At 38.8% G+C, this 220,009-nt stretch overlaps 15 protein-coding genes, 1 long non-coding RNA gene and 2 pseudogenes across 25 annotated transcripts; 11 read left to right on the top strand and 7 right to left on the bottom strand.

Moving 5' to 3' along the window:
* Positions 1-4,731: 4,731 nt before the first annotated feature.
* On the top strand, positions 4,732-6,885 carry LOC143847520 (uncharacterized). The gene has a single exon (XM_077356389.1). It carries the CDS (start codon positions 5,021-5,023, stop codon positions 6,491-6,493), a length of 1,473 nt encoding a protein of 490 aa, XP_077212504.1. The 5' UTR covers positions 4,732-5,020; the 3' UTR covers positions 6,494-6,885.
* A 4,062-nt stretch (positions 6,886-10,947) lies between these two features.
* LOC143847513 (large ribosomal subunit protein eL22y-like) lies at positions 10,948-13,132 on the bottom strand. Its single transcript, XM_077356378.1, has 2 exons — positions 12,820-13,132; positions 10,948-11,231 (listed from the first exon to the last, which is right to left on the bottom strand). The coding sequence occupies exons 1-2, from the start codon at positions 13,044-13,046 to the stop codon at positions 11,087-11,089; spliced, it is 372 nt and encodes a 123-aa protein (XP_077212493.1). The 5' UTR covers positions 13,047-13,132; the 3' UTR covers positions 10,948-11,086.
* A 3,191-nt stretch (positions 13,133-16,323) lies between these two features.
* On the top strand, positions 16,324-31,843 carry LOC143847499 (putative serine/threonine-protein kinase SIS8). Its single transcript, XM_077356352.1, has 13 exons — positions 16,324-16,971; positions 19,958-20,398; positions 21,185-21,288; positions 24,178-25,208; positions 25,614-25,654; positions 26,231-26,299; positions 26,424-26,524; positions 28,138-28,216; positions 28,296-28,394; positions 30,102-30,170; positions 30,495-30,544; positions 30,644-30,820; positions 31,227-31,843. Exons 1-13 carry the CDS (start codon positions 16,498-16,500, stop codon positions 31,306-31,308), a joined length of 2,817 nt encoding a protein of 938 aa, XP_077212467.1. The 5' UTR covers positions 16,324-16,497; the 3' UTR covers positions 31,309-31,843.
* LOC143847504 (signal recognition particle subunit SRP54 2) lies at positions 16,583-121,389 on the top strand. Its single transcript, XM_077356365.1, has 10 exons — positions 16,583-16,603; positions 111,827-112,135; positions 114,386-114,485; positions 114,718-114,871; positions 115,642-115,792; positions 115,889-116,037; positions 117,666-117,766; positions 117,905-118,062; positions 119,992-120,106; positions 120,833-121,389. The coding sequence occupies exons 2-10, from the start codon at positions 111,905-111,907 to the stop codon at positions 121,153-121,155; spliced, it is 1,482 nt and encodes a 493-aa protein (XP_077212480.1). The 5' UTR covers positions 16,583-16,603; positions 111,827-111,904; the 3' UTR covers positions 121,156-121,389.
* LOC143859925 (uncharacterized) lies at positions 32,988-36,794 on the bottom strand. The gene is made up of 3 exons (XM_077370407.1): positions 36,652-36,794; positions 36,386-36,518; positions 32,988-33,564 (listed from the first exon to the last, which is right to left on the bottom strand). Exons 2-3 carry the CDS (start codon positions 36,498-36,500, stop codon positions 33,251-33,253), a joined length of 429 nt encoding a protein of 142 aa, XP_077226522.1. The 5' UTR covers positions 36,501-36,518; positions 36,652-36,794; the 3' UTR covers positions 32,988-33,250.
* On the top strand, positions 61,236-62,021 carry LOC143859127 (proteasome assembly chaperone). Its single transcript, XM_077369811.1, is given in 6 exon segments — positions 61,236-61,353; positions 61,431-61,484; positions 61,487-61,503; positions 61,603-61,678; positions 61,755-61,817; positions 61,906-62,021. Coding segments are annotated over 6 exon segments (444 nt in total).
* On the top strand, positions 68,588-70,513 carry LOC143859909 (putative GATA transcription factor 22). Its single transcript, XM_077370406.1, has 3 exons — positions 68,588-68,876; positions 68,987-69,352; positions 69,919-70,513. The coding sequence occupies exons 1-3, from the start codon at positions 68,685-68,687 to the stop codon at positions 70,231-70,233; spliced, it is 873 nt and encodes a 290-aa protein (XP_077226521.1). The 5' UTR covers positions 68,588-68,684; the 3' UTR covers positions 70,234-70,513.
* LOC143859117 (uncharacterized) lies at positions 71,524-73,651 on the top strand. Its single transcript, XM_077369801.1, has 5 exons — positions 71,524-71,798; positions 71,991-72,254; positions 72,435-72,684; positions 73,024-73,373; positions 73,474-73,651. The coding sequence occupies exons 1-5, from the start codon at positions 71,524-71,526 to the stop codon at positions 73,649-73,651; spliced, it is 1,317 nt and encodes a 438-aa protein (XP_077225916.1).
* On the top strand, positions 78,596-79,327 carry LOC143859108 (uncharacterized). The gene has a single exon (XM_077369789.1). It carries the CDS (start codon positions 78,596-78,598, stop codon positions 79,325-79,327), a length of 732 nt encoding a protein of 243 aa, XP_077225904.1.
* Positions 87,779-93,452, bottom strand: LOC143847467 (cytochrome P450 90D2-like). 7 transcript variants are annotated; one of them, XM_077356290.1, is made up of 10 exons: positions 93,313-93,452; positions 92,865-93,118; positions 92,032-92,356; positions 91,273-91,422; positions 90,938-91,183; positions 90,243-90,332; positions 89,976-90,164; positions 89,725-89,846; positions 88,872-89,087; positions 87,779-88,100 (listed from the first exon to the last, which is right to left on the bottom strand). In XM_077356290.1, exons 2-9 carry the CDS (start codon positions 93,065-93,067, stop codon positions 88,934-88,936), a joined length of 1,479 nt encoding a protein of 492 aa, XP_077212405.1. In that variant the 5' UTR covers positions 93,068-93,118; positions 93,313-93,452; the 3' UTR covers positions 87,779-88,100; positions 88,872-88,933. The 7 variants fall into 7 exon arrangements, with proteins under 7 accessions (XP_077212405.1, XP_077212412.1, XP_077212422.1 ...); XM_077356297.1 differs by having other exon boundaries at positions 93,293-93,411; XM_077356307.1 differs by lacking the exon at positions 93,313-93,452 and having other exon boundaries at positions 87,779-88,112; positions 92,865-93,269.
* On the bottom strand, positions 98,773-102,673 carry LOC143859097 (uncharacterized). Its single transcript, XM_077369779.1, has 3 exons — positions 102,356-102,673; positions 99,459-99,802; positions 98,773-99,372 (listed from the first exon to the last, which is right to left on the bottom strand). Exons 1-3 carry the CDS (start codon positions 102,558-102,560, stop codon positions 98,773-98,775), a joined length of 1,149 nt encoding a protein of 382 aa, XP_077225894.1. The 5' UTR covers positions 102,561-102,673.
* LOC143859087 (uncharacterized) lies at positions 103,897-107,797 on the bottom strand. Its single transcript, XM_077369772.1, has 3 exons — positions 107,480-107,797; positions 104,583-104,926; positions 103,897-104,496 (listed from the first exon to the last, which is right to left on the bottom strand). Exons 1-3 carry the CDS (start codon positions 107,682-107,684, stop codon positions 103,897-103,899), a joined length of 1,149 nt encoding a protein of 382 aa, XP_077225887.1. The 5' UTR covers positions 107,685-107,797.
* Positions 121,390-123,529: 2,140 nt separating the features above from the next.
* LOC143859892 (thioredoxin-like 2, chloroplastic) lies at positions 123,530-128,448 on the top strand. The gene is made up of 4 exons (XM_077370405.1): positions 123,530-123,799; positions 125,690-125,875; positions 126,590-126,754; positions 128,051-128,448. Exons 1-4 carry the CDS (start codon positions 123,629-123,631, stop codon positions 128,189-128,191), a joined length of 663 nt encoding a protein of 220 aa, XP_077226520.1. The 5' UTR covers positions 123,530-123,628; the 3' UTR covers positions 128,192-128,448.
* A 1,450-nt stretch (positions 128,449-129,898) lies between these two features.
* LOC143847441 (DENN domain and WD repeat-containing protein SCD1-like) lies at positions 129,899-170,917 on the bottom strand. Of its 2 annotated transcripts, none has more exons than XM_077356260.1 (31): positions 170,471-170,917; positions 169,857-169,950; positions 166,813-167,014; positions 164,855-164,996; positions 164,557-164,657; positions 162,832-162,895; positions 162,478-162,591; positions 160,986-161,206; positions 159,153-159,207; positions 158,986-159,066; positions 158,518-158,713; positions 158,131-158,260; positions 157,693-157,753; positions 157,552-157,596; positions 153,971-154,046; positions 153,762-153,835; positions 153,624-153,674; positions 150,638-150,795; positions 147,132-147,179; positions 145,344-145,401; positions 145,151-145,234; positions 144,068-144,329; positions 143,762-143,970; positions 141,536-141,600; positions 136,433-136,556; positions 133,399-133,580; positions 133,206-133,277; positions 132,426-132,586; positions 132,216-132,257; positions 131,545-131,753; positions 129,899-130,220 (listed from the first exon to the last, which is right to left on the bottom strand). In XM_077356260.1, the coding sequence occupies exons 1-31, from the start codon at positions 170,642-170,644 to the stop codon at positions 130,125-130,127; spliced, it is 3,651 nt and encodes a 1,216-aa protein (XP_077212375.1). In that variant the 5' UTR covers positions 170,645-170,917; the 3' UTR covers positions 129,899-130,124. The 2 variants fall into 2 exon arrangements, with proteins under 2 accessions (XP_077212375.1, XP_077212384.1); XM_077356269.1 differs by having other exon boundaries at positions 144,098-144,329; positions 170,471-170,916.
* LOC143855702 (multiprotein-bridging factor 1b pseudogene) lies at positions 148,406-148,818 on the bottom strand (annotated as a pseudogene).
* Positions 170,918-174,674: 3,757 nt separating the features above from the next.
* LOC143847455 (CRM-domain containing factor CFM3, chloroplastic/mitochondrial-like) lies at positions 174,675-185,344 on the top strand. Of its 2 annotated transcripts, XR_013235052.1 has the most exons (10): positions 174,675-175,801; positions 176,442-176,889; positions 176,995-177,125; positions 182,646-182,996; positions 183,474-183,630; positions 183,731-184,023; positions 184,110-184,169; positions 184,313-184,399; positions 184,735-185,116; positions 185,214-185,344. XR_013235052.1 is itself a non-coding variant. In XM_077356278.1 (9 exons), the coding sequence occupies exons 1-9, from the start codon at positions 174,692-174,694 to the stop codon at positions 184,825-184,827; spliced, it is 2,730 nt and encodes a 909-aa protein (XP_077212393.1). In that variant the 5' UTR covers positions 174,675-174,691; the 3' UTR covers positions 184,828-185,344. The 2 variants fall into 2 exon arrangements, 1 of the variants encoding a protein (XP_077212393.1); XM_077356278.1 differs by having other exon boundaries at positions 184,735-185,344.
* Positions 185,345-187,967: 2,623 nt separating this feature from the next.
* Positions 187,968-201,707, top strand: LOC143859881 (uncharacterized). The gene is made up of 2 exons (XR_013239471.1): positions 187,968-188,159; positions 201,326-201,707. It is a non-coding gene; the product is annotated as an uncharacterized LOC143859881 (long non-coding RNA).
* Positions 201,708-204,658: 2,951 nt separating this feature from the next.
* LOC143847431 (ent-kaurene oxidase-like) lies at positions 204,659-214,302 on the top strand (annotated as a pseudogene). Its single transcript, XR_013235046.1, has 8 exons — positions 204,659-204,820; positions 210,351-210,510; positions 212,319-212,480; positions 212,651-212,791; positions 212,881-213,135; positions 213,246-213,407; positions 213,490-213,684; positions 213,775-214,302. The product of XR_013235046.1 is annotated as an ent-kaurene oxidase-like (transcript).
* Positions 214,303-220,009: the final 5,707 nt, after the last annotated feature.

Genomic DNA, 220,009 nt, shown 5'->3' with positions numbered 1-220,009 from the left:
TACTCACCTTGTGAAGCATGTCTTTTGAGTCCATAATAATTCCCACTTCTTCGGTTGTTTTGGCAACAGGTTTCTTTATTGTAGATTCTCTTCACAGAACGTGACACCATAATACAATTGCAAGTCGAGAGGCATCTATGATTATCAGAGTCTCGAACGTTTTGCTGAAAATATCAATTAGGCCATGTTTGGCAACTTAGAAAAATTGTGGAGCTAGTTGTGAAAGATTTGCAGGGGAGGGACACACATCGTTTGGATGTACTTAATACAGAAGTAAGAGGAAAGGAAAGTAGATTCTTATTTAGTTTTTCTTTTTTTTACTCTTGATTGATTTTAGAGAAAAGTCAAAACAGTTAAACAGGATTGCATTTGAAAATTTTAATGCAAATGACTGTCATTTGTGAATAGTAAATGGCAACCAAACGGTACTAGGAAAAGGAAAATGTGTACTTTGCTTGGGTTGGAAATGTGGAAAATGAGCACCAGAAGATCCGAGAGAGAGAGAGAGAGAGAGAGAGAGAGAGAGAGAGTAGGATGGAGCGACACTTTCGTATCTAAAGTGTTTATTCCACTCCTCTAAAGCTAACTCCACGTTTGGATACCCACAAGATTTAGATTTAGATTTCTCACATTTACAGTTGAGATTTGGAGCTAGATCAAATCCTTAAATTTCCAAATCAGCTACAACAGTGAAAAAAAAATCTAAGTTTCAAATCTATTATGCAAGACATTATTTGGAAATCAATATATGTGGCAATTACCTTCACCCTCGCTCCTCCTCAACCCTGCTGCAGCAGCAAGACGTCTCTCTCTCTCTCTCTCTCTCTCTCTCTCTCTCTCTCTCTCTCTCTCTCTCTCTCTCTCTCTCTCTCTCTCGTACAACATGAGCATTGGAAATCTGATGTATTTTGTATCCAAAACTCAAACCCAAATCCAAATACAAAAGAATGAGGTATCCAAACGTGGGCTTTAATGGGTATTGGTTTTTTTTTTTTTTGATGAGTAAGCCGGGGTTAGGCAAGACCCCGACCAGATATCATTAAGAATAATGAAAATGTACAGAGATTAAGGGGGCTCGATAGCCAGCAAAAGGGGAATAGGCTCCCACATACATAAGAGAAAATAAAACAATAACCCAAGGACCCTCTTTCGCCAGAAGGAAGCACACTTATATACGAGCATATTTAACTTCATTTCGGTCCTCTTCGATGAGATGGAGGAGCTGGGGAGTGGAGAGCACTACCTTAATATCAGGTCCCTTTAAGGGAAAATTTACCTTGGAGAGCATATCAACAGGTCTATTTCCTTCCCTCCAGGAATGCGATAGTCTCCAAGCCTCGCAATGTTGAAGAGATTTGAAGATAGCAGAGACTAGATTCAAGCATTTCCATGGAGTGTTTGTTTTCATGGAGATGATGTCAACTACGAAAAGGGAATCAGACTCAATCCCAATCCTAGGGATACCTCTATATTTTGCCATGTTGATGCCATGAAGAATCGCTCGGAGCTCCAAAACATAGATGTCATCCATATCAGTTTCTACCGAGAACATGGCCAAGATCATTCCTTTATCATCTCTGAGAAGGCCCCCAATACCAGCACAATCAGCTTCAAGTGAAGCATCAGAATTGATTTTGACCAACAATATTTGACAGGCTCGGCCCAATCTGCTATCTTATACCCGAAGTTAGTGGCAGCTTAATGGCTCTGGCGTGTGGAACGTCCCTGCACATTGAGAGCTGGTTCATCTTGAAGCAAATATCACTTTGAATCTTCTTCAGAACCTGAGTTTTATGGGTTAATTTGTTTTCAAAAATTCTTTGGTTTTTCTCGTTCCAAATCTGATAGATAGCAACTTGGAACCCCATTTTGATAACAGTAGAGAGCTGGCCATTTCCTTTGAATTTGTCTCTAATCCAATTCTCCTCATCAGCAAGAGTTCTTAGGGGTCTTCTTCTCCATCCCACTCTCCAGAAAATGGACCTCCATATCCAGGCAGAGTACCCACAAGAAAAGAAAAGATGGTCCAAGGATTCATAGTGTCTTGAGCACAGGGAGCAGCTTCTGTCCTGCACAACGAATGGGAGTCTGTCTCTAGTGGGTAGCCTGTTTTGGAGGGCTTTCCACACAACTATGGCTTCCCTCGGAGTGATGCCATTAAACCACACCATAGAACACCAGGGGGGCTTTGGATTCTTAAGTCTGATAGATTCCCAAGCACTTTTGAGGGAGAAAGTTCTGTTCGCAACAAGCTTCCAAATTGGAAAGTTTACATGAGAGTCATTGTAAATACCTTTATCAAGGAACTTCTTCAGAGAGACCAGTGAGGAATTGGTGCCGTGCCGAGAAAAAACAGAGGAGATAATACCGCCGGGGTGCCAGGGGGAATTCCACAAATCAATCTTACCCTCATCTCCAACCGAGTAGCAGATGTGAGGCAAAACAGAGCCTCTAGGTCTCAGGAGGCTTCTGGCTCCCCAAGATGGCTTCGCCGGCATTGCCATGGTCCAAAAATCCTTATTTCTAACATACTTATCCCTAAACCAGGAAGTCCACAGAGAATCTTTAGAAATTACATTCCAAAGGTTTTTCATCTGGAGAGCCTTATTCACATCTCTCAGCCTTCTCAAACCAAACCCACCCTATGCTCTTGGAGTGCAAATAGTGTCCCATGATATAGTATGAAGCTTCTTCTTCAACTCAGAACCTCCCCACAAGAAGTCTCTGAGAATTCTGTCAATAGAATCAAGCACACCTGCCGGCAGATCAAAAGCAGAGGACCAAAAAATTTGAAAAGAGCACAAAGTGGCCTTTATGAGCTCCAACCTGCCCCCCTTGGATAAAGACTTTGAGGCCCAGCCTTGGACTTTCATTATGATCTTAGCAATGAGGGGCTGGGCAGTCCCTTGAGGAAAGCCTAGACGAGAATAGGGGAAGCCCCAAGTATCTTACAGGCAACTCACTTTCTTTAATACCGGTTGCTCGCAAAATTGCCTCAATTTCCCTCCTTGAGGTACCTGAGAAGAAACCTTCACATTTTTCCATGTTAGCATCCAAACCAGTAGTGTCCCTGAATTTTTTCAGACAATTCATCAAACCTTTAGCAGAATCATGGTCAGCCTTTGCAAATAACATGAGATCATCAACGAAAAGAAGGTGTGAGATTGAAGTCGTACCCTTGGAAAAAGGGGTATATATATGACCTTTCTGAAGGGCTTCTTCGAGGTAAACTGAAAGGATTTCCATAACAATACAAAATAGCAGGGGGGACAAAGGGTCACCTTGCCTGATGCCATTAGAGGAAGAGAATCTACCACAGGGAGTACCATTGATAATGATAGAGAACATGGGATTAGAGATGCAGGAAGTAATCCAATTCAACCAAGTTTGGTTAAAACCTTGCTTGGCCATGAAACCAATAAGAGTGGAGCGATTTATATTGTCAAAAGCCTTGGCACATGGAAGGAACATATTGATTTGAATGGAAATTATGTAAGAGATCATGAGAGAGCAGGATGTTTTCAAAAATCTGTCTCCCTTTTATGAAGGCTGATTGGGCAGGGTGGATGAGAGATCCAATAACTGATTTAAGTCTCAGGGCAAGAATTTTGGTAATTGTTTTATAAATGAAGTTACAAAGGGAAATGAGTCTGAATTTAGAAGGGGTGGATGCGTCCGGACCTTTTGGGACCAAGGTGATGAAGGTTGAGTTTACTTCCTTGAGGAGCTTCCCATTGATGAAAAAGTTTTTTTATAGCTTTAGAGAAATCAAGACCAACTAGATACCAAAATTTTTGGAAAAACAGAGCATTAAACCCATCAGGCCCCGGGGCTTTTTCGCCATCAGCTTTCATAACCGCATCTTTGATCTCATCATCCGTGACATCTCTGGTGAGGCAAGAAGCATCTTCCTCAGAAAGAGTGCGAATAGGACTCGGAGGCTCAAGAGAAGCAGACCGATCATTGTTCAAAAGAGCTTTGAAATGGTTTACAAACAACTCTGCAACCTCCACTGGATTTTCCACAAGGCTACCATCTGAATCTTTAGAAGCAATAATTTGGTTTGAATTCACTCTAAATTTCATTGCCGTATAGGAAAAACTTGGTATTCGAATCACCTAGCTTGAGCCAAGATTGCCTTGATTTTTGCCTTACCAGATTTTCCTCTAAGCTCGAGATTTTGATGAATTCCCTTTTGAGATCTTCTTTTTTCATCCGTGCAACATTTCTAGGATCAGCCGCAAGATTAAATTGGATTTTGTCCGGGTTGCTTTTGATGATGGAGGCATTGATATCAATTCTGCCGAATATGTTGCGGTTCCACTCAATAATATACCTTTTGACTTCCATGAGTTTCTGAACCAACCTGAACATCAGGTAACTTCAAGACTCCAAACTTCAATACCTTTTAATGGGCATTGTTGCGAAGTTGTTAAGTGTTATTTTGTCAAATAGATAAATATTCATTCATCGGATGGCCAAGAAAGTCTGAGTACTTGATGGCATATTCATTCATCGGATGGCCAAGAAAGTCTGTGTACTTGATGGCTTAGATTCAGTATCGAGTCTAGTTGGACAGTTTATATTGACTTATCGCAGTAGTATTTTATTATCGATACCATCTGTACATCCATCACCATGTGAATGGTAGAGATTGGGTGATTCAATCCTTTCCTCGGAACTTATAATGCTCCATAGTATATAGTCTCTAAATAAGCAAATAAGCAATGAAGCTCTGAATCTTCCAAAGTACAAAATGACAAATAAACCCGGCCTGAAAGTCCTTTTAAAAATCTAAAATTTTCTCAACCTAATTTCTCATTCGCCGAACAGCAATTTACCAACAACCACCAAGAGCAAATCTAACTTGAGTTTTACTCCTACAAAACTCCTTCAATCCTCTTTCCCCAGGTCCTCCATCCAAAGGAAAGAAACCCTAATCACAGCTCTGTGAAATCTTCTTATCTGCTCAGAGAGAGAGAGAGAGAGAGAGAGAGAGAGAGAGAGCAAAAATCTCTTGATGGGTTCTTCTTCTCTCTCAATCTTAGGTCCATCAAAACCCACCCCAAGCCCAGAAGAAGACCCACCAAACCCATCTACAGCTCTTCTCTCCAACACCTCAAATCCCTCCTCTTTCTCTGAAACTCCTCAAAAACCCAAAACCCTAATTTTCATATCCCTTCTCCTCATAACCTCCATCTCCCTCGCCTCCGCCACCGCCTTCGCTTTCCTCTTCTTCTCCTCTTCCCACTCCCCAAAACCCTCTTTTTCTGAAAAAACTTCACAAACAACCGCTCGTCCCCTTATCAAACTCCAAAAACCCATAGTTCTCCTAATTTCCTCAGATGGGTTTCGATTTGGTTACCAATTCAAAACCCAAACACCCAACATTGATCGCCTTATCGCCAATGGAACCGAAGCAGAGACGGGTCTAATCCCTGTTTTCCCAACCCTAACTTTCCCCAACCATTACTCCATAGTCACTGGTCTCTACCCTGCTTATCATGGCATAATCAACAATCACTTCATTGATCCGAACTCCGGCGAGGTTTTTACGATGAGTAGCCACGAACCCAGATGGTGGTTAGGCGAGCCGCTCTGGGAAACTGTTGTCAATCATGATCTCAAAGCTGCTACCTATTTCTGGCCTGGTTCTGAGGTAATCAAAGGTAATTGGAATTGCCCTGTTAATTTCTGTAGGAATTATAATGGGTCTGTTCCTTTTGAAGAACGGGTTGATACGATTTTGCGGTATTTTGATCTACCTAGTAATGAAATTCCTGTTTTTATGACTCTTTATTTTGAGGATCCGGATCATCAGGGTCACCAGGTTGGGCCTGATGATCCGGAGATCACTGAGGCAGTTGCGAGGATTGATAGGATGATTGGGAAATTGATTCAAGGACTGGAAAGTAGAGGAGTTTTTGAGGATGTTACGATAATTCTAGTGGGTGATCATGGTATGGTTGGTACGTGCGATAAAAAGCTAATTTTTCTTAATGATTTGGCCCCATGGATCGAAATTCCGAATACTTGGGTCCAATCTTATAGTCCACTGCTTTCGATTCGTCCTCCCCCTGGCTTCACTCCTTCTGATGTTGTAGCGAAAATAAATGAAGGTTTGAGTTCTGGGAAGGTTGAGAATGGGATGAAATTGAGAGTATTTCTTAAGGAGGATTTGCCCAAACGGCTTCATTACTACCAAAGCTATAGGATTCCGCCAATAATAGGGTTGGTTGAAGAAGGGTATAAAGTGGAACAGAAGCAATCGAAGCATAAAGAATGTGGAGGAGCACACGGTTATGACAATGCATTCTTTTCCATGAGAACAATCTTTGTTGGCCATGGGCCTCAGTTTGCAAGGGGTCGGAAAGTTCCATCTTTCGAGAATGTTGAGATATACAATTTGGTTACTTCCATTCTTAACATAAAGGGAGCTCCCACTAATGGGACATCATTGTTTCCTAATTCCATTCTCCTGCCTAGCAAGTGAGATCAGCTAGAGCAGCACTGGTTTGGCTGTAACAGGGACATCATAGATGGAAGGGTTGGATTTGTAGTGACGGGTATTATTTGTTTCTAATGTTCTGCCGATGCGTGTTCATGGAATAAATGGCATGGGCAGTTCTTGATTTCATTTGCTACTGGAGAGGGAACACGGGGTTTACTTATAGCGTTCGAGCATTGTGATCTTATATGAATTTTTGTTGAAGATTATGTAGCTTATGGATGGTTTTCTCTTTCCATTTTGAATATCGTTACGTTGAATTGCACAATTTTGCCATTCCATTGGCGTAACGAATTAAACACTTTAAGTAGTATGGGGGTTCTGCAAGATATCTTGTTAATAGTTAATAATATTTCTTATTTGTGTTGTGGAGGTCATGGTTGAATCCATTGTTGTCTGTCTTAACAGGTTGCTGAATTCTACTTTGTGTTTTATCATAGCTGGACATGTTAAAATTTGAAATGGAATATCAATAGTTGTAAATACTAAGTCTGCTCAGAGTACTGCAGCTTGAAGGCCCCTTCAGATATTTCTTGAATTTACCACATGTCGCTGCTGTATACTGTCTTTTGGTCAACAACTTCAAAATTGAAATATCTTATTTGCAATGAATACAGATTTTTCATCCAATTTTATCTTTGCTATCAAATACATAGTCATTCAAGCATTCCTCAGACTAGTGGGACTTGCAGCTTGTTCATGCCATTCAACAAACAGCGTAGGATTCTTATGAGAGAGCTGTACAGTGTGATTTACTGAATCTATATAGGGGCATAGTTATGCAATGAAGCACTAAAAATAACTTTGCAGCAGAAGCTGAGTAAACTTGTGTACATCTCTTTCCCTTTTGTGTGTTTTTCAGCAGGTATATGACCAGATGAACGACATTCTGAATTGTTTTGTTGGTGGTTTATTTTTATGCACCTCACATACTCATTGGTTTATTTTATTTTATTTTCGAATCGTTTTTTGGCTAAGACATCTTCTATATGCTGTTTTACTTGGCATACCGTCATGGAGTGAGGATCACCCCCTTCTTATCTCCGTAAGAAGGCTCGAATTTTGTTTGAGCATGGAGGGTTGAGGCATTAGGATTTTTACCAAGAGAGTTGAAGAAGAAGGGGAAAGGGGGTCGATGTTAGATGATGGAGGGTTGAGGCGCTAGGGTTTTTATCAAGAGAGGATGGACCTTTTTATTAAAACAAAAGTTCAAAAGAAAATGCGTTTAAAGGGAAAATATAGAAGATTCAAATTTTTAAAAAGACAACAATGTGTTGGATTCACCCGAAAAGATAGAATTCATACGAGACACGACTACGACAAGAATCCGGCCATGTCCTATGTGAATCCATGTCCGATTTGCGTGTCGAAACGTGGTGACACAAATTCGGCGTAGGGGGTAAAGAATTCGTGCAACACAAAATAAAAAAAAGCCTAGATGAGTGGAAGACATTGATGGAGTCTAGAATTGTGTAGCTGAGTCTTGAGAGTTCTAGAAGTGTGTACATACTTGTAGAGATCTGTTGGGGGTTTATAGAGTAACCAAGATAAGCATTTGTGCAGAGAAGCATAAAGTGTTAGCAGTTTCTATGGTGGTGTGGATCGCTGGATGATTGCCATGTGATGTGATCGGGGTGAGCTCCTCATTTGCAGGTCACCTTTGAATATTGTAGCTTCATGTAAGAGTTAATTGAGCAATACAAGGCATTCTTTCCATTCACTTGAAGGCTTCCTTGGGAGAGCTTCTAAGTTCTCTTCCCGTAGTTTGCACTAGGCTAGGCCACTTGGATTGGGCTGGCTCGGGATAATGTTGTATTATGGGTGCCACTGCCACACGGGTGTAAAGCAAAGAATCAGTAGGCCCTTCACAAGAATGTATTGGAAATGTATCGATATTGAAGAGAAGACCTAAAACTAGACTCATCGGTACTTTCTCCAGCCTACAGTGAGGTCTGATTCACTTTCCAGGCATAGATTCTCTGATTTTAGTTCTATTTCTTCAATGACATTGATGCTTTTGCTGTCGTCTGAGAACATTAAGTCATTTTCTCAGTGTATTCCCTATGGAGCCTTGCTGATCAGTCATAAGTAGGGATGTTTTGAAGCATAGTTGCAATAACTGGTCATCCATTCTTTTCCAAAAAAAATTCTTTTGGTGTTTTGCTGTTGGATTATCGGATTCAAACCCAACAACGGATGAAACTGAATGAAACTGTCTCTTTTCCTGCTATGGATTTCATTAAAGTTTCCATTGCTCTTTTGCTTTTCTTTTGTTTACAAACATGAAGATGTCTCTGTTGGATTGATATTGCAAATCAAATTTCTCGAGAATCACATGGACCAGAGATAAAATTACAGATTAAACATGTATAGAGAGAAAACCAGAATTCTGTAAGCTTATGGGTGTGTACTAACTAGTCACTTGTGTTTAGTGTTCTCTTAAATCTTAATCCCGTCCATTTAATAGGAAACACCCATATCTGATATCTTGGCCTGTTGGCCCCAACAAATGACCCCCAATGCTTCATGGACCTTAGTCTAGGTGACAGATGTCTTTAATTGATATACGGATTTTCTTTTTTCTTTTTTCTTTTTTTTGTGTGGTTAAACTAATGAAAGGAATCTGACAGAGACACCCCACTTATTTTGGTAATCATAGATACCTCTTGACTTACAATTGTGTTATGGTGTCACATTCTGTGAGCCTGTGAAGAGAATTTACAATAAAGAAACCCTGTTGCTTCACAAGGTGAGTAGGACATTGTTATTAGGGCTGTTAATGGATCAAAATCCGGATCGGATTCCACTTGTATCTGAGTCACGATTCTTTTGGATCCTAATAGTGGAATTCTACAGTTCTTGGGTCATCTGACAACTAGCAACGGAGCTTACAAAAACCATGAAGAATATCCATTATATAACATATACAAAAACACTCATATTTCAGTGAGCCTAGTGAATGGTCAAATTGTCCCTCTTACGTTACTCTTGCATTTGTATTACAGAAATACCCAATCTACAATAGAACAAGATCCATTTTCCTACATAATGGATTCCTTGGCTCGGCATGACTCCTTCAGGCATTGTTCAGTTGAAGTTGATTTCCTTTAGGCATTGCTAAGCTGATTCCCAATACAGCGAAAGGAAAGGAAACCACCTCGTATTTTCTGTGTGAAACGGGTTTTTTCGTCGAGGTCGGCTGGCCGCCCGAATATCACTCCAAAACCTACAGAGATGATTACAGTTTCATATTTGTTTCGCTTTGCTATAACTATCTATTATCATGCCACCAATCAGACCAGAGGATAGGGGAATCATGGAGCCATCCATTTTGAAGCCATGGAATGGAGGGTCGAGAACATTGAACTCTGACTTAAGTGAACAATAGAGACTGGGTGCTGCATTTTTTTCTAGTTTTACTGTTGGATGAAGTGTTGTTTTCTGTAGAAAACAGGCCTCCAAGTTTTCAATCTTATTTGGTTCTGCAAATACCCATTTGGATGTATCCAACCTGAGTCAGCCCCATCATAGGAACAAAATAAAGGGAAAATTACAGTGACACTCCCTCAACTTTATGACACATTCAAGGATAACCTTATACTTTCAAACTCATCAACTACACCCAGTGACCTTTCAACGTGTATAAGGTAGACTCCCTCTATTGAAACTGTATAAGGTAGACTCCCTCTATTGAAACACTATCAGTGCTGCTTAAGATCTCTGGTTCATCCCAGCTGCATATGAATCGGATGAGGTCTACCTTGTACTGAGTCGTTCCGTCAGTTTAAAGTGACGGACTGGACCGTCAACGGAGGGGGTCTCCCTTATACACATTGAAAAGTCAAGGGGTGTTGATGAATTTGAAATGATAGGGTTATCGTTGAATGTGTCATAAAGTTGACTAGGTGTGACTGTATTTTTCCCCAAAATAAAATTATAAGCAATGATAGATACAAGGGAGCCCTTGCATAAAGAGCCGCAAAAGGGCCCTTCATTGGATCCACATCATTTTCAATTACATTTTAAAATCTATTGAAAATGTAAAATCAGTTACATTTTATGACGTGGATCCAATCAAGGGCCCTTATGTGGCTCTTTATGCAAGGGCTCCCTTGTATCTAAAAGTATAGCCCGATGTCTAAATTTTGTTAGTTTTACTGTCTTGGGTACACAACGATGATCTCAACCAAATAAGAGTCGCTAGTAACCAAATCAAATCATAGCCAAGCTTTTGTTCCATGTTTTTTTAGTATCTTGAGCACACTGCAATGATCTGAACCATCCATACCGCGGGCTTTTACCATGTATGGTATAAAAAAATATCACAACCAACCCACAATCCTTACTAGGTCACCAAGAAGGTATATAAAATAACACAAGCATCAAACAATCCTCACTAGGTCACCAAGAAATTCATATAACAGATATGGAGAAGCAAATAACAAACACAAAGTAAATTGATTCATTTAAGAGCATCACAGGGCAATGATAGCATAATTTGTTCCAAGGCAAAACTGGTAATATGGTCTCTGAAAAGGATAACTAAACATTGCAAAGACGGAAAAAACAAAGAAAGGATCAATCTTCTTCTTCGGCTTCATTTTCAGCAATATTGAAATATCGCAGCTCATACATGTTGCGGTCCTTATTGGAAGCAATGACGCGCAGCCAATCCCTCACATTATGCTTCTTCAGGTACTTCTTCGTTAGGTACTTCAAGTACCTGGACCAACATCCCACAAAAAAATGATAAGAAATGTTGCACACCGTTGCAAATTGCATGGAAATGGACAACGATCAATTGTCGACCACCAATCAACCAGAAGCATAGTATGGATGTGGTTACATCAAACTGACAATGCAGTGGACACTGAAAAACTGAAAATAGCAAAGCAGAACCATCTTGCATTGTTTCATCCTATGTTACCAAAATGTATAACAGCAATAAAAAGGCAAGCCACATTACAATGTGTTTGGCTCGAAGAAACAAGAATAAAGTACTAGATTAATATGCTCCTGGGTAGAAATATGTTGTAAAATTTGCATTATTTTAGTTTTTGGTTTTCAATCTGTGTTGTTTATATAGACAGTCATTGTTAACAATTTGTAACCATCACATTTAGGAACAATTTGAACAGACTAAGGGAAGTTTGACTCGACATAAAAGTAAACCCATTAGCCTAAAGCTATAGAATTTTTTTTCCAATTATGACGAAAATTTATCATAAACAGGGAAAAACAAAGCCAATATCGAGATGGTCAGAAGAAATAAAAAAGAAACAAAACTAAAACACATCAGGATCAAACAGCTTCATCCAAAGGGAGGAAATCATGAACGGACGATGCTCATCTAGAACACTGCTGGAACCAAAGAATCCTCATCCAAAGAATCCTCATCAGAATTTACCAACTTGCAGCTAAGGAGCTGCAATGATATTCATAGGTAGAACATTAAGATTTAAGATTACTTATAAATTTAGGAAGTTTCACTCCAGAAAGGAACTGCAACAATAAACGCTGAATTCACCTGACTAATTCCGGGACGTAACCAGCATTTGGAAGAATAAACAGATAAAGAGAACAACAGGTAAGGCTTGAATTCGAATGATTTCAGTGTTGTACCCAGACATTCTTTATTTTAAAAAACAATAAAAATTAATGATTCACCACGTGAAATAACCCCTTCGGACAAGATAAACTCCGATAATATGCTTCGAGCAATGGAAACCTCGGCGTTGTAGAAACTTGCATCATTGGCTAAGTTAGAATATTTTCTTTCTCCATCTACAAATAGATTATTCTCTGAGATATACCCTATATAGCGGGTTGTAATGTGCCAGCAATCAAATATATGATATGTGCATAGACATGGCTTGGGTGGGAGTTTTAGAGGAAGTTCCATTTGGTATAAATAATATGTAAACAGCCGTTTTTCATAGGAATGAAGAAAATTATCCTGGAAATCATGTCTTTGCACACAAAGGAGGACTAACCCATCCCTTGAAGTGGGTCAAGAGGCTGATCTTCCCTCTAAGAAAATCAATTACATTGCAAACTGATTTGGGTTGGTAATAATACATCATTTAGCCCAGTTTTTTTAAAAAAACTAATATGGTCATTGGATTGTTCAAATTTCCAACAATTGTTCCTAACTCGATAAATCTGAAACCAGACACAACCCTGTCTATTGACTCTTGTTCCATTAAATCTATGCAAACAGTCCAACAATAACAGATACCCTAAAAACCCAAGAAAGTAAAAAAATGCATGAAACAAAATGAGATCTGGGTCTGATCTTATTTATGATATACCTCTTGGAGATTGGGTTTTCAGAAGTTACAGAGATCTTGTCCTTGGTGCGAGAGATGGTGATGGAATCTCCAAGGGCTCCCGCCTTTCCTCCAACTTTGATCCTCTCTTGCAAAAACTTCTCCAAAGAGGCGATGTCCATGATCTTGTCCTCCACAGGCTTCGCACAGTCGATCGTGAAGCTCGATCCCTTCTTCTTACCACCCTTCGGAGCACTTCCTCGACTCATCTTCTCTCTAGCAACAAAACCCTAACCCTAACCCTAACCCTAATTTCTCCAATTCGACTTCACAAGAGTGGGAGAGTATTTATATGTCGTTTGTGTTTGGTTGGAGAGTATATGTGAGGAACATCGAGGACTTGGGTTCGAAACTCTCCGTGTGTTTTGTTTTAGTTAATACAAAGAGTCTTGGGCCCACCTATGGTTGATCCAAACCGTCAATTTTATAAGCCATATGTTCGATGCCAATGCCAATTTTATAACCCTAACATTGTCTTGATGGACCAAACCGTATGTTGGATCGAAACCATTTGTTGATGGACCTAAACCATATGTTGGAGGCCTTATGTTGATGGGCCTAAACGATATGTTGATCGAACCTAGTTACATTTGGCATGATGGGTCAAGGGTCTATGATCATCCAAATGTAATCTCAACGCCATTTGACAAGAATTATGGCATTTTAATCAAACAAACAATTTCTGGTAAAAAATGAAGCAGACATGAGGCCTCATTAATGCGATGTTTGGCAGTTAGGAATTTTTTTTTCATGATAAATCAGTGTCTGGGAGTGGTGAGAGGGGTAGGGGATGGGAGTAGGACAGACTTGAGAGGGCACGAATGAGTTGAGAGTGTGAAGTTGCTAAAATATCAAGAAAAAGTTTATCATATTTTAAGCCCACTCAACATTGTGTAAGCTAATATTGTAGGAAAAAAAAATCATGATAGCCAAACACGAGCATCTTTTAGAAAGAAAATGTAAAAGGGACTTTCTTAGTATGAATTTTATTTTCTTATTAGCAAGTGAAGCCCAGTATTTTTCGTAACGTACGGTGGACCCACTTTTTCGGATGATCCAAACCACAACATATTTACCCTGTGAATCATCTCCGTGGGATGATTCGAATCGGAGGGCTAGGATCATCCCATGGAGATGATTTGTGGCGTAAGATCTATTTATATTGTGGCCCATCAAATGAAGTGTTTGGGTCATCCTAAGAAGTGGGTCCCACTGTGTTTTCTGAAAAACACTGGACTTCAAGCGCACACAAGGAGATGATTTACATTTCCAATCACAAGATATTTACGTTGACTAATCCATGATTTGAGTTCTTAACAGAATCGTTTATTCACTTTCCCTTTTTAGTCCTCTATGGTAGACATTACTTAACTGTGTGGAGAGAGAGAGAGAGAGAGAGGTTTATTGTGGGAGACTAATATCTGCACGACCGTATTTTAATAATGGGACGAATTTCCTTGTTTGGCAGTTCTCTAATTGGCTGCCGAGAGCTTTTGGGAGTCTTAGTAGCTTTTAACATCCGGTTAAAAAAGTGTAAAAGAAGGAGATTAGTTCCATAATAAATAAAAAAATGGTCCACCAGATAACCCCTTAAAATTTCTTCTCTAGGGTTCGCCCTTTATTTTTACTTGGGACAGCCTCCTCTAGTGTATTTATGAGCATTCTTTTACACCACAAATGGCTGTCCCAACTCCTTAGGAAAAAAAAGGGGCCAATATATCATTCCCTAAAAAAGCCTAGAATAAAGAGAAGGGTATCATCCATTTATGGTCAATGCTGAAGGAAAGTTACTTTTACGCTCTTTCCTAAAAGACATTTACTGGGCGTCGCTTCTCTTCTGCCTTTTTTTATATGATCGGGTCCGTTGATCCGAACCACGACCGTAGATCGGGCCAAATGCCATTGAAAACACCTTGATCTAGTGATCGTAGGTCGTCGATCTACCAAGAAAAGCTAAACCATTGATTTTTGGGATGTCTGTATGAGATGAGACCAGGTGGGTCGTCTACATTCCCCCATATGTCTCCTAGAGGACCCAAGAAATTGCCTTTTTACAATTGTATGTAAAGTAGACTTTCTGCCCCCTTCTCTCTTACAATTTATAAGATAATGAGATCGATACAGAGAAAACAGTTGGATTATTAGTCACATATTATACTAATATGCTTATAAGTTATAATAATACACCACTTCCTATTAGAGTACAAGTTTACACCTCTAATTCTCTCATATCTATCAAATCAAGGGGGGTGTAAACATCAATTTCTGAAAGGTAAACCAATATAATCAACCCATATAGTCTTTCCCATCTATTATAAGATAACAAGATGAAGAATGTGATTGCCTCTTTGATAATGGCTAATCATATGTTGTACTTAAAAAAAATACAACTGCTTCGTATTAGATTACAACTCTAATTCTATCTCATACCTATCAAATCAAAGGGGTGTAAATATCACTTTCGGAAAGGAAAACCTATGTCATCCATTGTAAGATAATGAGATGACGATTGAGATAATCCCTTTGATAAAGGTTAATCACATGTTGTACTTATAATAATACACTGCTTCCGTATTGGATTACAACTCTAATACTCTCCCAATGGGCCCAACCATACATGTGGTACATGTGATCACAAGTAAAAAGAAAAAGTAATGTCATTCCATTTTGACCAAAGACCCACCCTCCAAAGTTGGAATTCCCATCATGATTTTCCATGGTGAGGAGGGATTTGAAGTTTTGTCCAAAATCTCCAGTGTAAGAAATTTTCAGCATTTTACCCTTATCAGAATACTCCACTAATCTACTTAACTTCATTTTGAAATTAAATAAACATCCACACTCGCATGTTCTAGTAATGACGTTCCAATTTTCAATATAAGAGGAACGTTGATGGCAATGACTCAATGTGGCTAGGGGTGAGCATTATTTGGTTATAACCGAATAACCCAACCGAACTGAACTGATTTGGTCGGTTAGGTTTTTTTCCATTTCGGTTCGGTTTCGGTTAGTTTTTTTTGGAAATTCGGTTTTCTAGAAAAATAAATCGGTTAATCGAAATAACAGAAATTATGATAAAAAGTGCTATATGTGCACTCCGTAGAATCATCAAAACCATCCATTTGATTGATCACACCTTAATTAGGTTGTGCTCAAAAAATCATTTCAATATCCTAGCCCTCCGATCCAAACTAGGATTTTGCTTTTTTCCCTTTTTTTCTCCCACAATTCGGTTATAACCAAATAATCGAATTTTTTTTCGATTCGGTTTGTAAAAATTTCGGTTCGGTTTCGGTTGCCGAAATTATTTCGGTTACCAAATTTCGGTTATAACCGAATAACCTGGCATACTAGACTTACTAGCATTCTTCTACGGAAAATGATGAGTGGCATTATCAAAACAGACACTTACTGATTTGGTTCGTATTTCATTAATAAATTAAACAAGTAGGATTAAGTTAATCCGCTCGAGGGATAGCTTAACGACGAAGACGTGGGAAGAATAATGGAATCTACTTTCAGTTAAGACCCAAAAAAAAGCAGAAGAAGAAGAAAAAAAACACCGACAGGAGGAAAAAGAGAGAGAGAGAGAGAGAGAAGGAGAGAGAGAGAGAGCAAGGCGACGGACTATCTACCGTTCGATGCACAAGAGACCGATCCATGTCGAGGATGAAACATCTCCTTCGGAAACTCCATATCGGATCCAGCGTTAACGCTCACCACAGATTGGGATCAGAAAACCCTTACCCTAACCCTAACCCTAACCATAATCAAGTTTCAGAAAACCCTAATCAAGTTTCTTCTTCTTCTTCTTCTTCTTCTCCTTCACCTTCTACCACTACTTCTTCTACTTCTACTTCTTCTACTTCTTCGGGTTCTTCTACAAATAGAAATAGGGTTACGGACGGTGGATCCGAATTGCGGCCCGCTGGATCCGATGATGCTGTGGATTTTAATTTCTTAGAAGAGGAGTTTCAGGTTCAGCTTGCTCTTGCAATTAGCGCGTCGGATCCGGATACACGGGAGGATCCGGAATCCGTACAGATCAAAGCGGCTAAGCAGATCAGCCTCGGTTGTTCTTCGTCTGCGCCGGATGAATCGTTGGCTGTTGATTATCTCTCTCTTCGGTATTGGGTATGTTGCATCTCATATTCTTCCAATTTTAGGTTTTGTTTTTTGGGAATTAGGGCTCAGTCTATGATTTTTTATTTCCATTTTTTTATTATTGAATAATTAGGGCTCAAACTCTGCATGATGTTTTTGTTTGGGGAATTATTAGGTTTAGTATGATGTTTTGATTGTGGTTAACTCACTGTGATTCAGTTTTATTGGATGCAATGTGGATGGATTTTACTGGTTGTTTTATCATGAAATTACAGATTAGGATTGCAATGATCTTTGTTTGTTTCCACAATGGATAATTGTCCTGGTTGAGAAGTAATTTATGGGATTGAATGCATTGTAGAGTAGAACTCAGTGAGAAATTTGTTGGCACATAATACTGACTACAAATAAATTAGTGGGTGTTGGGTTATAGGCAGGACTTAGCTTCTTTAAAGATTCTTTCAGTTATTGTTCTGTCGTAGCTTTGTACTGCATTAGCATAGCATGGATTATATATAATAAGAATAATAAGAACAACAATCTGGTATTTACATTCAGCAGTTACCCATTGACCACAAAATAATTACACTGAATGTTGAATTGACCTTACAGTCTTTGAAATCAATTAGCTGTTATTCAGTATCTTTGCAATGTCCATACTTTATTTTTGGAGCAACAACTTGTCATGCCCCCGAAAAGAATTTTCCAACTGCCCATTTCTTCTATCATGCTATCATGCCGATCTGTTGTTGTTGACACAAATTAAAATGTCTCACATCCATAGTTACTTTTGGTGCATAAAACTATATTTAAAGACTTGGTCTCAGGTGCCAATTCTTTTTAGCAAACACTGCCTGATGAGGAATTTATTGGCACAGAATAATGACTACAAATTCTTATAGTGGGTGTTAGCTTCTTTAAAGATTCTTTTAGTTATTGTTCTGTCTTACTTTGTACTGCATTAGCATATCACGGATATTAGATATAATAATCTGATATTTACATTCAACAGTTACACATTGACCACAAAATCCCTACACTGAATGCTGACTTGACCTTACAGCATTTGGAATCATTTTCTGTTTGTCAGTATCTTTGCGTTGTCCTTACTTTATTTATAGACTTGTTGTGCCCCTCAAAGAATTATCCAAGTGTCTCTCTCTTCTGTCTTGCTACTGTGCCTGGTCTGTTGTTGTTGACACAAATTAAATGTATTCTCATCCATAATTTCTTTTGGAGTAATGGTGTTTTGCCCAAGGTTTTAAATTTTGATTTTGGTTCCAGTTTCGGTCGCCACGGGAACGGAAACGTTTCGGTTTCGGTTGCAATTGGAAATTTTGGCGGAATTCCTGTAAAATCATGAAAATATATGGAAATGTATGTATATGATAGGATTTTATGATGACACTTCAGAAAATGCCAGAATAAGCACAAATGCATAGAAACCATCACACAAGCAAGACACTCAACCATAATGATTTAACAACATCAAACACCTAGTGACATGCGTTGTTGTGCCTATCTGATAATACTATACATACCTCATTTCACATGTGATTCATATAAATATTTTTACTTAATGACTATACCATATTTCACATGCAATTCATATAAATATAACTATGTAACACATATTGATATACCATATCACTAATACACTTATGATTTTGGTTTCGATATGCATTTCGGTTTCGGTATGCGTTTCAGTGGCGGTGGAAATGGTAACATTTCGGCCATTTCGTGTTGGTTTCAGTGGACATTTATAACCATAGTTTCGCCCCGGCCCCCAGAGGTAGGACGTTGTGGTACCTTTTCCTAGTTGCCACTATGTGACTCATGTGCAAGGAGTGCAAAGTATTCAAAGACAATTCTTCTCAGTAGTAGTTCAGTGGGCTTGACCCTCCGTATATTTAGTAGAATCTTGGTGATATCCTTCCATAGCTTGGGAGGTGATTAGGATGGGCAACAATCCAGACGGACTTCTCCACCTCATGGGAGGTTGAAGCTGAACTTTGATGGTTCGAGTTTGGGTAATCTATTATTCTTGGTCTGACGTGTTGGAGGCCTGTTTAGAAATGCTAACAGTGAGGTGTTGTTGAAGGATGCGATTGAGGTAGATGCTCGGGTGCTTCTAATTGGTATGCAAGTTGCTACGAGGGACTAGACCCATTCGTTCCACCAAAACAGAGGGACCAGATCCATCACATGATCATTGAGGGATGTTTCCTTAATGTCTTAATGTGGGTGAGAGATAGGACACGCTTCCCGTGGTGGTGTGCAAATGCCATAGGGGAGATCATGGACTCATTGGAGGGTCTCAATACAGAGATTGTCATGTGTGGCGCCTGGCGAACTCGGATGTTGATTCATTAGTGCGGGTGGGAGTGGGTAGAGAGGAGCTCTGGCTATTTGTTTACTTTCTACCTTGAGAGTGCTTAATGGGGGGATCAATTGTTGGCGGTTTCTTTGATTCTTTGTATCTCCACTTTTCTTTCTTTGTTCATTTATCTTATGTACTTGCCTTTTGGCCATCTCGGTCATTGGGCTTTTCTCATTTCTTCATTAATATATGTGCCATTCAAAAAAAAAAAAAACTGCACATTCATTAGACAATACCTGCCGCTAACACTGACTTATACTTTGTCCTTACTGAGTCCAAGTTGAGTTTTGGTTTTCCAAACCTTGTTCTAACCATTTTACTCCTTTTCTATGCAGATATGCTAATGAACACTTTTGCATATAAAAGGAGTAAAATATTTAGAACAAGGTATGAACAATGTTATGGAAAATTGTAACTTCTCAAACAAAAATGTTACGGTAATGAAGATTAGTTTAGTAAATGTAGCTTAAATTCATAGATATTTCTGAAGCAATGTTTTCCTGCCGGTTGCAGTTCAATTATTTGGTTATAAATTCTGTTATTTGATATTGTGTTAATTGATTTTGAAATTATACAAAGGCTGTTTTGCAATTTTGATCTTAATATCTAAATTGGTTTCATGATGTTTCTTTACAGAACTATAATTTTGTCAATTATGATGAAAAAGTGATGGATGGATTTTATGATGTCTATGGCATTATGTCAAATCCAAGCTTGCAAGGGAAAATGCCTTTGCTGGTGGATCTTCAAGCAACATCTATTTCGGACAGTGTTGACTATGAAGTGGTTTTGGTAAACCGAACCATTGATTCTGCACTTCAACAGATTGAGAGGAGAGCAGTGTCTGTCGCTATGGAATGCCAAGTGGCTGAGCTTGGCCCAGTTATGAGTGGTTTGGTTCAGAAAATTGCTGATCTTGTTGTTGAAAGCATGGGTGGTCCAGTTGGTGATGCTGATGATATGTTAAGGAAATGGACCCTTAGGAGTTACGAATTGCGGACCTCTCTAAACACCATCATTCTTCCTCTTGGTTGCCTTGAAATTGGATTGTCACGCCACCGAGCCTTGCTTTTTAAGGTTGCAACTGTTGCTGTTTTCGTTTAACATTATATATTGCATATACTTTGTGCTTAATGTTTGCATCCTTCATCATTTGATATTCAACCGTCACTATTGTTTGTGCTTCTACACTCTAGGCATATTATTTGTATTCATCTATTACTTTGGTCTCAGTATTTACATTGCATGGTTAAGAAATAATTTTAATCTGTGACACGGGAACAATATGTAAATAGCTGCATTCCTAGATTTAGATTGCAATATGCCATTCTGTATTTCATTTCAATAAAAATAAAATAAAATAATAATGCCATTCTGTGTTGGTTGCTAATTGCTACCTAATTAGATTCAAATTGGCTGCTATTCAAATGCAGAATTTTGCATGTCTCGAAATTGAGTTGGTCATCTATGAGAGCTGGATCGGAGCTGCTCTCCATTAATTAACAAAATTACCCATATATGCACCTGTAACACATGACACACACATTACTGCTGCAAATCTACCCCTACAACCTTTAGTTGTTAGAATTATGCACTATGAACATTGCATGCATTTGCTAATAAGTATTCCTAGTTCACACTAGGAATATGACGCTGATTGCCTGAGATTTTTGTATGAACGAACAAAATATGACGCTGATAGCCTTATAGTAATTAAAATGCTAATTCGCCATTGCCTGCTCTAACAAAAACCATCATTGACTGAAATGTGGACACTCCTTTTTAGTGTATATCCTAGCAGATCTTTACAGATGCTTATGATACTATGAGGCATATGCATTGAAGTGTTGAAACTGTTGCCAGGTACTAGCTGATCGGATCAATCTACCGTGTAGGCTGGTCAAAGGGAGCTACTACACTGGTACAGATGAAGGAGCTGTGAACTTAATTAAAGTTGATCACGAAAGGTGATTATTCATTTCATCTTCTCTGTTTCTAATTCTACTTGTGAAAGAAACTTGTGAGCCTTTTTATTTTGAGCAATAAAGGAGAAATAAATTAATAGGCAAAAACATACCCAGTACAAAGAAGGGTGTGCATGGTTTGCTTGGTTGGGCTGTTTGGCTTTGCATTTGTATTTCCCTTTTATCTTATTAATAAAATTTTACTTCCAAAAGCAAATAAGGGGATGTGATCGAATGGACCCAAAGAAGAATACAAAAAACACTACCAAAAGCAGTGTTCTAAAAGGCGGCCTGGGCGGCCGCCTAGGCGCTGGGCGTGGAAAAAACGCACCGCCCAGGCCCTAGGCGTTTAAAAAAGCGGCCTCACCACCTGGGCGTTATTAGGCGGCCGCCCAGGCGATGAGGCGGCCGCCCAGGCGATGTGCGTGGGCCTGGGCGGGGCGGGTTTGGGCGGTGTGATAAAAGAGGGGGTGTTTGAAGTAATAAAAGGGGTGCCTTTTTAGTTATTTTAATTTTTAAAGAGGGGTGCCTAAAGAAATAAAAGGGGTGCCTTTTTTAGTGTATTTTTTAGTTTTTATAACCTAAAACCTAAAACGTAAAACCCTCACCCTCTTCTCAAACCTCAACATCGACTAAAACTAAAAGTCTAAAACAGTAAAACCCAAAAACTTCAAAACCCTAAAGCTTTAAACCCTAAAGCTGTAAAATACTAAACCCTAAAGCTATAACCAGTAACGAAGAAGAAGAAGATGAAGTCTACCCCGGTTCGGGACTTACTTGGAGAGTGGTTGGAGAGGCAGCAGGAGCAGATGATGCTTTAGAACCTCGGAGGAGTAGAAGAGTTGGTGGTAGTTCTTCTTCTTCCTCTCGTACCATTCCCAGGAATGTAAGAGAACTTGATGAAGATAATTTTCAATTGGATGATGAGACAGAGGATGAGGGGGTGGATGAGGAGATTGTGTTTGAAGAATCAGATGAAGATAGAGTCTTGGTCTTGGAGGAAGAGGACAATGATTTATGAAAACTGAAGAAGTGCTTGGATCTTAATCTTTTTTTGGTTATGGATTTGTGTTGTATTGTTAAATACTTAAATTTTTTTAAGTATTTTAAGCTTAATTTCTTATTAAGTTTTTGACTTTTTGTTATTATTTAATGTTTAGTGCTTATGCATAAAATGGTTTGGATTGTTATGTATTCAAGTAGTTATATTTTATATAAAAAAATGCAAGAAATTATGAAAATATATTAATATCTAAAAAAAAAATGAAAAACGGCTAGAAACGCCTGGGCGCCGCCTAGGCGCCGCCTGGGCGGCCTGGGCGCTGGGAGGTCAGTCAGCCGCCCAGCTCCGCCCAGCGCTTTTTAGAACACTGACCAAAAGGGAAAAGGCGAAAGGCTTACCCAATCTGAGGATCATCTTGGTTGACTCCTCTAGTAAGCTTGTGCAACATCCCTGGTACTCCTGGGAATGTGCCTCTCTATGAAGGGGTTAGTTCCCTACCAAGATCAGGGTGTTCTCAATAAAATCAGCTAATCTCCACATTCTAGGCCTCGATCTCTTAAGACACACGATCATGCTAGCCGTATCTCCCACCACCTGTTCCAGTCAACTTCTCCCTGAAAATTAAGGCCTGAAGAAGAGCCCTCATTTCTACTTAGTTTGTCTGTAATCCCAGTATGTCTAGATTGTGCTTTAACTACCCCCACCAACCGTTCCTAAAACCTCCCCAAACGATTTTTAGGCACCACCTCTCAATGTACAGCACGAATGTAGGACAAGTATCATGAGACTCCTCACAAAGAGCGTAGTTTTCCATGGGGAGCATTTTGATCCTGCTAGAATTTCTGTTTCATCTAAAAGGTGATTTTTTATAAAAAAAAATCTTTCCACACATAAAGATTTTGTTGCTTTTTTTATAATGGTGGAAATTTCATTAAAGAAAAGGAGAAGACCGAGATGGTCGAAATTCCAAATAAGGTGATCCGCCACATCGTTTGCCGATCTCCTGATATGCTTGAAAGTGATAGAAGAGTCGCCAATTTTGTCTTGGATCTCATAAAAAAGGTGAGCAAAGCGCCAAGGAGGAACAATATCGCCTTTCAACCACCGAATGACGTTCAACGAGTCACCTTCCACAATCGTCTTGTCCAAGAGATCTCTACTTTAGCTTTTGAAACCCTAATGAGCAGCCCTAGCTTCTGCTTTTTAAACCCTGTTGCTAAACAGTGGTTCTGTTGTTGGCATCAATGTCTTGGTACTCCCACATATAGTTAGGCTGAGTGTAGTTAAGCATGACCAGATTTTATAAAGGGTTGGCTTCAAATGGATTTTTTAGAACCTAATATTTATCTACTTGTCAAAGTTAACCCTTTTATTCATAGTAAAAGAAAACTCTGCCCTATTTTATTCTTTTGGATTTGGGAACTTACAGGCTCTGGTTCATCTGCATTCCTTGCCTACAATTTTATTTTTTCACGAGAGACATGGAAAGAACGTTGTTATTTCACTATCAACTTCCTTACTTCCTTTGTTTTTGTCCTTCCAGAAAATAGTGTTCCATTCATGGTTGTTATCAGCTTTCTTTATCAAGTTTTAAACAAAAATCCTGTATGCATACAATGTGTAACTTAACATTGTAATGAACTGCGATTTACTTCTGAAATATAGCCAATTTTCATAGCCAAAGGGGACTATTTATTTTTCTGCACATTGTTTCCACTGAAGGTTCATATTCCTAAATGTTCTTTTATACCTGATATTCGAACTAATTGCACATTGCTACTTTGATTCTTTCTAAATCATGTGGTTCCTTGTCACATTTATATAATATAATGGCATAACTGTTCCGATGACAATGAATGAGATGCTAATTCATTGTGTATTGCTTACAGTGAATACATTATTGATCTAATGGGGGCTCCGGGCACATTAATTCCTGCAGAACCCAGTAGTCTTCTTCAAGATTCTGGACTTCATATATTAAGTTCCGATACCATTGCAAAGACTGTCAAGGATTTGTGTTTGGCACTTGATGAGAAGGTCAATTGCCAATTTGAGAATAATGGTGCAAGACTGGAAGGAAATTCACATGATCCCCCTTTTAATCCAAGAATTGTCAGTTCAGAGTCAGCTGAAACATCGGGAGTAAGCACTCAATCAGGAGGGAATGATGTGCATCTTTCCGAAAAATATCAAACTGCGAGATTTGAACATGAATTTGGGAAGCTTCTTCCTTCATTGGGTAGACTGCGTGGAGGCTCATCGGGAGTAGAAGAAACAAATTCACCTGCCCAACAAATGAAAGTTAAAGATGTTTCCAAATATGTGATCAGTGCTGCACAAAACCCAGACTTCGCACAGAAACTGCACGCTGTTCTCTTAGAGAGTGGTGCATCACCTCCTCCAGATTTGTTTTCTGATATAAACCCTCCACGGGATATTGTTGAACAAAAAATGCTAGGTCAAATCTGCTTTATGGAAAGGACAAAAGTGATTGAGGAACCTCAGCCAGGTGGTGATAATTTGTTGTTTCCCATTGGGCTTTCTCCGGTACCTTTTGTCGGAGTAAAATCCTTTGCCCATTTTGATTGCGAAAACAAACAAAACCTATCTGCAGAGGAGATGGCTTCAATTGCATGTGCAGCTGAGCCATGCCAAAAGCAACTTGCAAGTGATTTAACTGGGGGTGGTGCTCAATGCTTTCAAGAAAATGCAGGAAGGAATACAAAACTAAGTTTTTCTTCACAGCAGTGTCAAGAGAGCGTGGGTGAATCTATGGCAAAACAAAGAGAAACAGCCAATAATGACCCACCTATTGCAAGCAGTGTTAACAATGAAAGGATTAATAACCCTATGCTGGATGATGTCGCAGAGTGGGAGATTCCATGGGAAGATCTTCAGATTGGTGAACGAATTGGTCTCGGTAAGCATCATGTTAAACTTATTTTCTTAATAACTTAATGAAGCGTGAAGTTGATAGTTTGCCCCAGTGGTGATGACCTCAAACATGTAGTGTTGAGGTCAACACTTGAAACTCATTCTTATATATAAACATACATATACACACACACACGCGCGCGCACGCAGATATATATATATATATATATATATATATATATATATTTATTTATTTATTTATACACATATATACATTTAGATAAAGAACTTATGGAAGCATGAAGTTGTATGCATCCTCTTTTCTCGACTACTTGTATGTATTGGCAAATAGACTGAAGAAGTGGACCCTTATTGCTTAGATGGGATTTGATTATATCGTGAGATTGTATGGCTATTTACTGACATCTATTTGCAATCTCTTATATTGCAGGTTCATATGGGGAAGTTTACAGTGCAGATTTGAATGGCACTGTAAGTTGTACTCACTGTATAAAGACTTCACATCCTCATTTCAATGTTTCATTTCTTTTTTCCCCTAGAATGCTCTATATTGTTTGAATTTCATTTACAACTGGCAAAAACTGCTAATTCATTTGAAAATTGCAGGGTTGGGGTGTGTATGGACTATGGAGTGGTGAAACTTGTGATTGTAATGAATTGAGTTTTATCCCCAGTATAAACATAAATAGAAGATAATCATACATATATGGGGATCATCTTCATCCATTGTTGTGTGGTTAAAGCAAAAATGACCAACAAGGAGACACCAATCCTAATAATTGCACACAACTTAAAAATCTTCTATACAAAAAACTATACAAAACATGCCTATGGTATATGCTGATCTGACAAATCATCTTGATTGCAGATCAAGCCAAAAATAAAATAAAATAAAAAGTGAGCAGAAAAGGTTTGAAGTGGTGACCAACAAGGAGACACCAATCCTAATAATTGCACACAACTTAAAAAGCTGGTATACGAAAATTATACGAAACCTTAGGATGCTTGTGGTTGTACTGAAATTGTGGAATTGGCACTGTGTGACAGGAAGTTGCTGTGAAGAAGTTCTTGGACCAAGATTTCTCAGGCGATGCACTGGAGCAATTTAGATGCGAAGTAAGAATCTCAGACATTATATTTTTATTCATAAGTTGTTAGACTATAATGAAACAAATTCCTGATTTCGTGAATTTTCTTTTGAAAATGTTCCAATTTGATGTCTGCCACTGGGATTGTGCAGATTAAAATCATGCTAAGGCTGCGACATCCAAATGTTGTTCTTTTCATGGGAGCTGTTACTCGTCCTCCAAATCTCTCAATATTGACGGAGCTTCTCCCAAGGTTCGTCATGTATACTAATCTTGTTACTTTTGGTATATCTAGAGGAACAATAAATGGGATTCGTTTGCCTCAAAACATTCCACTCATCTAATGTGTCTCTTGAGTCCTGACCATAGTTTTAAAACTCTCCCGTGTCATCGTGGACTCCCTCGAGTCGACTCCCTTTTACGTTGGCCGTGTTCCGCTTTTTTGCCATACAAAGTCAATATAACTCTCCCAAATTATGACCGCGTCAACTGAGTACTCAGCCGTGTCAACCGAGTCGATTAAGATTTTCTTCAGCCGCGTCTTGACTTTAATCTTGGATGCAATATAACGATTATTGAGACATGTTCATACTTTTATATGTGATGCTCTTAGCCATTCTTTATCTGCTTACAATACTAATTTATTCCTTGCAAGATTTAGCCGACACTTTGAATTTCTTGCTGACACACTTGTTGTGCCGTGTCTGACACGACACTCGTGTTCACCTGTGTCGACACTCTGTTGGACACTTTTAAATGTATTGCTAGGAGTGTTAGAGTTAATGTGAGTACACATTTGTCTAATAATCATTATAAGACGGTTGTGAGGCCAGCCATGCTGTACGGCTCAGAATGTTGGGCTACCAAGAACCAGCATGTGCATAAGATGAGTATAGCGGAGTTGCGAATGCTTAGATGGATGTGCGGCCACACAAGATTAGATCGAATTAAAAATGAAGACATTCATAAAAAGGCGGGGGTGGCACCAATTGAGGAAAAGATGAGAGAGCCCTGCTTAAGATGGTGTGGGCATATCGAACGTAGGCCTTTGGATGCTCTAGTGAGAAGAAGTTACTCGTGCCTAGTTGATGGAGTAAAAAGAGGTAGGGGCAGATCGAAAACAACTTGGGTAGGAACAATGAGAAAAGACTTGAGGGCTAGGAATATAATAGAGAACATGACCTTGGATAGGATAGAATGGAAGAAATTGATCCATGTAGACGGAATCCAACTGGTGTCAGGATTAGACTTAGTCAATTTGAGCCGGGTAGATCCTTTCACCTTCTTCATGAAAATTTTCTAAAGGATTCATTAGCTGACCCCAACTAGTTTGGGACAAAGGCTGAGTTGAGTTGAGTTGAGTATGTACGTGTCATCATTTCAAGATTTTTAGATGTTGACATGTCAGACAACTCATATCCGTGTAGAAACTCGACACACGTATCCATATCGACAAATTATAATTATATATACTTCTATTTTAGCCGTGTCCCCGTTTCTAAATTTCGGGGGTTTGCCATGTCCGACACTCCGTGTTAGTGTCGACGCTCGACACTCGTGTCTGTGTCCACAAATCATAGCTTCAAACCATCACTTTGTACATGTAGATGGCAAGACTTTCATTATGATTGTAGCACGCATTCTCGTTATTTATTTCATAGAGAAGAAGCAAAATGAGAGTTCTTTGATATCTATCCTATAGCAATACATCTTGATTCTTGAATTTCTCTCAAGGGAATTTCATATAGGTTACAGCTAAATATCACTCGTTCACAAGCTGCACTTTGTCATCTTGTAGAGGAACAGAAGGCTCCCTTGATATTGATAACTGTGGTAACCTGTCTTGCTCCTTTCATTTGTCTGCAGGGGGAGTTTGTTCAGGTTATTGCACCGTCCCAACATTCAACTTGAAGAAAAACGGCGGTTGAAAATGGCATTAGATGTGGTATAAATTGATAATTTACCAAACTTCAGTGACTAGTTACATATTGCCTTATACCTAAAGTTGGGTTTATTGCTTGTAGGCCAAAGGGATGAACTACTTGCATACAAGCCATCCCACTATTGTGCATCGGGATCTGAAGTCTCCAAATCTTCTCGTTGATAAAAATTGGGTAGTTAAGGTATGATTATTCCCAATTATCTAATCTGAGTTCCTTTCATTATATTTTATATGAATGGTAAATTTTGGTCGCATGGTTCTTTTCAATTGAAATCCCTATGATAATGGAGACAATAAAATTGAGAGAAAATGGAAGAACCAAAATAAAATACAGAAAGCACAATGAACTCTTACTCTCCTATCGTTATCACCTCCTCCTTAGTTCTTCAAACCAAGCCACCTTGTTTGCCAAGTTGACATTCTATATTTTCTTCTTGACCTTAATATAGTGTGTTTGGATGCCCTTATTAACGTAAGAAGAAATATAGAAAGTACGTGGAGGAGGCCAATCAAGTCGTGAATAGAGTAGAAAAGGAAAGATGGAGAAGGGAGTTCATAGGGTTTTGAAGCATTTGCCACACTCCAATAATCTTCTCTGCATATATGAAAAAATCCAATATTACAAATGGGAAATGTTATCAGCACAACCATGTTTTGATATTTGCACAAACACATCTTCCATTATTTAAAGAGCGGTCAAAGCCTCAAACGCCATTACTGTTCCCAAAAAAGCTCTGACAAGCCAATTAAAAAAAGAAAAGATATGCTGCATTTGTGCAATTATAAAAACATGGTTGTGCTGATAACATTTCTCATTACAAATATGCCACTATCTCTAATGTATGATGGGGCCCATCCTAAATACATGAATAACACAATATAAACTATCGATGGGGCCCATCCTAAATACATGAATAACACAATATAAACTATCGATGGGGCCCACCTTAAATACATGAATAACACAATATAAACTATCCTATCTCTTAACCGCCCCAATTTTTTATAGTATCACCATTGGCCTCCAAATATTCCACATTGGCATTTAATGTGTATATTACCATTCAAAAAAAAAAAAAAAAAAAAAAAATGTGTATATTGATTTTTAGCACAGACACATACCTCCTAATGCTTTAGCGTCTCTTCAGCATGCACGTTGATCAACACAGTATTTGTTCTTTTAAAGCAGCCATCATGAATGTTGCTTGACATGTTACCATGAAGGAGCCTTACTACCGCATTTCTTGATCTAGTTTTTTTTTGTTTGAAAGATTATAGTATGAAACAAAAGGAAATCTGTCTGGGCATCTGAATGCAAAAGCCGCATGGAAATATATACCACAACAAATGCCAGAATTTCAACCCACTATTGGCAATGTACAGCATTAAAAACGCTATCAGGAAAGCGCATTAGAGACTCTAGTTTTGATACTCCATGGATTGCCTTTTCCTTTCCCATGATTGATTTATGCCTCAGAGAGGCCAACGATATTGATCATTCGCTAGCCAAGAGGGTGTTAGCCGAGGGACAACCTCTGCACTCTTGGAATTGTAGTCATTTTCTAGATTTTCTATTACCTTAGTAAATATGCTATCTTCCTCAAAAAAAACAAATGCTAATGGTATGCCTGCCTTCCATTGCCTCATTATAGATTGGAATGAAAGGGGAAGGGGGAAGGCATGCGACATTTATAATATCATTAACTCTGTGGAACATTCTATATTTCATTGCAATTGAAGGTTATTATCATCAGAAAGTTGAGAATACATGAGCATTCATAAAGTCTTCAACCGTTTAAATGATAACAAGACGGTAAAATGGAAAATGATGCTTCGATTTCTCCACAGATGTGATATTCTGATTATCTGCCATCACATATTTCTGCAGGTTTGCGACTTTGGTTTGTCACGTTTGAAGCACCACACTTTTCTGTCTTCAAAGTCTACTGCAGGAACGGTAATCTTTCATACCATTTCGTGCATTTAGGGTTATCATTTTATCCATGAGGCACACATTTTACATATTTGGTTTGGTTTGGTTTGATTATTGTCACTTATATGCAACTGTTAATCTTCTATAGGCTATTCATTTTACATATTTGGGTTCAAAGTTAGGATTTCACTGTTTGGTAGTAATATTATGCATTCATTCAAGATGTCAATTTCTTATCTTGCTTTAAAATTAGTTTAATACATCTGCATTTTGCTTAAATGAAGTTATCTTCTTTTGTTCTTTTTTCCATTGTAATGTCAAAATTAAGCATTTTCCATTTAATTGCAGCCAGAATGGATGGCACCAGAAGTTTTGAGAAATGAACCATCCAATGAGAAGTAAGTGCATTCTCTGTGTTTCTTTCGGGAACCATTTATAAGGTGCTCCCTTTCATTCCATTATGTTTGAGTATTCAAGAGGATGTTGCTTTCTTGCAGATGTGATGTCTACAGCTTTGGCGTGATACTATGGGAGCTGGCTACCTTGCGTATGCCATGGAGTGGGATGAACCCAATGCAGGTAGTTGGAGCTGTTGGGTTCCAAAATAGGCGCCTTGATATACCAACAGAGGTTGATCCCATGGCTGCACAGATCATATGTGATTGCTGGCAGAGGTAGGCTTGCACTCCTTAGAAATTTTGACATGCCACAACAAGCTCTGGTGGATTGCTAACTCTTATTACCATTTAACCATTAATAAATTATAGCATTCTTTTGGCTATTGTTTTAAATTTCGGCCGAAATCTGTAATTTCTGATTTCGATTGGGTCCGAAATCTGAAAATTTTGGATTTCGGCCGAAATTTGGCCATTTTGACCGAAACTGTAAAAAAATTCAGCCGAAGTGACCGAAATTTGAAGACCAAAATTTCGTTTGCAGTAGGGACTGAAACCGAAACTGAAATTTAAATCCATCCTTTTTGCTAAAGCTGATCTTTTATTTGCTATTTTAATGGATTAAACCTCGAAAGATCAAAGTGATTTCCATTCATTCTGACAAACTTTTGGGTTGCATGTGCAGTGACCCAAATCTGCGCCCATCTTTTGCGCAGCTCATGGCTCCTCTGAAGCATCTGAAGCACTTGGTTGTCGAGGTCGCCTAGGGTCGCAGACTCCTCTGATGGAAGAGGAAATAATGGTGGCTAGCCCCTATTATTGGTGCCTCAGTGGCATGACATTTGTTTAAGAATCATTCGACGTAACCTTTCAGAAAAAAAAAAAAAAATCATTTGACGTAAGTCAAGAATTGCTATCTTGAAAAAAAAAAAAACAGATAGAATTCAGAACTTGTGGCCTGCTCAAAGTGGAAGACCACATGAGCCAGGCCAAAATGGACATGCTCTGTTAGACTACGGCTGTGCGAAGTGCAGTGGGAGACAAACAGTGAAGTGGAATTTAAGTAGCAAAAATTTAGGCAATGATGCTAAAAGAATCCAGTATAATAATCTTATCACTGTTGCTTTTTTTGGGGTGTGTAATTCATTGAAGCTTTGGAGCTTCAGCAATGTATACATTTTATTTGTACTGATAGCTGTTGTGAAGAAAAGGAAATGAAAAAAGAAAAAGAAAAAAGAAAAAAAAGAAAGAAAGTCTAGATGGGAATGCACAAAGGTGCATTCCTTTATTATTTACGGATAAGATCAGATCTCAAAATGCATTTGTTTCTTGCTTCCTAATCGCCCCATATTTTTGTACTTACAGTTTGCAGCAGTTCATTTTGTTTGATTATTAATGGCCCTTATACAGTGCCTATTCCGGAAGAGGTGGAAAACTAACCCCATAGTATACGTTAGATTTTAGATCCATTCTCTGCAAGGAAAACGCACCCCAAAGAGACCCTGGTCGGTACTGGTTGCTTCCCCCTGAACATATAACTGCCTAATATTTGCAAAGGGGAATGATATCTCCCCCCCTTCCCTCTCTTCTAACGTTATTCGTTAAGTTTTAAAGGCAAAGAAAAACATTAAAACGGGGTGAATTTATCCTCATGCAGTGAACCATTCTCTCGAAACTGTTAAAAGGGAGGGGGTGAAGGATTTTATCTGTTTTAGGGGGGGAGAAATATCATTTCCCTTTGCAAATTTGTTTCCTTAAGGCCAAAATCAGCCCTGATGAACCTAGGCGTCTTTTTGTCTTCCTAGATATGTGTCCTAATCACCAATTGCCATTATTCTAATGCACTTTTTGGTTGCATAAACTCTCGGCATCCATTGGAATTTTGATAGAAAAATAAAATTTGATAGAAAAGTAAAAGTCGATTCCTCGTTTGGCTGTTAATATTGCAATGAACTTCCACGAGACTCACTAACATGTTTCTAACATAATTATTGCTTATCTATGGCATTCATCTCCCCTTGTCACTTTCCAATCAAATTCTACCCAAAAGGGAGAATTTTGGTTGAAAAATCTTAAACTGCCCTCTCTATCTCTCTCGTGGTAAGGTACGATGCCCCCCTACTTATTCCCCTCTCCGGTCTATGCTGGGCAGCCAAACGCTACTTAATGAAAGCAGGTCCCACCTTCCTAGCAGCTCTCAATTTGGTAATGCTAATTTAACATTTGAGAAATTAGGAATTTAGGATACGAGTTCAGAATTTAAGAACTTTGTACGGTTCAAATTCTTGGAATATGACAGCAGCAATAGAAAACAATAAGACATTTGGTTATCATATAATGCCACTATTTTAAAATGAAGGGTCATGACTCCTGAGTATCACTTCCATGCCATCCTGCATTCCCTCAAGCTGTGTAGACTAGTTTGGACAGCCAGGGATTTCCAAAGAAAAGAAACTGAAAAAGTCATACTCTTTCCCTTATCAATTCAAGAGGCCAAATCCTCCTTTACTGCAGTAAAAACAAAAGCATTCTGCACATTCAATCTAAAAACTAGTGACCTTCTCTAAGGCAAACAAGAAGATAAAATTTGCAACAGATGGTGCTACTGATATACCAAGAAAATGAAGCCCGCGAGTGTGAGAAAGCAAACACCAATCAAAACCCAAGTAACAATCTCCAAACTCTCAAACTGGAACAGCAGTTTCTTACTTAGATGCTTTGGATGGATTTTGCCCGAATAAACTGTTTTAGGATGGCCTTCTCTTCATCAATTCGCTTCTTCTCTAAAGCATTTTCTGGCTTGGTCTTCCTCTTCTCTTCCAACATCCACTTGAAAAGCTGCCGCTGCTCATTCTCCGGGATGGGTTTGTGTGCCTTTACGGGCTCTACGACAATTGGAGTGGTCAATGTTTTCTCTGGAACTAGTACAGCTGTACTTGCAACAGGAGCGGATGGAACCTCCTTTGCAACTTCTTCGGCTTCTGCACCTGTATCTTTGTTTCTTGTCGCCACATATAGTAAAGCTGAAATACCACATCACCATCATTAAATAACGAAATTACATAACCTGTATTAAGATCATGAGCAGTTACTCAATGCTATGCAATCAACAAATGCTTCTGGACTTTATGATTTTGTGTAGCACCACGTTGGGTAAGCATTTATTATATATAATTTCTTTCTGTTGAATACAAATGGTGAAGATTAAGACATACTAGAATATTAAAACATTAAGTAACTGAGGTTCTTGATCTTGAGCAACTTGCAAAGGTATAAATGCCCAAGATGTTGAATCCGATAACATAGCTAGTCTCACAATACAATGTGGAAGGAAAGAACAGTAAATTGTGGTAGACAGGGGAAGTCAAACTGCTTTTCATACAAGTCCATGAATGGCAATCAATAAGAAATTTAGCGGCTCAAGGAGAAGGAATGGGATCAGATATAGGAGGGAAGCTGGGGTATTACTATTTAGTAGAGGAAATCCCTGGATGGTTAAAATCTCAAATTAACACATCTTTATAGCCATGCTGAGAAATATAGGCATCTTCGAGCTTAAAAGCTAAATCCAGAAACTCATTGGAGACCACGCAAGGATAGGCCCTCTCTACAGATAGGACTGATAATTGTCTTCATGGTATCAGCACCCTGCATGTGGCGATTAGATATGCAGACGTCAAAGGCCAGTTGGTGATGCCCTTGTCTCATCAATGATAGAATCAAAGTCACCCAATGATGTAGCCCATAGTTTAAACAAATTAGACCACAAGTCAGCATCGAAGGGAGGCTTTTAAGTTTTAACAAGAGCAAAATCTTGTGGTGGAATGGTGGAACAGATGTTGGTCCATGCCCAAACTTCTAATGTTGTATGCCATCTTGTTGGTGGGTTTCGCACATAATGCTTCTAGCTGTGAGGATTGTCCTCAGATATTAATTACTGATACATACAAACAGGAAGAATACAACATAAAGTCTTACTCATGTTATTGTATGTCGTCGAGGACCATAGTTTGAGGTGGAGTATCTTAACAAGATAAAAAGAAGGATGCATTTGCTGTAGACATACTCAACTTAGATGATGAGTGGTTTTCAGAGAAAAAAATCCAGTCGTTCCAATTGGTAGCTACAGAGTGCAGGTCTTCTGTCTGTTCTGTATGGCTTTAACATGTTGGATTCAGTGACTGTGGAGCATATTCTGATTTATCGTAGCTGGAAAATTCAACTTTAGAACTATTTCTTTGGTCTATTCCTGCTCCTCATTCAATTAACATTTCTGGGGTTTTGGAGATGGTGGGTATGCTTAGAGGGTGACAAACATGTAAAATGCTTATGGAACTTCTTTTCCCCTTTGCGATATGGCTCATTTGGAAGTATACGAATGCTAGGGTATTTTCTAGAAAAGCTCAAAATCTAGGTGATATAATTAAGCAAATTAAAGATGCCTGTTTTTTTAAACATTTTGCTTTTAATATGTTAGTCTCTGACTGGGTTGGTGATCACGAGGATTATGTACCAATCAGCAGATACCCACACGTTAAGTCTCCTCCTATGATCGGATGGTTCAAGCTCAATTTTGACAGAAGTAGCAAAATGGCTTGTAATGTCTCCGGTCCTCCTCAATGAGTAAGTTTTCGTGGGACCAGATCTGATTCTAGTACTGTATGCACTTGTTGAACCGCCAAAATTTGCTACTGTGGAGTACACGCTTGGGTCCCAAGCTACAAGCACAACCAGCTCGCAAAAGGGGTCAATAAAGATGCCGGCAGTAGCATGTACATGAATCTTCCAGTTTGCACCTTGCAACTCCCACATACACAATAATTCAGAATCATAATAACCTGAGGTTGGATTTGACTTCCCAAATAATTGCTGAGCTTAAAATGCCTCAACAGACATTAGCCATCCTGGCCCGAATAGAAACATGACTAATATCCTGTGTCTAAAGGCAAGATATCTCTAGCATGACACAATTATCCATATGTATCCCCTCATCGCATTATGATTATCCACAAATGGGAGAAATGACAGAATGGTTGCTCATTTATGCCCCATTTGGCTGAGTGCTAACATGAATGAGGATCTCATCTAAAACAAACAATCAACTTGTGTCAAGGCTCTCTACATTCATGAGCTCACGGCGACCAGAATCTCATCAAGGATAAATGCAATAGGGATGCTACAATGTGGAACTTAGCTCTTTATATCAAAAGGGCAACAATAAGGGTGTTAATTCCTCACAAATTTCATGTGATTCATCATGTGGTCCATGTCTTTAGAAGGAAGATTAACTTTTCAACAATTACTATTAAAAAAAAAAAAAAAATCAACAACGAAAGAAACAACTGCAGAAGCTAACCATGCATCTCATGGGACTCAAATCTGCAAGTCTTGAATCAGTCTCGCAGTGCAATATCTTCCACTAATTCATTCTTCAATTCCTATGAATTCTTGCATTGACCAACATTTCTTCATTCAGAATCAACAGAAGAGGAAACCAATACTAAAATTACAGAGTTAGAATGACGACAAGTCCCATTTCAAAAACACTCACAAAATAATACTAGCACATATAATTCACTGTAAAAATAAAATAAAAAATACTAGCACATATGATCTACTCTCCAAGACCCAACTAGACCAAAGAGCAAAAAACCACAGTCTAACTCAACAATTATCCAGCAAAATTTCATAATTTCATTTGAGTACAATATTTCAATCAAGGGTTTCCACTTTCCACAACACTGAAAGTGATAATAGGGAAAAAACTCAAAACCCATCTTCAATTAAAGCTCAGTTATGGATTCTGTAGCATAAAAGACAGAGAGAGAAACGAAAAGAACAGACCTCCTACAGCGAGATTCACAGTAAGAAGAAGCGGCCAAAAGAACTTATGACGACGAGCAAATGACTCCTTTGGAGGAGGAGGAGGAGGAGGAGGAGGTGATGGAGAGGACTCCATTTAGACACTTCAATTGTCCTGCAATAAAACAAAGAGCCCATCATCGATCTTTCTTTCTATTATTCTCTGGATTTTCTTTTGTGGGCTTTGGGGGAGTGGAAACAATCAAAGAAACCATGAATCAGAGGAGGCTCTTTTTCTACCATCATACCTTTCTTGGGTTTATTGGTGTATAGCTTTGGACCATTGCTCATTGTTCTTCAGCTTCGTTTCTACTTCTTATTGGATACGGTTTCTGTGGATATTTTCTTCATTTTTGTCTCTTTTGGATTGCTTATAATGGGACGAACTCACTTTGTTTTACATCTTTTAACCAGCTGTCAAAAGGGCTATTACAATTCTCAAGAAGCTCACAGCAGACTTTAGCAGACTTTGGCAGCTGGTTAAAACTTGGGATGCTAACTTGGGTCGGACTCAACCTCAACCTGAAGGGTTCAACCCGATTTTGGCTTGGATTGGGTTGGCATTTCCTCGTGTTGGGTTGGGTATGTTGAAACGGTTGGTATTCTTGATGCTTGAAGCATTACGCATATAGCATCAAAGTGGAATGCTAAGACACGTTGCCTCCGGCCCCTATTTATACTTGGTATAAATATGAAAGGATAAGACAAAACAGAGGTTATGGGCTTCAGCCCATATGGGCCCATACACCTAAACCATTATCTATGGGCTTATATGAGAACATATCCAACAATCTCCTCCTTATGTTCTACGTATAGCACGATCCATAGATAAATAGTGTGATGTTCAAACAAAATATTGAACTATCCACATCACATTATCATAAAAAATATGTAATCAAACTGAAAACACGAATACTTTTATGAACAAGAGTTTTTTTATATACAATAAACTCAACCAAAAGGTAGTTTCATATATACATGAACCACACTGATCTCAGAAGAATTCATTCATGGAGTATGATTCTCAACAAGATCCAAAAAAATTCACATATAAGTGAACTCTATACACATACTGAATAAAGACTCACAGTCTTTACAACTTTAGAAGATTTACTCATTAAGTAAGTCATCTTCATCAAAGTCAAAATCAAGATGCACTCCTCCTTTTTCGCCAATCCCTGTGAATTACCACAATATGAATTTCATGAGAATGAATCCAATCATGTAAAACATAAATAACACATATGAAAGTATCTAGTTCTTCTACCTTAAGAAGAACTTAGTACAATCTCATAAATGACTGAAAAAGTATCAATATCACTCTCACCATAAACATCATTGTTAAGTTTTAATAAAGAACAAGACCAAAATAGCTTGTTTTGCAAAGAACCATTCAACATAATTGTCAAGTTTCAATAAAGAACAAGACCACACAATTAGTTTCTTTTGCAAACAATCATTTCATGTTTCATAAAATATTAAGTCATCTTATCTATATTTGAGTCAAGTTGAAACATCAATTGTGGAATTTTCAACCCTTCCCAAACAGGATAACCAAGTTTGAGTTAAGTTGTATCATCAAATGTGGAATGTACAACCTATCTCAAAAGAGGGTATATCATCAAGTGTGGAATGATATACAACAACTTTAACCATTTAAAGAAAACATATCAAGTGCTTATCTTGGGCCATAAGGAAGATTCGAAAAATTCAAATAAACATGGATAATGTAGATTAGTGTCCATAACATGGATAATGTAAGTAAAGTCTTTTCTATAAAGACTTTAACTTAAGTTCCTTCTGTCTTTACAGACTTAAATCCCATTTCCTTTACAATTTTGAATGTTCGATCTTTATTCAATCCTTTTGTGAGAGCATCGGCTATATTATCCTTCGATCTCACATCAATCAAAGTGATAATCCCGTGTTCAATGAGATAATTCAGCATGGCATGTTTGAGCCTAAGATGTCTCCTCTTACCATTAAAGAGTGAGTTTTTCACAATCGTAATTGTAGCTTGATTATCACAGAACACACATAAGGAATTAATCCTTAACCGAGTTAGTGGAAGGTCCATAATCAGATTCTTTATCCACTCTGCTTCATCTGCAGCTGAAGCAAGAGCATAAAGTTCCGATACCATAGATGACAGTGCAATGCAAGTCTGTCTCTTCGACTTCCACGCAACAGCAGCTCCACACAGGGTAAACACATAACTACTGGTAGACTTACTGTTTCTTAATTCTGAGCCCCATGATGCATCAGAATAACCTTCCAGGACAGGAGGATGGCCACCATAACAAAGAGCATAATCTTGAGTACCCTTAAGGTATCTCATCAGCCTCATAAGAGCATTCCAATGCTTATGGCCAGGATTACTAGTAAAACGACTCAGCATGCCAACTGTAAAGGCTATGTCTGTTTTAATGCAACTCATAGCATACATGAGACTACCAATCAGTCTAGAATAATCTAACTGATTCACACTGTCTCCTTCATTAGAGATCAGCTTCTTGGTATAATCAAATGGTGTCTCAATCGGTTTGCACTCACTACATTTCCAATTAGAAAGTAGTTTTTCAATATAATGGGCTTGGCTAAGGGTGATCCCGTGCCTTTCAAAACATACTTTCATACCAAGAATGGTATCAACAACACCCAGGTCTTTCATGTTGAATTCTTTACTCTAGGTTAGTTTCACATCACTCACTACAGAGAGATCGGAACCAAGAATCAACATGTCATTCACATACAAGCAAATAATTGCGACCTTATTCGACACAGAACAATAATAAAGACATTTATTGGAGTAACTTATTAGAAACCCAAGGCTCTTTACTACTTTGTCAAATTTCTAATACCACAATTTAGGTGCTTGTTTAAGACCATATAAAGATTTGTTTAATTTATAAACCTTGTCCTCAAAACCTTTCATGACAAACCCTTCAGGTTGATTCATGTAGATTTTCTCTGACAGTTCTCAATGGAGAAAAGCTGTCTTTACATCCATTTGATGCATAACAAAATGCTCAATAGATGCCAAAGCAAGAAGAATTCTTATCGTAGCCAAATGTGGACCCCGATCCTGAGGACGATGCCGAGGGACGCGAGATCCCACCCGCAATCCTCTAAGATCTCCACAACGTGAAGGAGAGCTCTACCAAGGAACTCTCGAAACGGATGCCACCCTCACAGCATAGCATGAGTGGCGATATAAAAAGAAAGAGATGCATCCTGATCCGGAGCCAGGGCTCGAAACCGAGATATATCTGAAAATAACTCAGAGTCGCCATCCATGGACATGCCATGGAACCAAAACAAATGCTCTGTTTGCAATGGATAACCAGAGATACAAAAGGTCCGTGCCTGATGACGAATGGGGAAGGGGTTAGGCGCCCCCAATTCGCCCAAGTGCAAGCACCTGGTCTCTTATGCCATTTATTATTAACTCCAAAGAAGTTTGGGTAAAAAATCATGTGAAATGGGAACAATCCTCAGGATTCGTCTACCTAAGCATGCATTTCCTGAGGATAAAATAATAAGCACACATAAAATAAAATGAAAGATGTGGCACCTAAGCATAGCTAGGTTATGAGTGACATGCCTAATGGGTGTCTAAGTTCTGATGTGCAATCACATGCAAGCTATAGCTAAAAGGTATAGGATCAGTACTAGAAAATAAGAAAAACACATCAAAACACACAATAACAATACAACAAATCCTAAGACTCTAAATTATTAGCCCGAGTCCTCGGATGGTCTGGTATTCATCCAAAGAAGCCTACGTATCCCCGCCTCCACGAGAATCAAGGCAACGTAGTTCTTCGCGCCTATTCTAAGCTAGGATGCCTAAGACACCTAGACCTCTATCCTAGACTCGATCTAAAAGACCGGACTAGTTATTAAAGTTTATTGTACGATTATTTAAATTCCAGTGAATTGTGAATTTTAGGACACCCTATATGCCCTAACTAAATGCAGATTAGCCCTAGGCTAATGCAGGTGGTTCCTACAACCTACGTGTAACTAGGCTGTGTGTCCTAAGGAAAACAATGGGATCACTAACGCATCCTAGACCTAGTCATCAGTCGGCGATGTGAATCGCCAACTGACCGGACGGAGGCGCTCCTAGCTAGGACAAACTCCTAACTCTAACACAAACACACAACAAAAGACAAACTCCTAACTCTAAAACAACATAAACAAGCACACAACAAATAAAAGACAAACTCCTAACTCTAACACTCTCTATCTAGGACAAATTCCTAACTCTAGAGGAAGATCTTGTTGAAAACAAGGTTTTGAAGAAAAAGGGTTAAAACATTTATTTACAAAGTTTGGCTGGACTTGAGATAAGAATCTCAAGCTGCACTACGTACCTCGTGGAAGAGGATCAAGCCAACGTAGTTCGAAACGAACTCTCAAACTACGCTTCTAAAAGAAACACTCAACACTTTAGATTTTTTTTAAGGTTTTTTATATTTTCAAATGTTTTTTTTGATATTTTTAAAGTTTTCAAATGTTTTTTTGGATTTTAAAGCTTTTCCAATGCTCAGAATCTTTAAATGTTTTCAATCTTAAAGGGAACACGCAAGAACAACCATAAACTAGGGCAAAGCCCTAAATCCAAAAGGGGAAACCCCGAATAAGCAACTAACGCCTCAAAGAGACGAACCACAACAAGAAAGATAGTGTCCCAAAAAGAGAGAAAACGATCCAAGATCCCAAGCAAGCAAAGCTCTAATAAGACTGAGTTAGTCTCCAATAAGAGCGAAGTAATCAACAACTCTAAAGGAGAAACTCCGAACTAACAACACTAAAGGGGGGGAACAAATGAGTCAGAGACTCTCTAATAACACTACCGAGTTAAAGACTCAACTCTAAAAGGAGAGGCCACTCTAACATGAGGCTAGGTAAGCCTCCTAAAGGGGAAACTCTCTATATGAGACGAGGCTTGTCTCCGAGACACAAATGACGTAAAAAGGAATAAGAGACCCTGTGCATATTTGGCAAAGGTAAAACACCCAGCCGGGCCGGACAGCTACCTAGCCCTAGGGTGCAACAAATGTGCAACCCAATACCCATAAGGGTAGGGGTATGAAGCCAAGCCGAGTAGGATGTTCTCCCAAAACCAAACGGCGCACAAAGAGGAGGTTTAACAAGAGAATGAGACCGGGCGGGTCTAAAAGGAATAAGAGACCTTGTGCATATTTAGCAAAGGTGAAACACCCAGCCGGGCCGGACAGCTACCTAGCCGTAGGGTGCAACAAATGTGCAACCCAATACCCATAAGGGTAGGGGTATGAAGCCAAGCCGAGTAGGGTGTTCCCCAAAACCAAACGGCACACAAAGAGGACTAACGAGAGAATGAGACCGGGCGGGTCTCCCAAACACACACAAAAATGGGCTCCAAGTAACCTTATCATTGCCTTTTTTTTTTTATAAGGGGAATGATAAATTTGACCCCCCACTGTTTCATGGACAGCCCCTATCGCGATGAAGCACTCCCCTTATACATTCGAACCATGCCTCTTTCCTGGCTCGCCCTATCTGCCATTTCTCGGCAGATTTCGCCGAAACTTTACGGGGACCTCGGTGGGACCCCAAGCTGCCTCACGGTTTAATTTATGATCTCAACTCACTGATTTGACGAGGTTAAGCACAAAACATGGAGGTGCAGGGCACGGTCAAAATGGGGTGTCTACAGATGCCCCTCTTTGGCAGAGTGTGCTTGTCACACGATTGGCAAAGCTGACAAGACAACACATTTTGGCCGACCCGATTGTCAAAACAAAATAATTTTTTTGGGTTTTGATTCTAAAATGGTATTCACAAAGGTAAAATATCAAAGTAACACTATGAAACTCAAAGACTAAAAGCAAAGGGGAGATAACTTCTCACTGACTCTTAACTCGGTGCTTGCATTGAAGAATGAAGATTTTGATTGACAATTTAAACCAAGAATCACTTGGCTAATTATCGGGTGCTAAAACGGGTAAAAAATATTTGAGAAGACTCAAATTATCAATACCGGAATACAAGACGGGTAGAGAATGTTTGAGAAGACTCAAACTTTCAATACCGGATTACAAGACGGGTAGAGAATATTTGAGAAGACTCACATTTTCAATACCGGATACATCGAGTTTTTATCCTGGAATCGAGAGCCAGATCATTCAAAACGGGTAAAGAAATATTTGAGAAGATTCAAACTTTCGATACCGGAATACAAAACGGGTAGAGAACGTTTGAGAAGACTCAAACTTTCAATACCGGAAGGATGATGATATATCGAGTTTTTATCCTGGAATCGAGAGCCAGATCATTCAAAACGGGTAAAGAATGTTTGAGAAGACTCAAACTTTCAATACCGGATTACAAGACGGGTAGAGAATATTTGAGAAGACTCACATTTTCAATACCGGATACATCGAGTTTTTATCCTGGAATCGAGAGCCAGATCATTCAAAAACGGGTAAAGAAATATTTGAGAAGATTCAAACTTTCGATACCGGAATACAAAACGGGTAGAGAACGTTTGAGAAGACTCAAACTTTCAATACCGGAATACAAGACGGGTAAAGAATATTTGAGAAGACTCAAATTTTCAATACCGGATTTCAAAACGGGTAAAAAATGTTTGAGAAGACTCAAACTTTCAATACCGGAATACAAGACGGGTAGAGAATATTTGAGAAGACCCAAATTTTCAATACCGGATTTCAAAACGGGTAACGAATGTTTGAGAAGACTCAAACTTTCAATACCGGAATACAAGACGGGTAGAGAATATTTGAGAAGACCCAAATTTTCAATACCGGATTTCAAAACGGGTAAAGAATGTTTGAGAAGACTCAAACCTTCAATACCGAAATACAAGACGGGTAGAGAATATTTGAGAAGACTCAAATTTTCAATACCGGATTTCAAAACGGGTAAAGAATGTTTGAGAAGACTCAAACCTTCAATACCGAAATACAAGACGGGTAGAGAATATTTGAGAAGACTCAAATTTTCAATACCGGATTTCAAAACGGGTAAAGAATGTTTGAGAAGACTCAAACTTTCAATACCGGAATACAAGACGGGTAGAGAATATTTGAGAAGACCCAAATTTTCAATACCGGATTTCAAAACGGGTAACGAATGTTTGAGAAGACTCAAACTTTCAATACCGGAATACAAGACGGGTAGAGAATATTTGAGAAGACCCAAATTTTCAATACCGGATTTCAAAACGGGTAACGAATGTTTGAGAAGACTCAAACTTTCAATACCGGAATACAAGACGGGTAGAGAATATTTGAGAAGACTCAAATTTTCAATACCGGATTTCAAAACGGGTAAAGAATGTTTGAGAAGACTCAAACCTTCAATACCGAAATACAAGACGGGTAGAGAATATTTGAGAAGACCCAAATTTTCAATACCGGATTTCAAAACGGGTAACGAATGTTTGAGGAGACTCAAACTTTCAATACCGGAATACAAGACGGGTAGAGAATATTTGAGAAGACCCAAATTTTCAATACCGGATTTCAAAACGGGTAACGAATGTTTGAGGAGACTCAAACTTTCAATACCGGAATACAAGACGGGTAGAGAATATTTGAGAAGACCCAAATTTTCAATACCGGATTTCAAAACGGGTAAAGAATGTTTGAGGAGACTCAAACTTTCAATACCGGAATACAAGACGGGTAGAGAATATTTGAGAAGACCCAAATTTTCAATACCGGATTTCAAAACGGGTAAAGAATGTTTGAGAAGACTCAAACCTTCAATACCGAAATACAAGACGGGTAGAGAATATTTGAGAAGACTCAAATTTTCAATACCGGATTTCAAAACGGGTAAAGAATGTTTGAGAAGACTCAAACCTTCAATACCGAAATACAAGACGGGTAGAGAATATTTGAGAAGACCCAAATTTTCAATACCGGATTTCAAAACGGGTAACGAATGTTTGAGGAGACTCAAACTTTCAATACCGGAATACAAGACGGGTAGAGAATATTTGAGAAGACCCAAATTTTCAATACCGGATTTCAAAACGGGTAACGAATGTTTGAGAAGACTCAAACTTTCAATACCGGAATACAAGACGGGTAGAGAATATTTGAGAAGACCCAAATTTTCAATACCGGATTTCAAAACGGGTAACGAATGTTTGAGAAGACTCAAACTTTCAATACCGGAATACAAGACGGGTAGAGAATATTTGAGAAGACTCAAATTTTCAATACCGGATTTCAAAACGGGTAAAGAATGTTTGAGAAGACTCAAACCTTCAATACCGAAATACAAGACGGGTAGAGAATATTTGAGAAGACCCAAATTTTCAATACCGGATTTCAAAACGGGTAACGAATGTTTGAGGAGACTCAAACTTTCAATGCCGGAATACAAGACGGGTAGAGAATATTTGAGAAGACCCAAATTTTCAATACCGGATTTCAAAACGGGTAACGAATGTTTGAGGAGACTCAAACTTTCAATACCGGAATACAAGACGGGTAGAGAATATTTGAGAAGACCCAAATTTTCAATACCGGATTTCAAAACGGGTAAAGAATGTTTGAGGAGACTCAAACTTTCAATACCGGAATACAAGACGGGTAGAGAATATTTGAGAAGACCCAAATTTTCAATACCGGATTTCAAAACGGGTAAAGAATGTTTGAGAAGACTCAAACCTTCAATACCGAAATACAAGACGGGTAGAGAATATTTGAGAAGACTCAAATTTTCAATACCGGATTTCAAAACGGGTAAAGAATGTTTGAGAAGACTCAAACCTTCAATACCGAAATACAAGACGGGTAGAGAATATTTGAGAAGACCCAAATTTTCAATACCGGATTTCAAAACGGGTAACGAATGTTTGAGGAGACTCAAACTTTCAATACCGGAATACAAGACGGGTAGAGAATATTTGAGAAGACCCAAATTTTCAATACCGGATTTCAAAACGGGTAAAGAATGTTTGAGAAGACTCAAACCTTCAATACCGAAATACAAGACGGGTAGAGAATATTTGAGAAGACTCAAATTTTCAATACCGGATTTCAAAACGGGTAAAGAATGTTTGAGAAGACTCAAACCTTCAATACCGAAATACAAGACGGGTAGAGAATATTTGAGAAGACTCAAATTTTCAATACCGGATTTCAAAACGGGTGAAGAATGTTTGAGAAGACTCAAACTTTCAATACCGGAATACAAGACGGGTAGAGAATATTTGAGAAGACCCAAATTTTCAATACCGGATTTCAAAACGGGTAAAGAATGTTTGAGAAGACTCAAACTTTCTTTACCGGATTACAAAACGGGTAAAGAATGTTTGAGGAGACTCAAACTTTCGATACCGGATGGGGTGATGATATCTCGAATTTTTTTATTCTGAAAATGACGGTCAGATCACTCCTAACATAACCTCCTAGAGGTCAGAGAGGATGAAAAATAGTTAAAACATAGCATAGCTAGAAGCGATTAGGAAAACATGACTTTTACCCAAAGTACAACTCAAAGAAATTTGATGAAATCTTGCGGGCACTGGCCCCTTTAAACAAGTAAACCAAAAACTCTGCCTATATTTTGAAAATTGCAAATCTGAATTCCAAATTCCAATGAGGATTTTATATTTTTTTTATTTTTTTATAATTGAAAAGAAACTGGAAATCGAGGGCCCAGAGTAATAACCATGAAAAGCCGCACAGGGAATATCAAAAGTCCGTGGCATTATGCCACGAAGAGCCAAGATGACAAAAATCGAGGGTCCACGGTAATAAACCATGAAGAGCCTAGCAATAAATCTGAGGTCCATGGTAATCAACCACAAAGAGCCCAGCTGGAAAGGAATCGGGGGTTCCCAACAATAAACCGTGGAGAGCCAAGCATTAAACCCGGGGTCCGCAGCGATGAGCGACAAAGAGCCCAATAGGAACAAAGATAAGCAATGGGAATGAATGGAATGATCATGGATAGTGGGTCCATGATATACCTTAAAGGATATATAACAAAGAGCCACTCATAGAGCAAGGGTCCATGGTGTACCTGACCGGTAGACCATGAAGAGCCAAGAATGAACAAGGATAATGACAAGCACTGGAGATGGATAGAATGAGTATGGATAGTGGGTCCATGATACAACTTGAAGGGCAGATCACGAAGAGCCACTCGGGAAGCAAGGGTCCATGGTATACTTGAATGGTAGACCACGAAGAGCCAAGAATGCATAAGACCTACACAGAAGACTTACTGATTGGAGAATTGATTTTTCTGGGATTAAACGTCTCTTGCTAAGAAAAATGGGAGTACGAGTTCCTTGCTGAGGATCGGACTTAAGTACTTGACGGGGCTTTCAGGTGTTTACCCTTCTTTAACAAGTGAAAAGCATTCTGCTAAGGTTTGACGATTGTGGGAGCAAATTCTAGATTCCGCTGGGGAAATTGATTTTCTTTAGAACTTGACTCTTTTAAGAAAGAGGGCTCATCTGAAGAGTTCAAAGATTTGGCTCAAGACGTGCTCGCATCTCTCTTACTTCAACTTGTTGTAAACACTGGCACTGATTGCCTTTGTATGCTTGATATCTTTTATGACGCAAGTCATAAAAGATGCCCCTAGTGTATTGTACTTCCATGACAAGAGTCTCAAGGAAAGTAGAACAAGGATAGATAAAGAAATTTTGGATTTGCATGGGTTCTTTCTTTGGAATAAAGATGGGATAATGGCTAAGCTCAAAGACTTCTCCTCTCATTGACCACTATGTGAGGTTCGCTCTTTCCCCTACCAACTGCATGAAACTTGACATATTCAGTCTGTCAGAGTAGGATACCTAAACCAGGATCTTTCATTTTGGAAGGTATACACCCCTTCCTTCCAGTGCCATACAACTTTTTAACCTTGAAAGAAAACAAATATGAATGAGGAATAGACTCCCAAGGACTCTATCAAAGAAGGTATAGATTATTCAAGGGACTCGACTACATTTTGATTCACTTTTAGATAAAATATGTTATTTTTTTATGGTAAGGCTAGCCACTCCTACAGTAATCTCGAAAACTATGTCAAGAGGCACTTCCTTCCGTCATCGGGATTTTCGTCATGGTTATTAACCCCTTCGGATTGCTCAGTCTTAATGCCCCTAGTTTAGAAAAGTATCAAAGCAAGTCTTGCCGACACTACTCGGATTCTGGGATCCTGCCTTGTTTGAGAATGCTTCTCCGTCTCCTTGATTTCTCTCTTCAAAAGAAGTCACTACTCAAACTTTGAAAATTCTGCACAACTGAAGAACTCCTTCGGTATCTCATCAATTTTCTCTTCATGGGAATTCTTCGCCTCTGACTAGATTGCCTCTTCAAAATTTCAATCCAGCAGACCGCTACCCTTACTTTGCATAAGCCAATCCCTTTGGTTAATGACTTAGCAAGCACATGATTTCATTTAGGCCGCCCTTTCGGGTTTTCAACCTAGTGGGTCTTCAGACTCTCGTTCTTTTTTCTGTTTTTGCTTTCATTTGCCTTGAACCTTTGCTTGTTTCACCAGAAGGACTTTCTAGGTGGGCTTGGGTTCAAAAGGGATGGGATATTTAAAGTTCAAACGATTTGGACCGAATCTGGTCTTGCCAGACTACCTACGTACCCCAAAAATGGAGGATCAGATCCGCGTAGTTCGCTGTGGGATTTTTCAAAGAATGGTTTAGCATTTAGCTTCAAAATTTTGAAAGGGATTTTATCCCAAGGTTTGACCGAACCTGAATTAATCAAGTTGCCTACGTACCCCTGAAGAGATGGGGATCAGGTCCGACGTAGTTCGGGCGCATAAATGCCCCGGGTTTATAATGTGTTTGAAAAGAAGTATTGGCTTTAAATTGTTGGCCCAAAGGGTTCTCAAAAGGCTTTTAAAACGTTAGGATTTTGGCTATTAAGGCTCAAACGTCCAATGATGGCCTCCTGATATATTTGATGTACAAGCTCTTTTGCTTAAGGTTCAAAGACTTTGATTTTTTTTTATTTTTTTTATTTTTTTCGAGGAGTCTGGCGGTTTTCTGGCAAAACTTCAACCACTGTGCTCCACTCCCTCTGAAAATCTTCTCTCAATATTTCATCAGCTCCACAGGATGTCTGACGCTTCACTTTCTAAAATTTTCACTTTCAACTTGATGTCTAAAGATGGTGGAGCCCTGTCTTGGATCACACCAGAGCATTCACCTGGTTTATCCTTGTAGGATCAAACAAGACTTCCTTGAACCCCTCTAAATAGGTTTATCAATTCCTCACGCTCCTCGGGAGATAACGTTTTGCCAATCCATCTTTCCCGAGTTTCGGATTTCGATACCACTATCGATAACTTCGATTTCTTCTTCAAGTGGCTATGCTAGACGCTCTTCCTCTCGTTTGACCTTTTCAGATCTCGAGGGGAATTTCGTCTGCAATCTCATCCAAGAGGGCGTCTTTAGTTGTTTAAACATTAGATCTAAAGAGTGAATCACAGAACATCGAAGACTTGAAACCAAACCAAAAACTTTATTGAATCGAAGACTCTTAAGTACATCAGTAACTCTCCTTTTTTTTTTCGACGCGCCTCAATGGGCTCTACATTGAACTCGACAAAGGATGAAAACAACAGACTATGAATGAACACGACTGACAAACATGACACACTTTTTTTTTTTTTTTTTTTTTTTGACATTAACATAGTAAGACTTACCAACTTTGAGAGAAGAAAGTTGGTACAAACTTAATGAAAGACAAACCTTAACAACACAGGACATTTTTTTTTTTTTTTTTTTTTTTTTTTTTTTCGATAATGACGAACTGGAACTGAAAGTATATGAGTAGTACACCTTCTTCCATGATGTCAATGACTTGGGGTTCAACTCTGATATAAGTCCTGTTGACTTGATTAGGTGAAATGAAAGGAAACTGGTTTAACCAATGGGTGAGATCAATTAGGTCAGACTCCTGTCATAGAATTGACAAAAACTGATTTTAGTATGAGGCAATCTCATGAAAATGATATACACAAGTTGAAACAAGAGATAATACAAACACATCTCTCCCTTGAATAAAACTAACAGCAGAACTGTAAGAAGGATCATGGTAGGGTAAGCACATGACTTATCAATAATCCTAAAGGATAGCGATCATACTGAAAATGAGTTGAGTAAAATCCGGCAGCATGACGGCCCTAAAAGGATCGTGGTAGAGTAAACTCACGGCTTATCGATAACTCTGAAAAGATAGCGATCACGCTCAAGGTGTTTATACAAAATTCGGCAGCATGACGGCTATATAGGGTGATTCCCACAACTCAACATAAGGGTAAATGAATAGAAACTCAGTAATGTAGGACTCTCAGCAAGGATACTTGCACTCAAATAATGATGACAAGATAAGCACACAATCAACAAGCAGAATATGGTCACCACGGAGATATAATCACATGAAGGATTGACAATGAATGACGACGCTTGGTCATGGGTTGGATTTGCGACCAAAGATATATCATGGCTATAGAGACATCGGACAAGCCATCGACCAGATCTAAGACACAACAAAGAATGGATATACAATCAAAATGGCAGCAAGTAGACTGTGGCCATGATAGTGACAAGTACGGGCCACCCGTCAGGTGAATCCGAAAGAATGCACATATAATTGATTAAACCAGGAATCCCCACTAGAAATGGGTCCTAATCTAATCAACCGACATAATCGTATACACACAAGAGATATGTACAATCTGAGGACGAAATGACAGATTATGCTTTCAACAATGGCAAGGGAAATGACACCAACCAAATCAAGAGAATATAGATATGATGAATTAGACCAGGAATACCCACCGAAAATGAGTCCTAATCTAGACAATCAACTCAACAAATGGTGTAGGTACAAGAAGGTAACTAGAAATCGACTCAGCAAATAAGTTATGTACAAAGGAACGACACAACTAAACACTTGAGAGACAAAAGGCAGACCATAGTCAGAATAATGATAGAGGAAAATTACTGACCAGGTCCGAAGGCTGGGGAATGAAACAATGTGGCTAATGGATAAACCAGAAAACTTCATTAATAGACAGGCCCTGGTCTAACAGCTAGCAAGAAGAATGGATAACAAAGAATCAAGAAATGAACACAGGCTATAAAAGGTGGTGAACAAGAATCATCAGCCTGATCCAAGAAAGAAATAGTGAACAAACTCTAATCGGGGATAATAGACCAGAAAACCTCAGTGGAAAGTAGGCCCTGATCAGACAGCTGACAAAACAGATATAAATCCAAGATACAGGAATAATCATATGATAAAGATGACAGGGTAGACCGCGATCTGGATGATGACCAAGCAAGAGCAAGAATCATCGACCGAGTCTGAAAGGATGGTATGACTGAAATAGATAAGGAAACCTTATTCGAAAGGATAAGCCATAATCTAAGAATAATACACTATACACACATATATGTACACACATATATATATATATATATACACACCCTAACCAGGGGCACCAGCCCTAATCTAATCTAACGGAGTCGAGAAAATCTCGACTTGCGACAGACTAGTGAGTGTACCAGGACCGCGCTGTAGCCATGTAAAATGAGCTACCCTAGTCTACAAATGGGACAAGGCTCCTAACTCTAAGCTTCACATGTGTGAGCAACACATGTTCAACCCCATATGAATGCAATATACTTATATAAACACGGGTACCTCCTAGTTGGGTTTCACTAAGTCAGTACGTATATACATAATATATAAAACAAAATAGGGCTCCGGACTCAATCTAATGGGTACTATGCGTATGAAACATACTTAATATGTATAACAAAAGTACGCCCAATGTTATACATAGTATGCTTCATTGCTCATCGGCTGCTGTAAACACAAGTACGCCCAGTGTTTACGGCTGCAGCACCGGCGCATAGCTTGGAAATAGATTCAACAGTACCATCAGGGTGTAATAACATCCCAGTCGGGCACGCATTAAATCTATCCCGTGGAGCCAATAATGAAAAACAATAAAAAACAATGAAAGAAATAAAAAATATGATAATGCATGATGTGTAGTGTGTGAATCCCTTGTTTTAATTACGCACCTGTCTGGTGCCCCTGAATTCTAAGCGATAGAGTTCCCATTTAAAATAATTTTAGCTCAAATTTCTCCAAAGTTAGTAAAAATGGCATTTTATAGAGTTAGGCAATGTTCCAAGAAGTCCCCAGCAGAGTCGCCAGCCTGTGGACCCCGATCCTGAGGACGATGCCGAGGGACGCGAGATCCCACCCGCAATCCTCTAAGATCTCCACAACGTGAAGGAGAGCTCTACCAAGGAACTCTCGAAACGGATGCCACCCTCACAGCATAGCATGAGTGGCGATATAAAAAGAAAGAGATGCATCCTGATCCGGAGCCAGGGCTCGAAACCGAGATATATCTGAAAATAACTCAGAGTCGCCATCCATGGACATGCCATGGAACCAAAACAAATGCTCTGTTTGCAATGGATAACCAGAGATACAAAAGGTCCGTGCCTGATGACGAATGGGGAAGGGGTTAGGCGCCCCCAATTCGCCCAAGTGCAAGCACCTGGTCTCTTATGCCATTTATTATTAACTCCAAAGAAGTTTGGGTAAAAAATCATGTGAAATGGGAACAATCCTCAGGATTCGTCTACCTAAGCATGCATTTCCTGAGGATAAAATAATAAGCACACATAAAATAAAATGAAAGATGTGGCACCTAAGCATAGCTAGGTTATGAGTGACATGCCTAATGGGTGTCTAAGTTCTGATGTGCAATCACATGCAAGCTATAGCTAAAAGGTATAGGATCAGTACTAGAAAATAAGAAAAACACATCAAAACACACAATAACAATACAACAAATCCTAAGACTCTAAATTATTAGCCCGAGTCCTCGGATGGTCTGGTATTCATCCAAAGAAGCCTACGTATCCCCGCCTCCACGAGAATCAAGGCAACGTAGTTCTTCGCGCCTATTCTAAGCTAGGATGCCTAAGACACCTAGACCTCTATCCTAGACTCGATCTAAAAGACCGGACTAGTTATTAAAGTTTATTGTACGATTATTTAAATTCCAGTGAATTGTGAATTTTAGGACACCCTATATGCCCTAACTAAATGCAGATTAGCCCTAGGCTAATGCAGGTGGTTCCTACAACCTACGTGTAACTAGGCTGTGTGTCCTAAGGAAAACAATGGGATCACTAACGCATCCTAGACCTAGTCATCAGTCGGCGATGTGAATCGCCAACTGACCGGACGGAGGCGCTCCTAGCTAGGACAAACTCCTAACTCTAACACAAACACACAACAAAAGACAAACTCCTAACTCTAAAACAACATAAACAAGCACACAACAAATAAAAGACAAACTCCTAACTCTAACACTCTCTATCTAGGACAAATTCCTAACTCTAGAGGAAGATCTTGTTGAAAACAAGGTTTTGAAGAAAAAGGGTTAAAACATTTATTTACAAAGTTTGGCTGGACTTGAGATAAGAATCTCAAGCTGCACTACGTACCTCGTGGAAGAGGATCAAGCCAACGTAGTTCGAAACGAACTCTCAAACTACGCTTCTAAAAGAAACACTCAACACTTTAGATTTTTTTTAAGGTTTTTTATATTTTCAAATGTTTTTTTGATATTTTTAAAGTTTTCAAATGTTTTTTTGGATTTTAAAGCTTTTCCAATGCTCAGAATCTTTAAATGTTTTCAATCTTAAAGGGAACACGCAAGAACAACCATAAACTAGGGCAAAGCCCTAAATCCAAAAGGGGAAACCCCGAATAAGCAACTAACGCCTCAAAGAGACGAACCACAACAAGAAAGATAGTGTCCCAAAAAGAGAGAAAACGATCCAAGATCCCAAGCAAGCAAAGCTCTAATAAGACTGAGTTAGTCTCCAATAAGAGCGAAGTAATCAACAACTCTAAAGGAGAAACTCCGAACTAACAACACTAAAGGGGGGGAACAAATGAGTCAGAGACTCTCTAATAACACTACCGAGTTAAAGACTCAACTCTAAAAGGAGAGGCCACTCTAACATGAGGCTAGGTAAGCCTCCTAAAGGGGAAACTCTCTATATGAGACGAGGCTTGTCTCCGAGACACAAATGACGTAAAAAGGAATAAGAGACCCTGTGCATATTTGGCAAAGGTAAAACACCCAGCCGGGCCGGACAGCTACCTAGCCCTAGGGTGCAACAAATGTGCAACCCAATACCCATAAGGGTAGGGGTATGAAGCCAAGCCGAGTAGGATGTTCTCCCAAAACCAAACGGCGCACAAAGAGGAGGTTTAACAAGAGAATGAGACCGGGCGGGTCTAAAAGGAATAAGAGACCTTGTGCATATTTAGCAAAGGTGAAACACCCAGCCGGGCCGGACAGCTACCTAGCCGTAGGGTGCAACAAATGTGCAACCCAATACCCATAAGGGTAGGGGTATGAAGCCAAGCCGAGTAGGGTGTTCCCCAAAACCAAACGGCACACAAAGAGGACTAACGAGAGAATGAGACCGGGCGGGTCTCCCAAACACACACAAAAATGGGCTCCAAGTAACCTTATCATTGCCTTTTTTTTTTTATAAGGGGAATGATAAATTTGACCCCCCACTGTTTCATGGACAGCCCCTATCGCGATGAAGCACTCCCCTTATACATTCGAACCATGCCTCTTTCCTGGCTCGCCCTATCTGCCATTTCTCGGCAGATTTCGCCGAAACTTTACGGGGACCTCGGTGGGACCCCAAGCTGCCTCACGGTTTAATTTATGATCTCAACTCACTGATTTGACGAGGTTAAGCACAAAACATGGAGGTGCAGGGCACGGTCAAAATGGGGTGTCTACACCAAATGACAGACTGGTGAGTAGACATCAAAATAGTCTATCCCACTCATTTGAGTATAGCCCTCAGCTACTAAACGTGCTTTATACCAAGCTATTGATCCATCAGGATTAAGTTTCTTCTTCAAAATCTACTTACAGCCCACAGTCTTAGCACCTATTGGCAAATCGACTAGCTGCCAAGTTAGATTTTGCAATAGAGAGCTCATTTCATCATTAATGGCTTCTGCCCACAACAAAGAGTCCCTAGATCTCATCGCTTCCTTATAGGATGATGGATCATTCTCTAAATGATAGGTCACAAAGTCCTTTCTAAAATTTTTGGGTACTCTATCTCTTGTAGAACCTCTTACACGATCTGATTTAGAAATCAAATTGGGATTAATGTCAGAAGAAACTGGTTCAAACTCAACCGGCAATTCTTAAATCATTTCTGTATCTCCTGGTAGGGCCAAACCCTGGTCTCTGAGAAATTTGTTCTCAAAGAATACTGCATCATGAGATTCTATAACAGTATTGGTTGATAGATCCAAGAATCGATCAGCAGCACTATCTTCTGCACCTCCTAGATAAACACAAGTGTTTGTTTTAGGTCTCCTGGGATATGGTATCCTTACATAAGCAATACAGCTCCAAGTCTTAAGAGTATCATATCTACAAGGATTTTCATGCCATAACTCATAAGGAGTGGAGGAGCATTTGAGTGTGGCAATCTATTCCGGATGTGATTAGCAGTCAAAGAGCTGTAGTTTCAAGTATTATGCCCTGAGAGGCACAGAACTCCTTGAACTCTGTCGAAGTGTATTCTCCTCCTTTATCACTCCTAAATCTCTTAATTTTCAGGTTCAGTTGCAATTCAACTCGATTCTTAAAAACTTGAAACTTAGCAAAAGCTTCATCTTTTGATTTTAATAAATAAATATGACAATATCTTGACATATCGTCTATAAATGTGATCAAATACTTCCGACCACCTCTGGTAGTGAAATTTCTAAAATCACATATGTCAGAATGTATTAGCTCAAGCAGTTGTGTGGTCCTAGAAACCTGTCGAAAAGGTTTTCTAGTGATCTTAGTTTGAGCACAAACCTCACACTTGTCAAAATCATTTGACATATCTAGAGGTATATCATAAGTTTTGGCAAGTTGAACCATTTTCTTATAGTTCACATGTCACAGTCTGTTATGTAACAACTTAGGATCAATCAAAGGTGAACTAACCTGACTAACAGTCTCATTTGCTAAACTCAATCTATACATCCCATTGATTAAGAAGGCACAACCAAAATAGTATGAGTTAACAGTTAAAGTTACTATACCACTAAAAAATGAAGTGCACATACCAGCATTATCAAGCAAACTAATAGAAATCAAATTCTTTTGAACAGTAGGAACTACTTTAACAGCTTTTAAAGTTAGTATTTTACCTGAAGAAAAGGCCAAGTTCGCAATACCAGTGTGAGTGACCGCTACATCTGCTCCACTAGCCACTGTAACAGTCTCCTTTACTTTGGTAACATCAGTGAGAAGTTTATTTGAATTGCAAACATGACAAGTGACACTTGTATCTAACCACCATTCAAACGAAGTACTGGCCTTCCCATTGTGCAACATGGCAACAAAACTTTTAGGCTCAGCCTTATCTACCATCATAGTAGTTTCCTTCTGTGGTGTGTCAGATTTAACTTTCTTAGGTAGCCTGCAATCTGCTGCAAAGTGACCCGATCTCCCACAGTTGTAGCACTTGCCCTTTTTTTTTTAAAGACAGTCTTTTTGGCTTCCAACTTGGGGATATCACTCTTAGGTGACTTGGATTTCTTAGGAAATTTCTTGGGATTTATCACAGTGTTAGCAGCTGACTGTTGCTGTCTAACCATCTCCAAGTTATTCCTAGCTTTATTCTCATCTTCGATTCGAATGAATCGTTTGAGATCATCCAGTCCCACTTGCACTTTCTTTCTATACATTTCTATTTTGAAAGAGTGCCACGCAGATGATAACTTATATATGATTGCACCTACAAGAAACGGATCACACACTACTATTTTCTCATTGGTTAATCTAGATCTCAAATTCTCTAAGTCAGATACTTGAGGAGTGATTTCCATGTCCTCCTGGAACTTGAAATCCATGAATTTGTCCACAAGGTGAGTCTTGGACAATTCCTCCTCTCTTGAATTGAGTGTCTAAATTGTCCCAAATTTCTTTAGCAGTGTCAAATTTGCTGTAGGTTTCTACAAGACGATCTGATAAACAATTTAATAGAAAGTCTTTACAGAAATCCTCATCCTTCTTCCATTGAGATTCATCAACATCTTCTTCCGTATCAGCAAAGGTACTCAGAATAGTATAAAACGCATTCACATATTTCAAACCGAACTGAGTCTTTCGCTTCCAGGAACTGAACTCAGATCCTCCAAACGATTGAAGTTTGACCATTTCAAAGGGAATTGCAATATTTTCCATTTTAATATTTACGAAAATAAATTGGAAAAGTGCACCTGATTGGCGAATCACAAGAACCGAGAGTTGAAGCCGAGAATCGAATCGAACCGCAACGAACGATGGCGAAACAATTCCCAAAAAATAATCAGCCCCAAAAGAATTCGGCTCCAAATGACTTGATGTCAGCACCCAAGAACCGAATTCAAGAGAATTTCGGGACTACCTACTACCCAAGAGGGTTTCAACAAGAATTTCGAGCCAAAGCCACGGATGAAATGTTACGAACCCCAACCAAAGTGCCAAAGAGAGTTTCGGCCAAACAAGGAGAGCCCAAAATTTCAGCCGAGAGAACTAAAGTTCTATGCGCCAAAAATCAAGGCACTAGCCTCAACCGGATAATAATCCGCGCCAAAACACACAAACTGTGGGAGGGAAGAAAAAACCCACGGCCAAGGTTGGAAGAGAGAAATCCAATTTCACCGACCAAGAGAGAGGGAATTACACCCTACTAGTGTGTATATTCTTCTCTTCTTGATTCCAACTGTGGAATTTACCCACGCCCAAGCGATTCAAGAACTCAGGGAGAAATCCACTTCAATCACGGATTCTGTGGGTGAAGAACCATGTTAGATCCTTCACAAAGAGAAAAGCAAAGCAAAAAATCTGAGTATATGCTTCAAGAATGTTGAAACAGTTGGTATTCTTGATGCTTGAAGCATTACGCATATAGCATCAAAGTGGAATGCTAAGACACGTTGCCTCCAACCCCTATTTATACTTGGTATAAATATGAAAGGATAGGACAAAAGAGAGGTTATGGGCTTCAGCCCATATGGGCCCATACACCAAAACCATTATCTATGGGCTTATATGAGATCATATCCAACAGGGTAATGGTTGGAAAAAGCCGGGTTGGGTTTGAGTTGAGGCCTTAGGCAACCTGACCCCACTTGAACCTAACCTTTCCATAAATTTTATTCTGATCTTCAAAATCTAATGGGTTATGTTTTTCTTTTTTCTTTTCTTTTTCTGTTTTTGCCTTAGGCTAACCTAAACCCAACCAAACCCGATTTGAAGGAAAGAAACGAGCCACATGCTGGGTTAGGGTTGTGAGATTTAGACGTGGGTCGGGTTAGGGTTGACCATCCTCTACGGGAGGCTTGAGTTGGGTCGGGTTAGGGTTGAGACTGCCACCTCGAGTTGAGGCTAGTTGGCCTCAACCCGATCCAACCCAACCGAAGTTGCACCCTTAGTTAAAACATATAAAACAGGGTGAGTTCGTATCATTATCAAAACATGGTCGTGCTAATATCTGGCCTGGAAGTAAGGGGGAATAGAGTGGTTTACAGAGTACCAAATTAAACTCTATTCATCCCTGTCATTTTTCCTTCTAAAATTGCAGTTTTGGAGTCTCTGTCTCTTCTCGACGATGTCATATTATTTCTTTACTCAAGTTTGAATATCGTGAATCTTTGGAATGTTTATGACTTTATGATAGAACATCAGGTAAGAGAATGAGTTAATTTGAGGAAACTCAGGCCTCCAATGAGTTAATTCGAGGAAACTCGACCTCCACTATGCAAACTGCACTAAATTTGATTATTCCTTGCACCTGATATAAGATAGCAATAACATAAATAAATAAAGCATCTAAATAAGAAAATTTATTTCTTACATTCCCCCGCCCTTGATTTCAACCTTGTCCCCAAGGTTGGAGATTGATCTTGTGCAAGACTTTCCAAATTTCTTCTCTGTTCTCCGTTTCTTTTTTCTTGCTCCCTCCTTTTTGTCTTTTCTTTGTCTTGTAATTAGTCATCATCATCAAGGGTTGAGGCCATTCCAATTGCAAACTGATCCCATCATGTCTTTCTTCAAAGTTTCTTTGATGTATTTTTTAAAATTTGATTCATGGATGGTTTTTGGTGAGGATCTTCTCTATAATGTTGGAAAGGTTGAGAGGCATGACAATTTTTTGGAGAAAACTTCGCTCCAGCCTGGTCTGGAGGAACTTTCCTCCAAACCCTTGCTAATAGTTAGGGCTGCAACTCGGGTCAGGTCGGGTCAGGTTTTTTCCCGGAAAACCCACGATTCCCAAACCCGGCCCTACCCATGATAAATCACGGGTCGGGTCGGGTCGGGTCGGGTTTTTAAGGAAAACTCTTGTTTGGCAAGGCAACTCAACTCATAGAAGTAGAAAAACTCAATCATGGCAAACTCTTTAGTGCATTAACTAATAACTAGTCAAAAGAGAGTAAATTGATGCATTACCAAATGAAAATGATTATACTCATATGAGATAAACAACAAACTATTTAGTGCATTAATTATTTAGTTGAAACTTGAAACCCTAGAGCTAAAGGGGGGAAACGAATAGAAGATTGAAAGTCCCTGTGATTGTGTGCGTGCGTGAGTTTTACTTGTAAGTTTTCACTTTTAAAGTAACAAAGTTTTGAAAAAAATAAATACATACTATAACTTAAGAAAGTCAGGTCGGGCCCCTTCAAACCCGGGTCAAGCCGGATTTGAAGGGGCCTGACCCGAGATTGATGCGGGCTTTTGGATCGTAGACCCGGCTCAACCCGAAACCCGAGAAACATGAACCCAACCCAACCTATTTTCGGGTCGGGTAAAACCCGACCCAAGTTGCAGCCCTACTAATAGTGCAATAGCAAGGGGTGTGGAGATATCAATTCCTTCTAAAAATAAAATGTAAGCATCAGATTGATATCTGCACACCCTCTGCTATTTGATGGGATGGAGAAACTTCCTCCAGACCGGGCTGGAGCCAAGTTTTGTTCCAATTTTTTTAGGGTATGTTGTTGGACTCGAGAGCACTGATATTCATTAACCCCTTTCTTTTGTGGCTTTTTTGCTTTTTCTTCTATATGATTTCTTTATCTCTTTTTTCTGTTTCGTCTTTTCTTTTTTGTTATGTAAGCCTTCTCGGCGGTGCTCTAGAGGCTCTCCTAACTTCACGCCAGGTGACAGTGCCATCACCTGAGGAGGATTGGGATTTTAAGAAAGAATTTCTCTAAACATTTTCATTATATTCTCTTCGAGGGATTGAATTCTTGATTAGATCTTTGCCTCAAAGGCTTGGATTCGTACTTCGATCGTCACATCCCTCGCATCAAACTTCGCTTCCAAGGCTTGCTCTTCTGGGGACAACCCATTATTGTTTCCCGTAGTCATGGAATAAGCCTTCAAATCCTTGATACCAATCTCGTTCTTTTGAAGGCGAATACGAGGCATCTACCAGTACACCGCTCTGAAACCAACTTAATAGAACACCGTTCTATCAGAAAAGAAAGTAGGGAAGAGAATGAGTTAATTCAAGGAAACTCGACCTCCAATATGCAAACTGCACTAAATATGATTATTCCTTGTTGAATAGCCATACAACTTCTACATTATATAGAAATTAGGGGGAGCAAAATAAGAAAACAGAAATCAATAGAAAAGGAAAAAGAAAATAAGGAAACCTAATATAAGATAGCAATAACATCAATAAAGAAAGCATCTAAATAAGAAATTTTATTTCTAACACTTTATGCATCCAAACTTGAATTGGGTTTTTTTTTTAAGTTGCCCATTTGAATCCGTGTAAATTCTAAGACCCTATAAAAATGAAGTAATGCATTTGTTTTTGAATTATATGTACGACTTGCTTGTTCTTCTCATAGAAAATCTACACTGATAATAGGGAAGCCTTATCTAATTCCCCAGTTTGAAGATTTTGCTAAATGAGCTCAAGTTTAGTCTGTTTTGAAATTGGGATTCGGTAGATTTGTTAGTTTGTTGCTGCTTCTGTAAATTCAAATTATATTTTTAGTTTTTGGTGTTGCTCGAAAATTTTGGGACTTCAAAGTAGAAAGTTTTTGGATTATTCGAAGTAGGTTTACAGATGCCCTGAGTTGACATTGGTGTTTCAATTATCTGTTCAGAATGAAGATTTCGTGGTTATTTTCAGATTTCAGAGGGACTTGTATTCGTTACCCTGTTCAAGCGAATAATTGTGGGGGGTGGGGTCGAGGGGGGCACACGCGGCTCGAGTTGAGTCAACTTGTTTCTTGAAGGGCAAGCATGTTCCTTGTCTTTCCCATTCCATTGTGACCTGGTGGTCACGGGTTTGAGTCACGGAAACAGCCTCTCTGCAAAGCAGTCAGTTAGTATGTATATAGATGCACACAAATCTAACCATAAACATTAACGGACATATCCAACACTGAAGATGTTCTACTTTCTTGAATTGGATTCTCATTGCTCTTGAATTGGTCAATTTTTTATAATTTTCTTCTCAGTCAATCACCTCCTCTATTTTTATTTTCTGCTTCTTGAGAACATCTCCTTTATATTTTTCATTCATTTTGCTTAGTAAGTGCTTGTGGTGTTATAGAATTGATGGCACTTGGAGAGTTGGATACATGTGTTTTAGACAATATCCTACAACCTGATGAAAGCCATGTAGAAAAAGAACTGGTCATCGGATCAGCAGGGTAGTGGAGGAAGCTCTTCTATGGAAAATCAAGGAGTTGATGGGGATGTAGAGATCTCTTGTTTTACAGAGAATTTGCATGATGTCACACTCCATTTTCAGATCATAAGGCTAAAAAGAAAGGTGATAATGTATTTTAGTGTAACTGGTGTACCTGTATGTGATTGCTAAGAGTTGGTAGTTGAATGCTTTTACCATGTACATGACGTTTGTGAGTGTGTATCTATGCATGGATTGGATGCAACTCTGCAAAATTTGGGCATCTCTATGCAAAAAAGCTACTCGACCTGTACGTTGACTAAAATTTTAACTGTCAAGAGTGTAGATCTTTGTATGGATTGTCTTTGCACGTCAAAATTCATATTTACTCTTTGATGTATCAATGCAGAATAAATTGGCAAGTGTTGTTTCCATACTAGGAGGTGTGGCTGATAACACAGCGATAAGAATTGCTCGTCGCTTGGGTAAAGTCATCTGACTGTATGGTACTTATGAGATTTTTGATCCACTGTGCTCATACATTCACAACCTTCTTTTCAGTAATGAAGAGTGATCTTAATATAATTCTGGCTTGCAATATTCCCAAGAACAGCCCCATGCTTGAGTTACTCTCTCTCCCTCCCTCCCTCCCTCTTTATAGGTGTTTATGTGTCTATATTATTTCAATGGTACCATGTGATATCTCTTTTTCAGGCAGATGCAGAGCGAAAGCTGGTTCAGAAGCTAAGAAGTCTGGGGTACATCAAACCAATATCTGGGGGTTCATCCCATACATCTTCCGCGCATAACGATCTTGCGATAACATAGTAAACATGAGACAAACATTGCCTTAGTTGATTTTTTGAGGGATCAATCAAACTAATGTGTATTACCATCTTTTGGCCTTTTAGGTTTCTTTTGTACCATAATTAGCAGCAGCACTATATAGTCTTGGTTTAATGAATTATTTGGCTACCCATTTGGATTCCCTAGAATCATTATCCATAGCATAATTATAGTAATGTTGTATGAAAGTGTTATATCAAAATGAAATTAGGCCACGTTTGGATACCTCATGTTTTTGTATTTGCATTTGGATTTGAGTTTTGGATACAAAATACATCCATTACCCTCATGCTCATGCTGTACGAGGGAGGGAGGGAGGGACGTCTTGCTGTTGCTGCGGCAAAGTCGAGGAGCAGCGAGGGTGAAGGTAATTGCCACAAATATGGATTTCCAAATAATGTCTCGCAGAAAAGATTTGAAAATCAGATTTTTTTTTTCCCATCAAGTTCCAAATCTCTAACTGCAAATGTGAGATATCCAAATCCAAATCTTGTGGGTATCCAAACGTGGCCTTAATTCATTTCTGCCTGTCAACCAGACATAGTGGGTAGGCATCTGATACGTGCCATTTTCATCTACATATACCTGTTGTTATGTTCTGATATTTGTGCTTTCGTGTACTTTAAAAGAGTTTGAAGGAGTGAAACCCAATTGTAAGGAAGGACACCATAATGATAAAATTCTGCCTATTCAAGTAAACTCAAGCGGGTTAAGGAAATATGACTGATGAGACACTGGGCTGTGGCTTATCCATGGTAAGGCCCATTATGAATAGTCCACATAAAGGAGTTGGGGTTGTACATAGTATTTCTTCACTTAGTATCCTATTTTCTTGTAAGTTTATAGGTTGGCACATGCCTGCCATTGACGTGATAGAGGGTTAGAGATGGTAGAGTGGGCTGAATGTAGGGTCAGAAAGTGAGCTGGGCCAGCCTTTGGGTTCAGTTGTAGGCCCATCGGCCTGAACTAGACTGGAGTTTCAGGCCTGTCTAATAGAGTTCGGGCCCCACATATGTTGATCAATTTCATGCTTCAATAGGGCCCAATATGGCATATTTGATTGATCGTAACTGTATATCTGGTAGGGTTCAATATCCCATAGTGGGTCCCACCATTGATTGATCATAACAGCTACATATACACGTTATCGGATGGTAGGGTTCCATGATTGACATAATTTTTGGACCAATGGAGAACCGACGAAAGGCCCATCAGATGGATGGTTCGGATCTGTCAAAGGTGGGTCCCACTGTGTAGTAACTGCACGTCATTAACTCATTATATTACAATGAGGATGGGCCCTTCTCTATTTTTTTCCTGGGAAAAAAATTTTCAGTGATTTTTCCCAAGGAAAACAAAATTTCAGTGAAAAGTTATGTATAGCTAGTTTCCATCAGATATCATGATTGAGTACACTCAGGTGAAATTGCGTGGCCAGAATTTCAAATTTAGTGGGCCACCACCCATTGGAAAACTGCATATCCCAAAAATAACCCAATCGAACAATCTTAACCGTCCAATTGAAATACTTTTTTCAAATTAAATATGGACCTTTGGATTTTCAACAATCAAATCACCTATCTCATGCAACACCTAAGAAAGAATGCTAACCTTTGATTAAAACGTGATTTTTTAGGAATTTTTACAAGATCATTGCTTGTATCCATAGCCGTTGATTGAATGGTTAGGATTGATCGATGGAATGGAAGGTCCCGCGGATTAATGGTGCCATCACCAAACACGCAAACCCAACAAAATCTTACTCACGCGAATGCCCTTAGCATTTCTCACCCCAACAAGTCTCTTGGCTTTTGCTAAAAAAATGAATTTGAATCAACAGTTAACCGATCCAATCTTATGGTAAAAGCTCAAACCGAATTCCCAAAACTAGACCCGAGTTGCACCCTATTGATTATCAGCCGATATTTTCATTTTATCAGCCAATAGTTTTTCCTCTCAAGATAATAAAAATAGGGAAATGATTTCAACACATACATGTTTTGATACAAGACGCTCAAGTTTCTTGTCTTTTAGTATTTAAAGAGCTATAGAAGGGTTTTTACGGCTCCCAAAAAGCACTTACATGACAATTAAATGCTAAAAGACAAGATACATGAGCGCATGTATCAAAACATAGTTGTGCTGAAATCATTTCCCTAAAAATAAAGAAAAAAAATCAATGAGTAGATACCGGATTTATCAGTATCGGCCATGGGCCAGTGTAATTGAGAATTCAGCTCTTAAAATCTTTCTTTTTTCTCCATTTGTTTATGTTTATTCGTTTCCATTATTTGACAAAAATCTATTTCTACCAGGACCTCTTTCAAAATATTTGCATATTTTGAAACAATTCTCCAAAAGCTTAAGCTTTTAGAATTGGTGTTATTTAATCATTTATACTTCAACACATATGACCTCATATACAAATGGTTTTGGAGTTAAATGTGATTATTTGCAAATAATGGGTATAATAGGTTTGGAAATAATGAAGTTAATAACTTAAAATGGTTTTGAACTTCAATGAGGGCCCGTTTGGATACCTTATATATTGTATTTGGATTTGGAATTGAGTTTTGAATACAAAATGAATAGATCTGGCAGCTCATGTTGAGGGAGTGAGAGAGGGAAGGGGGTACTTCCTATGGAGGGGAGATATGTGGATTTCCAATTTCTTATTTGCACAGCTTATTTGGAAATCTGATTTTTTTCACTGTCAATTGCTGAATTGGAAATCCAAGAATTTGATCGGATCCAAATTACAACGCAAAAAGGGCTGCAAATGTGAGAAATCCAAATCAAAATCTTCTCTGCATTCAAAATCCTCTTTGTAGTTAATGACTTACGATGAGCAATTTCGGTGTGGAGGCTATTTCACCTCTGTCGCCACTAAGCGCGTCGCCCAGAAATCAACCACTCACTCTCTTCTAAAGGGGTGACATTAAAAACCATGGAACCGTTTGGATACATTGATTTATAATACAAGATCGTAAAATCCTAGTCATTTTTGTCAACATGGCTGCTAGTACTGGACTGGTTTTATGTGTTTGAACTGACTATGACCAAAGTCGTGGCTAGGAGATTCAGGATCTGAAGCCGTACTAGGTAAGCCCTATATTAGTAAGGGGCTACTCCTACAGTAATTGGGGGCTTCTTTTAAGCTAGCCAACCCCTCTACCAGACAATCCCGGATCTTACTTAATGAAAGCAAGCAAGAGCTCAAACTTCAACCATGAACGTTATAGCAGTAATGTAAGATCTAGGCAACAACATTATTAGAACATCTCGAGAAGGAAAGGAAAGCATTATCTCAACGCTTCTTTTCTCTGGCTTGCTCTTCAAAATCTCATTTTGGCCTGCTATAATGAAATCGAATTTCATCTCCTGAATGGCTGATTTCAGGGCCAAGCACTTAGTCACAAGACTCACAATGGGGTGAAAGGGGCTCATTTTGTTACCATTGCCCCTTATTTTTTTATTTTTTTTGGATGGTCAAAGAGTCCTACATTCTTCCATGTCATTTTACAGGCAAAAGTCATAAGATAAGCTGAAAACCATAATTCGAAAGTACATTTTTTGTAGTACATGATATTCACCCTTCTTAAATGACATTCATTGAAATTGTGTACTTACACGTGAAAATGATGTAAACTCGTTCAGTTCATATAGTAAATGAACTGAACTCTACATTTTTTTGTAGTACATTGTTTTTTATAACTTGTGCTAAGGAAGAGCTAGAAATATAATTAGTCATTTATTGAGTCCTTCTAATTTAGAAGCTGAGTACAGAGCAATTACCACACATTAGAATACTTGAAAAAGTCTATGTTGTAAAGTACCCGTAAGGAATCGACCATCCCAATAGAACCTGAAAGCAACGTCCCATATTCAACTAACAAAAGTCACAATTAACAGAAGGTTATCATCGTTAAATAACAGCCATCTATTTGCTATGGTTCATTCATGCACGGCCCCCATCTCTCTCTCTCTCTCTCTCTCTCTCTCCTCCCACTGGGGATACGTGTTTCTTCAATATCCATCCGTTTAGCACCGAATATAGTCCTTTAAATTTGTGACGATGTGAGCCACATAATCACAATCAAGAAAAATGTAAGGGAAATGTTATCAGCACTACTGTATTTTGATGATCACACTCCTCACTTTATTAAAAGAACGGTATGGCCCGCACCATAGGATGATCCAAACTGTCCATTAGATGGGCCACACCCTAAATATGTTGTGACCCAAAAATCATTTCCATAGGTTGATCCTAACCATGGTTTTAAATTTCGTCGGTGGAGACTGACACCGAAATCACCAACAACCAAAACGGTATTTTATTTCGGTCGAAATTTAAAACCATTAGATGGGACCGTGTCGTGTGTTGGGGAGATGGTGGGGCCGCGAATGATGGCCCACAATTACCCGTACTAGAGCAACCCAGAATAATAATAAAAAAAAACCTACATCAAATACATTCTTGTCCATGATTGTGTGTGGGGCTGAAGTATGGGGCCTTCTGCCATCGATGATACTGTCATTTAGCACAGTGCAATGGCCCTTTAGATCTGGAAGAGAAGCTGTGAAAACTACCCATCTTTGGACTTACTCTATATAATTGAGATGTACCTCATAAATTTGTGACACTGTCTTATCACTAGAAACATGCACGGGAGTGATTCACAAGCCGCGTACGTAGCCTTGCTCGTGATCGGAAAAAATCCGGTAATATTTTTTCCGATCAATGGATATTATTGAGTGTTTGATCGGATAAGGAACTGTCCAGCACGCAAACTGGTGAATTAAAGCTTTCTTCAGGCTTTCATCTATCCTCTCTTTTGCAACACTGGATATTTGTGTCTCTTATTTTATTTATCTGTACTAATTCACGCGATTACATGTTGATTGCTAATGGTAAAGTAATAAATGATATATAGATATTGGGTTATGAAAGAGACAGAAACTTTCATATATGGGAGAAATTTTAAGCTTTGGATCTTAGGAACATATAAAATCTCATGAATAGAATAGACACAAATTTGTACAATGTACCTGATCGCATACCTACGGAACGATCCTACTTGTTGAATCTATTTTGATAACATACCTATCTAACGATTCTAGCTAATTGTTCAACCAATGCGACTTTTGCACATTCATGTAATATCTTTGCTATTTTGGGTTATCCAATTATAGGCTTCTGATCATTATTAGAAGACCTTATATGGGCAATCATTAATCTTAGATCAATGGTCTAGATTGATGAATGATATTAAGTGGGAAATTATTAGATTTACCTATTGACCAAAGTGATCAGAGAGGGGTATAAGAATTACCAGTGCATCTTATCCTATTAAGACATGATATTTAGTGTAGTCCTAAGTTTAACTACATCAAGATTAATAGTTGATTAAGTTATTACAATTCTATTATGGGTAGAACTCAAAGTGGTATTTTTCTATACATAGAGGGGTTACGCTGCCATCTAATTGAATATAAAGAGATCTTCCCCATCAGAGATCAGATCAACCAGAGAGGCAATAGAAGATCCAGCTCAAATCCATCTCTACCTTGGCCGATCGAGGCAAACTTTTCATTCTTCTTTGTACTTTAGTTTATTTGTATGGCTAGATTAATGTAAACACAATCTTTGAGTTGTTTGGGTAGTAGCCTATCCAAGGTGGGTCCTACCGTGATGGATGGTTCAGATCACCGTACAAGTGGGCTCTACATTGTAGAATAGGGTGGGCTTCTATCTTTGGTAGCCCCAGGATTAGTAAACACGGCCTTTCTAGTGATTGTTGGAAGACACGTAATCATTGATTTCTCATGTCTGCTACTCGGCAATTTTTTTTGAAAGAAGGTAAAACAGTTGAAACCTTAGTTGGTTCTATTCTACCACAGTAAAATTCCTAGTTCTTTGTCCAATTGGGCTTTCAAGGATCACAAGAAGCCATGCTTTCCTGATTTTGGTCTGTTTTGTTTGTCTGGTCTGGGTCAGTTTGTTTGCCATATTTTGAGTCTTGTTGGCTATGTTGCTAGGTTGAAGATAACCTATTATCTTTTGATTAGTTAGTTCTATAGTTCAAATAAGAGAAAAGAAAAGGATGAAAGAATGAAAGGCTGACAAAGTTCTGTAATTAGCTGAAGAAAAGCAGATAAATGATAAAGGTGTCGCTCTCACTTTGCCTGTCCAAGCATTGAATGCCCTCTGGCAAGGCTAAGGAGAGAGATGCTCCCATGCAAAATCTAGCCCAACTTCCCAATCTGCACATACCCCTAAAATTCCCCAATAAAGCCTCAAAATACCATTTATTGGATTGCAACTGATCAATGTGAAATTTGCAGATAAGGTTTTGTCATTTTGGAATATGCAGTAGTGTAGTACCCTCCCTTTCTCCTTTTCTTTTAACTGCAAGTGTTCGGGTCTCCCAGTATTAGTAGTCACGTGAATGCCTTTTTAGCATTTTTTCCTTTGTCCCTTTTCTATTTCCCTTCTTTCTTTCTTTTACTTATTTAAAGAGATATTTACAACCCTATTGATTGGGACTTTTTAGCATTTACACCTCTACATTCCCCATCTTATATTTAGTTTGTTATTTGTTGGACAAGACTAGTCTTTCTTGATCCTCTCATCCCCCTCTCTCCATGAATTCAATTTATCTCAAACCCCCCTCTTCTTTGCCTCCTCTAGAGGGCAATGGAGATCAAAAACATATTCTATTCAATCCAACATCCCAAACTACCTCATCTACGCGTCCCTTCTTTTTCAATCCAACACAAGAACTAGAAAAAGGAGATCATGATAGAAATAATCATCATCAACAACAACATCATGAGGTAAGAAGAAGTGGGAATATGTAATTAAAATTTAAAGCTTTTATTGATGGATTTTAGCCTGTATTTGCACCTCTTGGAATTCTGAACTATAAATCTCTTGTTGATTGTAGGGTGATCTGCAATTTTCAGCAAGTGGGTCACTTCCAACCATGGACTATAACAATAACAGTAATCCTAGCTTCAGCCTCAAATCTTCTATCTCTAAGGGAGATGATAGATTTGGAGATCAATTGGATAATGGTTCAGTTAAGTGGATGTCTTCGAAGATGCGTCTAATGAAGAAGATGATGAGATCAGATACTTCACTTGAAAACAATCAGATCAATAACACGCAAATGTGTCAAAATCAGCAGCGATCACCGCGTCCTTGTGAGGAAGACAACAGTAACAATTCACCCAGCGACAAGATCAGAGTCTGCTCAGATTGCAACACTACAAAAACTCCTCTATGGAGGAGTGGTCCTCAAGGACCCAAGGTAAATTCCCTGTCCACCTTTCAATCTACTTTTGTTTTTTGACAAAAAAAAAGAGCCATGTAAGCTCTAGTAATCATAATTTTCGTATTGTGATTTCTGAGCTCATAGTATGTTTTCTATACGATTTGCAGTCTTTTTGCAAAGTGAGCCAAAAAACGCCACAGCACACCCTACAGAGCACTGCCCCATGAGTTTTCAATCTACTTATTTATTGTTGGAAATAATGTACACGTCGATCAATTAATCCTTAAACCTTGAATAACACTTCTTATCATGGATGAGATAAAAGATCCGTGTTTGCGTGGTGTTTTTTTTTTTTTTTTTCCTCATTCCTAGAAGCATGAACGATTTGGCTGATTGTGTAGCCAAATCAGGGGCATCTAGCATCTCATTTTATATGAGGCAATCTTTACCACGCGAAATGCAGTTGTAATCTCTTCTTTTTAATGAATTTGGTATCTTTATCAAAAATAAAAATTAATACTTCTTATCTATAACTCAATTACTTCTTATCTATAACTCAATTACATCTCTCCAACTCCTAACACTACTACTTGATGGTGCAGTCACTTTGCAATGCCTGTGGAATCCGACAAAGGAAAGCAAGGCGGGCCATGGCGGCGAGCAGTGGACTTCTACCTGTTAACACATCTATGAGCAGTAAGAAGGTGATCAAGGAGAAGAGAACTGATACTGAGTACACCACTCAATACAAGAAGCAGTGCGAGCTCGACTCCCCTCGCCCGAAAAAGAAGCTTAGATTCAATGAATTGATAATTAGTTTGAGTAAGAATTCGGCCTTCCATCGAGTTTTCCCGCAGGACGAAACTGAAGCGGCGATCTTGTTAATGGCACTTTCTTGCGGTCTTGTTCAACGTTGAATTTTAGTTATTATTATTTTTTTGGTTGTTTTCTGTTTTTTTTTCAACAAGAGGGTTGTGTTCTAGTTAGTGTGGGGTGTGTGTTTTATTGAGAGAAGGAAGAGAATATTAGGATCTGATGAAAGGGACGACCCAATAACAGAAATGAATGTTTCTGGAGATTGCTTGAGTGTGTAGTAAAATGGTGTTGTTTTTCTAAACCAGGTCGGTAATGAAATTAACGATCACATAAGCTTGATTATAAACACCAAATAAGTTTTTGGGTACTCTTTTCAGCTCATTCTGGATTTTACTGCTTGGTTTCATCCCTCTCTCTCTCTCTCTCTCTCTCTCTCTCTCTCTCTCTCTCTCTCTCTCACTCACTCACTCACTCACTCACACACACACACACAGATATGCAACACTAAGAGTGCCTATACTTATAGTGCTTAATTACAGTTTCTAATGTTGTGATCTTGTAAGTCACAGTCAACCCTAAGCTTACATACTGTGCAGGCATTTTCTAATGCAGCAATCTTGAAGTCCTACAGCCTCTAAGATCAGATCTAATGAGATCTGACCATTGGATAATCAAGTATTATATGAGAGTTAGATGAGTGGTAGTTAGAATAGATAAGGCAACTGATGCAGATTAGGAGACTCTTTTTCATGTTTATCTCATCCTCCCTTACTTATCCCCCAAGTGGTCTGTACAAGCACAGTTAGGGCTGATTGTAATCATCAAAGATATCTCTCAATTCTCTCTCTCTCTCTCTCTCTCTCTCTCTCTCTCTCTCTCTCTCTTCCTTACAGTGGTTTCTTTTATACAGAAAATAGCAGTTTTCAGGAATGTTATTAGCTTTTTTTCATGATGTTTTAAGAAATTTGTATATTTCATTTCTAGACAAGAAGAGAGGAAATGATTTGTTGAATAAAGATATGAGAAGCTTGAATATTGTATCTTTATTGGAGCAAATACATAAGAACTTAGTTTTCAATTGTTAGGATTGTCTTAGTAAGATATGTACCAAATTAAGTTGCAACAATAACTATGGACTGTGTAAGTTGGACATGGAAAAAGCTTATGATAGAGTGGATTGGGGATGTCTGGATTACTCCCTTGAGCGTATGGGATTTGGATGTCTATGGCGTTCGTGGATGAAGAGTTAAGTGTCATCTGCTTGGTTTTCTATTCTCATTAATGGATCTCCAAAGTGTTTCTTCAAGTCGTCTAGAGGGCTTAGACAAGGGGATCCTTTATCCCCTTTCTTGTTTGCCATTGTGGCGGAAATCCTTAGTAGGTTACTCGCGATGGGAAGTGGCCTTGATCTTTTTAGAGGATTCAGGATCGGCTTGGAGGAGGTGGAGGTCTCCCACTTGCAATTTGTTGATGATACAATATTATTTTGTGAGCCGGAGACTGGGCAAGTGAGAAACTTTAAAGCCATTTTGAGATGCTATGAGCTCATTTCAGGCCAAAAATCTAATTTCCACAAGTCAAAATTTTTTGCTTTGAATATTCCTGAGGAGAGGGCTCAGGAAATTGCTGTGATTATGGGATGTCAGCTGGATTCGTTGCCTTCCTCGTATTTGGGCCTTCCGTTAGGGATTGGTAGACCGAATAAAGATTTGTGGGATCCTATAGTTGAGAGGATCGAGAGAAGATTTGGTACATGAAAAAGGAATCTTGTTTCTCGTAGTGGTAGGCTTGTGCTGGTTAAGGCGGTATTGTCCAATATACCTATATACTTCATGTCTTTATTTAAATGCCATGTTAGTGTCTCCCTTATGATCGAACAGATCCAGAGGAGATTCTTGTGGGGTGGGAATGAGGATAAGAGAGGAATTGCTTTGGTAAAATGGGAGGAGGTTTGTGTCCCCATCAAGTTGGGTGGTTTGGGTATCAGGAGAATTAGAGATTTTAATCATGCGCTCTTAGGTAAATGTTTATGGAGATTTGGGGATGAGCATGATCGTTGGTGGGTCAAGGTCATTAGTAGTAATTATGGATGCGATATGGGGAGATGGGAATCCTTGGACTTGTTTGCAAAAAAAGGGTTGTCGGTTTGGAGAGACATTCTAAAATTGTCTTCTCTTTTCAAGTTAAAGGTTAGATTTAGAGTGTATAGGGGTGATAGAATATCATTCTGGCAGGATGTGTGGTGTGGGGATGTGTCCTTTAAGTGTTGATTTTTGAGATTATTCAATATGGCTTCAAATAGGGAGGCCTTTGTTAGCGATTGCTTTGAGTGGAATGAGGGTGTTCTTGTGTGGAACCCTGGGTTTAGAAGATCATTTTTTGAGTGGGAGGTGGAATTGTTCTCTAGCCTGCGAGCCCTTCTTGAGGGTTATTACATTAAAAGGAATGGGGAGGATAAAAGGCTTTGGATTGAGGAACCTTCTGGACCTTTCTCGGTTAAATCTTTCTATAAAAGTATTATGCCCATTTCTAACCCTTCATATTCGGCAAAGGTATGGAAATTTCATTGCCCACCTAGAGTTTGTATCTTTGGTTGGGCGGTTTGTCGTGATAGAATACAAACTACTAACTTTCTGAGAAACCGTGGTATGTGGCTTATTGATCATTGCCCACTATGTCTGCATGATGGGGAATTTGTGGATAATTTGTTTATGCATTGTTCGTTCACTATGATCATATGGCAGTTCATCTTCATGAGATTTGGGATTTGTTGGGTTTTTCCAAAATCTATTCCGTCGCTATTGCACCAATAGGGAGGGGTTCCTTGGAAGGAAAAAGGAAAAATGTTGTGGAATTTTTGTTTACTAGCTACGTGGTGGTCTATATGGAAGGAGAGGAACTCTAGAGTCTTTGAGGAGAAAGCCATGAATCCTCATTGGATTTACTTGAAGATCATCACCTTGGTTATATCTTGGGTGAGATGCCTCCCATCATTCTGGTTTGTATCGGCTTTTGATCTTTGGGAAGGATGGCGGGATGTGTGCTTTAGTGTTGAGCGCATAGATCTTATTTTGCAAAGGTGGAAGCCCCATGCTCAAAACATGTATAAGCTTAATTTCGATGGTGCGAGTTCCGGCAATCCGGGTCCGCAGGAGTGGGATGGGTTTGTCACAATGATAAGGGGGATGTTGTGTGGGCATACTACGGCTCTTTTGGTGTGTCTGATTCCTCAGATGCGGAAGTGAGGGCGGCACATTTTGGCATTTTGAATATTGATAGAAGGTTGATGGATCAGACAATTGTTGAGGGAGATTCGTTAAATGTGATTTGTTGGCTGAAAGATGGGGTGGCTCCTCCATGGAGATTTCTTTCCATTTTGATGAGATTGAGGACTTAACTGCGGGGTCCGCTATTGGCTTTCAGCATGTTAGAAGATCGGCAAATGATAAGGCGGATGCACTAGCTAAGCGTGGTGTTTCCGGTGGTTCAATTATCTGGTTCGACCACCTTCCTCCCTGAGAAGGGGTTTTCTCTGTATTTTGTTTTTTCTTCTTTCCTGTTTCTTTCTTGCTTCCTTTTGTAGATATGGGTGGTCCATCTCGACCTCCTTAATTTGCTATGATATATAATTATTGCCATTTCAAAAAAAGAAAACAATAACTATGGACTAGCAAAAATGCCTATGATGGGTGCATGAGAACACGACCTTCCACTACGAGAAAAAAATAATTAAGGATTAAAAAGGGAATATGCTACAGACACGCAAACCCGTAAACTAGAAAACCTTTCCCTCCTCTCTCAACCAAGACCGTACATGAGAGTAACCCTAGATAAAAACTTGTGAAGAAAACTCATGAGAAGAACCAAAGAAGAAACTCTCTATGACTCTATGTAATAGGGACATCCTTAACACGGCCGTGTTTATACACGCGATACACAAGATACATACACTTTGAAGCCAACAAACTATGCCTTTCTAAGAAGATATGCTAATAGTAATAAGAGACGCGGTGTTTTTAAGCAAATACGCATTTTATTTATCATTATTTATCCAGCCACATTGAATTATTTGCCTTCAGAAGACATAGGGAGAAAATGTGACTTAACAGTTCCTTAACAAGCTCTTATCTCCATCTAATGAGAGAGATAAGGGATCCCCTCTCTACCACTCAAGAGATGCCTCCACGTTCGATCCCTCCGCTACTGCCATTTCCCCCACGCCCCGATCCATAGCCACCTCCACTACCAAAACCAGAGCCAAAGCCACTCCCACCATGATCGCCACCTCCTCCTCCACCTCCTCCTCCACTACCACCACCTCCAGTGCGACTTCCCCCCTTCCCCACTACACCTGACCCACTACCACTACCAAAACCAGATCCTGACCCACTTCCACTGCGAGAACTATTGCCTCCCCCGCCCCCACCGCCTCCCCCGCCCCCACCGCCTCCAACACTTACATTGAGTGGAGGAGGAGTCCCTTGTGGGGGAAGTGGTCTGCCCGTTGGTCGGGCAGACTGAATGAAGGTAGCAAGGAAGAAGAAAGCAACACATACTAAGAGGAGACGCGCCATGTCAAGCAAGTAATGCCAAGCAAGTAGCAAAGCAAACTAGTACTCAAGCTTGGGGAGAGGAGTCAGGTATTTATAAGGTTAGAGTCTGCAATAATAGTGTTGGAGAGTGTCCTTAATTGGATTACGTGTTAAAAATGTTGCACAAAATGTGTGTCCTTATTTGGTTTTTGTCAATTGTATGATGACATAAGTTGTTGAGCCAGCTATGATCAGTATGCAACTTCAAGCTCGTTTCAGAGGGAATCCATGTTCATTGTCTTGATTTTTTCCCAATGACCAAATTACCCATCTCGATTCTTTGTGTAAATTGCCAATTCTTTTTTTACATGGATTGGGTTTGATCTTTGATGAGCGCTCTACGCAGAAATTTCTGATATTCCATGCCATGGTTGGATCTCATGTTTTCTTCCCCCATTTGTTCCTTTACTATTTTTTCTACTGTTTTTCTTTCTTTCTTTTAATGGCAAAGAATCATAGTGCAACAAAAGAGAATCTGGGGTTAGCCCGGCTATCAGGATGATCAGAGGAATACAACTAAGAAAGAGAAAACAAAATACAAAGCAAACACGCGTGTGTGTGTTGTTGGGGGGGGGGGGGGGTTCAAATTTCTAAGGCCGCTCTAGAAACCCCATCTCAAGGGGAGACCTGCACTCCCAAATTTGATAGGGGCAGCAATTAGCTTTTTACGGCTGTTACAAACCTCAAGGTTGGATGCAATCAATATTCAATCAAAAAAGTGTATAACAAAGTGAGTTGTGCCGTTATCAAAATATGCATTTATTATGGCATGAATTTATAACAAGCTAAATACCACCTCCTAGGGGTTTAGGATTTCATATTTAGGGTTTAGGATTTCGGATTTAGGGTGTAGGGTTTTCTCCCATGCTCGTTAGCGTCAATTTTTAACCAATATGCGCCGTGCCATTGGCAAGATGCACATTCGCGCCCCCCCCCCCCATGAAATTTCAATTTGTTTATTGCATTGATGGAAATTTGTACACCAATCTGATATTTGCAGCCCCTTGTGTTTGATATTTGAACCTTTTTCTCTAATTTTTTTGAACTGATTGAAATTTATTCGAAAAATAAGCACACGTCCTATAGAGTCGTTGCAAGAAGGGATACAAAGGAGAGAAAAGCACAAAGAAGATACCAACACAAAGCACCTCCCAATATTATGGGGGAGAAAATCAAATAGTTCTAAAGCCACATGAGAGAGTACTCCCTCCCTAGCTATAACTAATTTGCCTCATTGTTTGCCGATCTCTTGACATGATGAAATTGGGCACGGTGTTCTTCCACACTCAACCGCGGATCTTATCAATGAACTCTAAAAATCTCCAAGGCCTGATAGGTCCCCTTCCAGCCATCTAATAAAGTTAAGGGAATCTCCTTCCACTACAAGATTATCCAAGTTGCCACCCAACATAAGTCGAACACCCTGCAGAACTGCTAGACCTCAGCCTCGTTTGAATCCCTGATTCCGATTGGACTAGAGAAGGATCACTTGGTGCAACTTTTTCCAACCCTAAGAAGCCCTCCAATACCTGTCAGACTCGGGTTGTCCATGCTAAATCCATCAAATTTTAATTTTAACCATCCGAGTCCAAGGGACTCCATCGAAGCGCAACAGAATCCTCGAACTCCCTGCTAAGGCAAATCTCCTTTCAGCATCGCCTAATATATGTGGCTAAGTAGAGGTTGAAGCTAGGAAGGACTTTGGCGCTAAAGATAACTAGAGATAATATCCTTGAGAAAGAAGATAAAAGACTTTTGACTACATTCTTAAAAGTGCGAGCATTTCTCTCTTTCTAAAGGACCCAGATAAAGGCTAGCAAAATCAACTTCATAATATCCTTCTCTTACTAGGGTCATGACATCAAAAACCAACTGTTAAGGTGCTCTTTGAAGAAAGCAGGAAACACCCATGAGGCCCAGAACAAATTTGGGATTCTACTCCAGACCTCCTTAGTATACCTACAATGAATGAACATACAATCTACTGACTCACTCACCTCATATATAGGGCACAGTGATCAACGATGAGCATCTGCAATGACGATTATGATCAATTCTTGTTTTAATTTTTTCTTTCTTAAGACACTATTTTTAACTAGCCATTGAAACAAGGGCGCAAGCAAGTGTGAACTCCACACTTACAATAATTGAGTAGAATTCGGGCAAATTAATGATAGATGGTTGAAGATAGGATAGATCGTGGACCATCGGTTTAACTAGCTACCTCTAAGTGACACAATAGTTCTAGGAACAATATTCAGCGGGATTCAGTATGCAAGATCAAGGCTTACAAACAATCAATGGTTAAGAATTTCACTATGACACTTTCCATTAATCTTGGTCAAAGGACCATGACAGTTCTATAATTATGAGATAAAGGCTACTTTTGATACCTCTATAAGTTATTTACATATAATCTTGTATGAAAATGTTTTTTAAGTTAAATATATATTTATTTACAAATAATGTACATTATATAGTTCTAAAATTAAAATCTTAATTATATGCAAATGTTTTTTTAAGTTAATTATGATTATTTGAAAATAAAGGGTACAATAGTCCGAGAATTGATATAGTGAATGACTTGCAAAGAGGCCTTAATGTCTCATTTGAAGGATAAGATTAAAATACAGTAATAAAGGGGGGCGCATAATCCTACAGGGGGTGAAAAAATCATTTCCTTATTTTTCTAAAATAAGGACCACATCCACATTTGGTGGATGATCAATGCGATAAAAATAACACCTTGCACGATGTAGTCCCTATTTGTTTCATAAAAATCGGGTAATAAACATATGGGTCAATCCCTAAAATGAATAGGGCTATTTTGTCATTTCAAAGTGGTCATAGGTTACACTCATTGTCAACCAAGAGCCACTCGAATCCCGGGGATTCAAACGTTACAGATTTTTTTCGGTTTTTTTTGCTTTTGAATAAACAAAGGGAATATTAGAAGGGAGAGAGAACAGCCATGATCTCAAGTCTCAGCTGCCAAGTGCCTAATTTTATTATTTTTATTTGTTTTTGCAGCTTTGGCAGGGGAACAATTGATTCGGACGATGGTCAAGTCAGTCCTCTCCACTTATCCAAAGTGGAGAGGACTTTGGATGTAATGATCTATGCAAACTAAATGTGGTCCTTGGCAGCTTTCTTCCCCTTTCAAATTGTCCTCTCCACTTATCCGAAGTCATTTGTTCCCTGCAAACCAAATGTGATCTATGCAATCCAAAGTGGAGAACAATTGATTTTTGCAGCTTTCTTTCCGCTTCTCCAAAGGCGACCTAACCATCGCCACACTCTTTTTGCACGATGTAATGATCTATGCATGATCTGCAGCAGGGATCATAAATTGCCTTGATTCATTCAAATTATGTTCTGGCTTAGAATTTAACTCCAAAAAAAATGTGAAGTCTTTTTTGCAGGTATCCAAAACAGCATCAAGAGAGCTATTTGCAACAACCTCAAGATTGAAGAAGGGAAGTTTCCCATCAAATACCTGGGCTTACCTCTAATTACTTCCAGGTTCACCTCTCGGGATTGTCAACCCATCATAGACAAAATAAGGCAAAGGATCTCCTCTTGGTCCACTCGTCATCTTTCCAGAGCTGGGAGAGTTGAGATGGTCAAGTCAGTCCTCTCCACTTATCAAGTCTACTGGTCTGCAGCATTTCATATCCCCAAAGAAACTCTCAACAAAATAGAAAAAATCCTCAGAGACTTTATTTGGTCTGGTTCCAAGCTAGAGAAAACTTACCATCCAGTATCTTGAAACACAATTTGCAGCCCCAAATCTGAAGGTGGATTAGAGATTAGAAAATTGACTGATTTGAACTTAGCTTCCTAGATTAAACAACTGTGGCATATCTTATCCATGAAAGATTCTCCCTGGGTTATATGGTTTGATCGGAAATACATCAGAGGCAGAAGTTTCTGGAGCCTCCCTATGCCTGCTGCTCCTTCTTGGGCAGCTAGGAGTATATTTAAAGCTCGAGACTTTGCTTCCAAACACATATGCTACATTGTTGGATCCCAGGCTCCTCTTAAATTTTGGACGGATCCATGGCATCCGAAGGGTGCCCTCATCTCCCAGTCTTCCATTGGCTCTATCATTAATTTCATCCCTCTGAAGGCTACCATTGACGAAGCTAAATCTCAAGGGTGGTGGGATATGATACAAGATCATCCCCAGCTCTTTGATCTAAAGCAGTTCATTAATTCCGGTCTCTTCTATGAATTTGTTTTGACCTATCCGATATGGAAGCCAGAATCTGATGGAATTTTCAGGCTTAAGAGTGCCTGGAATTCCATCAGGACTCTTAATCCTAAACCCCCTCGGACTTCTTCCATTTGGTTTGCAGGGCACACCCCGAAGTTCAGCATCACCTCTTGGCAAGCAATGCAAGATAAAGTATGCACTAGAGATAAACTCCATTTCCTCAGTCCCAACCATGACCACTCATGCCTCCTCTATAACTCTGCTCCGGAAAGTACCAACCACCTATTCTTCAACTATTCTTACTCGGCTTGGATTTGGTGCTGGATTCTTCGCTGCATCTCTGTTAGGAAGAAGCAAAAGAAATCACTCTCTGATGAGGAGAGCTAGATCCGGAATAAATCAAAGAAGAAGGGGCAGACATATGCACTAATCAGAATTCTTCTCACTGCTTCTATCTACCTAATCTGGCTAGAAAGAAATGCGAGACTAATCTGACTCTCTCCTTGCAGTCATGGTTATTCATCGCCTGTGGCCTTGTCCATGGAGGAAAATCCCATCCCTTGAAAAACTCAGAACCATCCTCAATTCTCTCGATCGCTGGACTCTAACTCACATTTGGAGAGAGGGCAACAGAGCTGCTGACTTCCTATCTAAACCAAATTGTATCTGTAAAGGGGACCCAATTCCTCTTTGTTTGGCTCCTGATGAGCTTTTAACCATTGTATCGGAAGATTTTTCCGGCATGGCTTATCCAAGATTGTAATTCTATTTTATTTAATATAGCTGGTGGGGGTCTGCCAAACCCCAAATTACCGAGCAAAAAAAAAACAATTGATTCGAACGGTGCAATATTATGAATTTAGGGGTGCAACTCGGCCGGGTTAGGGACTAGGGTCCAGTTGAGGCCGACCCTGACCCAATCAAAGGTGGCATTACCTCAACCCTAACCTGATCCAACTTGACTTCCGGGTTAAGAGGCTAAGTCTAACCGAACTCGCCGTTAAATCTCTCAACCCTAACTCATCTAACCCGATTTTCCAAAGAGAAAAGTACGGAATGGGGGCTGTAATTTTGAGAAATTACGGATTTTAGGTACTTTTTAAAACAATTATCAAACATAGGTGGAAAAAGACCCCAATACCCTTCTGACATGATCAGAGTCCTCGTATCTCACTTCTCTTTTGGATGAGAACAGCTACGTTATTGAATATTTTATTGTTTACACTTCTCTTTTGGTAGAAAAGAGCGACGTTATTGAATATTTTATTATTTCTCACGTCTCTTTTGATTGAGAATGCCGCCGGAATATCGAGTACGCTGCCAGATTTTCTGGGTTCAAATATGTGTTCCAAACTTATCGAATACGCCGCCGGAATATCGAATACGCCACCGGATTCTAGAGTACGCCGCCGGAATATCTAGAATGCCACCGGAATATCAAGGGGTACGCCAGCGAAAATAAGGTGTAAGCGGAATAGGGTGTATGCCGGCAGAATTCAAGGGTACGCCGGCGGAATCTCATACAGAGTGGCGGTATTATTTAATAAGGCACCACCGTTCCATATTGATGTTCACGTGTCGTGGATCCGACCGTCTATGCATATTGGCGACGTCCAAGATTTAAACGAACCCAGGGGACCCTGGGTTCAAAGGAAAATTTCAAATTCAAACCAAACCAATTGTGTATAGAGGCACCAGCGTTCCAAAAAGTTTTTTAACATGTGTAAAGCATCCATCTGTCTCTTTATTTTCGACGGCCAAGATAGAAACGAACCCAAGGTTCTGTCGGTTCAAATACACATTCAGACGAACCAAAAGAAGCCTTATGAAGCTCACCAATTTAATGGCATTAAATACAGAGGGATTTTCTGTAATGAAAAAGGAAGCTGAAGGAGATTTCTGTTGATGTCAGAAGGGCATTGGGGTCTTTTTACCACCTGTTTTTTAAGAATCACCTGTGTTTGATGCTTGTTTTAAAGATACCCAAATCCGTAATTTCTCGAAACTATCACTTCCATTCCATACTTGTCTCTTTTCCAAATTGGGTCATGGGTATTGGGAACTGGGGCTTTGGGGTCAAGTAAGGTCAAATCAGGATTGGGTCACAATAAAATTAGGAGGTCGTGGTTGGGTTCGGTTGGCCATGGCCTCAATCCTAGCCCTACCCGGAATTAAATTGTTGGATTTTCCCAACCCGAGGAGAGGGTCAAGTTTGGGTTGGACTCTACCCAAGTTGCTGTAGGATTTACTTGGGCAATCATTGATCCAAGATACTTACTGTAAGATCCATGTCTAAATTGACGAATGAGAATAATAGTTATGGTAAAAAGAAGCGGGGTTAATGGGTCCCCTTGCCTTAAACCATTAGAGGAAGTGAAATGCCCTTGGGGAGTGCCATTAATCAAGACCGAAAAGGAGGGTTTTCCAATACAAGCTCTGATCCATTGAATCCAGGTATTGTTAAATCCCTGATCTGACATGAAGGAGAGAAGGGCCTCCCTGTTAATGTTATCAAAGGCTTTGGCTAAATCCACTTTAAGGCACATAGAAGGTTGGGAGAATTCCAGATGGAATTTATGAATGATATCGTGAGTTAATAGGATGTTTTCATGAATATTTCTACCTTTAATGAAAGCAGATTGGGCAGGGTTTATAAGACTATGGATTTTGGTTCGTAGTCTATCAGCAAGGATTTTAGTTATGATTTTGTAAGTGAAGTTGCAAAGGGAAATCAGACGAAATTTAGAAGGCAGGGAAGCATCAGGGCCTTTGGGAATGAGAGAGATGAAAGTGTCATTTACCTCCGAGAGAAGCTTGCCATGTTTGAAGAAGTTCTTGATAGCTTTAATGAAATCTTTACCTACAACATACCAGAATTGTTTGAAAAATGAGGCATTGAAGCCATCGGGACCCGGAGCTTTATCTCCATTTGCTTTAAAAACTGCAGAGGTGATTTCTTCGTCGGTGACGGGGATAGAAAGACTATCTGCATCTTCGGTGGATAGGAATCTGCAAGGGGAAGGGCTTCTTTTCTGCTGAGATTTTCCATTGTTCAGCGCTTTGTTGAAAAATTCGACGAAAATTTGGGCTATTTCCTTAGGATCAGAGGCAGAAGAACCATCAGCTCTAAGAATGGCTCTGATATTATTTCTGTTCTAACGGCTCTTAATGGAAGAATAGAAGAATTTGGAATTTGAATCTCCAAGATTCAGCCATTGGATGCGAGATTTTTGCCTGAGGAAATTCTCTTCTTTATCCATGGCAATTTTGAGATCGGCACACAGATTTTCTTCCGCCGGATAGAGATCTGAATTTCCAGGATTTCAAGCAATTAAGGATTGAATGTGATCCAAATCTCTTCGAATAAAAAGGACAACATTATCAACCCTCCCGAACACCTGATGGTTCCACTCCTTGATTTTCAATCTAACTTCTCTCAATTTCTTGGTAAGCACATACATTGGGTTTCCGAGAATTTTGATATTCCAGGCACTTTCGACAACCGGGTAGAGAGACAAGTCTTGAAGCCACATGTTCATAAATTTGAAAGGTTTGGGACCAAGATTGACATAGGGGGAAAGAGTGACCGTGATTTTGGAGTGGTCAGAAATTCCTTCCGTTAAGAATTCGGCAAATGATTGAGAATTTTGAGTGATCCAGAGATCATTTACTAACACCCGATCTAGCTTTGCAAATTTCCTTTGCACTTGTTTATTTGACCAGGTATAATTCTGACCAACAGAGAATAAGTCATCCAGAAAGCAATTTGCAATGCAACTATTAAGCTCTTCCATTTCAGAAATGGATCCCAAGCTCCCTCCCAATCTTTCATTCTGGTAGCAGACAACATTGAAATCTCCAGCAACCAGCCAAAGACGAGAAATTCTAGAGGCTATTTCTTCCAAATCAGACCAAAGAGATCTGCGGGAGATATAGTAATTGTGGGCATAGACTACAATTAGATCGAAAAAAAACTTAGATTGAAGGAAAAGAATCTCACAGTGAATGAGTTGGCTGGATTCTTCTTTTAGTTTAATTTCTACAATGGAAGGATCCCAAAGAATCCAAATCCTCCCTTTGATGACAGATGAATAATTTCCATGAGATTTCCAACCCTGACAAATTTTGCCAGTGATTTCATCAAGATTATGGGCTTTAGCTTTAGTTTCAAGCAGGCAACAGATTGGGAGATTTTTTGATCGAATAAAGTTTGTGATCTCCTTTCTCTTTGGGTTAGAACAGATTCCTCTAATGTTCCAGGATCCTAAAATCATTGGGAAACATTGGGGAATTTTTGGGAAAAGGTGGCTCTTTTGGAGTCAGCAATGAGGAGAGATTGAGTCGATTTGGAGGGTGAATTTGACTGAGCTGGGGGATCAGAGGGATTGGATCCAGAGGTGCAAAAAATGTGGCCAGGGGGAAATTTTGATTCTGGGATCTTTGGTTTGTTCCTAATTTGGTCCTCCACTGACATAGTATCAGAAGGGCCAATGGAACAATTCAGAGAGATTTGGTTACCAGGGATTGGGGTAGGACTATTGGTAAGGTCTAGTTGATTTGGGATTGGGTTTGGAGATCTACTCGAATTGTTAGGATTTAAGGGAATGGTTTCGGCAGCAATTGGGATATTTTCCAGGGAACAGGGGTCGGGGGATTTGGTTATTTGAGTGGCTACTATGCAGAGATTGACGGGAGGGGATCTAACTTTTTCCGGTGGACATGAAATAATGGGAGAGTGTTCTTCCTCCACATCAGCAAGAGTACTAAATTTGTTAGAAGCACAGGGGGTGAAGGAGTCCAGATTTTGGGAGGTTTTGGATATCAAAACTTGAGCTTTTCCTTTATCGGGTTTGTAGGGATGGACCTGAGATTTCGGGATCCACTCTTGTTTTTGAACTTGCTTATGAACTTCTTGGGTCAAGTGGCATCTGGACGGGGGATGACCGAAATCTTGACAGGATTTACAGGCAGAGGGTTTCCAATCATATTCGACTGGCTAAATTTCAATACCTGTGGGAGTGTGGATTCTAACATAGTCGGGAAGGGGTCTATCTGGAAAAACTTCAATACACACGCGAGCAAATCCGAGCCTGGAAGCTTCCGCAGTTTGGGTGTCAATGTATAATGGCATCCCAATGGTGCTTGCAAGTTTGCCCAAACCTTTAGCAGACCAGTACTTTAGATGCAGAGCTGGGAACTTGATCCAAATTGGAAGTTTGGTGAGCTTGGATCTATGAAGAGGACACCCCGGGTACCATCTCTGCAAAATAAGGGCCCTTCCTCCGTAGGTGCTAATCGGCCCTTCAAGAACTTTTGTACAGTCTTCCTCTAGAAAGAATTTGAATAGAAAGAAGTTGTTTGGGAGCACAGACATTTGGAATTCTCCTTTAAGCTTCCATTTTCGGATGAGATGATCTTTAAGGGCAGAGAAGTAAGGTTTTCGTCCAATGAAGTAGCCAAAAAGACAATTACTCCATCTTTCTTCTTCAAAGTCTTCCATAGCGAACTCAGCGTCAGTAGTACCAATGTCTGAAAGGATGGGAGAATGGAACTCAATTTTCGTGCTTGCAGATTTCTCTGCCTTTGAAGAGAAGAGATTTTTCCAGGGACCAATTTCAGGCTTTTTCCAGTTTCCATTTTCAGGAATTTCTGGGAAGTTTACAGGGGGAGAAGGAAAAGTTGGATCAATTTTTGAAAGAATTGGGCTTTTCAAAGTGGGAAAGGATTCAAGAGAAACAAGATCTGGGCGGGAGTTTCTAGGATAACTTTCAATTTCCTGCCCATTAACTTTATTTGAAACTTTATCAGAGATTTCCTCGTGAGCTAGCCAGGGGTTAGTCAGAGCAGTAGAGGTTAAGTCTATAGATGGATTGGGTTGTCGGGTGTGAGTTGAGGCTTGAGGAGCTGAGTTAACTAGGTCATCAGGAGGGAGGGGTGAGGCTCGGATCGAGCTTTCGAAACCTGGGGCCGAGTTAGGCGAGGAAGGTAAGGAGTTTGAGATAGGCAAAGTTGTCTCTGCCACAAGGGGACAGGGATTAAAGGGTAGATTGATGAATTGATTGATCAAGGGGGGAGGAGGTGGATGATATTCATCATCTAAGGATTTATCGAAATGAGCAAAGGATTGAGTTTTGGCAACATTCAAATTTTTGGAAGATGACTCCGCACTAACCGATTTAGCAGGTTTCGAAAAGATTCGATGAGTGCGGGTACCTTTTCGATAGTGGGATTCAGAGGTGGAATCCCAAGGATGACTTTCAAGATTAAGGCTTTGGAGTAAAGGAGAGCCACAGGATGGAGGGGATCGATATTCAGAAGAGTGCCAAGGAAATCTATGGGATGGGGGAATCTTGTGAAAGAGTCTGTCTTCTTTGCAAGGAGACGAGGGTGAATTTGATCATTCTACTTCAAGTCTCAGAGGGAGAGATGAGGGAGATTTGCCTGGATCGCGTGGTTCCATCTGATGAGGGATTTTTGTTGCGTAGATGAGGGAGATTTGCCTGAATCGGGTTTTTTTCTCCCAAGATACTTACTGTAAGATCCATGTCTAAATTGACGAATGAGAATAATAGTTAAATTACTGGAGTTGTACCCATTGACCGAAGTGATTACTGAAAGGTAATTAGGGTAGAATTGCATCAAAGGTCAGGATAATGTACTTGGTTAAATGCATTAAGCCAATTAGAGTTCTTTTGTGGGTGGAACTCTAGGAGGTATTTTCTATTAAATACCGGGTTACTCTATGCTACCATCTAACTTACTAAAGCCCCCTCCCCCAAATTTTAAACTTTTGCAGCTCCCCTCTTTAGTATTTTCAAATGAGCAAGATGTGATTGATGCATCTCCTAAATTTTCCTTTTCGCCTGACCCAAAAAAGTTGCATAAACGATTGGTCTCATTCTAACTACTTTCCTCTCCATTTGCACTTTTGGATCGAAAACGTGACAGATTTTAAAGCTAAAACTCATCTTACTTTTTCTCACTATTTCACTCATCAAAGTCAGGATTGCTTACAGATAATTCATGACCCATTATTTTACCTTCCTTCAAACTGTCTATTTTTCCTCAAAGGCTCTGTGAAATGGGTGTAAAATAAAACAAATTTTACTCCTAAATAATGTCATAGGCCACATCAACTTCACCACCACAATGAGAAATACGTGAGTGAACAATAGTAGAAGTGGACTTTACTGATGAATTATCGCAAGAGGAAGCAAAGTGGGTGTCCCTACTAATAGTGGGGGGCAGAACATCACCTTGCTTTAGAAAATTGGAAAGGCAATGCTCCTAAAATCAAAGGGTTAGAATAATCTCATGGTAGAGATTTTTGTGACATGGCTCCATTCTATTTTGACAGGATTGGAATAATCGGACTTTGGCGATTGTGTCTCTCAAACACGATTTTCTCGTTTTACACATTCTCCACACAGAAAAACAAGAGAATGTGTTGCCTAACACAACCTAAAAGGGGATAGTTTCAAATAAAAGAAGGCTACTGATATTGGCACTACCATGTTTTAATAATTCCACTAACTTAACTTGTCTTTTATTATTTAAACAGCTGTCAAAGGTTATAACAGTTCGCACAAGGCTCTCATAAGCTAATACAGAAAAGACAAGATGAGTTAGTGCGATTATTAAAGCATGGTAGTGCCGGTATCAAAAGCCTAGAAAAACACAACCTGAAAGGAGAAAATGTGGGCCTACATTGAATTTGTAAGATCACCAGCTCTAGAGATCTTCGCCTTCATCATCTAACATGAGCCACTTTACAATTTTCCCCAACTACCAAACCGATACAGGGACAGGTTTAACCCGATTACAGCTCCGGTTGGGTTGGCATTACCTTGGCCGGGTTGGGATAGCTTAGGGTTGGGAAAAGCCAACCTGATATAATTTCGGGTTAGATTAGTGTTGAGTGCTTGGGCGACCCGACCCAACCTGAAACCCGACTTCCGTGTTCAATTTCATTGTGATTTTCAAAACCTTTGATTTATTTATTTTTGTGCATTTTTTCGCATTAGGCTAACACGTACTCAACCTGGCTAAATTTGGAAAAAAAAAGGGGTTAGACAGGTTGGGTTAGGGTTGACCATCCATGATCCAAGGCTCAGATTGCGTCGAGTTAGGGTTGAGGGAATGCTATCTTGGGTTGGACTAGGTTTAGCCTCAACCGGCCCAATGTGGTCCCAGTCGCACCCATAACCATTGTCGTAGCCTAAATAATTACCAGTAAGGCTTGGCTTCTTTCAAACTAAAATGGGTGTGTCACACAACCAATTTGATTGTTTCACATGGTATCAGAACAAATTTTATGCCTATGCGGCGATGCACAAAAACAGAGATTTCACAAAGGAAAACGAAGGGGAAAAAATGAAAAATGTGTGCAATACAGGCACAACCTCACACATTTGCACACATTATAGTGCGATCTATGTTTCTCAAACATTGGGCTCAATTCATGTACACATGGTTTTCATACTACATTAATTGCAACCATGTGAAGAGCCCAATGTTCGGTTCTTAAATTAGTGGAAGACTCGCAATAAAGAATAATGATATGGTAACCGAGTTGGGGACGGGAGTGGAACCGAACAAATAGGCTCTTCACACGATAGCAATCTTGTTTCTTGATTTTTGGCTTCTTTTTCTTTAAAATGACAGAACTACCCTCCCATGCCAAGTGACAAGTGCTTCCATGCTCAGTCTCCTTAGCAGCACTCTTTTCTAAATAATAGAATTTTGAGTTTCCTCCCAAATCATGAGGAAAGGGAATGTAAATATGATTTTTACTTCTACTTCTACTTAACATGCATCCAAACAAACCCCAAGTGGGCGTGGTGAAACCTTCTAATTTTATTAAAAGGTGACATTGATACAATGGGCCCCACAAAGTTTTGTCTGTGAAAATGTCCTTTCCAAGCTTGTGTAAAGGCAACTCTATAAACTACAGTAATACAAAAATATCAAGATAATGAGACCTAATGAAAATTAATTACAGTATGATTTATTTATTTATCTACAACCATGGACAAAACTAATTAATAGCATTATTGTGTAGTCGTTACCCATCCCTTTTGAAGTGGGGACTGAGAGATGCGGATCAAATGCAATATCAGAATCCAACCCACCTGTCTCCCCTTTATGGCTTTTGTATCATCTGCCAAAAAAGCTAGAGAAAGTAAAAACAAAATATATGAGTAAATTATAGGTGTGATTTTTTGCTTCTGATATCCGCACTACCACAGACTCACCTTATTTTTTTACTGTTTAACCAGCTATTACAATTCCTAAAAAGCTCTCAGAGCCAATTAAAAAGTGTAAGATCGCCCCATTAATTACCAAAAAATGGTCCTTAGCATTTTGCTAGGTAATTTCATGGGACGCCATTTCGAGGCTAACTTTTGCACGAGAGTACATCCACACAAGCTCACTTTTTAGTAGATTTTGTTTTCTTCATTTGATTCATCTGAGGTGGAGATTTCTCTCATGCAAAAGCCAGTCGCGAAATGGCCATCCACGAAATTGCCTAGCAACACGCATTCTACCGACGCCGGCATTACTTTGTTTTGATAATTGCACTAGTTCATCTTGTCTTTTATTATTTAAACATCTGTCGAAGGCTATTACAATTCCCAAAAAGCTCTCAGAATTCAATTATAAGGGAAAAGACAAGCTGAGTTTTTTGCAATTATTAGAACATGATAGTGCAAAAATCAGTAGCATATGTATTGGAGATGATCAATTGGAAACCTTGGTTTAGTAGGAGCACCCTCTTTAGTGTGTTTATAATAAAAAAAAACATGGTTTAGTAGTGAGGAAAACATGGGAAGGCCACATTTATGGTTGAAAAGGGGTTGTATTTCTGATAGGATATTTTATATGTATGATAGAGAGATAGATAAGAGAGATGTAAGAAGTCGTGTAGAACCTTTGATGCCATCTTGTGACAGCTTGTCGTATGCCACACGTGTGCCAACAAACAAGCTTTTTCTAATCTTTTGGGATTTGGTTGTTATGCAGCTGCTGTTGGCTTTCCCTAAGCAAAAAGCAAGAGGGGTCCCTTCTCCTTTTAACCCTTATGGGCATTCTCCTCTTCATTCTTACTGTTGGGAAGTTGACAATGGAATCCTCCTCGGCTTCCCACCTACATGTGTCATCAATAAACAAAATCTTACAATCATATCTGTAAACATAAGAAATCAAATCTTATATTAGGGGCCTCACGAAAGTCACTTCGTATTTGCAAAGAAAGACTTTCAAAAGATGTAGGTAAGAAATCAAATCGTAGAGTAGGGTCTCACCAAAGTCAGTCCGTATTTGCAGAGGAAAAGACTTTCTAAAGGGGTTCCATTATCAAACCTTGTCATCATGACTTAAAAAAAAGTAAAAATACCATTAGATACCTAACTAATACGGCAAAAAGCTACGGAACATTATGCCATGCCCTTAAACCACTCAGGATCGTAACATCCCTCTATGCCCCGCAGTTGACTTCCCCGACGACCCACTCTGTGATGGCTTTCTCTCTAGTTGTTCTCCAGGTTGCCTCTGTCACAGTTTACCCTTAACGTCAGTGGCCTACTATGTGATGGTTCTTACTATGGTCGGTAGCCCCTTAATTTCACAAGTTACCCAACAAGTTGGGTGATTATAGTTAAAAACCCCTAGCTTTTAAGGTACAGACAAGGGAAGTGGTGTTCTTTTAATGAACAAGGGACCCATATATTCATTTTTTCAATGTACACAAGTTCACATGAGAGAGAGAGAGAGAGACCCCTTACGTGAAACGAGTGACGAAATGGTGGAGGAAAATGGAAGCTTCCAGCCTGGCCAAGTCTATTCCAGGACAAAGCCTCTGCCCACCTCCAAAGGGAGTGAAATTACAAGTACCCACGTCTTTGTCCTGTTTAATTACAAAAGAAATTACTACACGAGAGTCATTGAATCATAGTCAAATTCAAAGATGCTATTGTTAATAATGCCACTCTTCTCTTCATTAATAATAAGCAAAGAGATTAGGAAGTGTTCTTACTCTCCATCTCCATGGGTTGAATTGATACGGACTCTCATAATGGTATTCATCAAGATGAACAGACCTAAAATAAGTGAAGACACACCATCCCTTAGGTATCAAGTGACCTTTGATCTTTACATCTTTCATGGCCTTGCGCATCACACCGACGATAACGTTCCCCATCCTCAATGTCTCTGTTATAACCTGCTAATCATGATATAAAACATGGCTTATGCCCATTTTTCCTTCTATATTTTAAATAAGGTCAATGCTATAAGTACTTACATCTTGAGTAAATGATAAAGAGGCATAGTCGCTCAAACACATCGGTTCGCCAAGTTCATCTTTCCGCCTTTTCGACCTCATGTTTTCCTCCTGATGTTCAAATGGGTTTGGTTAAAAAGAAGGGAATTACATATTTCTTCATATATTTGGCGCCTCTTTGGATACCTCTAAGAGTTATTAGCATATAATCTCATATGCAAATAGTTTTCAAGTTACCATTCAAACAAAAGGACGATGATAAGCCTAAAAAAACAAATAGTTTTGAAGTTAAATATGATTTTTTTTTTGGAAAAAGATACCATTAATTAAATAAGAGAAGATTACAAATACACTTAGGAGGAGAGACTGCACCATATGCAAGTAAGTTCTAGAAGCTCTCAATTTGGCAAGAGGTACTTTTAGGAACGAGTGAAAAAGAAAAATCCTCAAGCAGACACAGATCTTTTATCTCATCCAATAGATTGACGAGTCTCCATTGACCAGTGTGCTATTCTTTTGACCCACGACAAAGTATTGGAAGAGTGCTTAGTTTCCATATGATAAGAAAAAAGTACTGATACATAATTATCGCGCTTCATTCAGTAATCACAATGATTTTTTGTCATATTTCCATCTTTTTGTAAAATTAATCGATTATCAGGGGAAAAAAAAAAGCATTTCAAAGAAAGATCATTAGTTATTAGTAGTGTAATTACCAACAAATGCTGAAGAGCAAGAGGGCAATCACTGAGATATTTTATTGCCAAGGTCATTAGGACCGGGACCGAGTCCTCTCCCGGTATCATCAAATCTATCATGTTGTCCGATATGAGATCGACTGTTAGTTCCTCACTAGTGTCGTTGAGCAAGACATCGATCACGTCTCTCGGACGGCATGTTGTGTTCCTCTTCCTTCTCTCTTGGATAATTTTATGTACCAACTTCACCATTCTCTTCTTTGCCTGGATTTTAAGAATGTGTATCTTCATGAGTCAGCTGTAGTGAGAAAGTCGAAATCATTTAAGTTATTGGGATAGATTTCTAAACTTGCCTGTAATGATCTGTAAAGTCTACTCCCTGGTAGATTTATGGGTAGAGAGATCAAGCCTGCAATGAATTCTTGAAATTGTTGCTTTAGAAACTCCATTTCTTCACCTGGGTCCAAACTAATCAATGCTTTTACCAGTATTTGAAATGCAATCTGATGAAACAAATAGAATACCCATGAGATATAAAGGGCATGGATCATTGAAGTATTATTGTATGCTTCAAAAATAATGTAAAAATGACTAATTAAAGATATCAATATGTTTTGTAGATCATAGACATTAGAAACAAACTAGAAGGATAAAAAAGTGCCCAATTTTTTTTAAAAAAGGATTCAAGATGGAAGTAGAAAGCTCATGCCTGAAAGGCTAAACGTCTATAACTTCAAATCAAACCCCAAGTGGAAAAACATTATTATGCTAACAGAAAATGGGATTGGTGAAATTGAGAAACTGGGTGTGATGAGAGAACACAAAGTTTGAACAATATAATTATACTGTAACAAAAAATAAGAGATGGGTTACATGGGCTAAATTAAGTAGATGAACTTTGAATCTTGCAACATGAAAAAAGTGAAATCAAAACACTAATTTCAAATGATCGATCCCCCACAAATTAGCTACAATCAACCCCAAACACATAATCAAATTCTATTATAACTTCATTAAAATAAAAAAAAATTAGACTGAAGTTTTATTGTCTTCCATTAAAAAAAAAATTAGACTGAATTTGATATAAAAGAGAGAAAGAGAGGGTAACTGACATGTTTTGTTTCGTCTTGGATGTAGACAAGCTGGTCATCTTTCCAATTCTCCATGGTTTCTTGCACGTACTTTTGCATGTCTTGCGTGATCTGAACCTTTAGATGTGGGGATTTGAAGAAGGCTCCGATGAGTCCATGCACCCTTCTTTGTAAGCTCCCATTGATGAGCAGAATAGAAGAATTCCCCATCAATTCAGTGAGTGATTTTGGGTAGAAGGGCACAAAATTCTTAGCATCGCTTTGCAGAACAAATCGACTAACCTCCGCATCTATTGACACGATTGTCGGACTCCCAAAGATGTGAGACTTGAACACCTTCCCGTACCTGCATGCTTGAAAAATCCGAATCACCTTCGCATGTTCAATCCAGAATCAACAAACCCATATATTATTTTCATCTTTAGATTGATTGATAACCAAATGTTAAAATTTATCTAAATAAAGGATGGAGAATAAACTGACCAAAGATTGGTAAACAGAACTGAATTCTCGGAAATAAAAGACTTATGACATCACTCATTTGGTAAATAGGACCCTATAGAAAGCATAGCTTCATCTAGGCTCAATTGGGTTTCCTAAAATAACGAGTCATAGTTCTTCAGTTCTTCTACATGGAGTAAAAATTAAACACTTGTTTAACAAGCAAAATAGCAACAATTAATTCAGTAGCTTATCAACTAACCAAGCTTAGGTGAGAATTGAATTGTGTGCGGATTTTGCTGAGAAAAACTACTAAAATTTCCGAAGCAAGTCTATATGAGAATTAAAGAATCAAAGAATCAAGAGAGCATTCAACAAATTGCATCAGTGATCTTTAAAGGAGGAGAGCTTACATGACACGACGTTTATCCATAAAGCTTTCGGGGCGTGGTGAGTAGGCACAGGCTATAAATTCTAGTGTCTCCCCAATCAAAGGCCATCCGAGAGTCCCCGGTGGAAGCGGATCTCTGCCACTTCTTCTGATTCTCCAGCTCCTGTATAGAATTATTGTCGCCAGAGAGATTATTGCCACGCACACGAGCCACGAATTGTCCATTCTCCGTAGCTTCGATTCGCGTTCGGCTTATTATCTCTAGTACTAGAGCTCCTAAATACAATTATCATTACGATAATCGTATATTAATTAAGAGTTAGAGATGATAGCCTAAAGATTAAGATATGATAATGTAGTGTATTTAACTATAAATCTACTATTTTCTTTGGCTGTGGAGAAAGTAAAGTACAGAAAGATTTTAATGGACTTTGAAATGTCCCCACATACGTTGCAGTGCAGCTGCTCACCTCGTGCATACATGTGAAGTCCATTCAATAAATCCAACCCACGCCCCATCATCATCTGACGCCCCTTTTGTCCCTCTCTCTATCTCTTTTCTTCCCCAAAATCATCGCCCAATCCACACTCCTAAAACTATCCTCTCATGTTCCTATCACTCCATCCTATCTTCTCTTTTTTATATTTCCACCCTTCTTTTTTTATATTTGCACCCACATGTGGCTACCATTTATTTATTGCATTCTTATTCCATTTTACAGCCCCCAACCCTCCTGTGTTTTTCTTTGACTATTCATACTCATATTGAAACTCACGCTTGACCCTTTTTCTTCTTTTATTCACCATCACAATTTTGCCTTTTTCTTTTAAGTTTCCTTAATTATAACCCCCATTCCTTTTTCTCTTTGCTTACCTGTGGAGATTGCCTAACTCAAGCTACCTTTTGTAGAATTATTTCTTAATCAAGGGTTAGGAAACCCCATCAAGCAAGCTAGCTGTGGCAAATGCCTTTTTCTTATGACCTGCTACTATACGGGGTCCCCTCATGTTCTTCCTTGAAAAAGGTGATGATAAGTAAACCCACTGTTTTGGCCACCTTCAATTTAGTATATTGTTGACTAAGATATCTATGGACCGAGGTGGTCCCATGGATCCAAAGGATCCGAATGTTAATTGACAGGAATTGGGCGCAATAGCTGGTACCGGCCGTGTCCATTGGATCTACATCCTAAGATTTGAAATCATTTTGGATCCTGACTTAGCCACAAAATCAGATGGAGCGACCTAGAACTGAATGGTTGCTAATGTACAAAAATTCCCTTTTCTAACAATTAAAAACCCTACTTAGAACTTCAAACAACATCTCATTTGCTCTTTGATGACAATTTTTTCTTTTTTCTAATCTTTCTAATCTTAGACATTCCTACAAAGAAAAGGAAAAGAAAAGGCTTTTCTAGGAAAGTCTTTCTACGTAGAGAGTCCTTCAAACCAAACGGGCCCTAAGCTCTTTGTGTACGCCATTAGTAGGAACTAGGAACCAAGGTTTAAATTTTCAGTTTGGGTACCGGCTTCGGACCCTGAAATTTTGAAATTTCGGTCGAAATCTGGTACAAAAATGGAAACTAATATTTTATTCAATATTAAATTTTGGTAAGTGATATATTAAATTAATTAAAAAAAATAGATTTTTTGGGTCAAATTTCGGAAAAAACCGAAATTTCGGCCGAAATAAATGACCGTTTCGGATTTTGGTGGTTTCGGTGTAGGTCTCCACCGAAATCCGAACGGTCCGAAATTTCGGATTTCGGTCGAAATTTAAAACCATGGTAGGAACTACTCTGATAGATGGTCCACTTCACAATTAGAAAGTAAGATCCGAAAAAGCACCCCGATAAGGGATGTGAATGGATCGTGACCAAGACAGAGGTGGATCTGATCCGAAGTGGAACCATTGACAGCCCTATATCCCTTATATAAAACCACTACTAGGGGACGACCGCTAGTAAGGAGGTAAGTTTATCACTATATCATTTCCCCTTTGAAGTGTATTAAAGGGCAAATAGTATTAAGGTAATCGTTAGTTGCACAAAAACAAGTTCACATTTTGGTGCAGACTTTAGCGATACTTTGGGAGTTAGACCCCCTCAAGAGTAGTAATATTTGACTCATATAATCAGTGATCAAGAGTGTACAATCCTTCTGATGGGTCCTGTCAGAGATTGCCCAATGCCCATGCCCCCAAAAAATTTTGGTTGCCGGTAAAAAAATTTGTCCGTTTGGTTGCCGGTAAAATTTTGGTCCCATTAAGTTTTAGTAAAATTTTGGTCCCATCCCATGTTTGGTTGCCTTTTAGCACAAGAATTTTTTTAATCCTACTTTTGTAATGATTGCCTTTTCATCCCATCCCAAAATAATCCCAGGAACCAAAAATTATCTTGAGAAGAATTTTTTTCTTCCCAACAGTTTAAGCAACCAAACAAAGTTTTTTTTTTCCCACCATAGTCTGGTCAACCAAACATGGGATTTTTATTTTACCGGGATACTTCTAGGACTTTTTTTTCCCACCAATCTCCTGGGATTTTTTTTCTCCCACATAAATCCCAAGAACCAAAAAAAACCCTGCAACTTATGTTGGTTATTCTCACCAAAACTAGATTGTTAATTTTTCAAACACATGTACAATCCATAAATAGAAGGTTAGGATCATCTGTTGGGAAGATTTCCAGTGGCCATGGCCTATTCGTAACCATGGTTTTAAATTTCGACCGAAATCCGAAGGAGACCGAAACGGAAATTCACCGAAATTCCGAATTTCGCCAATTATTTTGGAATTTCGGAATTTTGGAGTCCGAAATTTCATTTTACCGCCATTGTTTTAATAAATAAAAAATTGCTACAAAATTTTGGAATTTGGTCCAAAATTTCGGAACCCAAATTTCGACGCTTAATACCAAATTTCGGATCGAAATTTCAGATTTCGCAGAAATTTCAGTTTTCTGTGGGGTCCTAAACGGTTACCAAAACCGAAATTTTAAACCATGTTCGTAACTAACAGATGGATGGTTTGAATCATTGAGCAAGTGGTTAGAGAGAGAGCATGGATATATAATAATAGAGAAATTATTTTGAGGTGGTGTCTATCCAAATTATTGATTTGGATAGGCGTGAAGTACTACCAGGCATACAAAAGTGACAGGCGAATGGATCTATATGTTAATTTAGTTTCCCAAAGTATTGCCTCCGGTCCCACCATGATCGGATGATCCTATTAGGGTTTGAAAAGAAAAAAAAGAGTTCTGACCGTTGATTTGTGTCAAACTGATGAGAACTTTATTCAAAATGGGACTTGAGGGCCAGTTGTCCATCTTTTCAATGTTTCCAAACATAAAAAAATGTGTGCCACGTGTATAATGAGCCATACCTATCGAGACTACTGTTGATTGTTCTAGTAAGAGGAATGATAAACAGAAGGGTGCCCTCGAAAAATATCAACCATGAGGGCGCCCCGTTGGATCCATGCCACCCAACTACAATTAGCATTCCTTTAATTTTGCATTCTTCAATGATGCTATAAATGCGGTTGGGTGTCGTAGATCCAATGGGGTGCCCTTGTAGCTGAGCTTTTGCATGGGTGCCCTTCATTTTAGCATTCCTCAAATAATAATAAGAGTGACTGCACGATTTTGCATGAAGCCTTCTCGCTTTTTAAGAGAGAGGAGCCACCTCAGAGCTGAATTTTTAATTCATAATGGATGCTAACAAATTCCTAGTAATAATTTTTATAAAAAAAAAACGCTAGTAAACATCTTGCACACAAGGGTTAGGTTATCATACATCACGTACGCAATCCAAATGCGGAAGTTAGGATTTTAGCTTGAATTTATGAGCCCATTTATATCGCAGCCAATCCAATGATGATCTCAAACCGATGTATATTTTCATGTACATATTTGATCATGTTGGATGTCGTAGGAGAGGCTACTAGAGTTTCACTCATATTCTTCACGATCACAAGTCCATGAGCCTACGTATTATAGGTCGAGAGAGTCTAAAAATGGCTCTTGAGAGAGCGAAACATAGGAGATTTAACATCTCTTTCTCTTACGTATGGATTGTATATGTAGAATAACAAATCACCAGAAGTCCAAAAGTCACACTTAACATGGAAATCTAGGGGTCCATGAGTCATATGGAAGTCTGAGTCCAAGAGTCCCACTTGAGTCAAACACTCTTTGTAATGTGGATTCATTCATTTAGCTGTTGGGGCACACCAAGACATGTGGGCGGACCTTGGGTTCGGGTCCCAAAAACATGACCCATATTCCAACAACAACAACGCTGATTATGATGATGAGGAGGAGGAGGAACTTGCTAGGCAATTTCATGGAATACCATTTTGCAGTTCGCTTTTGTTGAGGAGAACAACCACCTCGGGTGAATTAAATGAGGTGGCTATTTGCCAAATTGCCTAGCAAATCCATTTAATTCGAAAGTGAACAGGGTTTTTTCTTATTCGTTTAATTCATTTGTTTTCCTGAAAAAACCGGCTAATGGTTTTTGGGTTTTTTTTTTTTTAATGACGTACGATGTCCCCACCCCCTTCGGGAGTAGGACTAGTTCCTACGGATACACGCAACGACCCACTCAGGGTACTCATTAAGGTGCATTGGAAATGATATTTTACATCTGAGAGTGACGTTTTAATACTTTTACTTTGGAAATGAGTGTAAAATATCATTTCCAATGCACTTTTAAGGAGTGCCCTAAGGCTCTGTTCACTTGTTTTCCCGGGAAAGGAAAAGAAAAGGTTTCCCGAGAATCTGACATGGCAAAAGGAAATGAATTCCCGAGAAACTGTGCAGGAAAAGGTTTCTCACAGCTGTTCACTTGCGCAGGAAATCCCGGGAAATTGTGCAGGAAAAGGTTTCCCACGCCTGTTCACTTGCCAATTAAACATTGGTGGGAAACCTAAAGATAAAAAATCATTTTTGTAAGATACATGTTCTCATTTTCCTTCCTACTTTTCCATAGGTTGTTGAAGAATTAATACATATAAACCAATATTTTTCAAAATTATGTTGCACCACGGATGACCCAAACCGTCCATTTGGATTACAACATAAATGGGTCAACCGCTGATATTTAAAATCACTAGAAGAAAACGTATTTCCAACCATCTCAGTTGTTCCCAAGGCTCTATTTTTTCAACGTAAAAAGGGCTTAAAACAAATTTTACTCATATTTACATTCAGATGGGTGTAAATTTTGTTTTACATGCATGGCTCAAGCCTCCGCCCCTGTCAAATATGCATGATCAATCGGCCTAGAATAATGCTACACAAGCCTCCACATAGAAATTGGCAGTAGGTTCAATTCCATTACAGCTTAGAATAATGGTACACCATCTTTCCACTTGCAGTGGTTGAACTTCATTTACATTTTCTTTCGCAATGGATTGCTGGTCAATAACAGGAGGGCAAGAAATCAAAGTTCATACACTTCTTCAAAAAAAAAGAAATCAAAGTTCATACATAATAACTGTTAGCAACCAGACCAGCTTAAGGATTCCAGCTGCTGTTAACATGCATATCAACAATATCAAAAGCTAGTACAAAAGCATGTCCTTGATGGCAGGTATATGAAACCAAATAGAATTTAAATTCAAGGAAGTCCTGTGTTTCTAAATATAATGGAAGGTTAAGCTACTAACGAACAAAAATCATTTGGAAGTAGTTAGAACATCCAAAAGCAACAGAAACCTGCTGGATATACCCACCAACATAACCAAAAATTTTAAACATAACCGTATCCAAACAACACAACATAACCAACCATAATAGTATCCAACCATAACAGCAACCATAAACAGAACCCAAAAAACATAACATGAGTTTCCCACCACCAACATAAGGTTGAGAACCCACCATAACAATATCCAAAAAACCCCATGCTAGCGAAATAAGAAATAGTCAACCCACCATTAAAACCTCTAAAATAGCGATAACTACCTCGTGACGTCCCTCGTCCTCCAGGGAAAGGAAGACCTCAGCTTCCTTATGATGGTTATGGAGGTACATGTAGGCTCTAACCCGCTCCCTGTAGGAGAAACTCTCCATGCTCATCATCGAGTCTTTAAGATGACTGAGGTCGTGCACCTCGGCAGTCGATGTGATGGCATCAGCCATCATCCTGATACTGTCGGACAACCTATCCATATTTTGTCCAAGCTTGGCATCTGCACCCCGCGCCCTCTTTCCTCTGCTACCCGGAGTAGGCGCTTTCACAGGGGATGTGTCACTGAACCCCATGCTAGCGTCTCTAACAGGAGAAGATTGGCGTGATCTGGAACATCGTGGAGGACCTGGAGGAGTACCTACAGGGGGGTACATGTCGGCCATATCGTCGAGGCCCGCTGGGTCGCTAGAAGGAAAAGTACCGAACTCATCATGGGAAGGGGCATGGCTGTCGTCAAGAAACTCTCCTGTAGCATGATCCTCCCCAAACACATACTTCCATTCTTCATAAAGGGGGTAACGGGTGTTAAAGAACCGAAGGTGTCCGGGATTACTCTGGGAAAAAATGGTGTAATTGTAAGTAATGAGTGGAAACTGATTACAAAGAAAAACAAATCATAAACAACTCTATTGGAGATTACCTGCAGGTAATCATTCTTCACTTCATTCTCAACACTTATTTTGCATTGTATTGTATCCCACCCAAAACCGCTGCGACTGAGGATAGTGTGAAGAATCCTGTAATTCGTTTTCATTGTCTTCATTCTGTTCCTCACATGATCTTTCGTGATATCCCTACCAATTCTAATGGTAAGATCCTGTGCCACTGCGTTTAATGCAAGCTCTTTAAACCCGTTAGCAATCTTGTTGCCCAAGGCAACCTGATGAGCTAAGCTTGAAACAAGTAGTCTATCCTCATCCTCTCCCCAATGATTTTTTTTCCTGGCCTTCGACACCCCTGAAGTAGACGCCATCTTACCTGTGACTTTGTTCATGTAGGAAACATGATACCATCAAACAGAAGGCGCAAAAATAGTACTAAAAGCAAACAAAGTAGTACTAAAAGCAAATACGCATTCATCCCAAAAACAAAGTAATAAAAGCAAAGTGTAATAACAGCAAAGTATTCGCGAGTGAACATAGTTACAACCCAAAGACAGATAATAAAATATAATGGTAAACAACAAATCATCCTAAGTATGACCACGGCGTGCCTCGAAATCACACCACAAATGATCCATAATTCCTGTACGGATCAGTCCTCCTGCTCTCACATCCTCGGCCCTAGAAATAGGGGGCAAATGAAGCGGTGGCGGAATCTCCTCCGGAGGGGCTACTGCCAACTCACGGTCAACCACTTCAATGTACTCATCGTTTGGCATCTCCCTCCTGATGTGGTTGTGGACGCAGCAACAGGCTAACACAATGTCCACCTGCCGTTTTAAAGAATACATGGGTGGTGAATTTATTATGGTGAATCGCTTCTTCAGGACCCCAAAAGTTCGCTCGATTACATTCCTAACCCCTGAATGCCTCTGATTATATAACTCCTCAGGAGATCGAGGCCTGCGCCCCCTGATCTCGTTCAAATGGTAACTAGGGCCGCGGAATGGAGTTATAAAATGAGCCAGGCATGGGTACCCAGCATCGGCAAGGTAGTATTTTTCTGCACTCACAAGAAGGATTATGTCTAAGGTTCAAAACTCAGACCATAAACTAAAGGTAAGGTAAGGTGTAAAAAATAAAGTCTTAAGTACCGGGTGGACATGGAATGGGTTTCGCGAGTGATAAAGCGGATGCCAAGACCCGTGAGTCTGATGCCGACCCCTCCCACCCAGCTAACACATAAGTGAACTTCATGTCGAAGTCACATGCAGCGAGCACATTCTGAGATGGGTATCCCTTACGACACCAAAATCTGCCATTCAACTCTGCACTTACTCTTGCATGTATGTGAGTCCCGTCGATTGCACCAATGCAATCCTACAATGTACACATTAAACATCAAGAAACGTCAGCATATGAACCTAAGGCCCTAATCAATTACTAAGAAATACAGAGGTAATGCTTCGTACCTTAAAGTAGGGCATCCAGTTCTGATTTCCAGCGATTTGATGTGGTGTCTCCATTGAAGGAGGTAAGATGAACAAGTGCTGGATATTTAGCACGGCATCCAAAACCTTGTTAAAATACTTCGAAACCGTCGCCCCTGACCGTCTAATTACTGCCCTAACACGGCGGTTCCTATCGCTGTGACCAAGTATTTGTAAGAAAATGGCCACTTGTTCCTCGACACAACAGTGGATTGTGTCTTCGAGTAGGGCCGTGTTTCTTAAGATGGCCACAAAAGTGCGGAAGCAGCGAACATCCATACGAAGCACAGCGACACAGTGATTCTCTGCTTGTGTGATACGTGTAACATATTCCCTGTGGGTTAGGTACCCTGATTCGTAAGGGGCTCGTGTCCTGCGATGAAGGTTTCGTCTAATCCTAAATAACAATGCAGACGCTGTAGCCATAACTACCGCTGCTGCTCGAACAATCATCATCCTCCTATTTACTACTTCTCACGGCATGATGGTAGCCCTACAACACCCGCAATCCCCTTTCAAACAAAACATCCAAGCACCGAACCATCAAAACACCCACAACCACCCATTCAAACATAGGCACCACATAGAAAGCAATCCCAAGCATAGATCAAAATTGCGATTTCGATGGCAAAAAAAATTGCAACACAACATATTCCGATCGTATTGAATTCAAGCCCTCCTAAGTTCTCAAAATTCTTAAAAAAATTAACAGGGGTGACAGTTGTAGATAAAATGTATTGCCATTGTCTTGTAAGAAACCAGCATACAATGTATGAACTGTTGTTCTTGTCATTCATGAGCGTTAGTCATTGCATGCTTGAAATTTCAGGCCATTTCCTCACAGTTTAATATCAAATGCTTGGCAAATAGGGCCAACAGGAAAGCAGTGTCTTAGTTGTGTCCGAACTGTCATGCAAGTTCTTTCTTTTAATGGCATCATTAAAGGAAGATGGCATCATTAAAGGAAGTGCTTTGATTATATTTTAAATGTAATAATAATTATAAAACCATAGGCTAAATAGTAAAAACAAAGGGTACAGGGATAAGATGGCCCCAACACACAGAAGAAAGAAAAAGTAACCAAGACAGTAATATATCCAGGGATCTTTCACCCTCAAAGAAACCCGACTATTCATTATCTTTTGTTTTCATCTTTTTTCTTAGAGATGGCAGATTTTATAGAACCCTAGATTTTAGTAAACCATATGCAAACCCTCACTCATCGGAAAACAACCAGATTTCATATCAGAGAACCCCTAAAAACCTGCTAAAGGAGTGAAGAGAACAGAGGAGAGAGAGAGAGAGAGAGAGAGAGAGATCCAACATCACAGAACCCCCAAATAGCGATTTAACGATGTTCCAACGACAAATGCAACGAACCCTAGATTTTCAGGTTTGGAAGAAGAAAAGGCAAAAGAACAAGGAAAGAGCTAGCAGTGGCTTACCTCCGAGCTTCTTCAGAAGGAAGTGAGGAGGAAGACAACGTCGAGGTGAAGTTGAGAGGGACACCGTTTGGCACTCAAAACCCACTTCACGAAACCCAGTTTTTCTTTCCCGGGAAACCAAATCGCACCAATTTATTGGGATTTGGTTTCCCAGTTGCGTGAGAAAACGTTTCTCTCCAGCGCATTTAATCAATTTCCACGTCATTTTTTCAATTTCCAGCTAATCACTGTTAATTTCCCGGGAAGACAAGTGAACACAGCTAATTTAAGATTTCTCGGGAAAAAATAGGTGTTTTCCCGGGATTTGGTCTCCCGGGAATGCAAGTGAACAGACCCTAAGGCTCTGTTCACTTGTTTTCCCGGGAAAGGAAAAGAAAAGGTTTCCCGAGAATCTGACATGGCAAAAGGAAATGAATTCCCGAGAAACTGTGCAGGAAAAGGTTTCTCACAGCTGTTCACTTGCGCAGGAAATCCCGGGAAATTGTGCAGGAAAAGGTTTCCCACGCCTGTTCACTTGCCAATTAAACATTGGTGGGAAACCTAAAGATAAAAAATCATTTTTGTAAGATACATGTTCTCATTTTCCTTCCTACTTTTCCATAGGTTGTTGAAGAATTAATACATATAAACCAATATTTTTCAAAATTATGTTGCACCACGGATGACCCAAACCGTCCATTTGGATTACAACATAAATGGGTCAACCGCTGATATTTAAAATCACTAGAAGAAAACGTATTTCCAACCATCTCAGTTGTTCCCAAGGCTCTATTTTTTCAACGTAAAAAGGGCTTAAAACAAATTTTACTCATATTTACATTCAGATGGGTGTAAATTTTGTTTTACATGCATGGCTCAAGCCTCCGCCCCTGTCAAATATGCATGATCAATCGGCCTAGAATAATGCTACACAAGCCTCCACATAGAAATTGGCAGTAGGTTCAATTCCATTACAGCTTAGAATAATGGTACACCATCTTTCCACTTGCAGTGGTTGAACTTCATTTACATTTTCTTTGGCAATGGATTGCTGGTCAATAACAGGAGGGCAAGAAATCAAAGTTCATACACTTCTTCAAAAAAAAAGAAATCAAAGTTCATACATAATAACTGTTAGCAACCAGACCAGCTTAAGGATTCCAGCTGCTGTTAACATGCATATCAACAATATCAAAAGCTAGTACAAAAGCATGTCCTTGATGGCAGGTATATGAAACCAAATAGAATTTAAATTCAAGGAAGTCCTGTGTTTCTAAATATAATGGAAGGTTAAGCTACTAACGAACAAAAATCATTTGGAAGTAGTTAGAACATCCAAAAGCAACAGAAACCTGCTGGATATACCCACCAACATAACCAAAAATTTTAAACATAACCGTATCCAAACAACACAACATAACCAACCATAATAGTATCCAACCATAACAGCAACCATAAACAGAACCCAAAAAACATAACATGAGTTTCCCACCACCAACATAAGGTTGAGAACCCACCATAACAATATCCAAAAAACCCCATGCTAGCGAAATAAGAAATAGTCAACCCACCATTAAAACCTCTAAAATAGCGATAACTACCTCGTGACGTCCCTCGTCCTCCAGGGAAAGGAAGACCTCAGCTTCCTTATGATGGTTATGGAGGTACATGTAGGCTCTAACCCGCTCCCTGTAGGAGAAACTCTCCATGCTCATCATCGAGTCTTTAAGATGACTGAGGTCGTGCACCTCGGCAGTCGATGTGATGGCATCAGCCATCATCCTGATACTGTCGGACAACCTATCCATATTTTGTCCAAGCTTGGCATCTGCACCCCGCGCCCTCTTTCCTCTGCTACCCGGAGTAGGCGCTTTCACAGGGGATGTGTCACTGAACCCCATGCTAGCGTCTCTAACAGGAGAAGATTGGCGTGATCTGGAACATCGTGGAGGACCTGGAGGAGTACCTACAGGGGGGTACATGTCGGCCATATCGTCGAGGCCCGCTGGGTCGCTAGAAGGAAAAGTACCGAACTCATCATGGGAAGGGGCATGGCTGTCGTCAAGAAACTCTCCTGTAGCATGATCCTCCCCAAACACATACTTCCATTCTTCATAAAGGGGGTAACGGGTGTTAAAGAACCGAAGGTGTCCGGGATTACTCTGGGAAAAAATGGTGTAATTGTAAGTAATGAGTGGAAACTGATTACAAAGAAAAACAAATCATAAACAACTCTATTGGAGATTACCTGCAGGTAATCATTCTTCACTTCATTCTCAACACTTATTTTGCATTGTATTGTATCCCACCCAAAACCGCTGCGACTGAGGATAGTGTGAAGAATCCTGTAATTCGTTTTCATTGTCTTCATTCTGTTCCTCACATGATCTTTCGTGATATCCCTACCAATTCTAATGGTAAGATCCTGTGCCACTGCGTTTAATGCAAGCTCTTTAAACCCGTTAGCAATCTTGTTGCCCAAGGCAACCTGATGAGCTAAGCTTGAAACAAGTAGTCTATCCTCATCCTCTCCCCAATGATTTTTTTTCCTGGCCTTCGACACCCCTGAAGTAGACGCCATCTTACCTGTGACTTTGTTCATGTAGGAAACATGATACCATCAAACAGAAGGCGCAAAAATAGTACTAAAAGCAAACAAAGTAGTACTAAAAGCAAATACGCATTCATCCCAAAAACAAAGTAATAAAAGCAAAGTGTAATAACAGCAAAGTATTCGCGAGTGAACATAGTTACAACCCAAAGACAGATAATAAAATATAATGGTAAACAACAAATCATCCTAAGTATGACCACGGCGTGCCTCGAAATCACACCACAAATGATCCATAATTCCTGTACGGATCAGTCCTCCTGCTCTCACATCCTCGGCCCTAGAAATAGGGGGCAAATGAAGCGGTGGCGGAATCTCCTCCGGAGGGGCTACTGCCAACTCACGGTCAACCACTTCAATGTACTCATCGTTTGGCATCTCCCTCCTGATGTGGTTGTGGACGCAGCAACAGGCTAACACAATGTCCACCTGCCGTTTTAAAGAATACATGGGTGGTGAATTTATTATGGTGAATCGCTTCTTCAGGACCCCAAAAGTTCGCTCGATTACATTCCTAACCCCTGAATGCCTCTGATTATATAACTCCTCAGGAGATCGAGGCCTGCGCCCCCTGATCTCGTTCAAATGGTAACTAGGGCCGCGGAATGGAGTTATAAAATGAGCCAGGCATGGGTACCCAGCATCGGCAAGGTAGTATTTTCCTGCACTCACAAGAAGGATTATGTCTAAGGTTCAAAACTCAGACCATAAACTAAAGGTAAGGTAAGGTGTAAAAAATAAAGTCTTAAGTACCGGGTGGACATGGAATGGGTTTCGCGAGTGATAAAGCGGATGCCAAGACCCGTGAGTCTGATGCCGACCCCTCCCACCCAGCTAACACATAAGTGAACTTCATGTCGAAGTCACATGCAGCGAGCACATTCTGAGATGGGTATCCCTTACGACACCAAAATCTGCCATTCAACTCTGCACTTACTCTTGCATGTATGTGAGTCCCGTCGATTGCACCAATGCAATCCTACAATGTACACATTAAACATCAAGAAACGTCAGCATATGAACCTAAGGCCCTAATCAATTACTAAGAAATACAGAGGTAATGCTTCGTACCTTAAAGTAGGGCATCCAGTTCTGATTTCCAGCGATTTGATGTGGTGTCTCCATTGAAGGAGGTAAGATGAACAAGTGCCGGATATTTAGCACGGCATCCAAAACCTTGTTAAAATACTTCGAAACCGTCGCCCCTGACCGTCTAATTACTGCCCTAACACGGCGGTTCCTATCGCTGTGACCAAGTATTTGTAAGAAAATGGCCACTTGTTCCTCGACACAACAGTGGATTGTGTCTTCGAGTAGGGCCGTGTTTCTTAAGATGGCCACAAAAGTGCGGAAGCAGCGAACATCCATACGAAGCACAGCGACACAGTGATTCTCTGCTTGTGTGATACGTGTAACATATTCCCTGTGGGTTAGGTACCCTGATTCGTAAGGGGCTCGTGTCCTGCGATGAAGGTTTCGTCTAATCCTAAATAACAATGCAGACGCTGTAGCCATAACTACCGCTGCTGCTCGAACAATCATCCTCCTCCTATTTACTACTTCTCACGGCATGATGGTAGCCCTACAACACCCGCAATCCCCTTTCAAACAAAACATCCAAGCACCGAACCATCAAAACACCCACAACCACCCATTCAAACATAGGCACCACATAGAAAGCAATCCCAAGCATAGATCAAAATTGCGATTTCGATGGCAAAAAAAATTGCAACACAACATATTCCGATCGTATTGAATTCAAGCCCTCCTAAGTTCTCAAAATTCTTAAAAAAATTAACAGGGGTGACAGTTGTAGATAAAATGTATTGCCATTGTCTTGTAAGAAACCAGCATACAATGTATGAACTGTTGTTCTTGTCATTCATGAGCGTTAGTCATTGCATGCTTGAAATTTCAGGCCATTTCCTCACAGTTTAATATCAAATGCTTGGCAAATAGGGCCAACAGGAAAGCAGTGTCTTAGTTGTGTCCGAACTGTCATGCAAGTTCTTTCTTTTAATGGCATCATTAAAGGAAGATGGCATCATTAAAGGAAGTGCTTTGATTATATTTTAAATGTAATAATAATTATAAAACCATAGGCTAAATAGTAAAAACAAAGGGTACAGGGATAAGATGGCCCCAACACACAGAAGAAAGAAAAAGTAACCAAGACAGTAATATATCCAGGGATCTTTCACCCTCAAAGAAACCCGACTATTCATTATCTTTTGTTTTCATCTTTTTTCTTAGAGATGGCAGATTTTATAGAACCCTAGATTTTAGTAAACCATATGCAAACCCTCACTCATCGGAAAACAACCAGATTTCATATCAGAGAACCCCTAAAAACCTGCTAAAGGAGTGAAGAGAACAGAGGAGAGAGAGAGAGAGAGAGAGAGAGAGATCCAACATCACAGAACCCCCAAATAGCGATTTAACGATGTTCCAACGACAAATGCAACGAACCCTAGATTTTCAGGTTTGGAAGAAGAAAAGGCAAAAGAACAAGGAAAGAGCTAGCAGTGGCTTACCTCCGAGCTTCTTCAGAAGGAAGTGAGGAGGAAGACAACGTCGAGGTGAAGTTGAGAGGGACACCGTTTGGCACTCAAAACCCACTTCACGAAACCCAGTTTTTCTTTCCCGGGAAACCAAATCGCACCAATTTATTGGGATTTGGTTTCCCAGTTGCGTGAGAAAACGTTTCTCTCCAGCGCATTTAATCAATTTCCACGTCATTTTTTCAATTTCCAGCTAATCACTGTTAATTTCCCGGGAAGACAAGTGAACACAGCTAATTTAAGATTTCTCGGGAAAAAATAGGTGTTTTCCCGGGATTTGGTCTCCCGGGAATGCAAGTGAACAGACCCTAAGGGTGCTTGTTAGCAAAATCCATGGCTTTTTGCAAAATTGTCAAGCGAATCCCTAGCTGGTGATTGGCATTAAATGTTGCGATTACAGTTTTAAAAATCCTAGCTACACAACAAAAAATCCTAAGAAAAGTTAATTAGAGTGACATTTCGCTTTCATACTACAAGTTGCATTAGATTTTATTTTTTTCTTGGTGTTTTTATATTGATATTTTGACAAGGCTGAGTGAAATTGTCCAATCCCTATCGGCATCAGCCATTGGAGATGCCCAAGAACTCTTTTATTTGATTAGACTCGACCTTGATCTACTTGTTGTTACTAGTTTTAATATCTTTTCCAAGGAACAATGCCAAGAAATGGAGCTTTCATGACTCTTTAGCTCGGTTATAAATTCTATACCCGCCTATTTCCAAGGAAAAAAACAAGGGCTTTTATAGTATCTTCACGTGCAATTCATCTGTGTATATATATATATACTAGCATTCTTGACTCATGCTATGGGTGTAAGACAATGTGCCCCATGCCATCAAAACATGAGGTGTAAAATGGCGGGTCCCTCCCTGTGCCACCCCATCAAAACATGAGGTAAAATGGTGTTCCCCTTATGATGCATGGATTTGAACGGAATTAGTGACACTCATGACCCACCCTATAAAACCATGGTGTAAGATGGTGGGCCACACCCTATGCACGGGTTTGGGTAGATGATGGTTGCAGCCTTGCAAGATGGAGCTAATTAGGAGAAAAGCTTAGATCAAGCTCTCCAATGTCCTTCTCCGAGAAGATACAAATGGAATCTCAGCTTCCAAACTCTATTCAAATTCAAATTCTTGCCAAAAGTATTAAAGTACGGGCCGATTGGATATGCAGATTTTAGAATCTTAGATTTCCTCAAAATTGTAGATGGGAGATCAGAGAAGAAAGAGACCAGCCGTTGTTTTCTGATTTCTCGCCCTTCTTTCTGATAGCAAGAGAGCAGGAGATCACCCCATGTCCCATAAAAAGAATACATGTTTAGTATATTATGTATAGGCTACTAATATTGGCACTACCATGTTTTGAGTATTGCACGAACTCAGCGTACTTTTTCCTTTTTATGTGGCTTCCGAGAGCTTTTTGGGAATTGTAATAACATTTGACTCGTGGTTAAATACTAAAAGACGAGTATGTGTTTTTAAAAGAAATACAGTATAGTCTACATTGATCTAAATTATACATTTGTTGGGCCCCAAGTTGAATAGGCTTGCTCCAAAAATCATCTCCATAGGATGATCTAACCCTTTGATCTGTAGATCAGAATTATATGATGTGTCATCAGTTTACACCGGGCACTAAATGGGTATGGGTTCGATTCTGATGTCGAATGGAGATCTCAATTGAAAGATTGAGGTGCAAAATAAATGATTTGAAGACATCTTAAAGAAATTTTTTCATCACGCTTGATCGAAGGTCTAGAATCATGTGATGAGAGTGGGTCCAAAGGCAATGGGCTGGATCTGTGATCGCCAAAAATAATTATGGACCAGATCACCCTATGTGCGGTCGTGGTCCTATGCCTTACGTGATCATTTTCCATGCTCATCTTAAAGTATTTTTCCATTTCGAAATGCACATTCAATGTACACAATTCCTATAATGAACGGTAAAGATTGTCCGATCAGATCAGTTTTTGGGCCATAGCCGATCCTGGGTGGGGCCAATTGGATGAATAGTCTAGATCACCCTGCCAACACCGTAAACTCCTATTAATTCCATCACAAACAACAATTTAAAGTGCGCAGTTGTGCTAATGTTAGGTGAAGAAGGACATTTTAATCAATCAACCAAAACCGTTGCGTGATTAATTACTATTAAAGTTGTTTTAATCAAAATTTAATTAAAAAATTACAAAAGATCTTACTATTTTTTACAACCAAGCAGTATGAAAGAATATAACATAGATATAGGGAAATGATTAAAACATAGAACATAGAACTATAATATTCCTCTGACAACCCTTTAAATACTACACGACAAACATAGGAGCGCATGTCTGAAATTAGTTCCCTAGATATATGGAGTGTGTGGAGGGCGGCCTAAAATATGTGGGTGCCTTCTGCTGTGGCAACCTTTTTTATTCACCCCCCTTCTTCTTCCCTGGACCACCTCGCACTTTAGTATTGTGATTCCTCTTTTCACACTACAAGGGAGTGGAAAGGGAAAGTAAAGGGGACAAATATATCATTTTCCTTTTTTGCATTAGTAAAAATAAGTGGGCCTATATTGACCTCCAAAAGATGGTCGAAGAGAGGACTTAGTAGCAAAGCCATGATTATTAGAAACCAACCTCGAGTCCTCAACCACATGGTTAAAATAATGCCTTTCGGTCACATTTTAAGGGCCCACCGGATAAATAATCCACCAGAGATATCGAGATATGTAGCCGAATTTCACGATCCAATGGTTAAATATCTACCAAATTTTGTTATCCCATCTCTTCCCTTCCCACCCTACTTGCATGACCTAGAAATTGGCAAATGTAGGATATGAAAATGGGAGAATTCCGCTATCCCTGAATTCTCTAATATCAGTGCAGAACAGTCCCATTAGGGTTGTTCTCTAAATGGATAGAAATCGTTGGATAAAATCTCTTTGGATTGCCTACCGTGCTTGGATAATTTTATCTTGAATAAACCCTTAGCTTGTCTATATTGCTTGTATAATATACCCTACCCTACTCGTGTGGACCGTTCTTGAGGTGAATCGAATGCCTAATCCAAGGATAGAATAAATCCCGTGCGGTATGCCATCCCATTGGAGAACAAACCCATCGGGGACCCGCCGCGGATATAGAAATCCTTATATAAGTTGTTCTTGGGATTTGCTTAATTGCTTCCCTGCTCGGATAAGTTTATCTTATTGGTTGTTCATTTTTTTTGTGACATTTTATCAAAGATTACAGGTCAACGTGAGGATAGTGAGTCTATTCAAGGATAAGATAAAGACAAAGTTGCGACCCATAGTGAGCATCCCATTGGTGCAATTGGTGAGACCCATGCTGCATAGAAGTGTTGGTTGGTCCATTTCATATTCACAAATCCTATTTTGTCACATTCTCACCTAGACCAAATTTAGATCTTTGAACAAGGTACAACATAGTATAATACACACTCGTTGACTGGTTGTAGTGATCTCTCTCCCTGTCCCCCCCCCCCCCCCCCCCATGAACCTTCGGTGAGGCCCAACAAACTAAATTGTCTAGATCTCTGAACAAGGTAGGCCCCACCTATACTTATTCCAACAACTAGTAATCTCTCTTTGAACACAAATCCGCAGTGGGGCCGACAATGAATGGTTTAGATCTTTGAAGAAGGTGGCCACCAAAATCACTCGAGCTCACTTTGTTAGAAGATCCAACCCGTTCATTTGTTCCAACCCAATGTACATACACCTTGCAACCCGTTCATTTGTTCCCCCGTTAATTCCGCCCGTTTGCCAATTTTGCCCCTTATTCCATTCGTTTTTGTTTGTTGGAACAAATGCCGCGGCCAGAATTGGAGTCAAGTCCCGATTCCAATATTGGGTTAAAAACATCTAATGGAATGAAGTCTGCCGGTGACCTATCCATAGCAAGGCCTAGGAAATAAATGGTTCGGATCATTGAGATCTTTTGGAAGGCTCTTTACAATTACACATACAAATAGACACTCGTGTTTGGTATTTTGGACCGTTGATCTTGTGGGCCAACACAGCGTACTGCAAATCTCCGTTATAGGAAAGGAAATGATAAATTCGCACCCCCTGTAGGATAATTCGCACCCATTGTAACGTGAATTGTGGCAGACTTTAACACTTTTCGACGTCGGTCAAATCACGTTTCAAGCGGTGCGAATTATTCTGCATGGGGTGCGAATTTATTCTATATGTATGCATTCTCCTTAGTAGTATTTCCCGTAAAACAAAAGACAAAATTACTGAAACCCTTTTCCCCCTCGCCCTCCTCAAACGATCAGATCTCCGTTACAGAAACCCTAACCCTAACCCTAACCCTAGAAATCTCTCTTTCATATCGAATTACAGATCTCTGATTTCTCCCAAAACCTGTAAAAATGGTGTTAGCTCAACTAGGCGGGAGCATCTCCCGTGCTCTTCAGCAGATGAGCAACGCAACAATCATCGATGAGAAGGTTTTGAACGAATGCCTTAACGAGATCTCTCGAGCTCTCCTTCAATCCGATGTTCAATTCAAGATGGTCCGAGACATGCAGACCAACATAAAAAAGATCGTAAACCTTGATGATCTTGCCGCGGGCCACAACAAACGGAAGATCATACAACAGGTAATCAATTCATTTCCAAAACCGTAATTTTTTTTGCCTATCAAAATTAGATTTTTGCCAATTCATTTCGAAAACCCTAATTTTTTTGCCTTTCAAAATCAGATTTTTGACAGTTCGTTTCTGAAAACCTAATTTCCTTGCCTTTCAAAATCAGATTTTTTGCAATTCATTTCTGAAACCCTTTCAAACTCAGGTTTTTGACAATTCATTTCTGAAACCCTAATTTCCTTCCCTTTCAAAATCAGTTTTTTGACAATTCATTTCCGAAACCCTATTTTTCTTTGCCTTTCAAAATCAGATTTTTTATTCATTTGTCTGGTATCAATGTGTTCTTCCTTCTTTACATTTTTATGGAAATTGGTGGATGAGTCCGGGATGTAGGTTAAATTAGAAATTGAAGTGTTGATTTAAATTTCAAACAGTAAGAGAATTCTGCATTTTAGAGGCCATAATACTTTAAAGCAAAATTAAGTTGTGTAAAACATCATATTCCTTTTTATCCTGAATTGTATCTGCAAATGAAAAATAATAGGAACCTAACATGAGGGTAGATGAAAATTTACAAATCAAAGAAGAATTGTTGCAGTAGATGCGTTACCCAGAAGAGGTAGAGAATATTTGGGTCCAAAGATTGTGTGAGACCCGTATAAAGTAGTGCTGTCATGAGTAATTCACCTGCCTCACAAGTTCTTACATTAATGAGCTTGATATTGTGGAGGTTTCTGATACCAGGACCCTTAAACTGAAGATGGTTTTACTTAAGTTAACTAGATGAATACAACTTGTATCCTTGCCGGACAACAGAAATTTCAGAAGACGAATTGCATCTCTGTTTGTTTTTTCTTTGACAGAAAACAAATTGCCACTCTAGATAGGGCAGATTTTATTCATTAAAAAAAGAGAGCAGAATTTAATGAATTAAATCATAAATCTAATCCAAAATGGAAAAGAGATGTTGGTTTCCAATTCTTTGAAGATTACAATAATGTAGATCATTTTTAGTCATCCAAGATGATGTTTGGTGATAGTCATTATTGAGGAGGGTGTATCTTTTATGTTTCAAAATATGAAGTTAGCCATGTTTAGCATGACTTAAGTAGTATATAAACTAAAAAAGAAGAGCGTACCTGGTTAGATGACCAAAGGGCACTTTTTGGATAGTTAAGGATCTATGTCATTTTCAACACCATACAAAGCACACCTGCTGTTAACTAGTTTTTTGACTTTCAAGTTGATCACTTGATATGGCTCTATTTGCCCATTTAACAAGATGCAACTATATTAGAACAAGGGAAAGATATACATAAAAGGGCCATCCGGCCATGGTTGCCCACACAAGACGGGAATAAAAATGAGAATAAACTCAAAAAACATCCAAGTACGAAACAAAAAGGCTACAAAAGGGGCAATCCTTCACCAATAACCAACTTAGTCATATCGACACCCTCCCTAATAGCCATCCAGGTGAAGGGAAGGGCTTGAAGTGGGCAATGGTTGTTTTGGGGAAGTGGGGTGCACAAATTCTAGATCTTCTCTGGGACACTAGATTACCTCAATTAGAAGTTTCTATGTAGAAGAATCTCACTAGAAGACTCCATCGTGTTATTTGCCCATATTCTTGTATCCCTCAGCTAGAGGTTTCTATATATGAGAAACCTTATATATTGAAATGAAGAAAAACCATTCCCTCTTTTTTAGTTCTGAATTTTTGGTTGAGCGTGCATGATGATTTTCAACCATACAACATTAACATTCATCCAACGCCCTCTGCACATGAATAGATATCTTATGTTGAGAATAATTCAAGATAGCGTAGACTTTGAATTCACAATTCTCCCCATATTTTATTTTCTACATTCCTAAGTTTGGAATGAACATATTTTTTTTCAAAAATAAAATAAAAATTGTAACGGAAATATTAGATTGTCACTTGAACAAATCTCTCATCTGATGTCTTATGCTGTAAACAATGAAAGATAACTTACTTTGATTGTCACTTGAACAAATCTCTCATCTTATATCTTATGCTGTGAACAATGAAAGATAACTTACTTTGACAATTCTCCCATAGCATTTCCCACATTAGATTGCTCGCACCGAAGAACTAGGGAATCTCTGAGTAGTTTGGGTGCATAATGTAATTGGATTTTGGCTGCAATTTGCTCCCAAAATCCAATTAGATTGGACACCCAAAATATTTTGACAGGCCTAAACGTGATTTTTTAAATAATGTCGGTTCTTTGTTTTCAGGCAATATTCAATGAGCTCTGCAAAATTCTAGATCCTGGGAAGGCTCCATTCACGCCAAAGAAAGGGAAAACGACTGTAGTTATGTTTGTGGGTTTACAGGGTATGTTGGTTGTGAAGTTAAATGTTATCATCACTAGTGTGGGCTAACTTATTTTCACATTATTTCTATTATTTAGTTATGGGTTTAAATGGTTTAACTGTTGAATGTATACCTTAGTGTCTTAGTGATTATGTCCTTGTGCTTGCTGATATTTAATGTGTAAACCATAACGGTTTCATTTCATTAGCTAATTTCCTTTTGAAAAAGTAAATTTGTAATTTTTTCTGTACAGGTTCTGGGAAAACAACAACTTGCACGAAATATGCATATTATCATCAAAAGAAGGGGTGGAAGCCAGCTTTAGTCTGTGCAGATACGTTCCGAGCTGGTGCTTTTGACCAGTTGAAGCAGAATGCCACTAAAGCTAAGATTCCTTTCTATGGAAGGTATTACATCCATATCTTTTATTGGTTTTTTTTATCATGCTAGTATCTTAGAAGAAGCTTGATAGATGTTGATATCTTAACTGATGTTACTACTATTTATTCTGGTCATTGACTATTATCATGTATATCATAGTGGGAAACCTTACAATTTTCGCTGAGGGTTCCAAAGTTCTGACTTCTGATAGAGCTAGTAGTCATTGGTAGGATTTTCATTGCGGATCGTTATCCAGATTATGATGCTTATACATATAGAATCCATCATCGGGGTGTGCAGCAGAAGCAATTCCTGGCAGGTGGTTGGGTGGGGGCCCGTTGAATCAGTTACAATGCCAGCCACTTATTTATTTAGAGTTCCTAGAGGAGTTCGTTATGTGTATTATCCAACTAGGTTTTGACTTTTTTTGTGCTGAGGAATTCACTTCTTCATGTTGTGTTGTGATGGAAACTGCAGACACTTATTTGGCCCCTCCCTTGATTTCCTTGCAGGAAAGGAAAGCTGCTAGAAAACCTTTAATCGTCTTACCAGGCTCATATATGATGTTCACCATGGGAAAATTTATTGCACAATGTATAAATTGTGGGTTTACCATGGAAAATCCATACATAAAGTTTACCTTCAGTTTTCCATAATGTTTATGGCACACTAATTTGCAGCATGTTTCATTGTTGGGTTTATTTTTCTCAACCTATTTGAGTATCTATGCAATTGTTCTCATTAGATTCTGTGCTTTGGGATTTTCATGTGACCAATCATTTGCTTTGTGCTACAGCTACATGGAGTCGGATCCTGTAAAAATTGCGGTGGAAGGTGTAGAAAGGTTTAAGCAGGAAAATTGTGATCTTATAATTGTTGATACAAGTGGACGCCACAAGCAGGAAGCTGCTCTCTTTGAAGAAATGCGGCAAGTGTCCGAAGCAACGGTATCTAATACTATGCTCTAATTTCCATCGCGTATCATGTTTATCTGTTTATGTTGGTTCCAAAGTGCACTAACTTTCTTTTTCTTAATGTTCCAGAAACCCGATCTTGTTATATTTGTTATGGATAGTAGCATCGGCCAAGCTGCATTTGACCAGGCTCAAGCATTTAAACAAAGTGTTTCAGTCGGAGCTGTGATTGTTACAAAAATGGATGGTCATGCAAAAGGAGGTGGTGCACTTAGTGCGTAAGTGTTGATTTTTATATTCTTACACTTTTTCGCCATTATCTGTACAAATTCAATGCGTGGACGTAACTTTCCTTGTCACTGTTACTGAAATGCCACAATGCCTTAGTAAATGTATTGGGCTTTTTCATCAATGTTAAGCATCTTTCATTGGTTTAATTCATTTTGATGTGCATGAGAATGTCATTGTAGAGGGTTTATGTGTTTGTGTGTATGCCCACTTATTAACTTGGGCGGGTGGGAAACTTGTTTCAGAAACTTTTCCGAAACATGATAGTAAAAATTGGGGAAACGTTTCCGAAACGCATGGGAAACTTATGGGAACTCATGCTAAACCTTGAGAAAAACATGTGTGAAACTAATGAAAATCATTGGAAGAAACACACCAAAAAATTGTGGAGTAGATATTTAAGACGAAAACAATAGCATATATTTTAATAAAAAATAAAATGAGAAATATTCTTTCAGTATGTTAGAAGATCAGAAAATGGTGTTGCCGATAAGTTAGCCAGGGATGTGGTGGTTAAAGACTCCCAGGAAACGTTCGATTCTTTGCCCCTTTGAGGATTTTCCTTCGGCCTCTGTTTTGGGCCTCTTTCCCTTTTTCTTTTCCTTTTCTTTCTTCTTCCCTTTCCTTAGTATTGACCATCTCGGACGTCATCTTTTTTCAATTAATATAATTTGCTGCCATTAAAAAAAAAAAATGGAATTAACAAATTTGAAATTTACAAAACTGTATATTATGTGTTTTCATGTGTGTTTCTCTATCTTTTCTGAAATGTTTCACAATGCGTCTCTCATGCGATTTTCTAACATTTTCCCGTTTCTCTTTTCCCCTCTATTTTTTTTTGCGTTTTCCGTTTTCATTTCACGTTTCGCTTCCTGAATTCGTTTCCCACCCTGGTAACTATGCTTTTAAGCACCTACACGCACAATGTAAACAAAATCTGGTATGATCTTTTTGTTGGATAGAACTACAATTATTGGATTTTTATTTTTTTTTTGTTGGTAAATCGCCACATCGTCTTCCCATCATAGTATAATAATTTTGTATTGAGGTCCATTTATTTTGTTGATGAAAGCTCTCCAATCTGTGTCTCTACTAAGGTCCTTGTTTTTGGATTTACAATTTTTTGAAGGGAAATGATAAATGCGCCCCTTTTCATCACATGGGACAACCAACTGCAGTGTACGTGGCAATCAAATCCTTTGAATCCTTCTGACGTGAAGTACAACAGCCCCTCTGCAGTCATTGATACAATGCTGCTGGGTGTTCCAAGCGATGAAAAGAGGCGCATTTATCATTTCCCTTTTTTGAATGGCGCATTTGCAATATTTATCTATTGTCATATTGTCACTGACCCTACGTGCATCATCAGTCATATAAAATACCCCTACCCCTACTAAAGTAGAAAATTCTAGTACAAAATTTAACAAATTATTATACAAAATAGGATCGTTATAAAGTTATTTAAATAATTTTGTACTAGAATTTTCTACTTTAGTAGGGCTAGGGGTAGGGGTAGGGTTCTAAACAGTGTGCATATTGTAGTTAGAACCCTAAGCCCCCTTTTTTGTCAGTTTTTTAGTGGCATAGTTTAAATTACTGATCAACTTTATGTATTCAGAGTTGCTGCCACGAAGAGTCCTGTCATTTTCATTGGAACTGGAGAACACATGGATGAGTTTGAAGTTTTTGATGTTAAGCCCTTTGTCAGCCGTCTTTTAGGTGAACTGTAACTCGCTTTGCTTTTTATTATACTGGTTTTTTATTAGTTTGTTACCTTTTAGCGTAGTTCTGAATACTTTCAAAAGATTTCTGTTGTGTTATTTCAAGTATTTTCTTTTCATGTTTTATTTGAAATAGGCATGGGTGACTGGTCCGGATTTATGGACAAAATTCATGAAGTTGTGCCTATGGATCAACAACCAGAACTTCTACAAAAACTTTCTGAAGGGAATTTCACCCTACGTATAATGTATGAACAATTCCAGAACATACTCAAAATGGGTCCTATTGGCCAGGTAAAGTTCGTTATTTTGATCCTTTTGATGTTTCTATTTTTTCTTCATCCTTGCTCCATACTCCAAATGAGTTGCCAGCTTCCTCTTTTCCTTGCAATATTTGAATTTCTTGCGTATTTTGATTCAGTTACTCAAGAAACCGATATGACTTGGACGTTTAGTCCTTGTTGCTCGCCATATTGGTGGAGATCTAACATTTTTGTCCGACACGACACGATACAATACCAATACTCATACCGAATACTCCATTGATACCTTTATTTGTACAAATAGATATCATGTTTCAAAAAATATGTCACTAAAGAAACTGATATGACTTGGATGTGTAGTCCTTGTTGCTCACCATAGCGGTTGTTCGGTTTTGGTGAGGTTTTAAACTATGGTGCCCGATACTTGTGGAGATCCTACATTTTTCTCCGACACTATATGATACCAATACTCATACTGAGTACTCCATTGATACTTTTATTGGTCAAAATAACTATCATATTTTTGCATACACGCTTGAAAAATATGTCACTCTCTTTGAATTAACTATCATGCTTATCATAGCGGATACTCCATTGATACTTATATTGTTCAAAATAACTATCATGTTTCCAAATATCACTCTCTTCGAATTAACTAGTATGTTTTTTTCTTGTTCCTATTGCATAATTGCAAGTCTAGGTTTATTATTCATTTCAGCTTCTAAGTTAAATTCTTAGTTTTATGATATTTTATTTCTACATATCTTATGTCTATCTCATGGTATGGGATACCCGTGTCCATATTTGTGCCATATTCTGCTAATTCATATCTTTGCTATTTAAAATCTGTCATAGGTTGTGAAGTTGTTCTCCATTAATGCTATCGAATTTCTTACTATTAAAAAGAAAAGCGAGAAAATGGCACAAATAAATTATCAAGTAATTTTTTGATTTAATAAGATTTTTTTGGAATAACTCAGAATTTATTTTAATAAAAAGGTATACAAATGGGTGAAAAGAAGAAACCCATCTCACTTATTTAAGGGTCCCACAAGCAAACTTCCTTCAAAATTCTATATTTTGTTACATAGTGTCTACATGATATCTGGGAGCTGGTACTTTAGGAAAAACAACATGTGTATTATTTAGTGCCGTATGGTGATGCATTGGTGTAGGTTCATCTGTCATGCTAAGAATAGCTAGGACTTCCAGAAGATATGGCATTCATTTGGTGAGAAATAAGTAGGAATTTTGAAAATTCCAGTGGCTGAACCTGAATCAATTTTTTTATTCAATTATAGATTTATATTATTTTATATATTAATATGTAAATTAAGAAGGGGAATTTAAAAAAAATTATAATTCCATTCAGCAGACGAATATTATAAGAAAAGGAATCAGCAGAACAGAATTGGGCGATTGGAATGCAGAAAGTTCTCTTATTATTGTTTCAAGCATATAATTCATGGGGAGATAAAGAAATAGATCACATTGATATTTTTGCTTCAACATGCTATTGTACAATTTAAGATGCTCTTGTGGTTGAATTGATTGACACAGACTATAATTGCTCCCTTGTTTTTGTGGTAACATTAAGTTACTTGATTGCTTCTTGTTCTTTCAATGCTCAGAATTTTGTTGATTGTGCCAATAGTTTTACTATTTGAGCTGAAATGTGGGTCCCTTTGTGGCCTTGGCTGTGTGCGCGTTTGTGTGTGTGTGTGTTTTGTTGCATCGAACTTTGGTCTTAATAACGACTTAATCTACTGTCCTTTCGTACTTGAATTGCCTCTATTAGTTTTTCTTTGTGTTGTTCAAACCTTTAATGGAATTGATGAGTATCTCCATGCATGCATCATTTTCTTATACCCCCTACATGTTATGTTCTTTCTATTGATTTTCAATAGTGAGGGGTGCATTTAACTTTCTAAATACATTATGAATGTTTGTTGCTTTGTAGGTCTTCTCTATGCTACCTGGATTTAGTTCAGAACTAATGCCAAAGGGCAGTGAAAAGGAAAGTCAAGCAAGGATCAAGCGTTTCATGACTATGATGGATTCTATGACAAATGCAGGTATTGGTAGTTAACAATATGTGGTTTTTGTCCGTATTATTCCATTTGTTATGTTTTTTCAAGCCTCTTAAGAGGCATTGCTTGGGGCTGTTTATAACTTTATATCCATCGACAGATACATTATCTTTGAAATTCTTTTATCTTTCATATAAAGCTGCTAGGAAGATGTGCCTTGCCTGGGTCAACAATTATTATGTCTAATAGATGGCACATAGAGGAACCTAAAGATGGGCCTCTAATACAACAGTAAGGCATGCCTTCCCTACTATTATTTGTAGAGAGAGTTGTGGTTGCATATCCCCCATGTTGAGTAATGAAGAAAACCTTCTGTTTGTAGTCTTTCTTGTTTGGGTAGATGATCACTGTGAGCTTTAGGGTTTGGGGAATGCACTAAATGGATTGAAGGAGGGAAAACCCACTTGTAGAAACTGAGTGCTGAGTCGATACACTTGATATCATCATATAATTGGTTTGGTCTGCCTTAGGAGAGGTTGCAAGAGTAGAAAAACAAGAAACATGATGTCGGTCCGGAAACCAAAGTATCTGAATGTTACAAAAACTGTGTTTCCATTCTCAGCCCAGTGATTCTTTGCCAGTATACTATCAAGTTTGCGAAATAAATTAACTTTTTCACTTTACTACTTCATGTTGACATTTGAATTTAGAAGAGAACTTCCTACATCATTCAAAGGTGCTTCTTATCTGACTGTTTTTCCAAAACTGTAGAGTTGGATAGCTCGAACCCAAAGCTTTTCAACGAATCCCGGATTGTGCGGATAGCAAGAGGATCGGGTCGTCCCGTCAGAGAAGTGATGGATATGTTGGAGGAGTATAAGCGCCTTGCCAAGATCTGGAGCAAGATGAAGGGGCTCAAGATTCCAAAGAAGGGTGAAATGAGCGCATTGTCACGAAATATGAATGCACAACACATGAGTAAAGTCCTTCCTCCACAGATGCTGAAGCAAATCGGCGGCATGGGCGGTCTACAAAACTTGATGAAACAAATGGGTTCAAAGGATATGGCTGGGATGTTTGGAGGGGACAGATAGTATTCAGTCTTAGCCGCACAGTCAGTTTCCGATCCATTCGAATCTGACAAGCATAATCTTTGTGTTGAGTCATTAAAATCATACAGGAGGTAAGTGATTGTGTCTGAAATGTTCCTTAATTGTAATCTCATTGCTTGTTATCAGAATGCCCATGCAGCTTTTTTTTAAACTGTATTATCACCTCCTATAATCTTCAGTATAAATATCACCATTTTTAGCATTTTTACTACTAAAGCATCTGTCATTATATATTTACTGTGAAATCCATGGAACAAGTTTGGTGAGTACAGACATTGGGGAACTATGTATGGTGATCGGGACCGTTGGTTTGGTGGGCCACTATCTGATCATGTTACTGAAATCTGATGGCCCCTCATTTATTGTGGAATTGTTGTGCTTTATCCTTACCGTCAGATGGTGTTAATCAATGATACATTATTCTCATCTCTATTGCATTGGGGAAAACGATATGAAGGCACACCTGTTTTAGGAATGCTCGAAACAGCGATCCTAATGTTGCCACGTGTACCAAAGTGGTATGCTTGCTATTTGTGAGAAAAAGTAAAGGATATTTTTTAGTAAGGGATTTGCTAGCGTACGTCGCAGAATTCATTTCGCTGAGCGTCTGCTGCATGAGAGCAGCCGCATAGGCTCAGATTTTGTCATATTCATTTAATTCATCCGAGGTCGCTGCTGTCTCATGCAACAGACACTCTGCAAAATGCCTTGTGCGATGGACGCTAGCAAATCCCTTTTTAATAATCGGTGCAATATAAGAGGGCTGTTTGGCACAGAACTGACACAGGTGTGTCTAAAATGGAATGACAAGGGGAAACTAATGGCATGTTTGGTCACCAAGAAAACAATATTCCATGAAACATTTGTGGGGCTACTTGTGAGAGATGGGCAGGGGAGGGAGAGACTTGAGTAGGTGAGGGTTAGCCGAGCATGAATTCCTAATAATCTAAACCGGCATTTTTTGTGCTATCTCCACTCCCGCCAGCTTACTTCTCTCCCACTCCATCCTTCTCTGCCCCTCACACCATTGGGCCAAAATGACTAATTCATTTGAATAATTTCTTCATGGTTGCCAAACATGGGATATGGTTATGTCTGGCAATAATTAAAAAAATTTCATGGAATATTTGTGGGCACAATTATGAGAGAAGTCGAGAAAGCAGGAGAGCGATGGTTTTGAGAGGGCAAAAAAAAAAATAAAAAAAAAATAGGGCTGGTTGCTGCGGAGGATCGCCACGTGAATCATGGCCATTGATCTAGTGTGGGTCCTTCATTATTGGCCCCACTATAATTGGATGATCCTACAAGACTAAAAAAATACCATTCCTTCTTCTGCAGGAGAGGGTTGTCGGATAAAACAAACCAAATGCTAAACTGAAGGTTGCCCTAGTAAAAAAAAAACCAGCATTGGATCCATGTTACTAAAGTGCATTGATTGTTTCTTTACATTTACATTTTTTTCAGTACCATTCTAAATTCACTTTTTGATTATTGGATCCATTGGGGCGTCCTTGCGTGTGGTTTTTCCAAGGGTACCCTTCACTTTAACATTCCCCATCTCCACAATGTGGCACCTCCGCTACATCATAAGAGTCTGTTACTGTCCTAAGTGGGGCCTGCCTAGGTATGGGACTTGGTGGGACCTATCATGGTATGGGACAGATTTAAAGGGAATAGCCTAATGCATTCCTGAGGGTGTCAATTTTGGCTCGGGCTCGGAAGCTCGCTCGACCTCGGCTCGAATCCTTAACGAGCCGAGCCGAGCCGGCTCCCCAGGCTCGTTAAGCTTAACGAGCCGAGCCCGATTTAGGCCAGGCTCGGCTCGTTAAGAATTTAATATATATATATATACATTAAAAGGGTTGTCCAGGGAGTGAAAGGCGGGGGCAAAATATGTCACTTTATTTTTGGAACCCCATTTGTTACTAGGACCACCACCTATAGTGTAAAAAAAGTAGTCAAATTACACTAGTAGGGCTGTCCAGGGAAGATGAGGGGTGTGAACATAATATAACCCGAGCTCGGTAAGGCTTGCGAGCCTGGCCGAGCCTGACCGAGCAGAGCCGAGCCGAGCTTTTGAGCTTAACGAGCCGAGCCGAGCCTGGCCAAGCTCGGCTCGGCTCGTTTACACCCCTTTCCATCAATTCTGGAGCTTTTGGCTCATAGATTAGGTACCTAACAGGTCCCACCTTTGATTGATCTTCATCATTCGTTTGATATCCCTTGCTTTGGAAAAGAGTCTCTGAAAACATTCCTCCAAGGCTCCAACTAGCAAAGGGGCCGTATCTACGAAAAAGAAAGGGGGTGTAAATATCACTTTCCTTGTTGTTCTCACATTCCCGATTCGCTCTCTTAATTTTTTTGGGTGGTCACCAAGTAACTCAGAGAGAGAGGTCTGAATTGATGGGTGAGAACGTTTGAGTTCAGACCATCTTTTTTTTTTTTCTATCCATCAATGGCTGATGTTATTAGATTATTCCACACCTTTCCTCCACCCCTCATTTTTCCCCTTCAATCATCTTCTACCCAATTAGCAGTCCTTCCCAAGCAGAACCCAAATAGGAGAATTTGTTCGGTTGCAGAGGCCCTTGGTTTAAACCAGAGGAAAAGATTTTCTTCTTTTAAGGTATGTTCTATTGGGAAGCTCCGATTTCTGCAGTGTATGTGTGTTTTTTTGTGCAATTCAAGGAGGATCATGAACACCCATATCTTTAAATAGTCTGTTTTGCATTTTATTTTATTTTCTGTTGAAATTCTGTCTCTTATTGTTTGATTTCTGATGTGGGTTCTTCAAATTAAGTGAGTAGTGCCATTTAATAGTTTTATCTTAATGTATCTATTGCCTTAATTTATATAAGTGGGGAATAAAATCAGATCTCAATCAAATCTGTCATAGAAATCAGATCTTAAAATAATAATAAAAACTAACCATGGCTATGGTTTTAAATTTTCACCGAAACCGACACAAAACAACCGAAATGTTTTCGTTTCCATCTCCATCGAAACCGAAACCAAAACCAAAACGACTGAAATGCATAAACCAAAGTCGTAAGTGTAATAGGGGTATACTATATTAGTATGTGTTATATAATTATATTTATATGAATTGCATGCGACATGTGGTGTATGTATTACATTTATATGAATTACATGTGAATTTGGTATGTATTAAATTATCAGACATACGTGACCATGCATGACACATACGTGACCATGCATGACACTAGGTGTTCGACATTTTTTAAACCATTATGGATGATTGTCTTGCTTATGTGATGATTTTAAGTGTGTAGTTGTGCTTATTCAAGCATTTCTTGAAGTCTCATCTGTAAATTCTATCATTTGCATATGTTTCCATTTGTTTATGTGATTTTACAGGATTTCCGCTGAAATTTCCAATCGAAACCGAAACATTTCCGTTTCCGTGGCGATTGAAACCATAACCGAAACCGAAATTTAAAACCTTGACTATGGCCTAAATAATGTCCAAGGGAGGTAAGGGAAATATAGGTAGATAACAGGATCAAGGTGGGGAAATAATGGTGACAAAGGTTAGGGAATGATGATAGAAAAGGGTCTAAATATGAAGGCAAGGTCAAGGGCTATGTAGGAAGAAAGAAAGGGGAAGGTTCAGAGGTGAAAATTTGGGGATGGGCTGTAGGAAAGTAAAGGGGATGGGATCCGTACCTGGGATAGCATGTCGTGCCTCATGCCTTAGTCGTCTTGTTGGAGTTGGTCTCTGAGGGAGGGAGGGAAAAGAAATAGGGGAGATTGGAGAGAAAAGATGGTGCAGCTGTGAAGGGCTCAAAGCTGTGGGCTTTAGGAGAGAAATATGAGGAAAGAAGGGGGAAGAGGTGGATGGCTATGATGGAGATCATAGCCGTGGCTCGTGGGGCGTAGGGAAAAGAAAGAGGGTATGAGAGGGAGGTGATGGCCACAACTGAGAGAGGGAGAGAGAGAGAGAGGTGGAAATAAAAAAGGGAGGAGAGAGGGGAGGTGGCGGCTGCACAATCTTACCGTGACGGGGAGAGAAGGAAAAGAAGGAAGGAGTGAGAGAGTAGGGAGGTGCCCTAAAGTGGGTGGGTTTTTTTTGTGTGTGTGTGTGGGGGGGGGGGGTTGTTCTCTGGTCGATATTCCAAATCTGGGTGGGATGGGGAGTTGCCTTACTGTTGTCTTCAATGTTGTCTTGAAATGGTATTATAGTATGCTAGCTATAGCTTGTATACAATTTTAACCTCAAGTTTCATAATCTATTCTTGTTTTTTCTATCATTATCAGCTGATCTATCTGTAAGTAGTCTAGGGAAACCAAATGAAGTTGTTCATATGCTTAACACCTGCCTATCTGTTATTGAAATGGTATGTTAGCTATAGCTGCTATACAATTTTAACTTTAAGTTTCATAATCTTTGCCGAAAGTTCCATTCGTGGATTTTTTTTTCTGTAATTATAGAAAATTTGCTAATAGAGTGTTTCTTATGGCTTCTAGTTTTTGCATGTTGGACTTCTCATTTTAGGTACATTCAACTGTTGCGGAAAATGATGAAGGGCCAAAATGGTGGGAAAGAAATGCAGCCCCAAATATGATAGACATTCATTCTACACAAGACTTTTTAAATGGATTACGTCAAGCTGAAGATAAACTAGTTATTGTCGAATTTTATGGCACTTGGTGTGGCTCTTGTAGGGCATTGTTTCCAAAGGTGACTTTTCTTTGATTCTTGGCTTCTATTATTTAGTTTCTTAATCACTCATCTTTGTTTAATTGATATTCTAAAAATTATTTTCATTCTTTATTTCTTAAACACATTCTGTTTTTGAAATAATTGGGATTTATATCTACACATGTACACTTTTATTTGTCAAAAATGCAACACAGTAATGCATATAACTGCTTTTATTTGGAAGTACATGTTGTATATGAGAGCTTAAAATGTCATATTTGTCAATTTTTTGAGCAATAAAACCACTTGCATCATTAAAAGTTAACGAAAAAGACCTGTGCAGAATCCATATGCCTCATCAAATTTTGAAATGCTCAAAAGAACAGAACAGGTGTGCCTTAAATTCTGCCTTGTTCCTCTTATAGGATGCGGTGGAAAAGACACAAAGATGTCACAATTTACAAGCGGAAAAAAGCAAAAAATCTTTTTGGAAAGAGAAAAATTATTTGATAAGAATTTAATAAATGCAATTAGTATACATCGACAAAAGTAAAAAGGTGAGAACAGGAAAGAACTTTCAGTGGAACCGTTGTCGTTATTATGGACAACACCATCATAATTTGTATGTGTCATGAGGCATGCCATGGCTCACTGATATGCATATTCATGTTGGCACAAAAGAAAACTAAGAAGTGGCCATGTATTGGTGTGTCGATATTTTTAGTGTGAAATAACTTTTTATTGATCTTTCAGCTCTGCAGGACCGCCGAAGAACACCCCAACATTATTATCTTGAAAGTAAACTTTGATGAGAATAAGCCAATGTGCAAACGTTTGAATGTTAGGGTGCTTCCTTATTTTCATTTCTATCGTGGTGCGGATGGACGATTGGAGTCCTTCTCATGTTCACTTGCAAAGGTCGGTAATTTTGTTTATAACCTCCTTTCTCTGGAATAGGATAAAATATATGTGCTTAATTTCTCTCAACATTATTGATGGACAAAATGCTGGTTGATTGTCATGATTGACCAACCTATATGAAAACTTGCTTCATCATATTGTTATTTACATTTTCTATCACTAATATTGTGATGCTGTTCCCATACTCCACCTCCTTCTATGCTTTAGGATCAAATACTCCAATTCATACCAATTGTGATTCAATTTTATTTCTTTTGAATTACAATTGATTCGCATATAGTAACTTGAAAGAAGAATGGCCGCCACATGCCACCAGGATGAGATTCCATATAGAAAAACTGTGTATCTCTTCACGGTTTGTGCAGAACATGAATGTGTTTATCAAAGTCAATGGTCATTAAGCAGGTCACTGCAACAGCAAAACAAAAAAATGAAATTTACGAAATGAATGTCATTAGGACCAAATTAAATGAAATTAATTGACGAGCCATTAATTTCTTGGAATAATTAATTGCCCGGAATACCCAACAAAATGGTTGAAAAATCTGTTTCAGGGAGACCAACATGCAGTGGCACTTTGGAATGCCATTTGTTCATTTGCAATTTTTGAGTGACATTTTTTACTCTTCATTTTTACGAGCAGTAGTTTAAATTTCTTGATGAGTTAGAGAATTCTGTTTTTCAGTTCTTTTGCAAGTTTCCAGAGCTTGATTGCGAATGAAGCTTAAGGGGGACCTTTTTCTCCTAGAAAAACTAAATCATGTAGCTTCTGTTGCTTTTGAGAAGCCATCTCGTAGCATATAGACTTCCCCAAAAATCTTCCAGTTTCTAGCCACAAAATTCATGAAAATAAAACCCTCCATGTCTGGCAATAACAAAGTGCAAAAACAAAATATCTCCAAAAGCCTTGAGTGAAATAATTCCAGGAAATTTACAGATACCAACTAGGAGTTTGAAATAACTTCAAATGGAGGAAAAGAATTTGAAGAAATCTCAGCTCATTCTATGTTCTAGTAGATGGGTGGGTCCTAGGTTTCGGCCATTGGGTGTGGGTTGCATGCCACCTTCCTTATGTTCTGGAATCTAGCAACTTGATGAATACCATATATTTTCTTTTTCTTGTGTGAATTTATATTGGCAAAGTTGGGATGATTATGCTGAGCTGATTAAGCTGAGCTTAATCATAGCCTTGTGTAACAAAAATTGAAACCTTGCATTCTCTTTTCTGTTTTATGTGCTTATGTTCTGTCAGTGATGGCTATTTCATTGACCATGTTCTCAAACATCCTGCAGTTTCAGAAGATTAAGGATGCTATTGCAACACATAACACTGCTCGTTGTAGCATTGGTCCCCCATTGGGCGTTGGAGAGATTAACCTTCTTGATACCACCCTTAATCTAACGGACAAGCCTGCAGAAGCCAGTTCGAGATAATCCCATCTATTCACTTTCTATTCTACACTGGCTATTGAAGCAGTTCTTTGTTCGTGCTTTCTGCTCTTTATTGTACATGTCTGATTATATTCTAAATGAATTTAGCAAGTTGTTGCAGCATTCTTATCATTCCGCCTGTTGCAACAGCTTCAGAACTGTAAGAAGAGAAATTTGAGGGTATGGAAATGTTACTTGGTTCTATTATTCAATCATGTTTTAATATGCAAAGCTTCTGAATGGAAGTAATCAATTTCTTATTGTGGGTGTGTTTGAGAAGCATTGAGATTATGGTATTTAAAGTGTATCTTTATTTTTTAAACCAGCAGGGAAAATCTTATTTAAACAGCAAAAAGCAAAACAGACAAGATTACAGAGGAGGCGGAGATTGCCCCACATAACCCTAGTCACTCCACGCTTAACAAGACGATCAGTAAGGGTGTCAATTTTGGCTCGGGCTCGGAAGCTTGCTCGAGCTCGGCTCGAATCCTTAACGAGCCGAGCCGAGCCGGCTCGCCAGGCTCGTTACGGCTCATTAAGAATTTAATATATTTAAAAATATATATTATATATTAATATATACACTAAAAGGGTTGTCCAGGGAGTGAAAGGGGAGGCAAAATATGTCACTTCATTTTAGGAACCCCATTTGTTACTTGGACCACCCCCCATAGTGTTAAAAAAGTAGTCAAATTACACTATATAGGGCTGTCCAGGGAAGATGAGGGTGTGAACTTAATATAACCCAAGCTCGGTAAGGCTCGTGATCCTGGCCGAGCTGAGCCGAGCCCGAGCTTGGTTCGAGCCCGAGCCGAGCCTGAGCTGAGCTTTTGAGCTTAGCTTTTGAGCTTAATGAGCCGAGCCGAGCCTAGCCTGGCCAAGCTCGGCTCGGCTCGTTTACACCCCTAGGTGTCGATGAGTGACTTCTTTTGCACTCCCAGGAAACAGATCTAGAAAGGAAAGAATCTTCTTAATGTGCTGAATACTATGAGGAATGCTAGACTCACACGGTAAAGGGTGCCCCCATTGGTCAAATTCCATTTAAGACAGTTGTGATCGTAATTTCCTGTGCCATCATAAATGGAATTTGACCAATGGGAGCGCCCTTTACAAACCCCCCCCCTCTTTTTAAAGGGCGCCTGTGACTGTGAGTCTAGCAGCATTCCTCAAAGACTATAATCTATGCTTTTTTATCAGAATCATAAGGATTACAAAAACCAAAGAGGGTTTATGGGCTCAATCTGATCTTCTTGCTGTTCTGGATTCTCAACTCTTTATCCTTGTCTCTTACTATGTGGTAGCGATGAGAGAAACTGAGCCTGTGAACCTTATTAAGAGCCAACTCCGCCAACTCCCCAATGGACAATGGTAAAGGTATAGACACCGTTACAATCAGGCATGACAATCAATTAGGCAGTAATTAATTGCTTTCTATCTACAACTATAAATTCCATGGAATACTCGTTTACCCAGGGCACCTAGGAGGGCCTGTGAGAGATTTGAGAGGGGGATGCGTGAGGAGAGCATGAGATGGTGCAGATACCTTAATCAAATCAATCCATTAGATCCATATCCTAAGGTCCGAAATTATTTCGGATCGGGATCCCAATGGAGTGCCCTAGATCTGAATGTGCAAAAATGCCTGCATTTTTTCGTTTATTATGTATATTCAAGAGGGTATTTTCCTAACATTTAAACCGTTTCAACACCTTCAAAATCCAATCAAAGAATTTTCTATACTTAGCATGAATTGTTGACATAAGTTTCACCACTTCAATACAGAGAAGCAAAAGGAAACACAAGAACAAGTAATACAAATGTCATTAGTTGCAAAAAACTGCCATATGGGTGCCCTGATACACAGTCCTCATTCATCAAAACATATTGTCCGGACTGGACTATCCTACCATTATAAAGAGAAGAAATCTTTCAAACCCTAGATATTGATGGTGGCTTCCCACAGCCGAAGAAGTCCATTACGGCCACCACTGCATATCCTTTTCCTGTCAAGGTCGGAAGCAACGCAGCGCACCTGAATTGCACCAAAAAACAAGGGAAGAAATGTAAACAAACTGAACAATTAACAATAGCCAGACATACATACACCAAAACCAACCAGTAGAATTTCCTGCAAACAACTCCTCATCAAATATCAATGTTAGGCACCACATTTCCATATGTTTTATCATATTCATACAAATCAAAACGCTTAGGAAAAGGCCCCTTTTGGGCACCTAGGCCATGGGCCACAGAACAAGACTTCAAAAAAAAACATATCTTTTAGTGATGTACAAGGGCATATATACTACTTTTGCATATTTATCATTTCTAAAACCATGCAAGCACAAACACAGAGATATGTAGTCACTGATACTGTTCATTTTGACACAATCAAGGGTTGCAGGGATTTCTTAATTGTTTGACAAGTGGCGCATTTTCTCTGGAAGGACCTGCTTGATCTCCTCCAACCCAGATAACAATTTTCAACTGAAGGGCAAACCAATTCAGTGATACCAGTTGGTCTACTGAAGTTACCTTAGTTCTAAACAAGGAATGTTTGATGCTTTCACCAGAGAAATGATGCAATGACCTCCTAGTACCAGTTGGTCTACTGAAGTTACCTTAGTTCTAAACAAGGAATGTTTGATGCTTTCACCAGAGAAATGATGCAATGACCTCCTAGTACTCTGCACCCATTTAATCATATGTTCTTTCTTGCAGGTATAGGCAAGATTTTCATTAGATTTATGCTAGTCTATGCAGGCAAGAGTTTTCATTGGGTTTATCTGAATCTATCCAGACAAGATTTTTTATTAGCTTTGTCACTTTTATAAATCTACAACCATAAATGGAGAGAGAAGTAATAAGAGAAGAAAGGATGGAGGACAAAGGGAAGAGAAGAAAGGGGTAGAGAAGATAGAAGAAAAAAAATTGTGGGAAAGTTAGGCCCCTCTCCACAATCTGAAACCTTTATAATAACCACTTAAACATATTACAATAATGCCCTAAGGCATCCAAAGTGGGCCTTCATTTACGTATAAAAGAACACTTAAGCAACGAGTGTTTGGCCCTATCAACTTCTTTCTGACCCCTAATGATCCACGGTATGACTACCATGAACTGGCTGTAAACTCTAACGGTAAAGGAGAAATGAGGACGTGTAATTTGGTTTTTCTTGTCTAAATCTTGATCTAATAGTGGAGTTTGAGGAAAATGATTTGAGGAAGGGAATGAAATTCAAATTTTATTGTTAGAAAGTGTATGTTAAGATGAAAGAAGGCAGAAACAGTAAATAAGATGCATACCAATAGAGCATGGACTTAAATATTAAAAATTTAGGAGAAAAAGATACATACCATAGCTACTGTTCTTTGTGGAGTTCGATACAGTTGCCATCCACCCATCTTTGATCCTGTGGTAGAGAGACTGCCAAGTCTTTCCTGAGGCCGATGGAAGAGGGACATGGAATTATCTGCGGCTCCAATTCCAAGCCAATGTTCTCCAGCATTGATGGATAAAATTGAAGCTGAATGAACAGTTACATTCTTCACACATCGTATGCCTCCTGCATAGTGAAAACAAAAGAGGATTATGGTGCTCGGAAGGGGTCATGACTTCTTATCATCATAACACATTTGATGCCGATACAGGTGTAAAGAAAAACTATAGTAACAAGTATATAATCTTTGGTTATAGCTGCAAATTAGATTACATGGAGAAATATGAAATGTAAAGTTGCACGAAATAACCTTTTCATAAATTTTCTTGCAATATCGGTTAAGAGTTTTCCCTTAACCAAAATGTTTAGTAGTTATGTAACACTCAAGTTGCACGAAATAACCTTTTGTTTCAAAACCACATTAGTCAAAACCACATATTACAATGACCTGCATATCCTGGTAATAAAATTCTAACCTACCCTTAAATGAAGGGCAGTAGCGTACACAAAACATATCTATAACACTCAGGACAAGAGAAAGTCAAGTGAAATTTAATAGTTGTATAATAAAGCAAAAGTATTTCTCACCCTCTTCATTTCCCCAAAATCGAAGCAGTCCATCAGCTGAACCTGAAAAGAACACACAGGCGACTATCAGAAAGCCTACTTTTAAATATTCAATTAATCTTTTGCCTAAATTTAATTATATAGTATTAAGCAAAACAAATAAAAGAATGTGCCCATGTTGTGGATGGAAAACGATCTTCTTACAACTTGATGGGAGAGATTAGTACGAACCGGTAATTACTCCTCTATCTGATGTTGAGTACTCCACACATAAAATTGGGCCAGCATGGCATGCTAGAACGGCATCACATGTCCCTCGAGAAACAGACCACATTCTAGCTGTCCAATCATCACTACCTGTAACTAAAGTGTCTCCGACCATCCTTATTGACCTTCATGATTAACAGAGAGTGTAAGTCTGGGTATCAGCAAATAAATAAATATAAAAATTGTTGGGAAAGTTGCCTTATTTCCCGTCGCTGGTGGTGGGAAGGCAGAAGCCAAAATAGGCCAGGAGTAAGTATAAAAACGTCCCAAAAGCCATAGTGAAAGTGTGGCAGCTTTCGGCTTCGTTGAGGCGTGAAAACGAGAAAGGAGAGAGGAGAGAGAAACAGGGGAAGAGAGAGGGAAGGAGAAAGTGTGTTACTTCTTTGGGTTTCTTCCTGGGTTCCTCTTTGGTTTTCTTCTCAGGTTGTCTCTTGGTAAGGGGTTTTCTCTTGAGTTACTCTCTTGTACAGTCTTGGGTTGAGAAGCAAGGAAAGGGTTGCGGGTTTGTGGGTTTGTTTTAATCCATTGTAATTCTTGTATATTGTTTTCTCAGAGTGGAAGATCGTGTCCTCGCCCGTGGATGTAGGCTTGGCCAAACCACATAAATTTCGGTGTTCATCTTGTGGTTTACTTCTAATTTTACTTTTCCATTAATTTGTGCACGATCCGATTGTATTTGCCAGGCGGATTTTCTCAACAAAAATAATAAAGAGTGAAATAGTATACCCAATCTTTCGAGCATACCTAATCCATTTTGTGTGCCCTGAAAGCTTGTGCATCTGCCTACCAGCACGAATATCCCAAATATATGCAATCCTGAAAATGAAAATATTTGTAACTTTTAGGGTTATTGCTATCAAAATCAACATTTAAAGAATTGATATTTCAAATAATAATTAACAGCAACACCCATTTGTATGAGCTTCCATTTACATACGCATCTCTTCCAGCAGCCGCCAAGATTCCTGTGGAGTCATCATATTCCATACACAAAACTGCACTTGAGCAACGGCCAACAGTGGCAACACAAGTATCAGTTCTCACATCCCACATCTTTACGCTACCATCATGAGAAGAAGTGAGAACACGCTCTCCGGATAGCATCCGAACAGAGCTGACCTGCAGAGAAATCAATCACTAAATTCACATATCTCAAAAGGATCAGATATTTACAGAAATTGTTACTGCAAACACATCAACCAAGGTTAGGGAAGGGTGGAGTGGAACCAAAAAATTGGCGACCTGTGGTGCTCCCAAATTTTGGATTGAAAGAGACTTGATATCATAAGATGGCTTAAGAAAAAACATTTATCCTCCTTAACATCCTAAGAGAAAATTTTGGGAATTGAAAGAAATATTGTTAGAGTTTCTACGAGTATTCGTTCAGTCATATTCATTGTGTGAAGGTAACTCGGCTAATAGGCTACTAATTTTGGAGTTTATTGTCAGATTTAATGGTGTTGCACTATATGCCAATGTTGTAATCTTTTTATTTTATTTTTCTCCCTTTTGCATTCTCTCGCTTTATGGCCAGTTCTTTGTTTCTTTTGATTGATGAAATTTATCCTTTGGATTGATGAAAAGTCATGCAAGTTTATAAATATGTAAATTTAGCCTTTTGATTGATGAAATAAAATTTAAGTTTTCGTGGAAGAAACATTCAAGTCTTCACAAAACTAGTCCCGTGGAAGATTAAGTTTTGGTTTTCAAGAGAAACCAGTCCCTGTAATAGCCATGAAGATCCCTGTGATTTGCCACAAGTTGTGCGCCTTTCCTGGTATGTTTTGATCCCACAACCCAGTCCCTGTTCTTCTTGTTTTTCTGCAAGTCTCTAGCGTAGAAACCGGCCCAAACCTGCTCCTAAAACCCAGCGACAACCTGCTCTTATACCATGTAAACTTGCTCCTAACCCCTCTTTGCAAAACCCAACTAAGCGATCTCAAGCCCATCTACCTTGCCGCCTTTCCAGAGCCTGTGACAGCCAGCCACCTTTTTCGCCTGGGATTTAGCAGTCAACAACCTACCCAAAATCCCTTGCAAAGACCTTCTAAAATCCTACCCGAAAGCCCCAACCATGCAGTTAACCATCATCCAACTCCAATCACAACAGCCCCTCCAAAACCAGTTCCCAACACCTTAAAACCGCCCACAACAGCACCCAGTTTCCGCCGATCAAAGTCCTTCTTGTTAACCCAAAAACCCCTTTATTTCCTTTCATTCGACCACCCAAGAACTCATCCCAAGTTAACCAATTAAACCATCCTTCTCTTGATTCTTGTTACCCTTGACCGATTTTACAATGTTCTTTTATCAGCCCATTGAATCAACACTTCTTGTTTCTTGTAAGCCGAATACCCTTCCATCTTCTTGAATCTTGAAACCATTTGAAAACAACCCAAGATTCAATCTTTCTTAAGCGACTCCTTCTCAACCAATTCTTGATTCCATTAACCAACTCAAGAACCCTTCTTTAACCAACCAAAGAACCCTTTATTCCCATAACTAAAATTTTCCCTTCCTTCAACCTTTGATTAATCTCCATAATTTGCCCATACAACTTTCCTATAAAACCACCTTCCCTTCGAATCAGTGAAATTTTTTACATTTTACATAAAACCAATTGCGCTTTCAACCATTCCAATCGCCCTTTCCACCATTCCAACTGCCATTTCAACCCTATCAATCTCCTTCCCTCCATCAACACCTTTAAAAGCTTCCTCTACACCTATCCTGCGTCATTTGGTATCAGAACTTCCACTACTATGCTACAATGCATCAATTTAGCCTTGGGTTTAAGTGGTGGTAGGCCATGGGGGAAAGGAATAAGATTGGCCATAGGCGGACATGGACATCCCCTACATCTAAGTTGAAAAGATGCAATTAAAACCAAAATAAATCATATATAAAATGTAAATAATCAGGTCTCTCAGTAAACTACTCCTAAAACTGAGACTAAATCACATCAAAAACTGATAAATTTCATTAATTTGTCACCCAAACAGCAAAAATACATTTACCAGGAAAATACAAGGTTTCATCCAAACAGAGGATGTCACCAAAACAGCATAAATAATAATCCAGGGATTTTACACTCAATGTTATTTAAAAACAAGTGAAATTTGAAAATTTCATCGAAAGAGAAATCAGTGCATCCAAACATATCCTAGATAACCTGAAAGCCTCCTACAAAATCCTAGCAAACTATCATCGTCTGAAAACACTAAAGAAACCTTCTTTCTTAGACCTAAAGAAAGAAACATTCATTCTTACACCTAAACACTATTAAATAAAATTACAGACACAAAACCCCACTCCAAATCATTAACAAAACATAAAAAAAGACAATTTATTATTTTATAGACCTTACTGAACCATCCTAAAAAAACTAAATTCAATTAAGATGATTAAAAATCTTCTAAAATAATAATGACCATGACTTTCATGTTTCTCAACAAACTTCCCCCTTCTTCGTCCATGAGATTTTGTATTTGATGGGGCCAATGCCCAAAAAAACTAGGACAAGAAAGGTGATGGTTTGACTAGGGTAGTATATATCTAGGTTCCACATATGGGAATGTTGATTATGAAGCATACTGCAAGATGAATCTTTTGCCAATCTCGAAATCATGGTTGTCATTTCACCTAGAGACCCTAGGCAACAAGCCCTTGAGCACCTAGGCAATAAATTTTGATGGAGAACATCTACACTAAACTGTTATTATGATGAAATGCAAAGAAATAAGTTTATCAACGTGAATAATGCAAAGAGTGGTAACTTAATATGAATAATGAAACAAACAAATATGTTGTCCAAGAGGAAATGGCAGTTTTAACCATGTACAGGGAGATGCTTTCACACCTAGTCACACGCAGTTGACAGGGCCTAGGCAAACTCAAATGTGATTATCAGGCAAAAACTCGATCACCAAATATAATTATGGGAAGCAAAAAGCACATGGTTTGAACCAGACCTGAGCATCGTGACCCTTCAGCTCCTCTAGAAGCTGTGATGTTTGTTTATCCCAGACTATTATAGACTGGTCATCAGATCCCGATACAACCTTACCTCGATCAGAGCTAATTGCACGAACAGCCCTGCAGATAAGGAAAAGGTAAGTACTAGAGCTTAAGTATATTCATCATTATGCTCAAGTTAATGATCAAGAGGAGGAAAAACAAACAAACATAACCCTAAATTAACATAAAGTATAACATAATTTCAGCTTCTTTGAGGCCTAGTAAAGAACAAAATAAACAAAAGTAGTATCACCTAGATCCTTACAGATGTTGGCTCGACAAGCTGATAGAAAGTAGAGGGTTATTTCCAGGAATTGAATATATGGCCAAACAGTCAGGTTCAACATATAAGAAACTATGTTGAAGAAAACTAATATATATATATATATATATATATATATATATATATATATATATATATATATAGAGGAATATGTTGGTGCGCTTAAGCGCACCATTTTTTTGGTGCGCTTAAGTGGTTATAACACCTCCCATTCGTTTAAATGTTTGGGTCCCACTTAAGCGAACCAATGGGAGGCATTATAACCAGTTAAGCGCACCAAAAAAATGGCGCTCAACACTTCTCTCTCTCTCTCTCTCTCTCTCTCTCTCTCTCTCTCTCACACACACACACACACATATATATATATATATATATATATATGTGAAAACATTTTCTACACACTAGTTTAGATAAGTTATCTACACACTACCTTAAAATACAATGGGGACCACATTGTTTTGTTTGATCCAAACCATTCATTTGATTGGCCCTCACATAGATTGGGTGTGCCCGAAAAATCAACTCCATAAGATCATTCTAACCATTCAAATAGTGGAGGCAAAAAATGGACAGATTTGTGAAGGTTTATACACGTCCATTTTACCTCCACAAATCGTAGGATTGGGATGATCCAATAGAGCTGATTTTTTGGGCACACGCTATCTATGTGAGGGCCAATCAAATGAATGCTTTGGATCACCCAAACAATGTGGCCCCCACTGTATTTGAAGCTACTGTGTAGATAACTTATCTACACTAGTGTGTAGAAACTGTTCTCTCTCTCTCTCTCTCTCTCTCTCTCTCTCTCTCTCTCTCTATATATATATATATATATATATATATATGAGAAAACGGTTCCTACACACATGTGTAGATAAGTTATCTACACACTAGCTTAAAATAGAGTGGGGGCCACATTATTTGGGTGATCCAAACCATTCATTTTTAAGGCCCTCACATAGATAGGGTGTCCACAAAAAATCAAATCCATTGGATCATCCTAACCATTCCAACTGTGGAGGCAAAAAATGGACTAATTTGTGAAGGTTTAAAGACATTCATTTTACCTCCACAAATCGTAGGGTTGGGATGATCCTATGGATCTGATTTTTTGTAGACACCCTATCTATGTGAGGGCCTTTAAAATGGATGGCTTGGATCACCCAAACAATGTGGGCCCCCACTGTATTTTAAGCTAGTGTGTAGAGAACTCTCTACACATATGTGTAGGAACCGTTTTCTCTATATATATATATATATATATATATATATGAGAAGGGTTTCTGCGCTCAAGCCCAGAAACAGGGGGGCCACATTTTTTGGTGGGATCCAAAGCATTCATTTGATGGGCCCTTTCATTGATACGGTGTCCACCAAAAATCAGCTCCATTGGATCACCTTAGGGTGTCCATTTGTGGGCCCAAAAAATGGGCAGATAGTGGACAAACAGTATCTGTCCATTTTTTGCCCCACAAATGGACACCCTATGATGATCCAATGAAGCTGATTTTTGGTAAGCACCCCATCCATGATGGGGCCTTCCAAATGAATGCTTAGGATCTCCACCCCCACCCCCCCGGTTTCTGTGCTCGAGCGCAGATAAGCTTATCTGATCTCGAGCGCAGATAAGCTTATCTCATATATATAAAGTATGTGCAACTGCACAGATAAGCTATATGTGCATGGGTATAGAAAACAGCCATATTGGCTCATTTTCAGTGTCTATCCAATTTCCCCTCCAACTTTGAGTGGGTTAGGATGATCCTATAGGGCTGATTTTTGGTACACACCCTATCCATGGAAGGCCTTCCAAATGAATGCTTTGGATTCCCCCAAAAAAGTGCCCCCCCCCCCCCCCCCCATGCTTTGGATCCCATGCACAGATAGCTTATTTGTGCAACTGCACATACTTTATTCTCTCTCTCTCTCTCTCTCTCTCTCTCTCTCTCTCTCTCTCTCTCTCTCTCCATATATATATATATATATATATATATATAGAGTAAACAGTTCCTGAGGTGGCGGTAGCGCTACCTTATATGAGGTGGCGCTCACAAAACATAGGGGGGGCCACTTTGTTTGGATGATCCAAAGCATTCATTTGATAGGCCCTCACATAGATAGGATGTCCACAAAAAATCAGGTCCATAGGGTCATCCTAACCCTTCCATTTGTGGAGGTTTAAATTTATGGAGGTTTATACCCATCCATTTTAACCTCCACAAAATGGTAGGGTTAGGATGATCCTATGAAGTTGATTTTTTGTGGGCACCCTATCTATGTGAGGGCCTATCAAATGAATGCTTTGGATCATCCAAACAAAGTGGGCCCCTATGTTTTGTGAGCGCCACCGCCACCTCAGGAACCCTTTTCTCATGTGTGTGTGTGTGTGTGTGTCTATATATATATATATATATATATATATATATATATATATATATATATATATATATATATATATATATATATATATATATCGAACAATTACAATTGGATTATGATCACCATCAGAAAATGAGGATAGTCATACAAGTTCCATAAGATTAACTTCTTGGCATATCATTAATTTGACCCAAAAACAGTAAGGGATATAACATTTTGGATCTATGTAGATTCCCTAGATGAACGAAGACTCAAACTCTTACTCCTTAGGCTGTCCAAATATCACATGGGCCACCAATACTTTTACTTCTTAAGCTGTCCAAATATCATAAGGGCCACCAATTGGAGTGTGGATCATCAGAATGGGGAGGTTTTAGGGGCGTGCTCATCTATGACAGATCAATGAATAGTTCGGATCATAGGCTAAGTTGGGGGTGCTTGTTCAATGATCAGGGTCAAGGCCCTGCTACTGTTGCAAGTGTCTACAATGATGCAAATTCATCAACAATTTATTATTGTGTCTAAAAATCACATCTTGTAACTTCTACAATGGATAAAGAGGAAGTTCCTCAAACAACATTCAGTATTTTTTGTTAAACGGAACATCCTCCACCCTCATGGGTTGAAGGTGATTCCTGCTACATCATTCATTGATAGTAGATTTATTTTTATTTTTTTGAAAGATGACATATTATATTAAAGATCATACGAAACTTACATGAAGTAGGGACCACGAGTCCTCCTTTAAATACATCGAGTTGATTCTAGAAAAATACTTCCTAGATACAGACCCCAAAAGTCCTTAATTCATTCCACTCCCATCCCATCATAAAAAGAAAACACCTAAAACTACCTCCAAGCTTTTTCCCCCTTTGTACGAGGAACACCAAAAGTCAAGGGAGAATCTACTTCTGAAAACCCTAAAATTTCTTGATCCATTATATATTTATCACCGTTTCACTATGCCACTGACCAATACATAGTAACCAAGCATCCATCCATACTCCTTATAGCGTGTACAAGATTCATCTTGCAATAAATATGCATTTATGTAGCCGTAGTGGTCATTCGATCTGACCCAACTCAAAAGTGCTTCTTCGCCTCCCAAAGATAAAAATGATAATGAATAGAAAACTCTATTCCAATGGCAAATACTTTTATAGTACTAAGGTCTGGTTCTGTCAGATCTCTCCAATCTTTGTTCCAATCTGTCACCAGATCGCGCCATCTTTGCAGCAACAACGTCAGAAACTCTCCAGAATTAAAACTAATCTTTTTAAAGAGATAACCAAAACCGCACGCCACCTAGCTCATGCCTTATCAGAAGCTAGAGGCGCTCCAGAACCTTCACCCTAAAGCGGTACAGGCCATGGGTAAAGGAGAGGACCAACAATAGTTTTTAGAGGCCCTGACCACAATCTCAGATTTATCCTTTGTCCTTTTTGGGCGTAGCTTTTTGGACCCTTCTGGCTTTTTATTCTGACATTTTTCTCCTGGGTCCCGCCAACGCTGAAAATCAGATACGAATGCATTCGAGCTTCTATTCCAAGCTAAACCAAAAATACGCTTTCGAGACCTGAGTTTTATCCCAGAAAGGAAGGACATATTGTTGGGAAGAGCGCCCTCCACTTTTCTAGCCGTTGCCCCAAACAATTTGAAATTCGAATACGAGGAAGAGGGCCCGGACGGGTCATCATGTCTCCTGGCCTGGCTTCCCCAAGAAGGCACCGGATGGCTCCCAGCCTGAGTCACCGGCGGTCTGTCCAAATCCAAGAGAGGCTTCATCCCAAATCCTAAAGGGGCGGACACCGGGGAAGGCAGCAGCCCCAAGAGGGGGGGAGGCTCACAACAACCGGTCTCAGAATTCGATTGAGGCCCCAGAGCGTCCTGTATTACAATTCCAACTGTGTAACAATGATCAGAAATCCATAGTCAAAACATTCTTCAATAGGATTGGAGAATGAACAGCTAGGGATGTTTCCAGACCTTCTAATTCTTTTCAAGTCTTGACAATGTTTCCAGACCTTAATGTGTGCAAGGGAACACACTTGGAATTGATAAGTTGGCAAAGAGAATGAGAGAGAGAGACAGATGAGAGAGAATTTACGCTAGAGCATAATTACCTACATGGCAAGGGATATAATGTCAGTACAAACATTGTAATATAATTTATAACAATTACATGATCAAAACATTCTTCAACAGGATGGAATACAGTTAAAACTCCAAAATTGCAGATCAAAGATTTTTTGAGCCTTTATGCTTACAATGGATGTAAGTGAATAATTTTAAAAAGTAGCAACATTGTAATGAAAGTGGGAGGTACAATACAATTAAACTAAGCTTCGCAACATCGCATATAAATTGTAAGAAGTAAAAACATAATATTGAGCACCTAGTATGTCCTTTCAGTGTTGCCCTAAGTTCCGAACCTCGAAGACTAGGATCCCAGATTTTAACCTGTGAGAGCATATACAATGATGTACATCAAAAGACTGAAATCGAAGAAAAGGAATAATAAAACAAATGACTTTTATATCAAATTATACCACCAAAAAATGAAGATAAATGGCTAACATGCACATTTTAATGCAACCAACCAAGGCTGCTTCTACTTTCCAGACACATGCATTCATTTCATGCTTAATTGATCACACAAACTCCCCAATCAAATGAAGCCAATCCTCAAGACTAGCCCATCTATTTGCTCGAGTTCACAACTTAGCAAGCAATGGTCTGATGGCCACATCATAGCATCCAGCAACTACTTGAAACTCAGCAAAAGACCACTAAAATCCCAAATTAAAACCCAAGAGATGGCTTCCAGTATGATGAAAATTGCTTGGTAATGCATTGAACATATTTTTTTTCTCAATAACAAAAAATTCCAAATAACAAGAATGAACAGCTAGGGATGTCATTTCAATAAATCAATGCAAGTTGATTTCTAAATCTTGATAGGATGTATAGTTCTCTAGGAAAACTTACTCCTAAGAAACTATGAATAATTAATGGATGACTAAATTTAGCTAAGGGAAGTCAAACCCCACAAATTATAGGTTTTGGAGTTTTTTATTTTTTGAAATGAGTTTTTGGAGTTTGTTTATGAAAAAGAGAAAGCTTTCTCTCCTTTGTCTTTGCAACCTTCATGACTTCATGTTGTGGATTTTGATGGAGCCGTTGCTGGATTTTGATTATGTCTTTCCTAGTAAGCGATTATTCTCTAAGTTGGATTATCTTTTGTTGTTTGTGTGATTCTTGCATAACAAATGATCTTCCCGGTATCTATTTTTCTTACTGATGTTCCCTATATCTATTCTTTTGGTAGTTTTGGGAATTGTTTCATGCCTTAATAGTCCTATGTTAGATTATTTAAATTTGTGATTGTTTGGAACAGTTCTAACAGTCATCTTGGACTGGGTGTGTGAATCCCTGTGCACACCCAATTTTGCTCCCACAATCCCTCACCAAGTACTGTGATTGCAACCTGATCAAAAACAGCCAATCATCCATAGTGCACAAGGTTTTTATGATTGAATATCAAATTATTAGTCAAATCAAACTCAAAACCCCAACACAAGGATTTTTTCAACTCAAAACCACAAGGCCCTGGTGAACTAGTGCACAAGGTTTTTATGATTGAATATCAAATTATTAGTCAAATCAAACTCAAAATCCCAACACAAGGATTTTTTCAACTCAAAAAAGCAAGGCCCTGGTGAACCGTCATAACAAGTGAACAAGTGTAAGCGTCGCTGCCCGACAGTATGGAGTACTGATCACACTGAGGGACAGGCCCTGAAGCGAAGGACGGGAACGAGCGGAATCAATGTGTTCCAATTTCTGGCCTTGCACCGACCATCCAATGGACCATGGAGATCTAAAAGGTCCCAAGTATCATAACCCTTTACGCATCTGAGATATACCAAGTCATTAAATATAAAATTAGGAATCAAGGATGTGTCTAGAAGGCATTGAATGGGACCTAAAGATGGGATAATTGATACCGTATGGAGCCACCATCACAGTCGCGCATGCCAATAGAATTAACTTCTCCCTCTACATAAATAGTAAGGGAGCATAAATAGGGTGAACAACATTCCTCGGTTTCAATAATAGTGACCCTATACTCCGCTAGGAGTATACTCTGCTAGGAGCCGCTTTGAAAGCATTTTTCGATCGTAACATAACATTTATCGGCGAGCAAAAGCACTAGAGATTTGTTCTTAAAAGCATCATTTTTGGGCTCTCAATCGGTTGTTTTTATTTACCCTTATAGGTAAAGATTAGGCGAGAATAGATTTAAAACAGGCTTTCTCCTCCAACCTCTTGCTCAAAAGGTTGAAGGAAAAAGACAGAGAGGAAAAAGGAAGGAATTGGGATCCGAAAATCAGAACAAGAAATTAAAAATTATATATATTATAGATATCGTCTTATTTGATATTCTAGACATGAATAGAATTACATTGAAAGAATCATCAAATCCCATTTAATTGGAGAAATAAACTGCAAGTAAATAACAGCTTAGACTCATCACAAGATATGTTTCCAAAAAAAAACACATCAAAAACAATAGTGGTACAAGATATAGAACTACAATAAATTTATAGTACATGTTTACCGTGCAGTCAGTGCTTCCACTTATAAACAACCCTGCATCTTCACGGTCACCCACCAGGTCCCACACTTCCCTTCTTGTTACACAGTGAAGAGCAGTAACGGCACCCGTATGACCCCGCAGTATTCGCACACTAGACTGGACTTTCTTCTGCCCAGCAGGTAAGTCAGGTTTTCGAGGAGAGGCAGTATTTTTGGTGTTCTCATTTGCAGCTGAATAAAAGACAATAGAAGAGCAATATTTAAGATAGCCGAAACTTGGAAACTAATAAAAATACCACTAAAGGTATTCCTTAGGATACTAAGATACCTAAAGTGCCACTATCAGAAGTCCACTTACGGACACGGCTGAAAGAGTCCATTCTTAATGATGCCTCTCTGCTAAACATACTTTGAACCCAGCTCCGTCCCACCCCCGAGACCTCAGCTGGTTGCTGACTTTCATCTGCTACAACTTGGGAGCGTGGGGATGGCAATCCAAAAGAAGAAACAGACTGGACCTTCCCAGTAGAAGTGCCCCAATAACCAATCCGAAGTTGTTGAATATGAGACAACAACCCCCTAAGCTTTATCTGCGACATATTAGAAGGTTTAAATTTTCAGCAGTCATTATCAAAAGATTATTGTATAGGACTTGGAAAATAGTAAAACAAAAAACTAAGATTAAGAGTCAAGATTAACAATGGATTGCCTACGAAATTAGAGCCAAGGGTAAAGTTCAAGGAAGAAACAACAGCACCAAAAGAACAGCATACATTTCAAATAGGGAAATGTTATCAACACTACTGTATTTTGATGAGGGCACTCCTCACTTTATTAAAAGTATGGTATGGCCCGCACCATAGGATGATCCAAACCGTCCATTAGATGGGCCACGGCCTAAATAGATTGTGCCCCAAAAATTATTTCCATAGGTTGATCCTAACCCGCCAATCTATAGAGGGTTAGGATCAACCCTCTAACATTCAGATCGGAGGGTTAGGATCAACATAGGGAAATGAGTTTTGGGGCACAACCTATTTAGGATGTGGCCCATCTAATGGACGGCTTGGATCATCCTATGGTGCGGGCCATACAGTACTTTTAATAAAGTGAGGAGTGCCCTCATCAAAATACAGTAGTGCTGATAACATTTCCCTTCAAATATGGTCACGAATAATTTCTAAATTTAGCATTCCATATTGCCGTAACTGAAACAATGCCACAATTCATATCAAAACGATTAGGATTATATTTGTGTAAACATATGGAATATTTAGAACTCGTCATACATGGTGAAAAATGGTTTCGATCAAAACCGAAATTTAAATCCATGAATAAAACAGATGCATTGAGAACTGATCTATAGCAAGCTTTATGCAGATTTTCAACATAGGCAAAAGAATTAACTTACAAATTGCTTGTATCCAATGTTATTCTTCTCTGCAATCGTCTCAATCATGCACCAAGCATCAATATCAGGAAGTCCCAATCCAGCCTCCATTATGACATGAAAATAACAGATAGTTGCAAACTAAGAAAAGCAATAAATATTTATACATATTCATAGCTAAGAAAGAGATGGACAAAGAACAAAACAACCCTACCATATGTGATGCCACTATGATGAGCTGTGCAGTCACAAGAGTTACGTAATTGGCCATTCTGACACAAGATAATCATCCACAGAACATAAATATCATGAATATAGCATGATGGATAGTGCAACACCAGATAAGAAAAACTTGATTATAAATATGATACATGTATTCTTTCGTAAAAGAGTTAGCACATTAATTAATTTAGGATGACACCTTAGATTGGTTTATTTCTAAAGTATAAACTCAATTTAAATTACGCTATTGAATTCAACAGTAGAACTTTAGTGAGATCTGCCAGTGCTAAAAATATGAAGCTAATATAAACATCACCCCCATTTTAACTCTAGCGGGCAAATAAAAGCAGGTTATATGAAGCAAGCAAGAAACCTTTCCAGTAAGGATTGTAGGATAAAGTGAAGTTGATTTTTCTCGGATATGATTGCAATCAATGTTTCAGGTTTAAGTTTCGATGTGTGTTTCGGGCATGATGGAAATGGAATCACGCTAGTTTCAAATGAATTTTTTTTTGTGGAAATCATGCAAAATTATGGAAACATATGGAAACATATGCAAATGTTGGACATTTAAGATGGAACTTCAGAAAGTACTAGGCTATGTTACATGGATTCTTCTGAATGGGTAACGTACCTGTGTCGTACCGGTCTCAGAGACGTATCGGATTCCAATACTGTAGGATTCACTATGACAATTTTAGATCTCTTTTGTCTATTCTTTTCTAAATATTACTATAACAATTTTACAATAAGCACATGTTTTGAATTTTATCTTCTTCTTCTTTTTTGAATTTTATTTAATTATAGTATGGTTTTTATATGAGAATAAAAAATTATATTTACTTCACCTACTAAAATTTGCAATATATTACCTATTATAACCTTATTATTATGTAAAAGAAAAAATTAGCATTGATTAAAATATATTGGTGAATACATGAATCCTTAGATGAATCCTTTTTCTAAGGTTAGCTGAATCCAACACTCAATACCCGTGTCGGTTTCCGACACTCATACCCATACTCATGCAATATAGGTGCTAGAATAAGCACAAGTACGCAATAAAAAAACATCACATGAGAGAGAAAAAAACCACTCAATGATTTAACAACATCAAACACCTAGTGACTTTCATAATCACGCATGTCTGATAATTTAGTCTATACCACATTTTTCATGTAATGCATATAAATATTTATATATAATTACCCCATTTCAAATGCATTTACACACCATTTCAATGCAAAGAATCCTCACAAATAGAGTGATTATCTTCTATTTCATATAAATATTTATACACTATTTCAAATAAATATGTATATACCATTTCATATAAATATTTATATATAATACATAAATACCTCAAAGCATCCTCACAAATAGAGTGATTATCTTCTTCCATAAGATGTAGGTGACCATTTTACAAGGAAATATTGCCATAATTGAAATGGGAAGAGAGGCTTCCACTAACATCAATTCTAAGTATAATCACTAACTTTAAGAAGTGATTTTACTGACTTGTAGTTGCCATGATCATCATGAAGCTTCCAAATTCATTGAGAGCATTGTGACAAAAAAAAGACAAAAATACAAGAAAAAATACTATAGAACCATAGTTATCAAAGAGAAGAAATTAAAATTTGGAAACTAAATCCACCAACCCAAGAAACAACTCTGGAAACGTGTAGTAACAATGGCTAAACTATTACGCTGATATAACAAAACCAATGGTTGCTGGAAAAGTTGACATAATATGCTTCTAAAAGAATTCGATTCATACTTGTTTGAAGATTGTTCCATTAAGTATTCAAAGTATCCTTCCCAGAAGCTGCAAAAGAAACAGAGAGAATACAGGAGAAAATAAGAACTTAAATGCAAAAGAGTATAAATAACTCCTGAAATGTCATTTCAATTGAAAAGAGAAACTAACTACAGGGTTCAAGTTTCAGATTTGCCATTCATGCGAATAAGCATAGTAGAAACTGGAAAAAATATAATTTAATTGGAAGTTACAACTATTCCTAACTTATGATGGAACGATCCATACAAATACTATTCGTATCTATAAATCCAATTCAATCCTTTTCAATACAACTCGAATCTTAAGTTTTTTCAATATTGAGAACAGAAAGTGTTTTTAGTGTTTTAAATTATGTTTTTGTGATTGGTTTTATGGGCCATGATGTGGATTATGATAGGACCCATTAACATCAATGGCATTATCACAATTTTTGTTTCTCAAACCTTCATGCACACGCACATACATAAAATGCTATGGATTTCGTGGCGTTAGTCTACCAAACTCTACAACATACTTTCTTTCCTCTTTTTTTCTACTTTCATTCTTCTTCTCTTCTCTTCCCTCTTTTCAAAGATGTAACGTATGTAGGAAAGAAGTTGATACGCAAAACAATTCTGAAATGGAAGAAGCAAGAACTTATGATTGAAAATATTTCCTTTAAATAAGATTTTATTATGATGTGCAGCACAGAAAACCAATAGACGTTGAGGAATTGGAGACTCTAACCCACTATAATAGAGAGATTTGGATTTCATGAACAGTAAGGCATGCCAACTTGACACTCAATTTACAATTAAAATGTACAAATGGCCCTCAAAATAGTGAACATGCCTAGGCCGGTCTCATTTTCTTCTTATGAAACAACTTGGCATATTTTGGGGAAGTATTATATATTCAAGCATATCCTTATCTCTATCTCACACATGGAATTACGTGCCACTAAGCAAGTAAGCAACAATGCAACATAGGTATGATTGAAATTGCTTTTTTTTCAAATGGAGACCAATAAATCATCATAGTTCAGGACAAGATAACCCTCATTAACAACAAATGACCCATTTGAAAAATAAATAAATAAATAAATGACCCAGATTTTCCAAGTTTAAAGAGACAATAGTTTTTCACAAGTATTAACGCAGTCAGTTCAGGGTCACACCAATCTAAGACTACCCAACCTCAAATATAGCCGTCCCTACATATGCAAGTAACTTGGCTTCCCTGTACTGACTTGCTGTTACAGACTCAAGTGCCATTTAATTCTTCCCTCGCAGCTTTACACCCAGACCCCTCTCCAATTTGTTCTGTTGATTAGGAATGGCTTTCCCAGACTCATATTCTTGTATGATTTGGGGCTCCTCATTGATCATTTGTGCAAGTCGAGCCTGAGTGAATTTCTTATTCATTCAAGCTTGTATGATGTTCTTCTTTAGTTCAGTTGGTATTCGTTCATGGGCAAGATTCTCTGTTTCCTCATCAAGCTTATATGTATTCAAAGTGGTGCTGTTTGAGGAGGCTTTGTTTGTACCAGCAGTAGCTTTTCGATCTTGGCACCGCTCCAGCGAGCGGTGTTGACGGCTTTCTTGTCTTTCTTGGTGGCAGATGTAGGAGCCTTCTTGAGGATAACGACGAGCTCCAATTCCTGCATCAAGGGACCGATTTCGGCCATTTCTGTTTCTTCCTTCCAATCAAAGGTCTGCTGAGAAATCGAGCGTTTGTCTTTCTTTCTTTCCTAGGGTTGCACTAGAAGTGATCTGATTGAAATTGCTTTTATTACCAACAGAAAATTTTTAAAAAAAAGTTGTTTATTGCTTGCACATGGCCCTAGTCCATGGCCTTTATCCAGTTAAAGGCCAGTTCCCTCACCACCATGTTACATGGATTCTTCTACATGGGCGAAGAATCCGTGTCAGACACGTCTAAGATTCCAGTACTTCGGGATTCTTTGAGACACTTCTAAATCTCGTTTATTTGTTTTTTAAATATTACTACCACAACTTTACAATTACCGCATGTTTTGAATTCTGTTCATCCTAATAGTAAGTTTCTTAAATGGAAATAAAACATTATTTCTACTTTGCCTATGATTTTTTTTTTTTTTTTTTTTGTATTGGTTGTTATAATCATATTATTATGCAAACGAATTAAAATATGAGAATTGATTAAAATATTTTGGCGAATCCATGAATCGTTCTTTTTTAGGCAAATGCAAAGAGATATGGAACAATCTCACATTGATATTTCCATAAGAGTAGCAAATACATGAGATTTTATATGGTGAATGCCCATGTAGATCGGTATTAGAGGTACTGCCATTGATATTTGATCCATCAGCAGCACCTTTTTAAGGTGCTGCTGATGGATCAAATATCAAGGGTGGTACTTCTATCGTACCAACAATACCGACTTACATGCGCATTCACCGTATAATTTCTCGCAAATACATATAGGTGCTACGATTGCAGGCCGAAAGACATAGCCATAACATATAAAAGGAATACAAGTATGACCATGTGGAGTAGCATGCAGAGCAAACATAATATATGCAGAAAAAACACTAACATATAAGAAGATTAAAAATCTTAATATATGTTGTATTATCTAATGAGGTACTTTATATATTTCCAATACCCCCCTCCCTTGAATATGAGTCCTGCCAGTGCCAACAAAGTACACAATGTATGAATCTGAGTCCATGAGTAGTTTACAATGAAAAATCTTAAAATGATGTCGACCGTTAAGCTTTTTCCTAATGATCACCTTTTGGCCCCACATGCACCAAATGGACGTTACAGGTCCATTGATCTGACTGGAAAACACAAGTCCAGCCCATTGTTGTTGGCCCTGTCTTGATTGGATAATCCCATCCCCTTGATTTATAAAGCATTTTTTTAGGGTTCCGACGAGAGAAGATGAGCATTGATTTTTTTAGGCCCTACTGGATGTGGTGTCCATAGGGCAAGGACCATTCCATGTGTGTCACCTAGAGATGGCTTACCAGATCAATGTTCTCGATTACATACACGTCCCCGTGTGGAAAGCAATTGTTGGTTTTAAGATTGATCCTAACGGTGATTGCCCGCAAAGTCAGACTTGCTTACCATGCATGCACATTCCTCGATATAGATTTAAACACTTTGAGAGAGAGAGAGAGAGAGAGAGAGAGACCATGAGTAGAGAGTTACTCCAATTATATGTCAATAAGACCACACAACAAGCAATTCCTACAAACATGCATGTCATGAGAGAAATGATCATATAAATTGATTTTAATGAATTTAAGGAATATCATGTGAAACTGTCACGTCAAAGTACCATACTCATCCGGTTTCACGTAAAAATGAATAACGCTGAGAATCGAAACTTAGAAGAAACCCATCAGTATTTCAGAGAATGATTCATGCATGCAAGCATATGAACCTAAAAATAGATGCTCTGTTCAAAAATGACAAATCAGAAGTCAGAAATAATAGACATTGAATGCATACCGCAATTCATCCCAGATAGATAGAGCAAGGAGGTGTCTCTGAACATAATCTGGAACATTATTAGAGTCTTTCCTATACATTTCAGCAGATACTTCAAGTGCATCTCTTATAGTTGACATGTCATTCCGAGAGGTGGCACGACTGATTGCTGTTTTGAGCTGAAGGATATATAGATTCAAATAAGACACGTCATTCTTCCCCATAAAATACTAAAACAAAATAAATTTCCGATCTAAGAAAATAAAAGGCAAACGCCACAAAATGAAATAGAAAACAATCGAGGAATATTTGAAAACAACAAAAAGGATACTAAAACAGGAATTACAAAGAGGGGTTCTGAAAGTATTTGATTCAGGGACATCCTTTCATCTTTATAATCGTAACTAAGATGGGATCAAGCCCAACATAGACCTTGGTTGTAGAAACTATGCAATGACAACCAGAATTTGAACCGTTCGATCTTCGTAATCATATTATCCTACATCTAATCTTTACATACGTAGGCTACCAAAGATGCTACTTTCAGTTATAATCCCGTCCCCATCTCATGTTTGCATACCTTTTTAAAATGGTGATACTGAGTCAAGTCACAAAAAAAGTTAACTCTCTAAAGTTAACCGCAAAATGCATGATTTTTAAAATGGGAGTACTGCAAGCGCCACAGAACGACCACACCACATGATTTTATGTGCTGGAGAACGCACCATGTGGGAACCATGCCACGTGACAGCATGAACATGCGTTACCCTCTCCATGGCGTGATAACCATCTGCGTAAAAGGCATCCTAACATGGCACTAGTCATCACCTCAAAGTGTTAATTTAGATGCTAGTTTCCAGCAGGAAACCAAAAGAGAAAAAAAATGAATATTTGGTTTGTCCCCATGACCTTCAGGTAGTCATTTGGATTAGTCAAGTAGCATCTACAAATGAACAGATACAAACTATGCTATTCAAGAAAGCCAAGAAATTGTCTCATGCCAACGAACTAAGAACTAAGTAATCTGCTAACATCTATTGCTTTTCCCAAAGTTCAATAAAGATAGCAAATCTTGAATCCTTTTTTGAATGGCAAAGAATTATATCAGCGAGACAAAAAAATAACGGGGAACCCCGCGACGGAGATGGTCAGTACAATAAAAAAGAAACAAACAAACAACAATAGAAACACTCAAGGAGGGAAAAATCAAATATCTCTAAACTCTCTTAGATACCCTTGCCCTAGCTAGCCTGTTGAAGTCATTGTTTTGTCAACATTCTGACATGCTGGAAGGAAATAGATGAGTCAGCCGCTGGAAGGAAATAGATGAGTCAGCCACTCGGTCCTGGAGTCTCCCTCCACTATCACTTGATCTATGAGACAGCTCTTTAACATCCTGATATCTTGGAGAACTGCTCTAACTTCCACCTCCGGGCTCATCAAAGTCAATGATCCCAATGGGAACCGATAAAGCCCACCTTGTTAATCCACTCGTCTCTAAGAACTCTCCCTACTCCAGCTGACCTAGGGTTCCCCATGCTAGACGCCTCAAAGTTAAGCTTCAACTGACCTGGAACAGGCGGCTCCCAATCCCTGGGAAATTGTGATCACCTGCACAAAGCTGGCACAAATCTCCTTCCACTCGTTCATAAGATCAAATACTGATACAAACCTGGAGCTGAGAAGGATCCTCAGTCACCCAAGTAATAGTTAAAGCTATCACCTTTAAGAATATAAATTGTGCGCTTTTTACCAAACCTCTAAACACCCGAGCATTCTTCTTCTTTCCATAGTACCCATATCGTAGCTAGCAATGTCACGTTCCAAAGAATCTTCTGTTTCTTCCACCAAGGGACACTCCAAAAGGTCAATGAGCCTGGAGGGGAAAACTAAAGACATGCCAAATCTACACAATATTCTACTCCATACTTCCGTGCCCAATCTGCAAGGGATAAACATGTGCTCCACTGTCTCACCTGCCTCAATGCTTAGTGTGTAACAGTCAATAATTAGCATGTGTCGATTGCGTAGGCGATCCAATGTCAATATTTTGTCGAGTAAAGCAGTCCATCCAAATGCATGAAGGCATGGGACAAGGTACGTTCTGATGGTAGAATGATTTGACAGTAAACTCCCCAGAAAAGAACTACTAACTTCATTTGCAGCAGGTACTTTCTCCCCAACCTCGCGAGGAATTGTTTTCTTGAGCAGATTTAAATCTTGACAATTTCTTGGGCTTTGTGGAAGGAGCATAGTGCTAGAATCAATAAAGAATTGGAGGCAACATTTTTGGATTAACTATTTGGGTTCGTAAGGAAGTGGACGGAACCCCTTGTATCACTCTTCAAGATTACTATGATGACAATTCACACATCAACCCATCCAGCTTGAGGATCAAAGACTTGTACAAGAATGACAGAAACAAGGTGAAGATAACCTTTGCATGTCTTCAGGAAACAATGACAAATGAATCCTAGGAATGCACCTTGTTGGGGAGTCCCAAAAACTGTTTAAACACATCTACTAATTTAATCATGGAAAGTGATTTTCTTAAAGCCATTTGTTGGCAAGTGAAACCCTGACCCTTTGCTAATCATTGGAAGTCCCTTCCGACCATGCTGAGTGTAAAGGGGGCGGTAAATTCTAAGGATCAAGAAGGCCTTCATTGTGCATAAGGTTTCAAACTTCCTTTAAATCATTCTTGTTTATCGGTTTCATAAATTAAGCACCCTTTTCTCTTTATCAACAAAGTACCTTAATGTCAATATGAGAGAGAAAGATAATACTAGACTTTAACATAGTTCTTACAACATTACTCCCCTAAATTCATCCTTCACCTACCATATATGATATATCACAATCCGCAAACACAAAATTGTAATAAATTTGACCTATATCAACAAACAGAAGTCAAGCAGTTGATTTCAGGAAAGTACACACTCAAGCAACATCAATGGAGCTTCTTGTTAGCTATTAAGCAGTGCTTTTTTCGATTTTATTGACTTACCAGTTCTTTAACTGCAATAAACTGTTCCTCGGTCAGACGGCCAGCCCATCCCTGTGAACAAAACTTTATGGTTAAAAGGGGAAAAAAACTATCGCCACACGCATACTGAAGACAAGTTAACTTTTTCGTGATACGCACAGAATGAATGTGCTCCCTAATACACTCAACAAACCCACTGCCACCAATCCCCTCTGCATCAGACTCAATCAAAGCTACAAAGCAACAAATATAAGTCAAGTAGCTAAGAAATATGTACAGCTTAAAGTATTAAAGTTGTGCATTCAGTATCAATCTAAGAAAGACTCAGAGATATAAAATGAAAAACAGGGTGCCATTCCTAAGCATACCAAGAATTGTGCCGTACTCAAACGACGAAAGTGGATCATCGGTTGCCCCTAGTTTCAGAAGACGCAACCATAATCCCTGTCAAATAGAAAAATAACCATGTGACCTCAAAATTAAAACAATGGCTAGGGGCAAGAAAAGGAATTAAATCATCAAAATATTGTTAAACGATCAAATATTCATTTTATTACTTTGCCAAGTGGTGTATACTAAAACACAATACATTCTTGTGGATTCAACATTCAAGACGAGTGAACTCCACTAGTTGGAATTGTATAAAGTAGAGAAGGACAAACATTTCAATGTCATTTAAAGACAGCGAAACAGCCAAATCATGCAACGACCAACATGGTTGAAATTGGACAAGGTTTAGTACAGCTGCAATAAGTTTAAAAAAGTTCATACTATTAATATACATATTAACAATTTGCTCTATATATGGAAGCAGACATTCTGTGTGTGTGTGTGTGTGAGAGAGAGAGAGAGATGATATACATACATACATACTTATACCCCTCGGGTGACTCCAATAGTCCAATAACATGATTGTAGCGTCACAAAAAAGCTTCTCACCTAGCAGAAATACATTAGCGACGAATTGCCCCAGCTAATAGAGAACTCCTCCCTATTTATGGACTTGGAATATCTTTGCTAACAACCCCAAGCTCCCTCCTTTTCTTTAAATAATTTCTTTGTTGTTCGGTTGTTCCTCATCTCTAAGCAAACTTAATCTTTGTAGGACAATTAATTGAAAACAAGTGCTCTATGCCATTCTTTAGTTATAGTTGTGCCATACAAGACTTCCGCACGAGGAAGCTGATCGGGATGAGACATTAGCATGGATATTTTTACTTTCTTGACATTAGTAAGGATAAATTCCTCACTTGTTTGTTTTATTTCTTCATCTTCATCTAATAACATTTGGTCTATGTGGTCGCACACATTTAGATCATCAACATATAGAATGACTGAGTTCTATGTTAAAAATTGGATTAAGTATGAATCGAAGCATTGTTTCTTGTGTTTCTACTTTCAATTGTGATGTGTTTACATAGTAAAACCACAACTACGCACTTATCCTTTCCTCTACGTCATCATGTCAGCAAGGCACCTTTCGAATTGGTACATAGCGATGTATGGGGACCAGCACGGATACCAACTAAGGTAAGACCACCTATGGGAGAGATTTTTGACAAAAAACCACAGTTATGAACCTTTGGGAAACTGTTCGTGGGCTGTTAAATGAGTTTAAACTTTGACGTAGGACGGATATACGGAAGAGTCTGGATATGTAGCTCTAATACCAATCTGACACAAGACAGCCAACTGAAACAATCTCTTCGAGGTTACAGGTTCAGATCTGGGTCAATTAGGTTAATAGGAATAGGTTATAGGAGCTGTCGTGGGGTTGAAAAGTGTACTGTTAAATGTTTTCCGGTGATGGAGTTATGTGACAATTGACAGGAAAGATATTATGGGGCCAGTTTAGTGTAAATATGGAATGGAAGTGTAAAAGGGTCTTAGTAAGGTTGCAGGGAACTGATATCGCAGCTACAGGCAGTACAGACCTAAAAAGGTTACTGTAACACCACGGTTGTGTTGCAGGTTTAATAACAGGGTGTTGGGCTAAATTAGGTCCATGAAAACAAGGGTATTGGTAGAGGTTTAGGCATGTAATAAGTCTGTTGCAGGTCTGGGTAAAACAAATAGTGAAGAATTTTGTGGCATGCTTCTAAGGTCTGGTATCATGCAGAGGAAATTGATTATAACTTTGTCCGTGAAAAGGATGAGAATGGTGAAATTTATCCTAGCTTTGAAAATTGTAACTAATGGGTATCAGCTTGCAGACATATTTAAGAATGGCCTTACTCCGTAACATCACTAAGACTTAAACAAGCTAATCATGTTCCAAGAAACATGTCAGCTTGAGGGGATTGTTAGAACCGATTGAAATCTTTAGTAAGGGTATTTTGATCATTATGGATTTTGTGTAGCATTATGTTTTATTGAAGATGAATGGATCAATTTTGACAACTCGACGTGACATCTACGCCCTCTACTTCTACATTCCAATCTAAGATAGTTTTTACAATTAATTTAATAGAAAGTAACATGATTACCTTCAAATATTCATAGTTTTTACAATTAACTTCATAGATAGTTACATGATTACCTTCAATGATTCATGTTTGCTATAATATAGTTTATGTTGATGGGTGACAGTTTCTAATCCAATTTTTTACTTAACATCTACTTAAATTGACTAACTTTATAATTTATTATTTCATTATGGGGTATTATGTGTAAGTCGGTGTTAGCGTATGTTATTTCATTATGGGGTATTATGTGTAAAGCGGTGTTAGCGTATGATATAGTGAGACACTTTTTTTTTTGAATGGCGATAATATATTACTCAACTCAACTCAACAAAGCCTTTGTCCCAAACTAGTTGGGGTCGGCTAAATGAATCCTTTAGAAAAATTTCATGAAGAAGGTGAAAGGAATCTACCTGGCTCAAATTGACTACGTCTTATCCTGGCCCTAGTTGGGTTCGTCTATGTGGATCAATGGCTATCATATATTAAGATACTAAAATTTAATTTTAGTATAATCATTACTATGGATAATGTGACATGTATTATGTGAAAGTATTTCATCCATAGAGTAGCAAATAATCTTAGATCCAAAGGAAGACTCGTCCTCAAGATTTAGAGCATTAACACACAAAGTCATCCCTCTCTCTCTTTATAGGGCAAGAGTCCGCCTATGAAGTTGTTGTCCAAAATAACTGCAACCCTGTTTTCGTAAGCAATTGAATATGTGAGGTAATAAAGGATCTGCAGGTCTACAAAGATATGAGAACTACATCAAGTAACAAAATTATCAGACAACTGTGAGAATATGTAAAGATGCAAGCATGAGTCAGCCATGCACCAATGCACTAGAGAAGCATAGACTCGCACATTGAGAGTGGAAGTTAGCCTCAAATGGATGAATCTGGTTTGTAAGAACGAAATAATAGAATATTCCCTGAAGAAACCTTATCTAAGAGGTGAGAACTGTAGACTATTGGCAGGTATTGCTAAAGTGATCAAGTAGCACTTATGTTATGTTTGTGATGCTGGGAACTGACATTGAACCCTACTCTGTGCTAACCATTAAATTTGAGGAGCTAATTTTTAAACCCCCTTGGCTGGTAGATTCAACCTCTCTCCATGGTGTAAGTTTTATAAATTAGTTTCATAATGTTATCCAACCTCAAAGAGAAGCCATATCCCACTAAGGAAAAAATACACAGCTCTCACCTATACTATAGGAAAAGAGCAATGAGTGCACAGAAGTTCACATGTACAAAGGAAGCAAATAATGCAAGCAGTGAAAGGAAATTAGTCAAAATTAACAATTATGCATTTCCACTAAAAAAAAATTATTTGTTGTAACAACGTAACCCCAAAAAATGAAAAATCAAGAAATGGGCATGATATTCATATGATTATGCTGAATGCTCATGGAGAGGTGAAATAACATGCTTATCACTTTCTCTGAACATCTCCTAAATAAAAGAAGTGCAGAAAAACTTCACCTGCAGCTTCACTTTTATGTCCAAAACCATCCGTTCTCGTTCTGCCTGTAAATGGTTAAAATTTAACATGGTTGAAGACTTGTGAAAGTTAACAATACAATAAAAACCAAATGCATCGCACTGCCTGTCAAGAGAACTTACAGCTCGTTCCCTCGGATCACTTTCTGACTTTGAATCCCTAATCGCTAGCACAGAAGGTGAGCTGGTAACATGTGAAAATGCATAAATACTTGCTTAAATATGAAAAGAAGTCAGTCTCCATACATATTATATATCTAGATAGATGGAGAGAGAGATAGAGCTGCTAGCCACTTTCTCACGGCTTGGATTACCTAGAGTGCCTATGTATGTGACAGCCACCAAATCATCGCACCCGAAAAAAAAATCCAAAAATTTAGCAGATGTGGTGGTTCTTTTGTGCAAAAGCACCCTATGAAATTATAGGTTATTAAAGGGAAGTGGTTTCTAACAATATGAGCTTTCTTTCTTTGTGTGTGTGTGTGTGTGTTACAATCCCAAGCACGGTAGAACTTTGTGGTTCCATTTCAAAACATACCAATACAAGTAAAAAAACATTACCTAGGAGGATGCTTTCCTGAATATTCTAGAGCTCCACTTGCTACTGCAAGAATTGCTCTTCGCTTTTCTTCTTGCTCTTCCGTTCTAATATTTGAAGGAAATCGATCATAACAGTACTTGGCACCAGATCCTAATAAACCAAAGAAACACAAATAGTTACAAATTAAAATAAAAGATCCATAACACGAGAGCTACATATAGTCATTTCATTTGTGTGGTTCTTTTTTCCCCCTTTTTTTTGAATGGTGTCATTTGTGCCATTCTTAAGAGCAATTCAAAAGTGGCAAACAAAGAAATAAGTAAGAAATGTGAAAAGATAGGTAGTGATTAAAAGATATATTCAGCGACATCAATTTCATCCCATTTTTGCAGAATACTAAAAAACACCTCCAATTCCTTCACCAGGGTCCGATATGGTTATGATCTCAGGCTCTTCCAATGGAGAGGGAAGAACTGTAGCAGGGTTTTGACCTCTCCCAATTGCATCTTGCAACTTGTCAAGAACATTGTTACCAACCTCATCTGAATTTATAACTCTCTCCAGATAATCCAAGAAACCTTGAGAATCTAAGAACTGTGTCATCTGTTTGAAAACAGAAAAGGAAAGAAGTTGTCAATCCAAATAAAGCTGAACTTAAACTCTGAATTTAACTTTCCAAAACCAAGAGATCCCTTGAAATGAGTTTTAGAAAGGAAAAAGAATAAGAACATATTAACCAAGGTAAACCACACCTATGCTTCCTGAGGCGAAAGAAAAGAAAAAGAATAAGACTAACAACTTCTATAATTAATGAAAATGAGATACTAAAACAAACTGCAGCTGTAACAAACTGTTAAAAGGACAGGTGACTATACCATGGAATCTAACGGTTGATTAGTTGAGCGTGAACGTTTCTTCAAAAATGCTTGAGAGTTGAATTCATGAGTAGTATTTTCCTGAGAAAGAATGATAGCATCAATGGAAACAGGTAAAGGTCATAGCCACCAAAATAGTATGAAAAATGAATAATGTAAATTCTTACAATGAAATTCCGGTAGCCCCGTAAAATTGATGCAAAGAATTTCAGGAATATCAACCTGCATCCATGTATTCCCCAACAGATATAATAATTCCAAACAAGCTAACAAAGAAATATAGGAGAGAATTCACATGTTCAAAAGAGAAGAGTACAAATCTTTTTTACGTCAGACTCTATCAGGACCCACATTGTTTTATCAACATAGATCAAAGTTATACGGAGATTTCATAGTTTTGCAAAGTGGATATGATGAGGTCCAACAAAACCATTTCATAAAACAGAAATCAATTTGCATGAACAAAACAGATCAGGAAGCAAGTACGCCAGCCCAACGACATTTGAGCACTTGTCACCTAAGAAGTGCATATACCAATTAAAGCAATAAAGTCAAATTATTCTAAGAAATTGGTGCATGATAAGGAACAATGCATGGTACCCATACTATATGGAGAGCAAAGTTCCATTTGGCTGCAGTTTATTACAGCAGGAATAACAGGAAGGAAAATTCAAGATCCACTTTAATAACTAGTGTTATGAACTTCTTTCTCCAAACAACTCTGTAGATACTGAATAGGGATTTGCTAGGCAATTCCGCTGGCATCCATTTCACAGCTCACTTTTGCAGGGAAGAACATCCACCTGAGATGAATAAAATGAATAAGACAAAATCTGCTAAAAAAGAGCCTGTGTGGCTGTTCTCTCCTGCAAAAGTGAGCCACGAAATGGCTTCCCGTGAAATTTCCTAGCAAATCCCTACTGAATAATATCTAAGACTATATAGGAAATTGTGGAGAATGATTGCAAGCAGAAGCATAGTGTTCTAGGCAAGGGGTGACCACTGAGAAGACCATGAAGCATGTCGTACAGTGAGTGCAGGTGACTTCCTTTTTAGTTCTGCCGTGAAGCTCACTATGAGAAGCCCTTTCATTGTGTGAAGCTCACCAAGAAAAAAGATAAAGATCGCTGAGAAGGGATCATGAAGTTAAGTTTAAGGTTTCAGCTCACTACTAATTCCTTATATTCCAAAACAACATTGCAATAATTTTTTTCTGAAATGAACAACATTGCAATAATTTGAATATTATTTCCTGGATAACTGACATTTTTTATATTCATTCTCAATAAGAAGTATTGAAGTATCCATAACAAGTCGCCGCAATTTTTCTAGCAATAAATAAAGACATACTAGAGGAAACAATATCATTACCACTAGATCATGATCAACTATCCACTTGACTTCTTGGCTTGGAAGATTCTTGACCACATTGGAAATCTCCTTTGTGGCATTTAATGGCCTAGGGACTATGTTTTGTTTTTTTTTGAAATTGTGCTAGTCATTTACTTTTCATGTGATAGTGTGTTAGTGGTATTTAGGGAAGCTAAGATTAGTTAAGTCTTATTAAATTCGGATTTGGAATGTAGGTTATGTTTTAGACTATGTATCTTCTTCATTTGTAAGTTCTTTAAGTGAAATTTGAAGGGTTTTGAGTAGTACAACAACTTGGGTTACTTTCTTTGTGTGTTTTGATATCAAGAGAACAATCTTCTTCTCTTGAAACTCATCTTCTCCCTCCAACCTCGTTGGTTTCATTCCAACAAAGTGGTAGCAAACCATATCAGAACAACTGGTTCAAAATTATGATTATCAAATACATATGACTAGATTCCTTTTGTTAATTCAAACTACCTATTACATTACCAGAGATCACAAGCCTGTGTAAATTATGCAACTCACTCAAAGCTTTCCCTAAATTTCAACTGAAAACAATATTGACTAGATCCAAGAAAACTATTACTACTTCCTAAAAATTTATATGAAAGCCATTAGAGAATCACCTAAGTTCAATGTCATGCTCCTCTCCCCAAGGCTTGCTGCCACCTCTTAGAGATTGTTCAGACATGCCACCAAAATTGAATTTCATCTGATCTATGGTTACCATTTTTGGATACAATAATTTCAAAATCTCACCACGCAAAAGACCAAATTCTGGCTCTGGTATAGGAGGTACTTCTTCTGTTGTTGTAATGCGGTTGTACTCAAGGTCCACAACAACTACCTGCAACAGAGGAAGACTGAACAATCAATCCAGTTTTACGAACTAAGAACATTGAACAGTAAAAAACAGGTCAAAGCACAATGGTTACCAACGTCCTTGTTTACAGGAATGCCATGTCAAATAAATTTCTAGTAGGCAATGCATTTATCAAACATTCAGTAATTTCCCTTTAAAAGATCCCCAAGCAAAAGAAGCTCCTCAATATATGCATGCCTAAGGAGTGAATAGTCATTAGATAATATAAATCTGAAAAATTAGTACTGGTAAGTTATCCATTGTAGGGGTGAGCCCCTAGCCCAATTGGTAAAGACTATGTTCTTCTACACTGAGGTTGGAGGTTCAGTCCCAGCTTACCTAACAAAGAAAAAATTATCCATTGCCTTAAATACTTTCAGCTTTTTGTGTTCGTTCATAGTAATCATTGAGTGATAAATTAGTTAGGAGTCTTTAAACTTCGTGATGATCACCCATGCCCATATTTGCATAGAGAAAAGAAGTGATGAGAAGAGAGAAAAAGAAGAGAAAGAAGACGAAAAGATGGAAGGAAAAGAATTTGTGGAGGTTTTTACTGCTTGTTCATAGTAAGCATTGAGTAATAAATTAGTTAGGGGCCTCTACCTTCATGACAGATCATCCACACCCAATTCGTATAGAGACAAGGAGTAATGAGAAGATAGAAAAAGGAAGAGATAGAAGGAGAATCCGTGGAGGTTTTTACTCCAACACCACATCTCATATGCTTATATATAAGAGAACCTTCATAATTACTTAAAGAGACAGTAGAGCCCTCCAATGATGGGCCCATCATTGAATATATATAAGAGAATCTTCATAATTACTTAAAGAGATATTAGGGCCATCCAATGACGAGCCCCATCGTCCTGATATACATGTATAGGGAAGTGATACCAAGTGAAAAAAGGGGTGAACATATCATTTCCTACACACACACATGTATGTATGTATATATGCATGTATATGTCCGTGTCTTCATATACATGTCCATACATATATACTAATACACACGTGTGTGATAGCATGGGCATAACATAATCATTAGAGCAGAGCAAGTATGTCTATTATCAAGTTGACAACCCAATGAAAATAAACAGATTGTCATTATGCTTTAAAATAACTATTCAGCAATCGTAAACTAATGTCTATCGAAGAAATCAAATTTATTGCTATCACAACATTACATTATGAAACAATACAATGAAGTAAATTACTCACAATTCACAATCCAATTATTCATTGGGTGGGGAACTTACACCATCCATAGCTAGACCAGATGTGTCAACACCTGAATGAAGACCCATCATATATGGTGTAGGAGCATCAATATAGTCTACTCCACTGAAAAATAGCAGCGGAATGTAGACATGCTTCAGCACAACAAAAGTAGAAAGTTTAGAAAGAAGCATCTAACATCAATGGCATCAATTGGGCAAAAGAATAAAGGCATTCAAACAGAGGCTAGAGAGATCACTTAAGCAAACATAAAAGAGAAGTCACAGGATTGTACTTCCAAGGGGAAGAGGTTCGATGTGTGCATGCAACAGGGGGACAAGCAGTTCTTTTTTATTCAAGCAAAGAGAATATTAACCACATTGGTAAGAGCTTACCTGCCACCGGAATGGATATATTAAATGGCAGATGGCCTCTGATACTAGGGTTAAAAGTGAATACCTGCAAGGAGGAGAGAAAAACCAAGCCATTAAGAAACTTCTATAATTGCATGAGAACAGGAAAACAATAATCAGAATTGACAAAAAAATTGAAGTAACTGAAAGATTATATTCAGAGGGAGAGCCCTTTTTCTCCCTCTCCGTAGGGGACTCGATGGCTATCCATAGTTGAGTAGCAAAATGAAAGAAGAACTGGAGATGGTGCCTGGACCTTCAGGCATTGGGGGCCTCCATAGAGATGAATCCAGAACTCGATGACAAAAATAGTTGACTATCCATAGTTGAGTAGTGATGTGGGGTCGAGTTTGGGGAATCCTGGACCTTCAGGCATTGGGGGCCTCCATAGAGATGAATCTAGATTGGTAAGGTGGGCATTTTTGGGTCCCATAGGGGTGGAAGACGCTAGTGAAGCAGAAGTGCAAGCTGTCCTTCAAGGGATCAAGCTCCTAGACCGAGATATCAACTTCTTGGTTTTTGCGAGGATTATTGTGAGGTTTTTGCAGCACAAGTTGAAGTGAAGTTTGATGGGTATGTTATCTTTCAAAAAAAATTGATGGGTATGTCACAGGATCGACTGCCGGTTTCCTCTCCCACGCGTATGGACCCCTCACAGCCTCACCTTCCTGAATTTCTTTTTCTAAGAGTTAATAATAAACACATACTCTATTGTTGATTGTGTGAGAGAGATTTTCAAGTTGTTATTGTTTTTTCCAGTGTTTAAAAACGCGGATTTGACGCGGAACGCGGCCAAGAAAAATCCTTGTTGACTCGGCGCGGACGCGGCCAAGAATGCGGCTAACACGGTTGACAAGGTCATAACTCGGGAGAGTCAAAGGAGTTTATTGACTCTGTAAGGCAAAACGCGGAACGCGGATGTGGTGAAACGCGGAATGCGGCCGATGTAAAAAGGAGTCGACTCGGGCGTGTTCCTTGCCGAGTCAAGGAGTTTTTAAACACTGGTTTTTTCTCTTTTCTTGCATGAATCTGTATATGGGGATTTTTTTCCTCTTTTTTTTTGTTGCTTTGGTTACTTCAAAGTCACATGAATCTAGGTTCATGTGGTTAGGTTTATGTGATTGATGGAGTACTAGCTTCATTTGGGACATGGGAAAGTGGTCGCTGGAGTTTTGTTTATTGTCTAAGGTATCATTAGAAGGCTATTAAGAATAATTGCACCCACAAGAGAAAAAGATCAGTTGGTGTTGAATGGAAGAATCATTTTCCACCCATCCATAGCATGGGTCAGGAATGCTAGTATTGGTATAGGGGAAGATGTCCAGTCAAGAAGACTCTGTCTTTGGTTCGAATATTCTAAAGAAGAAAACAACAGGATTCAAGTATTCTTGACCATACATCTAGCCAAAGAAGTGGGCAAAGCTTGACAGTATACTATAGAAGACTACAACATGACTAAAAATGACCGGAACTAAACAGTAAAAGCAACAAGCAAATCAGCAGAAACCTTCTTCAGACTTTTTGTTACAGAATACATGTCGGAAAAAAAAATGTTCCTGCTTTCAAGCTACTAACATGATAGCTTAGGAATGAATACATTGTAAAGTTAAAATGCAGAAACTAAATAAAAGAATGACAGCATTCACAAGTTCACATGTTCCTACTGAAATGTAAAAGTGCTTGAATGGTTCCATGTCAGAAAGTTACTTGTTTGACCGAAGCAAAACCCGTCTTTCAAGCAACACAGCAGTAAAAAGCCTAATTAAGTTGTCGACATCCAGGCACTGCACCAATGGTTGAAAGGATATCTGCACATGGAGAAAGAAATGACAGTAACATATGCCATGAGTTGGATATATATACACATATATTTATATATACATACATACATACATACATATACATATCCCACTAAATTGCACTCTCAGAAAAAATGGGAAGCTGATTCAGAAAAGGCAACAGTTGAGCGGTTGAGCCTCTAAATTGCACTAAATTACATACATACATCAGCATGAGGAAGTCCATCCTTTGGTGGAGCCTCCACAGAAAGAAGGCAGTTCTCAACAGCAAAAAGAACCCGATTCTTTCCAGGAGTAGGCAGTGGTACATTCAACACCATATGTGCTATAACATCCCATAATGGCTTGCTGAAATTGCAGCATAGCTAAAGTTAAGAACGAAGGATCATATAATGAAAAAAAATTCTTACCTAACTCTGTATATATACTATTATATAGTAATCAAAATATAACATTTACACTCCAGCCTACAACAATGATAAGTTAAAATCTTAAGTTTGGAAAGTTAACAGGAAACACCCCCTTCCAAAAGATTGCACTTCAATCCCACAATCTCAACTTAAGATCAGAACCTTCAAAACATGTAAACCTATTAAAAGGCTTCCAGCCAGATCATGGAATCATATGTTGTGGCGGATGTGGTTCAAAAAGTAGTTCAACAAAATGTAGGTTCAAGCGTAAATTAACGCATAATTATCAGGAAATAATATGCACTCCATTACATCAATGATAACTTAAAATTTGTACGTTTGAAAAGTTAACAGGAGACACCCCCATCCACAAGATTGTACTTCCCTCCCACGATCTCAACTTAAGATCTGAACCTTCAAAACATGTAAACCTATGGAGAGGCGTCAAGCCAGATCATGGAACCATTTGTTGTGGCTGATGTAGTTCAAAAGGTAGTTCCGGAAAATGTAGGTTTACAAGTTATGCACTCCATTACAACAGTGGTCAGTTAAAATCTGTAAATTTGAAAAGCTAACATGACTTGTTCGGATAACATGAACTCCATTACAACAAAGAGTAGCCAGTTAAGAAATTAATAACAAGTAACATCAAAAGCTCAACAAGTCCATCTTACAAGAATGGTTAAATTACAAAATCATGTTTTAATAGACTCTATGTCCATTCGTATACAATTCTTTTATATTTAGGTATGTGTTTCAATCCATAGCTTATGAGATGAGAACAGAAACTTATTGTTACTGGATGGAACAAGTGGAATTGTAAGAATCTACACCTTTTCCCCACACCAACTGAAGATTAGTGGTTATTCGCTTTATCAGCTTTCTCGGAATCATAAATTAAAAAGCTCCACGAAGTGGTGAAGTGGCATCCATGAAATTTAGCAGAAACATGAGCATTTCTATTTTTTTTAATGGTAAACATAAGCATCTATATTATTCCAATGTACTTCAATTATCTATTATAGGCCCTTATGACCTCTTAAAACTAGAGACAGAAGCATCTAAGAAGCTCATCTCATGGAGAGGAAACTAGAGCGACCACCTTTAATTGACATCCAGACTAGGATCATGAACTTCAACGACTTCACAAGTGATGTATTGTATGTTAATGAGATTAAAAGAACTCTGGTGCCAAATGTACCGTATTGACTTTCTATGGTTCCTGCAGAGTGAACTTCAATCTTTCTAACCATCAACCTAAAGTCTCAACATGTGAAGAGCACATCAACCAATATGTTTGGTAACTACTCCATTTGAAGCTTTAAATTTCTAAGATTTCTTTCAAAATATAGCAACTGGCTGTAAAAAATTAAGACAGAAACAAAACATGTGTTCATTTCAAGAAGGAAGTTGATTTGAGCTATGAATTCAGACATCTCATTAAAAAGGGAAAGGCATATATAAAGAGTAACCCCCACAAGGTAAAAAATATTGAACTGCTACTAGAGGCGTATTTGATATAAGCAGAGGTAAATTTTCATGGTAACATCCTGCCAAATTTGTACTGCTAAGCCATTCTACAGCTGAACACGATTTTACTCCACAATGCATGGAAACATGGACCAAACTGTAATGACATATTAGAAAACCAACCAATATAAATAATTTACATGGTTTACAAGCACTTAAACATTGATTTAGTGATGTATCCTTCGATAAGAGATAAACAGGTTCATAGCTCTTAAAATGCTTACCTACTGCCAGTTGACAAAAAGCAAAGAATAAACAATTCTTCAAGTGCATCCCGAAGGACATAAAAAATGGGTGACCGGGAGACAAGACAGATGCATTTATCAGCGAACGAATTTGGTGGAATGCGATAAGCTTCAGCAATGTCCTCACTGACTGGATCTCGAAAAGCAATGCAGCTAACATATATTTTAGAACCATCTCCCTCTGCAGCAAATTTCCAGGTCAAAATATAATGCAAAATATTGAAGAGTTGATCAAAAGAACAAAGAGAAACTCAGGACTTGTTTTCTAATAGTTGAATCGTTTTAATCATTCAAAAGAGAGAGAGAGAGAGAGAGAGAGAGAGAGAAACTCAGTACTTGTTTGGGTACAAGATCATATAAAATCACAATAAAACAAAACCGCAAATTTCCCCTTGTAATATTAAACGAATTTCATTTTACATAATCGTAATTATAACGAGTTGTACACCTGTTTGTGGCTTTTGTTGTTTTGGTGATTAATAAGAAAAGAAAAATAAGTAGCAAAACCAAAGAGTTGTTTTCAATGACAGAAATGCCCTTATTAAGATGATTGTCTTTGGTTGATGATGAGGGTATTTTGGTCCTTTCCCATCTTTTTTTTTTGAATGGCAATAATTTTATTGATAAACAAGGAGGCCGAGTAGTCAATACAGAAACAGGAGAGACAACTGAAAAAATACAAAGACATAAAACAGAAAAAGAACGCCAACAAAATCAAAGACTCAAGGGGGCAAGGAGTAAAAAATCTCAAGAGATTCCTTAATGACCCCATCGCTGGCCAATCTATCTGCCACATCATTTGCAGATCTCCTAACATGACGGAAACCAATCGAAGAAGAAGCCGCCCAGTCCTTAATCTTGTCAAAAAAAAAAAAAAAACAGTCAAAACTCTACAGGTGATGGTGAGAACCTCTAAGCCACTTAATGACATTCAGAGAGTGGCCTTCAACCAAGATATTAACAAGGGCATTTTTATCCAAGAGCTTGATGCCTTGATGAACTGCACGGACCTCCGCCTCACTTGCATTGGCAATGCCTATAGGGCCCGCAAACGCCCAAAGAACCTCCCCTGTTTCATTCCTTTACCTCTATCCTCTTCAATCAATCGTCATAAACTGCCTTTGTTAAAGATAAAAGTGACCAAGATGGAGCACAATTCGTAAGAAACCTTATAAAATTGGTTAGGATCTCAACTCGGGGAGAGAGAGAGAGAGAGAGAGAGAGAGGCGCGGGGGGAGCCATAGTTAAGCTCTCATCTTCTTGTCAAGCAATTACTAGTTGCATGATACCATTAATGCTAGTTTCTGCCGCCTCATTGTTCCAAAGGCCTAAACTAGAGACAAGTGAGAACAAGATGAGATGCTCTCATCAACTACACAACAACCAAGAAACAGAGATGGCACCACAAAGAGAACCATCTTTTATAATTTAAGACGTGAAACAGCTCAAATTCTCCTCTATTCACCAAGTCAGCGGAGACAGCATTCAACGGTGCCCCCACAACGAGTCAACCATTTTCCCAGACCTTTATCTGTCCATGCTTTCGCAATCGTCCGATTCATGTCCTCATCCCTGTCTTCATATATGCTCTGCAAAATGCCGCAGCTTTGGATTTGGGGAAAGATGAATTGAACTAGACTGGATCCCAAGCTTGCAGTCGGAGAACAGAAAATTCTGAACGGCATTCATTTCAAGTCTACTCCCTTGCTGGATCCAGAAACACCCATCTCTTCCTCTTCTTGGAAAACGGTTTGTGATTTCCATGTTCTCCAAGTCGTCGTCGTTTCTCTATTTTCATATTCCTCCAACCGTATAAATGATGGGGTGCTTGCTTGCCATTCTTGGACGAAAGGGCCTTTCTCTGCTACTGAAACTAGAGCAGACACAGCAGCAATTGAAGAACAAAATATCTTTGAACAAAAGTGAGGGCATCTATGCCTCCACAGTCTCGGATGATGAAGGCAGGTTAGAAGCTATTTCCGGAAACCCTAAATCAGGAAAAGTAGTGGAGGACACTAGCGACTGTCAGCAATGAAGGACCATTTGTCAGAGAAATAGAAGAGGAAGAGGTGGATGTTTCTCTCGTGGTGGGAAGAGAAAGCAAAAAGATTAATGTGATGAGAGAGAGAGAGAGAGAGAGAGAGTTGTGCCCAATGAATCATGAATTTCAAAATTTGTAGTGGAGGAGAAATATTGAAAGTCATGATCTAGGCTTAAAAAAAAATTGAAAAAATGGTAAGCTGGTTTTCCAAATGCATGATTCCCAAAATTTGAGCTTATGTTTTTGAAATTTTAGAAATTTGCACTGAATCGCAATTTAGGGGCGTAACCAAACGGGAATTCAAAACGTAAAATCTTTATAACACAGCAATTAGCCATATTCGATGTAACTGTCAGAAATCAAGCTGCAAATGCAAAAGAATAAGCATCAAAGAAAATACACATGTTCTTTCGAACATGATTTCAATTATCCTTTTCCTTTTCTGTTAGTGTGTGAATCATTGTACTGTCGCACAATTCACCAAACGGTAAGCTGGTTTTCCTATAATTTGACTGTGGGAATGGGAGAAATGCTGCAGTGAGCCACTATACTAAAGTTACAGCAATTATCTAACATTAAACTAACCATTAGGCAATTATCTAAAATTAAACTAACCATTAGGGTTAAATATTACCGCAAGCTAAAGGCTTCAATTATAAATTAAGAGGGCGAGAAGAAAAGTTTCACTAGAACTCATCGAGATTTACTATATAATACATTGGTTAACCAACTATAAGCAGATTCTGTCTTTCTATCAAGAACGAGATTACAAAAAGCGGCTTCCCATAACAGGGAAGAAGTAAAGAGCTATAAATATGGCAAGCAATGCATTTCATAACAGGCAAATAACATAATACCACGGGAGCCAGTTGTCAATATGCCCCGAACCATATAAGTACCATTACCATAAGTTTTCAAATAAGTACTTCTTCAAGTAAAAAGACTAATGGCCAGTACAGCGAATTAAAATCAAAAGAAATACCAGTTAAAACTATTGGATAGCTCCGTGGGTATGTTGTGGCATCATTATGGTCGAGACCAGAAGTAAAGAATTCCACACCAGCTGGCAAAACACACTGCAGATGTAGGGTCATATCAGAAAACAAAGAATATGAGATTCCCAGATTCAATTTTCAAGAAGCTAATTACAAACAAATCCATATTAAGCACCCAAAATCAATTAAGCATCCAGCGACATTGGTGCTTGAATTAGCAAAAAAATGGAAGAGAAAATCATTTGACTCCCCAAAGTGAGAGTGACCGTTAGTCCAATGATATCAAATGACATAGATAATGATGCATTGCAAATGCATAGTCGATGGAGAAATTGAAAGTAGTACTATATCTCTCGCTTTTTTTATAGAGGAATTGAAACAAACAATTAATTAAAAATATTGAGGATTGACGGAAATCAAACAAGCAATTAAAATAATTGAGAATTGACAGAAATCAGAGAGAAGGGGAAAAATCAATAGTCACTCTAAAAAGCATAAAAAGTAGTAGTAGTAGTAGTAGTAGTAGTATATCTCTCTCGCTTTGGATAGAGAAATTGAAACAAACAATTAGGTAAAGCAAATGAAGAAGAGAATTGCTTACAGTGGGGAGTTGAGGAGGAGGAGGAGGGTAGAGAGTGTGATTGGAAGGAGGGAATTGATCGAGGAAAGAAGGCATGTACAACACTCCTGATCCTTGAAATCCCTTGCTCCCATCCAACGTATGGATCTCCGGTCCGATCCCGCACACCACGAAATACTCGAAAACCCTACCCATTTATTTCCCTCCTTCTCAGAGAGAAAGGGAAGAAGATCACTCACAGATCTACTATCCTCATCAATCTCTTCTTACAGATCTACTGTCATCGTCAATTTCTTCTTTACAAGGGCTTTAAGATCGGGGTAAAGGGGTTTAGGGATTTGGAAAAGGGGGGTTTTGGCGCGGGAGGGTGGTGTGATTTCGGTGGAACCGTTCGCCGGGAAGGAAATGCGAGCTTTGTTGGGCGTGGAGCCAAAAAAACGTTAACAGTGGGGTGAATGCGTACTGCAGGGGGGTGAAAAATATCATTGCCCCAAAATAAAATAAAAGAGCTGGCGTGAGAAGAAAGAAAATGCGCCCGCGTTTCTAGAACGTTTATAAAACCGGTCTTTCTGGTAAAATTTAAAACCTAGGATTTTTTAGTAAAATTTCCGTCCCATTCACTTGAATTTTTTTAACCCTACTCTTGTAATGATTGCTTGTGAGTATGACATGGACTCCTTGTCCCCTCTTTTTCCTTCCCAAGGAATGATGTTAGGGGTGCAACTTGGGTCGGGTTGAACTCGAATTTGGGTTGGATTTGGTTGGGAAAAATCAACCCGAATTGGAAATCGGGTTGAGTTGGGTTGGGGTGTCGGGCAACCCGACCCGAAACCCGATTTCAACTGAACACATTTCCCATTGAAGCTAGAAGTGTGCTTAAATTTCAACATAAATTTCTCCTTCAGTTCAGTTGCAGAGTTTTTATATGGTGGATGCCTGTGTGGGAATGTGAGCAAAAAAAAAAACAGTGGGGCCCACAAAAACATGTGCATAAATTGGAAATCGGGTTGAGTCGGGTTGACCCAATTGCAAATCAGGTTGGGTTGGGTCGGGTCCAGCCAAGTTAGAAATTGGGTTAGGTCGGGTCGGGTTGGCAAAATGGGTTCCTCTGGTTGGGTCGGGTTGGCCTCAACTTGACCCGAGTTGCACCCCTAAATGATGTCCTCTCTCTTTCTCTCTCTTCCCTCTCTCCTCCCTTCCCATATTTGGTAATAACACCCCTAAATTTTGGCGGGAATTTTAAGAATTGTAGGAAAAAAAGAAACTAGCAAATCCCATTGACTTCACTGTTGGGATTAAAAAGCTCCAAGGATAAAAAATTTACTGGCAACCAAACGGAGCAGTTTAAACCGGTGCGAATTATCCTCCAGGGGTGAATTTATCATTGCCCGAATTTTATTTTATCTTAGAAAGAATGAACTGTTAAAATCCAGGTTTTAGCTTATAGAATCTCGGTTTTAGCTTGTAAAACCAAAGATTTTAAAATCCTATATTTTTTTGAATGGTATTTTAAAATCCTAAATTATAAAATCCAATATCCAAACGACCCCAAATTGTTTAGAGGGGCTACTTAAGTTCATTGAATATCAGCGAAAGGTATTCATCTTTAGTTAAATATCTTGGATCTTTAAAGTTCACTGCTGAGGCTCTCTTTGTTTTGGATTTTGATAGTTTTGTATTCACAATTGGTTTTCATAATCCAAAGCAAACTAAAGTAAAACTGAGTCCAATAATTACATTGTGACTTACAATCGGTTCTAAAAAGAACAAACGGGCCTCATAATTTGATTAGACCGAGATAAAACACCAAGTGGTTGCATAAAAATTCTAAACTTTTTTAGGATTGGCACCGGAAATGAATGTCATTGAAAAGCGGTGTCCTACATTATTTTGCAGTCCAAAAGACAGTTTTACCCTCGAGTGTAGATAATGCACATTAAAATGTCATCTTCTTCTCCCTCTCTCATTTTTCTAGTTTTATCATTCAAATCCGAAGAAGAAGAGGAGGATGAGGAAGAAAGAGAAGAAGAAAAAAAGGGAAGGGAAGTGATACGAACCTCATCAGATCGTTCAGCTGAAAACTACGGGAGATAAGAAGAAGTAGCAGATTTTGAGAGAGAATAACTAAGAGAAGAATAGGGAAAAGAGATTTGATTTTTCTTTCATCATTGCTTCTTCAGATCCCTTTACAAGTATTTATAGACCGCTCAAACGGTTTTTGTACAACTGGTATTTTAGTGAACTACTAATATTCCCTTTCTATGGTTCCTAAAAGACAATTAACTAATCCTACACTTTATTCACTAATTGCGAAGTTGATCTTGAACCCTGGTTAGTTACTAAAATAGTCTTTTAACCATTTTGCCTTTCGTTTCAGCCTGGTTCTACTAATGTCTTCTTTCTGCTCAACTTGATCTTTCGAGTATCATTCATCGTCTTCACCTTTTATTCTCTGTCCACGTTGTTCTGTTTCATGTGCTGCTGCTGTCTGGTTGCTATCATGAAGAAAAAAAGAGGAAGAGGAAGAAAAAAAATTGAAGAAGAAGAGAGGATGAAATAAAAAGAAGGATCAATGGAGGAAAATTAAGGGTGTCAATTTTGGCTCGGGCTCGGAAGCTCGCTCGAGCTCGGCTCGAATCCTTAACGAGCCGAGCCCGAGTTAGGCCAGGCTCGGCTCGGCTCGGCTCGTTAAGGCTCGTTAAGAATTTAATATATTTAAATATATATATTATATATTAATATATACATTAAAAGGGCTGTCCATGGAGTGAAAAGGGGGGGCAAAATATGTCACTTCATTTTTGGAACCCCATTTGTTACTAGGACCACCCCCCATAGTGTAAAAAAAGTAGTCAAATTACACTAGTAGGGCTGTCTAGGGAAGATGAGGGGTGTGAACATAATATAACCCGAGCTTGGTAAGGCTCGCGAGCCTGACCGAGCTTAACGAGCCGAGCCCGAGCCGAGCCTCACTTGTGAGCTTAACGAGCCGAGCCGAGCCTGGCCAAGCTCGGCTCGTTTACACCCCTAGGGAAAATGAAAAAGAAGATGAATAAGAAGAAGAAAAATGAAGGGCTTGAAGAGGGCGAAAAGAGGTCCATGAAGAAGGAAAGAGAAGAATCAAAACGGGAAGAACCGAAGGTGTCAGCAAAATGGAAAAGAAGAGGAAGAAGGAGAAGATTCAACGCTGATAAAATTGGAAGGCACTGAAAAATATGGAAGATAAAAGGAAGAAGAAGAGCTCATGGTCATCCTAGGCTAACTCAGGGTCACTACTCATCTTGTTATGATTCGAAGGGTCATCTAAGTCTAACTGGGGGCATTCCTAGAACGACCCCGAGTTCGACCAGAATCACGGCAAGTTCAACCAAGGTAAGCGATGCCCCCATACAAAATAGCGTGTCCCCGAATAAGACTGGGCCGCGTTAGACTGGGATGAATCTAAGTCATCTGAGATTACACCTTGAGTTAAACTGAGATGGACACAAGTCGACCGAGATGAGTGACAACCCCGAGTCGGACCCAGGTGACACCGAGTCAAATGGAGATATCCTAAGCTCTTATTTTCTATTTTATCAGGTGTTTCCATTTGTTCTGGCTTCTATTCTTCCTTTTTTTATTCTTCATATTCTTTTTCATTTTTTCTGGCGTCCTTAATCTTTTCTGGGTCTTCCATTTTTTCCAACGCGAGTATTATTTTTTTCCCCTTATTTTTTCTCCTCTTTTACATTTTTTTCAACGCCTTCAATTATTTTCCACTATAGATCTTCCTTTTTCCCTCAGTATCATCTTTTCCTTCCTTTCAAGCACGGCCTCTTCTTCTTCCTCTTCCCTTCTCCTATACTTTTTCCCCGTTATTTCGAGGTGCAGATATGAAAAAACTAGAAAAAAAAAAAAAAAAACTGAAAGAAGCAATGAAGATGACATTTTTCAGCTTCATTTGCACCTGAGGGTAAAAATGTCTTTCGTTACTCCATGACACCACAGGCGTCATTTTTCAATCACCTTATGCCACTCAACCAAATTTCAGAATTTCTAGAAGCCCAGTAAAAGATGTTTTTTTGAACGGGAAATCCTATTCCCTCGCACGCAGCACGCGTTCACACGTGCTAATAGGGTCGCAATTTAGCATTTCTGAGTTACTGAAATCTTATTTAGAGACTCAAATAACTTGTACTCCTCTTCTTCAAAGGCAGACTATTTCTCTGCAATACAGTGAAGCCTCCCCCTCTCTCTCTACATATGAATTTATCTCACTCTTCTCTGCTCAATCTCTTCCCGTCTGCTTTCTTTTCACCCCACTACCCCTCCAATCCTTACTACTTTCCCATTAAAACTAATAAACCCTTACCAACCAACATCAATTCCTACAAATTCCAAACCTCCCACACTCACCCAACAATCGAATTCGAAGATGAAGAAAACCCAGAAACAAACACTACCTTCAAGACAAAAAAGAAAAAGAAGAAACTGAGGCCCGGTTTTTACGACCAAACCCATGAGCGATGGTCCCTTAAAATTGCTTCTCCGAGAGAGAAATTTCCATGGCAAGAAAAACAAGAGAAAGAGAAATCCATAGAATCTTCTTACCCTGTTCTTCACCCATCTATTCCCCTCGAATTCTCGGACCCAAAAGGCGAAACAGAGAACCCTCAGATCAGAAAATCCCTAAATTTCCCTTTGCGAAATCGCGTTATCTCGGCTCCTTGGGTCCATGGAACCAAAGAGAGGGAAACCCAATTAGATTCCGAAAATCAAACTCCGGTTATTGAAGGCGAAAAACCAAAGAGTATTGAATTTCATGGAGAGAGTGAGAAGACTATTGTTGGGGTGATAGTGGAAAAGTTGAAGGACTTTGATGAGGAACAGAATTATAAGTCCATTGCGAAGAGTGGTGAGTTTCTGGAGGGATTTGGTGGGAATGCCAATAGGGTTTCTTTAAAGGATAAGAGTACTGGTTCAGAAAGCAATGTTCATATGTTTGAGGGTCTTTTAAATGATTCTGAGGAAGAACAGAATTCAAATTACAATATCAACTCTGGGAGTTTAATGGGTTCGTCGGATTATGGTGTTTCGATTCGGTTTCCGTGGGAGAGAGAGGGAGGTGTGGATGGAGAGAGGTGGAGGAAGAGCAACACCGAGCTAGCGGAGAGGGCGGTCCCAGAACCGGAGTTACGGAGGCTTCGGAATTATGCTCTGAGGATGAAGGAGAGGATGAAGGTTGGAGCGGCCGGCATTACGCAGGCGGTTGTGGATGAGATTCATGATAAATGGAGGGAGGAAGAGGTGGTGAAGATCAAATTTGAAGGACCTCCAGCACTTAACATGAAGAGGACGCACGAGGTCTTGGAGGTTAGTGTTTTTACTGATGCTTTATACTTTAGTGATCATTTGATGTGTACACATGGGTTTGAAACTTTGAATTTCCTTGTCTTTTGATCTTTTTTGCCTTGATCAGTTGTGGGTATCCTCCTCTGGTCTTGGACCCAATAGAGTTAGCTTTCTTTGAATTGGAATGGGATATTCTGAATGCATTGTATTGAGCCAGCTTCATGAATTTGAAGCTTTCATTTTACTTGTGAACATGATTTCTGAAACCAAGAAGCTAACCTTGAAGGGGAATCTTCTCTCTGCCATCTACTTGGGTATGGGCCACATAAACCATGAAAGACCATTATTCTGAGTGAGGAAGTATTTGGACTGGGTTGATATGCATCCCTTGGCTCAGAAATCTTGAAGGGGAAAAATGGATTTGACAAAACGCATTAAGATTATTTTACCTTAGATAGACATCCTTGTTCCCATTCCAAGTGGTTTTATTCTTTGAGTCTTAAAACCATGGTTTTAACCTCTAGGTACTGTTCTTGCCATATTATGATTTTTATTATTTATTTTTCACAAATATAGATCACTGTGTTTCAACAGTTCTGTATGGAATTTTACTGGTATGCTTCAAGTCTCTTAATGTGCAATGCTTTTTTATGCTCATTAGAGGAGAACCGGAGGTCTTGTGATTTGGAGGTGTGGCAGTTCCCTTGTGTTGTACAGAGGAATGACATACACACTGCCTTGCGTTCAATCATATACAAAACATGCTCAAGCTAATCACAATATTGTTCCTCATTTGAAAGAGTCATCTATTGATGTTAGATCTACAGAGGCATCTAACGCCGGTTTGGTGGGAGGTTTAGACGGTCCGTCCCAAGAATTTATGGATATAATTGATGTTAACAATATGTTAGATGAATTGGGTCCTCGGTTCCAAGATTGGTCGGGCATTGACCCGGTGCCTGTTGATGCTGACTTGCTTCCTTCTGAGGTTCCCGGCTACAAACCTCCATTCAGGCTTCTTCCATATGGAATGAGGCACTGTCTTCGTAACAGGCAAATGACATCTCTGCGGAGGCTTGCAAGAAAAGTACCTCCTCATTTTGCCCTAGGTATGTAATAAGTGATGTTTATGTCTTATGTCAGTATTCACGTGATTATGTTTGCTGTTGGGAGTATGCTTTTGCTACAAACTCATAATTTTGTCATTTGTATAGGAAGTAATAGGCAACGTCAAGGCCTGGCTATGGCTATGGTGAAGCTATGGGAAAAAAGTGCCATTGCGAAGATAGCCATCAAGCGTGGAGTTCCAAATACCCGTAATGAGAGAATGGCAGAAGAACTCAAGGTGCGAACTATCAGACATGGTTGTATTTGTACTAACTAACAATGCCATTATAGCCTCTTGATGTATGAGTAATATTAGGCCATATTTAAATTGCTGATCTGCATGTTTAAAGCCCGGTGCCATATCTTACCATTCAAAAAAGAAGAAGAAGAAGAAGCCTGGTGTCATATCTTATATTTGATGCATTTCTTTTGTAGCATGTCCCTCAAGGCCCATAAAATTTTGCTTTCTTATTGTATTGTATTCATCTTAAAATTACAAATCAGTTCTGAGGTAGCAAAATACACGACGACCTTATTGTTCTTGCTTTCGTGAGCTTGTAGTTACAATATCAGAGATTTTGTTGTGGATTCCACAAGGAAGTTATGGAGAGTGCATCTCAAATTAAAGAGATCCGCTCCCACAACAGGCATAGAGAAACATCACAACCTCTTTAGTCTTGCATCCAGGCATCCAAGTTACAAGGTTATGGAAACTAAGGGGATCTAGTCAGTGGGAAACTGAAGAGATCATACCTAATCAATAAGAAAAATGTTCCTTTTAATGACCACCAAAAATTAAAAATGTTTGAATGCTGTACCACCTAATATAGACTATATCTGAAGATGACAAAATTGGGGTGGGGATATGATGCCGGATAAAACACACGGAAGCTTCGGATTTCCGGCAACGTTGAAATCTGGGGCAAAAATTTGAAATTTGAGCTCTTTTTGATGGATTTTTGATGAAAAAAACTTGAAATTCAGCAAGGGGATGCCGGATCTTCAAAGAACTTGATAGAAACCTTGATTTACAAGGCTAAGATAGTAGGAATTAGAAGAAAAACTGAGATAATCAGCTTGCAAGCTTCCTTTTCCATGAAAAATACACAAGAAAATCCTCTTTGCAAGAGGTTTTCCCTCCAAAACCCACTAGATCCAAGATCTAGAGAAAATTATCTATTTTTTATTTCAAAATCAAATCAAAGTTGTTACAAATGGGGGAAAAGTCCCTTTTATAGACCACTTACAAGTAGAAGGACCTAACTATCCCTAAGTGAATGAAAATGACTAAAAAGTACATGAGTAGCTACAAAACAACCAAACTATCTCCAATGAAGTAAAATGACATAAAAGGACTCAACAACTAGTCAAATAACTGAACTACCCTACTACATAGAAAAAAAGCACAAATGAACAAAGACACACAAACGAAACTACACTAGTGAAGAAATATGGGCTGATGTAGTGAATCTAGGGGATGCTCCTGCATCAGGATACCCTATGTCATAATTTTTTTTTTCTGAAGATGACCGGTTGGCGCATGATCAAAACACCAAAATCGAAAGTCTGGATGCCAAAATCTCCATGTCTGAGAGAAACGAAGGAGAAGATGGCAAACTGAAGGAGAGAATTGAGGATAATGGGGAAAATAAAAAATTAACATCAAGACATTGCTTTTTGTTGGGTGAGGTAAATATTATTTTAAAATAATAAACTTCCATTGAAATGCAGAAAGAATCCAGAGAAAACCATTTTCTGTTTTTCTGGGTGCTAAAATCTGCTTGTTTTGCAAAAAGTGGTCGATTCAGTCATCAGCATTGTAACTGTGTAAAGAATTTGCAGTGTCAATGAACAAGTCATGAGCTTTTGTTATTATGAATTGCCAATTGATTCAAAGTAACCTGAATCGACCCTATTGATTTCCAACCTGACTCAACTGAGTTCGGTGTTGATTAAGAGAATTTTCAAAAACATTGTCAACATCCTACTTGTGAAGCTATTTTCTAGATTCCCTTGTTTATCAGAAATTAAGGTCACATGTACGTACCTACTGCTGCTTTTGAGTTTTCTCATGTTAATCATCATTCTCATGTTGGATTTATTGCACTCTTCTGTTATTAACTTAGTACATTATTTACTCCGACATGTATGTATATTTATAAGATTACATAGTGCATGCATTTTAAACCCAGTCCTTGCAAGCCTTATTAATTTTATGTGGGATTTCTTCTCCAATTTATGTCAGTGTGCAATGACTACCCATAGGAAGAATACGATGCTATTTGCGTATTTCTAGACTAGTGTAGAGGTGAGATGCAAGAAATGCATTTGAGCTGTAGGTTAGATGTTGTACTCGCACGAATTATTCGAGTGGGACCTATGACGCTTCCTACTCATTAGAATAGAATACTGATTTAGTAGATTATCCCGTAAACAATGAAGACCCAAGAGAAGAACCAAGGCATGAGAGAAAATATCAAAGGGTACTCAAAGAAAAGGGAACACATGTGTCACGAAGTTAGGGTCCACTCTCTTATTTCATTGGAGTTTGTTTAAATTGATAGGACTCATACCTTTATTTCTTTTAAGTGACAAAATAGGATGAAGCCCGTTATCTCTTATTTCTTAAGTCATTAGGAAGCAGTAAATTAAGTGAATTTTGAATAAAAGAGGGCCCATTGCACTATTCACACAATGTTCACAACAGTATTCATGCATTGTTTACGTCACTATTCACATGATGTTTTTGTAGGTAGCTTGAGTATCTGTTTTCGTTAGGAGTTACCCTAATTAGGGTTTTAATAGTGGGCATCAATATGGGTGGTTATAAATATGATGTATGCCCACCTTTTTTAGCATCTTGTATCGTGAAATAAAGAAGAGGATTTTGACTTTTTTTAGTTTGTTTTGCTGATTTTTTTAATCTGAACGTGGGAGTTTATTGGAAGAGATTCAGTTGAGATATTTCTTACCTCAGATTTCTACAGGATTTGAAAAATCTAACCTATGATTGTAATCAACCCAGGTCTGATCTTTGGGATGTTATTTACAACATCTAGATTCAGAGGATATTCAATGAAAATAAATAAAGAAGTGATAAATCCGCCCCTTTTCATTAATGGGACAGCCGGCTGCAGTGTACGTTGGCAATCAAATCCATTGAATCCTTCCCATGTGAAGTACAACAGCGCCTTTTCAGTCATAGATACACTGCAGCTGGCTGTCCCGAGTAATGAAAAGGGGTGGATATATCACTCCCCTAAATAAATCTTCTTGTTGTAATCTTTTTCCTCTTCTTGGATGGCGAGAGATTTGAAATAGATTAAGATTAATCGTATTGGGATATTTATATCAGTTTTTTTGGTTCACAAAATTACAACTATCTGTCTATTCTTGCTGACTAACAAAAATCTTATCATATTGGTTCTTATTTTTTGAAGATTATATTTATAATAAATTAGTATCAGACCTAACATCATTTGGTATCAGAGCATCCATATTAGATTTTTTCTACATAATTGGTATCAACACCATGCCTCCTAGAAAGGTCACACATCTTTAGGTTAGTGAAGCGTATGAAAACAAAACCCCAGATAAGGTTAGGAAGTTAGTAATGCTTATTCAATTCGTATGTGATCAATGAGGCCAATTGCGCCGGGATGTGTCGAGATCAATATGCGAGGAATTCAAGAGATACATTGCGCTCTGATTGCTTCGGGATATGTCAGTACAAGTTCGGAAGAAGTGGAAGATGAACTCCTTAAAAACGAAGGTGATCACATCTATGATAGTGATGAAAAAGAGTGTATAAATGATGAAAAGGATGTGAATGATGGGATGAAGCTAGGGTTGTTTTTCCAATGCTAATTTTCCCTCCTTTGTGCTTGTGCTTGGGCTTGGCCTGTTTCCAGCTCACTAAGTGTTGTGTAGTGTCATTTGATCTTTCGATACCTCCCGTCCACACCACCTAAACGGGCAGCACATCAGTCTTTCACTTCCTCAGATCGGTGTTGTGATAGCTCAAGCTGTGTAAATTGGCATGGACTGACGAACTGTCTTTACTTGAAGTTTCATTCTCCTCGGGAGTGACAGCCATCTATTGGCCCACTCGCAAATTCACCTCTTCATTTTCTCAAAAAACCCCGAGTATGATTATTGAAGAAAAAGTATCCAATGAAGAATATTTTATACGTTTTACTAAATTTTATTTTTTAAGGTTCAATATGTTTTAGCCCATAGAGGGCGAGCCTTGGCGCAACGGTAAGGTTGCTCCATTGTGACCTGGTGGTCACGTGTTTGAGTCACGGAAAAACCTTTGTGCAAAGCAAAGGTAATGCTGTGTACATCTAGCCCTCCCCAGACCCCGCAATGGCGGGAGCCGCTTGCACGGGGCTGCCCTTTTTTAATGTGTTTTACCCTATGATTTATGGACACGGACACGGAGTGTCGGACACGGCAAACTCCCAAAATTTAGAAACGGAGACATGGCTAAAATAGAAGTACATATAATCTTGATTTGTGGACATAGATTCGTGTGTCGAGTTTTGACACGGATACGAGGTATCTAACATGGAAACCCCTAAAAATCTAGAAATAGTGGCACACTCATACAAGTACATACATATAAAGTTACTGATACTTCTAGCAGTACACTTTGAAGTGTCTAAAGGAGTGTCGACACGGGTGTCGTGTCGGACACGACACGACACGTGTGTCAGCAATAAATTCAAAGTGTCGGCCAAATCATAGGTTTTACCCCATCTTGAAAACATTATTTGAAAAGTCGATTTTGGACAATTAGATTTTTTGGTAGAATGATAGAATCTGTCACTTTCGGTCAAAATATGCGAAACATGCAACTTTCCAAATAAAAAAAATAAAAAAAGATATTTCTAAAAAAAAAAAACAAAAAAAAGAAAAGAAAAACCAGTGGCGAAGAATCTTATCTGGAATTTGGGCGTGATTTCGTACCTAATCGTTTTCATGGTTTTACAAGATTTCAGCAGAAATTTCGTACCAAAACCGAAATATTTATGTTTCGCTGATGACCAAAACCGAAACTTAATACCTTTCTTTTTAAAGCATCTTGTGAAGTAAAATAAAGAAGAGATTTTGGAGTTTTATGAAATCTTTATATTGTAGGCGTGGTTTTGATCATTTTTGGATACATATTCTCAACTTGAAAACAGAAGGTGGGAAGTAATGTTTGTTTTTTTCATTCATAACAAGGGATTCATTGAACCAAAGACCTACATTAACTCATGCCCTATAGCTAACTCTTGCCTAGAAACACCTTTAGGTAGATTGTTTGCCATACTGTTGGCTTTTCTTAAAGTTCAAAAAAAGTAAACATCTTGATATCTACGGAAATGTCGATCATACCCACTCTAGCTCGATTATGATTGTATTAAGTACCTGCAATTGTTAAAGAATAAATATGAGTATTCAAAAATACAGATTACTTCCAGGAAATAAAACGAAAATCAGAAGGATGTACCGAAGGGAAAATCATATAGCATTTAAACCTAAGATGCATTTGACAATGTTCGTTTCATTAAGTTTATATAGTAGGCAGGATGCTCTTGTATTTTAATTTTTACCATAGAACATTCTTTCTGTTAGATCGTAAATCTCTGCTGTGTCTTTTGTTGGACCTGTTCTCTTCTGGCATGGACTATTCTATATCAAATTCTTATACTGCATATTTGCAACAATTCTTGGTATCGGCTGAGAACCGGCTTCACCGTCATCAATGCAGAAATTGACAGGAGGAACACTTGTTTCTAGGAACAAGGATTATATCGTCTTCTACAGGGGAAATGACTTCTTGTCTTCCACCATGAAAGAGGTATTGGTAGAAAGGAAGAAGTTAGCGAGGCTTAAACAGGATGAGGAAGAGCAGGCGCGGCTCAAGGCATCGGCTTTGATTGTTTCGAATGCCACACCTGCTAAAGGACCGTTTGTTGCCGGTACCCTGGCTGAAACTGTAGAAGCAACCTCTCGTTGGGGAAGTCAACCAAGCAGTGAAGATAGAGACAAAATGATGAGAGATGCAGCTTTAGATAAACACACTTCTCTTGTCAGATACCTAGAAAAGAAGCTATCGCATGTATGTTTCTAAATTCCGAAAGGCGCGATGTTAAACAACATATTGACTAAATGACACTACCGCACATTCTAGAACTATGTCACAAATATCTCTGATATTTTCGAAATATCACGTTTTTATCGCGACATTTTGATAAAATGACAAAATCCCGAAATAATCCCAAGAATTTAAAAATCTAGCAATATTTTCATTTTAAACATAAAATATTGTGATAATGTCACGATATTATCCCAATATTTTTACGTCTTTTTTATTTTATATTTTTTCTTAAATTTTATATTTTTAAATATTTTCTTTTTTTTTTTATCATTTTCCCGATATAAACTTGAAAAAAAAAAAAAAAACAATATATTTTCCCTTGCTGAGAAACTCCCGAGAACAATATTTGTGACATGGTTCTGGAATAACATACAACAGCCTATTTCGCAAATCAATGACTGCTTTCAATTCATTTTGTTTTATATAATTAATTATCAGGCAAAGGGGAAGTTTAAAAAGGCAGAGAAGGCTTTACAAAAAGTGCAGGACTATCTAACGCCAGCGGAGCTTCCGACTGATTTAGAAACGATAACTGATGAGGAAAGGTTCCTGTTTCGTAAAATTGGTCTGAGTATGAAACCTTTCTTACTTTTAGGTAATTTACTTCCTTGATTTACAATTCTTTTCTCGTTGCTTAGCATTTCAAGGTTGGCATAAGAAAAGACCATTTCCCATACATATATTTTCTATATCAGGGAGGCGGGGTGTTTTCGATGGTACTGTAGAAAACATGCATTTACACTGGAAGTACAGGGAGCTGGTCAAGATAATTGTAAAAAGGAAGAGTTTTGCACAAGTCAAACACATTGCAATCTCTCTTGAGGCTGAGAGTGGTGGGCTATTGATTTCTTTGGATAAAACTTCTAAAGGCTATGCAATTATTGTTTATCGCGGGAAGAACTATAACCGCCCTCACATATTACGGCCAAAGAATTTGTTGACGAGGAGGCAGGCGTTAGCACGTTCTATCGAGCTTCAAAGACGAGAGGTAAGATCATAACATAGAAAACCATCACTGTTTATTTGTTTCTTCTGGGGCTGATATCTTTTTCTGTTGCTGTTAAAAAATTTCAGGCATTGACTCACCATATCTTGGATCTCCGGAAAAGAATTGATATGTTGAAAGCTGAACTGGTATGATCTCCACCCGGCATCTGTTCGTGAGTAATTTATGTTACATGATGGTCACAATGAGCAATGAATCTGTCCAAGTTTTCTGACAACATTTGCATTACTGTCTCTCGGTAATACCACATTTTCGGCATTTTCTTTTGCAGGAACAAATGGACGCTGTTAAGGAGATGGGTGATGAAAACTTGTACTCACAGTTGAATGATGCTTATTCTTCTGACGATGACTTGGAGGTGAGGATGTATATTCATCTATGTTATATAGATATACTTTTCATATGGTGTGATAATAGGCTGTAAAGCTTGACAAAGCTGACATTCGAGATATGTGGATATCTTCAATGAATCTTTCCCTAAAAATCGAATGATCTCTTAGAACTTGGGGTTCCTCTATAAGTACGGAAATATTTATCAGTGTTATACTCATGGGGGTTCCTCCATAAGTATGGAACTATTTAACAGTGTTATACTCATAAAAACAGTACCCGGCGAGTTTGGATTTGCTGAGTCGATCGAAATATCCTTTTAAGTTTTTACTATGTCAACTGATACCCCGCATTTGTTACCAGGATGAAGGTGAAGAGGCATATCTTGAAATTTATCACAGTGGCGACGAAGATAGTGATAGTGATACACGAATTGAGGAGCTTTTGCCAAAATAGAATCAATTCAGTAACTTCCTAGATTAATTTGGAAAACAGTATCACAGACTGATGGATAAAGAAAAGGCAGGTTATCTAAATGTTCTGAGTTTATGAAACGTGACAACCATTTGAAGAGACGTATGAAAACAAAATGAAAAATGAAAATCTGTTGGCTACGTTGTTATGGGTTTTTCTCAGTTGAGTTGCTGATGGTCTCCACGTATGTCCTCATAGCTTTTATGTTATCTATCCATGGGAGTTTTGGTGGAAATCTTGGAGACTGAAAAATCAAGGTCTAAACCAACAGGTCTGCATTCGCAGTCCTTGGTCCAAGAAATTATTTAAATGCTTCAGTTCACACTATCAAAGCTTGTCTTATTTCTTGTTTTGCATGTCACATACAGTGCCGTGTTGTATATAGGGGTGAGGCTTGGATGAAAGCTGGTTGGGCTCTTATGTTGATTGGCTTTTTGTTCCAATGTAATTTACTACCAACCATGCAGAGGTGATATCTATCTACTTGAATTTTAGTTCAGACTTCAACAGCCGAAAATCAGAATTGGTAAATACATGCTGACTAAGTTATCTAATGTTTCGTTGAACGTTATTTGAATCCTTGAAATGCTTAAACAATGTTTTAAAGAGAACATTACTAGAATCTTTGAAATGGTTAAACGATGATTTAAAGAGAAATGACTTCTGCCCAAGGCACGAAGCAGAAGCTCGCTATGCTTGAGCGCCATCACAGTCTGTATGGAAGCCCCCTTCTAACCGATACTCACAGCGGAATTTTGGTATGTGCATTTTGGACTATAAAATCTGAAATTTTTGTACAAGTGATTGTTAGTGTAATGGCAAATTACAAATATGGTTTTGTTAGGGGAACTCACTGGTGACGTTAGTATTTTCTAAAGAGCTGTTGCATGGTGTTTGTGACGTGGGCCACTCCTCTTGGCGGTCGTGGACAGTGATCTTGGCCATACATCTGGGGGGCCACACTGTGGATGAGCTATGTGGCGATAGTTGCGCTCATCAGAGATCCTCTTTGCCCGTTATAGGTGCATTAAAATTGACAGTTGGAACGATCTCTGTGATGAGTCCTTTGAAGAACTGGTTTAGGTGTAAAACATGAATGGGCCGTTGGGCCCAGATCTGTTCTGACTCAAATCTTCGAAATTTAGGGTTCTATTAGCCAGTTGGGCTGACCCATTTACCCCCTTTAGGAATGGCATGCCCGATATTGCATAGTGGGCCTCCACCTGAGGCCAGTTGGGCTGACCCATTTACGCCCTTTAGGAATGGCATGCCCGTTATTGCATAGTGGGCCTCCACCTGAGGTCAATCCCAGCTGTTCACTTGGGTGGGCCCCTACCTTAAGGAGGTGATTGAATCTAGGGAAAAGAAAATTATGGAAAATAATAATTTCCATGAAAATAAAATTCCAACCTTAGGTCTGCTGTTTTACTTGAAAAAACAAGGAAAATTTTCAATTTTTGAAAAAAAGAAAGAAAGCAGTCAGTGGAAAATTTGTTAACCGGAACCTAACAAGGTGTCCGCCTAGTTAGGGATCCCAATGAGTGGGGAAGGAGGGTTTTATTGTAATTAGGTGGGCTTGGCATTGGCCCATCCATTTTTCGAAAAAAAAAACAGGGTGTTCACCATGGGGATAGAAATCCTGGCTTTCATACTTGGATAAGTTTATCTTGAATCACCGTGGGATTGGTTGTTATGCTTGGATAAATTTATCTTGAAATTACCATCACCACTGTTCACCAATTTTGTTCTGTCACTATTTTAAGAACAAGGCAGACTTGAACATAGGATAGGTCTATCGATGGATAAAATGAACCCCTGATTGCTAATCCCATGGCAAGGTTCCTAATGGCCCTCTTATTCTGTCATGTGTCAAACTAAACCCCATGTTAGGGAGCTTGTCATTAATGACCCAATATGTTGTTTGTTCTCCACAGGGATAGAAATCGTTGGATAAGCTATTCCTGGTATTAGTTACCCTACTTGGATAAGTGTATCTTAAATAAACCCGTAGGATTAGCAATAGTTGGATAAACTATTACTCGGATTAGTTACACCCGGCCTTCCCCTTTCTCACCACTTGAGAAACTAATATCAAGAAAAAAAAAATGTGGAATGATATCAGCACAACCATGCTTTAATAAATGCACAGACTGCTTGTCTTCACCTTTTTAATTGGTTTGTAAGAGCTTTTTGGGAAGTGTAATGACCCTCAGCAGCTCTTTAAATAATAACAGACAAGATGGGACAGAGCAGTTATCAAAACATGGTTGTGTTGATATCATTTCTCAACAAAATTAATAGTTGCCATGTCCTTACAATTTTCAATACTATTGGATCCAGAGAAAAGCACAGCATGTGGATAAAGATTGCAAACTAATACCCAATGCGGCCGGGTAGTTTTGGACTTCAGTTGAAAACACGTATGAATCTTGAAAAAGTAGAGGTACAAAGACCCTTTTGCCCTTTTTAACACCATCAGAGCCCAACCCCAATCATTCTCTTTGCAGTCTCATTTTGAATGTTTTATTATTTCATACAGTCTCTTTTGGTTAGCATTTAATACACATCGATTCCTTTTCAGTACCTGAGATTCCAATGGAAACCCTACCGTTAAGAACGGCTATGTTATAGTTATATTGACAACGTTCCTCGACCGGTCGTTGCCAACCAACGAAAACCCTAAACTAAGAACGACAACGTTATTAAGTATACCGGCATCACGTCTTCCAGTTTATCCGAATTGATTAAGATAGATAGTCAATTAGTCATAGATCAGAAATGACAACATTATTAAATATACCACCAACATTTTTCCCACTCCCAACTGTTACATCCACTGATAATCGGAAGCGGCAACGTTATTAAATATAGTGCCCCACTCGAATCATTATATCAACTAATCAAACCATCGTTGATTGAGGTGGTCAATCTCCCTTAAATATGCCGCCAGAATTTTTACTAGTCAAACTTCGAACGTGTTTTTACCACTTGAACTATTATATCCACTCTTGGATAAAAGGGTGGGGCCCCGCAGTGTTATGTTCATGGCGCCATGGTGGTCCATGGTCTCGAGGAGGCGCATATTCCCAGAAAGGTATATAATCGTGGCGCATATATTTTGATTCTGTTCTTTGTTTCAGTCTTACACGCCGAATCACAATAGCCCCATTAAACTCGTGTTTCCAGCTCGCTCCGGGAGGAGAAGCAAAAACTGGCTCGCCCGAGGCTCTTTTCACTCAATCCTACAAACCTATGCAACCCCAATCTCTCTCTCTCTCTCTCAAAGACAGGCAGTGATCTCTTCCATCTCTAAGGTTTGATTCGATTTACTTTTCATATGTTCATAGAATCGCCCATTTCCCTCTCGTTTACAATTCATTCGTATCTTTTTTCCTCATTGCTTCCATTATTCATTTAAATATCCCTTTATATCTCTAACCCAACCTTCAATTTCAGATTATAATTCGATTTTGATATACCCATATTCATACAATAATCACACCTTTCGAAACAAAAAGTGAACCACACCGATCAGGAACTGTTGGTATATTTTTAAAATAAGTTAAAGAGGATTACTTGTTAGAGTGAAGAAAAAGTAATTTGACTATTGCTAAAAACAAATAATAAAAAATTATAAAAGACCAAAAAGTATGAAGCAATGTAAAAAGGCACTTGGGACTTTTTAGTCTCACATAGACTTGGTGAAAGTTTTAAGGAGAGAATGAAGGTTATAAATATGGCCATTACCTCTCTTCTCTTCACACAAGTCCTCACATGAGAGGCCCCATATATGCCTAGCCTAGGGAATAGTTTATATATATATATATATATATATATATATATATATAGAGGGCAGTGTTCCTGCGCAGCTGCTCAGTTAGCTTAACTGAGCAGCTGCCCCAAAAACTCATGTGGCCACATTTTGGGTGGGATCCAAAGCATTCATTTGATGGGCCCTTTCATGGGTAGGGTGTCCACCAAAAATCAGCTCCACAAATCTGTCCATTTTTGGCCCCACAAATGGACACCCATTGGTGATCCAATGGAGCTGATTTTTGGTACACACCCAATCCATGGAAGGGCCCATCAAATGAATGCTTTGAATCACCCAAAAAATATGGGGCCACATGAGTTTTTTGGGGCAGCTGCTCAGTTAAGCTAACTGAGCAGCTGCGCAGGAACACTTTGCTCATATATATATATATAGAGAGAGAGAATAGAGTTCCTAAGGTGTCACCTCATATAGCTTATATGAGGTGGCGCTTAAACACATAAGGGGCCCACTTTGTTTGGATGATCCAAAGCATTCATATGATAGGCCCTCACATAGATAGGGTGTGCCCAAAAAATCGACTTCATAGGATCATCCTAACCCTTCCATTTGTGGAGGTTGAAATGGATGGGTATAAACCTCCATAAATCTGCCCATTTTTAACCTCCATAAATGGAAGGGTTAGGATGATCCTATGGACCTGATTTTTTGTAGGCACCATATCCATCTATGGGCCTTTCAAATGAGTGGTTTCGATCACCCCAAAAATGTGGGCCCCTTATGTTTTGTGAGCGCCACCTCATATAAGCTATATGAGGTGACACTTTAGGAACTCTATTCTCATATATATATATATATATATATATATATATATATATATATATATATATGAGAGAACATTTCCTACACACTTGTGTAGGTAAGTTACCTACACACTACCTTAAAATACAGTGGGGGCCCACATTGTTTGGGTGATCCAAACAATTCATTTGAATGGTCCTCACATAGATAGGGTGTCCACAAAAAATCAGATCCATAGGATCATCCTAACAATTCAAACTATGGAGGCAAAAAATGGACTAATTTGTGAAGGTTTATACACGTCCATTTTACCTCCACAAATCGTAGGGTTGGGATGATCCTATGGATCTGATTTTTTGTGGACACCCTATCTATGTGAGGACCATTCAAATGAATTGTTTGGATCACCCAAACAATGTGGGCCCCCACTGTATTTTAAGGTAGTGTGTAGGTAACTTACCTACACAAGTGTGTAGGAAATGTTCTCTCTCTCTCTCTCTATATATATATATATATATATATATATATATATATATATATAAGAAAGAAAGAGAGAAATAAATAAATCAATCAAAAGATTAAGGGAGGAGACGAGATGACTGTTATAGTCGTGTCTCTTCAAATTAAACTTAAACTTTACGGGTTTTACCGTTGGTTCCCAACGGTCAGAACTCGTTTACAACAAAGGGGTGCCAACGGTCGATGACGTTGCACCAACCGCCCAAGGGGTGTCTCAAGGGACACTTGGGGGGTTGCATTTAGTGTCTTTTAGAGTTCTATAAAAGAAGCTTGATGACCCAGGTTTTAGACACTTAACCCATAGCAATTTCCAAATTTAAGATTTGATATTTCCACCTTTGTGTTTTACTGTTCCTTTACACTCTTCTTATGTTTTTCTCTAAGTACGGGCATACTGGTTGCCTTGAACTAGGGGTGCAGCCCATTGTTCTTGGCGTAGGCATTGTATCCTCGGGACTTATTTCCTTGTAGCCACCTGCATAAGTGGGGAAATAAAGTCTATAAGAGAAAGCTTCGGCTTGCCTTGCCTACTTCTCTTTCTCTTCTATCATTTGATTTCTTTGTTCAAAACAGTACCCTGTTCCATTATATCCTACCGATATTCCAACAATTTATAGACTTTATTTTTCCCTTAATGGCAACCTCAGTTGGAAAAATCCATACTTCTGAAATTGAAAAACTCCAACGATTCGACGAACCAAGTTTCAAACGATGGCAATTAAAGATCCACTTCTATCTTTCTTTACAACGAGTGGCATATGTTCTCCAAACTCCATATCCAGAGGGAACAAATAATGGAGGAACGAATAGTGGTGGAGGAACAAATGGCGGTGATGGATCAAATGGCGGTGATGGAACAAATAGCGAAGGAACAAATAGTAATGTGACGAGTGGAGGATACACTAAAGAACAACACTAGTGGTTGGAAGATGACTACTTATGCTGAGGTATGATTTTAAATGCAATGAGTGATGGGCTATTTGTTCTATTCACGAAGTATAAAACTGCTTTAGAATTATGGAATGCACTTCAGGCTAGATATGACACTGAAGATGCAGGGAATAGATCATTTCTCATTAATAAATTCATTGACTTCAAGATGGTAGATGGAAAACCAATTCTTGACCAAGCTCAAAATTTACTTCGAATTGCTCAAGATATTGAAGCCATTGGAGAACCAATTTCTGAAACATTTCAAGTTTCTACAATAATTGGTAAACTTCCTCCTTCTTGGAAAGATTACTGAAAATTGTTGAAACATAAATCAGGTTTACAGACATTGGAACAACTTCTCCAACATCTACAAATTGAAGAATAGGTAAGAGAAAGAGATATGTTAGAAGAAAAACAAAATAAAGTGGATAAAGTGAACTTAGTAGATACATCTGTTCCTAGTAAGAAGAATAAGAGAAATAATTCTAAAGGTGGGAACTTTAAGAGCAATAAGAAAAACTTTAAATCAAAAAACAAGAAGAATGGGAAAGGTCCTTGCTATGTTTGTGGCAAACCAGGACACTATGCAAGAGTGTGCCGACACCGTAAAGGCCAAAACAATGAAACAAACATTGTTGAAGACAATCATGTGGCTGTGGTGATTTCAGAAGAAGCCTTCATTGTTGATGTAGATGATGGATGGTGGGTCGACTCCGGTTGCACTTGCCATGTGACTCATAATAGGAGTGCTTTTAAATCCTACAAGACCGTTGAGGATGATGTAAAACTTTACATGGGAACTCCGCTTCAAGCAATGTGATCGGCATGGGAACGGTGGACCTTGTACTTACTTCTGGAAAGACGCTTTCTCTCAATAATGTTCTTCATGTTCCAACTCTTCGAAAGAGTCTTATTTCTATATTCTTACTTAGTCATCATGGATGTCGTGTTGTATTTGAAGCCGATAAAATGATCATTACGAAAAATGGATCATTTATCGGAAAGGGATATGCTAAGGACAAGATGCATCTGTTAAGCACTATTAATAAAGTTGGTGATGATTCATTTTACTTGTGTGACTTAAGTAATGTTTGGCATTATAGACTTGGACATATTAATGTTAATACATTAAATGATATGGTTAAGTTAGAGCTACTTCCTAAAGTTAACCATACCATGCCAACATATAAATGTGAATGTTGCATACAAGCAAAATTAAGTAAGAAACATGTTAAAAGCGTAAAAAGGAATACTAATTTATTAGAATTAGTACACACAGATATTTGTGACAATAAAACTATTGAAACAAGAGGTGGTAAAAGATATTTTCTTACTTTTATAGATGATTATAGTAGATATTTAATTAGAAATAAAGATGAAGCCTTTGAAAAATTTAAGATATATAAATCAGAAGTAGAAAACCAACTAGGAAGAAAAATTAAGATTCTTAGAAGTGACAGGGGCGGAGAATATTTATCAAATGAATTTAAAACTTTTTGCGAAACTCATGGAACAATACATCAAGTAACCGCTCCTTATAGCCCTCATCAAAATGTAGTGGCTGAGCGGAAAAATAGAACTTTACTTAGATGGTTAGTGCCATGTTAATAAGTTCAAAGTTACCATCTAATTTATGGGGTGAGGCAATGCTTACCGCTTGTCATATTGGTAACAGAGTTTTGCACAAAGGTTTTAAAGAAACACCATATGAATTATGGAAAAATAGAAAACCAAATTTAAATTATATGAAAGTGTGGGGGTGTATTGCTTATGTTTTAGATCCTTCTCAAAAAAGATCTAAAGTTGGTTCTAAAGGAATAAAATCAGTATTCTTAGGCTATGCTCAAAATAGCAAAGCCTATAGATTCCTAAACTTAGAATCTAATTCTATACTAGAAGCTATAAATGCTGAGTTCTTAGAACATTTAACAATTAAAGATGTTAATACTTTAGAGATTGAATCAGATTTGAGGAATTCATTACAAGATGATAATGTTGAACAACAAATTGAAAATCCACTAGCACAAGACAATATAGAACAAAATAATCCACAAGAACTAGTAGAACTTAGAAGTAAGAGACAAAGAGTTGAAAAAGACTTGGGACCGGGTATGTTTACATATATTCTAGAAGAACCTAAAAGCTTCCAAGAAGCTATGTCTTTTCCCGACTCAAATTGTGGAAAATTGCAATGGATGATGAAATCAAATCTATAAAAGAAAAAGGTACTTGGACACTAAAAGATTTACCACCAAATACAAAAACCTTAGGAAGTAAATGGGTTTTAAAAAGGAAACTCAATCCTGATGGTGGTATAGATAAATACAAAGCTAGATTGGTTGCTAAAGGATTTAAACAAAAAGAAGGCTTTGATTACTTTGAAACGTTTTCACCCGTTACAAAAATGACAACTATAAGAACTATGTTAGCTTTAGCCTCTATATACAATCTAGAAATACATCAAATGGATGTAAAAACAGCTTTTTTAAATGGAGAACTAGAAGAAGAAATCTATATTGATCAACTTGAGGGTTATGTTGAAATTGGCCAAGAGAATAAGGTTTGTAAATTGAACAAATCATTATACGGTCTAAAACAAGCACCTAGATAATGGAATAAGAAAATCAAACAAGAAATTAAGAAGTTTGGTTTTAAGAGTAATAAAGTAGAAAGTTGCATGTTTACTAAAGGTATTGGTAGTTCATGTATTGTTATAACTCTTTATATTGATGATTTATTAATCTTTGCTTCAAATATTGAATTAATAAATGAAACCAAACAGTACATTTCTCAAGTGTTTGAGATTAAGGACTTAGGTCCTATAAATGTGATCTTGGGAATTAAGGTAATAAGAGAAAATGGAAAAATTATTTTAACACAATCTCATTATATAGAGAAAGTGTTAAGAAAATTTAATTGTTTTGATTGTGAACCAAGTGGTATACCTATTGACTTTAATAAAAAGTTAGAGAAGAATAATGGTAAACCTGTTAATCAACCTGAATATGCTAAAGTTATTGGGAGTCTAATGTATGCAATTACATGTACTAGACCTGATATAGCATATGCTGTAAGTAATTTAAGTAGATTTACTAGTAATCCTAACTCTGAGCATTGGAATGAAATATTTAGAGTATTAAGATATCTGAAGGGTACAATAAATTATGGATTACAGTATTGTGGTACTCCTTGTATTCTTGAATGTTATAGTGATGCAAATTGGATATCTGGTAAGGATTATAAATCTACTAGTGGATGGTTGTTTACTTTGGGTGGTGGAGTTGTTTCTTGGTCATCAAAGAAACAAAAGTGTATTGCTATGTCTTCCATGGAATCAGAGTACATTTCTATGTCTCTAGCAGGTAAAGATGTTATATGGATGAGGCGATTGTTAAGGAATATACCATTCCTTGAAAAATCAATACAACCAGTTACATTATATTGTGATAATAAGTCGGCAATATATTTTGCGACTAATAAACGCTTTACAAGCGAATCAAGACATATCTCAATGAGATATCATCATATTCGAAAATTAGTAAAGAAGGGAAAGGTGTTATTGGAATATCTTCCAACAAATCAAATGCTAGCAGACCCTCTTACTAAAGCATTACATAGAGATCGAATATGTCAAACCTTGAGGGGAATGGGGTTATTAACGGTAAGTGGGACATTTGAGTGAGAGCCTACTCTCTAATGGTGAAAGTTTTTTCAAATACAGAATGGTATGCGATCACTCTTCACATTAGGAGTTCAAAGGATTTCAACTAAGTGGTGTCTCTTGAGAAATTTAGCAAGAGGCTATATTTCCGGTGCATTAAACTCTATAAGAGTATTAGAGATGACTCTTTTTAAAAGTCCCATTCCTGAGGTAAATACACTGTTTCCCTTCGCAACGTACGGTGAGGCTGGACTTTTAAAGTTCTTAACAGGCTTATAGATCTAGTGGGGGTGAATAAGTTGTTTCGAAAGCACCCTTGATAAGTCTGCCTATTTAAGTGAGGAAGTCAGGGTCGCTTCCTATGGACTAATCTGGTATAGTCCTAGAGCATTGCGAAACGAGGTAAGCGCATGACCTAAGTAAATAGAAAGCGCGATCGCCGCGTGAACCAGTGCCCACAGTATATTGAGTATCGTAACTGTCCTACAAAACTCCAACTGAGAAGATTCATGATAAATGTTCTCTTCTTAGTTGCAGTGGCAAGTTCAGTTCTACTTGATATATTGACTTAGAATTTTTTTATTTTTTATTTTATTTTTATTTATTTTCTTTTAAAAAAAGTGGGGGATTGTTGGTATATTTTTAAAATAAGTTAAAAGGATTACTTTTTAGAATGAAGAAAAAGTAACTTTGACTGTTGCTAAAAACAAATAATAAAAAATTATAAAAGACCAAAGAGTATGAAGCAATGTAAAAAAGCACTTGGGACTTTTTAGTCCCACATCGACTTGGTGAAAGTTTTAAGGAGAGAATGAAGGTTATAAATATGGCCATTACCTCTCTTCCCTTCACACAAGTCCTCACATGAGAGGCCCCATGGCTAGCCTAGGGAATAGTTTATATACATATATATATATATATATATATATATTATAATATATATAATATATATATAAGAAAGAAAGAAAGAAACAAATAAATAAATCAATCAAAAGACGCTTAATGACCCAGGTTTTAGACACTTAACCCATAGCAATTTTTGAATTTAAGATTTGATATTTCCACCCTTGTGTTTTACTGGCCCAGGTTTTAGACACTCTTTTTCTGTTTTTCTCTAAGGACGGGCATACTGGTTGCCTTGAACTAGGGGTGCAGCCCATTGTTCTTGGCGTAGGCATTGTATCCTCAGGATTTATTTCCTTGTAGCCACCTGCATAAGTGGGGAAATAAAGTCTATAAGAGAAAGCTTCGGCTTGCCTTGCCTACTTCTCTTTCTCTTCTATCATTTGATTTCTTTGTTCAAAACAGTATCCTGTTCCATTATATCCTACCGATATTCCAACAGGAACACCCATTTATGATCAATTTTTTTTTTTTCCGATTTCTATCTCCATTAGTCCTTTGTAGATCTATTTATGTTATGCACCTTCATATTATTTCATTAATCAGGAAGATTCATTTCTTTAATTTTTTCTTTAGGTGTTTCTCAGGAAGATATTTCAAGAAATAAACGGGTGTGATTTATTCTCGGTGTCAAATCATATAGTTTGAATGCCTCCCTTATAGTCTAGTTTCAAGGCATTGGAAACAGAGAATCTGTCAAATATCAGACATAAAACAATGGTAGTTAAGCAGGTTAAGAATCTGGTTAAGATGTGGGGAAGGAGCTAATATGGTTAGTCAGGTTGTCAATGATTTAATCTTTTTTTTTAGATTGAATTAATAGTCTGAAAGGAATTGTATTTATAGGTTGCACAACCAGTTTTGAACATGTGCTAATAATAAACTATACAGGTTTCATGTGAATCCATGATTCCTAATTAGTATGCAATAAGCAAAGAGTTTGAATTCCAGCCAGTGACTAGATTAATTTGATTACGTAAAGGGTTATCTGTGTGAGATAGAAGAGAAGAAGGATTTCTCCCCCTCACATAAAACGCTATGAAGCTTCATCTTTCTTCTCTACTCTTTATTTCCCATCTCACCTCTTATTTCTATCTACCTTTCAATCGATCCCTATAAGAGTTTAAACCTAATACAACTAAGGTCCCTAATTTTTAGCGTTCCTTCTAGAAATTTTTGCTTTATTCTTATTTTTCATTTTTTTGATGAATTCAACTAAATCCATTCGTTCATTCAACTTGGCCGAGTTTTTATTTTCAAGTTAATCTGATGTTGAAACCACAACCTTGTGGTTGCAACGCAAAGCATCTTCCAACTGAGATATGGGCCAACGCTTTAAGTTGACCGTGTTTGCTCAAAGATACATTTATTTTGACATTGTTATCTGTTGGATTTTGTGGTGATTTTTCTGCTATGGGAGCCAAAATAAGAATCAGATCTACATATTTTATATTGCTTTGAATTACTGTAAGTTTCTGCAGAATTACTGTTTTTATTTTTCTGCTCGGAGTTATGATTTATTTGAAGAGATCTTAGCATTGAAGAATCTGCAACTGTGTATTTTCTTGTTTACTTCATCATGAGGCCATCTTACATGCTCTTTCTTGGCTTTGCCTTTCTCTTTGTTGTAGAAGCGACTGATCTTAGTAAAGATGTTGACAATCACATATGACCTCTTATACATGTTTATTATTTTGCTATTTATAGCAGATTTTCTTTCGTTTTTTGAATGGCGTAGAAATATTTAATAGAAAGCAGGAAAACCCCAAGACCGAGATTGTTAAATACAAGAATTTGAAGGCAAAGCGCCAAAAAACAAAAGAGAGTCAAGAAAGCAAGAACAGAGATGGGTCAAGGAGGGAGAGCATCAAGCAACTCTAAATGAATCCTCTCAACAGGTCAACACCCACTTGAGCTAACCGATTGGCGCCACAATTGGCTGAACTCCTAACATGTTAGAAAGTGATCTCCTGCTCGCTCAATCTATCCCGAAGTTCTTCAATGTCATTAGAAAATCTCCAGGTTGTAGGCTTCTATTGTCCATCCTTCTGCTCACATTCTTAGAGTCTCCTTCCACGATCAAATGATCAATGTCTCCTTTTATGAGCTTAATATTCTGTAAAATAGGCATCACCTTGACCTCATTGGAATCAGGTTTCCTTGTCTCGATGCGTCAAAGTTGAGTTCCAATTTCCCGGGGTCCGACATGGTCCACTTAGGAGAAGGTGAGTCAATCCTTTCCAAGCTCATGCACACAACTCTTTAGAAATGCCTCATGGTGTAGCTAGAAACATCCCTAAAGCACGTGAGAGCTTGTGCCCATCTACACATCAAATACAACACCTTTGTGTACATGGAATGAGGCCCCTTGGAGATGATTTTGAAGATTCACTATTTCTCTCTTTCCAAATTGCCCAAACAGTTGCCAAGAATCCAAATGATTCTACCTTTTTGAGCCAATAAACTGCCATCCAACTCTCTAGAAGATCACTAAACCAATCAGGAAAGACCCAAGACATACCGAACCTACTAAGAAAACGATGTCATACCTCCCTAGTAGTTCTGCATTGAATGAAGATGTGATCAACTGTTTCCCCTGCTTCTAAACACCAAGCACAATGGTCTACAATCAGCACTTTTCTATTCCGAAGATGGTTGACAATTATGATCTTGTCCAACATAGCTGTCCAACCAAAGGTACCCACTGTGAAGCAAGAATACTCCAGACTACACACATTATCAGAGTTGGTGGAACCGGAATGAGATGATGGTAAACAAGATTTCAAGGTGAAAACCCCAACAGAGTTCCAGATGCAGATCTTTTTTCACTGCCATACCTCATAATGTGTGTGCCCTCCAACCATTCCAGAAGTATGGCTGTCGTGTTCAATCTCTCTGTCAAAGAAATTCCGCAGGAGCTGCACCTTCAATGTTACCTCCTCTCCTTTGTGTATCACTCGAAGGAACCTTTCACCCAAGCTTCCATTTCCATTGCTACTATCAAAGAGATCAGGATGCACTCCATCAATGTTCTCTCCTTACACCATCCATCATTCCAAATTTTGATTCTATCTCCCTTATGTACAAATCTGATTCCTCTAGCGAAATTACCTAACTGCATCAAGATGTCTCTTCATACCGTCATGGTATTAAATTTCGGCTGAAATCTGAAATTTTGGCCGAAATATTTCGGTTTTAGCCAAGATTAAAACAAAATACAGTGAATCGGTTTTTACAGGATATCGTTGAAATTTCAGCGACGAAATTTCATTTTCACACTTAATTAGAAGATTTCCTCTGAACTTTTAAAGATTTCTACAGAAATTTTAAAGATTTCCACCGAAATTTCCATCCAAAATTTAGACATTTCCACGAAGTTTTTAAAATGCTGAAAGTTTTAACTGAATTTTACATGATTTCGGCTGAAATTTCCACCGAAACTAAAATGTTTCGATTTCGGTGGTGGCCGAAATTGACACCGACCGAAATTTAAAACCTTGCATACTGCTACCCCACTCAATCTGTAGTAGTTACCTGAACTCCATTCCTTTGGACAATTCCCATACTTGTGCTTGATTATTGCGTCCACAATTGTTTCCTCTCCTCACCAAATGTCCACAATCACTTACCCTGGAGGGCTTTATTCATTACTCTTAGATTGTGGAAACCAAGACCACCGGGGTGTTTGGGCTTGCATGCCTCTTCCCACTTTACACGGTGAAATCTCTTCTTCTCATCTGAATCACCCCATAGAAAAACCCTGGTAGAAAGGATTAATAAGGTCTGTTTCCTTCCATCATATGCCCCAACCAATCAGCTTTGATAAAAGGCAGGCAAATTCCAGATGGAGTCCTGATTGCTGATGATGTGGTGGAATATGTGACAAAATCTCAGCAAAAAGGTGTATGCAAGTTAGACATGGACAAGGCTTATGATAGAGGCCATTCAAAGAAAAAAAAAGGCTTATGATAGAGTGGATTGGAGTTGCCTAGATTACCTGATCGGGCTCATGGGCTTTCGATGCAGATGGAGGGATGGTTCTATAGATGTGTGTCTGGCTTGGTTCTCCATCCTGAATAATGGCTCCCCCAAAGGCTTCTTCATAGTGTTTTTTTTTTTTTGAGGCTTCTTTAGAGCTTAGAGAGGTTTTAGATAGGGAGATCCTGTATCGCTATCCTTGTTCACGATTGTGGCACAATTTTTCAGCAGAATAATGATAAAGGGAGATCTGACATCATTGAGGGTCTAAGGTATGGAGACCCTAGAATTGAGGTGACTCATTTGTAGCACGCAGATTACACTTTGATTTTTGGAAAGCTGATGACGTTAATGTGATCAAAATGAAGGTTATCATTCGGTATTATGAAGTGGTGTTTGGCTAGAAGTCAAATTTCAGCAAATCGAAGTTGATGGGCTGAACATTTCTGTGAGGAGAGAGATGGATGCGCTTTTTGTCTCGGTGTTCAGTTGAGAGTATATTCTGGCAAAATACTCGGGCCTGCCATTGTGTGTAGGGAGAACGAAGATGAGCACATGGGATGCAGTTGTTGAAAAAGTGGAAAGGCATTTGTAAACCTGAAAGAGGAATTATACTTTCGAGCAAGATCACGTTAATCTAGGCAGCATTAGCCAATATTCCAATATATTGCCTGTCCCTTTTCTTGTGCTCGGCGGTAGGGGTGTAAATGGATATTCGAAAATTCGATTACCGTCCGCATCCGAATCCGTTTAAAGCGAATATTATCCGAATCCGTTTCAAGCGGATAGTATCCGAATCCGTTTATGAAATATCCGGCTCTTAGCGGATGCGAATCTGGTAAATGGTATATCCGATCCGTTTAACATCCGAATCCGAGAAGTAAATCCTTTTTATTTATTATTAATAATATCATAAATCCTTTTTATTTATTATTAATAATATCATAAATAAAAATTTAATTAATGACACACTATCTTTTGTTTCTATAAGAAAAGTGAATATTCTTTTTAGAAAAATAAAAATAAAAACAAAAATAGCCCAAACCCATTACATCATATACAAAAAAAAAGGAAAAACCCAAAGACCACTACTAACACTATCATACATCCCCATCCCCATCGCCTCCCTCTCTCTCTCTCTCTCTCTCTCTGCCTTTGTTTTAAAAGGAAGAAGAGGATCTCATATATTTTAGGGTTTGAGAGTTAATTTTGTGAAGAGAATGTAGAGGTCTAGTTTTAGGGTTTGGAAAATTCATTCGAGTAAGTAGGAGAAAAAAGATAAAGTGCTGCAATAAAATGTTCGAATTTACCGGATAAACGGATACGGATAATATCCGAATTCGAACAATATCCGACGGATACGAATTCGGTAATAGATATTAAAGATCCGTCGAATCCGAATCCGAATCCGAATTCGGATAGTGTATACTGTAATCAAATTCGGATGTAGCCATATCCGCTCCGAATTCGATCCGTTTACACCCCTACTCGGCGGCATTCATTAAGCAGATTTTGTAGCTCAAGAATGATAAATAAGAAATTGAAGTCAATCATACTCATTCCTTGACTTTTCAGTCTAATGTTCCAAGGATGTATGCAATTCTCGCTGACACGTTAATAACCATTTCCAGTCTGTAGATTTTCTCCAATTCTTCCCACCTTTAATTAAGTAACAATTTTGGGGATTGCAAATATCTACAGTTAGTGATCCATTGAAGACAACATTGAACCCGACGAGTTTCATACCATGCTAACCCCATGATGCAGCACCTCTAACCTGCACTGGAATTGTACAATGAAGATTCTAGATGGCCTACAAATTTCATTCTTATGGCATGACATATATTTCTGTATGCTAAATAAACTACTTTCTTACGATAAAACAAGTTCTCATATAAAATTGGTGGTCACAGGTTCTAGAAAATGGAGATAAAACCAACGGTGGCATTGAGGGCTATGCTTGTGGGAGGAATAGCTGCATTTGCAAAGGTTGCTGGTGCAATGAAGGCTGCAGGCAGTGTGAAGGTGGGTGCAGCAGCTGCTGCAATGACAGCTGCTGCAACTGCTGCTATTTCAGGAACCAAACAGGAACCAAATGAAGCTTCTAAACAGGGTTAGGTGTGCTTGGTTCCTATCACACCTTGTTGTGAGCTATAAAGTAGTCTAAAAATTTGCTATGAGAATGGCTATAACTAAGCTGCCTCAAAACTTTTTTGTTTGTTTGTTTGTCTTTGTTGAATTTCAAGCATGACTGCAATTTGCTTTGTTTATAAATTTAGCATTTTATCTGTGCAATTTTTCTGTGATAGACTGAACCTAAAGAAGATCCCGTTTTACATGTCAATTTATGACTTCAAAATAAAGAGAAGGAGGTATGATGTGAAAACAAGAAGGTATGACATACATTTCTCTTGTTTGAAGAAGTTGGAATTTTTGAACTTAGGGTCTAACACTATGTAACAGATAATGATTTAAAACTTAAGGATGACACTACAATATCATTAATCACGATAATCTAATCCCCATACATAATCCCGTGACTGGGCCGTTGGGAAAAGGGAAGAAAACATCTAGATGAAACCCACAGGCATCTCACTTTATTAAGCTGAATTTTGATGGGTCTATCTGTTTGAAATCCAGGTCTAGCAGTGGTTGGCAGTGTTTAATTTTTGTAATGACAAAGATGAGATTGTGTGAAGTTATTTTTTGGTCCATTAGGTATCAAGAAATCAAAGGAAGCTGAGTTTCAAGCTCTTTGTATCATATTTTTCTTTTTCTTTTCAAGAGTAAGGGTTGGGGGCGATTTATCTGGTGGACGTTCACACGGAGTCCAGGTCCATGGCGATTGGTGCTCATTAGTCATTAATTAGCAGCATTTGTTATCATTGTAGAGGAAAGTGCATCATACTCTTTACACAAAGGTGCTCACTTCACTGGTTCCATGGAAAAATGATTGTGTTTTTTTTTTTACAATAATTAGTTAAGTTGAGCCTGTTTGTTTGTGAGAGCCCCTTACACTGCATGTATGAATTGGAGCAGACTATAAGTTTGGTTCCATCCCAACTTCTTGTCTGCTGTTCACCATTTTTATTCTAGTAATACATTAGCCGAAAATAGAGGCTGACGTGAACAGAGAATAGCAAGTCTATCCAAGGATAAAGTACACCTTGACTTGTTATCCCTATGGAGAACAGCCCCAAAAGAAAAAAGAATCACTGATTGGAAATCTTGCATGCGTTTTAAGGGTTTTGGCAGCTCAGGTTTTGGGAGAGATCTCATGTTTCCTTTTCTGCCGCATGGGCTTCAAACTCTCCTTTTCGCACATCAATGCCCCTTTTTTGAAATTGAGACAGTTAACAAAAGCAGTAGCATTATCGACAACTAAAACCTCAATGCAGGACATCAATATTTAGTAGTGTGAATTTTAATTGGGGAATTTTATTGTAATCAAATTTATGTTTATTTTTCAATCCACATACGTTTGAGGGGCCATGTTAATGGCCAAGTTGTATTGTATTGGGTTGGGATTCAAAGTTTGATCATCTTGGTGGTAGATTAGGCAAGTGGGTTAGATGAGGTAACCTAGATAGATTAGGCGACCAGGTTGGATTAAGATTATTATCTCTTTCCTTAATTATCTAGATTCCATTCATGTTTATCTTAATGGAAATTAACTGATGTTGGTAGAAATCTTTCTCTAAGTGCTCTATATAAGCACATGCTATTGTTAATGGAAATTAACTGATATTAGTAGAAATCTTTGATTTTATCAAAAAAGAAAAAGAAAAAAGAGAGCTCAATATAGTGTTGGAGGTTGCATTGGCATCTTCTAACTCAAAGTCAAAAATCTATATAAAAACTACCCGTATATCTGGTACATTTTCTTCTCTCCTATAGCTTTTGAAAAAATAATATGAGGCCAACCTATGGAGAATCCCTCTGCTGTTTGGCCCACATATAGACACGGGAATGTGAATATCATTTCCCGTTTACTTAAAAGAGCATATCTAGGCCACTAGCTCAATGGTTGAGCCTTTGTTTCTCAACCTTGCTTCACTTGTTTATTTGATCCGATGATCACCTTAATCAAGGCTGTTATCCAAGGATATACAAAATCCTTGAATGAGCTGTTTTTGAGATTGGCTACCTTGTTCGGATAATTTTATCCTAAAGAACCCCTTAGGATTGGCTACCCTGCTTGTATAGTATACTCTTATCAAATGAAATGGTTCTGGACATGAACGGAGGATAGCTATCCAAAGATAAAATAAACCCTGGCTTTTCATTCTTATTCAGGAGAACTTAAACGGTGGATGGCCGTGCAGGCTAAAAATACAAATAGGATCATCGTAAAAAAACAAAGAGGCCCACAATGTTTTGGAGATCTTAACCATTCATTTGTTGGGCCCTGACGTAGATAGGATGCACGCACTCAGAAAATCTTCTTCATAGAATCATCCTGACCCTCCGATTTGAGGTGTTTAAAAGGTCGGCACAGTATAGAAACCTCGACGAAACCTCGACGGATAGAGGGTTAGGATCATCCTATGGAAAAGATTTTCTGGGTCTTCCTTATGTCAGGGGCCCATTGTATTCTTAGCCGCTACATGTGGATGAACGGTCGTCCACCGTATAGGCATTATGCCTTATTCCTTCATTTTTATTTTTGCATGTCTTAATCTTATGGATGGTTGGGATATCCCCTCCTTATAAAAATAAAAGGAAAGAAGACAGATTCCCATCTCTTGACTTTCCTTTTTTCGAATCTGAAACACTAATATGGCAACAAAAACCATGTCCTTTTACTTTGATTTCCCCATTTTTTCTTTCTAAACCGAGCTTGAAAATGACCATCTTGCATTTGGGTTCTTCTCAGTTCTCATTTAGACAAAGTAAAGAACAAGCAAGTCAATGGTTCCTGACTGAGACGTGATATTCATGGAGATTATATATATAATTTGGGTGATGATAAATTCGCACCCCTTTACGATAATTCGCACCCTTGTAACGTGATTTGACGTCAAAAAGTGTTAAAGTCTCCCACAATTCACGTCATAAGGGGATATGGATCTCTTTCCAAATACACAGAATTCGAATGCTTTTGGCTCTTGTCGTTATTATCGTCATCGACCACTCTCTCTAAGTGGACCAGTGTTGGGGCCAAATATAGAAAGAAGCAAAGAAATAGCTAAAGAATAAGAATTTTAAACGAACAAAACTGATCTCTTAATATATATAAGATGCAGAACTTTGATTAATCACATCCTCATTCTCTGCAAACATGGCAACATACTTTCTGCAATTCTTTTCAAGCATGGCTTTTGCCACCATTGTACTGGGTTTCTTGGTTATGTTTTTTGTTTGGAGGTTTCTCATGAATCAGAGAAGAAACTCCAATAGCCCACCTGGTATTGTTAATTTCCCTTTGTATACTCAAATAGCCCACCACATTGATTCTCTTTAAGTGGGGTTTTTTGTTTGATTTTGATGTTACAAAATGTTCAATAGATGGAATACTAGGTGGGTTTTTCTAGGAAAAATTGAAATGAAGAAATGGGACTTTAAGTAATCAAATTGTTGTTTTACTAAGTGGGTTTCTTTTTAATCTTTTCTAGTGGTTCCTGGCTTACCTTTTCTTGGGACTGGTATCGTTGAAGGGCGGGCATGCATGGATCAATATCTATGAGGCAATCCACTCCATCTGAATATATGATAGATAAACCTATTTCCCTAAGTGGTTTTATTGGTTTTCTATGTTGCAAATCATCTTTAGGTTTATTTGAGTGGGCCTTTTTGTTGGGTTTTGTTACTTTTGTAGCTGGTTTTCTAAATGTATTAGAAATCAAATCTTTTTGATTTCCTAACGTGCATAGCATGTGCAGAGCAATTCTATTCCCTCAATCACGCCATGTGCAGAGCAATCATTTCGCCATCTAGTTGATGTTAATTAATTTTATATTCTTCTCCCTTTTGACTTACTTGTATATATATATATTAGGACTTTGGCATCAATAAGATACAAAGAAGAAATTCGGATTCATTTTTTTATCATGGTATCAGAGCATCCAGGCTCTTGAAATCATCCCTATTTTTTTTTCTTTTTCTTGGTTAGGAGAAGTCTTGCACCCAGTTCGGTGCATCCACACTTCACTCCTTCATTCCTTTTCTATTGATCCAATCACCAATCTGCTGTTTCAACCCAAGAGAAACACCTTTCGTGTCAGTCATTCTATTGACGGTCATTCCGTTGTTCCCTTCGGTGATCACTTCATCACCCACCTTCGGCAGTCACTTCCGTTTTTCCTTTTCGGCAATCAACGAAGATGGCTCCAGAAACTAATCAAATCACTACAACTGAAATGGGTAAGACCGATGATTCTCTTGGTCCTTTTTATTTACATCATTCAGATAATCCTGGAACAGTATTTGTATCTCAGCCATTAACGGGCGAGAATTACAATACTTGGAATAGAGCCATGATCATGGCTCTAAAAGCCAAAAACAAATTAAGTTTTGTTGACGGTTCAATTACAAAACCATCTAATACGACCGATTCAAATTATGCTCAATGGAATCGGTGTAATAGTATGGTCTTATCATGGCTGCTGAACTCATTATCTAAAGAAATTGCCACAAGTGTTATTTATGCTGATTCGGCCCATGAAGTATGGCAAGACCTTAAGGAGCGATTCTCCCAAGTCAATGCTCCAAGAATCTATCAAATTCAACGGGAAATCTCATCCCTTACACAAGAACAAATCTCTGTAGCAAGCTACTTTACCAAATTAAAAGGACATTGGGATGAGATCGCCATTCATAGGCCACCACCAACCTGTTCTTGTGGTGCCATGAAGAAATTGATGGATTATCAACAGGAAGATAAAGTAATGCATTTCTTGATGGGGCTTAATGATTCTTATGCTGCTATTCGCGGGCAAATCCTTCTTATGGATCCTTTGCCTTCAATCAATCGGGTCCTTTCCCCAATCCACAGAAGCTGCAGCCTTACTCGTAAAAGGAAAATTTAATAACAAAGCCATTAGATATGATGATCGTGATCACTGGGATAAAGGGAAGAAAGCTCAAGGATCCAAAGGTGACCGACCCAAGTGTGATCATTGTGGCTGGGTCGGGCACACCATTGAAAAATGTTACAAGATTTACGGGTATCCACCCGGCCATCGACTTCACAAGGAAAGTAATAAGCCACCCTCTTCCAATCAAGCGATGATTGTGTCTAATGAAAAGCCGCATAAGCTTCCTTTCACTACTAAAGAATGTCGCCAACTTTTGGATATGCTTCATGCTCGTCAGCTTCATGCTCCTCAGCCCATGGCTCACCTGGCAGGTACTTCACAACCAGGAACAAATCTCTCAGGTACCTCTCTTAGCTTGGCCTCATTTAATAATTCTACACCATGGATACTTGATACAGGAGCCACCGACCATATGGTTAGCTCTATTTCACTTTTGTCCTCCATCACTTCCATCGGAACCACCCCTGTTAAACTTCCTAATGGGAATCTTGCATCAGTTTCACATATTGGGACCGTGCTATTGTCACCATCGCTTGTATTAAAAGATGTGCTTTGTGTTCCATCTTTTAATTTCAACCTTATATCTGTTAGTAAGCTTACCCAATATTCCAATTGTTCCATAACTTTCTTTTCTGATTCTTGTGTTATTCAGGACCAGTCCTTGAGGACGATGATTGGAGCGGGTAAGGAGATGAATGGCCTTTACCATTTCTACCTCCCAAAGCCGACAGAATCTCATTCAGCAGCTCTTGTTTCTCCCTTTGATTTATGGCACAAGAGGATGGGACATCTTTCCAATAATCGCTTGAATTTTTTAGCTAAATATGTTTCAGATATTTCTATTTCGCATCCTACACATTGTGATGTTTGTCCTCTTGCTAAGCAGACTCGCCTTACTTTTCCTTTGAGTACTATTTCTACTGTTGAACCATTTCAATTGATTCATTGTGATATTTGGGGTGGTTATCGAGTGGCTTCCCTTAATGGTGCACACTACTTTTTAACCATTGTTGACGACTTTACTAGGTGCACGTGGGTATTTCTAATGCGACATAAAAGTGAAACCCGTCAACTACTTCAATCCTTTTTCGCCTTGGTTGAAACTCAATTTGGCTCCAAAATTAAGCAGATCCGAAGTGATAATGGGCCTGAATTTGCCATGCATTCTTTCTATCAAGAAAAGGGAATTGTTCATCAACAAAGTTGTGTTGCCACTCCACAACAAAATGGAGTTGTTGAACGAAAACATAGACATCTCTTAGAAGTTGCTCGAGCCTTAAGGTTTCAAGCTCATTTACCACTTCAGTTTTGGGGTGAATGTCTTCTCACAGCCACTTACCTCATTAACCGCACTCCTACACCCATCCTCTCTGGAAGAACGCCATACGAGGCTCTCTTTAATGTTAAACCCTCTTACTCCCACTTGCGCATTTTTGGTTGTCTATGTTACGCTAGCTCTTATGCTTCGAATCGTTCCAAATTTGATCCTCGCGCACGAAAATGTGTTTTTCTTGGATATCCACATGGTCAAAAAGGGTATAAAGTTTTTGATCTCAACACTCAAACCCTTTTTACCTCTCGGGATGTTATTTTTCATGAAGACATATTTCCTTATCAGTCTCGCAAATCCGATTCCTCATCACTGGTTCTACCTCTTCCATCACTAGATCTGGTTGACCATTCCGCTTCACCAGATCAAGTTAATCCTTCCAATTATCCTTCTTGTCCACTAGAGACGACTCCTACGCCTCATGAACCCTTGGCATCAACTCCTGCACCTCATAATCCTGGCCGACCAACACGTGATCGCCATCGCCCTACTTACTTGCAGGATTATCACTGTGAGCTTGCCGTTCATCCCTCTCCTAATCCGTCGCTTCCCTCATCGGCCGGAACTACAGTAAGCACTAATCACCCAATCTCTCATTTTCTTTCTTATGATAAACTCTCCTCATCTCACCAAACCTTCTCTGTAGCTATCTCTTCCATTGTAGAACCACAGTTTTTTCGGCAAGCTGTTCAAGATCCACAATGGTGTGAGGCCATGGCTCTTGAAATTCAAGCATTGGAAGCTAACAACACTTGGACACTCACCTCCTTGCCGCCTGACAAGAAACCCATTGGCTGCAAATGGGTGTACAAGGTCAAATACAATTCCGATGGGTCTGTTGAACGCTACAAGGCTCGCTTGGTAGCAAAAGGATACAATCAAAAGGAAGGATTGGATTACCATGAAACATTTGCCCCGGTTGCAAAGCTTGTCACCGTTCGATGCTTATTAGCTATTGCAGCGATTCATAATTGGCATCTTCACCAGTTAGACGTTAACAATGCATTTTTGCATGGGGACCTTGACGAGGAAGTATACATGGAGATTCCTCCTGGGTTTGCCCGAAAGGGGGAGACTCGGGTCTGTCGTCTTAACAAATCTTTATATGGGTTGAAGCAAGCCTCTCGACAATGGTTTGCAAAGTTTTCAGCAGCTCTTCTTGATGCTGGTTACAAACAGTCCACGGCCGACTATTCCTTGTTCACTCAATCCGCTGGGACTTCCTTCACCGCAGTACTTGTATATGTCGATGACCTCATTCTTGCAGGCAATGATTTGAGTTCCATTAAAGCTCTCAAAAATTTCCTTCATACCCGCTTCAAGATCAAGGATCTTGGTCGACTTAAATTCTTCTTAGGTATTGAAGTTGCTCGCTCTCGCCAAGGTATTTGTCTCTCACAGCGGAAATATACTTTGGAAATCCTGGATGAAGCCGGTCTGCTTGGATCACGTCCCGCAACATTTCCCATGGAGCAGAATCTCACCCTCACAAACGATAAGGGGACATTACTTTCTGACCCCTCTCACTATCGTCGTCTCATAGGCCGTCTCATTTATCTCACCATTACACGGCCGGATATCGTTTATTCTGTCCAAATTCTTAGCCAATTCATGGACAAACCACGCCAACCACACCTTGACGCTGCTCATCGCGTTCTCCGTTATCTGAAGCACACACCCGGACAGGGCATCTTACTCTCATCCTCTAGCTCCCTTCAACTTACTGCCTTCTGCGACTCAGATTGGGGTCGTTGCACAGAGTCTCGACGCTCCATTACAGGCTATTGTGTTTTGTTGGGTGCTTCTCCAATTTCCTGGAAATCTAAGAAGCAATCTACTGTTTCCCGCTCATCTGCCGAAGCCGAATATCGAGCCATGGCCAGTACTTGTTGTGAGATTACATGGCTAATTCATTTATTGCAAGATCTTCAACTTCATCACCCACAACCAGTTGTTCTGTTTTGTGATAATAAAGCTGCTTTACACATAGCCGCCAATCCCGTTTTCCATGAACGGACGAAACACATTGAAATTGATTGTCATATTATTCGTGAGAAAGTCCAATCCGGTTTGATCCGCACAGCTTACATCTCCACTGCCCATCAACCAGCGGATGTATTTACCAAACCTCTCGGCGCATCTCAATTTTATTATCTCATTCGCAAGTTGGGCATTCACAATATCCATACCCACCTTGAGGGGGAGTATTAGAAATCAAATCTTTTTGATTTCCTAACGTGCATAGCATGTGCAGAGCAATTCTATTCCCTCAATCACGCCATGTGCAGAGCAATCATTTCGCCATCTAGTTGATGTTAATTAATTTTATATTCTTCTCCCTTTTGACTTACTTGTATATATATATATTAGGACTTTGGCATCAATAAGATACAAAGAAGAAATTCGGATTCATTTTTTTATCAAAATGGGTTTCTGTTGGTGGGCTTTGCAGCTATAAATCAATCAGCAGATTTTCCAACTGGGTTTTGACTTCTTGTAGTTGTGATTTGTGAAACATCAACATATGTTCTTTTTTTTTTTTTAAATTTGGGATTTTGTTGAATTTTGTAGCTGTTCCTGGCCTACCATTGATTGGGAACTTGCTTCAATTGAAGGCTAAAAACCCCACCAGACATTTGCTAAATGGGCTGAGACTTATGGGCCAATCTACACTATTAGAACTGGAGCTTCTAGTGTTGTGGTGCTCAACTCAGCAGAACTTGCAAAAGAGGTATTGCTCACATCTTTTCCCCTTTTTCTTTGATTACTATCTTTCTTTATTTCCTTTTTCTTTTCCCTGTAATTGGATTGTTGTGATTGGAGTCATATAAAATGCTATTCCACTTCTTTAATTCCCCCCCCCCCCCCCCCCCCCCCCCCCCCCGCGTTTTGGCTATTTGGTAAGAAAATTGAAAATAGTTGAGCATAAAAATAGTAAAAAATGAATATTTTAAATTTTCACAAAGGAAGGGTATTCCCAAGATCTATTCAGATGTTGCTGGATCTTTGGAGCTTTGTGCCTTGGAAAAGAAAGGGTAAAATCTTATGGGAAGCTTGTTTGCTTGCTACTTGGTGCGTAGTATAGAAGGAGAGAAATGCTAGGGTGTTTGAGGGGGTATCCAAATCTCCTCATTATCTGTTTATGCGCATTATTGCGGTGGCTATAGCATTGACGAGATGTCACCCATCGTTTCGGTTTGTATCGGCTTATGATCTCTGGGAAGGTCGGCGAGAGTGTGCTTTAGCAGTGAGAGGGCTACTATCATTGTCCATAGCTGGGAACCACCTCCTAATGGGGTGCTAAAATTGAACTTTGATGGTGCTTATTTTGGGAATCCGGGTTTGGCCGGGGTGGGAGGCTTATGTCGGGATGGTAGTGGCAAGGTGCTTTGGGCCTTTTGCGGTCTGATTGGAGAGTGTGATGCAACGGAGGCGGAAGTCAAAGCAGCTTTTCAAGGACTAAAAAAGATTAGGAGGGATAGTTTGAAGAACTTAATTGTTGAAGGGGATTCTCTAAATGTGATCCGATGGTTGAAGGGTGGGGTAGTTCCTCCTTGGAGATTCTTAGCTCTTTTTGATGAAATGGAGGAAATAATAGCGGAATCAAATATTGAATTGAACCATGTTTGGAGGTCCGCAAATGAGAAGGCGGATTTGTTGGTTAGGAGAGGGGTGGGGAGCGATTTTTTGAGATGGTTTGATCATCTTCCTCCTTGAGGTGTCCTTTGCGTTGTTCTCTTTTTTCTGTTTCTTTTTATCTTTCTGTATTCTTGGGTTTTCCCTTCTCGCACCACCCCCCACCCCCCTTCAATATTATTCGACATTTCAAAAAAAAAAATTTTTTTTTTCACAAAGGAAGAAACAAATTCCTCAGACATTGAATTATTTTATTGATCTCTACAGAAGCTTGGGTTCAACCACAAGGCTTAAAAATAATGAAACCAAATAAAAATATCAGAAAATAGACAAGAAAAATGATCTTGGCCTTGGACCAAGAGAGAATTTTTTTACTAGTTCTTGTATGACAAGAATACCCTCATGTACAAAACAACCAACTTCCGTACTTTAAGCTTGGCCAAGGTTGATTGAATAGTTCCCCAAATTTATTTTTCATTTTGTCTTATTTTCCTTTGGGTTTTCCAGAATTATACATAATGGACACATGTACTTTTTTTCCTGTTGATCTAATGCTTGAAATATGGAGGCAAATTATAACTTCAACGTGATGATGGACTGTGGATTTGGGCCATAGTTTCAAAACTCCCCCACTTAATCATGGACTCCCCCGAGTCGACTCCCTCTTCGCTTAGCCGTGTTCTTGTCCTCGTCCTCGTCCTCGTTTTGCCCTACAAATCCAATCAAAACTCCTTTGACTCTCTCGAGTTATGACCGTGTCAACCGAGTACTCAACCATGTTGGGTCGAGTCAACTAGGATTTGCATCGGCCCCGTTTTGACCTGCATCTGCGTTTTGAGAAACACTGATTTGGGCTGCAGCTGTATGGAATCCTCATAATCCTCTATCGGTATGTTTTTGCAGGCTCTGGTGACTAGATTCTCATCTATCTCAACAAGGAAGCTTACAAATGCATTGACATTACTCACAGCTGATAAAACCATGGTTGCCATGAGCGACTATGGCGAGTTTCATAAGATGGTAAAGCAGTATATACTTGCAAGTGTTTTGGGAACAAATGCTCAGGTCTGCTTTTACTAAGTTCTCCCCTCTACAACCAAATATCCAGTGGAACTTCACATGATTATCTACTTTGTTCTCACTTCAGTGTGTTTTAAGATCAAAGTATTTTGTGTATTGGATTTCATTTGTGTGTCTGAATGGATATCTCAAGTATCTATTTTCTTCGATATCAGAAGAGAAATCGGTGTCACAGAGACACCATGATAGAGAATACCACAAAATGCTTGCACACAAATGTCAGGGAAAATCCTCTTCATCCAGTAAACCTTAGAGAGATATTCAAAAAGGAACTTTTTCGATTAGCTCTGAAACAAGTAAGTTTTCTTCTGAGATTTTGCAACTCTGTTTTGCTTTTAAATTTAAAGATTGAATACAAACAACGAAAAATGAATTGAATTTTCAGGCTCTGGGAAAAGATGTGGAATCCATTTATGTGGAGGAGCTTGGGACTGAACTGTCGAAACAAGAAATGTTTGATGTCTTAGTGGTTGATCCAATGATGGGTGCAATTGAGGTCGATTGGAGAGACTTCTTCCCATATCTGAGTTGGGTTCCTAACAAGAGTATGGAAATGAGAATCAAGCGAATGGCTACCCGCAAGTTTGCAGTGACAAAAGCCATGATCCAGGATCAGAAAAAACGAATTGCTTCAGGGGAGGTTGCTAAATTTCTATTCTTCTTTATTTCACTCTATCCAGTTCTTTCCCTTACTACTATAATATTCAATGTCTCAGTTTTGTTATATTTTATAATTGGGATCTTGAACAGGTAATAGACTGTTATCTAGACTTCCTGCTCTCTGAAGCAAAAACACTGAAAGATGAACAGATAACCATGTTGGTTTGGGAAGCAATAATTGAGAGCTCTGATACTACTTTGGTCACGACCGAATGGGCTATGTATGAACTTGCTAAGAATCCAAAGTATCAGGTGGGTCTCTTACTTAAACCAATTCTCATTCCCATCTTTACAAAGTTTTCCATATTTCTGATTGTTGTTGTTGTTGTTCTAGGATCGCCTTTACAGGGAAATTCAAGAAATTTGTGGGTCAGAGAAGATTACAGAGGGCCATTTGCCTCACCTACAAAACTTGAGTGCTGTTTTCCATGAAACTCTTAGGAAGCATTCTCCAGTTCCAATCATTCCTCTAAGATACGCACACGAGGATACACAACTAGGAGGGTACCGCATCCCTGCTGGCAGCGAGGTTGATATTTTTTTGTAAACCATTTAGTGGCTTCAAGGTTCTGTTTATAAGGTTTCATTACTAACTGCATAAAGTCAAATTTTTTTGCAGATTGCCATCAACATATATGGATGCAACATGGACAAAAAGGCGTGGGATGAGCCTGAAGAGTGGAAGCCTGAGAGATTTCTGGTGAAGGGGAATGGGTCAATAGATTTGTTCCAGACAATGGCTTTTGGTGGGGGGAGAAGAGTCTGCGCTGGAGCTTTGCAGGCAATGTTGAATTCTTGTACAGCCATTGGTAGATTTGTACAGGAGTTTCAGTGGAGACTGAAAGAAGGAGAGGAAGAGGATGTAGACACTGTTCAGCTCACAACCCACAAGCTCCAACCAATGCAAGCTATCATAACACCAAGAGATGGAGCATGACTCACTTTGGCTGAATCCTTTATCTTCCTGATATTGCGAGCATCTGTCGGCCTCTACGTGTTGTCTGCCTATCCATTTTATGTGTCTGATTTTATGTAGATGTGAATGGTTTGACTCATAAACCAATAATAATTTCGGGTAGATAATGAAAATAAACATTTATGATGTGAAACTACCAATTACTCTAAAAATTGAAGCCGTTGGAGATGGTGTTATTTAATCATTTATACTTTAACACTCCCCCTCATTGTGTGTCCCCTCTTTTTAGGGTTGGCCTACACGTGGCATATGTGGCCTCTCTTTTGGGTAGGCCATTACATTTGGATTTTCAATACCAAGTAGTTTTGAACCAATGACCTTTGCTCTAATGCTACCTGTCACGGGCTTTTTGTTTTCACAGTGGACAAACCCGTGCGGTGTCCCAACATACGCATATGCTAAGGCTGGCCTTTACCCGTGCAAGGCTATGAAGGCTCTACACGTCCAACATCTCTTGATACTTCACTTGTGCACATGATCAATGAGCTGTTCAACATGCTACTACATTTGGATTTTCAATACCAAGTAGTTTTGAACCGATGACCTTTGCTCTAATGCTACCTGTCACGGGCTTTTTGTTTTCACAGTGGACAAACCCATGCGGTGTCCCAACATACGCATATGCTAAGGCCGGCCTTTACCCGTGCAAGGCTATGAAGGCTCTACGCGTCCAACATCTCTTGATACTTCACTAGTGCACATGATCAATGAGCTGTTGAACAGGCTACTAGGCTAAGATCTTGACATTGACATGCACCTTTAGATACTTTGCTCATTGCCACCAAACTTTTCAACAAGCTACTAAGCTTAGACTTGCCAATAGTAACTTTGAACTCACTCTCGTCATCAGCCACGAGTACATCGAACACCAGACCATCAGACCCAATGCAAAGTTCATCCAATGCGAGTCATGATGATGCCACGTACAAATCCTCCAAGTCCTACACCCTGAAAATTCAAGGCACAGACCTATGCCATGAATCAATACACAGAGACCAAAGTCATGCAAAGCAAACTCCAACCTTCTTGAAGTGAGGCCAGGTCTCGCTGCACTCTGCTTCGCCAAGTCCAAAGACTCGGGCGCTCACACGACCGTACATCGAGGGACCATTTGGATAGTCTGCAAGGTTTACACCTCGCGAGGGCAACTGAAGTCGCCCCGGCACGAACTCATGAAAAACCTAGAGTTTGGCCTGCTCACAAGACATGCCGTGGTGCGGAGGCATAGTATAGGTGTAGCCTCCCGCACCGTTTGCACGTGCAATACAAGTGGGAACCCAACCCAACATATATTGTCTTTAGCCCTCGTCCTCGGGCAAAGAAACTGAAGCATCCCTTTGGAAAACTCACAGCTGGTACCCAAAGCTCCCTTAGGGCATGCCCATGAGCTGTAGTCATGATTTCCCGCTGTACCTCATACACACAAGCAAGTCATTGCACAACTTGCAAGCAAACCACCAAGGTTCTGGCCCACACCTGCTGAGCCTAGGGGGATTTAGCATGTCACGGGGCCAACTCCCCTAAAAAATTAGTCAACCGACTAGCTTAGCCAGAAGTGCCCCTCAAAAGTGCTCTCACGCCATACTTTTGAAGACGCAATGAGAAGGAGCCAATTCTAATGGGATTGGGGCGCTCAGTGCCAATTGCACCACGGTGACACTCCGCCACCTGATAACATCGACGCCCTCGTCGACCTTAGCACACTGTGAACTCAGCTCCACAATAGCAATGACTCAACTCCCTTGAAAACAGTTGCCACTAGTACTTGAACAACTTGGCCCTTGTTGACCTACTTGCCTCCTAATACCACACCGCCCCAAGCTCTGCAAATCACTGCCATATCAATCTCCTGTAGTTATCAACCACTTTGATGGTTTTCTCTGACTCCATCAAACTTAAGTGAAAGTTTTATGGCGATCGCTATAAATGCCGATGAAGGTTTTGTGTCGGTGCCTATAAACACTGATAATGGTTTAGAGGACTCCACCAAACACCATAAGGGTAGAGTGACCAGACATGATTTTCCCTCTCACGCAACCCGCAGATTCCTCCATAGCTGCACCCGAGCATCTTTTGGAGCGGTCTTCCAAAACAGTCATCTTGCGCCCTGTCGTCTCCCCCTGAAATAGTACCACATCTTCTGGCACAGTACTTGCTACTCTTTAGCCAAGTGCAACACTTGTCACTAGGAAAGTGCACAACACTATAGGAAGCCACTAGGATTCCTGGACAAACAGACCACCACATTCGTCCCTCCTCCTCCTCTTCCTGAGGCTAAGCATCTCCTCTTGGGATCAACCAACACAACACACATGCTACTTTTATAAACGAATCTAAGCAAAGTCCTACTAATACTAGAACATTAGACTTATTACAAAACGTCCCTGCTATACTTCACTTGTCCTTCTCTCTTTGGAAACCAAAACAAAATCAAAACTGATTTGTAGTCAAACTACTTCCAATTCTAACTAACCCTCTCTAACAAATTAATCAAAACCAAAACAGTTATTAACCACTTATCTGACTCCAACAAATTATAAACTTATCTAACTACAAAATTAAAATCCTAGTTTAACTAGGGTTCAACAACACCCATGTGGGCCCGCACCGCCCCTTCGACGACGTGGAGAGTCTGCGATGACTCTCAACAGGGTTCTTGCAGAACAACTAGGTTTTGCACACAATGTGTTTGTGAAATTGCTTGGGAGAGTCAAAGTTGAACAAAATGGGGAGTCTTTGGTTTGAGGTGCAGAAGTTTGATGGGAAAACAAAAGAATCTTGAGTTTTGGAAATTGAAAATCCATGACTTGTAAATCCAACAATTGAAATAGTGCAGGGGAACCAAACATTTGGGGGATGTCTTATAGTTATTCTTGAACCGGCTCTTAAAGGTTATTATAGTTCCCAATAAGCTCTTGAAAGAAAATTAAAAAAAGAAAGGGATAATTACATTTACACCCCCTCTAGTTTCTGACACATCCACTTCAACCGCTATCGTTTAAAAGTGACAAAGACATCCCCTCTAGTTTCGTTTTGTTTAAAGTTTGCCCCCTCAGCTGAAGGTTCGTCCATAGATTGAAGGGTTAGGATGATCCGATGGAGCTGATTTTTTGGGCACACCCTATCTATGTCAGGACCAATCAAATGAACGCTCTGGATCATCTAAATAATGTGGGCCCATACCCGAATCCAAAGCGTTTGGTAGTGTTTGGATTCGGGTATGGGCCCACATTATTTGGATGATCCAAAGCGTTCATTTGATGGGTCCTGACATAGATAGGGTGTGCCCAAAAAATCAGCTCCATCGGATCGTCCTAACCTTTCAATCTATGGACGAACCTTCAGCTGAGGGGGCAAACCTTAAACAAAACGAAATTAGAAGGGATGTTTTTGTCACTTTTTAAACAATAGGGGCTGAAGTGGATGTGTCAGAAACTAGAGGGGGTGTAAATGTAATTATGAACAGTTAATCCATTATGACGATAAAAACGGAAGTAAAAGATACTGACAATTTGGTTATTTTTATTGTGTTTTCAGCATTTGTTGGGATTAGAGCTATCTTCCTTATTTTTGTCGTGACAGAGTACCCCATTTTTTTTTTTTTTCTAAAAATCATATTTCAGTTTTGCTAGAATCCCCCTAAGGAAAGACAAGCCGAGTTTGTGCAATTACTAAAATATGGTAGTTAAATGATTAAAGCCCCGGTGAATGGTGGCTGTAACTATAACTATCCTAATGTAGAGAAATTCCTTGTTGCGTAAGTTCTGACTTGCACGAAAGGAGTAATGAACTGGGCACTATCTTAGAGGGATCTTAGTGAAATTAGGATCGGCTTTGGGCTGTTCCAAGAAAATCAGTAGGGGCCTGTTCAGTTGTGCTGTGAAACGGAAAAGAAACGGAAATGGAGGTCCTTTTCCGTGGAAACGAGCGTAAGTGGTCGTTTAGTTGGCAAAAGTTGGAAAGCGGTCGGATTTCTCGCGTCCCACCTGGAATCCGAATAATCTCGCGTGGCAGGGCATTTTCCGCCGGTTCGAATCCGTGAAATATACTCGGATTCCATTTTATTTTCCGCGACTTCCGTAAAAAAAAGCGACACCACGAACGAAGCCCTAAAACCCATCTTCCCCTTCTCCTTCTCCTTCGTCTGCAACTTCAAGATCGAGGTGCGATCTCCACTCCTCGCGTCGACTACCACCTCCTCCCTTCTGCTATCACCTCCTCCCTTCGGGTAGCACAGGTAGGCATCGTCTCCTTCTCCTCTTTCCCTCGTTTTGCATTTTTTTTTTCACTTCTTGTTAGATATGCTAAGATCTGTGATTTTAAGGTATGGATAGATGTATTTTTATTTGGAATCTTTCGATCTAACCCCTTTTCCATTTCTTCTCCATTTTTCTGCATTTTCTTTATTTTCTGTGTTATTTTTTCGATTTTTTCAGCAGAAGCTGTTTATTTTCTTCCTTTTTGTTCGGACATTTGGATTTTTGGTGTCTCAGTTGGCTGAATCGCATGCGCAACTGAACAGACCCATACAACTTCATCTTCTACCTCTCGTCGGCGGAAACTCCACTCCTCACGCTCTTCCTTGGCAAGAAACAGGTATGCCTCATATCTTTCTTCTCTACCCCTCTTTATTTTTATATTTTGTGGGCTATATACTCTGTTCTTATGCCTTGGTCTATGTTTTTTGGTTCTTAAATCTTTGTTTATTTTTTTCTTTTTGGTTTTTTGCTTCAATCTATCGATTTTTTGAGGGATTTTTTTTGGGCCTTGGATCCTTCGTGAGCTTGAATCTTTTTTTTTTGGCGTGATTTTGGGTTATCCTTTGCTAATTTTTTTACCCTAAAGCCAGGGTTATCCTTGTGGTTTTCGGATATTTGTAGATTTAAGTTTTCCCTAATTTTTTTTTGGGGCTTAGATACTATCACGTCTGTTTTTCTGTTTTTTGCTGGGGCTTGGATACTACCACATCATTTTGTGCTGGGGCTTAGAAGACATGTTTTCTGTTTTTGGATATTAGAAGACATGTTTTGTTGGATCCGATTGAAAATAAGATTTATAGTGTATTGGTATGGAATTTAAAACTAGGGTTTTGCATATGATTTTGATCTTGGTATTGTAATGATGGATGTGGTGGAGGGATGGTTTGTGAATGAATATTAATGTAGGATTGTGGAGGGATGGCTTCCTGTTAATCCTTTCATTCATTTTTCTCTTCTTTGTCTTGTAGGTTGTTCGTGTCCTCATCTGAGCTTCCTTTTCAAGAACTTTTTCATTTTTTGCAAGGTAATCAACACTCACACTTAATTTCTTCCCTTTCATTTCTATTATAAATGTATTTACGTAGATGTGCTTGTATGTGTTTGGAGAATGGTTATGGATCGATATGGATGGATGGATTGTTTATGGATGGATGGATTGTTTCTGTGTGTTTTTGTTTGTGATTGTGTTATGGATGGATGGGTTGTGGATGGATGGGTTGTTTATGGAGGGAGGGTTTATGGATGGATGGATTGTTTGTGTCTCTTATTTGTGATTGTGTTATGGATGGTTTTGGAGGGATGGGTTGTGGATGGATGGAATGTTTATGGAGGGAGGGTTTATGAATGGATGGATTGTTTCTGTGTGTCTTGTTTGTGATTGTGTTATGGATGGATATGGATGGTTTTGGAGGGATGGATTGTTTATGGAGGGAGGGTTTATGGATGGATGGATGGATTATTTGTGCGTGTCTTGTTTGTGATTGTGTTATGGATGGTTATGGATGGTTTTGGAGGGATGGATTGTTTACGGAGGGAGGGTTTATGGATGGATGGTTTATTGAGGGGTTGTTTATGGAGGGATAGGTTATGGATGGATGGTTTATGGAGTGGTTGTTTAT

Source organism: Tasmannia lanceolata, unplaced genomic scaffold, assembly GCF_043159265.1.
Source record: "Tasmannia lanceolata isolate RefF3 unplaced genomic scaffold, GAP_Taslan_0.1 ptg000003l, whole genome shotgun sequence".
NCBI classification, from domain to species: domain Eukaryota; kingdom Viridiplantae; phylum Streptophyta; class Magnoliopsida; order Canellales; family Winteraceae; genus Tasmannia; species Tasmannia lanceolata.
This window is presented reverse-complemented; position numbering and strand designations above follow the sequence as displayed.

Excerpts from the sequence above, each read along its gene's own strand:
- LOC143847520 (XM_077356389.1), top strand. The coding sequence starts at position 5,021 with ATGGGTTCTTCTTCTCTCTCAATCTTAGGTCCATCAAAACCCACCCCA.
- LOC143847513 (XM_077356378.1), bottom strand. The coding sequence starts at position 13,046 with ATGAGTCGAGGAAGTGCTCCGAAGGGTGGTAAGAAGAAGGGATCGAGC. Across the intron at positions 11,232-12,819 it reads GAAAACCCAATCTCCAAGAG|GTACTTGAAGTACCTAACGA; the intron begins GTATATCATAAA and ends ATGTTGGTCCAG.
- LOC143847499 (XM_077356352.1), top strand. The coding sequence starts at position 16,498 with ATGTCGAGGATGAAACATCTCCTTCGGAAACTCCATATCGGATCCAGC. Across the intron at positions 26,300-26,423 it reads TGGAGCAATTTAGATGCGAA|ATTAAAATCATGCTAAGGCT; the intron begins GTAAGAATCTCA and ends GGGATTGTGCAG. Across the intron at positions 30,545-30,643 it reads AATGAACCATCCAATGAGAA|ATGTGATGTCTACAGCTTTG; the intron begins GTAAGTGCATTC and ends GCTTTCTTGCAG.
- LOC143859925 (XM_077370407.1), bottom strand. The coding sequence starts at position 36,500 with ATGGAGTCCTCTCCATCACCTCCTCCTCCTCCTCCTCCTCCTCCAAAG. Across the intron at positions 33,565-36,385 it reads TGTGAATCTCGCTGTAGGAG|CTTTACTATATGTGGCGACA; the intron begins GTCTGTTCTTTT and ends GTGGTATTTCAG.
- LOC143859909 (XM_077370406.1), top strand. The coding sequence starts at position 68,685 with ATGAATTCAATTTATCTCAAACCCCCCTCTTCTTTGCCTCCTCTAGAG. Across the intron at positions 68,877-68,986 it reads ATCAACAACAACATCATGAG|GGTGATCTGCAATTTTCAGC; the intron begins GTAAGAAGAAGT and ends TGTTGATTGTAG. Across the intron at positions 69,353-69,918 it reads GTGGTCCTCAAGGACCCAAG|TCACTTTGCAATGCCTGTGG; the intron begins GTAAATTCCCTG and ends TTGATGGTGCAG.
- LOC143859117 (XM_077369801.1), top strand. The coding sequence starts at position 71,524 with ATGGGAAGTGGCCTTGATCTTTTTAGAGGATTCAGGATCGGCTTGGAG. Across the intron at positions 72,255-72,434 it reads AGATGGGAATCCTTGGACTT|GGAGGCCTTTGTTAGCGATT; the intron begins GTTTGCAAAAAA and ends GGCTTCAAATAG. Across the intron at positions 72,685-73,023 it reads ACCCTTCATATTCGGCAAAG|GAGAGGAACTCTAGAGTCTT; the intron begins GTATGGAAATTT and ends TCTATATGGAAG.
- LOC143859108 (XM_077369789.1), top strand. The coding sequence starts at position 78,596 with ATGAAAGATTCTCCCTGGGTTATATGGTTTGATCGGAAATACATCAGA.
- LOC143847467 (XM_077356290.1), bottom strand. The coding sequence starts at position 93,067 with ATGGACAATTCGTGGCTCGTGTGCGTGGCAATAATCTCTCTGGCGACA. Across the intron at positions 91,423-92,031 it reads TCCAAGACGAAACAAAACAT|ATTGCATTTCAAATACTGGT; the intron begins GTCAGTTACCCT and ends TTGTTTCATCAG. Across the intron at positions 90,333-90,937 it reads TTGCTCTTCAGCATTTGTTG|GAGGAAAACATGAGGTCGAA; the intron begins GTAATTACACTA and ends TTTGAACATCAG.
- LOC143859097 (XM_077369779.1), bottom strand. The coding sequence starts at position 102,560 with ATGACGTGGAAATTGATTAAATGCGCTGGAGAGAAACGTTTTCTCACG. Across the intron at positions 99,803-102,355 it reads CCTTCTGAAGAAGCTCGGAG|TCACAGGTAAGATGGCGTCT; the intron begins GTAAGCCACTGC and ends ACATGAACAAAG. Across the intron at positions 99,373-99,458 it reads TGAAGAATGATTACCTGCAG|AGTAATCCCGGACACCTTCG; the intron begins GTAATCTCCAAT and ends ATTTTTTCCCAG.
- LOC143859087 (XM_077369772.1), bottom strand. The coding sequence starts at position 107,684 with ATGACGTGGAAATTGATTAAATGCGCTGGAGAGAAACGTTTTCTCACG. Across the intron at positions 104,927-107,479 it reads CCTTCTGAAGAAGCTCGGAG|TCACAGGTAAGATGGCGTCT; the intron begins GTAAGCCACTGC and ends ACATGAACAAAG. Across the intron at positions 104,497-104,582 it reads TGAAGAATGATTACCTGCAG|AGTAATCCCGGACACCTTCG; the intron begins GTAATCTCCAAT and ends ATTTTTTCCCAG.
- LOC143847504 (XM_077356365.1), top strand. The coding sequence starts at position 111,905 with ATGGTGTTAGCTCAACTAGGCGGGAGCATCTCCCGTGCTCTTCAGCAG. Across the intron at positions 114,872-115,641 it reads AAGATTCCTTTCTATGGAAG|CTACATGGAGTCGGATCCTG; the intron begins GTATTACATCCA and ends TTTGTGCTACAG. Across the intron at positions 118,063-119,991 it reads AAATGGGTCCTATTGGCCAG|GTCTTCTCTATGCTACCTGG; the intron begins GTAAAGTTCGTT and ends GTTGCTTTGTAG.
- LOC143859892 (XM_077370405.1), top strand. The coding sequence starts at position 123,629 with ATGGCTGATGTTATTAGATTATTCCACACCTTTCCTCCACCCCTCATT. Across the intron at positions 123,800-125,689 it reads AAAGATTTTCTTCTTTTAAG|GTACATTCAACTGTTGCGGA; the intron begins GTATGTTCTATT and ends TTCTCATTTTAG. Across the intron at positions 126,755-128,050 it reads TCTCATGTTCACTTGCAAAG|TTTCAGAAGATTAAGGATGC; the intron begins GTCGGTAATTTT and ends AACATCCTGCAG.
- LOC143847441 (XM_077356260.1), bottom strand. The coding sequence starts at position 170,644 with ATGGGTAGGGTTTTCGAGTATTTCGTGGTGTGCGGGATCGGACCGGAG. Across the intron at positions 145,235-145,343 it reads TCATAGTGGCATCACATATG|GCTGGATTGGGACTTCCTGA; the intron begins GTAGGGTTGTTT and ends GTCATAATGGAG. Across the intron at positions 136,557-141,535 it reads ACACTGAAAGGACATACTAG|GGCTGTTCGTGCAATTAGCT; the intron begins GTGCTCAATATT and ends CCTTATCTGCAG.
- LOC143847455 (XM_077356278.1), top strand. The coding sequence starts at position 174,692 with ATGAATTTATCTCACTCTTCTCTGCTCAATCTCTTCCCGTCTGCTTTC. Across the intron at positions 176,890-176,994 it reads ACCTCCTCATTTTGCCCTAG|GAAGTAATAGGCAACGTCAA; the intron begins GTATGTAATAAG and ends TCATTTGTATAG. Across the intron at positions 184,400-184,734 it reads CTTCTGACGATGACTTGGAG|GATGAAGGTGAAGAGGCATA; the intron begins GTGAGGATGTAT and ends ATTTGTTACCAG.